Source organism: Strongylocentrotus purpuratus, unplaced genomic scaffold (assembly GCF_000002235.5).
Source record: "Strongylocentrotus purpuratus isolate Spur 01 unplaced genomic scaffold, Spur_5.0 spur5_scaffold_10, whole genome shotgun sequence".
Classification (NCBI taxonomy): domain Eukaryota; kingdom Metazoa; phylum Echinodermata; class Echinoidea; order Camarodonta; family Strongylocentrotidae; genus Strongylocentrotus; species Strongylocentrotus purpuratus.
Window position 1 is genome coordinate 15,054,844 of NW_022145595.1, and position 269,319 is coordinate 15,324,162.

Here is a 269,319-nt window from a genome sequence, read left to right on the forward strand (position 1 = left end):
GGTGGTATACAAGTATTATCGTTATATTTCAGCCGTCTCTGAACCGATTTTGATCAAACAAAGATGATTTTGTCATTTAAATATTATGTTCTTTCAAATTTGACACTCAGTTTTTCATTATCTCACAAAAAATACTTTGAGAAGCGCCCTCTGCAACATAACTCAACTATCCCTTTAACTGATAGGTACCTCTTAACTTCAACTTTGCCATTTGTAAAGTTTTAAGTCTTAAGTGTTATTAAATAACAAACAATAAAATATGAAACATAGGCCCGTATTAGAGTATATGTGGGGCAGAGAGGTAAACACACCACCAGTAATGGTAATATAGAATGTGAGAAGGATTACGATGATACTTTAATGAAATACAACTTCTTGTTAGAAGCAAATGCGAGCATGTCTGGAGAGAGGGGAACCAAGTAACACCAATTATCTCCAAGCGTCAGATTAAGTACATTGTATTCAACTCTTTCCTTCAGGTTCAGACCATCAAGTTCATAGAGCCTGATCACCACGTTACCATTTTGATAATTAACACTCGCTACATACACCCTGTCCTGCTCATCCACGGCAGCATACAGGTTGACATCGCTCGGGGCTTGTAGAGACTTACCAGCATTCCCACCCCTGTCATAGACCGTCACCACGCTTGGATTGCTGCAACAGCTCGTGACGATCAAACCCGACCTGGTGGCAGATACCTGGCTGGTCTCGTTATGTTTTGTTGGAGCAGTGTGTTTGAGAGTGGATCCAGTCGGGTCATAGATGTAGACTTTATTCTCACCGTTAGCAATGAGGATCTCATCTGATGGACTTCTGTTTAAGTTAAGATTGTATTTAATAGCGTTATTCAGGTGGATGGTTGATTTCCTGGATCCATTGGGAGAATATATGTGTGCTTCTGTTGAACTCGTCGATATGCATAATGATCTGTCTTGTTGAAACACAACGTCATAACACTTCATGTTCTCTGGTATATTTGGATACTGCCCCTTTGTACCAGCCGAATCAATGATATCTATACCAGGTGTATCCCAATATCCGATAGCTACACTGTCATCGGAGTACTGGGTAATACCCGACATATGTTTCTGAAGATCTACAAACTGAATGACTTGCAACTTTGGATCTGATTCTGAGATGCACCCGAGGTCGAGACGAGTGTCATATGCAGGCTTGAACCTCTTCTCCTGTGCTTTCTTCGTAATGGCTGCCGCAGAAGTGTGATCAGTAGCCTCCTTCAGCATGGCATCCAGCTCCTCACAGAGCAAGGTATGAGCAGACAGACTGTCAGTCTCAAGACGACCCAGTCTGTCATTAGCTACCAGTGTTTTTGAACTACATATAATCTTGATCCTTTGTCGATCCTTGGATTTCAAGACGTTGAGTTCGTCATCGAAACTCCGCTTTACTGCATTGATATGCTCGATGAGATTTCGATGATTTTCTTCAAGCTCTTTGGCCTTGATGCTGTAGGCTTGACTAACATCGTCCAGTAGTTTCTGCACGGCAGTGTATACTTCATGGCGTTGTACTTCAACATTGTGAATGTTCTTCTCCAGTTCTGTCTTCTTAGCGGCACATCTCTGGACAAGGCCGTTCACCTGAACAAAACAAAATATAGAGAAGTAAAAAAGAAGGACATTTTCTAGCACGAGATGGATGCTAATTACACGGAACTGATTTAAAAATGAAACATGGGTTTCGCACGCCCCTGAAGTTTCACCAATATAAAAACTACCCCTCCCCCCAACACACACATCGTCAACATATATCGTACAAGGACAGATGAATTGTATAAATTGTTTCTCTACTTTCTTAAAAGTGACTCCTTGTAATAAGGCCATTCGTATGAAAGCAGTAATATCAGATAAACAGAATGGAGATTGGCCAAATAGTAATAGTATTATGATAATAATAATAAATAATATTGATGAATTTTAGTAATACAAATAAATAAAAGCAATACAATGATGAAAAGAATAATAATGATGGTACTACTTCTTTAACGTGTCTTAAGACATATTTATTCAAAATTGCTTTTGTTGATTAACTTACGCTGTTCAGATTGATGTGTATTTCATATGTATTGTAATTTGTAGGTTTATTTGCCCCTTTTTTAAATATGTTTTTATCAGTCTATTTTGTTATATTTTTTTTTGTTTATAAGTAACTTTTTTTTATTATCATCATTATTATTATTATTATAACAAATTAAAGTGAGGGTGACGATGATGATGAAAATTATGATGATTTTTATTAACATTATTACAATTATCATTATCAGAATTACTTTTCTCCTTATCATTAGTATTGTTATTATCATAATCATTATTCATTATTTATGTACAAAGATTTCATCATTTTCATCATCATGAAAGACAAAGATAAACATTTCTGCCTTGTTACTTTGATGCATAATATAGTATAGGCCCTTTTTGCAAAAATACAAAATAATGAAGTTTTACTGATTCTTCAATTCATGTGTATGATTTTCGTAGATTTTGTTTTTTCAGTTCCGAAAATGGCGTAGCAACGAAGTAATCTTGATCATCTGGGCGCCATATGGAAATGTCGTATCATCCGCTCAATCTGACTTGCGTGCGTAGAACAAATAAGCATTTTTGCATGAAAAAAGTGATGTTTTCAAAAATCTGCGTTTCTTTCCAGCCTTGGGGTGCCCGGGATTCACTTAAGTAACCTTTCAAAAAGTTTTTAAAAAAAACGATATGTACTTTCTCTGTACTTTTGTCGGAAAAAGCATAGTATTCCAGCACAATGTCGTCTCTTTTTGCGTTGGAGAAGAGCAAAATAGCGATTTTCAATTGCACTTCGGCCGCTCTCGCAAGTCCTCACTCGTTCCATTGTGGTCAGGTGGCTTTGGGATGAGCGGCTAATGAATAACATATCGTTAGCTTTCTTCTGGTATTAAACTTGTTTCGATTGTTTGTACATTTTTGTCGAAATTTACTCATTTAACATATTAATGGAACTACCTGTCGATGAAGCCTTGGTGGCCCGTGACCACAGAACTGTAAATATACGTAGAAGGCTCATAGTGGTTCGAAAAATGTGGCCAGCGCTCGTACGTGATCACGTGATATCCGCCATCTTCGTCAGTCCTCTGTTGTGTTCGCCACTTTTTTTCTCAACGACAAGCTAGGCTGGAATTCTTTAAATATGTGAGCTGAAAAGACCGAGGACTAAGCAAAATGGCCGCGTGTGCACTCGAGCGTATCTCCTCGCACTTTCAACAGCCACACATCGATCTGTGCATTGTGAATGGGGATGAGCGTTCTACGTATGTAACAGTTCTGTGCCCGTGACCTCTGCACTCAACACTGTGTGTTGTGGTCAACTTCTTTTATGAGACAAATCCAAGCAATCGTTTCCATATGTGCCCCTTTTACTGATAAACCACAATAATGGAGGAGGTAACGAAAAGACAAAGAGTGTGAGAGAAACAGAAATAGAGGGAGAGAAGAAAGAAATATATGTATTGAGTGCTGCGTTTTATCAAGCCTTAACTTTGAGGAGCAGCCTAACAATTTATTTTGTATAGTTATTTGTATTTCTTGCTTTGTATATTCTATTTTTAATGGTTAAAAAAAATGAACTCAACTGAACTGAATTGATATGGAGATGATGATACAAACACTTTGGGTATTTTACAAGGATTTTTGATTAATGTAAAGCTATGAAATGTAGTTACGCTTACTACCTTCAAATAGCCCCTCCCCCTCCTCAGCAACAAACACTATTTCTAAGCTCATACTTATGTTTCTTGATCTATATAGAGGATAGTGTTTTGAATTTTTAACAAAAGAAGGAGTATTGTAGTATTGGATGTGAATGTAGCTTTCTTAAGCATATGTTTTAAAACACATAAACAGGTTTAAGGCATTGGCAAACTGAAGCATATTTAAAGTTATTAGTTTGATAATGACATAATATACCTTATATATTTTTATTATTATTATTATTATTTATATACTGCGCTTTTCCCAAAGCGGCCCAAAGCGCTAACAACAAGAAGAATCCTACAAGAAAAGAAAATGAAAACTTACAGACTCCTAAAAATCCGGATTACAAAAAAGAAATGTTTTAGGTCCCTTTTTGAAAGAAGAGACAGATGGGGATTGCCTGAGTATTAAAGATAGCCTATTCCAATATTAAGATGCAGTTTTAGTGAAAGTCCTATCTCCAGCTAGTTTCCGTGTGATGTTGTATATATGTATAAGACGGAGTGGGTCACTGGAGGCTCGTAGATTCCGGCGAGAGGTGTATAGGGTCAAACAATCATGTAGGTATTGGGGTGCCTGTTTATTAAGGGATTTATAGAATAAAAATAGTAATTAAAAAACTATACGATGTCTCCCAGGAAGCTTGTGCAACGAGTCAAGAAGTGGTTTCGGGGAGTTAGATCTCGTAACCTGATAAATTAGCCGGCTGCCCAAATATAAAAGTGTTTCTCTATTAAATATTAAGGATAATAAGGCTCGACAGAGCGTTTAATATTACGCAAGGGAGTGTAGCGACCAAGCGAAACAATTGCTTCTGTAAAATTGAAAAGTGCAATCAAGTATAGTTTGAAACACCACAGAAAATCCCTGCCTCCTTCAAAATAATGATTTACATAAAAGTGAGAATATGCGAGCAACAGAAAAAGCTTTGTCTAGTGAAAGGGGTGGAAAAAGTGTTACCCCACCCTCTTAACTAGGGAGTAGGATTGGACTTCTCATTCTATCCGCGTAAATACCATATACAGTAGACAGGGTTTGTATATTGATAGGACACATTTCAACTATTAAAATGCGAGGAGGCCTAGTGTTAGAGAGAAAAAAGGTAGCGTTTTGAAAAGTTGAAACCGTACTTTAGACATCTTAAATGCTTTTTTAGTCTGCGATATTACCTAATACAATTGTGCTATTGTCTAGCAAACCGGGTGGTGCCTTTGCCTGTTCCCCTTTTATAGAGGAAAGCTCTAACCGAATACTCTGGGGCCATGGCGTAGATCCAGAGGCGACAGAGCGACTTTCAAAGTGGGGGGGGGAGGGGCACCAACAAAAAAGGGCACCTTCAAAGGGAATTCTCAAAGCGAAAATATACACATTTTTCTAGACATTGGTATGTACCCCTATATTGTGATTACATTATCAGGGATGATTTCAATAGATTTGTTTCTCTGTATACATCATGTAAGATATTGCTAAAGCATCATACTTTGCAGGTGGTGTGATGGTCTGAAAATTCATTTGCGAGCGAGAATTTTTGTTAAAGATTTGTGAGGTCGTAGTGCGAAAAATTACGTCTTATAAAGAAGAAAAACCCAATCCTGGCACTCACCAGGGATGAAAAAAGACACTTATGAGAATGAGAAATGGGTATTTTTCGACGGAAAAGAGGACCGTCCGATTTTGATAGGGGCATTTATAAGAAAGGAAAGGGGCATTTATGAAAAGGGGATAGATTCCTTATTAGAAAGGAAAAAGGGCACGCATTATTGTTAAAAGGGTTATTATCAGAGGTGAAAAGCGGGGCACTTATCGCAATTGAAAAGGGGAACTAATACTAAAGGGCAATGTGCATTCGCTGAAAGAAAAGGGGCACCGATCAGATTTTAATAAGGGCATTTATCGGAGGTGAAAGGGGGCTTTTATGTTAAGGGGGGAAGTGGCTCTTATTAAAAAGAAAAAGAGGCACATGTTAAAATAAACGGGGCACTTATCAGAGATGAAAAGGGGTAATTATGAGCAGGCACGTAGCCAGAGTTTGATGTTTGGGGGGGGGGGGCACATACATGTAATCGATCGAGGTAAAAAAAGGGGTCTAAAAAAGTTCAATCGATCTTGGAATATTTTTTTTTGGGGGGGGGGGGACACGTGCCCCCCCCCCCGTGGCTACGTGCCTGATTATGAGTAGGGGATGGGGCACTAAGAAGAAGGGAAAAGAGCTTCTCTAAGGAAGGAAAAGGGGCACATGTTACAAAGGAAAAGGGGAACTTGTCAAAGCAAAAGGGGCACCTCTCAGATTTGAATTGGGCAATTATCAGAGGTGAAAGGAGTGCTTATCAAAAGTGAAAAGGGGCGCTTCTCGTACCTGAAAAGGGGCACTTACTAGATATTAAAAAGGGCACTTATGAGGATTGAAAATGGACACATATTGCAAAGGAAAATGGGTACTTGTCGAAGGAAAAGGAGCACGTGTCAAAATAAAAGGAGTTCTTTTCAGAGGTGGAGAGGGGAAGGGGCACTTTTACAAATTAATAGGGACACTTGTCAAAGTAAAATGGGCACTTCCTATGTAAAGATGGGCACTTGTTTGGTACTTGAAGAAGTTGGGAGGGGGCATATGGAAACATTTGCTTGTATTTGTTTCATAAAAGAAGTTGACCACAAACTGACTCCCACACGGTGTTGAGTGCTCAGGGGTCACGGGCCACTGGCTTAATCGGGCAGGTAGTTCCATTATGTGAATGGGTAAATTAACTATTACAAAATGAGGGGGCACATTACATTGTACAATAGGGACACACATTATTTTTATTGTGCAGAACATAGACTTTTATTGACTTACTTATTGCATGAAACTATAAAAACCAAAATGCATTTTGTATTCTAACAATTGGAGTACAAAGAATAATAACAGGTGAATGAAATGCATAAACACCACAAACACCTTGGGAGGAAGCATTCATAAATTTGAATAATTTAGTTGATAAACGACTCCGATGAAACTATTAAACCAAAATGTAATTTGCGTTCTGGCACTTGGAGTACAAAGAATGATAGCAGGTGCATGAAATGCTTCAACAACACAAACACCTGGGAAGGAAGCATCCATAAATTTGAATAATTTAGTTGATAAACGACTCCGCATGTGGACGTTTGGTGGAGCAGAAAGCAGTGGATTCTTAACAGCACGAACCCATTTAACGTAAATTAAATTTGGCGCGGTTGGAAAATGCATCTTTCTACCCTACGACTTTAATGGTACGATCCAGTAAATTAAAACAGTAAAATGGCTCTTATTTTAAAATCACTCATTAAATAAAACCCAAAACTTCAGTGATATCAGACAAAATATGTTATATCTTACTAATAATTAAAAAAGATGTATAAACATTGTGAAAGTGTAGCATTTTACGATAAAAGACACCAATTTAGCGAAGATGACGTCATAGTGCGCTTGCATCAGAGAATTCAAGGTCAAAGGGTCAATTCAGACGCTGATAAGTTATTGGTAAAGCCTTTTTAATTCCTTTATTCCGACATAGTTATACAATCAATCAAAACAAGTTTAGTACCAGAAGAAAGCTAACGATTAGTATTTTCATTAACCGCTTGCCCCAAAGTCGCTTGATCACAGTGAAACGGGTGAGAGCTTGCGAGAGCGGCCAAGTGTGATTGAAACTCGCTATTTGCTCTTCTCCAACGCAAAAAGAGACGACATTGTGCTGGATAAATGTACTTTTTCCGACAAAAGTACAGAAATTTGCATATGGTCTTTTTATATTATACTTTATGAAATGTTACCCGAGTGACTTCCGGCCGCCCCAATGCTGGAAAGAAACGCACATTTTAGAAAACTTCACTTTTTCATGGAAAAATGCTTATTTGTTCTATGCACGCAAGTCAGATTGAGCGGATGATGCAACGTTTCCATATGGGGGGGGGGGGCTGTGCCCCCTTGCCCCAAGGAGCGCCGTCTCTGCGTAGATCGTTTCCGTCTTGTAACCGTAAACAGGTGTGTATTGTATGAGTACACCTTGTCAGGACTTAGCCAAACGCAATTTAGTTTTTTGTAAAATGATGCATGCACCCACCTTAAGACGTAACTGCTGCTCGACGTCAGCCTGATTCTTAATATTGTGAATTTGATGACCGACGATCACGCACTTGAAACAGACGTGGACCTTACAATCCTCACAAAACATATCTTTGTTCTCTTGTTTGTGGATGCAGCACTTCTCAGAAAGATGACCAATGCTGACCTTCCCGCTGATGATATCCTGTATGGAAACAATCTCATGACATTCAAAAAATAATGTCAGCTGCTTATGGCTGCAGTCGCAATTAGTGCACATGTAGATATTACAAGTTAAACAGAATGAGACAGCATTTTGATGAGACTTGCAAGCAGTGCATTTTGGGCGCATCTCTAAGACAGCGTTCACCCCTCCACACTCGACATGGTAATTGTCTACAAGTCCGTTGACAGTCACATTGGTGAGGAAATCATCGACACGGTTCACAGACAACTTGGTGATCTTCCTGCAGAGAGGACAGATCATGTGATCAAGGTCCTGGTGGGAAAGGTCATAGTTCTTGAGACATTTCCGACAGAAGGTGTGTCCGCATGAACTCAGGATGGTTGCCTCATCGAAGATATCGAGACATAGTGGACACGTCAGGTTCTCTAAAGAGCTTGGTGCTTTCTTTTCCTCAGTCTTCTCAGCCATTGGTACAAATATCAGATTTCAGGTTTATTACAAACACGAGCTCATTCTACGTCTATATCCAATTTGTGTTCAATAAAACTCAAAAGTCTGATCAGCTCATGTGCACTAGAAGCCAATACTCAGTTCATGCAAGCTCTTACTATTATTTATGCAGTAACGTAGTAGACTTTACCAATATTCGACTCTACGCAACAAGTGCGTCCTAACTGCATGCAGTTCTGTACCAAGTTCTCACGTTGATTATATACAATATGTGTCGAAAGAGGTGCTCCTAACTTTGATCAAAAGTATGAATTCTCTATTCAAAATGTGTACCTGTATACAAAGAAGGTTATAATGGTAGAATCACACTTGAGTAAATCTACTGTGCATATATGCAGTTTGTGCATCCTATAAATAGCAGTGGGTTTCCCACAGAGAGCGCTCGCAGCGCAGAAGCACCTTTGGACTTTGTGGCGGTATATATCATTGTTTCGATAGGGGGCGACTTATTTAGGTTTTTAGCGGTGGATATAATATAACGTTGGAGATTCACTCTAGGATCCTCGATGTTAGACCATTTTATTTTTCTTCATTACTCTGTTTAGAAGGGTAAAGGATTAGAACTACACTTATATTTCACCCCTTCTTTCTCCACTATTCTTCATTTATCTCCTTCCACTTCTCTCTTTCTATATACATGTATATTTGTCAGTCAATAATTCAAATGCTTGCGTACATATTGCTACGAGGCTACAACTTTCCTATATAGTAAATGATTTGGATGGAAACAAATGTTTTACCTCTTCCTCTCTTATACACAAACAAATCTATTTAAAAAATCTCTAAAAATCTCATGATTTAGGCATTTAACCGTGATAATGAGAGTCATTTCTGTCTCAAGAGCTGATCATCAATGAGTTAAATGATATCAAATTGAAAATGTCACTATAGCCCGCGTTGCACCAAAATACGATTAAAAAATAATAATTAAAAGACAATTCTTACATGGGTAAATGAAATAACGAAAAGATTTTCTCTCATCAACATTCTGTTGGCTGTAAAGTTTCTATCTTTCTTTATTAATTTCTCTCTCTCTCCCCCCTCTCTCTCTCTCTCTGCATCTCTTTCTTCTCTCGCTGTCTTGCTGTCTCTTTCTCCTATAAATATATGAATATTACCAAAGTCTATATTATGCAATTCCGTCTCACCTTAATAACCAGGAAACAATTCAGTCACTCTTTTTTATAATCTTTAAAATATGCTGCTCTTGACATTTTAATTTGTTTATGCTTGTAGTCATAATAAAGGGACACATTCCACACATGTCGATATTATATGAGACGGTTGTAGAATATACATTTATGCAGTTTTAATCACAAATACCGTGTGCATAAAGACAAAAGAATGTACAATTACTAATAGGATAGGTTTACAGCTAAACATAATATTTTCTAATTTAATAAAAAAGGAACAAAGGAGGAAATAACAAAAATACAAATTTGAGACGTGTTAAACGTACTTTACAAAACGTTGTACAAAACAGTATAAAGACCAGGGCCCCATCTTAAAAAGACTTGCGATTGATCCGAATCAATCGCAAGTTTGCAGTCTCGTATCTCTCATGTACATAGTTGCAATTGATACCAATCGCAAAAAACGGGCTTCGGGAGTCTGTATCGAAAGCCGCCTCATTTTTCACCAAAATCATTTTTTCATCGAGATGCAATTATCAAAACCCGCCCCCCTTAAAAAAAAAATCAAAAGAAAGAGACAAAGAACATCGTCTCAGAGTTCGATTTAGCATGCAAGGAATTTCTTCGATGTCATCTTCTTACAACCATATCAACTGGAACGTCATTTTCTGACGATGGTGGATTGAAATGGTGTTTTGTCCAAATTCATCCATGGGTTTTCCCTACATGTCTACTAGCATGACCAAATGTAGGTTTATACATAGTAGGTCCATAGTTTAATATCCCCATCATTTTTACAATTTATCAAATGATAAACATAGTCCTCTCTTACCCCATTCTTTTCTACCCTTATTAGATTTAGATGAAGATATCCCAAGCTACTCATTAAAAATTGATAGTTTGTATAGATTGAACTGATTTGAGTCGAATTCAACTTAACTGAATTGAATTGAAGCGATATAATTTTTTGACAACAGTTGAATTTACATGAAAAAAAATTATAGTGAAATCACTAATTATAACATAATTGCAGTAAACGTTTACAATGATATCATAGTATCCTTACATTATTTAGGATGTTTAGTAAAAAACAGAACATCCGACTGTTATACTAGGACTAAATTATGTTAATACATTTTCTCTCTAAATCATAGCAAGGGTGCAAAGTGAATAAGAAGGAGCGTTTCATGGAATGTAGCAATATTTACAATATGGTCCTTTAAGGTTTTTCCTTTCTTAATTTTATAATTGTTATTTGATTTGATGTATAAGTCAATTTAAATATAGCATAACTACGAAGAATAAACTGATATTATGAAATGAAAACAAAATAATAATACCATTAAATTGAATGAAGGACCCATGGAAGCTGAAAAGCTTATTTACAATGTTCTACTATTAATAAAGTCAGTATTAATTATTTCTTCATTTAAGTATACAAAGTAATCACAATACAAACCAACAAATATAATACCAAACAGAATAAACTTTTTAATACTTTGAGAAGAAAAACATACTAGTAATGGAAATAACACTAAATTAAAGAAGTTGATTAATAATATTTTTATAAATGTTCATATTAAACATAATGTCACTTGCTTCTTTTTCTTGCGTCTCAAGTGGAACCTCTAAAATTTTACTTCAAAGTTTGCAAAGTTTTGAACTGCTTTTAAGTAGCATTAAATTCTGCTACGATGAAACAGAAGGAAAAGGGATAGGAGAATATTGATACCAGACGTTTGAAAAATACGTTTTGCTCTAAAGATACAATATTTGGTCAGTATGTGCCTTGTCACACACACAAACAAATTAAATATCAATCAAAGAATATAACAACGAATACTAATATACGAAAGAGATTCATTTTGCAACCATTAGAAAAAATCGCAAAAACAATGAGCCACAACAAAAAAATACTTCAACAGTTTGTCTGTATTCTATATCAATATTTGATTTTCCGGTACCAATTATATAATAAAATATCAAAGAGAAAACAATCAAATAGTGCAAGAAGCATATAATTTACGTACATTTTACGAATTTACATACTCTTTCGATAGAGGGACGTTATTGTTATATTGTATAATGGCCACTGTAACAGGCAATCAAAATCTATCTAGAGAATGGGCATCTTCTCATTCGGTCAGTTATCACATAATAAACAATATACATGTAATATGACATATTATAGGCCCATGTTAGAATAGAGCTAGAGCAGAGAGGTATATACATGTAGAGTGTTAGATGGATTACAGTGATACTTTGATAAAATACAACTTCTTGTGACAAGCAAAAACGAGCATGTCTGGAGAGAGGGAAACCAAGTAACACCAATTGTCTCCAAGCGTCAGATTAAGTACATTGTATTCAACTCTTTCCTTCAGGTTCAGACCATCAAGGTCATACAGCCTGATCACAATGTGACCATTCTTACGATAAACACTCGCTACATACACCCTGTCCTGCTCATCCACGGCAGCATACAGGTTGACACCGCTCGGGTCTTGTAGAGACTTACCAGCATTCCCATCCCTGTCACAGACCGTCACCACGCCTGGATAGGTGTATATACATGAACTCGTGACGATCAAACCCGACCTGGTAGCAGATACCTGGAGCGTCTTGTGTTTTATTGGAACAGTGTGTTTGAGAGTAGATCCAGTCGGGTCATAGATATAGAATTTCTTCTCATTGTTAGCGATGAGGATTTCACCTGAGGGACTTCTGTTTAATCTGAGAAAATTGCCATTGCTATTCGCGTGGATGGTTGATTTCCTGGATCCATTGGGAGAATATATATGTGCTTCTTTGCTACCCGTCGATATGCATAACGACCTGTCTTGTTGAAACACAACGTCATAACACTCCATGTTACTTGGTATGTTTGGATACTGCCCCTTTGTACCAGCTGAATCAATGATATCTATACCATGTGTATCATAATATCCAATAGCTACACTGTCATCAGAATACTGCGTCATTCCATACATCCGTCCCCGTAGATCTACATACTGAATGACTTGCAACTTTGGATCTGATTCTGAGATGCTCCCGAGGTCCAGACGAGTATCATCTGCAGGCTTGAACCTCTTCTCCTGTGCTTTCTTTGTAATGACTGCCGCAGAAATGTGATCAGTAGCCTCCTTCAGCATGGAATCCAGCTCCTCACATAGCAAGGTATGAGCAGACAGACTGTCCGTCTCAAGACGACACAGTCTGTCATTAGATACCAGTGTTATTGAACTACAAATACCCTTGATCCTCTGTCGATCCTTGGATTTCAAGACGTTGAGTTCGTCATCGAAACTCCGCTTTACTGCATTCATCTGCTCGATGAGATTTCGATGATTTTCTTCGAGCTCTTTAGCCTTGATGCTGTAGGCTCGACTGACGTCGTCCAGTAGTTTCTGCACGGCAGTGTATACTTCATGGCGTTGTACTTCAACATTCTGAATGTTCTTCTCCAGTTCTGTCTTCTTAGCGGCGCATCGCTGGACAAGGTCGTTTACCTAAACAAAACGAATAATAGAGAAACGAGAAGGAAATTTTTTTTTGGTAGAATAAGATGTATGCCAATTACACGGAGAGGGTTTGAAAAATTAACACCGGATTTCGCGTGCGTCTGATTTTCCACAAGATTAAGAAACACGACACCCCCCCCCCCCTAATCATAAGGGCCGCGGATTCGAATACATTGCTTTTCAGCGTCATTAAAAGGGAACACAGCCCTTGTAATGAGTTCATTTCTATGAAAGCAGAAATAAAAAGAATGGTTGTGTTTTTTTTTAACAGTGTGTTTGAGAGTAGATCCAGTGGGGTTATATAGATAAAGACTCTCTTCTCAGTGTGACAGATTTCTTCTAATGGACTTCTGTTTAGTCTGAGAAAAAAACCAATTCTATTCAGACACGTCGAAGGTTGATTTCCTGGATTCCTAGTAATAAGTTAATTTCTATGGAGGCAGAAATATAAGATAAAAGAATGGAGATAGGCCAAATAGTAATAGTTTTATGATAATAATAATAATAATAATCATGATAAAAAGATTGATGAAATTATTAGTTTTAACAATCGAAAGTAATAAAATAATAATAAGGAGAATAATGATACTACTTCTTCTATTATACCGACTATGGTGATGATAATGATGATTTTAATAAACATCATTACTATTACCATCGTCATAATTACTATTCTCATTCTACTTATCATTATTATTATCATTAGTTATTATTCATGAAAAAAAATTATTATCATCAACGTCATCATAATGGTAGACAAAGCCAAATATTTTTGTATATTGACTTTGATGCGAAGTGCTTATGAAAATATAACAATTGCTATAGGCACTTTTTTCACGAATACAAAGTAATGAAGTTTCACTGATTCCTTACATCTATCTAAATTATTTTCTCGGATTTTGTTTTTTTTTAGTTCAGAAAAATGGCATACGTGCCCCTTTCACCCCTTTAAAAGGTAAACCTCAAAATGGAGGAGGTAACGAAGAGAGAGAGAGAGAGATTGAGAGAAACAAAACAAAAAACAGGGAGGGAAAAAAGGGTATATATATGTATCGATTGCTCCAATTTTTATCAAGCCTTTCTTTTTGGGGGGATCCTACCCATTTTTTTGTATTCTTTTGTATATTACATGCTTTGTATATTCGATTATAAATGGTTGAAAAAATAAACTGAACTGAACAGAATTGAGATGAAGATGATGCTACATAATTATATTGTACCCCTTTGAACCTTCCAGGCGCGCCGGAACCGTTCCAACTTTAGAAGGGGAGGCAAACACTCTAGATTTTGTACAATATTTTTTTAATTTTTAATTTTTAATTTATTTTCTACAAAATAAATGTAGAGCTTTAAAATGTAGCTACGCTTAATACCTTCAAATAGCCCACCTACCTCGTAAGCAACAAGCACCATTTCTTCTTTTATACACAATTTCTTTGATATTAATAAAGAATAGTGTTTTGAATTTTTAACAAAAGAAAGAGAAAAGACTTCGCTTTCCTCTTCTTTTCTTGTAGTATTGACTTTCTTAACCATGTGTTTTAAACACAGAGGCAGATTTAAGATATTGCAAATTGAAGCATATTTAAAGTTGTTATTTCAATAAAGACATAACATACCTCATGTAACAGTGTTTTTATAATATTAAGGATCATATAGCTCGGCAGAAGTTTACTGTTACGCGAGGAGGTGTAGCGAAACATTAATGGATTCTGTGAAATTGAAAGTTATAATCAAGTATAGTTTGGAAAACGAACTCGTTTTCACTGGCTGCCTGCCGTAGGAACAAACAACACACTCCGTTTCGTTGACGATCAGCCATGCATTAAGTTTTTTGTCTTCTTCGTTGTTAGGGCAGACAGCCAGTGAAAACGAATTCGTTTAATAACATTATGGAAATGCAAGCATTACTTTAAACAAACGGAACGTTGTTATTCCTGGCTCTTTTTTCCAAATTGAGGTGTCATAATATGAAAGGGCAAAAAATGAACCTTTTGGAAATGTGATTTTCTCTTTGAAATTCAGATACCGTCCGCCAAAACGACTTTTTAGTACCCTTTCTTCAAATTGTTCATGTAGTATTCATTATATGAGTTGCATCAAATGAAAGAGGAAGATCTAAGCTTTACAAACGTGTGAGATTTATTGTTTATAATTGTGATTAAGTTATGATAAAACATCGATTATTCTCGGGTTTTTTTTTTCTGAACGGACGCACTGTGTTGTAGACATGGTTTAGAAACATAATCAACCCTGAATGGGGAAAAGTTGATTGCAGGATGCTGACAATTTAACTTTTAGAGCATTTCTAATGTTATTATAATGCAAAGGAATTAAACAAATCTTCTTTTTTTCCTCAAAAGCGACCCCCCCCCCTCTCCGCTTCCGGCGTCCACAGTACTTAAAATAAAACAACGTTTACCTTTAGCCGTAACTCCTGCTCGAAGTCAGCCTGATTCTTGATTTTGTGAATTTGATGACCGACGATCACGCACTTGAAACAGACGTGGACCTTACAGTCCTCACAAAACATATCTTTGTTCTCTTGTTTGTGGATGCAGCACTTCTCAGAAAGATGACCAATGCTGACCTTCCCGTTGGTGATATCCTGTATGGATACAATTTCGTGACCTCCAAAGAAGACTTTAAGATGTTGATGACAATCCAGACACTTATCACACATGTAGTTATTACATGTACAGCAGAATGAAACAGCATCTTGCTGAACCATGCACGCAGTGCATTTCGGACTCATCTCAAGGACAGCGTTCATCCCTCTACACTCGGCGTGGTAATTGTCTACAAGTCCGTTGACAGTCACATTGGTGAGGAAATCATCAACACGGTTCGCAGACAACTTGGTGATCTTCCTGCAGAGAGGACATATCATGTGATCAAGATCCTGATGGGACAGGTCATAGTTCTTGAGACATTTCCGACAAAAGGTGTGTCCGCATGAATTCAGGATGGTTGCCTCGTCGAAGATATCAAGACATAGTGGACACGTCAGGTTCTCTGAAGAGCTTGGAGCTTCCTCAGTTTTCGCAGCCATTGTTACAAATATTAGAGTTCTGACTTATTACAAACACGAGCTCATTCTACGCTTATCCAATAAAGCTCAAAAGTCTGATCAGCTGACGTGTACTAGAAGCCAATACTCAGTTCATGCAAGCTCTAATAATATGCAGTAACGTAGTAGGCCTAGACTTTAACAACACTCGACTCTACGCAACAAGTGCGTCCTAACTGCATGCAGTACTGTACCCAGTTCTCACGTTGATTAAAATATGTGACGAAAGAGGTGCGCCTAACTTTGATCAAAAGTATTAATTCTCTATTCAAATGTGTACGTGAATACAAATAAGGTTATACTAGTGAAATCACACTTTAGTAGATCTACTGTGAATATATACAGTGCACTTGTGCATCCTATAAATAGCAGTGGGTATTCCCACAGAGAGCGCTCGCAGCGTATAAGCACCTTTGAACTTGATGGCGGTATATTCATCATTTTTTCGATAGAGGGCGACGTATTTAGATGTTCAGCGGTAGATATAATATTATGCTGGAGATTCACTCTAGTAGAATCCTCGAAGGTAGAAGATCAGGACTACACTTATATTTAACCCTTTTCTTTTTCCACTATTCTTCATTTATCTACTTCCACTTCTCTTTTTATTTGTCAGTCAATAATTTTAATTCTTGCGTAGAGATTGCTGCGAGGCTACAACCTTCCTTACAGTAATATGATGGGAAAAAATGTTTTACCACTTCCTCTCATGATTAAGGCATTTAACCATGATAATGTGAGTCATTTCTGTCTCACGAGCTGATAATCAATGAGTTAAATGAAACCAAATTGAGCATGTCACTTTAGCCTGTATTGCACCGAAATATGATTTATTTGAAATAATCTTGCATAAACCCTACAACACGAGTCCATGAAATAACGAATTGATTTTACTCTTATCATCATTCTGTCGGTTATAACTTTCTCTCTTTCTTTCTTTATTTCATTATCTCTCTCTTCCTCTCCCTCACACACTCTATTTTTCCTCTCTCTCTCTCACTGTTTCTCTTTATCCCATGCTGTCTTCCTCTCTTTTCTCCTATAAACATCTGAATTGTATCAAAGTCAATATTACGTGCAATTCCGTCCAATAGTATTTTGAATATGTGTCTCTTTTAAATGTTGATTTGTTAGTTTTTACTATGCCCTTCAATTCATGCCTAATATTTTAAACTGTATGGACATGAAATGTGATCAAAGCTGATAAGGATCAATATTACATAATTCTATGTCAGCTTCCATTTAGACATTTTTTATCACCTCAATAACGACTAAACAATTGAAATCAGTAGTTTTGTCATACTCAGAATATTTGTTATTCTTGTGATTTTAATTTGTACAGGCTTACAGTAATAAGAAAAGGACACTTATTTTACAGATGTCAATATCACATAAGACAAGTAAAATCTAGATCTTCCAAAAATATATCCAGTGTATGTTAATAAAACTGTGTTTATACAAAGAAAAATGAACCTTGTTAATGTAATGATATAAACATTACAGCGTATACATACTTTCTATAACTATTTTCAAAGTTAAGAAAAACAGAGGGGGGGGGGGGAATCGATTTATTTAAGGGCAATCCAACCTTTGTAATAAGTTTATTTTTATAAAAGCGTATCTCAAATTGGCAGATTGGTCATTGGATTATGACGTAGTGACTAATAACTCTCCCGTTTGTCGTGTTAACCAAATATCTATATGTTCCTGTTTTTTGCCTAAGCGCCTTCTCCCTCGGAGCACTACTCAAAATATATTATGGATAGCATATTGTTATGGGTCCTCTGAAGAAAATTAACCATGCTTTTAATAGTCATAATATTTTGATTTTTGTAAAGTCATTTTCTGTGTTGGAACAAATGGGAAAGTTGCCCGCCATTACATCACAGAGACCTAACCGATTCGGCCAATTTGAAGAGCCCATATCTATAGTGATTACAACTTTAAACAATTCATAACTTTTTCATTTGTCCAATTTCATTCAAACTTTCACCAGTCTACTTTTCTGATATTTCTCCTTTCATCCAGAGTGGTTTAATCGAAAGGTTGGATTTCCTTTTAAAGGTACTTAACAAAGCTTTATAAGAAACCGTACTGGAGCCAGTAGTCTGTCCCGAAATAGTCGTCAATTTTCCCCATAACAATTGACCGAACAAACTTACCATCCATGCCATCTACTAAAACATATCAACCTGAACATTGTCCACGGGTTTAGGCCCGATAAGGGAATGGAAGTTGATCACATTGGGTTACCGCATCTATACCCAAGCACCAAACTTTGTCAGGAAGAAGTTGTAGGGACATTATCTAAACACACAAAAAATGAAGAAATATAATCTAAGGTCGGGATTGTTTCTACAGAGGGCGACTTGTTTAGGCTTTCAGTAGTTGAAATATTATGTTGGAGATCTACTTTAGTAGAATCCTGGATAATATAGCAAGACGTTTGATTTGCTTTCATTACTACAATATATTTGAAAGATTTAAGAACGGCAACTACTCTATAACTACACCCCCCCTTTTTTTCGACTATTCTTCCTTTATCTCCGTCCATTTCTCTCTTTCATCTTCGTCTCTTTATACATTGTTCTTCTCCACATGAAAGCAAACAAATCTGTCATATCATCAGTCCCCAGAGCATTACATTTAATGGCTTTCCAGAAAGGGTGCAAAATGAACACGAAGTTTTTTTTTAATGGAATGCAGCAATAAATACACCACGGTCCTGTAAAGCTTTTAAACGAATTCGATTTGATGTATTAGTTCAGTTCAATGTAGCATAACTACAAAGAGTAAAATGATATTATGACATGAAACCGAAACAGTAATACCAATAAATTGACAGGATGACCCTTGACAGCTACAATGGGGGTCCATTACAAAGTCAGTACTAATTATTTGTTCATTTAAAGAAAAAAAGTAATTAAATGAAAAATCAAGAAATAGAAACAAAAACAAAATAAACATGTATGTACTTTGAGAATGACGACATAATATAAATCACACCAATGAGAAGGTCATCAATATTATATCAATTTTCAAGTTATACCTTACGATATCAGATCACTTGCTTCTCTTTTTTTGCGTCTCAAGCGATGGAAACATATATATACCTCTTACATTCAAATTCAAAGTCTCTAAAGTTATGAATTACTTTTAAGTAGTATTAAATTATGCTACAATGAAACCGAAGGAAAAGGGATAAGGGAATATTGATACCAGAAGTTTAAAAAATACTTTTCGGCTCCAAAGTACAATATTAAGTCAGGATGTGCTTTGTCACACACAAAAACAAATTAAATATCAATCAAAGAATATAACAACGAATATTGCTTTACGACAGAGATTCATTTTGCTCTCATTAGAGTAAATCGCCAAAACAATGAGCCAAAACGAAAAAAATCAACAGTGTTTCTGTATTCTATATTAATCTTTGATTTTGTAGTACCAATCATATAATAAAATATCAAATAGAAAACAATTCAAGAAGTATATAATTTACGTACATTTTACGAATGCGCATACTATTCAGATAGAGGGACGTACGTTATTGTTATATTGTTATAATGTCCACTGTAAAATCTATCTGAGAATGGGCATCTTCTCGTTTGGTCAGTAATCACATAATAAACAATATACATGTAATATGACCCATTATAGGCCCATATTAGAATAGAGCTGGAGCAGAGAGGTATATAGAGTGTGAGATGGATTACAGTGATACTTTGATAAAATACAACTTCTTGTGACGAGCAAAAGCAAGCATGTCTGGAGAGAGGGAAACCAAGTAACACCAAGGATCTTCAAGCGTCAGATTAAGTACATTAAACTCAACTCTTTCCTTCAGGTTCAGACCATCAAGGTCATAGAGCCTGATCGCCACGTTACCCTTCTTACGATCAACACTCGCTACATACACCCTGTCCTGCTCATCCACGGCAGCAAACAGGAGGACATCGTTTGGAGCTTCTAGAGACTTACCAGCATTCCCATTCCTGTCATAGACTGTCACCACGCTTGGATAACATGAACACGTGACGATCAAACCCGACCTGGTAGCAGATACCTGGGTCATGTTGTGTTTTGTTGAAACAGTGTGTTTGAGAGTGGATTCAGTCGGGTCATAGATGTAGACTTTCTTCCCATTGTTAGCGATGAGGATTTCATCTGAAGGACTTCTGTTTAATCTGAGAGGATCGTAATTGCTATTCACGTGGATAGTTGATTTCCTGGATCCATTGGGATAATATATGTGTACTTCCCTGGGGCCCATCGATATGCATAACGACCTGTCTTGTTGAAACACAAGATCATAACACTTCTTATTAGTTGGTATATTTGCATACTGCTCTTGTTTACCAGCTGAATCAATGGTATCTATATCATGTGAATCCCAATATCCGATAGCCACACCGTCATCAGAGTACTGGGTCATTCCATGCATGCATCCCCGTAGATCTACACATTGAATGACTTGCAACTTGTGATCTGATTCTGAGATGCTCCCGAGGTCAAGACGAGTATCATATGCAGGCTTGAACCTCGTCTCCTGTGCTTTCTTCGTAATGGCTGCCGCAGAAGAGTTATCAGTAGCCTCCCTCAGCATGGCATCCAGCTCCTCACAGAGCAAGGTATGAGCAGACAGACTGTCCGTCTCAAGACGACCCAGTCTGTCATTAGCTACCAGTGTTATTGAACTACAAATACTCTTGATCCTCTGTCGATCCTTGGATTTCAAGACGTTGAGTTCGTCATCGAAACTCCGCTTGACTGCATTGATTTGCTCGATGAGATTTCGATGATTTCCTTCAAGCTCTTTAGCCTTGATGCTGTAGGCTTGACTGACATCATTCAGTAGTTTCTGCACGGCAGTGAATACTTCATTACGTTGCACTTCCACGTTCTGAATGTTCTTTTCCAGTTCTGATTTCTTAGTGGTACATCGCTGGACTAGGTCGTTCACCTAAACAAAATAAAATATAGAGAAGTAAAAAGGAAGGACATTTTCTATCACGAGATGGATGTTAATTACTGGGTAGGACTATAAGTTTTAATTTCATATTTCGCATTTTTCATGTGTTTCCTCTTTTTCCTTTTTCTTTTAAATATTCTACTATCTTCTTCTCTCTCTCTCTCTCTCTCTCTCTCTTATAATATGATATAAAGTACATTGCATTGTGTGTGTGTGTGTGTGTGTGTGTGAGAGTGAGTGAGTATGGTTGAGTGTGTTTGCAAAATATTTGTAATTGTTTTGTAATAAGTATGAATATACATATATCTCTTTTTTATTTGCTTGTTATAGTATGTTTTTATTATATTTGTATTTAATTCTATGTTAATGGGCCCCATTTACAAGCTCTGCTTCTCAGCCTGTCATCATGTTATATTATTGTTCCAGTACCATTGTCATTGTAAATTGTTTTTAATCATTGGCTGAATAAATTGAAATTGAAATTGAATTACACGGAACTGATTTAAAAATGAAACATGGGTTTTGCACGCCCTTGAAGTTTCACAAATATAAAAACTACCCCCCCCCCCACACACATCATCATCATATATCATACAAGGACAGATAAATTGTATACAATCTTTTTCTGCTTTCTTTAAAAGAGACTCCTTGTAATAAGTCCATTTGTATAAAAGCAGTAATATCAGATAAACAGGATGGAGATTGGCCAAATAGTAATAGTATTATGATGATAATAATAATGATCATCATCATGATGATAATAATAATAAATAATATTAATGAATTTTAGTAATACAAATAAATAAAAGCAATATAATGATAATAAGAAGAATAATAATGGTACTACTTCTATAACGTGTCCCGCCGCGGCACTAATGTCCTTTGGCAAGACATTGATATACATTTGCCACACTCAACCCAGGTGATGTAAATGGGTACCTGGCTGGAATTAATTCCTTGATTGAAATGCTAGAGCGCCGCAGTGGCCGCCTTGCTAAAGCCAGGGTAATCATGATAATCGGGGCAGCGCCAGGAGCGTCACAACGTGACGGACATGTGCGCTATATAAAGAATCCATCATTATTATTATTATTAAGACATATTTATTCAAAATTGTTTTGTTGATTAGCTTACCCTGTTCACATTGATGTGTATTTCATATGTATTGTAATTTGTAGATTTATTTTCCCCTTTTTTTAAAATTTTTGTTTATCAGTCTATTTTGTTATATTTTGTTTGTTTATAAGCAACATTTTTATTATCATTATTATTATTATTATTATAACAAATTAAAGTGAGGGTGACGATGATGATGATGAACATTATGTTGATTTTTATTAACATTATTACTATTATCATTATCAAAATTACTATTCTTCTTATCATTAGTATTGTTATTATCGTAATCATTATTCATTATTTATGTACAAAGATTTCATCATTGTCATCATAATGAAAGACAACGATAAACAGTTTTGCCTTGTTACTTTGATGCATAGTATAGTATAGGCCCTTTTTTGCAAAAATACAAAATAATGAAGTTTCACTGATTCTTCAATTTATGATATGATTTTCGTAGATTTTCTTTTTTCAGTTCCGAAAATGGCGTAGCAACGAAGTAATCTTGATCATCTGGGCACCATATGGAAACGTCGTATCATCCGCTCAATCTGACTTGCGTGCATAGAACAAATAAGCATTTTTGCATAAAAAAGTGATGTTTTAAAAAGTGTGCGTTTCTTTCCAGCCTTGGGGTGCCCGGGATTCACTTAAGAAACCTTTCAAAAAGTTAAAAAAAAAAAAAAAATGATTTGCACTTTCTCTGTTCTTTTGTCGGAAAAAGCATAGTATTCCAGCACAATGTCGCACATTGCTCCGTTTAGTCTCATTCCACAACGCCCTCTATCGTCAGATTCAGCAGCCTAACATGTTAGCCTATGGAATGTTACCAAAAAAATCGTTAAAAATTCATTTTTTATTTAAACGAAAAGCACATCCACCCCGACGTACGTTATCACTAGCTCTTTCATTGGAACCCCCATGTCCCATTGACTTTTGAAAGTTCACCCACCGTCATTTTATCAAAATAGGTTGCAAGCTCGAAATTGCCTATAATACACATATGAAACAAGTCGAACTTTGGACTCAGATTGCCAAGCGATTTGACGATTCCAGGTCAAGCACACGAAGGATAAGAAGCATGAATTATCATAGATCACTTCTGCTTGGTTCATTTAGTCCATTTCAACCAACCCCCCACCGTCATGTTTCCATTTAGTAAAAACAAACATTTTGCCGAGGTAATCAAAAACATGAATATTCAAGAACGGTCAGACAATACAGCCTTTTAGTACGTAACGTATAGTGAATGGGAATGGGCGATGATCCGTCCGGGAGGTAGAGGTCAGTGGTTTGTGCTGGCATTGTTCCAGCGAGCGAAAATGAGACAACCGGAGCCTTATGTTTCTTTTTGCGTTGGAGAAGAGCAAAATAGCGATTTTCAATTGCACTTCGGCCGCTTTCGCAAGTCCTCACTCGTTCCATGGTGGTCAGGCGGCTTTGGGATGAGCGGCTAATGAATAAAATAATCGTTAGCTTTCTTCTGATATTAAACTTTTTTTCGATTGTTTGTATATTTTTGTCGGAATTTACTCATATTACATAATGGAACTACCTGTCGATGAAGCCATGGTGGCCCGTGACCATAGAACTGTAAAAAAACGTAGAAGGCTCATAGTGGTTCGAAAAAATGTGGCCAGCGCTCGTACGTTATCACGTGATATCCACCATCTTCGTCAGTCCTCTGTTGTGTTCGCCACTTTTTTTTCTCAACGACAGGCTAGGCTGGAATTCTTTAAATATGTGAGCTGAAAAGACCGAGGACTACGCAAAATGGCGGCGTGTGCACTCGAGCGTATCTCCTCGCACGTTCAACATCCGCACGTCGATCTGTGCATTGTGAATGGGGATGAGCGTTCTACGTATGTAACAGTTCTGTGCCCGTAACCTCTGCACTCAACACTCTCGTGGTCAACTTCTTTTATAAGACAAATCCAAGCAGTTGTTTCCATATGTGCCCCTTTAAATGGTCAACCACAATAACGGAGGAGGTAACGAGAAGACAGAGAGTTTGAGAGAAACAGAAATACAGGGAGAGAAGAAAGAAATATATTTATTGAGTGCTCCGTTTTTATCAAGCCTTAATTTTGAGGAGCAGCCTAACAATTTATTTTGTACAGTTATTTGTATGTCTTGCTTTGTATATTCTTTTGTCAATGGTTAAAAATATGAACTAAACTGAACTGAATTGATATGGAGATGATGATACAAACACTTTGGGTTTTTTTTACAAGGATTTTTGAGTAATGATTATAGCTATGAAATGTACCTACGCTTACTACCTTGAAATAGCCCCCGACCTCACCCTTCTCAGCAACAAACACTATTTCTCAGTTCATACTGATGGTTCTTGATCTAGGATAGTGTTTTGAATTTTCAACAAAAGAAAGAGTATTGTAGTATTAGATGTGAATGTAGCTTTCTTAAGCATATGTTTTAAAACACATAAACAGGTTTAAGGCATTGGCAAACTGAACCATATATAAAGTTATCATATTGATAATGACATAATATACCTTATATTATTATTATTATCATCATTATTTATATACTGCGCTTTTCCCAGAGCAGCCAAAAGCGCTTGCAACAAGAAGAATCCAACAAGAAAAGCAAATGAAAACTTACAATGAAAATCTGGATTACAAAAAAGAATTGTTTTTGGTTCCTTTTTGAAAGAAGAGAGTAGAGACAAATGGTGATTGCCTGTGTATTATAGCCTATTCCAATATTAAGATGCAGTTATAGTGAAAGCCCTATCTCCAGCTAGTTTCCGTGTGATGTTGTACGACGGAGTGGGTCACTGGAGGCTCGTAGATTCCTACGAGGGGTGTAAAGGGTCAAACAATCATGTAGGTATTGAGGTGCCTGTTTATTAAGGGATTTACTAAAAAATAATAATTTAAAAACTATACGATGTCTCCCAGGAAGCCTGTCCAACAAGTTGGATCTCGTAACCTGATAAATTAGCCGGACTGCCCAAATAAACAATTGTTTCTATAATATTAAGGATTATATAGCTCGACAGAAACTTAACTTTTACGCGAGGGAATGTAGCGACCGAGCGAGACAATAATTTGCTTCTGTGAAATTGAAAAGTGTTATCAAGTTTAGTTCGAAACACAACGGAAAATCCCAGCCTTCTTCAAATAATGATTTACATATGAGTGAGCATATGCAACGATCTAAATGAGCTGCATGTCTTGTGAGAGGGATGGAAAAAGTATTATCCCACCTATAGCTCTTTACTAGAGCGAAGCAATGGTCTTCACTCCCTACCCACTTGAAAAGCATAATATAGCAGACAGAGTTTGTAATGATAAGACACGTTCCAACTATTAACATTGCGAGGAAGCTTATGCCTAGGTCACATATAAACCGGGCCCCGTACGATTTTCCCTACCTGGCGACTTGCCGTGGATTTAGAGACCGTACGGGAATCTTCCGATTTTCATTTGTACGGCATGTGTGGTCACATATTCTGCGGTGTCCAGGAGGTGCCCGGTAAAAATTGGTCGAGTGAAATGCAAGGCGCCCGTAAGGGTACCGGCAGGGTGCTGGCCGGTAAGCTTACGTGCTCCATCCGATGAGCTGGTGCTCCCATGGCTCCCGTAAGGTGCCCTGTCGGGTCCCGTCCGGGTCCTTAAGGCGCCTGGGCGGGTGCCGTGCGATGCACTGAACTATATGTGTCCTCTGACATCCGCACCTCCTGTATTTAAAGCTGCGTTGTACTATTTGAGATGCCGCCGTGAGGGGCCCGCACGGGCAATATTCATTTTAAATGGCCCCCGGACGGCAGACGCCTGTTGTTGTGCGTATCACCCGGAGCTCTTGAGGGGCCGTGAGGGAGCCGTATGGTACACGTACGGAACTCTTGAGCACCGCAAGTCGCCCGTAAAGATTTGTCATGAGAATTTACCCAACAAAATCGTGAGTGCCCCATCCTGGCACCATCCGGAGGCCGCACGGTGCCCTACGGGCCTTTTATGGGCTTTCTACGGCCTGATGGTCAGATAAAAACGCCGGGAGAATTGAGAGCAGCCAGCTCAGCACCACGGCGCCCGTAGGAACTTTACGGCAGCCGACCGGACACCGGCCGAAATTTCGCGGAATGTCTGTTTCTACTCGCCGTACGGGCCCCGGAGTGTATATGTGAAAGCACCACTATGCCTGGATTACATTTGGCCTGCGATTAGTATACGGAGCCCGTATCCTGCCCGTATCCCCTTTTCCGTGCGGCCTATTTGCGGAGGCGGGAGGCGGCCGTGAGATTTTCGAATGGATTCACGGGCTCCGCAGTCATTACGATTTTGTTTCGCGAACAAACAAATTTGAAGAAAAAAAATCGTCGTAGGTGGCATTGCACAATCCCCGCTCGGGCATCGCCCGGAGGCCTCGCACTGATTGTGAAGCAAACGTACGATTTTTCGGTGAACACGGGGGCACGGCGGCTATACGGTCACCGCGCCTTCTCCGCGCAACCTTTGCACGGAAGCTGCACGGGCTCCGTGCGATTTCCGTGCGGAGGCTGAGGAGACTACACGGCTACTGCATTCAAATTGCACTATTTCCGTACAATCTCCGAGCAGCCTCTGTACGGATTTGCCCCGGCCTGCCCCCGAGGGCCAATACAATAAATGGCACGATGCTCGTAGATAATGTAAACACAAACATCGCAGCCCGTAGCCTCCTATGATGTCTACGCAAAATCGAAGACTAATTTATCGTACGGCGTCCGGGACAAGTGTAATCCAGACATTAGTGATCGACCGAGAGGAAATAGATAGCTACAGTGTATTTGGAAAGTTGAAACCGTATTAGTATGCAATATTATCAATTGAATTGTGCTCTTGTCTTGCGCGCCTGTGGGGCCTTTACCTTCTCCCCCTTTATAGAGAAAAGCTCTCCCCGAGAACTTCGGGGCCTTGGCGTAGAGAGTTTTTATTGTATTTTATAGCTACAGCAGATTACTATACATCGTTATACATCACATCTAGTTTATGTGTTACTGAAAACATGAAAAGTATAAGATCACTGTATGTTGCATTTAAAAAAAAAGAACTTTTAAGAGCTAATCGATATAATGGCGAAATTGTGTCTAGTAAAGGGGTTGACAATAAAAAGCCCCCACCTTGATAGAAAAAAAATAGCCTCCTCGCTTTGATGCTTCTGGAAGATCTGGAAGAAAGTGTGCATCTATTAATGTACGAGGGAGAGTAGCGAACGAAAGAGAATTTTCGAATTTGGAATGGGGACTCTTTGTTTTGTAAATTAGAACCTCTTCTGTATGGTTATACTGCAAAATTGATGATGTCGAAAGTTTTTGTATGGCAAGGGAGCGGAAAAAGCAAATCCTCTTCTGTATCAAAAGATATTTTGCCTTGGGAAGGGAAGGGGATAGAATCGATTTGGCTCCACCCGATAGAGGGAATAATATGCCCCTACAGATTTCGCTGCTCTTGGAGACAGGTTTTCTTAGTATAAACACAGGATTTTACATCTTCCTGTATTTTTTAAGGGATGGAAGCGACCCATAACTGAGTAAATTTAAGTTTTAGAATTGTTAAATTTTAGAGGTCTTATCTGCCGATAGGGCTTTGCTGCAAAGTATTTATTGTTATTAAGGGGATAATCTCATTTTGCCACCACCCTTTGATAGATGAAGGAGAGTATGCTTCCATGCTTGCGGTGTCTACATTGTAAACATGGTTTAGTAACATAATAAACACCTATGTCGCCACTTTCGGCGGGTATGGTACCTTCCCCTATCGGAATTGTATGAGAACAACTTGTCAGGCGGAAGCCAAATGCAATGATGCTTTGTCAAATGATCCCACTTACCTTTAGACGTAACTGCTTCTCGAAGTCAGTCTGATTCTTGATGTTGTGATGTTGATGACCGACGATCACGCACTTGAAACAAACATGGACCTTACAATCCTCACAAAACATATCTTTGTTCTCTTGTTCGTGGATGCAGCACTTCTCGGAGAGATGACCAATACTGATCTTCCCGTTGTTGATATCCTGTATGGATACAATATCATGACTTTTAAAGATTCTAAGATGTTTATGACAATCCAGACACTTATCACAAATGTAGTTATTGCATGTACAGCAGAATGAGACAGCATCTTGCTGAACCATGCAAGCAGTGCATTTTGGACGCATCTCAAGGACAGCGTTCATCCCTCCACACTCGGCGTGGTAATTGTCTACAAGTCCGTTGACAGTACCATTGATGAGGAAATCATCGACACGGTTCGCAGACAACTTGGTGATCTTCCTGCAGAGAGGAAAGATCATGTGGTCGAGATCCTGGTGGGAAAAGTCATAGTTCTTGAGACATTTCCGACAGAAGGTGTGTCCGCATGAATTCAGGATGGTTGCCTCGTCGAAGACATCAAGACATAGTGGACACGTCAGGTTCTCTGCAGAGCTTGGAGCTTTCTCTTCCTCAGTCTTCGCAGCCATTGCTACAAATATTAGAGTTCTCTGTCTTATTACAAACGCGAGCTCATTCTACGCCTATACCCAATCGATGTCCAATAAAACTTAAAAGTGTGATCAGCTGATTTGTACTAGAAGCCAATACTCAGTTCATGCAAGCTCTAACTATTATGCAATAACGTAGTAGACTTTACCAATATTCGAATCTACGCAACAAGTGCGTCCTATAACTGCATGCAGTTCTGTACCAAGTTCTCACTTTGATTATATAAAATATGTGTCGAAAGAGGTGCGCCTAACTTTGATCAAAAGTATGAATTCTCTATTCAAATGTGTTCCCGAATACAAATACGGTAATAATAGTAGAATCACACTTGAGTAGATCTTTTGTAAATAAATTGCAGTTTTTGCATCCTATAAATAGCAGTGGGTTTTTCCACAGAGAGCGCTCGCAGCGTATAAGCACCTTTGAACTTTATGGCGGTATTCATCATTATTTCTATAGAGGGCGACTTATTTAGGTTTTCAGCGGTGGATATAATATTATGCTGGAGATTCACTTTAGTATAATCCTCGATGTTAGAGCATTTTATTTGTCCTCATTACTCTGTTTAGAAGTGTAAAGGATGGTAACTACAATTTAATTCACCCCTTCTTTCTCCACTATTCTTCATTTAGCCTATCTCCTTCCACTTCTCTCTTTCTATATATATGTATATTAATTTTGTCAGTCAATTATTCTAATTCTTGCGTACATATTGCTACGAGGCTACAACCTTCCTTACAGTATATGATGAACAAATATTTCACCACTTCCTCTGTTGTATACAAATGTTATGACTAAGACTTTAACCATGATAATGTGAATCATGTCTGTCTCACGAGTTAATAATGTAAACCGTGATATCAAATTGAATGTGGTACTATAACCCAGGCGCGTACGCAGGATTTTTTCAAGGGGGGGGTTTTAACATTCATAAATCGGGCCGAAAATTTCGCAACGACTCAGCCGACCGCTGAATAAGCGGGGGGGGGGGGGGGTAACAGGACACATTTTTTTTTTTTTTTGGTCCCCAAAAAATCGCAACGACTCAGCCGACCGCTGAATAAGCGGGGGGGGGGTAAGAGGACACTCTTTTTTTTTTTTTTTTGACCTCGAAATTTGAAAATTTGACATATTGCTCCGTTGGGAGGGGGGTAAGGTCACCTGTTTTAGGTCATTCATGGGGATAATTTTTTTTTTTTTTTTTTTTTTTTTTTTTAATAATAATAAAAAAAAAAAAAAAAAAAAAATACAAAGGGGGGGGTTTCAGGTTTTTTTTAGGGGGGGTTTATACACATACAAATATCAAAGGGGGGGGGTTAACCCCCCAAACCCCCCTGCGTACGCGCCTGCTATAGCCCGTATTGCCCTAAATTATGTTTTATTTGAAATAATAATACATTGACCCTACAACAAGCGTCCACGAATATTCAATAAACAAATGATTTTCTCTCATCATTCTGTCGGATATAAAGTCCAGCTATCTTTCTTCTTCTTTTTTTTTCTCTCTCTCTCTCTCTCTCTCTCTTTCTTTCTCTCTCTCTCCCTGTATCTCTTTCTTCTCACCCTGTCTTTCTGTCTCTTTCTCCTATAAACATATGAATAATAACATTGTAATAAGAAACCTTAGGACATTGTATTCGTTTAAGAAGGCAGCTAAAACTATGTTATTGTCTAAGTATTGATAGTGTCGTGTGTAAATCTACTGTATTCATGTTCGTGTGTACACTGACTGTAAATTCAACAATGATGTGTAATCGGCCATGACCTATCATCATTTATCCATTCATGAATGAACCTGCATTCAATCAGCAGATGTATGAGATTTATTGTATTATTACCAACGCTCCTTCTCTCCCCTTTCCTTTTCTTCTCTGCAAGTCACTCTTTTTTATTTGTATTTGAATTGCTGTATCTAAGTTGAGGGCTGCGGGCACGTCAAGCTATTTTGCTTATTTCTGTAGCCCTCCTGCATCTTATGTATGTTAATTATGCATTCAATATATTTGTTTGATTTCGTTTATTATCTGTATAGAATTATATACACTTGAAATATTGTATCAAACCATATTATGTTCATGAAAATGTATGATGAAAAAAAGAAAAAAAAAGATGCAGAAACCAATAAATCAAATATTAAAATATCCCAGAGTCAGGTCGATTGAGCATGCAAGGAAAGGAATTTCTTCGACGTCATCTTCTCACAATCATATCAACTGGTACATCATTTTCTAACGATGGGGAAACATTAAAATGGTGTTTTCTCCAGATTCATCCATGGGTTTACCATACATGTCTACTAGCGTGATCAAATGTAGGTTGATACATAGTAGGTCCATAGTTTAATATCCTCATCATTTCTACAATTTATCTTATGATAAACATACCTCTCTCACACCATTTTTGTTTCTACCGTTATAAAATTCAGATGAAGATATTCCACGTTACTCATCATAAATTGATACTTTGTATAGATTGAACCGATTTGAGTCGAATTCAACTAAGCTGAATTGAATTGAAGAGGTTTTTTTTTTTTAACGACAGCTGAATTTACATAAAAAGTTCATAGTGAAATTATTAATTATAACAAAATTGCAGTAAACGTTTACAAAGATATCGTAATATTCTTAAATTAATTAGGATGTTTAGTAAAAAAACAGAACATCCGACTGTTAAACTAGGACTAATTTTTGTTAATACAGTGTTATTCTCTACATCATAGCAAAGTAATTTGTCATACTATCAGTTCACAGAGCATTAAATGTAATGGCTTTCCAGACAGTAGGAACGTTTCATGGAATTTCAATTTCAAGTTCAAGTTCATTTATTCAAAACTACACAAAACATGATATAATCTTTTACGTGAAAAAGAGACTGGTAATAGTACATTAATCAACATAATAACTTGATTACATCATTAAGTGAATGGTTTTAGGACCCCTGTAGAAGCTAAGCTTGTGAGCGGGGCCCTATAGTCAACAAAATACATACATTAACGATATGGCAAGGTGAATAAAAAGAATGTAATGTTTATACAAGGGATGGAAACAAACTAAGCTACAGAATATAGAACACAAAAAATATTCACACACACGCGCGCGCACACACGCACACTCACACACACACACACACACACACACACACACACACACACACAGTCTTTAGTGGTCTATAAGCATTTGAGAATGAGAAAGTAGAATTATGCCAGTCTTCCAAGTAGGTACATTTTAGATAACCTAAACCTAGAAAGAGTTGTACTATTTTTTATATCATCAGGCAAACTGTTCCATTCTTTGATGCAAGAGATATGGAATGAGGTCAGAGTGATATTTGTTCTTGCAAAAGGCTGATGTATAAGACGTGTATTATAATTATGAAATTGTGTTTTTACGGAATAAATCTTTTAACGTACATTCATGAGGCATAGACTGAAGTGTATACATAAACAATACGCAATTGAACGACACAAGTCCACTTAGTGGTAACATTCTTAGTCGAAGGAACAATGGAGAACTTGGATGTCTATAATTAGAATTAGTAATTAGCCTTATTGCCTTCTTCTGCAATACTCTCAACTTATCAAGATATGACTTAAAAGTGTTTCCCCCAAGCAACATTACAATATGTCAAATAAGGAAGAATAATACTATTATATAATGTTATCAGCACTCTTTCAGGTAAAATAAATTTCAATCTTAAAATGACACCTACACTTCGGGACAACTTAGTGCATACAACATCTAAATGATTCTTCCAAGATAAATGCTCATCCATAGTTAACCCTAAGAACTGAACATTTTCACTAAGCGCAACATCATGGATATTCTTTTTAGATAGAAACTCATTTAAGCGGTTATAAATTATTTTCTCAGGAATTTTAGAAAAGATTGGTAACAGTGCTATTGGCCTATAATGACATTTTTACGATCAGATTTTTATATACTAGTACCACTTTAGCTACCTTGAGTTTATCTGGAACAACTCCCTGAGATAAAGACATATTAATGATTTTGCATAAGGGATCAATACAAAGGTGATTGCACTTCTTTATAATTCTAGGTGAAATATCATCAAAGCCTTATCGTCACACTGTTTCATATAATCACGAAAAGATTGTGGTACTTGAAGAATGTCTGCACTGATTTTCATGGGTAGTCCAATGAAATATTTATTAAAACTTTCAGCCTTATCCTTGGCAGATGATAGGAGTACTCCATTAAAATCCATCTCTTGAGGAAGTGAATGCCTATTTGACCGACCTAACAATTCATTGATATGAGACCAAGTTTTTCTTATATCGCCTTTAACACTGTGGAACGAATCATTGTAATAATTTCGCTTGGCTATACGAAGAGTATTAACCAAGACATTCTTATAATCAACATATTTCTTTGTTGGTCTCTTGACATAACTACCATAAAACTTATGTTTACGATTTATTGATTTCAATAAATCACGAGTTACCCATGGCTTTTTACATTTACTCTTTAATGTTACCTCAACTAATGGGAAAAATAAATTATATAATTTTAGAAATATTTGTTGAAAATGTTCATATAAATCATTGACGTCTTCCAGTGAAGGCAGATCCTTCCAATCAATTCCAGCCAAGTGATGCTTGAACCTTGAGATTGTTTTATCATTTATTTTCCGCTTCAAAACTTGTCCATCTCTCCTAACAGAAATTACTACAGAGTCCTTTTTTACACAAAAGATAGGCATATGATCTGAAATATCTGAACACATTACACCTGAGCTAAATTCATTTTGGATGCAGTTTGTGAAAATAGTGTCAATCAATGTTGCACCAATTTCAGTTATACGGGTAGGTTTAGTGACAAGAGAAAATTATCCAAATGAGTACATAAAATCAACAAAATCTTTAACACTATGATCATTATTATAATTCAATAAATTGATGTTGAAGTCACCCATTAAATATATCTCCTTGTTTTCTTTACTCAATATCTGTAGCTGATGTTCTAAATTTTCAACAAAAGGATGTACTATCAACGTTAGGAGCCCTATATACACATCCAACACTAATCCTTTTACTGAAGCTTGTTATTTCAACAAAAACAATTTCATACCTTGAATTTGACCCAGATAAATCTACACGTAATTTAAATTCCATATCATCTATTAATCTATTAATCTATTAATGTACAAACATACCCCACCGCCATTCTTTTCTGCTCTAAATATATGAACAAAAGAATAGCCAGGTATCTGAAACATATTTATATCAGTTGTAGTTTAAAAACAAGTTTCAGAGACACCTATTACAGAAAAATCATGCTTTAAGCAAGACAACAATTGTAACAAATCATCATAATTCTTACATAAACTCCTGGCATTTACATGCAAAAGATCAAAATTTCCAAGTAGATTCTGTTGAAATGCACCGCAATCAACATATGCACAATCTCTTAGCATTATGTTCACATCTTCTTCAACAATGGTATCCATTATTAACTATTTAGAATGTAGCAATATTTGCAATATGGTCCTTTAAGGTATTTCTTTTCATCATTTTTGTTTCATTGTTATATGATTTGATGTATAAGTCAAGTTAAATGTAGCATAAAAACGAAGAGTAAAAATGTGTTATTAAATGAAAACAAAATATATTAATACAACAAACTTGACAGGAAAATGATCCATGAGATTTGAACAGCTTATTTAAAATCTAGTCCTATTTACAAAGTAAGTATTAATTATATCTGCATATAAAAATTAAATTAATCAACTTGAAAATCAAGAAATATGTGCACAAACAAAATATAATTTAAATACTTTCGCTTAAAACGACATAATATAATAATACTAATAACAAATTAATTAATATTTTTCAATTTTCAAGTTATCTATAATGCGATATGGCATATCATTGGCTTCTTTTTCTTCAGTCTTAAGTGATAGGTACCCCTTAACTTCAAATTTGAAATTTGTAAAGTTTTGCATTGCTTTGAGGTAGCGTTGAAAATCTTTTACAATGAAAGAGAGGAAAAGGGATAAGGGAATGTTGATACCAGACACTTTTGTTTGCTCTAACATTCAATATGTAGTCAGTATGTGCTTTCTCACACACAAACAAAATAAAATATCAATCAAAGAGTATAGCAATGGAAACTGACATACTAAAGATTTTCATCTTGCACTTATCAGAGTAAATCGCAAGCACTGTGAGTGCCAGACGAAAAGCTCTAGTATATCCGTATTTGCTGCTATTCTTCGATCTGCAGTACCAATTAACTCTTTAAATATCATATTGAAAACATTTACAGAATGCAAGAAGCATATGTATTTACATAATATTTTGAGAGAGGGACTTAATCATTTTGTTTGGATAATGACAACTGTGTACAGGCACAATCTTTCGAGATAATGGGCATCTTCTCATTCGTTTAGTTCACGTAATAAATAATATAATGTTGTACTTTGTGGGCCAATGTTAGAGAGGGTTAGAGCATGCAAAGAGGTACACTTCAAAATGGTAATTTAGAGTGTGAGCTGGATTACCGTGATACTTTGATAAAATACAACATCTCGTTAGCAAACGCGAGCAAGTTTGGTGAGAGGGAAACCAAGTAACACCAAACAGTACAATAGTTAAGCGTCAGTTTAAGTACATTGAACTCAACTCTTTCCTTCATATTCAGACCATCAAGGTCATAGAGCCTGATCACCACATTACCCTTCTTACGATCAACACTCGCTACATACACCCTGTCCTGCTCATCCACGGCAGCATACAGGAGGACACCGTTTGGAGCTTGTAGAGACTTACCAGCATTCCCATCCCTGTCATAGACCGTCACCACGCCTGGATAGGGGCAATGACATGAACTCGTGACGATCAAACCCGACCTGGTGGCAGATACCTGGAGCGTCTTGTTGTGTTTCGTTGAAACAATGTGTTTGAGAGTGGATCCAGTCGGGTCATAGATATATACTTTATACTCATAGTTAGCGATGAGGATTTCACCTGATGGACTTCTGTTTAATTTGAGAAAGTTATTGTCTTTCACGTGGATGGTTGATCTCCTGGATCCATTGGGAGAATATATGCGTGCTTCTGTTGAACTCGTTGATATGCATAACGACCTGTCTTGTTGAAACACAAGATCATAACATATCATGTTTCTTGGTATGTTTGCATATTGGTGCTTTTTACCAGCTGAGTCAATGATATCTATACCTTGTGCATCCAAATATCCGATAGCTAGACTGCCCTCAGAGTAAGGGGTCATTCCCGTCATTAATCCCCGTAGCTTCACACACTGAATGACTTGCAACTTAGGATCTGATTCTAAGATGCTCCCGATGTCCAGACGAGTATCATATGCAGGCTTGGACGTCTTCTTCTGCGTTTTCCTCATAATGGCTGCAGCAGGAGTGTGATCAGTACCTGATTCTGAGATGCTCCCGAGGTCCAGACGAGTATCATCAGCAGGCTTGAACCTCTTCTCTTGTGCTTTCTTCGTAATGGCAGCTGCAGAAGTGTGATCAGTAGCTGATTCTGATATGCTCCCGAGGTCCAGACGAGTATCATCAGCAGGCTTGAACCTCTTCTCCTGTGCTTTCTTCGTAATGGCAGCTGCAGAAGTGTGATCAGTAGCTGATTCTGAGATGCTCCCGAGTTCAAGACGAGTATCATCTGCAGGCTTGAATCTCTTTGTCTGTGCTTTCTTCGTAATAGCTGCTGCAGAAGTGTGATCAGTAGCCTTCTTCAGCATGGCATCCAGCTCCTCACAGAGCAAGGTATGAGCAGACAGACTGTCTGTCTCAAGACGACCTAGTCTGCCATGAGCTACCAGTGTTATTGAACTACAAATACTCTTGATCCTCTGTCGATCCTTGGATTTCAAGACGTTGAGGTCGTCATCGAAACTCCGCTTTACGACATTGATTTGCTCGATGAGATTTCGATGACTTTCTTCAAGCTCTCTGGCTTTGATGCTGTAGGCTTGAGTAGCATCGTCCAGTAGTTTCTGCACGACAGTGTTTACTTCATGGCGTTGTACTTCCACATTCTGAATGTTTTTTTCCAGTTCTGATTTCATAGCGGCACAACGCTGGACAAGGTCGTTCACCTATACAAAACAAATATTAGAGAAGTGAAAAAAAAACATGTATTCCTCAGCCAGTTAAGTTATGTATACACAGACTTTTATAATCGCATTTTGTAATCGAATGTCGGACAAGTAAAGATTTCGTAGTACGTAGCAGCAAACCAGGGGCGGATCCAGCCGGCGGCAGGGGAGGAGGCCTTATTCGTGAGAAAATATTTAGCGGTGAAACAGCGGGGGGGGGGGGGGTGATAGTGAGGACAATTTCATTTAAATTTTTTTTTACTCCCGAAAATTTGTAAATCGCGCCGGCCGATTATTCGCTCAGTAGAGTGGAAGGGGGGGGGGGGGGGGGGGGTAGTGAGCACTATTTTTTGTTTGCCCTCAAAAATTGAAAAAGCGTACCCCCCCCCCCCCTTGAGCGCCAGGGGAGGGAGCCCATCTCCAAAAAAAGGGTAAATAATGCATGGCCCTACAGAGGAATTTTGCCTGTCGGGGACCGGGAGAAAATGCAATGAGTTATTGATAATCTATTGCATTTTCTTTATCTTTGTGTATTTGTGGAGGCGGCGACGTACCCTAGCCTGTTCTTTCAAATTTAACACTTAGTTTTTCATTAAAACCCTCTGGAACAGAGCTCAACTATCCCTATCACGGTCAGATGAGCATCCAGGGGCCTGCCATAGGGCCCTTGGCGAGGTCCAGGGGTAGTGGCAGATCCAGTGGGGAGGGGGGGCAAAACAAAACAAAATGTGCTCACTCACCCCCCCCCCCCCCCCCCCCCCCCCCCCCCCCCCCCCCCCCTCTGAGCGACTTTTCGGTCGGCGCGATTTTCAAATTTTCGGGAGCAAATTTTTTTTTTTTTTTAATCCCCCCCCCCCTCGAGAAATCCTGGATCCACGCCTGTCCAGGGGGTAGAGCCCACGGAAGCTCAAGGGTTTTTAGGTATTTAATTTAGAACAGATGAGCATCCATAGGCCCTCCTTAGAGGCATTTTGGGGCCCAGGGGGCAGAGCCCCCGGAAGCCTAGGGTTTTAGGCATTTAATGATGATCAGATGAGCATATTTTGATACCTCATTTCTTTCTCTCTTTTTACATTTTCTCTTTAACTTAATACTTTTTCGAAAAATTGAGGGGGCTCGAGCCCCCGATCCCGCCGTTCTGAAGGCCCTGAGATGAAGGCTTCTAAAAAAACATATTTTTTGCCTAACTTTATTTTTTGGAATTTGTAATTTTCCAACAAACGAATAAAAAAGAATATTTTACAAAAGAAATTGAGAAAAACCCCGGAAAATCATGTTATTTCAGAAACATTTTTATTTGGGGAACTGCCTATAATAAAAAGAAACACACGCTTACTCATCATCTCACAATATTTCCACGATATGCGTCTATCCTCCATTGATAAATAAAGGGAAGTGCGGAATGTTTAGAAAAATGTTTTTTCTCTCGATAAGGGGGGCGGTCGCCCCCTGCCCCCCTCCCCCGTTTCTGGCGCCTTTGAGTACAACATATCAGGCCGTAGCCAAACTTAATTATTTTTGTGTGAAGTGAACCCACTTACTTTAACACGTAACTGCTTCTCGAAGTCAGCCTGGTTCTTGATTTTGTGATATTGATGACCGATGATCACGCACTTAAGACAGACATGGACCTTACAATCCTCACAAAACATATCTTTGTTCTCTTGTTTGTGGATGCAGCACTTCTCGGATAGATGACCAATGCTGACCTTCCCGTTGATGATATCCTGTATTGATACAATCTCGTGACCATCAAAGACTCTAAGATATTGATGACATTCCCGACACTTATCACAAATGTAGTTATTACAAGTACAGCAGAATGAGACGGCATCTTGCTGAAACTTGCAAGCAGTGCATTTTGGACTCATCTCAAGGACAGCGTTCATCCCTCCACACTTGGCGCGGTAATTGTCTACAAGTCCATCGACAGTCACATCGGTGAGGAAATCATCGACACGGTTCGCAGATAACTTGGTGATCTTCCTGCAGAGAGGACAGATCATGTGATCGAGATCCTGGTGGGACAGGTCATAGTTCTTGAGACATTTCCGACAGAAGGTGTGTCCGCATGAAGTCAGGATAGTTGCATCGTCGAAGATATCAAGACATAGTGGACACGTCAGGTTCTCTGAAGAGCTTGGAGCTTTCTCTTCCTCAGTTTTCTCAGCCATTGGTACAAATATAAGATTTCTGGCTTATTACAAACACGAGCTCATTCTACGTCTATATCCAATCGATGTCCAATAAAACTCAAAAGTCTGATCAGCTGACGTGTACTAGAAGCCAATACTCAGTTCATGCTAACTCCAGAAAGCTGTCACTATATGCAGTAACGTAGTAGACTTTACTGATATTCGACTCTACGCAAAAGTGCGTCCTAACTGCATACAGTCCTGTACCAAGTTCTTACGTTGATTATATAAAATATGTGTCGAAAGAGGTGCGCCTTATTTTGATCAAAAGTATTAATTCTCTGTCGAATTGTGTACCTGAATACAAATAAGGTTATAATAGTAAAATCAAACATAGATCTTCTATGAATAAAATGCAGTTTGTGCATCCTATAAATAGAATTGGGTTTTCCCACAGGGCATAACACCTATGAACTTGATGGCGGTATTCATCTTTTTTTATCTATAGAGGGCGACTAATAGCCTCTCATTGACGGATGTAATATTATGTTGGAGATCCAAATTTTGCATGGATATTAATTAATTAATTGATTAACTTACGTGTATTTTACTTTCTTTCTTGAATCACTTGATGGTCGTATGCCCACAACGATACAATTTTTACACAACTGCGCCAGGAGTGTCATTTTTGACAGACATTTTAGGGCGCATTATAAATGTTCACTATTTTTTTTCTACTTTTCTTCATTTTCCTATATTTGGAGGGGTAAATTAGGACCGGGACTACACGTATAGTTCACCCTTCTTTCTCCACTATTCTTCACTTATCTCATTCCACTTTTCTCTTTCTAGATATCTAGATTTCAAGTACGCCGATGACACAGTCATCACAGGATACCTCTCTGGTAATGCCAACTGTCGTTTCGCGGTACTTGATTCGTTTGTGAAATGCTGTGACTCACATTTCTTGCAACTCATTGTATCAAAAACTACTAAGAAAATGATCGTAGACTTTCGTAAGAACGTACTGGATGACCATGTACCTCTCACCATACATGATGATGTAGTAGAACAAGTGAGGGAATATAAATTCTTGGGTACTACCATAACAATCAATCTGGATTGGTCAAGCAAGGTACATGCCACACAAAAGAAAGCTATAACCAGAAATTATATTTCTTGAGACAACTCAAGAAAATGCACTTAGATAATCCTCTTCTTGTATTTCTTTGTAAGTCGATCATCCAGTCCATTTTCCATTTATATTTCACTACCAATTGTAAGTATATGTACGATTGAAACTTTGATTAAATTTGGGTTTAAAAAAAGTAATAATAATATGTTATTGAATTGAAGGAATGTACAAAGGTTTACATGTTTAGGTTGTAAATTGCAATAAGCCCTTAATTTGCATACATTATTACACCCCTGTGGCATAATAATTCATTCAGCATGCCTTCTCTTTGTATCCACTTTGCCCATTTTACACTCATACTCATTATCTATATACCCATTACGCGACTGTAATATATGCTCTCTTTAATATGAGTACTTCTACTTGTTTATGATATAAATTGTACGTAAATGTAAAATAGGATTTTAAAGTGATAAACATAGGGCTCCGAATAGTCTCATTGGACAACGCCCCCTATCGTCAGAGTCCAGCAGCCTAACATGTTAATTAGCCTACTGACTTTTACCCAAAATATCGTTAAAAATTTATTTTTTGTTTAAACGAAAAGCACATCCACCCCGACGTACGTTGACACTAGCTCTTTCATTGGAACCCTCATGTCCCATTGACTTTTGAAAGTTCACCCACCGTAATTTGGTCAAAATAGGTCGATCGCTAGCTCGCCATTGCCTATATAACACATGTGAAACAAGTCGAACTTTGGACGCAATTTGACACGCGATTGTAAGGTTATAGGTCAAGCACACGAAGGATAACAAGCATGAATTATCATAGATCAGTTCTGATCGGTTCATTATGTCCATTTCAGCAAACTCCCCCCCCCCCCCCATCGTAATTTTCCATTTAGTATAGGCAAGCATTTTGCCGAGGTAAGCAAAAACATGAATATTCATGATCGCCATGGACTATTCGATTATTTACAGAGGGGTGCAATTGTGCACCACATCAAACTCCCCTACTTTAAATTAAGTATTTCATTGTATGTTGTAGTTTGGTAGGTTTATTTTAATAACTGGTTAATTATCAGATATCAATGATAGTTTAAAGATATGGAAAATGTTCTTGTTGTCCTGTAACATATACAGGATTAATTAAAGGCATCATTTAACAATGCTAAATCTGAGATGTATAGCCCAACGTGTTATCAGTCTGTGATATGGTGTAATATTGAAGCCCTAAACAAAATTGTGCTTCAAAATTACCATGAAGAACCTCAAAAAAGTAAAAATCTTTGAGTGACCGGTTTTATCATACTCATTTTCTACAATAGACTGTAGTATTAAAAACCGTTAGGAAAACGGTTTTTAGAAATTTAGATTTCAATCATAAATATCTTGATAATCAGACGGGCGATCGGCTGGTAAAAGTCATGGAATTCCTGACTGACCTAAATGTTTATAATTATGATTGCAGCATGAGCTAAATCCAAGATTTTTTTTAGAATCTGAGGCAAAGATACCGAAACCCTTTAATGCAGGTCAGTCATAATTGTTTGTTCTGTAATTGACCTAGATTGAAGTCAAATCTTATTTTAATATATTTTCCAGGTTTTGCATATTCAAAATAGAGTAGAGTAGAGGTGTTGTGGTCTAGCTAGTGGATAAGTCAACCGACAACAGATCACAAGGTACGTGGTTCATATTCCCATATAGCAAACCCAGATTAACAATAAGAAAGTTATGGCACCCCTGTATGAAATATATCTATTCAATCATTAATAACTAAGAAAATGAATTTTTATGAAATTTTCTGTACAGAGCGAATTGGAGAGGATGTCGCATATGATACGTCATTGTGTTGCCAAATTGTATTTCACTGATGACAAATTCAAAAATTCGTAAATTTCCTATTGTTAATCAGATTTCGATCAAACTCTCGCTCATTTGTTTCTCTCATCTTGTTTTGCTTTTATTAGGGTGGACTTCCCTTTAAGGCCACCTACCGTATACTAAAATATATAATGTGTATTAGATGGTTTTCCTGTAGTTAGCCATTTCCTCCATCATTACCCAACACCCCCCCCCCCCTTTCCCCTCTCTCTCTCTCTCTCTCTCCCTCTCTCTCTCTCTCTCTCACACATTTCTCTGTTGCTAACTTCTTTATCAATTCTTACGATGTCCAAGCAGCAAGTCAATATGCTTGTTAATAAGTGTAAGCCAAGGTCATTGGAGAGAATTCTTTTATAATCGTTTTAAACGTTTTAAACGTTTTATAATCCCTGCATGTTAGTGTTTTACAGTTTTGTATTCCCACATGAAGCTAATTGAGAAGGTAGATGGTCCTTTAAAACCGGACATCATTAAAATCTTCAAATGCAAAATCATCCTTAGCACCTTGTTTTTCTGTTCAATAAAATATATCAGAATCGTAACAGACAAAGATTGCATGAGTATCATCTTCATATATCTGATTAATTTTGTTTTAAAACATATATCCTTCAAAATCGACACTTGGATTTAAACATTAAACAACAGGAAACAATCAAGGTACATTTTAAAGTGACTGATTTTATTTCATTTGGATGAGAAAATATAAAACTTTTTCATGGTCTTAATTGAGGTATCATTCATAAATAACAATCTTTATTTTCCGAGTTTAGATATATATACACAAATTTCAAGTGGCACAACTACATCCAGTCATCCACTAGTGAACCTTCATGCTTCCATACTTGATATAGATATTGATGATTAAAAAAGATGTATCATTATATGAAGAAAGAAACTAAAACTTTTCTTTAAGCTTTCTGGAGCTGTCCCTCACATAACAAAATGTGTATTCAGTATGTGCAATGACATCAATTCTAGAATAACTTTCATAAATTATAAATTTCATCAGGAATTGTAATCTATAAATGCAGAGTGGGTCCTGTATTATTTATGATAAAGAGGGCAGGGTACCGTCGATAGGCACGACAATAGAGTACCGATGCTGTGACGTCATAAAAATCTATTTTTAGAATTTCTTAATTTTTTACTTCATTTTCCAAAAGAGCATCAAATGGTTAGGAGCCAGAGCATATAACACCGAGTTCCTATAGGAAATATATTCATTCAGATGGTCATATCTCAGCCAATACTTAACATATTCAATTGCTTTTCGACACTTGGACATTATTTTTTATGCTCTTTCGGAAAATGAAGAAAAAAATTGAGAAATTCTAAAAATAGATTTTTGATGACGTCACACTTCACCACTCTATAGCGGCTTAGTACCCTGACGTTTACTCAAGAGGTTATTGGTTCAAATCCTAAAGTTTCTTGATGGTTTTGAATTCTAACTACCGCAACTATGGTATTTGGCCATAGAGAGCAGCACAGGCCAGGGGTATAGTTGGCAAAGGAACTTTTGATTCCCATACAACTACAATGGGACGAGAACTGGAAAGTCCGATGGGAAATTATACTTTCTGAACCAATAAGATTATGATGGTGCCTACATAGATCTCTTTATCAATCAAAAATGTTTTGAAGACAGGTATCTACAAATAGATTATCTAATAAGGATACAATGCAATAAAATGAATACGGTACATATCATCGTTGTTCAAATAATTTTCTGACACAGCACACATTGTTTGTGAAAAACAAGGATCTTCTATATCCTGTTTTTTTCTTGTGAAAATATAATTACTCCTCTTTTCTTTTCACACACAAGTCATCAAGGAATAGTCAAGGTAGGATGTAGTTTGCTGAGCATCGTGCGCGTGTGTAAAATGGCGCCTGGCTGGAACGCTCCCCAGGGAGCTTGGATCCGTCGACCAGGACGATAATATTTCTGTAAAGCGCTTACAGACATCGTCAATAGGGAGGCGAGTTGGCTCAGTCGGTATAGCGTCTGCCTGTCGAACTAAAGATCCCGGGTTCGAATCCCACCCAGGCAGATGACTAAAGCCTGCGTTGTGTGTTAACGTGCCCCTCCCCTTTTTCATAGATGCAGGCTATGTTAAGTGGAAAAAACTCTGTCCCTCGGATAGGACTTTAAATGGAGGCCCCGTGTAGAGAAGAGTCACTACTTTTGCACGTTAAGAACCCACTGCACTATTTGTATAAGAGTAGGGGGGAAACCCCGGTGTAGTGGTCCACCTGCACACACCCCAGTATAGTATGTTAATACTCTGTAAAGAGGTATGTACTCAAAATGGAAGAATAAGAATGCAACGAGTGCTATATAAACCCAGAATAGTAGTAGTAGTAGTAGTATTTTTATCATTATTATCATCATTATTATCATCGTCATCATTATAATCGTATTCAGTAGATAACTGTAAGAGTATACCCTGTCATATCCAGAAGATAAAACAAAGGAAGCAATGAAAGTCTGTTTGTAAAGGAACATCCTTGTGGCTGCCCCCATCTAAGCCCTATATTCTTCGTTCAAGGCTCGTCCGATTATTAATCGTCTGATCTCGCTGGTACCGGCACCGATCTCGTTGAGTTTGGCATCGCGCAAGAAACGTCCTACAGGATAGTCGTTGATGTAGCCATTTCCCCCTACAGAGGAGATAATAGGAAGGACAGAGCTAGAAGAATTTGATGAAGTTGCGAATATGATTGTTCTTTCTGATGGCCATGCACAACTGTATTGTTGCTCTAATGGGGGGGGGGGGGGGTTGTCGGGACAAGGGCACCACATATTTTTTTTAAATATTTCTTGTCAACTAATTTGGAGGCGTTATTACTTCAGAAATAGGTAAGGACATTTGTTCCCTTGTCAGTAAGTTTGCACACCCTCGTCCTCCCCTCCCCCTAAAATAAAAATAAATTTGCCCTGTCCATGCTAAGGAGTACCCAAAACAACATCCTTGCCTCTTGGAATCTTACACCTGTTACCAATGCTGTATCAACATGTATTTGATATATTCGGATTATATCCAGCATGAAAGGTTTTGAGCAACAAAAACAAATGAATAAATAAATAAATCAGGTATGTCAGTTAGAATTGATCAGAGGGTCTGAAAATCACCTAGAATGAGCTATTTTGTACACAAAAAAGCCTAAACTATGGTTTGAAAATAACTTGCCAGGGCCTGAATTCAGGCTATTGCCAGAAAACTGGCATCCCTGATAAATAAATGAAAACTTGGTGTATCTCGATGTTTGCAAAAATTATTATTTCCTGGATGACCACACAAATTTTATTTCAATCACTCATGGTTTGCAAAAAAACTACCCCAATGACTGTGCAATTTTATTTTCAACTGAATGTCTCACCCGACAGTTTGGGTTACCCTAGTAAAGAGTGAATAAATATTGAAAATCAAGAGCGCTAAAATTCTTGTAAAATTCTGAAAATTGCATTGCCGGTCTATTATCTCTGGAAGCTCTGCATCTATTTCATCTTTGTCACAACAATTTGTGTGAACTTACCAATCAAGATAGATTTTGTATAAATAGGTCAACCAATGGGAGAACCCCTTGGATAAACAGGTAGGGTCACACACTGGACAAATTAATAACAAACAACCCATTGGCTATTAGCTTACCGAGACATTGAATGGCGTCTAAGGCCACTTGAGTTGCATTTTCGGCAGCGAAGAGGGCAACAGCCGCGCTGTTTTTGTTGGTGATGTGTCCCCTGTCCATTGCTCGGGCCACGTTGTATACGTAGCTCCTGCACGCATTCAGACGGCTGTACATGTCAGCCATTTTGCCCTGCATTAGCTATACAGGATACACACAAGACCAAAGTAATGTTATGAACCAGAGCAAAATAACACTGAGTTCCTATATGAAATCTATTTATTGAGATGGTCATAGCTCAGCCAATACTTAACATATTCAATTGGTTTTTGACATTTTGACATTATTTTTAATGCTCTTTCGGAAAAAAAATCATGCATACATTTGCACTATGCGCTGTTTCAATGTAATTCATGAACAACATGATTCTTACAATCCCTCTGAAATCAAATGACATATTGATGTGCAATCATTGAACTCCAGTCTGTTTCATCTTCAAAATATTTCCTTTCCTTTCCTCTGTGAGATCATGAGTCACACAGAGCCTCCTCCTTGCTGCTCGGCGGTAATGCCTGTGCCAAGCTAGAAAATTGTCATATGTCCTAAAGAAATGTGAAATTCACTGTAGTTTTTAAATATCTTTTAACAAATTTAAAGATTTGATGGGGTATTATTGGAGTGCCTGTAGCTCTTGTGTGGTAAAAATGAGCATTATAAAAATACAACATTCATATTTTATTAACAATTGTTTGAATTACCGGAATTACCTAAAATTCAACCAATGGGTGTTCTAACAACTGTTTGAATGACCATAATCATCACCGGAATTACCTGAAATTCACCAATTGGTCTTCCAAACTGTTTCCTTTGGTGAACATATGGGATAGCAACATCCATACATGCCTGCATAATACTGGAAAATGAAAATAATGACATTATATTCATCAATATTGTCCACTGCCTGCAAAGGTCGTCCTCTCTTAATGCCACCAATAACCTTTCTGTAAAACGTGCTTAAATTCTAATGGTTACTAGTAATATTCTCTAAATAAAGAATTCAAATGATTGTCACTGTCAACACACATTCAAGGGAATTCTTGTGTTATGACACATATTTCCAGAAACACTACATCTACATGAACAAATAACTCTGAATTGTTTATAATGCAGCAGTGTAGCATATATACTTTGACGTCATCAAAATGCAGAACAACATTACAAAAACTTGAGGAAAATCACATTAACTGATAAAACACTGACACATTATATAGTGGGGGGGGGGGGGTTTGAAGAAGAAAGGACTAGGCTCTGCATGGAAAACAATTCATAACCATTATTGGTCATGAAATTGGGGAGGGAGAGGGAGTGGAAGGGGGAGGGAGGGGAGGGGAGGAAGGGAAGAGGGAGGGGAAGGGGAGAGGGAACGGAAGGGAGAGAGGGAAGAAAAGGGGGAGAGGGAGAGGGTGTAGAAGGGCAGAAGAGAAAGTGGAGAGAGAGGGGGAGGAAAGAGGGGATGTAAAGGGTTTGGAGAGGGGAGAGGGAAGGGAAGATGGAAGGGGAGAGGGAAGAGGAAGATGGAATGGGAAGGGAGGGGCAGTGGGGAGAGGAGAGAGAAAGGTTGGATTCAGAATGGCCGGAGAGGGAAGGGAAGGGTGTTGGAAGGAAGAGGGCAGAGAGAAAGAAAGAGGCAAGGGAAGAGAACGGCCAAGGCAGGAGAAGAGGAGTTGGGAGAGGACAGGAGGGGGATGGGGTGTACAGTGGAGGAGAAAGGGGGAATTCAGAAGGGAAGGAGAGGGAAAGGAAGGGTATATACATATAGGAAGGGATAGGGTAGAGGGAAAGGAGCAGGAGAGGGAAGACGGGGAGAGGGAAGAGGGAGAGCAGGGCAGGGGAAGAGGAGATGGGAAAGGGCAGGAGGGGGATGGGGTGTACAGTGGAGGAGAAAGGGGGATTCCGAAGGGAAGGAGAGGGAAAGGAAGGATATAAGAAGGGAAAGACAAAGAGGGTGTTTGAAAAGGTAACGTCATGTGCACAGCTGACTCACCCAATGGGTGCCGTTGCAATAATGAGTCTTTCTATGTTGAGTCCACTCATGAGAATATTCACCCCTCTGTTGACTCCTCCTAAAACATTTTCCACTGAACAAAAGAAAAGAAAAAAGAACACATTCATGAGATGATGTCTGCTTCTATCCATAATAGCTAAACTGAAACCCACAATATTCAAATACAAGTATGTTACACTTTTTAGATATGTTTATATCTTGATGTTCTGCAAATTTTCAATAGACCCTCATCGAAACTTTAAACCAGAACCAGTATATATATAAAATAAGATACAATGTACTAGAAAATTCAAGTCACTTTATCTGACACCAGACTTGATGGAAAAAACATTAATGGGTGTACAAGTCTGCACACAGCAAACTCGTTGTCCACTCAACAAACACCCCCTCGTCTCTCGGAAAGTCTCTGGGTCGTGCAGATGTCAGATAAAGACTTTACCATGTTGGGAAAAGACAGCGCATTAAATAATATACAAATAATACACAGCAGTGAGGGCATTAGTAAGAATTACCTATACAAGGTACCTTTGGAACAGTCTAACATGCCCGAGGCGGTAGCCGAGCGTGTTTGGATTGTTTTTGAAGGTACCGAGTGTTGGTAATTTTACTAATGCCCGAACAAAATGCTGCGTTTTATTTGTTTTATAAGAATATGTTTTATTTGTTATATAAGATGATGTTTTATAACATGTTTTTACTAACGACCGGTCATTAGTATTGGATAATGACCGTTCATTATCAAAATTACGTGTTAGGCAAAATAAATGCATGGTCACGTGTACGCTCTCAACCAATCATTTAATTAGGATCCACCTCATCATCTTATAAAGCTTGTTGGTCATAAAACTTCAGGCTAATCGTGGTGCTTGACGACACAAGTTATTGGGTAAATACCAAAGGTGCCAAATTCCTATGAAACTCCACTTTTATATATCTTTAAGCTGTCCTGCTTGTAATATGAGAAAGTTTTATTTTTTCAACCTCTTACCTGGTATTTTACAATCTTCAAAGACCAGTTCACATGTGCTGGACCCTCTCATGCCAAGTTTGTCTACCTTTTGAGCTGAACGGAACCCCTCCATTCCCTAAACATACAGATCAAATATAAAAGAAATAATAGGACTTCTGTTTGCCCCTTTAGATGTCGAGGTCAAGGGCAGTACCCTGCATATTGTTATTTGGGCTTAACTTCGAGTGATACCACTCTGTTTGCTATTAGATCTCAGAAAACATGTGAAGAAATAATGAAAATTAAGTGAATCTGGGATTCAAAGATAAGGAGTTTTACACATCTTGGAATTAAAATGATGGTAGATTGGACATTACTTACTAAGTACTGGTAAAGTGGCAAAAAATAGCTTTTTGTAAAAATGGAAATTAAACATTGCTTTAATTCCCCCCCCCCCTCCCCTCCCCTCCATCTACAAACACCACTTCCAGTAAGACTTCAGACTCTCTTTGCTTGTCCTAGCCAGGCCTGATAAAAACCTGATTTACATCGGTTTCCTGATTTTTTTGATTTTTCCCGATTTTTTCCCAATTTCTTTTTTCTTCCCTATTTGATCCTGATTTTCCTGGTTTCCCTCTTATTTTCTCTATTCTTCTCTATTTTGCCCTATTTTTGCCCAATTTTTTTACTCAAAAGGGGGGGAATGTTGTTAGATGCCATTTTTTCCCCGCGAATCCTATTTTTTTTTTTTACTCAAGAGGTGTGTGGTTGAGGGGAAAACAAAAAAAAATTTTAGTGCTCACTATCACCCCTGGTCCTAGCACTAACCGAAGTGAGATTCTGAATTAGTCCAAAATACTTCCATAAAATCAAATCGTTTATCGCATTGAATGTGTTTTGCAGGAACTACAAGTAGATATTACATGGAACTCATATTAAGCTCAAGATAATTTGGGCTGTTGTGTAGGGAAAAGGTGCGTTAAACCTACCAATGGGTCAGTGTTAAGATATAGTCAATGCTTATAAAGGAATAAGGACTTTAAACAGGTGGGGATGTATTTTTGGACAAACAACAATCAAAACATATAGGAATTTGTTTAATCAACCTTTTCAATGATGAATGTTGTGACCCCATCCTTTGCTTCTGCGCTGAAGTCTGTCTTTGCGTAGACCAGAAGAACATCGGCATCGCATCCATTTGTGATCCAGAACTTGTTCCCATTCAGGACGTAGTAATCACCTTAAAGATACAAGCAGGTGGGAGGGAGGGAAACAATCGTGAAGTGAACTCTTTTGAGAAAATCATGAAAATGCATTTTTGAACTGTGAAAGAAACATTGTGGAATCGATCAGAAAAAGTTGATCATCTAGCATATAAGTATTGGTGTGTACTGCAAGGTTCTGGAATCATCAAAATGATAAGACATTTGGCCCAGCCTTGTTATAAGCACTGTACACAGAAAGATGTATATGGGACTACGTGATATCTATCCAGTCTGGATAGATATAATAATTTACCAAATATATCAATTAGTAGGCGGTTTCCCGGCAAAATTTGTATCATCACGTATTAGTCAAAATGTATTCTTTCACACGTTAGGTAATAAGAGCTTCCATTTCAGTTTTTGAGAGGGGGGCATTTCCAAAACTGGTCTATACCTTTAATGACCCTGTCAGAAAGGGAAAAAAGAAATGGATGAATTATCTATCAACGGAAAGCTAATAAGCCACAGACAACAACAATATCAATTATATGCCATTTTAGTATCTGTCAGAGGATTAACAGCTCTCTGACAACTCAAAATCTAAAGCTTTGCAAATCGGAAGCTGTCGACCTAAAAACCAGCTATCGACTTGATCATCGATGACATCATTGTATGTGGAGTATGCATATTCACAATAAATTGCATTACAGTACATGCTTGTAGCATGAGGGAAGGGAGCTTTAATCATACATGTTTGTCTACGAAGATGGCAACAGGGCCGTTAATTTTGTGTAATCAAGTAAGTGTATACACTACATACATGTAAGGTTTCTTTTTAACTAGTCTTATATATCTATATATCTATATTAAGCTTACTATCTATCTATCTATCTATCTATTTATCTAGATTTCTCCCATATAGCTTGGAGGCCGTTGGGGCGACAATGAAATGGACCTTGAGAAAAAGGTTCTCCATAACTTCCTGTTTTCAGCTTTTTTATGGGTAGCTGCTCAAATGATGTTTTCTCCACTGCTTGGTGTTTCAGTCCATATCCTTTTCTTCTCCCATCAGACCCTCTGGCAAGATGATGTTTGCCAAACTAGCCCTTTTAGGACAGATTAGTTAGGTAAAGACCAGTATTGGAAACGCCCCAATTTCAAAAAATGAAATGGAAGCTCTCATTACCGATCATGTGAAAGAATATGTTTTGACTAATACATGATGATAAAAAATTTGCCGGGAAACCGCCTACTAATTCATATATTTGGTAAATTTGTTTCTCTCATGGTCTGTGAGAGATATAGGGTAGTCCCATATACATCTTTCTGTGTATAGTGCTTGTAACTTTATGAGAATGGGCCAAATTTCTTATCATTTTGATGATTCCAGAAGCTTGCAGATGCTAGATGCTAAATGATCAACCTTTTCTGATGGATTCCACAACGTTTCTTTCACAATGCAATCGCATGACCATAACTGGTCTTTACCTTTAAACACGGCTCATCAGCTCAGCTATATAGGCTGATCTGGTCCACCTGTAATGAAGTCACTGTAACTGCGGCAAATTTGTCCCCTGTTGACTAGCGATTTGGAGGGGGAGGAAAATGAGGTTTTAATTTGTTTTTGTGCAATACTGAAAGGAAAAATATTTGTGGTCCTTCTTTATTTGTATTTTCATGTTCATTCAGATTTCTATTGATATAAAGTTGTATTTTCAATGGATAGTGTCTTTAAACTTTTAAAGATTATAGACCCAACAATACCAAAATTGACCCTATCTACATGTACTACACAATCTGCTACTCAAAAGACTTCTAACAATATTACTAACAATATTAGTAACAATATTAACTGGATTTATATAGTGCCTTTTCCAGAGAATACAAAGTGCTTCTCCTTTATAGTCTATAAACAAATTAAGATTTGTAGAAGTAGGTTTTTCAGAAGTGGATTTTTTAATTAAAAAATGCAGGGAGTTTATTGCATAGTTTGAAGCCAGCCAGTTTTCAGGATTTGGGAGTTAAAAAAAGGGAGGAGAGCTTATGTAGATTGAAGTAAATATGATGCCCTCTGTTGCTGAAAGTGTGAGAAGATGTAGAAGGAGTGTGGTTGACATAGACTTATAAGTGTGAACAAGTAACTGATATCGCATTCTGTCAGTGTAAACTGGAAGCCAATTTGTATAGTTTACCAATAGGGTAAGCATTCTACACAGTTTAAATGTAGCAGTAAAATCGCATGACCTGGGAAGTGTTTCACAAAGACTAAGATCGACTTTAAGTTGGACTTATCTATGGCAGGCCATTCATACCACTGTTTGCTCTCACTGTTGGTCTCTCAATTATGATCTTTAGATAATATTTTTTCCTTCGATTATGAACAAAAAAGAAGGAGAAAATTCTGCAGATTTGTGACCATGATTTGTACGTCCCTTGAGAAACCAATGCCAGGAATGGTTATTGGAACTAGTGGCATGAACAACCTGCCATAGTTTAAGTCCAACTTAAAGTCGGTCTTAGTCTTTGTGAAACACTCCCCTGTACCTTTTTTCTCAGCTTTCAATCTCATTGAGAGAACATCTGATCCACTTCCAGACTCGCTCATTGCCAACGCTCCTATCTGGTCCCCTCGTATCAGCTACAATTCAAACAAAACAATTAATAAATGTCAAGTAGGCAGCAAGAAACCGTGTGAATAATCACTTGGCTTGAGAAAGTCCATAGGAGTTGACAAAAGCTCGCTTACAAAATTTTAAGGTTGGTAGAAGCTGAAACTTCATGTTATTATGATTACCCCGCCTATCAAAGTTTTCTGTATGAAAAGTTTGTAATCAGTCTCCAGATTATGAACAGTCAACCTGTTTGGAATGTCGAGCCTTGGTCTCTCTCTTTCTCCCCCCCCCCCCCCCCCCCCCCCCCCCCCCCCCACCCCCCCCCACCCCCCCCCCCCCCCCCCCCCCCCCCCTCTCTCTTCTTCTCTCTCTCTCCCCCCTCTCTGGATACGCATGTACGCACTCATAAAAAAGGCAACCAGGTGGAATGCTCCCTAGGAAGTGTAGAATGTGCACTGTAATAAGCAGAATAGTAATTGAATCAAGTAACCGGGGTAAGAGTAATGTAAGGCTTTGGTCAGTTAATGATAAAGTGCTATAAAGGAACCAGTATTATTATAATGTAATCATATTAACTTTAACATTAACAAATCTTTACAAAATGTATACCCTGTACTCACGCCCGGTAGGTATTTCTCTTTCTGCTCAGCGCTGGCATTGCGCACCATTTGGTTGATGCAGAGATTGGAGTGTGCCCCCATGGAGAGTGCAACCGAAGCCGACGCCCGGGAGATCTCTTCCAGGATGAGGACTTGGTCCATGTAGGAGCCTCCCACTCCACCATACTCAACTGCAAAGAGAAGATGAAGATGAAACTATGCAATTGTACAACAATTATAGAGTGGTGAAGTGTGACATCATCAAAAATATATTTTTTGAATTTCTCAATTTTTTCTTCATTTTCTGAAAGAGCATAACAAATAATGTCCAAATGTCGAAAACCGATTGAATATATTAAGTATTGGCTGAGATATGACCATCTGAATAAATAGGTGTCCTATAGGAACTCAGTGTTATATTGCTCCACGTAATGTTTACCAGAGCAATATTGAGTTCCTATAGGAAATCTATTTATTCAGATGGTCATCATATCTCAGCCAAAACCTATTCAATTGGTTTTCGACATTCAGACAATTATTTTTAATGCTCTTTCGGAAAATGAAGACAGAATTGAGAAATTTAAAAAAAAAAAAAAAAATCGATTTCTATGATGTCACAGCTTCGGTACTCTATACAACAGCTAATGATTACCAACTCAACGTCCACTCTGCTACATGTACATGTACATGTACTGTATATCGATGAACCAATCTGGTCACTGCCCAACCTGGGGCCCGTTTCACAAAGCCTTGTTTCAATGACAAATGACAAAAGTCAGTGACAAATCTGCTGATAACCAATCAGAAGCAAGGATTTCAGTAGCTTATAACATAAACTGTCATTTGTCACTGATAAGAAGTTTTGTGAAACGGGCCCCGGGTGTACCAGGTAGGTATTATACGGTATGAACATTACGAAAAGAGCCTTGAACCTGCTCCATCACAACTAACTCAGTTAACTGGACAACCTATAGTGTATCAGTAAAAGACTTGCTATTTGACACCTACAAACAAAAAATTAAATAGCAATAAGTAGATTTCACTGCTGTTGTTTACCTGGTGCTGTAATGCCATGGAAACCCATTTCTCCTGCCTTCTTCCAGAATTCCTGATTAAACACCAAGAAGATAGGATACATGTACAAGCATTAAAGAAAGGAAAGAGAGATATCATATAACCAAGAAGCTCAACATATAATTTGTTTAACTCTTAAAGCCACACTGCACTAGTGATAGCCACTTGCTCCCTCTATAACAAACAATGCATAATCGGTGACCATTGGTCCCCCATGATCCTCTTTTTCTTATGTTAATTGAGAGCTGATTTGATGAGATAACCACCTGTCCAGTGACCTTGCAGGGTGGTCTCATCCTTCCTGTTCACTAGTACAGATGGGCTTTAACATATATATTTTTTCTCTAAGGACACTAACTAAAATGACTGCTGCCAAATACAAAATACATTCATTTGGAAGCAGTGCATGCTTGTAGAATGAGGGAAGGGAGTTTTAAAATTCAATCATACATGTATGTAATACGGAGATGGCAACAGGGCCGTTAATTTTGTGTAATCAAGTAAGTGTACACTACATACATGTAAGGTTTCTTTTTAACTAGTCTTATCTATCTACAGTGTATATATATCTATATCAAGCTTACTATCTATCTATCTATCTGATCGGGAGCGCCAAGAGGGTCAAATCTGACTGACACAAGTGCTATACAAGAACCCATTATTATTATTATCAGGTGGGCTGTATAACGTACAGACCACCTTATAATTTCGTTAGAATTGCCTTTATTTATTTATTTATTTATTATTTATTTTTCTTATTTCTAACCACTTTTTTGTTGGCAGGATAACTTGAAAATGGCTCAATCAAAAGCCTTGAAATTTAGCACACATATGTATAGGCATATGTACAAAGCACAATAACGTTTTCAACATTGACCTTCACTGTTGACGTCATCTAGGCGCCATTTTGTAAAATTTTACGAAAATCAACTCATGATCATATCTTCATAACCAAAAGTTATTTCTCATTCATATTTATCATGATCAAGGTCAATATCCGTCCGGTCAATTTCAGGTCAAAGAACGCGCGCGTGCGCGTACGTCCGCGCGTCAATGCGCGAGCAAAATTTTAAAATGCTCAAAATCGTCTCAAAATCATTTTGCATACGTTTGAGGTCATTTTAAGCATTTTATAAAAACCGCGCACACGCACATGCGCGCGCGTTTTCGCGCGTAAAACTATTACACAACATAGAATCGCCATTTTTTTTTCTTCATAATATTCTACATATTTTTACAAACAAATAGATGCCATGGTTGTTTCTTTATGACTATTAAAAACGGAATGATCGACCGTTAAACAAAATTTCCGTGCGCGCGAGCTCTTGTAATACATAGCATATATGGGCAAAAACATGCCTATACAAAATCCATTGTAGCTCTTTAGAATGCAAGGTGACGCCAATTTTTTTCATATTTTAATAGAGTATGATGCGGAGATATTTGTTCATGTCTCATTTGATCCTCAATTAACTCATGACGTCATCATAATGGCCTCCGAACTCAAAATTCAAATTTGCATATTATGACGTCAGCATATTTATAGAAAATTGATTGTATCTCTGTAAATATTGATCGATTTTCTTCCAAATTTTGATACGTTCTAGCTGAGACAATTTTCTACAGATGCAGTTGCAATTATTCTTTATTTTGACAAAGGCATCATGGCGTATTTTTGCGATTAAAGGAGGCATGTCAATTTTTCACATTTAGCGTGTATTCTCTAAGGGACATGACTTTTTCTCAAAACTCGGTTCTACATTCCCGTCTTTCGCGAGCAATATCTACGTCGTTTTAGCTTCGTTTACGCTGTACTTCGAGTTTGTTGTAGCTGAGACAATAAGATATCTCAAATGTGCCCTTCATTTTGTCTCAAATTTTAGTTGGACCAGCCCACCTATACTTGTTCCAAACAAGTATTACAAATCTAGTTATTATTATAATTATTATTATTTTATTTCATATTTCGTCGTTCGAAATTACATGAGATCCCGCCAAGCGCATGCGCAGCCAATTCGCCGCGCAATTGAATTTTACAGGGAAAGTAACTTTCCCTCAGCAGTCAAATATACCTAATTTTCGGCGTTTTTTCGGACCAGCGGTTTCGAAAAAATACTTCATTAGGGAGAGAAACTCTCCTTTTTCATGTTTTTGGAAGACTTTTGAGAATCTGTGCTGTTTTTATATCAAAATCGAAGTTTTGTTCCGATTTCCACGTACACGATGGCGTCTCCGTCAGGCAGAAAACCAAGCAGAAAACCAGCGAAACGCTGAGCACGGCTAAAGCTGGAACTTCCCCGGGCGAAACCGCCACGGGCCCCTCTACGAAGCCTGAGCCAAAGCGCTCATCGGCAGTGAAATCCTCCGATACGAAACGCAAAAGTGTCTTGGCAAAGCCTGCCTTGAATGAGTCTAAGAACTCTGGGCCTAAAAAGAAGGGCAAAAAGCCTGAAGAAAAGGAGGACTTCACGGATTTACGAGGAAGACTTGACAAATTGGAATCCTTAATGGAGAGAATGGTGGATTTTTTGCCTTGTCAATCTGCAACTCGCCCCACAGGGGATACACCACCGACAGCATATACAGCTGCGACGAACGTGAGATTTCGTGAAGTTGAACATGATGATGATGATTCTGAGCATATTGACACTGGAAACATGGGCCAATGCCCTACGTCATATGACATTGGCAGCATGGATGAGGGTGATGTCAACGAAACTGTTGCACCAGGTTTAGACCAGGAGAATGAGGACAAAGTTCCTGCCCTGGCTCAGAAATTTGCTATCCCCACTGGGGTAGGTGGCGCGATCCACGATGATTTAGCAAAGTCTGCCATGTACCTCATGTCCCACCAGCTAGAGGAAAATGTGTTGGAGGAAGCTGGAGGGAAATACCCTCCTCCAAGCAATTGTACTCCACTGTGTTGCCCCAAAGTGAATGCAGCAATATGGGAAAACCTATCCTCGCAAACGAGAAGCCGTGATTTGAAACTGCAAAGAATCCAAAAGCCTTTGACAAGGGGACTCACAGCTTTTATTCAAACTCTGTCCCCCGATAGCCTATCTGAGACACAACAGGATGCATTGGCATTGCTGTGTAACACAAACTTTGAAATCAACTGCTTACGCAAAGATCAGATTAAGCCAGACTTAAATGCCAAGTACGCACATCTTTGCAAACCTGCCACACCAGTGAGTCAGTACTTATTTGGCGATGACTTAACAAAGAGAGTCAAAGATCTTACAGAACAACAAAAAGCTGCATCTGGCGTGGTGCGTGGACAACGTACACCCCGCCCCCAGTACCATCCGTACAGGACGCAAGCGTCCAGAATTTCTTAATACCGCAGACAAGGATGGAACCGTGCCACCGGCACATCACAAACTTTTCCAAGTAGCAGGCCCGCAAGTGGGAACTACAACACGCCTTTTTTAGGCCAGCGAACCCAACGAGGCAGACCATACAGAGCTCCGCCTCACACCCAGACGATGAGCATGGGAAAACAGACCCAATCCTTCCAGCGGCCACAGGCAGCAAGGAGGAAATAGCTACACCATTACCCAAAGAGGTAAGTAGCACATATGAATATTGTGAGAATGTTAAGATTAATGCTCCTTCTACTTCATGTACATTACAACAAGAATGCATCTCAAATGTGCCTGTTGGAGGTCGATTGATATATTTCTATCGTAGATGGCGTGAATTAACGTCAGATCTATTTCTGCTATCGGCAGTGCGAGGCTATGAGATCGAATTTGATTATTCGAAAGGGGTTCCCTCAAGAAATAAGCCCCTCTACGGTTACAAAAAGAGCCCTTTAGAAATAAATCAGATTACTAAAGAAATCTTGGCTCTACAAGCAAAAAACGTAATAGAACCTTGCTCATTTGAAGAGGGAGAATTCCTCTCAAACATCTTCACGAGACCCAAGAAAGATGGGGGTACTCGTATGATCTTAGACTTATCAGAGCTTAATCAAAGTCTGAATGTACAACACTTTAAGATGGATAACATCCACACTGCCAAGCACTTGATTTCTCCGCACTGTTATCTTGCATCAATCGACCTCCAAGATGCTTATTACTCCATTCCAGTAGACCCAAATAGTAGAAAATACTTGAGGTTCATGTGGCAGGGTGAGCGCTGGCAATTTGCAGCCTTACCTAATGGGCTCAGCACAGCCCCCAGACTGTTCACAAAATTGCTGAAGCCAGTCTTTGCCGAACTGCGACAAGCAGGTCATACAGTCATAGGATATTTGGACGACACCATAATTATTGGTGAAACAAAAGAAAAGCTGAAAGAGAGTGTGAGTGCAACAACCAAGATCCTCTCAGAATTAGGATTCCTCATTCACACTAAAAAATCAGTGCTCATCCCAACACGTGAACTAGCCTTTCTTGGCTTCATTCTTAACACTGAGAGTATGATTGTTAAATTGCCTCAAACAAAGGCACAAGAAGTGAAAGATTTATGCCGTGAATTAATGGGCACGTACCTCCCATCAATACGAATGGTAGCACGAGTGATTGGGAAGGTCATAGCAACTTTCCCTGCGGTTGAGTATGGCCCCTTATACTATAGATCAATGGAAAGGGACAAAATTGCAGCCCTCAGACAAAACAGGGGTCATTTTGACAGAAAGATGAAGTTGTCCCTTGAGGCAAAAGAGGAGTTAAAGTGGTGGATGAACAATGTTTCTATGGCCTCCTCCCCAATTGTTAGGAAAAAACCTGACTTAGAATTGCACACAGATGCCAGTGGCCTTGGATGGGGAGCTACTGACCTCCAGAAGCAAACAGGGGGTCGTTGGAATGAATTTGAGGCAGAAAGGGCAAGAAACAATGAAATAAATTTCCTGGAAACCCTAGCCGCTGGGTTGGGGATAAAATCCTTTTGCATGAATAAGCGTAACGTTCATGTGATGGTAAGAATAGATAATACCACTGCAGTGGCTTATTTAAATCACATGGGAGGCTGCAAGTCCGCAATGTGTGACAAGATGACGAGAGAAATTTGGCAGTGGTGCATTTCTCGAAATATTTGGGTCTCCGCAGCCCATGTACCTGGTCGGCTCAATACTATAGCAGATGAAAGATCCAGGAAATTTAATGATCGAACAGAATGGAAACTAAACAGACAAGTGTTCGATAGAATAGTTTCCCACTTTGGTATACCAGAAATAGACCTGTTCGCCTCGAGACTAAATGCTCAAGTAGAGAAATATGTCACTTGGCACCCAGACCCTGGGGCTTTTGCAGTTGACGCATTTACGCTAGATTGGAAACCTTTTGCATTCTATGCATTCCCACCGTTCTGTATGATCCCCAAATGCTTGCAAAAAATCAGAGAGGATAAAGCTAGAGGGTTACTTCTGGTCCCTAATTGGCCTACTCAGGCGTGGTTCCCTCAGTTGGTTAGCATGATGGAAGGAGAGCCACTGTTTATCCAGAGGCAAGAAGATTTGCTACTCCTTCCTGTGTTAAACACCACCCACCCTCTTAATGCTAATATTGACCTCTTATGTTGCAGGTTATGCGGCAACATTTTGAGAATCGGGGACTAAGCAGACGAACAGTGGATATCATTACAGCCTCATGGAGAGCATCAACCTGCAAGCAGTACCAAGTGTACATCACACAGTGGCGAAGATTTTGCCACAGCAGGAATACGAGTTACCTCCAAGCAGAGGTGGAAACGGTACTAGAATTCCTTAGTAGTTTATTTCATGACAGGAACCTTAGCTACAGTGCGATCAATACAGCTCGTAGCGCTTTATCCACTTTTCTGATTCTCATTGACAGTAATCAGACAATAAGTACTCACCCACTTATCACCAGACTGATGAGAGGTGTTTTTCAACTCAGACCTGTCGTACCTAGACAGAAATATGGAATATTAGTCCAGTCCTCAATTTTCTAAGAAAATTGTCTCCAGTAAACTCCTTAAACCTCAGAGATTTAACACTCAAAGTATGTATGCTAATGGCTCTTGTATCGGCACAGAGAGTGCAAACCTTGCATATATTGAAGACTAACAAGATGACCCTGAAAGGGGGCTTTGTGGTTTTTCATTTGGATGAACACTTGAAGCAAAGCAAACCAGGAAATACCGATTTTAATTTTAAATTGGAAGCATATCCACCTGATAGAAGATTGTGTATTGTAAAATATGTGAAACATTATGTCCAGCGCACAGGACCACTTCGTGGGAATGAGAACTCATTCTTTGTAAGTTACACCAGACCTCATAATAGAGTAACAACTCAAACCTTATCTCGCTGGATCAAGACCTGCTTGCAAAGAGCAGGTGTGGATACAAACGTTTATAAGGCTCATTCAACGCGGGCAGCATCAACTTCAGCAGCTGCCAAGGCAGCACTTCCAATGGACCAGATCCTAGCCCGAGCAGGATGGTCTTCAGAGAAAACGTTTAGGAAGTTCTACAGGAAACCTTTTGAAAACAAGAGAAACTTTACCCAGGCAGTCTTACAAGATAGCACACTGCTTTAAGAACTGCATCAGAAGGCTTTTCAATAGAACTGGCATTAAGAGACCAGCTGTCTATTTAATAGAACTGGGATTAAGAAACCAGATGGCTAGAATAAACTAGATACAGAAACGAACAATGTTTTTGCAACATTATGACATCTTATATATGGACGTCTTGTATGTGAAATGTTTTGCCACATGTATGAACAGACTACAATAACTGTCAAATATAGTGAGTCATTGATTAGAAGCATTCAATTCAATCTGCATAATCAGTGTTCACTTTTCCGTACATGTTGGTTGTTCCAAATGTGACTACTATGCTTCAAAATCTCATGTAATTTCGAACGACGAAATATGAAATAAAATAGTAAGATTAAACGAGAACTTACCGTTTGAAGTTTGATCTTTATTTTATGAATATTTAGGAGGAAGTTATTACATGCCCTCCTCACCCACCCAAACTTCAAACTTAAGTGTAAGTTCCCTGTTCCTTACTATTGAGAGTAGCCACATTTGTAGCTTTGAATATTGACTGCGCATGCGCTTGGCGGGATCTCATGTAATAACTTCCTCCTAAATATTCATAAAATAAAGATCAAACTTCAAACGGTAAGTTCTCGTTTAATCTTACTATTATCTACCGGTATCTAGATTTCTCCCATATAGCTTGGAGGCTATTGGGGTGTCATTGAAATGGACCTTGAGACAAAGGTTCTCCATAACTTCCTGTTTTCAGCTTTTTTATAGGTAGCTGCTCAAATGCCATTTTCTCCACTGCTTGGTGTTTCAGTCCATATCCTTTCCTCTCCCATCAGACCCTCCTGGCAACATGATGTTTGCCAAACTAGTCCTTTTAGGACAGTTCAGTTAAAGGTAAAGACCAGTTTTGGAAACGCCCCCCTCTCAAAAAATTAAATGGAAGCTCTTATAACCAATCATGTGAAAGAATATGTTTTGACTAATACGTGATGATACAAATTTTGCAGAGAAACCGCCTACTAATTGATATATTTGGTAAATTATTATATCTTTGGACCTGATAGATATCGCGCACATGTCGTGTAGTCACATATACATCTTTCTATGTACAGTGCTTGTAACTTTACTAAGACTGCGCCAAATTTCTTATCATTTTGGTGATTCCAGAACCTTGCAGTAGGCCTACACACCAATACTTATATGCTAGATGATCAACCTTTTCTGACTGATTTCACAACGTTTCTTTCACAGTTTAATCGCATAACCATAAATGGCCTTTATCTTTAAGACCTGCCATATGCAAAGTTTCTCAGATAGTTTTCAAATCAATCCATGGTATTCTCATCATTGCCCTGTACACCCAAATTTCAATTGATGCGATTTTCTTTTACATTGCGTCCCAGAAAAAAAATGAAACCAAGAATTATTGATGTTTTATCATAACTTAATCACAATTATAATTAATAAATGACACCTATTTGTAAAGCTTAGATCCTCCTCTTTCACAAAGAAGACTAAAGTCATGATGCATGGCTGATCGTCAACGAAACAGAGTTAAGTCTTTTGTCAACTATGTTTGTTGCTACGGCAGGCAGCCAGTGAAAACAAATTTGTTTAATCAAATTATGGAAATGCAAGCATTTCTTTAAACAAACTGAACTTTGTTATTCCTGGCTCATTTTTCCTCATTGAGGTGTCATATGAAAGGGCAGAAAATGAACTTTTTAGAAATATGATTTTCTCTTTGAAATTCAGATACCACCTGCAAAATGACTTTTAGGTGTACCCTCTCTTCAAATTAATTTTAATCACTCATGCATGAAATATAAATAATATAAGTTGCATCACATGAAAGATGAGGATCTAAGCTTTACAAATATGTGTCATTTATTAATTATAATTGTGATTAAGTTATGATAAAACATCGATAATTCATGGTTTCCTTTTTTTCTGGGACGCACTGTATATTCATCATACTCACCCTCATTCCGACAAAATTGTCTGTCTTATCCAACTCGGCGGCGATGGGATAGACATGCTCCTTAGCGAATTTGAACACAGTCTCCCTCAACTGCAAAGTAGAACATAGAAAAATCAATGAGAATAAAAAAACTGGTAAAATATAATCACCGTTTAGAACAAGTCTCATTGATAGTGTACATAATCCACTTGTTAAATGTACATTCCAATTTATCAATCTCTTATGAATGAACTTTAACAAGTATGTTAAAACACAAGATCCCACATCATTTCTTAGGAAATATCATTTCCTTTTTAATTATTTATTTCTCCGATTTTTTGGCTTTGAAGCAACTTCTTTTGGGTTGGAAATTTTCTTCTACTAGGTAGGGAACAAACTGTGTACCTGTACAATTGCATGTGATACTTTTTACAGGGGATGGCCAGTGAAATACTGTTCAACTGATTGTTTTAAATTCTATGTTTTTAAAAAGAAAACCTCTCATAATGTGGAACATGTTTAGCCTGCTACTATATCACTATTAAAAGTGATGGAAATTTATCATTAGCCGTACAGAGTACCATAGTGCTAAGGTCATATTCGCTTCTCGTCCAAGTTAACATTGAGCCTGCACATGAGGTTCAATGCAAAATCAATCAAGCAACAGGCAAATTTTGTGTTTGGGGCTGGTGTGATCACTGATTATGACAACTTGGTTATGAAAACTCGGCACCCTATATCTTGAAATCATACCCACAACTTTACAGATGGCAAAGAAAAAGTTTGTACAAGGGAGAAGGAGCAAATGTGATGTAGCACTTTGGTACCCTACAATGTACACATACTTATACATTTGGATGTCGTAATACATTTCCAATTTCATTTATTGTAAAATACGTTTCAGAAAAAAGTGCCCTTACCTTACCACTTTAGATAGCCTTTACATTGACAAAGCTGTTTGTTGAAGTTGATATCGCTAACCTTTGGTCAACTTTATCTGATAATGAGATAATGAACAAGTAATTGCTAATCCTCTATATCCTCGTGACTGTGCTGAGTGTGATTTTAGGGGCTTAATTAATATTCAAAATGTAACAATTATCGATTATATCTTACTTGTTACTAACGTTACATACTCGTACAAAAATATGTACAATGTACATGAATGTAAAAGCCTTTTCTCTTGTCTATCATTTTTTTAGGACTTAATCCTCAATAGTGTCAAGCTTTATCATTCGGCAAGTCTACTATATTTTTCACTTCTTATCTCCACTACTACATGTATTCAAAAGAGAAGAGTTTCAAATCCGTCCATATTTCTAAACTCTTTGAAGGGTAGTTGATGGATGATGTCATCATCTTCCTTCATGCACTGTAACAGTCTAAAATAAAACCTGAATTGAATAACATAAAAATGATATACAGTTCAAAGAAAAGGAGAGCAAACAGGAATTAAATTTCGTAACCTTCCGCATGGCCTTTATTAATCAATGGAGGATTTTATAAAAGCCATACGCGCATATCATCAAAATATTGTGAAAGCGTTTTTTGATTTTTATTATAGGGGTGAGAAGACATGAGCCACTGAACGTGGCGTATTTCTAATTCTTTTCTCTTTTTTTTTTGTAAATTATACTTTTTTATGCGTTTGTTGGAAAATTAGAAATTCCCAAATTTACATTCAGGCCAAAAATATGTGTATTTATAAGCCTTCATGTCATGGCCTGCCAAACGGCGGGGCTCGGGGGCTCGAACACTCACCCCCTCACTCTTTTTTCAAAGAAAGAGAAATAAAATGAGTTACCTACCAGTGTCAAAAATGGGGTATCAAAATATGCTCATCTGACCGTAATTAAATGCGTAAAACCCCTGAGCTTACAGGGCTCTGGACCACACTAAGGGCCCCACGGGGGGCCCCTGGATGCTCATCTGACTACTTAAATACCTAAAACCCATGAGCTTCCGGGGGCTCTGCCCCAGGGGCCCTAAGGAGGGCCCCGGCCGGATGCTCATCTGACCGTAATTAAATGCATAAAACCCTCGAGCTTCCAAGGGCTCTGTCTCCTGGACCCCATCAAGGGCCCTAAGGATCGATGCTCATCTGACTGTTATTTAATTACCTAAAACCCTTGAGCTTCCGGGGGCTCTGCCCCAGAGGCCCTAATGAGGGCCCCTGGATTCTCATCTGACCGTAGTTAAATGCATAAAACCCTTGAGCTTCCAAGGGTTCTGCCCCCTGGACCCCATCAAGGGCCCTTTAGAAGGATGCTCATCTGACTGTTATTTAATTACCTAAAACCCTTGAGCTTCTGGGGGCTCTGCCCCAGGGGCCCTAATGAGGGCCCCTGGATGCTCATCTGACTGTAATTAAATACCTAAAACTCCTGAGCTTCCAAAAAAAAAAGGTTAATATTAAAGGTATTACAAAGTTTTGGTATGGGGTCATGAATTTGGTTCAAATTAACATATTGGAAGCATATGCGTTCCTACAATATACATTGATCGTTGTCGCGGTTGAAATCGAGTCTAAAGTTATGAAATTATAAATAATAAACTCTTTATGTTGTATAGCTCCCTCTCAAGGTCAAGATATTAATATACCTATGAAACAATGTTTCTTGACTAAAATCGAGCGATTAGATATTCCCGTTTGGAAATTATATATCCCAACTTCATATTCTGAGATTTTCATGGTCGCAGCTACCAATATACGGCCATAGGCGCTTTTTGAAATTTATCAAAATTTACCGGGAGCACCGGTAAATTTTTATATTCAATTTTTCTCGAAAACAGACATTTTTTAGGGGCTATTTTTTTTAGTGCTTATAATACATCCACAGGGGCATCCAAATATATCAAAATTGTAAAGATTCACTACCCACCCAATTTCAAAAATTTACCAAAACTTTGTATTACCTTTAAATATGCTTGGGTCTAGCCTATCTGACCATAATTTAAATGTCTTAACCACTGAGCTTCCTGTGCACCTGATCCAAACCATAATCATGATAAACTATATAATAAATCAAGGCTCAAGCAACACGTATTTATTCAGAGTTCAAAGTGCACTTAGGTCTATCAGTATCACTTAGATATTGACTCGAGAACTATATGACCTCGCCTACACCCGCGGGCGAGTACAAATCCACCGGACGGCAGGTTTCGATCTCCCCGCAACTCTGGGGGACTTTCCGCCACGCCACACCCCTTTCCCCTTACCTCTACTGGACAGCATGATCTTCATTGCACTGACCTGTATCTCTTCTTCTGTGAGCCCGGATACGACATCGTCGATTTCGAAGAAGGTGCTAACACCACTTGATGATTTTCTGCCACATGATGTCGTCAACGGAGATGCAGCACGGCAGAATTTGGGCAATATTGTTGGACTTGCCCGGATAACTCTCTGCGCTAAACTTGCCATGTAGATGTTGTTCTGACTCGCCGTTATTATGATTGGGTCCTTCTATAGATAATTAGACGGTGACAATTCGCCTGCCATAAAGTACGAGGAAAATGTATGAAATGAAGATTTCCGCCTTAGTGAGCTTAGGAGTGCTCTAGCTGGAAGTATTGCCCATTGCAATATTTTATTTTTGTTAATTTTTCAATTATAAATATTTCAATATAATGCAAATGCCAACCAAGAACGATGAAAATTCAAGACGCTATATTGCTTTGTGTCATTTCTTTCAAATAACTTCTTCTTCTGCCCTTTACATTAACAGCTATATCAATGGATGTCACTTTGAAAACAGGCCCGTCTTCAAAAGAGAGTTGCGATTGATATTCAATATAATTTTAATAATATAAGTCTCCTATACAATGTTGAAAGCTCATCTGTACTAGTTTGGCCAGGAGGGATTAGACCTCCCTGCAAGGTCACCGACAGGTGGTTATATCTCATCAAATCAGGTCTCAATTAACATAAGAAAAAGAGGATCATGGGTTGCATTGTTTGCTAAATAGAGGGCGCTAGTAACTATAAGCAGTGCAGTGGGGCTTTAAAGAAACGAATATTCTTTTCAAAGGCATTTGGAAACTGAATAACTCAGTTTCTGCCGTAAAGCTACTTTATAAGTTCTTGGATATCCCATAGAAATACATATTAATACAACTAGCATGTTTTTTTGATAGAGAACCTTAGTGCTAAAGTAACATTCCCTCATCGTCCAGGTTACTGCTTCCAAACTACAGAGCCTGCGCATGAGGTTCACCTCAAAATCATTCAGGCAACAGGGATAATTCGGTGTTTGGCGCTGGTGGGATCACAATGCCATTGTTTAGCACATAATATTTTGGAACCAGCGACCTTTACAACTTGGCCATTATGACTTCACACTCCAGTACTCTATTGGATTCCAATGAACTGAGAAAGCAGCCCCTGGACCTTAAATATACTCAGTCAAGACTTAAAACCACTCAGTAAAGTTGACCCATTATTTCTGTGTCGTAAACTAATTAAACTCAGAGTCCAATGAAGAAAAGATTTTCATGATACAATTTTTCTTATATTCTCATTTAATAGATTTTTGTTTAGTATGTAGCCTCTTAGCATCACAGCTTGAATTACAAGAAACAAGAATACAACTATTTCATAGTGAAACATAGGTGTATTTCAGGTCGAAACCTAATTTTGACTCCACCAGGCCAGGTCTCTTCACAGAAAAGACACTTTGCTTTCAAGAAACAAAAAAACAAAAAAATAAGAAAAATGCACAAGCTATTTCGCGGGGAAGACATCACTCTGAGCCCACTTATATAGTACATGATTTTAAATGGACACATAGATCTGTCTGGGACACAGGAATTAAATATACCCTAGACAAAGTTTAACCCTGACATATCAAAACAACCCTAACAATTATCAAATTATAGGACCAAAACAAGGCAGCATTTAATTAATTGATTAAATTACCCACCAAACAACCTACATGCACACATGTCTATACATGTTTATTGTAAGAGTACCCACTATGAAGAAAGATATTTTTTTTTCTATTCCTTTTTTTCACAATGGAAACTCATTTGGAAGAGCTCCGATACAACAAGATATACATTCATATGAAGGTGATTTCGCCGGTCAAGCTCTCTTTTTTTTGGGGGGGGGGTATTCTTTAACACCTGATATACTAACATGGTAATATTCATGGTCCCAATTTTCTCATTATAACGAGTTTCCACTGTTAAGGGCATTGAAAATCATTGCCGGTCAAACCTCAACAATTTACACTAATGAACCTCCATTCATGATTTTATTGTCTTGTTGGGAGCGCTCTTTGTGTGATTTTCTTATGACAGACTGCATTAACCATGTCACATACATGTATGAAGAAGGCCATAACCACCAAATTATAGGAAAGTCATAAAGATTAAGATATTACCACAACACCATTCTTATCAATAATTTGTACAATAGCACACCATCAAAAATATCATTATATATTCATAGCTTTCCTTTATACACTGTCACAGTGTACGTATGTAACACTCAATACAGCTCAATGTTATGCATTGCATGGCTTTATAATCTGATAAATAACCTGATAAGTTACAGAAGTCCTGAGTATTCACTCGAGCATATCCGCTGCACTTTGCATACGTCCAACAAGAAAGTGAGAGAGATAACAGAGAGCTATATAGGGGAACATGATTCCCTCATCACAACTGTGAAAAGAAGACAGCTACAGTGGTTTGAGCATGTACCTAGATGGAAGAGTAGCTTGGCAAACACCATCTTGCAAGGAGGAACTGATGGAAGTAGAAGGAGGTGCAGACTAACTAGGACATGGACTGATAACATCGAGCAGTGGACGGGCATGTCATTTGAGCAGCTAACTTGAACAGGTGAAGACAGAAGGTTATAGAGAACCAGTGTCTCAATACAATTTCATTGCTGCCCCAACGGCTTCCAAGCTACGGGACATTGATAAATAGATAGATGCCACCATCAGACTGTGGGACGTCTCCCTGCAAGTACAATCGCCTGCACCTCAGTTGCCAGCTTTAAGACTGAGGTGCATTATACACAGTTGCGCTAGGATTGCGCTTGTTCTTTTTAACCGCACATAGATTAGATCTTCCACAGCACTGTACATGTAACTGCACAAGTTTAAGAGTACAAAGATACACTGACAACACGGTGGCCTGTACTTCTACAGAAGAAGAAGAATTATATTCTACAGAATATCATTTTCATGTCATTAGTCAAACAAAGAGGCACCTTTAAAATACAAAACTTTTCTCTGAGACTGATTATCTAATTTTGAGAAATCTCTCCTCCTACACATGACATGGTCATATGTCATTTGATTTTGGTATTACATGTTTTGTGTACAATGTAACATTGATCTGTAAACATTAATGTACGAGCAGTTCCCTTGTAAGTTATAAACATTATAAACTCCTGAGCTAAAGGCTACATACATTAGAAATTTGATTCAATATTTTTTCTCTCTGCACATACATGTATCAATGCTGATATTCCTTCTTCTGAGAAAACTATACTCTTTGGATGCTCGCGTTACATTTTTATTGCATTTTATGTACATGTAATGATGACAGGTGTCGCAAGAAAAACGCAATCGGGTTACAGGAAAGATTATCTGGGCAATTCTGTGAATAATGCATATATTATGCTATTAAAGCCTGCCCTGCATCTCTTCAACCAATGCAATATACAATCAACCAGAACATGATTGACAATATCAAATTCTTAACCAGTGTATAAAGCCAAAAACTGCATTCTTTACTGACTTCAAGAAGTACGGGAAAACATCCTAATCTTTGTTCCCCCATCACAAGGGTAAAAATAGACTAGGAAAAGTTGATTTCTAAAAACAAGGGTTTATTCGCATAGGTTGTGGTGAACCACTGCGGGGCATTCACAACTGTGCTTAACAATTTTTGTATCTTAATACACAGATAAGTGAGTACCCATAAGACCAATCTTGCATGCAGATACTTTTTTGATCCCCACTTGCCATTCCTTTAGTACAAACACCAACAATTAAAAAAAAACGCTGCGGTAAACCAGTTTATGTGAATGAGCCTTAACGCATTCAAGTCTGACAGTACATCACCAAATTTCTCAGGGATACATTGTGACTCCTCTGTACCATTTCTTCATTTTTTCATCACAAACAATAACAAACAATATGACATCAAAATAAAAACTGTATTCCTTGCCTTTTTATGTGACAAGAAAGAAATATAAATCCTATTTATCTTGACAAAATAATAAGTGATGATTTTTAGAGTGTAGATTTGAATTCTTCATTGAACGACCGTCCGATGATGAGTCTCCTGACTTCGCTGGTCCCTGCTCCAATCTCGTAGAGCTTGGCATCTCGGAGCAGCCGACCGGTAGGATAGTCATTGATGTATCCATTACCCCCTGACAAAACAGAAAGTGGAAAATTAAGAAAAATATTTGTTGACATTAAATGAACATGTGTCTGATACAAATTTAGTTTTGGGAGTTATAAGATGACATGATGCCTCTCCAGTTCATAATGATAATAATAATAATAAATTAAAACAAATAATTTGTACGTCACCAGTTCAAGGTTAGGATGGCATTAAAATCTGTCTTGAAGTACAGTAAAGACCAATGCATGTTGTACATTAAGACTAAGATCCGGTTTTGTAAGACTAAGAGTTTCCAATAATATCTGATATGAACAATCGAACATGTAAATTTCTGAATGTTGAGTGCTGAATAGTAATATGAATCTTTGGGAATTGTAAGATTCCGTTAGGAGGCAAAGTCGAATTGGCTTCAAATCAGAGTGACATCAGACCAGTCCTGTGATCTCCTACATCGGTTTGTGAATGACTTAAACCATTTTTCTTCAATGAATAAATAATGTGGTTATCAATGCAGGACTTTGTATTTTCTTACTATCCCCATCTCTAAAGATGTAGCAAACGCCCTTTAAAAAAAATGAAGATGCGACGTACCTAAACACTGAATGGCATCTAAGCAGACCTGTGTTGCAGTCTCGGCGGCTACAAGAATCACCCCTGCGCAATCCCTGGCGCTCACATGACCCCGATCCGCAGCACGAGCAACGTTGTAGACGTACGACCTGATTGAATTTAACCTCGTGAACATATCAGCCATCTTCCCTTGCATTAACTGAAAATAGAAGAGCATATCTTTGTATAATTATCTACAAATAGATCTTTAGATCTTACAGAAAGCTTCATGTTTAGTAAGAAAATACAGTCCACATATTGGTTTATCATACATGTAAGTAAGAAATCTATTTAAATATACTCAAAGCAAACAAAATCATTCCAGAGACATCTCCCCCCCCCCCCCCCCCCCCTCTTCTGTCTCTCTCTTTTCTCTCTCTCCCCTTCTCTACTCTTCCGTTCTGTTCTCTTCTCTTCTGTTCTCATTCTCTTTCTTTCTTTCTCTATCCCTTTCTCTCCCTCTCCCCTTCCCCTCCCCCTCCCTTTTGTCCGAGATTCCCTACTGATCGCTACATTCAGGCAACTTTCCATCGAAAATTTACGGAAAGTGTCCCAGATTTGTTGTGATATCTTAACGAGTCTTTACTCGAGAAAAGAATAAGGTGAGAATTCTTTGTAGATCTGTTTGTTTGCTTTAATATTTGAAGCAGAGCTGTTACTATACTGGTTCATGGGGACGTTATATCCTGAAATGACGTCCCCTTGAGCCTAAAGAAACAGCAATGCCTCTCAAAGCAGTCAATATATCAATACTACATACCACTCCCAGTTCTTTCACTCCTCTCTCTTCCAACAATTTCTGCAGACTGTCCATCCAAAGTATCCTCCTTCTTCCCCTACTCCTTCCCACAATTTTCCCTACATGTTCTTACCTGAAACTCTCCGATAGGTCGACCAAACTGCTTTCTTTGATGAAGATATGGGAATGCTACATCACAAGCTGCTTGCATTAAACTGTGACCAAAAAAACACAAAGTTACCAGATCAAATTAGATACCAGGATTTCAGGAAGATATTGGTGTATCAAATGTATATATATATATATATATATATGCGACAAGCTCACTTTGATATAAGATGTGGGGTTGGAATTTTAACAAAACATAAAGCCTTCTTTTGGATTGTATGAAAAATATTTATCAAATAGCACTAACATGATTATTTGTCCTTTAGAATATTGTCCAACATAAGTGCTAGAAGATTTATGAAATATTGTGTGTAAACTACTTCATGTTGCTTGCTTTAAATCAACTGTCTGGATACACAACCTGTCCAGACACACAACCTCTGGGTATAAGAATGAACAAATTAAGCTATTTTATATTTTTCAATACACATCTTGAATATTGCATTTAATTAATAATTCATTCAAGTTATTTCCCTTTTCTACAGGTTTGCTGTTCCACTTCTTTGTATTCTATTATTTTTTTTTACCCCTGATGATTATAATAAATTGCAATGTAGCAAGGCACCTTGGTACCAATGAATTTTTTATCGCAAAGTTTCACTGTCCTAAAGTCCTGGAGGGGGGGGGTGTTTCACAAAGATCCTAAGTTGAACTTTTCTCTATTAAAGTTGGACTTAAAAATCATGGAAAGCCATTACCATCTTTGAAAATATTTTGTAAAAGTTAGTTTAAAAGGCATAAATGTTGATTTAAATCATTCATATTTTCTATTATCAAGGACATTTCTTGTTCTTGATGTGGAATTTATGAAAAGTCTAAAATACTTGAATATTTGCATATGAATGTATTTTATTTTAATGCTACTAATGGCTTTTCTATAATATTAAAGTCCAACTTAGAGATAAGTACAACTTAGGATCTTTGTGAAACACCCCCCTGCACAGTTACGTGAGTGCTTGGGACTGAAGGCAGACTCTTACCCGATCGGTCCAGCGGCCAGAACCAGCCTCTCCAGATCCAGACCACTCATCAAGACATAGACTCCTTTGTTCAGGGACCCCATCACATTCTCAACTGCTCAAAATAAAGACAAGTTTGGTCAGCATTCACATACATTGTGTGAGTCAAAAAAAGTTTACACTCACAAAATTGTCATTTATTTTAAAAGTCAGCTATGAACGAATGGTTATCGTACATGTGTTATATCAAAAATCGTTTGGTATCATTTTTGTGTGGTATGTGTTCACGCTTGGATGAAGAGGGGGCATTGTTTGCGAGAGTGCAAAAATGCAAAAATGCCACCCACAAATGATACCAAATGATTTGGGATAAAATACTCTTTCATAAGATGTATACGGTAATAATGTACTGTTCATAGATGATTTTTAGAATAACTAGCAATTTTCTAGGTGTAAACTTTTTTTTGACTCACACTATATACATTGCTAAACAGATATGTACTTGTACATGGAGTGTAATGCTACATGATTTAAATGATGCAAACTCATGCATTATTACAATGTGCCACTACCAAATGTTCATGAAAACTTACACATGAAGAAGTTTGCACTTAAAAGAAAAAGTCAGCTGAAAAGATCTTTTTTAAACAAGCATTTTTTCTTCCTTTTTTTCTCAAAAATATTTAAAAGGCAAAACTACAATTCAGGTGTCACGTATTAATGCCTATGATAATTTGTTATTAAGACCAGTTCACTTGTAAAAGTATAATTTTACCTGGAACTTAACAATCTTCAAACACCAATTCTCATGAGTAAGGCGTTAGGCCCTCTCCACAGCCTTGTCAGAAAATTTGGAATCTTAATTTCATCCGCAAATTGAAAACCTCTGAAGGCTACTTTATCTATTCAATTTTTTCTTCTTTTCCCCGGAACTTTACTATCTCTTAAGACCAGGAACCTGCTTCACAAAGCCTTTTTTCAATGACAAATGACAAAAATCAGTGACAAATCTGCTGATAACCAATCGGAAGCAAGGATTTCACTAGTTTATAACAAAAACTGTCATGTGTCACTCATGACAAGTTTTGTGAAATGGGGCCCAGCTCATATGTGAAAGACAACATTGAAACTATCACTTACCCGGAACTTTACAATCTTCAAAGACCAGTTCACATGTGTTAGACCCTCTCATACCCAGCTTGTCAAGCTTCTGTGCGGTGCTGAATCCATCCATGCCCTAATGAAGATATTAAAACAAAAGATTTAAGGTTCAAGACATTTTATTTAACCTCAACCATAAAAACATACAAACAGTAGTAATAAATACAAGAAAAGAAATACCAAGTAGATACATATGTACAGGTTTACGATCAAAATGTACCATGATAAGGATTTCTTGTGGTCAAAGGTATCATTATTACTTTACAATAGAGGTGTTACAAGTTATTGTAGAAAGTGAAACACTGTAGATAGAAACAAAGACGAGGGAAAGGAGATGGAAGGGTGAAAAATAGAAAACATTGAAAGATCAAATCTAATGAAGGACAAAAAACAGAGGACTTTAAGTACACAGTACACAGATGAGAAAAAAGGAGAAGAATTGGAAGAACATAGAGACTACTACTACTACTACTACTACTAAGGCTGCGACGGGTACCGGTAGTCAAATGCTCGAGTACCCGCACGGTTGACAACTACTCGGGTACGATTTCTCTACTACTACTACCACCATCACTACTACTACTACTACTACTACTACTACTACTACAGTCAAACCTGCTTTAGTGACCACTTGTCTACAAAGACCACTACTGCTACCACTACTAATCATACTAATAGATAAACAGGTCAATAAATAAATACAAATCTAGTTTAATACCTTTTCGATGAGGAACGTTGTGATGCCATGGCTTGGTTCTACACCAAGGTCTGTTTTGGCGTAGACTACCAGTACATCTGCATCAGGCCCATTGGTAATCCAGAATTTGCTGCCATTCAATAAATAGTAGTCACCTACATGTACCATGGACACAACAATTTGAAAGGTGTTAACATACATGGAAAGCTAATTGACCGGGCATTGTTCTACTTGCGCGTATACATGTAATGCAACGATGCAATGGTTGCAAGTGAATTTATGCACATTGAGAAATAAAGTAATTGTTTTCGCTTCTCTCTCTCCCCCGATCTATCTCTCTTTTTTTTTCTCAAGCGCCGGCGATACTGCCATTTATTTTGTTCATTCATTTCTTTCATTCCCTTGGCTCACTTTTTGTCATAAAAGCCGGTAACATTAACAACTTTAACAGAGTTTTTTTTCTTCCTGCGGACGAAAAAGAGGGGTGCGGTTAATACACGAGGGCGGTTTATACAACGTTAATTACGGTACACTTTGCCTGGCATTTGTTGTAAAGATATCTCTTTCTGAAAGGGGGGATGGGGTATATAAAACAAAAATTTAGTGCTTATTTTTTATGTCACAATTAAAACTATAGCTCCTCTGTGATCTCGAGACTGCACTAGGCCCCTCGACATCCCCTTGGGGCACAGAACAGTTTCAATATCCCCTTGGGCAATAGTTTTCACCATGTCCTTCAAAGCAGTCAATATTTGTATACCGGTACTAGCTTTGGCAATTTTGCCATTCGTGATGTGATGCATGACAAAATGTGTTTCCCAAATAGTTTATAAACAAAATGTTATTTTCAATTTGTTCAACAATCTACTCTTTTTAATTCTACAAGCACTTGCAGAAGTTTAAAATGATTTACCTTTTCGTTCTGCCTTGAGCTTCATGGAAACAACATCAGATCCACTTCCAGATTCACTCATTGCTAGGGCTCCAATGTACTCTCCACTGATAAGCTACATCATGAGACAAATATTCAAAACATGAATTTGATGATTACATGACATCTCAGAGCTGCCAACCTTGTGCGACCAAAAAAGGAATCATGATGGCAAAAAAAAGGAATTTCAAGCCAAAAAAAGGAATTCATAAAAACGAAACTTACAACGACGCGCGACACACTTTCAATGCAGAAACGTTCATTCATCATGCTGTTTTTTCCATACAAGGAGGAATTTTTTTGGTGGTTATTTTGGTATTATCGGCATTTCATTCTTTTTCTTTTCAAGTATGTTTTAAATTTAGTTTTCTATTGAATTTGTGATCAAATCACCATTTAAGGGCAGTTGTTTGACGTGCGGTATGTAAAAAAAAAAAAAAAATTAAAAAAAATAAATAAATAAAAATTTTAAAAAAATTAAAAAACATATTTTATGAAGAAAAAACGTAATGCCGTAATTTGGAGGGAAAAACGGAGTAATTCCGGCAAAAACGGAATGGTTAGCAGCTCTGACTCCTTTAAAGATACTACAGTATGTCCCTTTTGCAGCCAACATCAAAATCTGTAGAACTTTGCAGAAATTATGAATATTTCATTTCATGTATGTCCTATCTGTGAAATTTAAACGTTAGCAGTGTCCTAATATTCAAATTATGCAACGAATCCTGTTTACTTGCTAGACTTCACTGCCAGACACTATTGAGTGACTGACTGGCTTTTTTCATCTTTGATATTAAATAACATACATATTAAAATGAGCTGTAAAGGGTACATGAGCATTTGTTTAATGGCCAAAATTAAACTGATTGATTCTTATCGCAGCATAAAACGTAAAACCATTCGGTACAATGGTCTGAAAAATCAGACTGTTACTTACTGGCTCTATAGCTAAGTCTTTAAATTTTCATTTGTATAACATATCTAGGGTCAGAAGGATGCTAACTGATGAGGCATGCCATCATGATATTCGCTCTCTTGTTTTAAGCCGTCTTGATAATGCCAATCCCCTCCTGATTAATATAAATGTTTCGGATATCGATAGACTTCAACGAATCCAGAATCGTGCAGCCCGTATTATTTCAAATGCAAGAAAATATGATCATGTGTCTCCCTTGTTAAAACAACTACACTGGTAACCTGTTCATAAGAGAATATTGTATCAAGTTTCACTATTTGTTTATAAATCCATGTATAACCTTATCCCATCCTATATTTCTAGTCTGTTTTGTCCCATCCAGCAATCAAGATATCCATTACGTTCAAGGTCAGACCCCCTTTTTCTGCAAATCCCCCGCATCAATTCGAAGAAGGGTCAACAAAATATAATTTTTTCTGGTCCCACTAATCGGAATAGTCTCCGTTTAAGCATTTGTTCCTGCACCTCTGTCGTATCATTTAAGAGAAATTCAAAAACTCATTTGTTTTCTTTGTAATTGTTATTTTTTAGAGTGCAATGCACTTGGAGGGTATATACACTATGAACATGACTGACAAAGAAAGCGGACAAAATATACAGTTCATCAGGTAGACAAAGGAACATCCCTTCACTGCTATTATGTAAAAAGGTGAATATGCATGTGACACCTGTTCTACACATTTGTACATAATAGCAGTGAAGGGATGTTCCTTTGTCTACCTGAGGAACTGTATATTTTGTCCGCTTTCTTTGTCAGTCATATTCATAGTGATAACTATTGTTTTTATTTTAAAATGTATAGCGCCTTGAGCATGTTCATGTAAAGGCGCTATATAAATACCAATATGTATGTATGTATGTATAGCTCTGAAGTCGATTCGACAACTAATAGTCGTTATTTTCCCACTTAAAGACATTTTCAAGCCCCCCTTTTTTTTAGGGAAGTTCTAAATTAGTATTGTCTTTCAAATGCCGTTGAAATTTAACCTTTTCATTTTTTTGGCCTGCAAATGGGACATAGTACCTTTAAAGCCCCACTGCACTTCTTATAGCTACTTGCGCCCTCTACATAGCAAACAATGCCTAATCGGTGACCATTGGTCCCCCATGGTCCCCCATGGTCCCCGTTTTCTTAATTGAGAGCTGATTTCATGAGATAAACATCTGTCAATGACCTTGCAGGCGAGCTTTAATACGTTAAAATTCACACATCATTATCAGGATTGTGAGTAGAACTTTTTTTCTTTGTAAACTCACCTTGGGCAGATATTTTGCCTTCTGGTCCTCGTTCCCATTCCTTACAAGCTGATTGACACAGAGGTTGGAATGGGCTCCGTAACTGAGAGCTATTCCCCCGGACGCTCTCGATAATTCCTCCATGATGATCACATGATCAGTGTAACTTCCTCCCATTCCTCCATACTTCTCTGGAAAAACAAAAACAATCAAACATACGGTAGATTAAAAAACATGATTATTTGAATCCCTGCCATGGCATTACCATCCTTTGGCATTGATTTTTGGGGCCTCACTTCACCCAGGTGAGGTAAGTGGATACACTATAAAGAAGAACTCGGCTACAGCTGGGATAATAATAGAAATCACTATGTAAATGCATAAAGCAATTATAAATATGTCAAACCGAGTATCCAATTGTTATCAATGGATCCAAAATACGATATGAAAATTATTAGAATCCCTGCAATGACACTACTGTCCTTTCGCAAGAGCTGCAAGACAGTAACCTACATTTGCCACATACATTTGCCACACTCGACCCGGGGGAGTTTCCTTGGAAGAGCAAAACTAATCCCTATATACATGTAGCATAGCAATGTATTTGCAGGTTGAATGAGAAAAGCTATGACACAAGGGTGTGAAGAAGTGAATCTGCCTTGACTGAGTTTGAAGCTCAATCGACAAACGTATTCAGATTGTCTAAAAGAGTGTATATATATACAACATGTATAACATACCTGGTGCAGTGATTCCAAGGAAACCCATACTGCCCATCTTCTTAAAGAATTCCTAAGGAAAACAAACAAATTTAAAGAAGCAAAAATGAAGGAAAACAAGTCAACCATTTGCAAAGAGACCTGATTGTAAGACTTTGTTGTAGACCATATATTTGCACTGTCACAAAAAGAATTTTTAAAAGAATTAAAATACAAAATTATTAAAATTTAAAAAACAGATTTCTGACAAATAAAAAGAAGGACAAATATATTTAGATAAAGAAAGAGACAGTAACAATAATCATTTATAAGCTTCCATGTTAAATTAAAATTCATTATTTTTCAAACCAATAATTTTTTTATTTTGTTGTGTTTTATATCATGAAATAACAAAATGTTGTCACTATCAGAATCAAAGCATGTGAGTGAGCTACGTGAATGAAAAGTTTGAAAATAATAATCAGCAGTATGAAACTATTAATTCCATATTATAGTCTACTGTACATATTATGTTTACTTGATGATATCAATCTGCTTTTACACTAATTACATTTATAAGGTGCCATACATGAAATTATTCGTAAGGGTTGGCAGGTATGGTATTAAAAATTCATCAAATTACTTGTAATACTTGTAAAAAATAAATTTAAATTAAAAAAAAAAAAAAAAAAAAAAAATCAAATTTTTACTTCTTTTTTTTTTTCTTTTTTTTTTTGGGGGGGGGGGGGGGGTCAAATTTTCCCTCGGGTCGCGCCACACGTTTTTAATTTCTTGGCGAGAGGTCTGGTGCCATATCCGTTTGAAATCAATGCCCATGAGCAAAGGATGAAAATCTCAAGAAAGTACAATGTGTGTAGGATAATAGAACATTATAACAAAAATCATAAAGAGGTACCGGTACGATTATAGAACAAATCAAAGAGATAGATCATAGAAGAGTTTTTATGATGTACTGTACATAACAAAGCTTTCCTTAACTTACCCTCAAGTTATCAAATGTATTTTTGGCATCGATTTCGGCTGCATAGGGTGCCAACTCCTGTTGGGCAAATTTGAATACAGTTTCTCGGAGCTACGTTGAAAAGGAAATTAAATGAAGAACGTTCAATAGATGTGAAAGCTTTGAACAGTAGGGGCGCTGGTCCAAGAATGAGGATCGTCCTCATAAACAAGGATATCCTCATAAACGAGGACAAAATGCGTCCTCAAAAATAAGGGTTGTCTGCATTTTTGAGGACGTTTTTTTTCATTGGCGCTCTGGGGGTTTCATGTTACAGAACGGCCTGCTGGCGATGCCAAAAATGGATTCCCCGGGGGAAAATAACCCTAGTTCACCGTCTACTTTTATGGGTTGTCCGTCTTCCCAAGGATTTATTGCTTATAATGTGAAAGTCTCTGTACAATGTCAATGTAAAATGCATCAAGAAAATCATTGCAGAATCCGTTTTTTTGCATGGCCAATGCACCGATCAAAAATATGAAACGTCTGCAAAAATGCAGACGGTCCTTATTTTTGAGGACGCATCGGTCCGTGTTTACGAAGACGATCCTTATTCTCGGACCAGCGCCCCTAGGGCCCTACTGTTGAATAAAAATTCTAATTCTATTCTACGTTCGAATCTAAATACCATCTTCTTACGCTCTCTTTATTTGATTTCATCTCTCTACATTTTTTCCTTTGAAAATCCTCTTCCTCTCCTTTATCTCTATTTGAATTAACTCCAGGGAGCTCCAGGGATAATAGAGATTATCTGATGACGACAATGCTGATGAATTGATGATGATCATGATGATGATAAAGATGATGATGACGACAATAAATTGAAAAATAATAATAATTAATAGGGTCTAGATCTAATAATTAATAATAGATTGTAGTCTAGTACTAGAACAACTAGTATTATAATTAATGATAATATCAGAACTGCCACTGATGTTTAGATCTTAATTAAAACCGATCTAACTTTGAATAGATCTAGTCTAGATTTAGAAAAAGCAAGCCACTTTCGCAGTTTCGGAATTCAGTACACAAATGTCTACCTATGGGACTACATATTAGAGATGTATTTCATAATTCTAACCTGTTTTTGCTCCTCTGTGAGTCCTGATACAACATCATCAACTGGTACATAATTTCCTTGGTTCCTAGATGGTTGTTTTAGTCCTTTAAGTGCTGAAACACCGCAAATCCTAGGGAAAATCCCCGAAAAGCAATGACGTAGCCGTCCAACCGTGCAAGGAGAAAGAGCCATGTTTCGCAATATGTAGCATCTATGCATCGCGTATGACAATTTTTCAGTAGAATTCGGACCCCAACCCTGGATAGCTCGAGACAATTTTCTTGTCAAATTTCGTTTTATAATAGTGTCATATACATATAGTTCTAAGATTATTTTCATAATTTCTTCCTGGAGAATGCTTATCATCTTTGAATGAATGCCATCCTTCCCTGGAGCAGTGTTTTTTTAATTCTAGTAAAGCACTACTAACCCGTTTTTTTATTTTTTTTAAAAATTTTATTCTTTATTTGGACAAGTCATCGCCCTCCGCCTGACGGATGGAGGGTTTTTAGGCCGTTTTTTGGTTTTTTCATATAGTTCTAAGATTATTTTGATAATTTCTTCCGGGAGATTGCTTATCTTGGAATGAATGCCATCCTTCCCTGGAGCAGTGTTTTTTAATTCTAGTAGAGCACTACTAATTAAGCTCACTAAGGCAGAAATCTTCATTTCATACTGACATTAGATTTTCCTCGTGCATGCATTTGGACATTTGCCAGGCGCGTAAGGGGGGGGGGGGGCGGTGGGGGCAGTCACCCCCTAAAACGCCGGCCCCCAATAAAAGAGAGAAAGAAAAATGGAAGAGGACGAATCGTCTTCTTTCTCTAATAATTTGATGAAACGTCAAAGCTTCCGCGCTTCGCGCGGGAGGGGGGGGGGGGGGAAACTGAATTCAGACAAGGACTTAGAGTCGAGAACGGTACAATGAATCGTCTTCTTTCTTTAATCATTTAATGAAACTTCAGAGCTTCCGCACTACGCGCGGGTTGGGGAATAGCTTGATTCAAACAAGGATTAAGAGTCGAGAACGGTACAACGAATCGTCTTCTTGCTCTAATAATTTAATGAAACGCCAAAGCTTCCGCGCTTCGCGCTTAAACGACTCAAATCCCTGAGTTTTATAGGGCTCAAGCTCCCTTGACCCCACGCCAATTAATAACCTGCGAGTGTCATGAATAAAGTATAAAAATATGCTCATCTATAACCGTAATTAAATGCCCATACCCAGGCGCGCCGGAAGCAGTTTGGGATGGGGGGGGGGGGGGATGGATGGGGCAAACATTTCAGGGGGCTCACCTTCCAGGGCAGTGACGTAATGAGCAAAAACGTTTGGAAGTGTGGGGGGGGGGGGAGATGTTAAAAGATGGGGGTTGTTGCTACCTTGTTTGGCGTTCAACAATAAGGGATAGAGCAACGTCGATCTGGCGCTGCTCAGTGGCTGCCGGGCTCACGATCAATTTGGCAAAAAGAATTTCCGTTTCGGTTTAATAAAATTAGGAGTGAACTATTAGGCTATTTATTATTATTATTATTATTATTATTATTATTATTATTATTATTATTATTATTATTATTATTATTATTATTATTATTATTATTATTATTATTATTATTATTATTATTATTATTATTATTATTATTATTATTATTATTATTATTATTATTATTATTATTATTATTATTATTATTATTATTATTATTATTATTATTATTATTATTATTATTATTATTATTATTATTATTATTATTATTATTATTATTATTATTATTATTGTGTTTAGAATTAAAAAAAATTAAATTCACTCATTAATGTTTCTGGTAATTTATGCAAATAAGGTCATAAAATTCACATTTCATAGGAAAAATAACATTTCCATAGGTTCTGTACACCAAGCCGCAGCCCGCAAAGGGTGATCCCTTTTGCGGTAGAATATTTCCAGGGGTAATTAAACATAAATGAAACTACCTACCCCGGGTTCGCATTTTTTTTACACAACTGTTTAGCCACTTCAGTCAAAATCTGTGCAAACGAATAGATACAGAGTCTAGCATACCCTTAGCAGTTTTGTGGGATTGCTGGAGCTGTACATGCATACTCGTTATTTGTTTCAGGTTAAATCTATCCTCTCTTCTCTTCTCTTTCAATATGTATTTCTGTGTTTTCCTTCAAACTATCCTCTTCTCTTTTGCCATGTATTTCTTTTTATTCTTCTTCAATCTCTCCTTTTTCTCCTTCGTTACCATGCAAGCGCATAGCCAGGATTCGGGCGCGTATCCAGGGGGGGGGGCGGTGGGGGCGGTCGCCCCACAAAAAATAAAACGCCGGCCAAATAAAAAAAAGAGAGAGAAAGAGAAGAAAAAAAGAAAGAGGACGTAGGAAGAGGGAAAAGGAGTCGAGAACGGTACAACGAATCGTCAAAGCTTCCGCGCTTCGCGCGGGAAGGGGGAAACTCATGCAGTTCAAATTAAGAAATATGAGTCGGGAAAAATATACAACGAATCGTCTTCTTTCTCTAATAATTTAATGAAACGTCAAAGCTTCTCGTGAGAAAGGGGAGGGACTGAATACAGATAAGGATTAAGAGTCGAGAGAGGTACAACGAATCGTCTTCTTTCTCTAATAATTTAATGAAACGTCAAAGCTTGGCGCGAGAGAGGGGAGGGACTGAATTCAGACAAGGATTATGAGTCGAGAAAGGTACAACGAATCGTCTTCTTTCAAAGCTTCCGCGCTTCGCACCCACCCCCTATAGGGAGCGCGCTTTGCGCGCTCTTTAAGTGATTCGCACGATTCGCGTGCTCACTACCGCCCCCCCCCCTCCCCTAAAATAAAATCCTGGCTACGCGCTTGCCAGGATTTTATTTTAGCCGGGGGGGGGCCGGGGGAGCGGTAGTGAGCACGCAAAGCGTGCAAATCACTTACAGAGCGCGCGTAGCGCGATCCCTAGGGGGGTGGGTGCAGAAAGAAGGCGATTCGTTGTACCGTTCTCGACTCTTAATCCTTGTCTAAATCCAGTTTCTATTGACGTTTCATTAACTTATTAGAAGACGATTAATTCGTTCTCGACTCTTAATCCTTGTTTGAATCAAGTTCCCCTTCCTCTGACGTTTCATTAAATTATAAAAGAAAGAAGACGATTCGTTGTGCCATTCTCGACTCATAATCATTGTCTGAATTCAGTTTGCCCCCCTAAGCTTTGACGTTTCATTAAAATTATTCGAGAAAGAAGACGATTCGTTGTACCGTTCTCGACTCTTAATCCTCATCTGAATTCAGTTTCCCCCCGCCCCTCCCGCGCCGCGAAGCGCGGAAGTCTTAACGTTTCATTAAATTATTAGAGAAAGAAGTCGATTCGTTGTACCGTTCTCGACTCTTAATCCTTTATCTTCCTACGTCCTCTTTCTTTCTTCTTTCTTTCTCTTTTTTAGTTTGTTTTTGGCCGGCGTTTTTTTTTTTTTTTTTTTGGTGGGGGGGGGGGGGGGGCCGCAACCACGCCCCCCCCCCTGGCTACGCGCATGTTCGTTACATAGTTTTTTGTTTTTCTTTCAATCTATATCCCCAGTTCTGCTTCGTTATGTATTTCTTTTGTTCTCCTTTATTCTAACCTCTAACCTTTCGTTTTATATATTTCTTTGTTTCTCCTTCAATCTATCCTTTTCTCCTTCGTCATCTATTTCTTTGTTTTAATCTGATAAATTCCCTTTCTCCTTCTTTATGTATTACCCTGTTTTTCCTTAGTCTAGATCTATGATCCTCTTATAGCTCTTCAATTATGTATTTCTATGTTCTTCCTTTGACTTATATATTCTCTTCTTTTTCCTTATGTATTTCCTTGTTTTTCATTCTCCATATCCTCTCCACTATCCTTGTTTTCCCCTTTCTATCATCTTCCCTTCCCTGGGTGTACGTACTTGCAAATACACATGTATATAGTGCGCTGACGACTTAGACTCTTTCACTAGAGCACTTCTTGGAATTTTCCCGCGAAAATGGCTAAACAGTTGTGTAAAAAAAAAATATGGGTACCGACCAGGATTAGATCCAGAGAAAAGCAATTGTGCGATATTATACAAGTCATGTACATGAAATGAATATTAGAAAATTGTCTCGAGCTTTCCAGGGTTGGGGTCCGAATTCTACCGAAAAATTCTCATACGTGATGCATAGATGCTACATATCGCGAAACATGGCTCTTTCTCCTTGCACATTTGGACGGCTACTCTTTTCGGGGATTTCCCCTAGGATTTGCGGTGTTTCAGCACTAAAACTAAAAGAACTAAGACAACCATCTAGGAACCAAGGAAACTATGTACCAGTTGATGATGTTGTATCAGGACTCACAGAGGAGCAACAGCAGGTTAGGTTTATGAAATACATCTCTAATATGTGTAGTCCCATAGCCATAGGTAGACATTTGTTTTGATTTTTTCTTCTTCTTCAATCTGCCTCCTGGTCTACTGAAGATTCTTGCAGATGCCGTATACTGGGCCTGGTTGGGGTATGCAGGTGGACCATTACACCGGGGTTACCCCCTACTCTTCTACGAATAGTGCAATGGGTTCTTAACGTGCTGCGCATGACGTCATCTAAATCTCATCTCATCCCTTCTAGTCTACGCCGAAGATAAAATGATTATGAAGAAAAACTGTGATAACGCCCAGGGAAAAAAATGCACGAGGGCTCGGGGCGAATTAGCCCCTAAATGCCAAAAAGAGCCCCCGAAAGTCATAAAAGAGCCCCCCAAAATTGCATAAAGTCCAATGCAAAACAAAATAAAGACTGTTATTTTCATGCAAACAAGCTTGAAAGTAGCCCCCGAAATTGTTAAAGTATTTTTTCCCCTGATAACGCCCTTACGAACGTGTAGCTCGCACACAGTTTTTCCTTCATAATCATTTTGCCTTCGGCATAGACTAGAAGAGATGAGATTCAGATAACGTCATGCGCAGCGAGAGTTAAAATACGTCTTGCAAGATTTTCAACATGTATTTCGATGTTGACCCATAATTTCCTAAAAAGGGACCATTAAACAGATTATTTCAGTTAAGTTGGTAAGTGGAACAGATTTATTATAGCCTAGGTCTAGGCCTAATTTACAATACAGGTCCCTGGCGTTAATTCAAATGGAGACAAAGCTTGGAGAAGAAGAGGATTTTCAAAAGAGAAAAATGTAGAGAAATGAAAGCGTATTAAAGAAGATGGTATTTAGATCTGAACGTATAATTTGTATTCAAACTAGATTTTGTGGAAAGAGAGAGAAGGAAGAACAATATTATTGTATATGGCATTCCTGAATCTCAGAGTCAGGATGCCGAAGTTAGAAAAAAGGAATATCGTGACCAGATAAACTCTATCTTTCACAAAGACCTCAATCTGAAAGCAGATGTCAGTCATGTAAGATCTTTGTACCGCCTTGGTAATACTAAAAAGTCTGATTTAGCTAGACCAATACCATCGAAAGTTGTTATGGATAATGGAGCTGCTACAGAGAAAGTTTTAAGGGGAGCTAGGTCTCCAGGCTCAAGTCAGGATCAGTACAGATCGCCAGAGACTTGCACAAAGGCCGAGAGAGAGGAACACAAGAGACTAAGAAATGTTCTGAAGGAGATAATTGAAAGGGGTGAAGAGAACCTTGTAATACGAGGCGGAAAGGTAATAAAGCGGACTTTTCATCACGATGGAGGAGTCGGCGACCACTAGTCAATTAGGAGATGGATTTTTAAATACACTCACCAGCACTGCACAGTATTGTGATCACGATGTACATAGTGGAACACAGAGCACAGCACATAGTGCGAATTTAAACTTTGAGTATACTGCACCAGGGATTGATCATTGATCCACCATCTTCAAAGGTTACTGAACACGAGAAAGTCAATGATCTAACCAACCATCCAGACTATATAGTCCCATCTATTAAACGTTCTTCATTTAATTTCCTTTTCAATGTAGCTCCGAGAAACTGTATTCAAATTTGCCCAGCAGGAGTTGGCACCCTATGCGGCTGAAATCGATGCCAAAAATACATTTGATAACTTGAGGGTAAGTTTAGGAAAGCATTGTCACAGTAAATCATAAAAACTCTTTGATTTGTTCTATAATCGTACCGGTACCTCTGTATGTTTCTTGCTATAATGTTCTATTATCCTACACATGTTGTAATTTCTTGTGATTTTCATTCTTGATTTCAAGTGGATTTGGCACCTTATACAAGTAATAAGTGTAATTATCTGCATTGATATAGCAGATTAATATCATCTATCAAACCTATTATGGAATTAATAGTTTCATACTGCTGACGGTTATTTTCAAACTTTTCATTCACCTAGCTCAATCACATGCTTTGATACTGAAAGTGACAACATTTTGTTATTGCATGATATAAAACACAAAGTAATAGCAAAAATATATTGGTTTGAATACCGGTAATAACGAATTTAAATTTAACATGGAAGCTAATAAATGATTAATGTTACTGTCTCTTCCTTTATATAAATATATTTTTCCTTCTTCTTAATGGTCAACAATCTGTTTTTAAATTTCAATTACTTTTAAAAATCATTTCTTGACAGTGCAAATATGTACAATGTACATGTACATGTAGTCAACAACAAAGTCTTACAAAATCAGGTTTCTTTGTAAATGGTTGACTTATTTTCCTTCATTTTTGCTTCTTTAAATGTGTTTATTTTCCTTAGGAATTCTTTAAGAAGATGGGCAGTATGGGTTTCCTTGGAATCACTGCACCAGGTATGATATACTGTACATGTATGTATACACACATGTATATAAATCTTCTTTTAGACAATCTGAATACGTCCGTCGATTGAGCCTCAAACTCGGTCTACGGTAGGCAGATTCCCTTCTTCACACCCTTGTATCAAAGCTGTCCACATTCAACCTGCAAATACATTGCTCTTCTATTGGGATGAGAACCGCTCTTCTAATTCCCCTGGGTCGAGTGTGGCAAATGTAGATTACTGTCTTGCAGCTCTTGCGAAAGGACAGTAGTGCCATTGCAGTGATTCTAATAATTTTCATCTCGTATTTTAGATCCGTTAATACCAAAGGATACTCGGTTCTACACATTTATCATTGCTTTATTAATTTACAAAGTGATTTTGACTCTTACTCCAGTTCAAGCCAAGTTCTTCTTTATAGTGTATCCACTAACCTCACTTGGGTGAAGTGAGGCCCCAAAAATCAATGTCTTGCCAAAAAATGGTCATGCCATGGCAGGGATTCAAATAATTATGTTTTTTTTTATAATAATGAAAATAATAATGGCTTCTTATATAGCGCACATGTCCGCCACGTCGTGACGCTCCTGGCGCCTCCCGATCATTACACTGGCTTTAGCAAGGCGGCCATCACGGCGCTCTAGCATTTCAAGGAATTAATTCCTGCCAGGTACCCATTTAGATCACCTGGTTTGAGTGTGGTAAATGTAGATCAATGTCTTGCCAAAGGACATTTGTTATTGTTTTTGCAGAGGAGTATGGAGGATTGGGAGGAAGTTACACTGATCATGTGGTCATCATGGAGGAATTATCGAGAGCGTCTGGAAGTATAGGTATGAGTTACGGAGCCCATTCCAACCTCTGTGTCAATCAGCTTGTAAGGAATGGGAACGAGGACCAGAAGGCAAAATATCTGCCCAAGGTGGGTTTACTATAAAATAGAAAAAAAGCTCTACTTATAATCCTTATAATGATGTGTGAACCTATATAAGACACATATGAAACTGCTGAACAAATAAGTGCTGCTTTAAACAAAAATGGAAAAAATGGAGAAAAATGGTAACTGATGCAAAAAATAACCCTACGTGTACGCACTTAACTGTTTTTTCTAAGAGGCAGAAATGTGAAGAACTTTATACATGTACTATTTCATTTTCGCCACATGTTTTTTTTTTTTTTTTTTTTTTTTTTAAATTAATTAATTAATTTATTATTATTTATTTATTTATTTATTAATTTATATTATTATTATTATTATTATTATTATTATTTATTGATTTTATTATTATTATTATTATTTTTTTTTTTTTTTTATTTATTTATTTTTTTTGGAGGGGGGGGGGGGGGGGGGCTCTTTAGCATGTAATATTGTGAATATACATGTAGCATGAGGATTTATGTTTAATTCAATTTATCAGGGATGATATGTTGTTGACACTATGAACATGATAGACAAAGAGAGCGGACAAAATATACAGTTCCTCAGGTAGACAAAGTAACATCCCTTCACTGCTATTATGTAAAAAGGGGAATATGCATGTGACACTTGTTCTACACACTTTTACATAATAGCAGTGAAGGGATGTTTCTTTGTCTACCTGAGGAACTGTTTATTTTGTCCGCTTTCTTTGTCACTCATGTTCATAGTGTGACTTTATTTTAAAGATGAAGGGATAGGCTTAAAGTTCAATGAACTTTAAGTTTAAGTTTGGATTTAAGTATAGTATCGAGTACAGGGTTGAAGTAAGAATCTTTTTTTGAAATTTAGGAAATTGAGCACAGAGCAATTGACACTGAACATATGTTTTACAACCTTCTCAACAATTATGCCACATTTTGAGGTTTGACTCAGAGCCCTTGTTTCTGCACACGCTGCACCCATTTTTTGTTTCATGACTATATTGCATGTGATGCTTGAAAGCTGAAAAGGAAAATGAGTTTTAAAGTCCTTAAATTGGCAGCACATGAGAGATTAACAATCAATGATTTTCTATAAAAACTGGCCATTTAAAAAAAAAATTGACAACACTCTCGCCCGTGTATATATCGTTGTCAGAAACATTGCATTTCATCTATCATTGTAGTGATAAAAGAAAAGTATTATTGTTGCCAATTTGAAGAAAAACACATGATCAATTTAGCCCTTCAAATAAATCCTGTCCTGAAAGGGTTAAAGGTAAAGACCAGTTTTGGAAACGCCCCAATTTCTAAAAATGAAATGGAAGCTCCTATAAAAAATTTGCTGGGAAACCGCCTACTAATTGATATATTTGGTAAATTAGTTTATCTATTGGTGTGTGAGAGATAAAAACGCATGTGTCGTGCACGTGTGCGTAGTCCCTTATACATCTTTCTGTCTACAGTGCTTGTAACTTTATGAAGACTGGGCCAAATTTCTTATCATTTTGATGATTCCAGATCCTTGCAGTACATCTATGCTAGATGATCAACCTTTTCTGATCGATTTCACGTTTCTTTCACAATGCAATTGCATGACCATAACTGGTCTTTATCTTTAAAGGAGATATCATTTAATTGTCAAATTCATGTTTTGAATATTTGTCTCATGATGTAGCTTATCAGTGGAGAGCACATTGGAGCCCTAGCAATGAGTGAATCTGGAAGTGGATCTGATGTTGTTTCCATGAAGCTCAAGGCAGAACGAAAAGGTACCGTAAATCTCTGTGTATAAGGCGCACCCCTATTTTGGGGGCAAACAACAACAAAAACAAAAAAAAACAAAAAACAAAAAAACAAAAACAAAAAATTGTTTTTTGTTTTGTTGATGTTGATGTTTTGTTGCCGAAAAAACCACGCGGGGAAGGACCTTCATTTTACATCGAGGTGCAGTTCAAGTTGTAACAATGTCGTTGTAGACGAATGTGTAAGATCATTAATGTAAATTAAAAACAGGTCCAGACTCTAAGGCTTCATGATACCAAGTGTCCCACACCAGCCTCATCACATCACCTAGCAGAAGCACTGTGTTCTATGCCAAACATCAATAGTCATGCATGATATGAATAGACAAAAAAATTGAGGAATTATTGTTATAAACTACATATTGAGATCTATTAGAAAGATTACTTTCAAACCAAGATGACAGACAAATTTGAGTGTTGTTGTAGTTTCCGAGTGGTGAGTCAACACACTGATTACTGAGCTGGGAGACATTGCCAGGCATAGCGCCATAAATCGAAACTAAAAAATAAAAAAAAAATTTTGTGTACCTGTGTATAAGACGCACACCCGACTTTCAAATTTTTTCGGCGGCAAAAAAGTGCGCCTTATACACGGAGATTTAAACACCTTTAAACACCTTTAACACCTTTCAAATTTCTGTGACCATGGTACATTTAGATGACCACTATTTGTTGAATGGCAGCAAATTCTGGATTACCAATGGACCCGATGCAGATGTACTGGTAGTCTACGCCAAAACAGACCTTGGTGTAGAACCAAGCCAAGGCATCACAACATTCCTCATCGAAAAGGTATTGCTCTAGATTTTTATTTATTTATGGACCTTTTTATCTAGTAGTAGTAGTAGCCGCAGCAGCATTCATTGAATATAATGCTCCTTTTTCTTCCAATTCTTCTCTTTTTTTTCTCATCTATATAAGCAAGTCCTCTGTTTTTATCCTTCATTAGATTTTCTCTTTCAATCTTTTCTATTTTCACCCTTCCGTATCCTTTCCCTCATCTGTGTTTCTATCTACAGTGTTTCACTTTCTACAATAACTTGTAACTCCTCTATATAAAGTAAAATGATACCTTTGACCACAGAAAATCCTTATCATGGCAAAGTTTGATCGTAAACCCGTACATCTGTATTTACTTGGTATTTGTTTTGTTGTTTTTTCACTTTCTTTCAGCGCCATTCCTCTCAATATTTCCTTTTCTTTTGGTCCTTTCCATATTCCATGATGTATTTTGTACTACTGTTTGTACGTTTTTATGATTGAGGTTAAATTAAACGTCTTGTACCTTGAATCTAATGTTTTAATATATTCATTAGGGCATGGATGGATTCAGCACCGCACAGAAGCTCGACAAGCTGGGTATGAGAGGGTGTGACACGTGCGAACTGGTCTTTGAAGATTGTAAAGTTCCGGGTAAGTGATAGTTTCAATGGTGTCTCTCACATATGAGCTGGGCCCCATTTCACAAAACTTGTCATGAGTGACAAATGACAGTTATTGTTATAAGCTAGTGAAATCCTTGCTTCTGATTGGTTAATAGCAGATTTGTCACTGATTTTTGTCATTTGTCTTTGAAAAAAGGCTTTGTGATACAAGTCCCTGGTCTTTAGAAGGGTAAAGTACCATAGAGAAAAAAAAGTGAATAGATGAAGTAGCCTTCAAAGGTTTTTTCAATTTCCAGATGAAATTAAGATTGAAAAAATTCTGAAAAAAGTTTGGAGATAGCCTTATCAGAATTGGTCTTTGAAGATTGTTGAGTTCCAGGTAAAATTTTACCTTCACAAGTGGACTGATCTTAATAACAATAATATACCATACTTATATCGCGCATATCACAATATGTCTCTATGTGCTGTAAGAAAGATTAAGAAGGAAAGGTGGATCTAGAGTAACATAAGAAGAGTTAGATATGCTCAACATACTTCCTCATAGGCATTAACATGTAAGACCAAATCTTTAGTTTTTTTTTACCCTGGCTTTAGCATGGCTGCCATACGGCGCTCTAGCATTTCAAGGAATAAATTCCTACCAGGTACCCATTTACCTCACCTGGGTGGGGTGTGGCAAATGAAGATCAATGTCTTGCCAAAGGATATAAGTGCGGCGGCGGGACTCGAACCGCGGACCTTTGACAGTGGACACAATGTAATGATGCATGAGTTTGCATCATTTATAAAATCATGTAGCATTACACTACATATACAAGTAAAATAGTAAATACCTGTTTAGCAATGTATACATGTGAATGCTGACCAAACTTGTCTTTATTTGAGCAGTTGAGAATGTGATGGGGTCCCTGAACAAAGGAGTCTATGTCTTGATGAGTGGTCTGGATCTGGAGAGGCTGGTTCTGGCTGGTGGACCAATCGGGTAAGAGTCTGCTTCAGTCCCAAACACTAACGTAGTTGTCCTGGAGGGGGGGGGGGGGGGAGGGGGGGGGGGGAGGGGGGGGGGGAGGGGGGAGGGGAGGGGGAGGGGGGGTGTTTCACAAAGATCCCAAATCAACCTTAACTCTAAGTTGGACTTAAATATTATGGAGAGCCATTGGCAGCCTTAAAGGGATAGTTGAGTTCTTTTTTCAGACCGCAAAAGCCTTGAAAGGGCATGGTTATTGCTCTTATTCTTATCTATGACATTTACAGTGCCCTTTTATAACCTAAAGTTGCTATGAAGGTAATTTTAGACCCCAAAATGTGTGAAATTTAGCCAATACGATCATACCAATTCAGCTCCACTTTCAAAAAAACACGGTGACGGTGAATTTATTATTTAATTACAAATAACAATACATGAGCCGGTTAATTGTGAGTAATATAAGCAACACAAAAAAGCCAACAAAAAAGCCAACATCGGCATTGAATAAAATACGACGTAAAATGCGTTATTTCGGGTTTCTCAACAGTTTTTTCAAATTTTTCAAAATAACTAATATTTGTGGTGGTGCACAAGTATTAGAAATCGTTATATTTCAGCCGTCTCTGAACCGATTTTGATCAAACAGAAAAGATGATTTTGTCATTTAAATATTATGTTCTTTCAAATTTAACACTCAGTTTTCATTATTTTTTATTTTTTGTTTTTGTTTTAAATGATATTTTATTTCCTTCCTCATAATTTCACATAACAAGAAATTCACATAACAAGAAATTATCAAATTAAGCAATATAAAACAAGATCTTTGATACAAGACACTTCATGAGTTACATCACTCAATGAACATAGAAAAAAAAGGAAAAAAAAAATCTTGCATGTAACAGTGTATAATCAAAATAACAGTAGAGGAAGGTTTAAAGTGTAGATTTTTTTGTTTTAAATGATATTTTATTTCCTTCCTCATAATTTCACATAGCAAGAAATTCACATAACAAGAAATTATTATCTAACAAAAAAATTATTTTGTGTAGCGCCCTCTGCAACAGAACTCAACTATCCCTTTAACCCTTACTGTACTGGGGGGGGGGGCTGGGAGGCCCCCCCCCTCGACATTTTTGGAGATTGCGCCGCAACCGCTTGAAATTTCAAATTGTCGTTTCATGACTTTTTTTCCTCAAGTCTTACGCACATTTTGATACCATTTTCGTCGAAATTGGATATACCTGTAAGGTTTTACATAACAATTAGTATGGGCATGTCATCAAAAAGTGCTATATAAATACAGGTTTAGATGTATTTCTTCCTAAGTGGGAGATATGAACTGATATCAAATTGCGTTTATATGTTTCTCAAAGTAACTTGATGTATTCCAGAACAAAAGAATACATTAGAAATAAAACAATACACATAATAAGAAATAAAAAACAATAAAATACATAAAATACATAAAATACAAGAGGTGTTGTGGTCGAGTGAATACGTCGCCGGACTGTCGATCACAAGGTCCGTGGTTCGAGTCCCGCCGCCGCACTAATGTCCTTTGGCAAGACATTGATCTACATTTGCCACACTCCACCCAGGTGAAGTAAATGGGTACCTGGTAGGAATTTATTCCTTGAAATGCTAGAGCGCCGTATGGCAGCCGTGCTAAAGCCAGGGTAATAATCGGGAGCGCCAGGAGGGTCAAATCTGACTGACATGAGCGCTATACAAGAACCCACTATTATTATTATTATTATAAAAAAATAAATATTTGAAAATCGCATCAAATTTGCATAAATTATCATTATCAATTACATCTAAATAACTACTTTAAAAAGTGTGTTAGAAAATAATGAGTTTGAACATTCAAAAAGTGGAGTCTGACAATTTTTGTAATGATTCTAGTTCCCTGTATATTTCCAGATTTAATATTCATGAATGCGTAAGTTCAAATATCATAAAACTAATGAAACCTCATGAATTTGAGATGAAGGAAACATTTATTCATTACATTTTCAAGATTATTCACAAGTCTACAGACAAATATGAAGATTTTTCTGTAAAATGCATAAAATTTGCATTTTGCATAATTAATGAGGCTATAACGACAAAAATTTGCATATGAGGAAAGAACTTATTATACCATCTTGTTGCTTACATAAATACATGTATCTACAAACATTCACATTTTCGTGTTCATTGGACATTCGACGGCCGAGATCATAGGGGGGGGGGGGGGGGGGCCTCCCAGGCAACTTGAAGAAGTTCACACACAATATTTCATAAATCTTCTAACACTTATGTTGGAAAATATTCTAAAGGACAAATAATCATGATAGTATAATAGTGCTATTTGATGAATATTTTTCATACAATCCAGAAGAAGGATTTATGTAATAATCGAGCATTTTTTTTTTTTTTTTTTAATTTTTTTTTTGCACCACCACTCACAAAAGCCCACATTTTGTTTGTTTCCCCTAAAAAGTTTAATTATCCAATGCAACATGTATTATAAACACCACTCTATCACAAAATTGTTTTTCTTTTGATCGAAGATTCATTAAAGTCTGCGAGGTCGCTCAAAGCCAATTTCCCCGGAAAAGTACCCTCTTGATTTTAAAATTGTTGATCAATTCCTTTCTTCTTTCGAGTTTCCAGATTATTAATGTATCCCAAAGGGAGCCCCCTGTCTACACCCGAGAGACAGGACGGTGTCTGGACGGTGTCTTAGAACGGACAGGACTACGCGGTAACCTACAGGATACAAAAATCTACATTTTGTCGTATTTAAAAAAAAAAAAATTCTTCATCTATTTTCTCTTTCATTTCATTTTAAGGGGGAAAAAAAAAAAAAAAAAAAAAAAAAAAGAGAGAAGCCTATATTTTAAGTTATATTTTTTGATACTCTTATTTAAAAAAAAAGAGAAAGAAAGAAATTAATATTAAAAAGAAAGGCGTTGGTGATAATAGTCAGGTCTTGACTGATTGCCATTACAACAAAAAACAACAACAACTGTTTTGTTAAACACCCCCCCCCCCCTATCGTATATATAAAAGTAAGCTTGATGCATATATACATTTGATAAACCAATATCTTCCAGAAATCCCAGTATCTAATTTGATCTGGTAACTTTGTTTTTTGTTTTTTGTCACAGTTTAATGCAAGCAGCTTGTGATGTAGCATTCCCATACCTTCATCAAAGAAAGCAGTTTGGTCGACCTATCGGAGAGTTTCAGGTAAGATACATGTAGGGAAAATTGTGGGAAGAAGGAGTAGGGGAAGATGGAGGATACTTTGGATGGACAGTCTGCAGAAATTGTTGGAAGAGAGACGAATGAAAGAACTGGGGGTGGTATTAATACAGAAGGCTAGGAGCCGAGGGTTGTGGAACAGCATGATCGCCAAAGTCAAACGATGTGGCACTTAGAGAGAGAGAGAGACATGTAGTTCATGTTATACAACTCACTCCTAGATCCTAATCAAATGATTGGTTGAACAAGGTCACGTGTGATCCATTCACTGAGACTGTCCCAAGTTTTTGAATGGTGAAGCATGTTATAGCTTCCGGTTCTATCCGGTACTTTTTAAGCAGTGCGCGTAGAGGTATTTAGTGCACTTATCTCTGTGTGCAGGCCAAAGTAAGCCCATTAAACTTAGGATTTATTTATTTATTTGCCAGCGATAATGCCACCTAACAATCTTGATATTAATTCTTTTTACATCAAATAACAAGGATCTAGGAGTTTTGTTGTGTAAAACCAATGGTGCATGTTTTCATTTGTTCCTTACATGATCTATCCACTCTTGCTGAGGCTGTTATGCACTTACTCAGCTGCATACAGCCTCAGCTTGAGTATGGATATATCATATAATGAACGTATTTGCACGCATCATTTGTACTAAATGTGGAAAGAAAATTTGTTTGACATTGATTGATAATAACTTAAAAGTTACAACTATTATCAGGGATAAAAGTTTGGAATTTTTAAAGTTGGAGATTGCAGAATTCATAATGAAATTGTTGAAAATATTCATCGTGCAATAAAGTTTTCAATTATTTTTAAAGATTTTTTTTCTTGTTAACAATTGTCAATGGAGGGCGTGGGATCTTTGCATATAACAACATCAGTGAAGATGTGCAGGTGGACTCAAGCATAAGTGTGAGAGAGAGAGAGAGAGAGAGAAAAAGAGAGAGAGAGAGAGAAAGAGAGAGAGAGAGAGAAAAGAGAGGGACAAGGGGGGGGGGGAAGATGTCTCTGAAATGATTTTGATTGCTTTGAGCATATTGAAACAGATTTCTTACTTATGATAAACCAAGATGTGGACTGTATTTCTTCATATAACATACTAAACATGAAGCTTTTTGTAACATCTAAAGATCTATTTGTTGATAATTCTACAAAGATATGCTTTTCTATTTTCAGTTAATGCAAGGGAAGATGGCTGATATGGTCACGAGGTTAAATTCAGTCAGGTCGTACGTCTACAACGTTGCTCGTGCTGCGGATCGGGGTCACGTGAGCGCCAGGGATTGCGCAGGGGTGATTCTTGTAGCCGCCGAGACGGCAACACAGGTCTGCTTAGATGCCATTCAGTGTTTAGGTATGTCGCATCTCGATTTAAAGGCATCGTTTAACAATTTAAATCTGAGATGCATTGTCCTACGTGTTATCAGTGTCTGTGATATGGTGTAATATTGAAGCCAAATTACGCTTCAAAATGATCAAGCAGTGCCTCAAAAAAGTAAAAATCTTTTAGTGACCGGTTTTACCATACCGGGTACTCTTTTTTCCCAATAGACTGTAGTGTTATTAAAACCATTAGGAAAACGCAAAATTTGATTTCGATTTCCAATCATAAATATCTTAATAAGCAGACAGGCGATCGGCTTGTCTGACCTTAAGGTTTATAATTACGATTGCAGCATGAGCTAAATCCAGGATTTTGTTTCAGAATCTGAGACAAAGTTATCCAATCCCTTTAAAAAAAGGGCCCTTGCTACATCTTTAGAGATGGGGATGGTAGGAAGATACAAAGTCCTGCATTGATAACTACACTATTAATTCATTGAAGAAAAATGGTGTACCGGTAAGTCATTCACAATATGGATGTAGAAAATCACACGACTGGTATGATGTCACTGCGATTTTGGAGCCAATTGGGAATCTTGCAATTCCCCAATATTCATATAACTATTTAGAACTCAACATTCAAAAATTTACATGTTTGATTGTTCATATCAGATATTTTTTTTTTTGTCGCCCTCTTTGGGCCGATATTATTCTATTTTAAATTTTTTTTTTCTTTTTTTCTTCATAATTTGATTTTATGCATTTATATCTAATTTAATTAAACTAAAAAAAAATACATATTTTGTTATTCATTAATAAAAAAAAAATCTAAAAAAAACGGTAAAAAAAAAAACTTTTTTAAAATGCCGGCCGTAGATTTTTGGATCGGTCACAAAGGACAATACAACAAGTTTTTATTTTAGGCCTTATAAACTGGAGAGGCATCATGTCATTTTATAGCTCCCCAAACTAAATATGTATCCGACCCATATCTTTCATGGTAACAATTTTTTTCCTTCTTTTTCCACTTTCTGTTTTCTCAGGGGGTAATGGATACATCAATGACTATCCTACCGGTCGGCTGCTCCGTGATGCCAAGCTCGCTGAGATTGGAGCAGGGACCAGCGAAATCAGAAGACTTGTCATTGGACGGTCATTCAATGAAGAATTCAAATCTACACTCTAAAAAACATCACTTATTATTTTGTCAAGATAAATGGGATTTATATTTCTTTCTTATCACTGTAGATGGGCAAAGTATACACTTTTTATTTTTATTTAATATTGTTTGTTATTGTTGACAAAATGAAGAAATGGTACAAAGGAGTCACAATGTATCCCTGAGAAAGTTTGTACAAGCCATGAGGATCTGAAAATTTAAAGCTAATTAACAGAAGGCTCATTACACATGTTTTTCACCTCATCTTTCTTGATATATTCCTCTTACTTACCCTTCCTTTCTTTTCCTTCCATTCTTTTCTCACCTTTGTTGATTCTTGCTCCTATTCCTCATTCATCCCTTCTTTCTTTCCATACTCATTGAATTTTGATATAGAGTTTTAATATTATATTTTTTATACATGTATATATTATGTCATAGTTCTAAGACTATTGTACTTTTAACTTGTAAATACGTGTACTTTTCAATTGTATTCCAATGGCAATTCAGTTGTAAGACTGCGACGATGGAATTTGTTCAATAAAACCTTTCGATATAGATGTAATCAGTCCATGTCCTAGTTAGTCTGCCCCTCCTTCTACTCCCGTCAGTTTGTCTTTCCAAGATGGTGCTTGCCAAGCTGTTCTTTCATCTAGTTACAAGCTCAAACCACTGTAGTTGTTTTCTTTTCACAGTTGTGATGAGGTGATCAGGTTCCCCTATATAACTCTTCATTGTCTCTCACTTTCTTGTTGGACATATGCAAAGTGTAGTAGATATGCTTAAAGGCATCGTTTAACATGTTAAATCTGAGATGCACGGCCCCACATGTACGTGTTTTCAGTGTCTGGGAGGCCCCCCCCCCCCCCCTCCCTCGAAATTTTTGGAGATTGCGCCGCAACCACTTGCAATTTTGAATTGTAGTTTCATGACTTTCCCCCTCAAGTCTTACGCACATTTTGATACCATTTTCGTCAAAATCGGATATACCTGTAAGGTGTTGCATAACAATTAGTATGCCCATGTCATCAAAAATATGCTACAATTTATGCAAATTTATGCAAATTAACCTATGCATTTTCAAATATCATGAAAATAATGTAACCTCATAAATTTGAGATGAAGGAAACATTTATTCAATACATTTTCAACATTCTTCACAAGTCTACAGACAAATATGTAGAGTTTTCTGTAAAATGCATAAAATTAGCAGTTTGCATAATTAATTAGGCTATAACAACAAAAATTTGCATATTAGGAAAAAACTAATTACACCATCTTGTCCCTTACTTAAATATCTACAAACATGCAAATTTTCGCGTTCATCGGACTTTCGATGGCCGAGATCATAGGGGGGGGGGCCTCCCAGGCCCCCCCCCCCCCCAGTCACGTGGTGCTAAAAATAGCCCAGTACAGTAAGGGTTAAGAGCCCTGGCCTGGAGGAGAAAAAAATTGGGCTTCATTCTGAAATACATATATGTTTCACTATAAATTAAGTTGTATTATTGTTTCTTGTATTTTAAGCTGTGCAGTGTTTAAAGAGGCTGCATACATGTACCAATTCAGAAATGTCTTTCACAAAAATCTATTAAATGTGCATATAACAAAAATTGTATCATGAATATCTTTTCTTCCTTGGACTCGTGAGTTTATTTTACTACACAGAAATAATGGGTCAACTTTACTGAGTGGTTTGAAGTCTTGACTGAGGATTCAAGGTCCAGGGGCTGCTTTCTCAAAACTGTCAAAAAAGTCCAAGTTTATTGAAATCCAATAGAGTACCGGAGTGTGAAGTCATACTGGCCAAGTTGTAAAGGTCGCTGGTTCCAAAATATTATGTGCTAAACAACAGCATTGTGATCCCACCAGCGCCAAACACCGAATTATCCCTGTTGCCTGAATGATTTTGAGGTGAACCTCATGCGCAGGCTCTGTAGTTTGGAAGCAGTAACCTGGATGATGAGGGAATGTGACTTTAGCACTAAGGTTCTCTATCAAAAAAACATGCTAGTTGTATTAAAATGCATTTCTATGGGATATCCAAGAACTTATAATGTAGCTTTACAGCAGTTTTGAGAAAATGAGTTATTAAGTTTCCAAATGCTTTTGACAAGACAACATATAAGCTCACGCATGCCAGCTATTCTCCACTCCTGACGACAGATAGTCAACCTGTTCGAAACGTCGAGCCACTCCCGCCACTCGTCCTCTCCAAGCGCTATAGTTCTCCTTAGAAACTATAAGCTAAGAAAGATAACCAACAGTCCTTTTCAGGACTACAAACCCTCAAGAAAGATTACCGAGAGTCCTTTTCAGGACTCCTCAATCCTCCCTCTCTCTCACATGGTGCACCCGCAAGCCTACTGTATAACATATATCTGAAGTTGCTATTTGTTTCTTCCAACATTGCAGGAGATTAATATTATTCAAATTAAGTTAAATATCAATCGCAAATAACTTGTGATCAATCGCAACTCTTTAAGACAGGCCTGTTCTCAAAGTGACATCAATCGATAAATTAATGTAGAGCTGTAAATGTAAAGAGCAGAGGAAGAAGTTATTTGAAAGAAATGAAACAAAGCAAATTAAAGCGTCTTGAATTTCTATCATTCTTGGTTGGCATTTGCATAATATTGAAATATTCATACCGGTAATTATTTTAAAAAAAACAGTACCGGTAGGCAATACTCCCAGCAGCGCTGAAACTTACTTGAAGATGGATATATATGTGGGGGCGATTAGCGTAATTAATGTATGTGTAAGAGAAAGACAAATATTTAAAAATGACACAAAGCAAAAGTATCTTGAATCTCATAATTATATTTCCATAATTCTGTGTTGGCATTTGCATAAAACATCAACTTATTACAAAACTGTGTCATGATTAGAAAAGTATCAAAAGACATATATATATATATATATATATAAACTCTATGAGATGTTCAATTCGGAGGGCTGTTCAAATCAATTTGCACTGTTAATTCAATACTGATCTATAGTGGAAGCAAAAAAACAAAAATAGTCGGTTGAGAGCCAGAAGGGCGTTAACTTTGTGCTAACTGATATGAATTAGTGCCCTTCTGGTTCTGGGCAGATATTCATTCAATAAAATTAAGTACATACATTTAATACTCATATTAAGATTGACATTGAATGTCCTACATGACAAGTTGCATCACAAATTTATGTAGACGAGTTGGCGTTACGATTCACAGGCAGACGGAGTACAGTGTACGTGCAAAGCTAGTAACGTTTCCCCAATCACCATAAGAGTGAGGTAATAGGAGAACTTGTAGGGAAGGAAACAAATATTATCCCAAGATCATGAAAAAAGTTTCTTCTTATCCTAAGTACTTCACTTAAAGGCAGTCTGTACTAGTTTGGCTTGTAGGGATTAGACCACCCAGGGAGGTCACTAACAAGTGGTTATCTCATCAACCCGACTCTCAATTATCATAAGAAAAAGAGGATCATGGGGACCAGTCACAGATTAGGCATTGTTTTCTATATAGAGGGAGCAAATAGCTACAATTAGGACAGTGGGGCTTAAATCCTTCCAAAATCAGGGCTGAGTTTCTAACTACAGTGTGTACAAAGAATGTCATGCTTACCCTAAACGTATATGTACATGTCTCTATGTTAATAATACTCACAGATACAAGTACATTAAAAGCATTCCTTGTGATAATGTGCATATTGAAAAGCTGTCCAATTAGCTGTAACTCATACAAATGTAACATCACCTGGTATTTGCTGATGTTCACGATTTTCCAACAAAGGAAATAAATACTGAAACATTGTGTCACTAATTGGAATGTTTACAAGGAAGAAACATAAACATGTAATTAATACAATTGGGATAAAATTCATTTTCAATTGCAGTTTGAGTTTTCTACTCGTTGTGATGACTACGCCTATTGATGACTTACAATGAACTACATTGAAGGTTACTAAATATCTGTTTGAAAATGTACAAGAGAGACTATAATTTTCACACACATAGACTTGTCCAACTTTTTAGATGCCCCTGAATCATTTTGCCATTAGAACAGATGACATACATGTACATGAAATCGTTAACACTTTCCCTCCCGAAACCTTTACACGAAGGCACTCTTCTAAGTACACTGTAGTGTTAAATCACATACAAATCATCCACACACAACTTAAATGTCCAATTACCAGCTATTAGAATCATAATACTGATTATGCAATTTCCATTGCCTTACATGTTTATCAACTTTGACATCATCTCACTTTCATGTATGGTACTCGTACTGTAAATAGCCCCAATTAAAGTTTTGTGAAAACATGTTCTCTTTCCAATTTCTTGAAAATGTTGTCAAGACATTTCAGAATTAATATTCTACCTAAATGTAAATATGCAATTATCTATCTACCTACAATTATGTGCATTATTACAAAACAAATATCATATGATAATAAATGAATGGGTTTGAGGGGTATATCAGAAATATTGACCACGCTAAGATCATATTGCCCCGAGTCAATATTTCTGATGTACCCCGAAAGAAGCCCTGTCCATATATTTATTATTACCTAAACAAGGCATTTTTTAACAAATTATTTTATTCCCGTCTGTTTGCCGGTCCATCTGATTGTTACCGCGCGTACACTTAAACGCCTACACGATACTGCGTGTAAAGCGCACTGATAAGAAAGAGTGGAATGTGGCTCAATATTGCCCTCTAGTTTAGTACAGTGGTCTACGGAGGAAAATCGAAGAGGGCAATATGGCAAACATTCACGCTCCGGTTTCATGTTCGGAGCAGCGTGCAAAATACGACTTTTTATTCAGCGGCTTAAATGCCTTGTATAGGTAATAATCAAGTACATTCCTTTCACACTCTACATATTTTATGCATAAATAACATCTCATATCTCTCAAATTAACACAGATAAACAATTAACTGATTATCACAATACTTGATAGTGCAAACAAACGATTTAAATTGGCATTGCAAAGAGAAAAATGAATAATGAAGAAGAAAAAAAATCCAATCAAATAAACTCATCATATGCAGTATGTTCCTTTGGTTTCTTTCAAAGATTTTAGAGTAAATTGCAAACAAATATTAACCCTTGTATCACTAATATGCTGTTTTGAAACAAGTTGTGCATCATACAATGTAGTGCTTTGTCTTATTGTTCACCTTGAATCAAACATCATCCCATGAAACTCAAACTTATCATAACGCAAAACACATTGCGATGTCAAAGATATATTTGTCTGAAAATATTAGAAACATTTGGGCATTTCTACCTGCCTAAGGAAACCCATTGTAATTTTCAAGATATGCTTCCATTTGTCTGAAAATATTGGAAACGCTTGGGCAGTTCTACCTTCTTAAGGCACCAAATTTGATTGACATGCATCAAAATATTATCCTCTTTAGTACAAACATATCAAAATTGACAGAACAGAAAGTGACCTAGTCTTTACCACCAACTTGATGAGGCTTCTTCCTCTTCTTTGCCGAACATTTCATGACACATCGGTGAGTTCTCGTTGAAGAGTTTGAACGATGACGGGAGAACCTTCGTCTTACGGGAATACGAGACATCAAACTTCTTTGGTGATTTCTCCAGCTGCTCAAATTTATTGACAAATTGCCTGTGAGGGGGAAAATAGTAGAGAGAGAGAGAGAAGAAATATTACAGGACGAGAGAAAAGGGGGAATTTGGAGGATGAAAATGGGAAAGCGAGAGAGGGGGAGGGGGAGGGAGAGGGAGAAAGAGGAGGGAGAGACGGACAGAGAGAGAGAGAGAGAGAGAAAGAGAGAGAGAGAGGAGCGGAAAGAGGGAGAGGGAGAGGGAGGAAGTAAGAGTCAGTGAAATAAAGTGTGAGAGAGAGAGAGAGACAGACAGACGGACAGACAGAGACATACGGGTAGAGAGTGGGAGGGGGAGGAAGACCATAATAGAACGTAGAAAAGTCAGAGATGAAGAGAATTTTGAATGAGAGAAGAAGACTGAAGTACATTTATATGCACTTTAAATGGAAACTTGATCAAAAAATTCTTATTCCATGTGACTGTTTTTTGTGGGGTTTTTAAAGGACAAATTTAGACCTTTATTCTAAATCTTTTTTAAAACCAAGACATGAGAACAAACTGTGGTTTTACAAAGACTGTCAAACCAAATGGAGACGCGATGGCTCAATGGTAGATCAGAGGTCTCATAAACGAGAGGTCCCGGGTTCGAAACCAAGTCGATGCATTGGGGCCTTTTGGTAAAGCACGATTCCTCACTACCAAGTCCCCTCAGAGAGGATTTAAAACCGTCTGTCCCCTGCTTGCTTTAAGTCTTAAAAGCATATACTTAATTGCTTCCTAAATAGCCAGGTAAAAACAAACCATCAAACAAATGAACTTGAACTATGAGTAATAAATTCCATCACTGCAATCGTCAAACAATTTTTGAGCGTCAAGTAATGCCTGGCTGGAATGCTCCCCAGAAAGTGAAGATTATGCACACATTGTGTGCGGGCAAGTATTGAATCCAATGACTGGGGTAATAGAATATCTGTAATTTGTATTAAGTGAAATAGAAAAGCGGATTATTATTATATTATTATTAAAATCACTTACTTGTATGATAGAGGTTCTTGCATCATCTGCAAGCAGAAAGATGGAGGTAGAGAAGAGAACTTGACGGTTGTGATGAAGTCGATGTGGCCCGACGCATCGGCTCCATAGCTTATACCGGCGTTCAAGAACGGACTAACTAAACGTGTCGAGCCTCGTATCGACAGAGCACCGCTGCAGGAGAGAGTTGGATGAAAAAGTTTTGTGATTTTGTTTGCATTGTTTTACGTGACAAGAGCTTTGTAGATAGGCTTACTGGACTCCAAGAATATCATGTACATGTAAGGTAGCGATATACTTCTTAATTGCTTGCAGTAATGAGCCATTGCTTTCATGTAGGTCCAGTCATATTTTTCTCAGTTAAAGCAGTACTCTATATTGACCACTTATCTTTATGTTATTCATTATGTAGTATTAATTTTTTGTTTTATCACACAAAAATATTTATTTTGAAATTTAAATGTAACATGAGAAATATGAAAATAAATGAAATGAAAAAAGAAAGAAAAAGAAATGTAATAATAAGGGCAAATAAAGCACGCCAAAACCATGTTCATCCCTTCTGAACCATTTTTTAAAAACATTTGTCATAAGTAAATGTAAAGAGTGAAATTTTGAAAAAAATGCTTTGTTTCCCTGATAGCAGGTTCGCTATAAGATAGCTTCCCTGGATATGAACTCCAAAATAGAGCCAACCGTTTCTGTTTCTGTAGGTAAGATATTAACATTAAATAATCCAAATTCATTGTTCATCACTCAAATTCTTTTGTGAGATTTGCGGCCCATAGCACAGAAGGGTTTAATATTCAATTATAATAAAATTATGAATTGCATTTTAAAGCATACAACATGCAGCTATTCATGTATGCATACAGATGGATCTTTCAAACAAACATCATGTCAACATTATAGATCATAAACAAAGAGAGAACACGTCGTCCCCCGGCTAACAGAAGGGCGTTAGCACGCGAGTGACTCGAAAACTACTTTTCGAATTATTCGCATGTAAAAATTTATTGCATATTTAAACTGCTTTACGTCTCGAAAATTGGTTTAAACCTTAAAAGACTAATTGAAATTTTATAGTAGAACACGGCCACAAATTTTCTCGGAAATAAGTCAGTTTTATAAAAGTTTGAGGCGAATTAGTGCTAACGTACGCCCTTCTGCTTAGCGCTTCATTTTTTACCTGAAATTCGAGCTAACACTCTTCTGCCAGCCAGGCGACGATGTGCTTTATTTTGAATAGTGAGGGATCAAGAACAAAATTAATTATATACATGTACATATAGGACGACACGGACTCAAGAACAAAACAAAACTAACAAATCAACACAAACCTGTTGTAGACTGTCGTTGTTGATGTTCTATGCCAAAGGCTGAAGTCAAGAGCGCCCCCAACGTCAATTGATAGACCACCCTGGAGATTGGCTTCGACCTCCAGCCCGGATTGTAGAGAGATACTCTGTTGGTGAGGGGGGTAAAAGGCTTTTTTAAATTTGCAGAAAAATTGAGCAAGGATGCTGAAGGGTACCTTGGAAATACATGACGACTTTGTTTTACAAGGAATCTTTATTAAAAAATATTTGTGGCTTACACCCAGTAAATAAGATCGATTGATCGATCTGTAATTGAAAAACAAGTCAGAAAAAATCTTGGGACCAGATTTGAAGGAAGCATTACATTTATATAACAAGGAATCTTGTTTCAACAAACTCTTTTGGACCAAGGAAATTAAATTTGTATATTAATATCCTGTTATACACTGTATCAAGCCTTAAAAAGAATGCAACAAAAAGATGGAGCTGCAAAGTTGCTTTGTTAAAATGAGACCTCTTTAAACCAAGCTTCCTCTGCACCTGTCTTCATCTTGGTATTGTTCTTCTTGTGTACCTTTCTTAAAAAGGGGAAGTCCACCCTGAAATTAAGTTAGTTTTAATAGGAGTAGAAAAATGAGAGAAACAAGTCAGTGAAAGTTTGAGCAAATTCCGATTAAAAATAAGGAAGTTAGGATTTTTGAAGTTGTGATCAATCAAACACAAATTGGCAACTCTATGACGTATCATGCGAGCTCAACTTCCATTTGCTCAATACTAAAAAAATCTAGAATTTTCATTTTCCCTCAAGAAAAATTTCAACCATACATGCACCCTAAATATAATAATTGCAAATATGTTTCTATACTCCCCCTGCAAGGAACAAATATATATTCCGTCATCAATAACAAAGAAAACATGATTTTATGGAATATTATGCACAAAGCAAATGAAGGAGAGCTCGTATAATAAGTCACAGAGTTGCCAATTTGTATTTGATTGATCACAACTTCAATAATTCATAACTTTCTTATTTTCATTCAGAATTTGCTCAAACTTTCACTCACCTGATTTTCTTATTATTCTGCCTCTATCGAAACAAACTTATTTTGGGGGTGGACTTTCCCTTTAATGCACATCATCAGGATATCACTCTTACATGAGTACCGTCATTAAAAAAAAAAACATTACTTTATTGTTCAAACTAGCTTGCACAACAAAGGATAAGATACAATAGCCCAGGACATTTTCATTTTACTGGAAAATGCAGGGCATTAAAAGAACATATAATTTTATATTAAAAAATAAACTAAATTTACAACATAGTAAGGACTGAGGAGTTATGGATATTCCTAGATATAGATGAAATAAGAAAAGCTAAATATTGAAATTCTTTTAATATAACAACTTAATAAATAGGAAGCATTATAATGAGTATCATAAGAGTGTCATTTGGATTAATACAAAGAGGATTCGGTCAGTCTCAAGCAATGAAAAGATTTGTACACTTCATTGTGATGAGACTTTACTACTACAAAAAGGAGAATAGATAATGCAGGAATGTAACATTGTAATTTACTCATGCTACATCATGTTTCTTTTGAGAACATGCAATGTTACCGTTCGATCGGGGGGGGGGGGGGGGGGGGGTTTCGCAAAGACTAAGATCAATTTTAAGTTGGACTTAACTATGGCAGGCCGTTTAGGCCACTGTTTGCTCTCACCATTTACTGGCATTGGTCTCTCAAGGGACGTACAAATCATGGTCACAAATCTATAGAATTTACATTTTTTGAATAGTCATTATTGAAGGAAAAAATATTATCTAAAAATCATAATGATGAGAGCAACTAGTGGTATGAGCTTCCTGCCATAGTTAAGTCCAACTTAAAATTGATCTTAGTCTCTGTGAAACGTCTTGCAGGTGAGGTAATAAATTTCTTGGTCTTTTATTAGACATAGCAAAGTTTGGACCATTGGCTTCATACCTGAGCATGGTCTTGGAGAAGGATGAGACCTGCGACGGCAGAGTAGCCTGAGTCGTCAGAGGAGGAGGAGCCTAAGCTCCACGCCATGCTCATCAGGTCACCTGACCCGGAGAAGAAGACGATTGGACGAAGTGTAACGCCAAGGAGCTGAACGGCGATACCTGCCGTCGCTTCTCCTTCATCGCCGGTATCCTCTCCAAAGAAACTCTCGAGACCTCGGGAGAAGATCAAGACCTGATGAACAAAGGTTAAAGGTCATTCAGGTTAACTTCATTCATTCCATCACTGAAATAACAACCAAGACAGAAATCCTAAATCTTGTAAGCAGCATGCTGGTCTAATAAACCCTTTAAAGGGATCTTCCATGTACAGAAAACCATAATTCGTTGATACCAGACTTGGTGGAAAAACCATTAATGTGTGTACAAGTCTGCACACAGCAAACCTGTAGGCCTGTTAAGAAATAGCTCATCTTCTCTCGGAGAGTCTCGCAGAGTCATCGGGTGAGGGAAAAAGTAAGATAATGATTTTACCATAGTTGGGAATAGACGGGAAATGCAAAGTATTACATAAGGCCTGTTAGTCATAAAACTGAATCCTGGTGATTGACAACACCTGTTATATACCTCACTTAAGAAATCCAGCCATCTGATTGGTCGAATTGCATTCATAAACTTCAACTGTTCCTGTAAAATTCCCGGTAACCATGCATAAAACATTTCAATATTTTTAATAACCATGGTTATTAAAAAAATAGGTCAGTCTCCATGGTTACCCCATAGGTTTACATGTTAAAAAATGGTTTGAGCGATGGAGGATACCATACGTGTGCGAAAAATTGGTCGGCAATTTCAATACAATTGAATCTCGATCTATCTTACCGACAATTTTATCTTGCATTGTTGACATGAAGACGAAAATTAACTCTCAAAAACAAAAAAACAACATCTGCCGATAGATCTTGATCTAAGTTCGTGCCAATATGCATTGCAAAAGTAAAAGAAGGGTCCGTTTCATGGAGCTTTTGCGAAGCATCCCTCACGCGGAGCCGTTTTCAATCCATTTTAATGTATATATTGGAAAAAACTGCCAAGCATGTTAACGTCGCGCGATAGCCGAGTGGTCTAAGCGTTGGTTTTCGATACACCTCTTGTTGTACGCAAGAGTTCGAATCCCGGCTTCGACAAAAATGTAAATTATTTTTTATTTTTTATTTTTTAGTCTATTTTTTTTCGGCATATAAAAGTATTAATGACTGCTTTAATATTCGAGAAATAGTTGTTTTCATACGCTCTCGGGAAGGTTACAATTGGGCTATTCCCCTCGGCAAGCCTGGGGGAATAGCACAATTCTAACCTTCCCTTGAGCGTAATAAAACAACTATTTCTCTCAAAGCAGTCATTAATACTGTACTATTACAGTAAACACTGAAAAGGTGTCAAATATCCTAGGGCCCACTCCTATGCGTCGATCTTTAAACAGTTGTAAGAAGCACTATCGGTCTTGTGGGCTGTCTTATTTGTGGCTGTTTATCTCTTAGGCAGTTGCCGCATATGGAGATGGTCTTGTTTCTAGATAGGGTCTACCTTCACTCCTACTTACCCCCCCCCCCCCCCAAAAAAAAAAGAGTCTCTCTCTAAATAATGGCACACTGGAAGAAATTACATAAGTGCTAGGGATTTTACAGCCATTTTGAGTGAAGCCTTATCAAAAGAAAATATAAATTAAAAATAAACCTGGGGGTATTTCACAAAGCCTAAGATCACCTTTAAGTTGGACTTAACTATGGCAGGCAATTCACACCACTGGTTGCTCTCACTATTGGTCTCTCAATAATGATCTTATATTCTTTCCTTCAATAATGAACTATCAAAAGAGGTAAATTCTGCAGATTTGTGACCATGATTTGTACCTCCCTTAAGAAACCAATGCCGGTAAAGAGTGAGAGCAAACAGTGGCATGACCAGCCTGCCATACATGTAGTTAAGTCCAACTTAAAGTCAATCTTAGTCTTTGTGAAACACCCCCTGATTGCAAACATACCTCCATCAAGGTCAGTGAATCATTAGCAGCATCAATACCAACATCAAAAGTACTCTTTCTGAGCAGGCCAGATCCGGTCATCTGCATGTCTAGTTCAAAGGGTGCTGTGGTTGTGTCCATTTCTAGGAAATAGTGTTTGAAGGAAAAGTTGGAAGTTGAAAGTCAACTCAAGGACAGATCAAATGGTAATCTGTACTTTGAAGTTCATGTATACATACACCTGTACAAAATGATGACCTGATAGAGCACAACTTTATTCAATTTTTGTAATCTGAAATTCTGAATCAAATACAGTATATGCCAGTAATTTTTTTTGTTGGCAGACGGCCGAGACACAGGTTCATGTATGTGTACAATAAAATCATCTCATAGATCATATCTTCATTCAAAATTTATGATATCAAAATTTGAATCAAATACTATATATTTAACAAAAAAATAACCATTATTTCTTAAACTGGCAGGTGCACAGACATTCCCATAGATATTTTTGTGATACCACCAGCCCAATTACATGAGTTGTGAAATACAACCCGAACCCGACCAAGGGACACAGCTAGGTCTCAAAACTCTCTTAAAAACAATCAAGCTAGCAACAACAATGACAATGACAAATAATTCTAAAACAAAATTGAAACGTGGTGGGGGGGGGGGGTATGTTTCATTTGTACCAGGCTTTATACATGCATAGCACAATAATTGTTTTGGCCCAAGAGGCTGAGGAGGCATATGCCCCATCCCCCAGATCTGCCACCCTTCCCTAAAGAAGTGGTCTCATGATTAAGCTCATAATGTGATTGGTTTAAAATTAATATTTTCGTCTTCTTTTTTTACCTACCTGCCAAAAAACTTCTGTACGCATTCGAGAATCCACCAGATCGAACCGTAGCATAGTTGTACACCATCGTGTCAGCGAGGGCCTCATTTATCACAGCACTGTGTACAAATTGATTTGATTTGATTTGATTTATTGGTTTCTGCATCTCTTTATTTCATCATACATTTTCATGAACATAATATGGTTCGATAAAATATTTGAAGTGTATATAATTCTATACAGATAAAATACGAAATTAAACAAATATATTGAATGCATAATTAACTTACATTAGATGCAGGAGGGCTACAGAATAAGCAAAGTAGCTTGACATGCCCGCAGCCCTCAACTTAGATACAACAATAAAAAATAAAAATAAAAAAGCAGAAGAGTGACTTGCAGAGAAGAAATGTGGGGATCATTGCAGTGTTGACATCATGAATGTGATAAAGATTTCTTTTTAAACATTAGATATTGTAATTAATAATGAAAATGTTATAATTTCTTCTGTCTGGAGCCAGGAGGGCGATAACTCAAATACATTAATACAGAGTTAACGCCCTTCTGGCTCCAAAAAAAAAAATTGTTTGTTTTGAACTACTCTTCACTTTGAAGATATATTAAAGTGCATTGAACCTATTGCATAAAATTTCAATCATCATCAATAGTGATCTGTCAGTTTATGACAGGTTCATTAAACCCAATCAAAATTCTATATCAAGTGTCTCTCCAAGTTCCTCGGTCTTGAGCCATCTGTTTCAACGTTTCATACCCTGTTGCTCCACATTCTGTGATTTCATCATCTAGAAACCTTTACGAGGTCTTCCCCTCTTCTTTTTTCCATGAATACGACCTTTTATGACTCTGAGCATCAGGCCCTCATCATGCCGCATTATGTGTCCAAATTTCAATACAGAGTAAATTTAATCAAGTTGACTTACATTTGCTTTACAGCAAAGATATACATTCATGATTAAATATTTAATGAAACTTGGGTTCAGTGAGTGGTGTTCTTTTACAGTATCAACACTCCTACAAACTCCTTTTAAGCCTTTCACCCATATAATGCCAGGTACAGTATCTTTTTTTGAATACTTTCTGGCTGAAATAAGAATCATAGAATGAGGGAAGGTGAAGGTATTTGGTTATCTGAAAGGTCTTCTCTCTCGACCATTTCTGAATGATCATGTGATCTTGGTACTCACGCTGCTTGAGTATCCTCTTTGCTCAGTAGCATCATCTTAGCGAATACAAACTTAGCGAACTCATGAGAATCCTGACAGGTTATAGAGATAGCTATATTGATGACATCTTGAAGAGAAGGGTTCTTTCCAAGGATCAGGGTGGCGGCCGCTACTCTTACCACGTTGGCATAACGGCGATCGTTTTGGTGGTAGATTGAGTTCAGACCTCTGTTTATCTGCAATGGACAAAGAATATATGATAAAAGTTTTATAGTTTTGAGGTAGTCCACCAGCCTCGTCTCATAAAGAGTTGCGATCGATCCGATGAGACAGACAATGTCAGTCTGATAAGTGCTCACAGAAGTTGTCACAAGGCCTACAAGACTGACAATTACAGTATCAGAAGTTTCATGGACTGAAACTAGTCTCAACCAATAGCAGACACATGATTCTAAATGCACAAGAAACTGCAGTACAAAATTGTGCAGCTAAAAATCAGCAAATGCAAATTTAGAAGAAGTCTGATGAAGACATAACTATATATGTAGAGCTGTTTGTGCTACACTAAAATAAAGAGGGATAACTTTTCCACTTTTGGTCTCCTTTACATTAACAATGTATAATTACCGCTGGGGTAAAGCATTCTTCATCAAACTGAGACATGGCGTCAGTAGCGATTTCAATCAGATCCATGTCCTCATCGTCTTTAGCCAAGGCCAAGATAGCTGGCATCGTCGAGGGTCGGGCGACATTCTTGAGAGCATAGAGGGCTACCAGGCGCGTATCACGGTTGTCAGAAATAAGCCCACTTGTAAAATGCTCCAAAACATCCTTCACAACCTGTGCAAAAAGAGAGAAAAAAATTCCTCCAAGTATATTACACTACTATAAAATTTCTATACTGACAATATTGCAAAATATTACAATCAAGTTTATTAATTACATGTAGACTAAGTCTGGGCCCATTCCAAACATGAACAAATTGGAAAATTTAAATTTATGATGGAATTTTTAGTACATGTAGTTCAAAAGGGATGTAAACATGTGAAAATTCAAAAAAGCAGGTAGGACAATATTTGCAATCCTGTAAAATGGTCTCACGTGTCAATCGATAGAAGCAATCTTTGATGAAATAAGCAGTAAAAATTGTAACTCTTAGCATTATCAGTTCATTTACAACATCTTTTCCTACCTCCATAACTTCTTACAATGTATCCCAGGTGACTAGTTTGAGCAAAGTGAGAATGTCTTTTACACTTCGCAATCTCTTTTTCACAGGAAGAAAGCACTTTCGTCTACAAAATACGGCGCCTGACTCAACCCCAATCTTAAGCACAATAGGAAAGTTATTACAGAAAGGCAAATCCCACCGCTGCCACCATAAAATGTGGGTTTCTTAAGCTGTATGATTAGTACTCAAATGATGACACATAGAGAATGATCAGAGTTAGGTTTCAATCCAGCCAGCCTGGTTATATTGGGTTTAAAAGAGTTAATTCACACCACACAACTAGGCGCTGTGGCGTGCGCCTGTAATCTAGCTAACAGTAGAAGTTATAAACTGATTCAGCAGAGGACGCAGGTTCAAAACCGAGTCGCGTCTTTCGGATGGTGACGTTTAAAGGTCGGTCCCCAGACGTAAATAATCATATCTGATTGATACGCGTCTGTAAAAAACACAATGCACACACACACTCACACCACAGTGAACATTATCCGTGTGTTTGTGTGGGTGAGTGTGTATAACATGTAACATTAATGTATAAGATCACACATTACAGTGATCAAGAACATAGTAGGGGATAGAAGTAGACTTACCTGTGAGCTACACTGCTCCTCACTGATTGAGCAATAAATCTTGACCGTAGAACCCAAGGATAAGGCCAGAGTCTTCTGGACATTTTCGTTGGTCACCTGCTTGCCCTGGATCAAGTCCTGTTGACCAATCAGACATAGGAAAACTAGTTATCACTAAAAGCTATTAATATTCATATCAATATTGGAAGAAGAAAAAGCAAGTGCGTATGAGAGGGGGACATGCCATGTCATTATTTTTGTTCAATTTTTTCATTTTGCCAATTTTCTTTTGTCTCACCTGATCTTATTATTTCGGCTATCCTTGACATAGGCTTCATAACCCATTTAATATTAAGAAGATTAAGAATATTACTGGTATGAATTTATTGTTACCTGTGCTTGTCAGTGTGAATTAACCGTTGGTCTCTTCACTTGTAACCGATTGGGATGCGTAGGTACCCCCTAATGAAAGAGCAATGAGTTCTAAAAACTCAACATGATACAGTTCTGTTTAAATAGCCTCATCAGGATTGATAGTGGTTTTCTTAATGGCGCTATAACTATTATTCCACCATTGACAGGTAGCTATTTACTAAACCTGTGTTTAAGAAGGACAAATATTGGTAAATACTTGGCAAAGGATGCTAGCACCAACCAAGCAAGGTTTGAACCCAGGACTTCTCATGGGAGAGTCAAGACCCTTTGCCAATATACCACAGAGCTCCTAACATTTTATTTCAAAACATTGACTTTCATTTCCCTCTCCTACTCACTTTACTCTATTGACTATTCCTCATTTTTTATCTTTTCCTATTTCACCCGTTTTTCCTCCCTTGGCTACCCTTCATGCCTCTCTTCTCGGGACTCTATGAGACACTGTTTGTTGATGTTGATGGTTTTGTTTTGTTTGTCTTGTTTGTTTGTTTGTTTTGGTTTTGGGGAGTGTCTGGGAGGTGGGAGGGGAACTTACAAAAATCTTCTGAATCTTTGCTTCAGTTGGATGACTGTTAAAGGCTGCATTGACCAAGAATTTCTCAATAGTTTCAGCTTGGTCGTCGTTGCTGAAGTCCAGGAGTTCTAAGGCTGCTTCCCAAGATGCGCTTGTCTGAGTAGCGGCTACAATGTCTAGCAGTTGAGCCCTGGGTATAAATATTATATCAAAATGTGTTATTCTTATTCTTAATTTCCAGCACAGATCTTTCATTTAAACCCTCCCTTTGTCTCCCCCCCCCCCCCCTTTTCCTTGCCCTCTCTCACTCGCTACATTTCAGTGTCCCTGACTCTTTTTCTTTCTCGCTCCCACTACCTCTTCCCACCAGTCTCTCCCTCCCTTTCTCTTCTCCCTCTCCTCTCTTCCCCTTTCCTCTTTCCCTCCTCCTCCTTGTCTCCCTTCCTTCACATCTCTCTCCTTTCTCACCCCTACCATAATATCAGCTTCCTCCCATCTCCCTATTCATTTCCTGGGCAACGTTTTACAAAACTTGCCATCAGTGACAAATGACAGTCTTTGTTGTAAGCTACTTGGTTATCAGCAGATTTGTCACTGACTTTTGTCATTGAAGAAAGGCTTTTTGAAATGGGTCCCAGCTCTCTCCTGCTCTACTTTTTCACCCCTGCATCTCCTGTTGTTCCCATCTCCCCTTTTATAACATGTCACCCACCCCCTTCCTCCTTCTCCCTACTACACAAACGATGTAGATGATAAAACAGTGCATCCTGGTCAAATGAATGATTGAGAGGAATCATTAGCTCTTTCTAATGATTGACCTTTAGCTTTTTTGAAAGACCAGTCAATCATTTATATCTACCTTTGTCTGTAACTCTATATCTATGAAATATATGGGATGCTGGTGATGTAATGACAAGCATCATCATCATCATCATTGTTTATAACAAGTAATATAGTCTTACATAGATGTTTAGGTATTAGTATTATTATCCAGCCTTGGTACCTTCAATACGGCCTAACAACCTCACATATATCTTCTTCTTCTTCTTCCAGTTGGGTGCCAGACTGTTTCATCTTCAGGACTCCATTGCATAAAACTTACAACTGATAGTAATATTTTGCCATCAATTGCAACTACCATGGTAATAGGGCTCAACAGCCAATCAAAATCAAGGTTTCCATGGTAGTTACCTTTGATGGCAAAGTTACCATCAATGGTAACTTTTGTCTAACAGGGCCCTGATGATATTTCTTTCTAGGGACCTACCTGATTTCTTCATTGGCACCACTATTGACAATATCAACAATGGTCTCTTTGCCAGCCTGGCGGAAAGCTTCAAGGATCTGCAGGAACGCTGAGGAAGACTTTGTCTTGGCCAAGAATTCTGATTTGATGGAGTTCCTATACTTCTCTACCACATCTGCCGCCTAGGAGGGATGGAAAATGAAGGAAATGAACACAATTAAGGGTGACCAATCATCAATACTTTCAAGCTTCACATCATCTTCTGTATGGTTGACGGTGCACCTCTCCAAGAGGTCTACTGGGGGGTGTTTCACAAAGACTAAGATCGACTTTAAGTCGAACTTAACTATGGCAGGCCGTTCATGCCATAGGTTTCTCTAACCATTACTGGCATTGGTTTCTCAAGGAACGTACAAATCATGGTCACAAATCTACAGAATTGACCTTATTTGATAATTCATTATTGAAGGACAAAATATTATTTAATGATCATAATTGAGAGACCAATGGTGAGAGCAACCAGTGGCATGAATGGCCTGCCATAGTTAAGTCCAACTGGAAGTTGATCTTAGTCTTTGTGAAACACCCCCCTGGAGGCATTGCTTTTCCTACCATTGCTGCAAGGTCATGGAACATGTTTCCCACTACCTTGACAACTGCTTCATCCGTGAATTAGTTCAAGAAACTTTTGAAGGCCTACTTTTGTAAGAGAGCATGACTGTTACACGGTTTTACTGGGTTAACTGGTCTTTCTAAGTGTTTTATTAATAAGGCCTATACAAAAAATGTTGTATTGCCTTTTAAATGCCAAAACATGTTTTTTAAAAACTTTTTTCAATAATTTTTTTACTCCCTCTTTGGGCTGATATTTCTCAGTTTTGAATGCTATAATACATTTATTTTCAAAAAAACGGTAGAGAATTTTTTTTTTTAAAAGCTGACCGTAGATTTCAAGATTTTTGGGTCGGTCGCAAAGGGCAATACAACTTTTTTTTTTTGTTAGGCATAATTAGCCAGCCCCTATGGAGCGCAAGGACAAAAAGGGCCATAAAACTACTTTGTGGATTGGATTCAAATCAAGCTCGAGACATTTTGCGTTACAGTGTAAATGCTGGCTTGGTGAGAACTTACCGCCTGACAGTTTTCTGTGCACTGTTGATCAACCATGTCCTGGGCTAGGGACTGCACAAGGAAGCTGCCTGCACTCTGAATAGCGCCCTCTACGGTAGCACCTTGGAGAGGCGTGGCACCGTCGCTGGAACCCTGCAGTACCAGGGATTGTCTGGAAGATAAGGAATAAGAAATATGATCTGGGCCCTGTTTCATAAACTTTGATATCAATAACAAGTTACAAGCTACTGTTATAAGCTACTGAAATCATGGCATCTGATTGGCTGAGATCAAATTTGTCATAGAAATTTAGCAGTTGTTATAGATCCCAAGTTTTATGAAACAGGCTCCAGGTACTGTATATCATACTGGACTTTTGGAAGTACGCGTAGTCAAAACAAATAGTAAGCCGATAGTAAACAGCTAATGGATGCAAATAGGAGAAACAGAGAGAAATTGGAATTCGAAGTGGGAGAAGAGAGTGAAACACAGTAATAACTTAAAGCCCCACTGCACTACTTATAGCTCCTTGCGCGCTCTATATAGCAAACAAAGCCTAATCGGTGCATTGGTCCCTAATGATCCCCTTTTTCTTATGTCAATTGAGAGCTGATTTGATGAGATAACCACCTGTCATTGACATTGCAGGGAGGTCTAATCCCCCTGGCCAAACTAGTGCAGACGGGCTCTAAGAAAAAAAACATAAGTAAAGAGGACAGAAAAATGCAGCATTTATCCTATCCCGATCTCATACTTGACTTTAAACTTTAAAGGCATGAACTATTGAATTCAATAGCAATTAATGTTCACTTTGCCTTTATGATGTATGTTTCCTCCATCAAATTTATCAATCTATCCGTCTAAATCCTTCATCACACCCATAGCCATTTATACATAGAGGTCGGTCAACTCGGTTACAGTTACATGTAGACTCAATGTGGCGTATATTCTTTTGTTCTGTGCTAGCCCAACAAAACAACATTTGCCACATTGCCACCCATAGCCATTTATAAATAGAGTTTGATCAACATGATTACAGTTAGACTCAATGTGGCATATATTCTTTTGTTCTGCGTTGCCACGTTGTGTTGAATTAGAATCGGATTGGCCAAACTCTGTATAAACATGCAGATGGCTCTGAACATACCTCGACTTTACAGATGATGCTATGGTATCCCTAATGCTCACACTGATCCCATAGCTTTCTGTTCCCTCTGCTGATTGGACAACGGAGCCATCATCAGACAGGGTATATACTGTCGAGCACTCTGATTGGACGTTCACACCAAGGATGTGTCTGGGGTGCTGGAAGTCGTTGACAGAGCTGGGGCTGGTGCAGCTGGCTATGTCCTTTGACTTGGTGATCTTACCATTGTTTGAGGAGTACCTGACCAGGCACTCACCAGATGCATCAACCTATTCCATAAAAGAACAGAACCTTACAATATTGAGAAGTTTACTCGTATATGTATGTTTGGATGCCCATTTGATATTTGATTAATACTCTTCTTTTTTTTTAAAGGGCATGTAGCATGACGAGAACTTCGGTCTGTTTTGGGAAAGCGAGAGCGTACTGATCATTAATCATGTCCATTTGTTTATGTGCAGTTGTCCAAAAGACTGAGACTGAGCTTAAACCCAATATCCGGATTAGATTGATCCCATATGACCAAAATGAACTTTAGATTTTAAATCGAACAGATGGGCACTTCATCACGTGATTCATTCAAACCAGATACAGCATTTAATTCCTTACCTCTGTGACAGTGCCCTCGTTGGACTGGAACTGGAACAGGCTAGCCACACCCTTCTTCATGTTGAGGGAGGAGGGCGTGTCACTGGTGGAGCCGTAGACGGACCCTACCTTCCCTGCCTTGGTGACGACGTACAGAGGCTGCCCGCCAATAATTTGAACGTTAGGTGCCGCTTTGAACGTGTCCGTCTCGTCCGTTCTCCCTCCAGGAGTCTGCAGTTTTGAGTCTGCAAACTTTGATCGCCAAATAAAAACGGAAAGCATGAATTCTAAAACTTATTATATACAAAGCAACGGGTGTTCAACTAATATAGCGCAAGGTTCTCAAGAGTTTTAATTGATGCCCCACTTTCATTCTATGCTCCGGCAATAACTGCTCTGTGATCAATGTCCTTCACAAACCCAATTCTAACTTCAACACTTGACTACAAATTATACCCAAAAATGAACCTTAAAGATAAACTGGAGTACTGGTAATGCGATTGCATTGTGAAAGAAAAGGTGTGGAATGGATCAGAAAAGTTGATCATATAGCATGTAAGTAATGGTGTGTAATGCAAGGTTCTAGAGTCATCAAAATCATCATAAATTTGGCAGAGTCTTGGTAAAGTAACAATCACTTACACAGATAGATGTATATGGGACAACACACATGGTGTCGGGGCTAGTACTATACCCTGATTTCCTTATCTTTCTATGCTCATTACTCAGCCAGTATACATTTTCTTCCAAAATTGTTTGGCACATGACATTTATTTGTAATCTTGAACATTCAGTGTAAGTTTCATTAGATTCTGTGAGAATTCATTTTCTTTTTTTTACCAGAACTCAAGTTTATCTTTAACCTGAACCTAAAACCTAATTGCAACCATATCCCTTTATCTTTGATGAAAAAAGCCAGGGCCCTGTTTCATCAAACTTATTATCAATAACGAATACTAACATTTCTGTAACAACTTTACTCTCAGCCAATCAAATCCCATGATTTCAGTAGCTTGTAACAGTTATCGTACCTTGTTATTGATGATAAGTTTTTATGAAACAGGGCCCATGAGCAAATGTCACTAAGCAATTAGGTTAAGTCCCTAATCATCATACATGTAAAGCTATCTCTGAGAAAGCAAGAAAATGTCTTGTGACTTGCTACAATAACTTATTGCATTAATTGCCCAATTACATGAAAGAGCCTTTTATATATTCCAACCCTAGTATCTCAAAAGCCATTAAATGTCATCATTTTACATTTTAATTATATAGAACTTGCCATCTATCAAGGGAATTTTCAACAGTGTGCCACAGCTTTATCTAATGGTCGTCACACAAAATCAATGGTCTACTCTACAAGAAACATGCTATTTTTTCATTGTCAAAAGGACCAAGCTAATTTGTACAATGTAAATTTCGAACACACTGTACATGTACTTACTGTCAATTTCCAGATCTTTTCATAAGCATCTTGGGGGTTTTGCCAGACGACAGCCAAGTCGACAACTGATGACAGCTTGAAGCCCACTTTGGATCCATCGCTGCTCCAGTCCTCTCCCGAGCTGGGATCACTGATTTCTACATCGGTGGCATAGTTGTAGCGGTATGTCTTTCCAGTCTCATAGGACACCGCTCGACCTCCTTGAGAATCGATAGAGAGAAAGAAGTTTCAATAATACTGAATTCAGCAATCAGCCTCAAATTTGATGATTATAAACACTCATGATGAAAACTGTTTACTTATATGAAGGGCAATCTAACCCTTGGTAATAAGTTCTTTTGAAAGAAAGCAGAAAAGAAGATAAACAGAACCGGTCGAAAATTTGAAATAAATCAGGCCAAGAATAAGAAGGCTATGAATGTTTGAAATATGAGATCACTACAGCTATGCGAATCTCAAATTGGCAATTTTCTCAGTGCATGCAGGTATAGAGACATAGTGATATGGATAACTCTCCCATATGTCTTGTACAAAAATATCTCTACTTGCAGTTTTTATCCCAAGTTCCTTCACCCTTGGGGCACTATACTTGGACCATCCTTGTCAAATTACATAATGATAAAAATTGAATTTTATTCATTTCATGTGTTAATTGGAACAAATACAAATGGGAAAGTTGTCTAACACTCCATGGTGGCATTACCAATTTAACCAATTTGAGGTTTCCATACATACAGTGTATAGTGGTTATAACTTTAAAAAAATCTATGACTTTCTTATATTTTGTCAGATTTCGCTCAAACTTTCCCCAGTCTACTTCTCTGATTTTTTTGCTATCTTTTGGAGTTTTTTTTTTTTTTACTATTAGGGCTGGATTTCCCTTAAAGTGCTTTACAGTGCAATACCAAACTATATCTCAGCAACTTTAATAATATGTAATGTTTGAGCAAACCAGGTAGCCATTCATACCTACTGTATATCTCGCCACAGGACATTATTAACTAGCAAAGGTTTGAACCCTAATCTGTTTTATTCCAAGTGATTAAACCAATGACGCAACCACATTTACATGCTTAATCTACTTTATATTTTGCTTTGAGTTATGTTTTGAAGATTATGATTCATTATTGCTTCGATCCCTTTCTTCCAATTGTTTGTTTCTTTGTTTGAAAAATGTAGACATTAGTTTGATTAGTTTTTCTATGCTGTAAACTACATGTACATGAACTACTACAATACACATGTCAATTTCATACTCTGTCTTTGGTGAATTAATTACAATGACAATTTACCATTTAATATAGTGCATTAAATAAACAGTAACAGATTGGGCACAACCACCACCACAATTCACTTTTCAAGTAAGCAGGGGACCATCTGCTAATATGTCTAAAACTCCTCTGTTTCATATAGGTTAAATAACTTTGCTATTTCACGAAAGCCACATAGCAATTAGAAATCAATCAACTCATATGACCTGTAAACTTTTTGCAGAAGGTCAACAAACTTTCCACGAATTAAGTACTACACAAGCAGGAAACACGAACTGAAACATTATACAATTGAACCTGATTACAACATGAGCAACACACAAGAAATGCAAGCCATACTAAGGAAACGTCTGCCTACAGGATCTGTAGTGGAATGCCCAGAGGTGGACAAAAGGCGAAAGTGCAGAAGAGAAAAAAATGCAAAGATCTCACAATAAAATTTGCACCAAGCAAAATACTAGTTACCGGTATTCTTTTTTTATAGAGAGCAAGAGCTGCAGCTGAAGGGAAAGCAGTTTGAAGGAAAGCACGAGAATGGCATATTGAAATATACAGAGGAAAAGGCATATTTGTGTGAAAAGGGTACACAGAAGAGAGAGTGGGAATAACAGACAGACTTACAGAGAAAGAGGGAGCGACTGACACAGAGTAACATACACAACTGTACTGAAAAGAGAGACGGGGAAATGAAACTGAGACAGAAGAGAGAGGAAAGGAGAGGAAAGGAGAGAGAAGGAGAGAGAATGAGAGAGAAAGAGATATAAAGAGAAAGAGAAAGAGAGAGGGAGAATGAGAGAGAAAGATATATAAAGAGAGAGAGAAAGAGAGAGAAAGAGAGAGAAAAGGAGAGAAGGATAGAGAAACAGAAAGAGATCAAGAGAAAGAGGGAAAAAGAGAGATCAAGAGAAAGAGAGAGAAAGAGAGAAAGGAGAGAGAGAGAAAAGGGAGAGGGAACAAGAGATGGAGAAAGAAAGAGAAGAGTACAGGGAGAGAGAGAAATAAAAATGAAACAGAGAAACAGAAGAAGAAAAAAACAGACGGACAAACAGAAAGAGATACACCAGTTAAAGTAGACATATAGCAACTGTAAAACTCCCTGTATATACAATGCATTCATTTCATAGCAAACGCACATATGCTAGATAATAGACTGCAAAAAGAGAGGTTAAGCAGAATATGCACAGTTGCTCGCATCAAATCACATTTTAATAATAATAGTTAGAAAAATCCATAAAACCCTTCATATGAAAACCATCTCCATGGAAACTCAATTTACATCAAAAAAATGTTTCTTACCAAGAAGAGGATGGCTATGAATTTATCTTTGTGGAGATTTTTTTTATCTGTGAGAAATGCAGTTTCATATCAGTTATACTTTGCGATAAGATTTTTATTAAAAAATTGGTCATCAAAGAAAAGGATAAAGTCTGAAGAAAATCAAGCTGTTTAAATGCATGTAGAATTTATGTACAAAGTTCTAAAGTCAAATAAAAATGTATGACATATATTATAAACACAAGAGGAGATAAAAACAAGATGAATATTTATTACATTTATTGATATATATGTGTGCTTTAGATTGTTTGTCTTCGGGTGGAGGGAGGGGCTTCCCCCCCCCCCCCCCAACCACTACTGCCACTTGTTGTCGTGCAAATAAATGCAAGACAAAGCAATTCATCCCATTTGCGCATATTATACACGTGTACTACAACTGTACATGTAGGCACAAATATGACAAACAATGGGATACTAAAATGTCTGAAGATCACTTACTGTACAGTACATCCCCTGTAACCTCATATTATCTCTGTTTCATTTTCTGTGTTCTTTTCTCTTCTTTTCTTCTGTTTATTCACCACGTGCCAGCTCAAATGACAGTGCCTGGATGATCAAGGTTAAGGAACTCCTATATATGTAGATGTGACCTACATTGCTCATTTAATCTTCAAACACTGACAAGGACAGACAATAATTAGTCACCACAAACAGGCTTCATTTCCCAATAACATTGTCACATGACTGTGTAGTCGAGTCCAATTCTTTAGAGAGTTTATCAATGAAATGACAGTCGGTATAGTGAGATTGAGGACAATGGATATGGGCTGATAACAAAAAATAGTACTCTCTAAAATTATCCTACTGATTGATTAAAAAAAAAATGAAACTCAGACTTCTGATTTAATGATGTCCTGATGATTTGTACTAGTACATAATAACTAGAGAAGGGGCATTGGAAATTAAAAAGCAAAAGTGTGCATACTGAATAGTTTGTCAGAAAGACAGAATAACTGCATGTACAGTACATGTAGTACTAGCAGCATAACATTGCTTGAACAGCAAAAGTTTATTTCTAATATGGCCACTTCAAATAACAGTTCATAAGATCATTTTTGGGAATATTAAAGTTGGCAATGCAAGAAAATGCAAATGTCTTTTGTCAGATAATAATTTTGTTTAAAGGTAGTCTGATTACGATCATTATAAACAAACTTAGGATTCATATTAAATTAGTATTCAGTAATAAAGGTATCAAATATGCAGGGTATACAATCCACCTCTTGGACTTGGCCAGGTTTGTAAATCAAAAAATGAACTTTAAACTTGAATGGAAGCAAATTGGACGTATACTTGAACTGGCAGCTAGTATGCATGGCTCTGTTTTCCTCATTCATAAGCTATGTACAGTGTATAGTGATTTTGTTTAGGCTCACATGACTTCCTGCCTTCCTGCCAACAAAAGGAAATACATTCAACACTACCACTCTAAAAAAAAAAAAAGAACTTTTAATCTATACTCAAGGTAATGGTATTAATCTCAATGAAAATGGGAAGGACAGACCAGGTATCTCTTTTCTAAGATAAGTATATGTGCATATTTTTACCGGTACATATAGGGGCATGGCCTACATGTACATGTACGTACTTCTCTTGGTCGAGCAATTGCAATTGCAAGAGAGATTGGAATCATGTATTTCTGAAATTATAAGTAAATTTAAATTTTCAATGTTTACAAAACTATAAAATTACCTATCATCTATGATTATAACTGTCTTCAATACTAACATACAGGTAGAGCCGCTAGATCGCACAATTGATAAAAGCATACTCATCACAAGGACATTTACATTTTATTTATTGATTGATTTATTCATTCATGCATGGTCGGTCATCATATATGATCAACATGAGATTTTAAAACGCAATAGGCTTTAAAATGGCAGTTACAATCACCAGTACAGTACTACGACATACATAGAGAAACATGCAAAGGCAATATACCCTAGAAGTTTTCAAAAAAGTCTCTCTAGGGCAATTTCCAAACTTTACATAATATATATCTTTTAGCTGTAGCATATTGACATTGTTTAAGATTTAGGTTCACAATCTACCGGTAGGCCTACTAAAGACTTTGCTTGCATACAAAAATAAGGATCTATTCTTTTATAAGACGGCCAAAGGATGAATTCATCACATTTACTCTTTGCAATAGATGCAGTGTTTCAACTAATTTCCTCTAGTAATCAAGAAATTAATTAGGCCTATTGGTTTACCACAGGATAATTTCAAACCCTAATTCCAATCAAAGGTTTCATATACATGTACATTTCTACAAGGGATACTTAGAACAGTAGAATTCTAATCTGAAATACACCACAAGGTCAACTCTGACTATTTGATTAAGATAGGCAAATAATTATTCAATACTCAATGGCCGAGTGATATTGTCTATCAAGACCTTTGAGCTTTGCTCGTTCGCTCTGAGGAGCTTATGAATGAAAGAAAAGAGTGATAGGATATCGGTGACCTGGCCAATAGATGAATGACAAGTCACAAATGATTAAGCTGCCACAAGAATCACTGTAGGAAAGGTAAGATTTGAATTGTTCCAAACATGGCATCAGAAACAGGGATAGAAGCAATGATCTGGCTGATAGCTAAGTTACATAAATCACAAAATGATGAAAATGAAATGCCACATGAATTATGTCTGAACATTCAAAGGTACATTTATGTTGTCCTATCTAAAAATGTTTCATCACTGCATGAAGGTGAATGAAAGAAAACAGTGATGGTAGCACTAATCTGGCCAATAGCTAAGTGACAACTTGCAAATGGTGACAGCTAGTGCCACACGAGTCAATCATACATGTATAGACTTTTTAACAGCACAATTCTCTTTCTTAATGTTCAAAATGTAATAACCATCTAGAAAAGAGATCGACCTACCAGTATACTCCGCAGGAGCACTAAAGCTCTGAAGCTTGCTCAAAGTCATAACTTTTCCTACGCTTTATTATCACTTCTTCTTTATATTTTCCCACTTGTATTAATGTTGGAAACTTTATCAGGCTTTTGAATAGAAATGGCAACAGGAGTTTTCAATTCATTTGAAGCATGTCCTTCTACTATATCTGACCACACAATGAAAGTCAATTAAAAAGAATGGGGTAACCTCGCTAGTCATAAGGACCGCTATTCATAGCGTGCAACTTCCTGTGAGTGAATGACCGCTATTCCTAAAATGCATTTTAGGGGGTCACTTTTCATAAAGGCATAACAACCGTTATTCATAAGGACCACTATTTATAAACAGGGTCGCTATTCATAATACGACATGTGGGTCGCCAAATCATAAAACATGAAGAAGGGTGCTATTCATAATTTATATTGGGGGTCACCACTCATAAGGACCGCTATTCATGCTACAAAAAAGGGTGAATAGCGACCTTATTCTCACATTATGAGTAGCGACCCTCTTCTTCTTTGATTATCAATAGCAGCCCTCATGAATAATGACCCTTTTCTCAAATTATGAATAGTGGTCCTTTTATGATATTCTTTGCTACATTACTTACCAACACAAAGGGCAAAAGATGCCAGTAATGACAGCAAATGAACAGACTTCATCATGTTTTCTCTTTACCTTCTTCTCACCAACAGGCCAAAGGTCAACCAATAACTGAATAAAGGAAATAAAAAGAAAAGAAAATATTGAAGTGAAGAGATGAAGAGATTGATAAAGGGAAATAGAACAAAAGAGAAAGAAGAGAAAGAAGAGCAAGAGAGAAGCAGGATATGATGATATTGATGTTGATAAAACACAATGTCTATGTATTGCTACATTCCAAAGCACAATACATATTACATCAATGATAAGATTTGCAGGCTATCAGAATGATGGTACAAGTAAGCCTACAAATCTGCAATGTGTGACAGAAGAAAAAAACATTCATTCAAACAAATCAGGTACATGAATCTTAATATGAATTGTCAGATAATTCTACAATGTACCTTCGTCAAAATGATGATGTACTATAAAAATCAAGACAGTCCAGCGCTGTTACAGGTGCAGTTACAGATTGTGAAGATGCTTCAGAATTCAACACAGTGAAAATCTACAATTTGCTACAGAGCTGTCCAGAAACACAGTCCTAAATTGCACATGTGGGTACATTGGAAATCTTCCTCAGGCTCAAGATTGCAAATTTGTACAATGCACACCCACCACTGAACAGTAGGGCTGAGATTAAATCTGATAAGTAAACTGACACAAAGGGTGATAACAGAGGCCACAAGTTTGGCAATCAAAGGAGTACATGACTAAATGCACCCTCCTTATCAAATTGTACCTTGTTAAACTAGTGTTTTGTGCACTGATTCACTGGCACTTCGTCATAGAAATGTGATAAGCATTCAAAACTATGATCAATGTACAAATCTTGTTGTATGAATGTGAAGGTCACTTTGATTCAATTTCAGTCATTATAATAACTAGGTCATGTGTACGTGGACCAATGAAAATTTGCTAGAACATGTACATGCATGTGGGGAAAAAAACTGGCTTCATGAATATTCTTTTTTTTTGGGGGGGGGGGGTGAGGGGGGGGGGGGGGTTTATACATGTAGGTTTACATCTTTACAACAGAAAAAGAAAGTTACAAACACATTTATTCCTATAGGCCTAGTACATGCAGTTGACTGAAATGGTCTCAGGATGATAGTTTTACTTATTGTGAGCTCTTTATGTTTGCTAATACTGCGAAGGCTTAAAATCAATACTCTATAAAACGTCTTCAATAAAATCAGGTTTATAAAGAATTGTGGACTTGTTGACAAAGTCCTTTCGAAGTGAGTCATACATGTACATAGCATCAAATAGCATGTACTTAATTTGATACTTTGGTACACGAACGCTTACATACCTCCTCTATATAGGCCTACATGTGTGTACCAGCAACTGATATAGTGCATTTGAGGCTGTACAGTTTATACCAAACAAGAAAATATTAAATAAGATAATATAGATCGACTAGTGGATATGAAAGAGAGTTTAATCAAAGACAATCTTTTGTTAAAGTAACATATATAGAACAAGAACACCCTTCACCTTTTAATATTTTGTTAAATATCCGGCTGACATAAAAATAGGAATTATTTCTTGGCTTCACCTACAAGTCTAGGTTCTAACCCTATTTTTCTGGAACATTTAAAGATACAGTTTAATTAGACAGAAATAATCATCTGATATGGGTCATTTCTTTAATAAAACTGACATGTGTTGACATTCCCCATGTCTAGTGGAGATATAGAGAGACTGAAGCTTTTGGTCTACAGTTTAATAAAACCCATTCTGATTTCTGTTATTTGACAAGGAAAAGTTAGTAGACATTAATCATAGATCTATCATTAATTTGGCTTTGATTATTTATATTTTGAAGCACATCATTAACATAAATCTACCTGTAAACAACTTCCATAAATTACAGATAGAAGGACTCCTTTGAAATGTAAGTGATCACCATTACCATCCACCACAAAACTAATTGAAAAGGCTCAATTTAAAAAATCAATTATCAAACACTTAAAACTACTGTAACTTTACTCATTGAAAAGAGAGCATGCACATCTTCAAACGAAACTCAGATTTAGACAAGGGAGATGACAGCAAATTACGGCAAACTTACGACCAGCGAATCATTTTGAAAGAAAATTAGGCCTACCTTGTATGAGGTGGTTTTTCAGGAGAGCAGTCCACAGTACTACAGCTACAGCAATAACATACAGCAACCAAATTATACAGCAAGTTCGGTCGCAGTCTTGAAAGTTGTAAAACGCTACGAAATGTACAGTAAGCACGACGTCCGCAGTTGTTTGCGATCAGCTGTTTATCGCAAACCATCAACGCGGGTTGATTGTATGCAAATAAAGTACGTGCTGCCAATCTAAGCAAAAGATCCTAAGGTTTATCTTTTTATTCACACATAATATAATTTGTTCTCTTAAATACAATAAAGTATAGATTACACAATATTTTATCTTAAAATGCATTTTAAAATGGTTAATCTGGAAAATAAGAAGATGATAAAGGATCTAAAGATAATACGATTTTGTAAAAATTGGCAACATTGCCGTGTTAACTGGAAAGGGGGCGGGGCATGTAATATTGTGGGCTGACCTTATATTGTTGTCAAGTTCTCTTTCAACTATGACGACCAATCATCTCGAATAGTTATCATTTTTGTTGAAGTTTTTCTAACAATAGCGTTATTATCTGGGCAGCTGTCATCGCAATATTCGAGCAATATATAGGTCCCTGAATTCATTCATTAGGGCAGTGAGGTGGTCTTTGCGAATTATTATTAGATACGATAAGAGGGGAAGGAGATATGAGAGGAAGAGAGAAAGGGAAAAAGGGTGCATATCACTTTGCCACCCAAATCAAGTAAACATTCTCAACACAGTAATCTGCCACTATCTAATTAATAATAATAATAATAATAATAATAATAATAATAATAGTTCAGTTCTTGTATAGCGCATAATACGTCATGAAATAACGTCTCTATGCGCTAGATTTTCTTCTCTTGACAACTGGATGTTGTAAAGAGATAAATAATAACTAAAAAGTCACATAGAAAGTGAAAAATTATAATTTAAACTTCAATACACAATAAAAATGTACAAAATTCGCTCTAATACTTCTGTCACACTACTTAACCGACTCCACACCGATTCTGAACCGACCAATTATTGGCCTTTGAATATTTTTATTGGAGGTAAGGTAAAGTTTTGTACTAGTACCGCCTCGTGTCGGTCTTGTGGCTAAGGTATAATGAAAGTGTATGTGGTATAAACCTTATTCAGCAATATCTCATAAGATGTACGTAACTAGATTTATTGTAAAGCATAATGGAATAATAAATGGAATTAGATACCTTATTAGTTGTATAGCCTCGGATCAGAGAACTATAGCAATTTAAAAACCAGCAATGGTCAAAAATTGATTTGCGCACCGGCGCACGAGATTGTGATCTATCAATATTCTCGTTTTATCAATGCAACAAATGACAATTTATTCATTGGAAGTCAATCGTTCTACTTTCACTTCCTTTTTGTCTTTCAATCCCCGGTTGCCCTTTCCGTTTGGGGCTAATATTATGGACTCTTATCTCATTCATGTCTGCATGCATATTTGTGAATAGCCGAGAAACATTATAGTGGCATTATCAATCATCATGGGTTTGTGACTGTGTTTTAGTTGTTGTGTTGCTTTGCATACTGATGTTTTTTAATTACATGTCTACGTGACCTGTAAAATGCATTGCTTCGGTGTGTAAAGTGCTTTTGACACCACTCCTTTGAAATATTTCAGTCATTATAATTATATTGCATGGTGATTTGGTCTCATAATTATGGAAGATGACAGGAATAACAAGAATTTATCAGGACATTCATGCATTCGAGTTTCATTTTTATATTTACACACTGTATACTTAATTCTCATGAACTGGAAAGTTGAATAAAATTATCATAAACTGGAAAGTTGATTTTTCCAGCAAGAAACGATATTAACCACCTGAGTCCAAAATTGCAATGTATGCCGATGCCCTAACATCCTCCCTCCTCCTTGCTCTCTCTCTCTCTCTCTCTCTCTCTCTCTCTCTATCTCTCTGTCTCGCTCTCTCTCTCTCTCTCTCTCTCCGTTTTTACTGTGCTTTTCCGTTGTGATAACTCATGTACTCGTCATCACCGCAACAACAGCACTCAACAAAATGGATGAAGTTAAATTGAAGCGGAGAATCGGGAAAAGAAAGATTAGTGAAAAAGAGACCAAAATATAACAGTAGCCTCTATATATGAAACATGATTTATCATTATTTACATCATCATCATCATCAACAAACCAAAAAACACTCATGCTTAAAGATTCGTTTTTGATTTTGTCTCTCTACAAGATTTGGGTCTTGTATCATAAAAAGTTACGATTAATCGCATCCCGATCGCATCACCCCCAACTAATTATTGGATCTCCTTATTCTCAGTATTTAATTTATATCTTATTTTTCAACCGTATAGTCTATAGATAGTTAATTTTTATTTCGCATGGTAATGCATGGTAAGATACAATTAATTGCAGCAAGATTAGAGAAACAACAGATTCGTTTATAATTGAATGTAAGTCGATTTTTGATACAGGGCCCAACAAATTAATGTGAAGTTCAAGGGAATCGAGTGAAATTGGTACAGCGCCATCTCCGTTAAAAACAATATAGGTTCTTTAAAAAAAAGTATCATTGTCGATAATTCGCCAATCCAAGGAGTTCCGAGGCGAGTAACTCATTGGCCAGTGGCGGCTCTACCCCCCCCCCCCCCCCACTCCGTGTTGGTATGACCGCATTCATGTTCCCAAAATCTCTGGTAAAGAGGTATTTTTCGCTCGACATAGTCCGGCCCGAGAACTGTAAAAAAAAAAAAAAAAGGGGGGTGTAATTGACTTTCACCCGGAGATTTCTTTAAGAAGGGGTGTTTTTTTCTCTCTCTCTCTCTCTCTCTCTTTGGATTCCTGAGAAATTTAAAAAGGGGGTTATACAATATTAAAAAGGGGGCATTTCTTCTCTCTTTCTCTCTCTCTTTGGACTCGTGACAAAAAAAAGGTTTTTTTTTAAATAATTGAATATCATAGATAAGGGGGCCGTACCCTACATTGAGCAGTGTTCCGGATTTAAGGGGGTCTCCAAGGCAGGACAATCCCGCGAAAAGCACGCAAATGGGGGTTTCAGAAATGTTGTTACTCCTGAGATATAGGGGTGCTTTCAATTATGATAATGAAATCAGTTAGATTTGCAATGGTTATACCTTTTAACTTATAAGCTTGTATATTTTGATGACAATTAGTTCAACTGAAAAAATGGCGGACTTATTTTAATTGTCACTGTCCCAAGTCCCCTGGGATTTAAAATAAGTCCTAGAAATTAAGAGAGTACTAAATTGATAAAAATGTCCCTAGTCGGATTTTGTAAACATAAGCATAATATATCATAAGCCTATTTTTTTTCTTCAATTTCACTTTTTCTTTATTTTCTTTCTTTATTTTATTCTGGGGGGAGGGGAGGGGGTGTCCTACAATAAATGGGAAATAGTTCAATTTCTTTAATATAATTGTGATTAATGAAAGTAAGTGTTCTCAATTTACAATATTATAATTTTATTAAAACATTCCTCTGCCGAACGCCGATCGGTGGCTCCGATTTTCTGCTTTTATTAGAGCAGCCGCCGTTTGGTATTTAATTATGACACTATCTGACTTCTCTTCAAGCACTAAAATAAGTTCCGTAATATTTTCTTCTCTTCTTCAACTTTAGTATAATTTCCTTGATTCAATAACTTACAGACAAAGAGGACTAGAATTATTATTGTCCTTTACAAAAATGCTGAACTAAGCTTCATCACAAAAGCATCCAGATCGAACTAACCAAGCAATGTTTTTGCTTGAAAATTGTCTAACTTGTTTTCATAAAAACTTAACCTGGAAGTACATATCATTTCTCACGTAAATTGCAGTGGTCTTACATTAATTTTAGGGCGAATAATCTTATGATAATGACCGCTAATCCGGTGGGTGACATGTCTTTTTAGTCATAAGCCCTCGTATTATTACGTCACACACTTCACATCAAGAGACGCGGTCTCATTGGTTGGCGTGGTGACACACCTCCGCCATACCCATATTTGCATATATGAACTCCTGCATCGCGTCACATCCGGATGATTCGATCTTCTTACTCGCCGGTAGTCAAAAAATAGACTTAGAATAATTGAAATCACCTTTGTATTTCTGAAATTAAGCTGTAACGGACACTTTCTGCGGCTTAAGAGGTAATACGACTACCAAGATGTTGAGGAATTTTGCTGCAGGTCTCTACAGGGAATGCTCGAGAGGAGTTGGAGCACAGTCGTTTTTGAGAGTTCGTCCACAAGTATCCGCATCGCAAAATGGGGCAGCATGCAGTACCGGTGCCGGGGAGGAAGGTAAGCTGCCAAGCAGGCGGCGATATCCGCAATGAGAAAGTGGCGCATATATCGCAGCTGCAAGCAAGTGCAAGCAAGTGCAAGAGAGAATTACCACTGATTTCTCTATTACAGTTAACTTTTGTATTTTTTATTGGTGCTGTGCCGTACCTTACATTTTAAAATTGAAGTAGATGTAGATCTAAGCCTAGACCGAAAATGTCTGTCTCTTTCGTTTGTTAGCCTCTGATTAATGATTTGGGTTAGCCTTAAGGTTAAGGGCTCCCTCGAAATGATTTTTATGATATGTTATTCGAGGGAGCCTTAATTTGCTCCCATAGGGTCCCACGGAGAGGTAGGTAAACAACATCTAAAATGTGTCCAAAATCACACTTTCCCGCACCCGACCAATATTGGACAATGGCTTTGATAAATTGTATGGGACTTGTAACCGTTATTACATCCAGAATATCATAATCAGAGGTAAAAATAACGAAATAAAAGCAATTTTCTTACCAGACTGATACAGCTTAGCTCCCTTTTCACGTGTAGCGTGTGAATTCACGATCTCTACACAATGGTGATGACCTCTGACTGGCACTTTGTAAATGTGCTGCTTCCGTATAATGCGCTGAATAACACTCATACATGTAGTCATACAGCGCATTATACGGAAGCAGCACAATCACGGAAGTGCCGACGCTACCAAAAAGAGGAACCGACCCTACCCAAATTAGAGGCCAACGAATGAAAGTCAAGAGAAAGAAATTTTCAGTCTAATGTAAGCCCTGTAGGCTTAGTAAGACTGCGAATTGCACGTCTGGACGCTCACCTCAACTTGGCTCAAGCCTAATCAATTGGCCTGCAAATGCAAAGCTGCCTTTTAGACTTTTTTGCCTTGGCATCGCCATCATTGGTTTGAATTTGCTAAGCATTATCATGCAAAGGTGAAGGATATTGACTGAGGGAAGGTCAAATTTTTACAAATTTCATTTAAAACCTCAAAATATCCTCTTCCATCTATGATCTATGACAACTTGAACATTCATGAATAAATATGTAATAATGTGTTTGCAGACACATCATCATCATCATGATGATCATAATCATGGATTCATGGGGCATGTTTGTTTTGCATTGTGCCATTTTAAATCTACTCATGCAGTAAACACTGTCATTGTGTTCCAGAAAACAAAGACAATGTTCATTTTCCAAGATCCGGCCCCCGGTAACCCGCTTATTTAAGGATAAATTGTGGTATTGATTAAAAATGAACAACCACATTTTTAAAATGTTGGGTTTTAATAGACAAAAATACGTTTAACCTGTTCTTGCTTTCATCATGGCTGTATTTCACATTTTCAAAATATTTTTCTTTCAAAGTTCATGGCTCAAGTTTGGGGCTTAAATAATTTTGAATGTTGCAGTGTTTGGATTTTATTTTAAAGTTATTAATAGAGCTATAAAAGTTTAAAAAGAAAAGTTCTTTGTGTTCGCCTAGGCCTAGTTTGTACCAGAGTTTATACCCGCACATGTACTTGAACAACTCTAGAACTTAGAAGAATATGGCAATAATGCATCTTCAATAAATGTAACAATGAAGTTTAATAGCCAAGGATATTGAGACCTACAGCAGTTTCTTTGATTTTTTGGAGGTGAGGAGGAGGGGTGTAGTGATATTTTGATTGATATTTCATATTTTTATCGGCACACAATTGCCATATTGTCAATTTCAATAAAAATTGTCATTATAAATATAAGTTCATTTGTCCTTGCATCACAGAGGCTAAAAACAAGCTGACGTTGCATTTTATTAGGGTTAAATGTGTAGATTTAATCATACATACATTTTTTTTCTTTATTTCATATATATCAGATCAAAAGGGAAAAATCACTGCAGATGGGGATATATGGCTTTGGGAGTACTATAAATATTTTATAACAAAGATCAAAGATGGGAAAAGGAATTGTGTATACATGTATTAGACTTTTTGTCTAGACTAGAGCCTTTTACCACCATAGAAGCATGTACAGGTGTCAGGTGTGTACCTGCATATAAGTATCGGTAGGCACAAATTCACACAAGCCGTCGGCAGAAGATCACCTTTGTCTAGATGCTGAACAGGCTTTGACAAGTAGCAGAATAGAAGTAGTAATAGAAGTACATGTACATATTTGCTGGCTGTCACACTGATCTACATGTACATGTACATGTATTGTAAGCCTTTGTAATACATATTGCATGCATACAAGTCTGATCTCACCTTTACTGTGTAATGAGTATGCTGTAACCCTGTACATGTAGCCAATACGAGTTTGACCTAATAGGTTCAGCTACTGTACATGTGCTTGTGTATCGAGTAATCATGATAATTGATCTAGACAACCCACACGCCACGTGAAGGCAGAGTCAGCCCACTATGCCGGTAGTATAAAAACCAGCTGTTTGTATGTAATGTGTCACCAGCAGGCATTGAAAGATGTTTGTTGCAGATTACATTTTAAAGATTTATCTACATTGTATACTGTATACTGAGACAGTCTGTCGTCTAAGAGTGTAGAATGCAATCAGTGCATTTTACATACGTGTCAGTACTCACTATACATGTACATGTATCAAACATGAAGAACATGCAATTTTGAACCAACGATTTACACAGCAGTACATGCACATGTACATGTAGTTATATTTTGTTTACAATAACAAAGGACATTCTAGGAAATTCAATTAAACTAATTTGGCAAACTGCAAAATGGCCAGCTAGGTTGACATACACTGTACATGTAGATCAACACTCTGTTTATCATCATATTTATGTCCATGTACGGTACGTGTTGAGAAATCAGCATTTTAAAAAAATTGGACTTGACTTGCCCATCTTATTAGAACTTTGATATATGAGTAATCATATGGAACCACAAGCACCAAATGACTCAATTTTCCTTCGTTTGACAGACTGTTGAGGGGGGGGGGGGGGGGGGGAGGGGGTGGCATATAGTCTACACTGTGCAACACAAACTCTTATACCCTTTTCTAACTGCATTGATTTTCATCGGATGCATCCGGATGCATCCGATGAAAGTGCCAGTTAGAAAGCAACAGAGGAGAAAAAGGCGATTAAATAGCCGATGAAAAGAAGAGAAATAGGTGATTAAATTCTCATTCTATCGGTGTGACACCAATGAAATTGCCAGTTAGAAAAGGGTATAATATGACAAAATATAGGGTTTCTTTAGTATCATCAATATTAGGGTTGGTTCAGTATGACCTTGTTAACAACAACAAACAAACAAGTAGATGTGTGTAAATATACACGATAGAGGGCTTATGGGGGTGCAGACTAGTATAGCATTTCAGTTCAGACATACTGTAATGATGGGGGGGGGGGGGGGAGAGAGGAGGAATTTGCATCAAAATGTGGTCCAAGTTTTCTTTACTTTTTAGATACCGTACATTTATTTATTATGAGTTTATTTTAGGAATAATCCTTCTCTACTAGTGACATTGCTACATGTACTTTGATGTTTTATGACATGTACTTGTACACTTAAAATAAAAAAGAGAATAAGTAAACACATTCGATGCAAGCTTTAGTAAAAGTCATTTAAGTTTGTTTATCTAGCTAGCAGGGATCCCTTTTCTGCGTTAATTGCAATAGCCAATGAACTGTACGTATACATTTACACTGTATGTGTTGATGTGTGTATGTAGGGCAGGCCTCCCAGGCTCCCAGTATATACAGAGTACATGTAGTCTACTACGGTACATGTACATCTTGCACAATTTCTGACAAGGTTTTGATAGCATACTTTGTCAGATTAGCATGTGTCATTTTCCATTTTGCACATTTGTTTGTTTCATTTCAACGTATATTCCAGAAGATTATGTAGCTTACATGTATATCACAATCCCCAGAGGCCAATATTAATTATGCACCTCCCTTATATATTAAACAAATACATTTGTTGGACTAACATTTACATCATACATGTATGTTGGAAAGACTACTCTTTGTCCAGTCATATCGGTATACATGATCGTAACCTTTACCTTTGGACTTTGGCTGAATGCCACAGCAATGCATTGGACTTGAGTGTAGTCTGGTTTCGATGTAGTGTAACAGCAGAGAAGTTATTCTAGAGCTGGTAACAGTATTAGACCTAATGACTGTATAGTATTTCACCATGCATGGGGTTCATACTGTATGCATACCAGTATATATCCGTTTATTGAGAGCCAGAAGGGCAATAACTCAACTATTTGGCTCTTAGCAGACATTAAAAGTTATTTGCTTTTGTAAAAGAATGTGAGGGTACCTAATTCCAGATAGCATAAATGTTTTTTCAATCTGATATCTAATGCCTCAGTCACACCTTTGCGTTTTTTGCTGACTTAAAAAACAGTAGAGGACCTAGGATAGAACTTTGTGGTACGCCGTGTAAAAGAAGAAAATTTGGAGGAATTATTTTTATCAACTACATATTGAAATCTATTAGAAAGATTACTTTCAAACCAAGATGACAGACAAATTTGATTGTTGTTCTAGTTTCTGAGTGGTGAGGCAACACACCGATTACTGAGCTGGGAGACATTGCCAGGCATAGCGCCAGGTGGAAGGGCATAAATCGAAACTTAAAACAAAAGAAAAAAGGTGCGTTTAATACACCGTTAAATACGGTAACTGAATATCTTTTAAATATTTCTTCACTGCTTATTACGAATTATGCCCACCCCCCCCCCCCCCCCAAAAAAAAAAAAAAACCCAACAACAACACACCACATGTAACAACAACAACAGCATCATCAATCAAGTACACAGTAAAACACTGAAAGTAAACAAAGTATTTAAAAAGGAATGAGGGAATTTCATTTTTCGGGGCAGGTCCTTTTGACAGGACATACAAGTTAAGTACAACATTGTAGATCCTATATTGTAGGCTACGTGTGCATGCTGTCTGGACCTGCAGTAATCTATTTTCAAAGTTGGCCGATCAGCCTAAATGTGATTAGTTCATTGATAATGGATTATTGAAGTATTTGCACAAATTCTGTCAACATGTATTAGGTACATTGTACCTATAACCTCAATCAGACTCTACTTGCAAGCTTGCAGCTTTTACTAAATACTTTGGATATATACAGTTATACCTCATTCAGCATTTTTTTTTATCAGTGGCCATTTAAAATTGAAAGGCATGCATGCAGATCACGTATGTTAAATGCGAAGCTATTCTGGATTATAATATCTCGCATATTATTATTTGCCCAATATAAGCAGTTGAAGTGTACTTTTTATACATGTATGCACTGTACATGTAGGTGACACATATGTACACTGTACTGTACATACTGTATACACAGGGTTTTCCCTAATTAATTACTTTCCACTGCTAACTACAGTACGTACATGTGCATGTATTACATAATGCACTCAAGTTTAACGTAGTATGATTTCAGACCTATAAAACCATTCTGCGGTTGTTGCTTGTTAGGGATGATTGCCTGTGAACAATACTTCATCTACGGTGCCATTTAATGATTGTTGAGAGCCAGAAAAGGTTTACCGGATTGGGGATAAAGGATATGAGATAAAACCCTGTTGGCTTGGTAGGCAATATTCTTCACAGTATACACATTACCTACATGTAAGAAACAGAATATGCCACTGACACTTGAGATAAGACCAAAGTGCTCACATGTATGTACATGTCCCGGCCCCCCCCCCCCCCCCACTCAGTGTTATTTAGGGTACGCATATGCTCGTACCCTCTTTTTGAAAGCACCCCCTATCTGAGGACTGCCAACATTTCCGAACCCCCCTTTCGCGGGCTTTTCACGGGCTTTTCCTGCCTTGGAGAAAAACACCCCCTTTTTAAAGAAATCTCCGGGTGAAAATTCAAATACACCCCTTTATTTACAATTCTCGGGCCGGACTTTGTCGCACGAAAAGTACCCCTTTACCGGACATTTTGGCAACACGCATGCGGTCATTCCGACCTGTGAGTGGGGGGGGGGGGGGGGGGGCCGGGGTACATGTACTTGTACTTTCTTTGTACAAACTCAAAAGTCAAAACCATATCAAAATCTATTTAGTGGAACATTGAATATGACTACCGTACAAACACAGACAAACCTGCAGATAATTTTTTGTTTTAATAATTCAATTTCCTCATCGAAATAGCATTAGTAAGAGCATACATGTAGACCTTACATGTACCACCATAGGACAAAGGAAATGAATCCTGCACTTGTCTCTCATCTTCCACTTCCTGAAATTGATATTTTTCTCTCATTAATTCTGCTGTTTGTTTCGATAGCCTAAATTCAGAGTATTCCTTGATTTTTCGTTTATCCTTACAGCACAGGATGACCCAAACTTTTTCAAGATGGTGGAGCTGTTTTACGACCGTGGAGCAGCCCTGGTCGAGGACAGGCTCGTTGAGACACTCAAGGGACCAGAAACAAGCAATGAAAAAAGACTCAAGGTAGGTGATCAAATATTTGCTCTGGCCACTTTTGCACTGGCGACATTTGCACTGGCGTTTGCACCGGCGAAATTTGTAATTTCAATTTCTGTCAATGATTTTATGGTTGTAGCAAGTCAAATAATATTCTACTTGATCAGAAACATCTCACCGTTCATTTGTAATTTCTTATAACCATTCCTTTGAACAGGTTCAAGGAATTTTGAGACTACTGAAGCCATGCAACCATGTACTAAGCATCAACTTTCCACTTCTAAGGGACGATGGTTCATTTGAAATGATTCAAGCATACAGGGCCCAGCACAGTCAACATAGAACACCATGCAAAGGAGGTATGTACAAGATTAGAGCAAAATTAAACAATGTTGAATCTGAGATGCATGGCCCTACGTGTTATCAGTGTCTGTGATATGGTATAATATTGAAGCCCTAAAAAAATAATTAAAAATGATCATGAAGTGCCTCAAACAAGTAAAAATCTTTGAGTGACCGGGTTTACCTTACTCATTTTCCCTAAGAGACTGCAGTGTTATAAAAACTATTAGGAAAACAAAAAAATGAAATTTTGATTTCCAATCATAAATATCTTGATAATCAGATAGGCAATTGGCTTGTAAGAGTCATGGGATTCCTGACTGACCTAAAGGTTTATAATTAAGATTGCAGCATGAGCTAAATGCAGGTTTTTGTTTAGAATCTGAGACAAAGATACCCAATCCCTTTAACCATGCTGACAGGACATGATTTAGTTTTTTGAGCAGCGTATTAATCTTCTGTACCTGTCTCATGATCATTCAGGTATCCGATACAGCATGGACGTGAGCGAAGACGAAGTTAAGGCCCTGGCCTCTCTGATGACATACAAGTGTGCCGTGGTGGACGTCCCCTTCGGTGGCGCCAAGGGCGGCATCAAGATCGACCCAAGGAAATACTCCGAGAGGGAGCTGGAGAAGATCACCAGGAGGTTCTGCATGGAGCTAGCCAAAAAGGGCTTTATTGGTAGGTCCTTGTATTAAAAAAGTAAAGCCCCATTCAAATATGATGTTGCTTGAAGCTTCTCTGCACTTGTTTGGCATGGAGGGATTATGATCTCCCTGTGAGGTCACTGACAGGTTATCTCCTCAAATCAGCTCTCAGTTAACATAAGAAAAAGGGCATCATGGGGGATCAACGGGTACCGCTTAGACATTGTTGGCAGTGTAGAGGGTGCAAATAGTGTAGCTATAGGTGGTGCATTGGGGCTTTAACTGCAGCGCTTTTCTTTATGATAACCACATTTGTATAAGACAGAGCCTAGTGAATACTTGCAGTCTTGATCCTTTGTTGCACACAGTTGTCAATCATTTACATGTACAAAAAACTAGCTGGTTTACTTAGCCGTATCTCAAAGTGCCTGAAGAGAGATATTTGTTTATTTCTCAAATTAGTACTGATTTCTCTTTGTGAAGAAAATTGGTAACCATCAGGAAAAGAATTTCTTTGAATGCTGGAGCAGTTCTGCTAAAATTGGGGGTGAGGATAATTTTCAGCTCTTTGTATATTTTGGATAATATGTTTAAAGGTAAACTTTTATTATGAATACCATAATTGTTTTTTGTATGTTGTTGCCATACCTGCCAACCCTCTCAAATAATCTGGAATATCCTGTTTTTCTGGACTTTTTAGGACCCCAAAATGCGGGATATCCCGGATTTTCAAAATTTTGATTTTGTTGTTGTTGTTGTTGTTGTTGTTGTTGTTGCTTAAGCCAAATTAAGCTTGTCTTATCATATGCCGCGATGTGAGAGTTCACGTATTCCGTGCGTTGAAGGGCTGCATGGTTGAGCAGCGAATTTGTATTCGCTTTTTGGCACAGATTACAGCGTATTGTCAGTTACACTGCGGCTGCATGTGCGAACGCCTGTTAAGGGTAGAGATTTCTTATTTTCGACGACATACCGTGCTAAAAATTCTTAATTCTCTTTTTTCAAATGTTGGCAGGTATGTGTTGCTGTTGTTGTCAACATTCTTCTTCTTCTATTCATTATTAGTGTCATTCTTATTATTATTATTGTCATCGTCATCATCATAATCATCATCTATTCTTGCATTGCTCGTATAGGACCCGGTATCGATGTACCTGCTCCAGACATGGGCACCGGAGAGAGGGAGATGAGCTGGATGGCTGACACCTATGCCATGACTATCGGCTATCAAGACATCAATGCTCATGCTTGCGTTACAGGCAAACCTATTACACAGGTAGGTTGGAACCAATCACGGTCAACGCAAAGATGTGTTATTTTATATCATTAAGTATGGCTTAAAATTTGTCTTCCTGACCCACCTGCTGGGACTTGTTTCTCAAACCCTCTTTTCAATGACAAATGACAAAAATCAGTGACAAATCTGTTGATAACCAATCAGAAGCAAGGATTTCACTAGCTTATAACAAAAACTGTCATTTGTCACCGATGTCAAGTTTTGTTAAACACTCCCAGATGTGAGGACTGCTCTTTTGCACCTTGATTTTGTATTGATTCCACCTCATTAATTCTGTATATTCTTGTGATGAAATTCACTTTTACATGATTTAGCAAAGTAAACCAAATTTCTATAACTTAATTGCCATTCTTCATATTCCAGACTCTTTTACCCGCTGGTATAAAAAATAACGAAAAATTAATGTAAAATTGTCAATTTATAATCCTAGTTAAGCAAAAATATAACAACCCCAGTTTTAGGGAACCATAAAATCTCCTTCTCTCGTCAGCTCTTAGCGATCCTAAGTTACATTACTGAGTACTTCTGGGCAGGCGCGTAGCCAGAGTTTGATGTTTGGGGGGGCACATACATGTAATCGATCGAGGTCAAAAAAAGGGGTCTACAAAATTTCAACCGATCCTGGAAATTTTAGGGGGGGCACGTGCCCCCCCGTGCCCCCCCGTGGCTACGCGCCTGCTTCTGGGTCAACTGCTACAAGTTTTATTTCAGAAATCCACTTGAAAAATGTAAAGTACATGTGTTTTTGAATATTTAAAAAAACAATGTATAATTATACTGCTTAAATTTTTAATCTTCTTTCGTTATTTGTAATTTTGTTTGATGTACATATTGGGATGACGCCCTGATTAGGATAGAGATAACAACTTTAAACAAAATATATACCTTACTTATAGTTTCGTATCTATTCATTATATACTATGCATTCTACTTGTAGGGTGGTATACATGGTCGTATCTCAGCCACCGGGCGTGGTGTGTACCATGGTGTAGAGAACTTTGTCAACGAGGCTTCCTACATGAGTGCTGTTAGTCTGACTCCGGGCCTCGGTGACAAGTCATTCATTGTACAGGTAAGATACAAACTAGTTTGATTTGTGTGTTTGTTTGTTTGTTTTGCCTGACTGCTCAGAAAGCATGTGTATGCTTTATGTAAGAAAGAGACTAAGTGACCGACGGCTATATTACCTAAGGCACTCCCTGTCACGAGACCACTGCTCTACCACTGAGCCATTGCGTATCAACAGTGATCTCTACCAAACTTTTAAGATTCTTTTAGAAAAACTGATGAATAGACCGCTAAAAGTGTCTCAGGTGTCATTGTTTCTATGTGTTTAATGGGATGTTGGGTCATTACACTACAGATGCATGATTAGTCGTACCACAATTGCCCTTGTAACATTTGCTTTCTAGTATCCTATACTAACAAAATATTAAAATTCAATTCATTGTTAAACCCTCATCCTGGTGATAACCTTACCCTAAATGTAACTCAAACAATAACCCTAACCTAATTACACCATTTAAAGCCTACTTGCTCCCCCTATATAGAAAACAATGCCAAACTGGTGGCCGTTGGTCCCCAATAATCCTCTTTTTCTTATGTTAATTGAGAGCTGAGTTGATGAGATAGCCACCTGTCAGTGACCTTGCTGGGTGGTCTTATCCCTCCTGGCCAAACTAGTACAGATGGGCTTTAACCTCACCCTATGTTTTTGAAGAAAGAAAGCCTGAAGCTGTAGCATATTTCAGAGCCACATGATCATTTTCATTTCTTATTCTTTGTCCCTTCCATCAATCTTTTCTCTTTTCTTTTCTTTTCCCTTAGGGATTCGGTAACGTGGGTCTTCATTCCACAAGATACCTTCACAGATACGGAGCTAAGTGCGTAGGTGTGATGGAGATAGACGGTAGCATCTACAACCCAGCCGGCATCCATCCTAAGGAACTGGAAGATTACAAGACGGTAAGAATTAACCCTAACACCTCGTTCACACAATAATAATAATTATATTTGCTTAGATAGCGCCTAACACTTACTTTATCAGAAGCCTCTAAGCGCTCTACAATAATGCAGCATAATAACCCTGGCTTTAGCAGTGCAGCTGTCACACGCTCTGTGTTTCAAGGAATAAATTCCTACCAGGTCCCCATTTGCTTCACTTGGTTGGAGTGTGGCAAATGTAGATCAATGTCTTGCCAAAGCACAATGGATCGAACTGCCTTAAAGATCTCTGGGGGGCAAAGTGGGAATAGAAAAGACAGACAGGAGCTGTTTGAATGAAGTAAATTCCCTGAATGTACTCGCATATACGTGTGCTGTAAGATCTTAAAATATGAAGTGCAGTAGGATTATGTCATTTTAATTTTAATTAAGGCTGCGACGGGTAGTCGAATGCTCGAGTACCCGCACAGTTGACAACTACTCGGGTACGATTTCTCGTACCCGAATATTCGGCCGCAAAAGAAAAAAAAATAAAATAAAAAAAAAAAATGTCCAGGCCCACGCTCACCCGTGCCAGGGAGAGCGGCAGCCGCTGGCATGGTACCGTCGGTTAAAATGTTTCCCAACTCAAGCACTGTCAAACTAACCTTTCAGAAACTGGCACCAAATGTCCAGATTTCTGTTTGGACTTGGAGGAAAATGGATTATTCTGCAATCTTTGGTTTTTAAAACAGCATTGTTTACTGTTATTATTCTAATTAAATCGGCACCTTCAACTGCAATTCAAAGTAAAATTGCATGCGTTTTCGGCGAGGGACCTGGGAAACTGCCGAGTGGTATGGTAGTGGCAAAAAAATCAAAAAAATCAAAAAAATCAAAAAATCAAAAAATTCAAAAAAATTCAAAAAAATTCAAAAAAATAATAAAAAAACATGGCGTCCGAATATTCGAGTATTTGCTTGTGAGCCTGGGAGTGTATTCGGGTACCTCATTACACTGTTGTGCACAGCCCTAATTTTAATTGAATTGAATCTTTATCTCTTGTTTTCATGTGTTTCTTGTTGATGTTTAGGAGCATGGCACCATTGTAGGCTTTCCTGGAGCAGAGCCCTATGAAGGAAACCTGCTGACAGCGCAGTGCGACATCCTGGTACCCTGCGCAGGAGAAAAACAGATCACAGCTGACAATGCCCATGACATCAAGGCCAAGGTAAGCTATCAGCAGGGTGTAAGGCCAACATGGCAAGATGGGGCTATGCCCATGAAGAAGATACTCTCTGCGACTGCGGAGAGACTCAGACGATGGACCACATCTTGCAGTGTGGGGGAATGGGAAGCACAGATGAAGACCTGGCCCTTGTAAATGAGACGGCCATGGCAGCCATCGGGCGATGGAAGAACCTAATTTTATTTAATTTAATTAAGGAACTGTACATTAATCTTGATCTAAGGAGACACGAACGAGCAGGGTTCTCGCTGTTGCATGACACCCATTTTTTTTTTTTTTTTTTTGGGGGGGGGGGGGAGGTGGTCTTTAGAAATAAAATGTAATTCGCAACCTGCTGACATCGCAGTGTGATATCCATGGCAACTACCATGGTAACAGGGCTCAACAGCCAATCAAAATCAAGGTTTACATCTTAGTTACCATTGATGGCAAAGTTAGCATCAAGTGGAAATTTTTTTGCAACGGGGCCCAGGAATATTAATACATGGCACCTCTATCAAGGGAGACAACTGTATCATACATGGCTGGTCCAAGGGGCAGTTCAACCAGTCTGGGGTTTGAAGCCCTGCCCTTTTAAATCTAGTGTTCAATAGAACAAACCACTGAATCGTTTTGTCTTGTGCTTGTTTCAGATCATTGCAGAGGGAGCCAACGGACCTACCACCCCTGCTGCTGATGCCATCCTGCTGTCTAAGAATGTGCTTGTTATACCAGTGAGTACCATCGTACAGTGTAACCTGTATATAAAGACCACTCAATGAAGATGAGAGAAGTTGTCTTTATGTGCACGTTCCTTTTGTATAGATCTTAATGAGAATCAATGTGTTTCCAATTGAAAAATATCCTTGTTAAACACGAGAGTTCATTTAAACTGCAATATTGTGCTTTGGAAACCTTTCCCTTGCATCAAAAACAACAACAACAACAATAGTTATTATATAAATCCACTTAATTTTTCTTTTTTGGACAGATGATTTTTATATTTACATGTAAGTCTCATTTATTACATCCCTGAAGCTCTTCTTTTTTGTTTGAGCATCCTTGAAAATGTATTTCATTGCTTACCCTAATCTGAAACCCGACCTTAAAACCCACCCTAGAATAAGAAAACCTCACATAAGATGTCATTTATATATCTGTTTTGCATTCTTTTCATAGGACATGTTCATTAATGCCGGTGGTGTGACTGTGTCGTACTTCGAGTGGCTCAAGAACCTCAACCATGTCAGCTACGGTCGTCTCACCTTCAAATATGAGAGAGATTCCAACACACATCTTCTTCGTGCGTACTACCAGTGTTCTTTTCTAATTTTCATTTTTTCAAGTATAACTGTTTCTGAGCCCTGTAACATGAATTTGACTGTTACAGAAGCAATTTTGAAAGTCTACCATACAATGTTTATCCAGCTAATAGCATCTTACAGTGAAACGTTTTTTGCTCCAACATAAAATGGATTTTACTTGTAAGTTAAGTAGATTAATTAAATTGAGTAGATACAACTGATTTAACTACTTACGGTACTGGGCCAAACTTTTTGGTGTTTTCCTGATTACATTTACAAATTTTTGCTATCCAAGCATTTGCTTTCATTTCTGTATAAGTATAGATGTTCTTTTATGTAAAGAAACAAGAGAATTTCCCCCCAGTTTTGATTCCTTTTCAAAAAACTTCAACTGACGCAAAAGTTTGTGGTTTAAAATTATATTATTTTCAGTATTACTTACAGTGGGAAAGATAAATCTTGTTGTGAAGAAGAAAAAATGCCAAGAGTAAATTCAGCAGGTAAATTTAACAAATTTCTCCATTACAAAATCTCTACTTCAGAGAGTGTACAGGAGAGTTTGGAGAGGAAGTTTGGTCGCCATGGTAGCGGCATCCCCATCACACCATCAGACCAATTCAAGGATCGCATCCAGGGTGCCAGTGAGAAGGACATCGTCCACAGTGGTCTTTCATACACCATGGAGAGGTCTGCAAGGGTAAGTGAACAGCACCCTCAACGGGAGCGCATGATTAATGTCAAGCGCTCTGCCCCAAGGTCTTTATAAAGGAGGTTTTAAAGGTATAGACCAGTTTTGGAAACACCCCTCTCTCTAAAAATGAAACGGAAGCTCTTATTACCAATCATGTGAAAGAATATGTTTTGATTAATATGTGATGATACAAATTTTGCCAGGAAAATGCCTACTAATTGATATATTTGGTAAATTATCATATCTTTACGGCCTGGATAGATATCGCGTAGTCCCATATACATGTACATCCGTCTGTGTACAGTGCTTGTAACTTTACCAAGACTGGGCCAAAGAACCTTGCAGTACACACCAATACAGTACTTATATGCTAGATCAACCTTTTCTGATCGATTCCACAACGTTTCTTTCACAATGCAATCACATGACCAGAACTGGTCTATACCTTTAAAGCATGGTTTAAACTTGGACCATGGTGGAGTTTGTTGGTGGCCTTTCAAACATCATGGAGAGGTCTGCAATGGTAAATGACGGGCGCCCTCAATGCGAGGGGATGACCAGTAGCCTGGGCTCTGTCCAGAGGCACAATTCACAAAGGAAATTAATTTAAATCATTGGTAATTTGAAGGGTGGGGGACTTACAGAGGAAGTGCTGTGGCTAATGTTCTGGATATTGGTTAAGTTAAAATGGTGTGGTTTAGTGGATATCTAATTCATGTCTGTCATTCATGTTTTGTTTTTCTCTCTTTCTCCATCATTCTGTAACCACTGTATTTTTGTCCTGTTTCAAGTTTCTCTTTCAACTTTTCTTGTGTAACACATCACCGCAGTAAACCACTACACTTCAGAATCGTTTTTGCTATTCCTAATATTTGAAGCAACAAATTAGTGATTCCGTGGTTGGTGCTATCTGTGGTATGTGCTTTGTGTTTGTGTTGTGCTGAGGGCTAATAAATGATCTAAAAATGCAAAGTGGACAAGCTTTAATTGCCCTGCAGTATTATGTATTATGATTATCTTGCTTTCCTTTTTACATGTACCTCTTCTCTTTTCTCAAAACTATATGTTTGTGTACAGTGTAACTTACATTTTCCCTCTACAATACCGCCCAGAAGTTATTGGGCATGTTTTTGCGGGGCGGGTTTTCCCCGATGGGTATTTCACGATTAAATCACGATAAAATATCGATGAAATACTGATAGAATCACGATAAAAATCACGATAATTTGCACACTAGGTCTAGTGAATGATTTCCTCTATCGGGGGATGCGTGTAACCCGCCTAATCCCCCGATAGTCTATCGTGTTTCATGGTGCGCGTATTTGCAACTAGTCATGTCCTCTGCAAGCGCATGTCTTTGCTCATCGCGCGCGCTAAATCTTGTTATGTATGATTTGTACGCGCAGTTCCGTATGTGTCTTTGTTTACGTCACAATAGAAAGTATTCACGAGTAAACATTACACACAGTTAAATACTAGTAAAAGCCGTCGCTAAATCACTGACACTGGGCGCGGATAAGCATCGGGTACTGATGCGGTGGAGCAACGAGTAGATCTAACTAGTTGCAAAAACTTGCATGATTTGCATTCATTGAAATTATAATTGTGAGCACAATACCTTTCATTTTCACTGCCATATTTTCTGTTCGCCTACTCCAGATATGCGTATCTCATTCCACAACCATGAAAGTGGTGAATAAATTCAATTCAATTCAACCTCCACCAAATAAAATAAAAATATTCCCAAGATCGTCGCTTCAGAAAACACGCACGCGATCAGATTCTTTCATTTGCCCTATCAGTATCACTGACAAGACTGCCGTAAGAAGGGTCTCCACCCCTAAAAAAGAAAACGTCCAATCATGGACATTCTTGCCTACTGGTCACGCGTAAAAGTTGCCAGGTGGACTAGTAACCAAGGTTACCAAAACACGCGTAAATAAACATTTTCAGTCGACGGCATTGGATGATTGATAAATAATAAAATCTGTAAAAATGGCATGGATCAATTACTGTGAGTGTGGATTAGACCAGAGTCGAATTAACAGGAAAACATGTAGGAGAGAGAGAGATAATTGAGAGGGAGGTAGTGTTGAGCTGGAGATAGATGAAGATATTATTCGAGAAGGAAAGGAGTTATGATCGAGGTCAGGATGGGAAAAAAAAACAAATAAAATGGATAATTATCTACTTAACAGGGTTGACTAAATATAAGTAGGCAAGACACCAATACGTTAGTCTATTTTCCGCACACCTTTCTACTTCCACTCCTTATTCATCGACACTAGACGAAAACGTTCATGGGTGGAGAAATGTGACAAAGAAGAGGGTGAGAGCATGGACCTACGTATTTGGAGAGCAAGAGAGACGAGAGGAAATCCCACTAGTATCTTCACGAGGGGGGGGGGGGGGGGGGGGACTACACATAATAGAGAGAGAGAGAGAAAGAAAAATGTTTGATGGGAGCGCAGGCTAGCGAAATCATACTATAAGGGAGACATTTACGTACATTTACTTTTGAGAAATAAACAGTAGGATTATGTCTGCCACATGCGTTGAGAGCTGGCTCCCCTCGGCTGACACAGCGTAAATAACAAAGATAACATTCAATGACATTTTTAACCGAAGATTGAAAACTAGGTCATTCACACCTCTTTTTCTTTTTATCATTTATAATTACTTTGTACGATGGCGATGTTAAAAAATAGGATGTTGGAAAGGAAGAAAAAAAGTTGGATCGTAGATTAAATGACATTGATTTGCAAAACTGGAACGATGAAGTTCATGAAGTTCATGTTTCAATTACAGAATTTTTAAACAGGTAATCGGTTTGGAAGAATATATGTTAAAGTTGGATTTCAGTGATAGAACATCTCTTTATAAATATCGATGTGGTAATAGTAAGCTGCCCTGCCGTCTGCACCTGACCGTCACTAAAGTCAGCCTCTAGAAATTGTAGAATTGTGTTCCATATGTGATCTCAAAGTACAAGATGATGCATTTCATTATGTACTCGTATGTCCAGCCTTTGGCTTTGATTAACATTCGCAATTATTTGTTAAGAGATAGTTAGTCAATTTAAGATTAAGAATTAAAACAAACCTTTCAACCTTTTAGATTCATTTTGCTGCTTCGCATTAGAATATGATATAGATTTTATTTTTAAAAGCAGACCCGTATCACTATCATTCGCGAAGTTGTGTTTTATTTTTGTGGACATTTTTACAATAATAGCTCCTGTTCTAGTCCCTCTAACGTTTATTCGCGCTAATAATATTTATAATTAATTTGCCTGATGTTGCATTCAATTCATTTATGGTTTGCTGCTTCGCAATCGGATATAAAATAAATGATAATTTTAAAAGCAAACTCGTATCATTGGCGACGCAGGGGGGGGGGGGGGTGGAGGGGAGAAGAAAAGAAAAGGAAGGAGGGGAAAAGGAAGAAGAGTAAATCTAAAAATAAAATCAAATAGACAGACGAAACAAGCAGAGAACTTCATCAATCGGAAATTCTAATTTTTTCGCCAATGAATTGAATGTTTAAATGACAAGAGAGCTTGCGTACATTTCATATTGTGTTTCAAGTGTTTCTGAACAATGGGTTTGGAGTCAAGGTGTCGGGCAGCATGTGGTTATCTCAGAAGTTAGTATAAACAGATCATGTTCGCGCCGTAAGATCACGTGATCATAGTAGTGATGATTGAACCTTCGAGAGAAAACTATAAGCGCGTGCATTTTTTTAAATCTTTACCTCATCATCTTTTCTGTTTTTTTATTTCTTTGTTTTACCTTTTCTCGAAATATAAATATGTGTATGTATTCCCTTCGCTTGTTCCTTACGGTTCAAGGAGAATTACCCCCTTGCACAATCACCCCCCTTTGTTTAATTCCTTGTTTTTCTTGCTATCAATTCGATCAATCATTTTTTTTTGTTTATCCTTATTTCTTACCATATGTAGATCTTTGTTAAGCCGTTATTATTTATTATTATTATTATCATTATTAATCATTCTTCTGGTTTATTCCTTCGTAAATGTGTTTTAATACTTTGTTTTTCTTAGATTTCTTTCTATCATTTTATATTTTGTCCTCAATCCTCGTGTATTTCTTTGTTATTTCCTTATGTATTACTCCAATTTTGATTACGGGAGCTTGCCAACCCAGGTATGTGTACATGTATTGAATGTCATAAAATGGAGATCGAGATCGAGGGGTTTTCCAATTCCGGGAATCCCTGAGCGCGCGCACTACATATCAAATTTCAACTACTTTGTGGACCACGAGGTACATTGGCTGATCGAGATCGCGTTGCTTTTGTTTTTGATAATACTGGTTTATGAAAATGCCGTTTGCGGTCTGTGGCAAAATTTGTAATGTGTAGGGACAGGGTCAACCGATTGGTATTATGAATGAATAAAATTATTATATTTTTTTATTATTTGGAGTTACGGATCCTTTATTTATTCTGTTAATTTTCAATTCTCTATCTCTCTTAATTATCTTTGTCTGATATATTTCACTCTTCACTCCCTTCCCTCTTTCTTTTCTGTCCCTGTCACGCTAACGGTAACGGTACCCCTCCGCCTCTTCTCTCCTCTTCCCTTAATTATTCACGCCTTCCTGAAAATCTCACAACATACACATAATTCTTCTAGAAATAACAGCCGCATTTATCCATAAATTCTAAGATTCTACCCACATATTAGATCTGATATGTACATGTAATGATGAATACTCTCGATTAGACAGAAATAACCGTCTGATATGGGTCATTACTCTTTGATAAATCTTACATTTGTCAACATTCCTCATACACAGACGGTGACCCTTACGGCTCGCACGACGGGGGGGGGGGGGGGGGGGGGGGGGGGGTGAGCCTTTCTTTTCTTCCCGTTTTTCCTTATTTAGATCTAATTTTCCGATCAATAAATCGGACATAAGAAAGTATGTATATTTCTTAAAATTCTTACAATTTTAATCAAGTAATTGCAATGGCGAAATTTAGGCGAATTAGATCACGCGTTTATGAATATCAAAATATCACCGGGTCAAGCCGTGCTGACTCGTACGCACATGTAGGTATCGGACGTCCGGAAAAAAAAGAGCATTCATTAACTCAAATCAAGATCGCTGCACAATAAATAATGTTAACGACAAGTCTTTCTCGGATTAAACATAAGCGGAATAGCCGTCGATATTAGAGACTGAAGCTTTCGGTCTAACTCTTGATATACTCTCGGATCTCCTCTGCCATGATATGAGCTATCCCAAACATTCCTCCCCCCCCCCCCCTCAAATAAAAAAAAGATGTCGTATCGTGGGAAAGGCCAATTAGACACCTGGTTCTTGGTTTCTGCACTTCTCTCATCGGATAACTTTTCTCTCCGCATGCGCAATCCCAAACATTCCCCGTAGCACATTCGGCGTGTTTCTATCTAAATCCATTATCCGCCATTATCCGGTTAATGGCCGGTAAGGGATAAAGTTTTCCTAATAGAAACACACTTTCTCCGGCATTATCCGGATAATGCCGGAGAGAGCTTTTACGCGTTCACCGGCAAAATTATCCTTCTTTTAGAAGGATAATGCAGGGGAGGCTAACCGGATAACGTAGATAGAAACACACCCCGTTCCGATTGAGTGCACATGCCGGTGAGAAACCGGAAATAGGAGTGATCACGTGATCGGAAAATTTTACCCCGACACGCGCGACACTACAATCCCGGGTTGACCTAGCAGTCCCACAATACCTTGCGGTGACCTGTTTAGCCAGAGTTCGATGAACTTTTTCACCGCCTTTTTTCTGGCTAGATCGGAGCGGTGTATTTTATCCTGGTAATGCGCGTAGATATTAACTGCTCTTCCCTGGCATTATACGCTTATTTCTTCAACCGGATAATGCAGTATAACTTAATAGAAACACGCTGATTGTCTCGTGTATTTATGCATGGAATGAAAAGAGCATTCATTCACGCTTTTGTGATGTAATAATCAAGTGATTGTGACGTCAGTGGCAAGCGCGCATCGGTATGTTTGAGGATGCGCAGGCTCAGCAAGCGTATAAATACAGCATGCTGTGCGCAGTTCTATCGTGATAATAACAAACTAAAAGGAAATATCACGATATGCATCGGGGATTTAGCGGGTTGATCAAGTTGAGGAAAAAAATCATGATAGAGATGAATACAAATCACGATGTTTCTCACGATAAAAACACGATAAAACCCGTCTACAATCACGCTAACCTCCTATCGTGAAACACGATCCCGCATGCCCAATAACTTCTGGGCGGTATTGTACCTCTCTTTCTCTTTGATCCTTTCATTTCATGTACATTCATCATTAAATGTCTCTGTTCCTTATTTCATCTTTTTCTTTAAAGAAACAACTTCATTCATAACTTGTTGATATGTCACCTGAAATATTGTTTTTCAATTCAGCATCGCTCACTTGCGTCAATTGAAAAATGTTATTTCCTTTTATTTCCTGTTCTTTGATTAATTCATTTGCTTTGAATGGTAATTACAAGAACATATTACAGTTCTCAAAACATACATGGACGTAGTAGATTTTCCAAACTTGTTTTGACATTTGTGTATGGATATTCATAGATATAAAAAGAAAAATTTACCAGCAAAAGAGAAAGAAGTAAAAACATAATTCATTTGAGAAGATAAATTCTCAAAAAGCATTTGAGTTAAAAACATAAATTTATCTCATTCATAAAAACATAATGTAAATGCATGCCCAGCTTTAATATCGCGATTAGGGTAGCTGCTAGAATATTTGTTAATCAGACATACATGTACATTGTGAAATATGTATACTACTAGTGCCAAGTCGTTTTTGTTACATTATGTCTTGTCCCATGTGTACTTTTTTGTGATATTGATGTTTTTCACTTAATATTGTTGGATGAGAGCGTCTCAAATCTACAGCTGAGATTTACAAATTATTGTGCAATTTATGCGAGAAAAAATTAGATGAAATATAGAAATCTATAAAAAAAATATGTTCTTAATTGAAATTTATGTACATGTAGCAACAAACACACAATAACTTTTTGCTTATTTCAACTTTGTGCATCAAGATATTATGGGTAGTATGTGTATGACAACCTCTGTTGATAAATCTTATTCGAACTTTAGTATTTAGTCCTGTTTTAAAATAACTAGTGTTTTTATTTACATAATTACGTACAAAAAATGCTACTATCCTAGTCTAAATTTGTATAGATTTTGAATCTTCTGTATGGTAAAATGTCTCATGTTATTTTAAGTCTATGTTGTTGTGCAAGTTTTGAGTATATTTATAGATTATGATAAGGAACTCAGGGAAGAAGCATATACTTTTGCGAGCAGCACGCTAAGATGCATACAAAAATGTGAATTCTATAAAAAAAAATGGAAGGGGAGGGGATTATGTACTCGCCGCCCATACATACATGTATAGTTTAGCCAAGGGGAGGGGCTAAGTTGCGAGGATGGAGGGGCTAAGTTGTGAGGAGGGAGGGGCTAAGTTGCGAGGAGGGCTCAGCGGAAAGTCATCGAACTCAGAAGAAAACGATCATCTCAAAGCGGAGCATACTTGTCGTTTCAAAGAAATGGGGTAAGCACTTGCTCAAGATTGCTGTTATTGTTATCAACCAAATCAAAAGCAACACACACGTTTAATAATAATCATCTTCATAGTTTCCAAGCTGTTAACTATATTAGCATTTCATTTCATGGGCAACTCATCATATCATGCAGTTTTCTTTTGATTGTTTGAAACTTTGTGTCATTCTAGTTTTAATTTCCTTTGGAAAAAATGTTTGATATCCATTTTTAAAATTTCTTTCTGCCTTTCTTTTTTTGCATCTCTTTTTTGTATTAGTTCCTCTTGTTTCATCCTAGTGTTTAAGCCTGGCATTCAGGAAGAAGGGGTTTTTCACCTCTTTGAATAGGCCATTTTCGTAATTAACCTTTATCAATGTAGTGTTACAAATAATTGTGTTTTAATAGTCATAATGCAAATAGCATGCTTTAATTGGTGCTAGGTAGGATAAACAAAATGGCTTGCCTACCTAACAGCATGTAATATATGCAATTTGCATACTGTCTTTTGATATACAATTATTCGTAACAGGTGAATGAAATAATTCATATCAAAGCACTTTACTAGATGCATTGAATTTGGTTACATTAACAAAAATGGCCGATTGAATTCAGACAAGCTTAGAGCATGTAAACTATCTCACTATACTTGTATACGTCATTCCCTCCTACAACGGCTCTGTTTCATCAAACTTGTTATCAATAACAAATGCTGACTACCGGTATCTACAACAAAGTTGCTCTCAGCCAATCAAATGTCGCAATTTCAGTAGCTTAAAACAGTTATTGTTACCTGTTATCAATAACAAGTTTCATGAAACTCATCAGCATCAGCATTAGACTAGAGAAAATATATAATAAATTGGATTGCTAGGAATAGGTCAGTGTGGTGGTGCAACTGGGTTATTGAATCTGATTAGACAGTGTTAAAGACTAGATAATTTACATGTTTCATTCTGTTTTAATAGTAAGAGGGTAGAAAAATCCTCGGTCAGTTTTGAAGCCACACTACTTGTGGTTATGTTTAAATGCATGTTCTTTTAATTTCAGTATTGTCATCCTTTACATGTGCTGTTTTAAGCCCATATCTAACTCTCTCTCTCTCTCATCATTAATACCCATTCTGAATTTCTGTTGTAGTACATGTAGATATCCATTCTTTCTTTTGGTACAGTATATTCATTAGTATTCTTGTCAGCCTTTTTAGCAGGTCCTTCTTCGACTAATACGTGTACTTATTATAATATGTGTAATCAGAATAACAGAAACGGGGTAATACAAGAAAAAATGGCGATATACATGTATATAGATATGAAACAAAAATAGTGAAATATACATAATGATCGTGATAAATACATCTGTATTCTAAAGGGTCGCTCACATATGCCATGCTAAACAGACGCAGATTTTGTGTACTGAATGAATGGCAAATGGAGATTGAAAACAGTAGCTGTACGTAACAAAGGTGCTCTACGTACTCACTTATCTGTTTATTTTATGATACTAAGTTGTAAAGCGCCTTGTATGCATAAGTACGCTTTAACCCCACCTCCGGGAAACTGTGACGGTTTACAGCAGTATACGTTAACAAACCCTTATGGAGTGGACAGCTTGTAGTTAAAAGCTACATGTGTATAGAAAACTGCAGAATACAACTTTCCAGTGCTCTCGTAATTTGTATATATATTGTACAGTGCGTCCCAGAAAAAATGAAACTGAGAATTATTGATGTTTTATCATAATTTAATCACAATTATAATTAATAAATGACACATATTTGTAAAGCTTAGATCCTCTTCTTTCATTTGATGCAACTCATATGATGCATATTTCATGCATGAGTGATTAAAAACAATTTGAAGAAAGGGTACCAAAAAGTCATTTGGCAAACAGTATCTGAATTTCAAAGAGAAAATCACATTTCCAGAAAGGTCATTTTCCGCCCTTTCATGTGACACCTCAATCAGGAAAAATGAGCCAGGAATAACAAAGTTCTGTTTGTTTAAAGTAATGCTTGCATTTCCATGATTATATTAAATGAATTCGTTTTCACTGGATGCCTGCCATAGCAACAAACTCTGTTTCGTTGATGATCAGCCATGCATGAAGTCTTCCGTCTTCTTTGTTGTTAGGGCAGACAGCCAGTAGAACAGATTCGTTTAATAAATGCAAGCATTACTTTTAAATAAACAAACATAAGTTAGGATTCCCATCTTTTAGGTGCTTCATTTTCTTTGCTACTTTGTACTTGTTGTCATTTCAAGAGGCAATATTTTCATTGCTTATTGATAATGTGTTTGTTTTAAGTTATGTGTTTTGTTTTTTAATTTTCATGTTCTTGTTCTTGTTCTTGTTGTAAATCGCATTCTACTTTTTGCCCCTGCCAGAATGTCCAAGAACGTATTTCATCTTTTTTTAATTCCATTTTGCAGTGATTTTTGCCTCTTTTTCTATTCTGATAAGTTGTTTCTTATTAGTCTAAAATAGAAAATGTTTGAGAAATGATACATAGACCTTGCAAGTTTGATCAATGAATGTTTGTCATATAATTGTCATATTTGTTTATTATTTAGAATGTTATCTTTGGTAGTGATCAAATAATTGGTACTGATAGGATATAGAGAAGAGGGGGTGGGGGTGGAGGTACTCAGCCCAGAATCAAGGTAACCAATGGCACTGTAGAAATAGATATTGACTGCAATCTTCCTTAGGAGTGTATTGAAACTATTGACTATACTTTGAAAGTCTCAAGACTACCCCTTCCCTCTCTCTCCTCTTCTAGAGAAGAGGGAGGGGGGTGGGGCTATTTAGCTCAAAATCAAGTAATCGGTCTAAAATCAAGGCTTCTATTGGCTTTGACTTACAAAAAATAATGCCATGATTGCATTCCTAAGAATTTCGTTAAAGGTCATGGTCGAGTGGATACGTCGCCGCCGGACTGTCGATCACAAGGTCCGCGGTTCGAGTCCCGCAGCGGCACTAATGTCCTTTGGCAAGACATTGATCTACCTTTGCCACACTCAACCTAAGTGATGTAAATGGGTACCTGGCAGGAATTAATTCCTTGAAATGCTGGAGCGCTGTAATGGCAGCTAGGCTAAAGCTGGGGTAACAATAAATGCGCCTCGGAATAGAATTTCTAGATAGACGGCAATATAGAAATGCCTATTATTATTATTATTATTACCAAGGGTTTTGACTTCAACAATATTGAGCCATGGTTGAATTCCTGAGGATCATTGTCCATTTTCCTTTTTTATCTTTCAGCAAATCATGAAGACAGCCATGAAATACAACCTTGGTCTGGACATCAGGACGGCTGCCTATGTCAACTCCATTGAGAAGATTTTCCTCACGTACCATGATGCTGGACTTACCTTCAATTAAACCAGTGCATCTGACTTGGGATGACCATCTTACATTTACCATGGAGCTGTTATATAATTTCTTTTCGTGTTTCAGTTTTATTTAGAGTATTTATATTCATTACCACTCGGCAAGATCTGTCACATGAAGTAAGATAGAAACAGAATTGTATTAGAAACAAATACAATGGACAGATTACTCATAGACTGTATTTTTAAACTCTTTTTTATTAGAAACAGTAGAATGGACGGAGCACTTTCATGGCTAAGTAGTATGAAAAACATACTGGTAATAGCAGCAGTTTTTAGTAAATGTCATTCTTAATCCCGAGCAGGACATTTGCTTCCTTCATCTCAAAAGTGGAAGTTTAGAAGACTGGAAGTCAAAACTTACATGAGATTAGATTTAGCTGAATCAAATCTAATCTAATCTGTGTCAATTTTTTCTTCAAATAAAGCTCGATAGTGAAACATGCATTTCTATATAGGAAGTGATATTTATGGAAAATTACTTGTGAGTAAATATGTGATCACATTTTGGAAGTAATAAAATGTATCGTAGAATGCGAACATCTAGCTGTTTGAGCTGCAAGTTTGGTGAATTGAATCCCTACTTTAAAATCAAATACATGTACATGGCTAATGTTATAATATGTATATATATATATATATATATATATATATATATTAGCATGAAATATGTATGATCTAAGCTTATGAAAAGAAATTTGTCCAGAGTATCGATAATAGGGAAAGAGGCTTTATGAAAAAAGAAAGATTTTGGAAAATGTTCTATGTGTCTATTAAAGACTTTACTTTTGTATTTCTATATTATTTTTGCTCTTTATAAGTTTAATATATTACGTATGCTCTATATTTGCAGTGATGAAAATGGTTATCTGAAGGGGGATGCTATGTATTTATAAGTGATTTTTTAAAGGTGTTCAGAGAAGGAGTCCAGTATGATGTTACCTCATAAAGAAATACCTTCAACTGAAAACTTGTCAAGATTGGACGTTAAGATCTCTAGCCATGTCTAGCAGCACAACATGTTTAGAAGCCACCTAGATGTACATTACATATTTACGTTTTCTATCCCTATTTTAGGTCTAAGTCAGTGTTAAACATAAAATACACATATATGTTGGTTTTGTGTGTGCTAAAGATTAATTTTATGAGTTTGAGATTGTCATGTCAAATTTTAGGCCATTGTTTTCAATGTACAACTTTATAACTTGGATTTTCATTTGTTGGCTCAATTTAATGACTGTCAAGTCTCAAAGAATGGTAATGATATCCAACTTCTTTAGGAAGTACATGGGGACATCATGTCATTACGTCCTTGTTTTCGCAAAGTGACGGTAGTGAGGAAAATCGTAACGCAAAGTGAATGCAAATTTGTTTCACTACCGTCACTTCGTGAAAACAGCGACGATTAGTTGATATTCAGTATGCAGAAATAGTTTGCAATTAGCTTTATGAACATTATTTCGTATTTTGATAATGAAATGTCCATGTAAAAGATGTATGGTGAAGAAAATATAGATGTTGTTACATGAATGTGTCATTGTAATGGAGAAATTGAATTATACACTGAAAAATACTGAGCTAGCACCAGGTTGAATAGAATTACGAAGAAGAAATATATGGATGATCTCATTTGCAGACTTGAAAATAAGGATATCTTTATGAAAATCATTTCTACACTTAATCATTTTTATTAATAATATATAGTTGACTAATAGAGTTTAGAGGAAATGAAACTATGTGAGTCTACCACTGAAATAGAAAAGAATAGATTATTCAAAGTTGACAGAGATGTTAAAATAGTAGGTGTTATGATATACGTTTAATATGTTATGTTTGCATATTCAGCGGTTATTTATTTTTCATATTGTAAGAACAAAATATGAAATATTGGACATGGAAATACATGCATTATTGGTTTTGAAATCAATATTGTAATGAGCCAGAAAATTTAACATGTGGTATATTGTGAAGACAAAAATATAATGCCATAGAATTACTGGTTCACATGTAAAAGCAGAGTAATGTATTAGACTCCAATTCACTTGCATTTATATTTGTATTGTAAATGATTGAATTTGAAGGCTGTTAGTACAAATAACTAATTATGTCATCGATTTTCTAATTATAACTTTGAATTGCATATATCATTTTCAATGTATGTGTGCGTACTTGGCATTATCTGCCTCATCAGATAAAAATGCAATCGTTGTTTTTACTCTTACAGGAATGCAGAATTCTGTGTGTGAAAGTAGTATAATGTATCCTGTATTAGCTTTCTTCCATTCTCATAGAATTTACAAAAATTAAGAACATATTAAGGACATCTTCACTCTTTATTCCTTGTGTATCATGTAATTGTGTCACGTATAACTCTGAATGTGACTTCGGTATGCATACCATGTATACTTCAAGTGATGATAAAGTTGTATCATCACGTTAGTAGAGCAGCTGACAAATTGTCTGCTTGAAATGATGTCATCGTCCGGCTGTCGAGGTGCTTTTTAAGAGCCTTGCTTGGCAGCACCTCATTGTACCTAGGTTGATTTTGTATGCAGCGCCTATGCATCATTATGTTGTAGCAAACGTTTGTTCTTGCTTGAATTACTCTCTCTTGCATTGGCGTGGTATATGCATGATTTGAGTGGCCAGTGAGATTTTAAAAGGCGCCCTCAACCAGCCAGACGATGCCATTACTGTAATGTTTTGCTGCAGATGGGAGATTCCTTTTTTATCCTGATATGCTGCATAGAGTATACACAAACATGTGATGCACAGTAGACTTTGATTCACTCATAATTTATAAGATTGGTTGAATAAATTGCAGACTCCAGAGTATCTATGATGAAAAGAGGATGTTGGGAAACTAGAATATATTTAGATAATGTATATCTGTCTATTTGCTGTCTATTTTTTAAAAGTGTACAAATTACGATTAATAGCTGATCATGCTGTAACATTTCTTGAGCCTTGTATTGAACCAAAGGAGCCTATGTCTTCATATTTAAAGCTCTAATAATCTAAGTTTCTTATTGATCTATTAAGAAAAGATTCTATAGAGAAGTGATTCTTACGTGGGTTGGAATGAAATTGAAAGCAATAGGAAACATGTTTTCCTTGTGAGTGTATTCACAACGTAAAATATTGAATCATCTTTATTAAAAGGCATGTAGATTTCATGTATTAGATAATGTTTTATTTGAGTTTCATACTTTTGAAAACCATTGCTGGAGGCACAAACCATGTCTTGTCATGTGTATTGATGAACATAGGAATAAAAGATATACAAAGAACTTGTGTGTTCTGAATGCTCTTCCATTTGCATATTCTTTCATCTCTCTGTACTTATATTTCCCCCTACCGGTACCTTAACATGCCCCTCCCCTGTTTCAAAAAGTATGTCTCCATCAGCTCGAGATTGCCAAATAGCCCACCATTCCGATTTGGGATATGAGCCAGAATTTACAAATGGCCTCTTCATCAGCTCGAGACTCGACCTCGAAACTCTAGCTCGAGATATTTTGCTCAGCGTTCCACATAGTGCAAGTCTTTGGGCTGGTGAAGACGCACCGGGCAAATAGCCGATATTTTGCAAGCTAGCCCAAGATAGCCCAAGATATCCTGGGATGATTATCTCCACCAAATATCCCGCTAATTGCAATTGCGGGCTGATGAAGACGCAAATTAGCTGGATAATTTGCAATCGGGATAGTTAAAATAGCAGGATATTTGGCAATCTCGAGGTGATGAAAACAGGCTTAACGAGGCAGGCTGTGTTACAGTGGAAAACACACTGTCCCTGGTTAGGATTTTAAATGGAGGCCCTGTGTAGTGGAGAATCATCCCTTTTGCATGTTAAAGCCCCACTGCACTAGTTTGGCTGGGAAAAATTAGACCACCCAGCTTGGTCACAGACAAGTGGTTATCTCATCAAATCAGCTCTCATAAGAAAAACTGTCATTGCTTAGGCATTGTTTGCTATATATAGGGCGCAAGTAGCTATAAGAAGCTATAAATGGGATTATTTTATACATATTCAAACTTTTTCACCAGAGAACATGATCGCAGCTACTTTAAAAAGAAAATCTAAGGCAATTTCAGAGGCCTTGCGCATCACCTTTTGAAACGTACGAACATGACAATGACATATTACATAATCATAACATGATTTCTATGGGACATACAATAGGATATTGAAATTGCCCTTGAGTTGATAATATTTAAAGTAGATGCTTTCCTATTACAAATTCGATGTCAAGTAAAGCAAACTATTGAGCATGAAGTCATCACAAAGGTATCTCCAGCCTCCATTTGTTGCATCTCTGATATTACTTTGTTTAGATCAAAACTAAAAACCAATCTAATGGAAAAGGCATATTCAACCTAGTTCTTAAATTGTCACCTTACCTTGTTATCTTGTGTTTGATAATTTCACTTTTGTTGAGTCTGTTCTCTTGTCATTTCTCTGTTTAGTTTTACTTGCATCAATATTGTAAAGCGGTTTGATATAAATCAGAATGTAAACAAGAAGTTATTATTATTATTATTATGAAGAAGAAAATCAACAGATGCTGTTATATCATTTGTTATGACCTTTGTCTCCTGTGTACATTGTTTCCTCTGACCATCTCCTTGCTCTGACTTTCTGTTCGTTCTTGTGCTTTATCTGACCTCTTGTGAACGCAAGATAAAAAGGAAAGCTTGTGTGTCTTGTTATTGAAGACTGTTCTCATTTCTTTTCTCTCTCCCCTATACAGCAAATCATGAAGGTTGTTATGATATTTGTTATGACCTTTGTTTCCTTCACCTCTTGTGTATATTGTTTAACTCTGACTTTCTGGTTTTTCTTGTGCTTTATTTGATCTCTCATGAACGCAAGATAAAAAGGAAACCTTCAGTATGTCTTGTTGTTAAAAACCATCCTTCTTTTTTCTCTCTCCCCTATACAGCAACTCATGAAGGTAGCAATGAAATACAACCTGGACCTTTATTTCCTTCACCTCTTGTGTATATTGTTTAACTCTGACTTTCTGGTTTTTCTTGTGCTTTATTTGATCTCTCACGAATGCAAAATAAAAAGGAAAGCTTCAGTATGTCTTGTTATTGAAGACTGTTCTCATTTCTTCTCTCTCCCCTATACAGCAAATCATGAAGGTAGCGATGAAATACAACCTGGGTCTTGACATCCGAACGGCTGCCTACGTGTCTTCCATCGAGAAGATCTTCACTACCCACTACCAAGCTGGTCTCTCCTTCACATAGACTTCTTCTGAAATGATATCTCAAATTTAGATAATTGCAATTTTGTCAGATTAAGTTTAATTTCAATATGTTTTGGGGGGTTTTAAAAATAAATCAAGTGCAGTTTTACATTTTTCGGGGGCACTATGTTGTGTCATCTACCGTTGACTATTACAAATACTATTGCATAATAACTTTATTTATAATGTCTTATAGATTTTGGGTTATTTGGTGCTTATTATTTAGGTAACCTATCTTTTTATTGACATTTAGTTTCACTTTCTTTTGAGAACCACATCATGCAAGTTCTCAATATTTAATATTTGTCTGTCTACTCCCTGTCAGTCAATGTATGTAATTGCTATGTTACCATGGTACATCATTTGCTAAGAATGATCAGTATCAATTTAAAGGAGAAAAAAATTACAGTAAAAGAGAAATGGGATAATATTATCTTTTAATTGACACATAATCTCAATTGTTTTTGAGAAACATATCGCACCAGATACTCTGAAGAATTTATAGAGTGTTATCTGACTTGTCCGCAAAGTGAGATATTGCTACAACATTTCAAAATGTAGTGCATACAATTGATAAATTAAATTAGAGATTAGTCAAATATAAAGAGATTGATATTGAATGCAAAATCAAATTATATGAATAATTAAAAATATATGAAATTTTATTGTCTATATTAATGCTCCTTCTTGAACCACTTTATATCAGTATTAGTTCATTTCCAATAGAGTCATAGTAATGATATCTTAATACAAAGTCATTATAAACACAGTATTGTCTTTATAATGTTGGAATTGTGTGTGTGTTTGTGTGTGGTTTCAAACAGTACAAACTTAATAGTAGCCCAAAGAATATAACAACAATGCTGTGTCTTTATTATGTGTGTGTCTTGCACATATTTCTAAATTACTTTTATTTTGTGAAATATTACTTTAAAAAGATTGACAGTAAATATGAATAGTTGTGTGTCATGAACTGTAGTATGATACATGTATGTTTTATTCTCACTTCTTTTTTTAAATCCTATAACATTTCTTCATGGTGTTATGGAAAAGTTCTGCTACTTGTACTTCACAGAATTAGCAGGAGAGAGTAGGGCATCTCCTTGCCAACTTAAAACATATATAACATCAGATTAACAAGGTTCTTAACAAGACTTTCAATGTATGATGATGTTGTATCATTGAATTGCTGGTATTTTTAACCTTTCCTTTACCACATTTAATGAAAAAACAATGGAGATGTACACTCATGCATAAATCCTACTTTGCCACAGTCTTTTTAAGTATTCAGGCACTGAATGAGAACCACTTCCCTTCAAAATAATATTCAGAATATAATGCAATGTATAGTTGTGTAATATAGAAAATGTATCATTATCTGTTTGTTATGAACACCTATTATATTTAATTCACACTACAATCATAAATTACTTTAAACCGCACGTTTCATTTCTTATTTCATTGTTGGATATTTAGGTGTAAAAGGTAACAATGGAAATGGGTTAACACACTATTTCTATATAGTGCGCAATGTATGCTGCCTTTGGTAATATCATGCTGCCTTCAGTAATGTGTACTAATGAGGTGATGTGAACTTGAAGAAATAAAATGATGGAAATAGGGGACAAAATTGATTTCCTTCTGATTCGATTGTTACCAACTTTTGCATGCAGATCTATGTGGAGGTGTCAGGGTCGAGTGGTTTAAATACTTTACTGGAAATGCGAATGTTATAGGTTCAAGCCCTGGTTCGTCACTGGTGTCCATTTTGCAAGATATTAATTCATATTTGCCACTCTCCATCCGCCAGGAGTTAAATTGGTAACAGTATTCATGCTGTGAGCACCAAATTCGGTAGCCTAGCCTGGAGCCGGGGTATTACTGGAGAGCATTCACCTGGACACATGTACTCAAAACAATATATATATATATATATATATATATATATCTATATATATATATATATATATATCTTTAATTATAATTATTTAATGGATGACTAATAGGGGGAGCCTGGGGGAGAGATGGTGAGAAGGGCCAATGACATGCTTAAAAAAGGACACTGATATATATTTGTTTTAAATTTTAAATTAGGTAGTTTTTTCCACTTTGAATTTTTTAACCATGGTGTAATGCTTCTCTGATCGTCGGGGGCAGATGATAGTGATAGGGAGAAAGAAGATGGAATATAAGTACTTTGTTAAGATGTGTGAAATAATCACATGAGATGAGAGAGTTGTTTAAAAGACGTACATGTTGAGAGCAAACGAGAAAGGGTTGAGAAAGGGCTCAGAGAGAGAGAGAGAGAGAGAGAGAAAGAAGGGGGGGGGGGGGGGGGAGTGGAAAGCATTGAACAAAAACAACTAACTCTGAAGTTGTTAACATTCCAAGGGAGAGGTAACAATCCCAATTTGCACTAAAAGAGAATGATCAGGCCTTCAAATTTCCATCTTGTATTGCGGTGTAATATTTAAGTGCATGAACATTTAAAATTTAAACGCACACACACGCACGCATACCCCCCCCCCCCCACATACGCACATAAAGGAAAACCACAAAGTATACATGGAGTTATGTACACTCCATTTTTATGGATGTTTCACCCCAGTTCCTCTTCAAATAGCTTTTCAATGTGCTCAATCGAGCCTGAAATAGGCATAAAAGCCAAGGGTTGCAAATTAACCAAATCTGGTTCTGATTGCGGAAGTGTGATTAATAAAACATGTGTGGCCAAAAGTGCCCCTTCCTCTTTTCTTTGATAAGTGCCTCTTTTATTTTGACATGTGCCCCTTTTCCTTCGACAAATTCTCATTTTCCTTTGCTATAAGTATCCATTTTCCATTCACATAAGTGCCTTTTGTAATATCTAGCAAGTGCCCCTGTTCACTTTTGATAAGTGCCCCTTCACCTCTGACAATTTCCTTTTTCAAATCTGAGAGGTGTCCCTTTTAATTTGACAAGCACCCATTCCCCTTCTGATAAGTGCTCTTTTCGTCCCTTTTCACCTCTAATAACTGCCCCTTTTATTATAACACGTGCCCGTTTTCCTTTTTAATAAATGCTCTTTCCAGGCTTCTTATATAGGTGCCCCGTCTCATTAATACCCCTTTTAATCGCTGATAAGTGTCCCGTTTATTTAAACCTATGCCCCTTTTTCTTTTTAATAAGAGCCACTTCCCCTTTTTCGTAAAAGTCCCCTTTCACCTCCGATAAATGTCCCTATTAAAATCCTTTTCTTTCGACAAATGCACATTTAATTTTTTTTTATAAGTGCTCCTTTTTCATTCTAATAATTGCCCCCTTTCACCTCTGATAATTTCCCTGTTATCAATGATACGTGCCCTGTTTTCCTTTATAATAAGGGACGTAAGCCTATCCCCATTACATAAATGCCCCCGTTTCACCTCTTATAAATGCCCATATCAAAATATGATGGGAGCCCCTTTTCCGTCGACAAATGCATTTCCCATTCTCATAAGTGCCCTTTTTCATCCCTCGTGAGTGCCTCTTCTTTAAGGTGTAAGAAGTGCCCCATAGTTCACCTCTGATAACTCCCATTTGTACTTTGACACGTGCTCCTTTTAATATCTAATTCTCTAATAAATAAACTCTAATCTCTTTTGATAAGTGTCCCCTTTTCCTCTCATCATTAAAATAATGTGCCCATTTCAAGCGTCTAAGGGCAGTTTTCCTCTAAGCTCGCGCTCACTCGCATTATGTTACGAGGTCTTTTCAGTCTTCCGTTATGAGAATGTGCTTGTAACCCCACCAGGATTGGGGTTTTCCCTCTTTATTAGATGTAATTTTTCGAACTGCAACCTCATAAATCTTCAAATTTGTCATTGATCGCTTCGCTCGCTCACAAATGAATATTCAGATCACCACACTCAACTGCATGCAAAGTATGATGCTAAAGCAATATCTTGTATGATGTATAAAGAGAAACAAATATTGAAATCATCCCTGATAAGGTATTCACAATGTAGGGGTATATACCAATATCTAAAAAATTGTGTATTTTCGCTTTGAGATTTTCTTGAAAGTGCCCTTGAATGGTGCCTTCCCCTTCCACATTTTGGAGGTCGCTCCGCCGCCTTGAGTTCAATATGACTCTGACAACCATTTTCTCCAGCCCCTTTTTTGTTGTTGTATAATTTTATGCATCTTTCTCTTTTTCATTCAGCATGTGTCATATTTCTCTCTTTCTCTCTATTCCTGCCTCTTTATTTTGCCTGGCCCTATCCCTGATAATGTTATGAAGTATGCCTATAGTTAAACCGTTTGTAGCAATTCTGGTGAATTAATGTTAAAAAAAATCTCAAGAAATATCTGTTTGATATAATTGATTACCATTACCTTTCATGTCTGTACCTTTCCCAATGCATTTTTGTATATATTTATCATGTATTTCATCTTTTGCAAAATCTGCGCCTTGAAAATTAATTATCAAGTGGATTTGCGCCTTGAAAATCTTATGTATTATTATTATTATTACTATTAATTTAACTTTTCTGTCAGATTGAGGAAATACCATAAAATATAATTATGATATAACTCTAGACAAAGTTTCTTTGATTTCTAGAAAACATAGTTAATAAACAGCTCAAATGTATTGTAAATGTGTGGATGGTATTATGCTATGGCAGTTGCATCAAACGAATTACAATCAATAGTTGCTACGTGTCACATATACCATTGTCTTTGTCACAGACCATTGTCTTGCACGTAAGCAAATAGGATCACGATGCTAGATTGACTATTTACCTACTGCGGATATCGAGCGGCGCTGTGGCTTAGTTGGTAAAGCGTCTGTCTAGTAAACAGAAGATCCCCGGTTCAAATCCGGGCAGTGCCTTTTGTCGGTCAGCATGTGTGTGCGTGGTGAAAAAGCAATTTCCATGTTTCATTCACCTGCTATCATCCATTATTAGAACGCAAATTGCATAGTTAAGTTCGTGCTCTTCTTGGGTAAAGGTTTTGCCTAAAAGATAGAGATTTGTCAACTCCTATATTTCAGTATTCTCAAATAAATGAGTTACAATAATATTTATTGCTCCCCTGTTATGTATATTTTTCACCCAAATAATAATTTTCTAATTTTTTAGCTATGATTTTCCCTCATTGAAAAGTAATGGGTTTGTTATCATAAAGTGAATCAAAAAGTCTTACCAACTAAAGCTTGGTGCAAATATATACAAGTGTATCAAAGTATATCTAAAACAAAGTTTGGGGCCGAAATGGGCGGTGGCAACTGTGCAGCTTGATCAAAGCATATCATCCTAGCCATCATAATAGACAGTATAGACATCGTCGGACAGAAAAATTATAAGTTCAATCAGAGGCGGCGCTCCCGGGGGCCAGGGGGGGTGTACCCCTTACCCTTTTAAGTATCCCCAAAGTGCCCCTTTTTACATGGCCGTAGAACCATACTATGACGTTAGTGATCGTTACTGGTGGCAAACAGCTAATATAGGTCTATAGCTTAATAATTACCTGGAATTGCACAGAAGCAGGTTTTTATTTTACTTTTAGCTACAGACCTTGATTGCCATCCTGCACCATAAGGTACACTTTGACTTCAAAATGAATAAATATAGAAAATATGCATATTTTATATTGTAACGTGGATATAATCACCTCGGGCATAATACATTTATTCGTAATTTTAAAAAGAGAGATATGTAAAAAATATAGGCTATAGCTGATCAGTTCAGCAAAATGTTATTATATCTTAAGTTGAAATCGAATGTATGTAAATACATGTCGTTCAAATGAGCGCAAATGCACCCCCAAAATACAGCCTCTTTTAAATGCCCTCAAACAAGCAAATTATGGTTCTCGCGAAGTTTGTTTAGTAAAAAAATTGGCAATACTTCAACCTAAATTCGCAAAAAAAGCAGAAATATATGCCTAAAAGGTTCAATGTTAACATTCGCGATATCTATCCAGGCTGGATCGATATGATAATTTACCAAATATATCAATTTGTAGGCGGATTCCTGGCAAAATTTGTATCATCACGTATTAATCAAAACATATTCTTTCACCAGTGATTTGAAATAACGGCTTCCATTTCATTTTTTGAGAGGGGGGCGTTTCCAAAACTGAAAATAGTGTGACCAAAAATTGTGCTTCCTCGCTTCGCTCGATCTGAACAGGGATCTCGGAACATCAGTCACATTTAAGTATTTTAAATATGATAACAATACCGTCATGATTATTACATTGGAATTAACAATTTACAGATAGAGATTATAGATCTATCGTCCTCCTGTCACATCCTTATTCACGCGGGCAGGTGATTGTTTCTTATACTGAGACCATACTGAGTTGTACACCCCTTCTATGAAGCCAATATATTGTTACCCCCCCCCCTCTGCAGGCGCGTACACAGGGGTGGGGGGGGGGGGGGGTTGGGGGGTTAACCCCCCCCCCTTGGTATTTTTATGTGTTTTTATTTCGAGACCAAAAAAAAGAAAGAAAAGTGTCCTCTTACCTCCTCCCACATCCCTCACACCCCCCCCCCCCCGGTCTGATCTGCTTATTTTCTCCCTTCAATGACCGCACCCATGCGTCGGTGAAGTTGAGTTGAGTTTCGTTATCACTTTCATACCAACAAGGACATCAATTAAGATGTACACAGTGCACTTACACGATTACAATTAATAACGAATAGAAAATAAACATTATAATGATAGCATGAAGTTACTATGGAGTGAAAATGAACTATGAAATGCATGATAATAGTAAGATTAAACGAGAACTTACGTTTGAAGTTTGATCGTTATTTTATACATAATTAGAGGGAAGAGTATATCGTATATTCTCGAACGAGAATTATGAAGTAAAATCCCCCTATGGAGGCTTACATAAAGGGAAAAAAAACAATTCAGGACGTTTCAAAATATATATTATTCGCAGTGATGGGTCCAATATGCTTTTGCAGAATGAGTATTGTATATATTCGAATAGTCTCGATCTGATAAGAGGAATATAAGGGTCGGCCTATTTCCAGTCAGAGCCTGTTCAGGGATTAAAATGTTATCGGGGGAAGGGGTGGGGACATGAAACCCCGTGCCCCTAGAAGGCCTAGATCCGCATTCCAGTGAGCAGGTCATGAAAAAAAATACTCTCTCAAAACTGGGCGTGCCCAATATTTAGCGAAACCGAATACAAGTATACTTTGGCCTATGACGTCATGTACCAGGACGTGAAAAATGAGTTGTCTATATTCTAGGCTTTCATTTATTTCGTTTTTTTTTTAAATTTCATTTTTACTTGATGCATATTACCATTTCCTTTCAATTCAGTATACCATATCAACGAAACATTTTGCCTTTTATCTATTAACTTAATATCTTAATAACAACTACAGTCATTGTTGCATAAATGCAACAGTTTCGAAAAAATACATATCAGCGTTATGAGTTAGACTAGTACATCTCATAAAAACTAAAACAAAACAAACACAGATACAACTTAGCAAAACCCTACGCTAAGTGCATGGTTGAAAAGTGGTACTTGTATGTTATCAACGTACGTATCACTACCGGCAAATACATGCTAAATTTCATAAAGTAAAATGGTTTGTATTATTTAAAATCATCTCGCAGCCCGAAGGCTGAATTGTGTAACCTTTTACAATGCAATAAATAAATGCGAAATCAAACATTACATGATATAAATTTAAAATTCGTTCAAGTTCAAAGTAGAAATATAAAATATAAAGATATAAATAAATATGTACATGTGATAATATTTCCTCTCTGACCTAATTGAATTGTAATGGTTCATGTTTGTTTGTAAAGAGAGCCGGCTAGTTGCAATAAATTGTAAAAGTGAATAATTGCGTGATTTGAACAGATAGAAAAAAAGTAACGGTGATACATTGGAAAATTACTTCAAATTGACAGAAAATAAGTTAAAATTTACAATAGCAAACCAGATATACTTTTGATATTCATGGGTTTCATACGGATCATGTGCTGATCGGTTTGTTAGTAGGGCCAGAAATCGTTAAAATAGAAACAAATACAGAGTGACGGATAAAATAGGAGAGAAGGGGAAAATTGAGAAAGACAAAAAGAAAGAGAGAGAACGTGTGTGTGAGAGAGAGGGAGAGAGAGAGAGAGAGAGAGAGAGAGAGCTAGACACAGAGGAGAGAATGGAAGAGGAATAGAATTTTAGCAGTTACGATTGATACCGCATTGAATTGTCAATTAATTAAAGGCACACTGTCCTTCTTGTAGCTACTTGCTCCCTCTATATAGAAAACTTCCCCAATCGGTGCCTGTTGGTCCCCCATGATCCTCTTTTTCTTATGTTAAATGAGAGCTGAGTTAATGAGATAGCCACCTGTCATAGTGACCTCGCTGGCTCGCTGGGTGGTCGTCAAATCCATTCTGGCTAAAGTAGTAAAGCCTGCCTTTAAAAAGTAAAATATCATTTTACAAACTGGTAACAAAATTAAATTATATTAAGAAGTGAAAACAAATTGCTTATCTGGTGTTGCGGATAGTGTAACTATGTCTGACGATCATATAGTTACATGTCATTCAATAGATCGACCAAGAATGGAATTGGGCTTCTTTTGTACCAGTTCTGCATCTGATTGCAGGATATAGGAGCAACCCTTCTAGTGTCTAGAATTTGGATATTGGTAATGTGTAGCACATTTTTAAGTACTAATCCCAGCAGGCGCGTACAAAGGGGGGGGGGGGGTTAAACCCCCTTTGGTATTTTTATGTGTGTAAACCCCCCCTAACCCCCCCCCCTCTTTGGATTTTATTTGGTTTTAATTTAAAAAAAAAAAATCTTCCCATGGCTGACCTAAAACAGGTGACCCTACCCCCCCCCCCAACGGAGCAAAATGTCAAATTTCCAAATTTCAAGACCAAAAAAAAAAAATGTGTCCTCTTACCCCCCCCCACCTCCCCCCCCCCCCCCCCCCCCCCCCCCCCTTGAAAAAATCCTGCGTATACGCGCCTGAATCCCAGTACAATTTTTGAGTGCATTTTGTTGGTTTGTTTAAAAGCCTGAAATGTATGCCATGTCATGAAAAAGAAAAACCTATTGATTGATCATCGGTTATATAAATTTTGCATTCAAAATGAAGTTGTAGAATTGTAAATAATCTTTAAAAAAATGAACAAACGAACAATAACAAACAAACACACAAAAAAGTAACGTACACCATATAACTTATTTAGCAGCAGAAGCTTTGGCATTATGCATTAGACACAAAGCGTACCACCAGTCATTTTGGATTCTAGCAGATACCGCATACAGTACGCATATCTTCAGTGACTCAACGCAGTTAATTCATGGGGTTGGGATTGCACCTGGTCTCCTGAAATTATTGGTATTTGCTGATGAAGTATCGGAATTCTGTGACACAGGAATACCCTTTCTACTGATATAGACTACCATTTATTCAAGGTTATAAAATCGTAGGAGAGGATTAACGTTAAAACGAACTTTATGCTTCATCATTAATTGCGTGTATGAAATTGAAGGAACAATGCGATGTTGTTGACGTCGGTATAGTTCAGCGACGGTGTGGTAATCCAGCGCTGCATCCATCGAAAGTATCAGAGGAAATTCGATCGTTTCCTGGCGATTATAAGGGCAAATCTCCCTGATTTTATCAATTAATACTTTCTGATAGTGTGTTTTGTTATCTCTTCATCATGGGTGATTATAATTACGGAAACCCACCGCCTTACAGCACAAATCCACCGCCTTCTTCAGCGCAAGCCTATTATTCACCACCGGGACCCGGCGGTGGATACGCGACTGACTACCCGAATGCATACAGTGCACCTCCTCCTCAGGCTGCCGCAACGGCCCCACCGATAACTCCTCAGTCTTCTGTTCAGAGAAACGCCGCCGTACCACAAGCTCAACCCAACCGGAGCCGGGTGCAAAAGAAGAAGAAACAACAGCAGCAACAGCAGCAACTTCTTCAGCAACAACAGGCCAGGCCCAAAATGACACGACAAAGCAGTGCCCCATCACAAATTAGTCTCTGCACAAAATACTCACTGTTCTTTGCAAATTTTATATTTTGGGTGAGTAGACCACTTGCTTGATCTATTTTTCTGGAGACTAAATCTAAAGCAGACTCAAAGATAAGGTTGATCAAGTTCTGGGAAGCATGGCCCTCGCGTACACAGATAACGCGTGGCGCGCGCGCCACGCGTTCCTGATGAGCCCGACCTAGCGCCACGCGTTCTAAAAAAAAAAAAAAAAAAAAAAAAAAAAAATCTTTTTTTTTTTTTTTTTTTTTTTTGAAAAATCAGAAAATTCCGGATTTTCTGGTCCTAGAAATCCCCAAATAACAGAATATTCTGAATTATTCGTAAGGGTTGGCAGGTATGGTATTAAAATTTCATCAAATTACTTGTAATACTTGTAAAAAATAAATTTAAATTAAAAAAAAAAAAAAAAAAAAAAAAAATCATTTTTTTTTTTTTTTTTTTTTTTTTTTTTTTGGGGGGGGGGGGTCAAATTTTCCCTCGGGTCGCGCCACGCGTTTTTAATTTCTTGGCGAGAGGCCTGGCAGAGGTGAAAAATAATTTTTGAGCATTATCATTGTGCAGGTATGGAACAGTGGAAGAACATCAGATACAAAATGTTCCCTGAAAAGCATGGCTCTCCAAATCTATAATAATAATCTAAATGTGGCATGTTACTAACAACATCATCAAGTTGAAATAGACCTCGTCTAGGTCTAGATATCTAGACAAAAATTGTGGGGGGGGGGGGGGGGGGGGAATGAGTGAGCACTTTTTTTAAAATTCAACACCCCCCCCCCCCCTTGAGCCAACAAAAAGAGGTAAAATTGTGGTTACTGGTTACTTTAATTTTTTTTTTTTGCCAGGGTTGGGGGGCCTGTTTTTTTGTTTTTTTTAAAGGTAAAATTGTTGTTACCATCTTTATTTTTTTGCCAGGGGTGGCGTGGGGGCCCATGCCCCAATACCCCCCACAGCGGATCCGCCTCTGCACACACTTACATGTTCATGTATGTACATGATCATCCATGGGAAATTGGGAATAGTAATTTTGTAACCCTTTGGCACAGCACGCTGGCAGCCTGGTACAATGCATCATGTTTGAAAAGTTATGAAAACTACCAAGTCCAGTTTTGAAGATAGAAATTGAGAATGAAATTAATTAAACAAGCAGAGATAGACCTGGAAACCAGACAGCAGGAATGACTGCATTTTCCCGTTAGATCCGTTAATAATAGAATAATGTTATGATCCATCACATACAGTGTACATATACTGTACACATCGGCCATTCTAGGGAAGCTCCCCATTTCTCTCATCTTAGGGAAAAGTGTCACTTCCCGTCAGCTTGATGTAGAAATTAGATTGCCCTATAAACTGTATATTCCACCACACCGTCTGCAGGTCTATCTTTAGGGGTTTGTAGGCTTTGTGTACTTCATGTACTGTTTAGGCCTCGAGAGGCACAAGTTATGCAGTGTTTTGTCTAGATGAAAGGTATACATGTAGCAAATGATAAAGCAAGCCATGAGGACTATAAAATGAGAGGCAATCTTTCTATTCTGTATAGCGATTGATATGTTGATATTTAAAAGATTGATAATATCAGGTCTAAAACATACATCAGGGAAAAAAATAATATTTATTTTTCGGGGGCTACTTTTCAAGCTTGCCTGCATAAAAATAACACTCTAAAAAATTTTTTGCATTGAACTCTATGCAAATTTACAGGGGCTCTTTTCTGATTTTTGGGGGCTCTTTGGGGCATTTCGGGGGCAAATTCGCCCTGAGCCCCCGTGTATTTTTTTCACTGACATACATCAACGTACAGTACATGTACTAGGGCTGCGATGAGTAGTCAAATGCTCGAGTACATGTACCTGCAAGGTTGACAACTAACCGAGTACAATTTCTCTTACTCAAATATTCGGCCGCAAAAACACAATAAAACAAAACAAACAAAAAAAATTCCCAGGCTGATGGTTACCCGTGCCAGGGAGAGCGGCAGCCGCTGGCATGGTACCATCGGTAAAAATGTTTCCCAATTCAAGCACTGTCTAACTCACCACTCAGAAACTGGGACCAAATGTCCGAATATCTGTTTGGATTCGAAGGAAACTGGATTATTCTGCCATCTTTGGTTTTTAAAACGGCATTGTTTACTGTTATTATTATTATTAAATTGGCGCCGTCAACTGCAACTCGAAGTAAAATTGCATGCGTTTTCGGCGATGGACTTGCGATACTGCTCCAGTGGTATGGTGGTGGCAAAAAAAATTAAAAAAATAAAAAATAAATAAATAAAAAAAAAAATAAAAAAAATAAAAAAAAATTATAAAAAATATGGCGTCCGAATATTCGAGTATTCGCTTGTAAGCCTGGGAGTGTACTCCGGTACTTCATTACACTGTTGTGCACAGCCTTAACATGTACATACTATTACCTGTCCTGAATCTATAAAAGTGGGAATTTTGACAAGTAGTACTAGTATTTGTACATACATGTACTGTACATGTACGGCTAATGACATGGTTACTGAAAGAGCGGCGCTGTATGATGATAAAAGTCCCTAAGTAGTCATATTATTGTTAAACAGTGGAAACCATGAAGTTCATAAACTATTTTGGGACAGATCAATTTCCTGTTATCTTGTTTTTACATGTACCGCGTTGTGCCCAGGCAGTGCTCCACGCTCTTACAGGGTAAGGCAAATAAAGACTTTGTCTCCAGTTTTTGGTACCAGTGAAGAATTTAATTTTTAAAGTTGCCTTATAATTGTTTCAGAACACCGTACATAATTTGTAAATATCACTAAAAGACATCTTTTTTAAACTCATCTCTAGTTCCCGAGAATTTTACTTAGGCCTAAAATAAAAACTTGTTGTATTGCCCTTTGCGACCGACTCCAAAATCTGAAAATCTACAGTCAGCATTTTAAAAAAGTTTTTTTTTTTTGTACCGGTAACCGTTTTTTAATATTATTTTTTATTAATGAATAAACAAATATGTATTGTGTTTCTTTAAATGGGATATAAATGCATAATATCAAATTATTTCGAATTCTCACTTGTCTTCTGCCCTACATGTAGTTTCAAAGTCCTAAAAATGATATGAATGGAATGATGATGCTGAAATGCATGTACATGTGTGTAGCATTAAAAACTGAGAAATATCGGCGAAAAGAGGGCGAGGAAAAAAACATTCATATTGAAAAATATCGGCCCAAAGAGGGCGACAAAAAAAAGTTAAAAAAGAACAACAACTTTTCAGACCGACTGACCGACCCATGTTTTGGCAACTACATGTAAAGGGCAATACAACAAGTTTTTATTTTAGGTCTTATTTTAAACAACCCTCACACAGTTTTATACAATGTACATGTAGGTCTGAGATAAAAGGCAAAACAACCAAACAAAGAATAATGTTTAGCATTAATTTACGCTCGTTGAAGAAAAATGTAATAGACGATATACTCCACCTACTGTATAAAAAGCAGGGCGTTGGAATGGATGTACAGTACAGGTAATTACTGCAGAATTTCATACATTGTACATTATTGCGTGCAAACAGGAACTTGGGTAAGGAAATATTTGAGCATCCTATGTAAACAATATTTACTCCATCGACTTCCTGTTATCAAAAATTCAGTTGATTTTCAACACATTAAAAAACACCTTTTTTTTGGGGGGGGGAGGGGGGTGTTGGCTTGATTTAATTTTGATTTAATTTGTTAATATCCTTTATTATGGTCACTATTGCTTCATAATATATTAAAAAAGAAGAGGAAAATCAATTTGTACTGTACACTTTAGGTACTGTAGACAGCAAGATAGTCATACACTTTGAAAATGTAATACTCTATTATTTTGTGTTTTGAAACAAATGGGAACGGCACTTTGTGACAGTGACACTGCAGATTCAATAGTTCATAACTCTTTCATTTTTATGCCTCCGCCACCGAAGGTGGTGCCGGAGGCATCATGTTTTCGGGTTGTCCGTCCGTACGTCCGTCCGTCCGTACGTCCGTCCGTCCGTACGTCCGTCCGTCCGTCCGTCCGTCCGTCCCGTTTGACCGTTATCACAATATCTCAAGAACCATTTAAGATTTAAACTTAAGACTCGGGAATAGTATTTATCACCATAGGAAGACGATCTGATTAGATTTTGGAGTACGTAGGTCAAAGGTCACAGGTCACAGAGGTCAACTTATGAAATTCCTTGTATTGAGTTTGTTAGCGCGATATCTCAAGAACCATTTGAGATTTAAACTTCAAACTTAAGGATAGTATGTATCACAATAGGAAGACGATCTGATTAGATTTTGGAGCACGTATGTCAAAGGTCAAGGGTCACAGAGGTCAACTTATGAAATTCCATACATTGAGATTGTTATCATGATATCTCAAGAACCACTGGAGATTTAAACTTCAAACTTAGTGATAGTGTGTATCACTATAGGAAAACAATCTGATTAGATTTTTGAGCACGTAGGTCAAAGATCAAGGGTCACAGAGGTCAACTTATGAAATTCCATACATTGAGATTGTTATCATAATATCTCAAGAACCACTGGAGATTTAAACTTCAAACTTAATGATAGTGTGTATCACCATAGGAAGACAATCTGATTAGATTTTGGAGCACGTAGGTCAAAGGTCAAGGGTCACAGAGGTCAACTTATGAAATTCCATACATTGAGATTGTTATCATGATATCTCAAGAACCACTGGAGATTTAAACTCCAAACTTGTTTAAATTGCTCTATGGCGGAGGCATCATTTTCGACTGCGCGCAGTCAAAATTCCATCTAGTTTTTCCTGCCTTCTTTCAAAGCAGTTTGCTTAATTTTGAATTTTCCTTGAAATATTTTGCTTTCTGTTTCAGCTGCTACATGTAATACAGTGTAAAAATAAATACAAGGAAAAGAACATGTACTCCATAATATACACCATGTACTAGTACACATACAGTAATATGATACTTTTTTGTACTATGGTTAACAGCTGGGTGAAGGTGATTTATTTGTTGTGTGTTCGGGTTCAATCAATATCCTATACAATACATACTGTACAGACTGACACAGTTTTAGAGACAAAGGGTCGTGCCATACGATGTAAGGTACAATCCAATTAAGAGTCATTTTCTAATATTAAAGGCCGACTAAGTAATTTGATAGACTTTATACTATAGTACACTGTAGTAAAAACTAGAAAGGTATCTGCTATTTTTGTTAAAATGCCTTTTTTTGTCAACAGAATTGAAATAAATTATAAATGTCACATACACTGTACATGTACAAGTACGGCTACCACCACAATGCAATGCTAAATTGCCTGAAATGGATACAAAGATTTGCGTGGCGTGGTAGCTTGGTTGCGCGATGGCACAAACTTTGATCTAGTTTTACCGGTAGTTTTTGTTTGAAAAATAGGTTACAAAGTTTATTTACAAGATTGACAAAACTTTTCGCAAACACAAAATTGTTGGTAAGATATATGTGAAATTATTCTAGAAACGTTCTGTCCCATTTTACATTAAATGGTATAGTCCTGGCTTGTAGTCCCAGCTGTTTTGACCGCCCATTCAGAGTTTGAGGTGACCCAATTTTTGGGTATATGCCACACCTAGACTTTTTAATATTTTCTCTTCCGAAAATGCATGTACTGCGGCCTTTACGCCAGCAAATACGGTACACATTTTGCAATCAATCGATTGCCCTTTACATTTACAATGTTTGATGTACACCATACACAAAAAAGGTTCTTTCATGTTTCATCTACATGTACTGTAGTACATGTTCATGTACCTGCATGAAAATTCACTGTACAGATTGTATTTCATTACCGGTACTAATGTCTGATGATATCACCACAATCATTTTCATAAAGTCTCCCATCCAGCAAGCACATTGCATTCAAATTGCATTGGCATCTTACTATGTATTAGTCACTCATTAGATTGACACGAATGGAACGTCCGATAATTATAAGTGATGTATGGGAACTAATGTAGGCTACAGTGTACATGTACCGGTAAGCGATGGTGTACTGGGTATTATTTAATGCTAACACGTACAGACACAATTTGTAAAGATAAAAGTATACAGACTACATGTTACTGCCTTCAAATTGAGAGAAGCAAAATATTATACAAGCCTACATGTACATGTACATGTACCTTTAAATATTGCTCAATGAGTGCTTTATAATCTTAGCAAATACAAAGCCAATTACATTGTGTTCTCCATTATGACATTGATATGGGTTTGTTGTGGGTTGTGTTGTTCCCCTATATGGATATGATTAAAATCCTGTTTTGATGAACATCCCTCCTGTCTTTCCACGAATGGGGGAAACCTTGGGGTTAATAGTCTCTGCCAGGTTATTTTTGCTCGTTGGTAATAATATTCCACCTACACAGACTGACATGTACTGTTATCATGGGGTGAATGTGGGAGGCAGGAATGAGAATCAAGCTGGCAGGGAAAGAGAGAGATAGAGAAAAAGAGAGAGAGACAGAGAGAGAGACAGAGAGACAGACAGAGACAGCAATTTGATAATAATGATGATAATATATGAGATTTATAAGGTGCCGAACCCACTTGCAAGTAAATGCTCAAGGCGCGCTTGTGAAAAAAAAAGGAAGAGATCAAATAAAAACATGCGCAATATAAACAAAGGAACATGAGTTAAAGATAAAAATGAAAGAAGAATTAATTGTTTGCAGATTTAAACAGATTGTAGTATTATGTACCTTTTATAGATTTAGAGATAATGAGAGAAAGAGAGAGATATACATGTACACATAGAGAAACAGAAGAGAAAGAAGTATTCTCTACAGGACTTATAAGCAAAAACTGTACATGGACACTGCATGTGATTGAATTTGAAAAGTATTTTGTGAAATTATATGTCTAAGACCTACCGGTATACATGTACATGTATGTGCATTCACACTACATTTATATTTAATTTATTACCAGTAAATTGTATGATGCAAATAAACTTGTGTTTTTGAACATTTATTTGCTTAGTTCTGTACATGTACTGTACATGTAATATGACATGTGCATAATATGCATAAAGAGAGAATTTGGAATTGAATTTTGTTTTCATCATTTAGACTTCACACACCCAACATTGTTCGAAATCGTTCAATCATGAGCACACAAGGAAGCAATATTGCTATACACTGTACATGTACCGGTACATGTACACATGTAGCTGCATAGTGGGTATTCTATTGTGTACACCGGTGACTAATGCCCTTCTCTGAGCAATCAATGTTTCTTTCTGTTTGCAAGGGTGGTCTAAAATGAACTTTCAAGAGTAGGGCCTATACAGTACAGTTGTACATGCACATGACAACACTTTTTCTATGTAAAATATTGCCCTTTGTTTTTGTAATGTGAACTACATGTAACAACAATTTTGTAGTATGCATTAATTGACAGGGATTCAAATATAAAATAGAGTACATGTACATGACTGTATGTACTTCCATATTTAATAGTACTCTCAACATTGTCAAGTTCAGAAACTCACATACCCGCATAATGTACAGGTACACACATGCACATTTGTACACGCATTCATAATGGCGGTGAAAAAAAACAATAGTTTGGCTATACTCTATATTGTACACACAAGAACATTGATGTTGTATGCATTTTTATGTTTATTTTTGATTGTTTCATAAATTTTTGGCTAACTTAAAAATGTTCTACCCCAGCCAAAAATGTATAAATAGAAAAACAAATCTATTATTAATATTGTCATTATTATTGTTAATGTTATTATCGTTATTATTATTATTATTATCATCACAGGCCTGTATCATCATCATTATCATTATCATCATTATCTTTATCATTATTATTATGATTATCATGATAATATTTGAATAATAAGTTCATGGACTTAACTATACCACCTGTGATATTATGGCGTTGTAAATTTACGATCTCTCTGCCTTTCTTTCTGTCAGCTTGCTGGTGTTGGACTTATAGCAATAGGAGTCTGGGCATGGCTAGATAGGGTGAGTTCTTTGATTTGAAAATTACAAAATAGTGATAATTTGAAATAAATGATCTCATTAATGATTTTAAAATTAATGAAAAAATTAGATTATGATCATCATTGTGATCATCATTATGATCATCATTTTCAAATTGTAAAGAGTGACTATAACATGTATTTAAATTTGTAGTATCAATTTAAAATGATGGTCATTATGGAGGAGGAGGAGGAGGAGGAGGAAGAGGAGGAGGAGGAGGAGGAGGAGGAGGAGGAGGAGGAGGAGGAGGAGGAGGAGGAGGAAGAGGAGGAGGGAAGGGGGAGGGGGAGGGAGGGAGGAGGGAGGGGGGGGGGGGGGGAAGAAAAGGAGGAGGAGGGAAAGGAAAAGAGAACGAAAGAGAAAAAGAAGAAGTAACTGGGAAAATGGATTATGGACAGAGTAGAATAAACTTATCAAGATGATTTCGATAACAAAGGGTGATGAGAGGTGTTCAATATTGACATGAAATGCCTCATCTTTTATCATGATGAGAGACCTGTAGTTTTATTTCTTATTTTCTTCCCAATTCCAGGGCTTCTTTGGGAACCTAGATCAGTTTGTCACATCATGGTACCTGGATCCCATACTATGGTTTTCGCTCGTTGGTGTCATCATCTTCTTCATGGCCACGTTCGGTTGCATTGGTGCACTCCGAGAAAATATTTGCCTTCTGAAAACAGTAAGATTTTAATTTGATTCTAAGTTTTTTGTTCCTTCTCGCTTCCCCTTTTTTCTGCCCATCCATTTTTTTATTGTTATTTTTGTATTAAATTATATTATTTGTTTGCATTGCTATTTGATATATTTTTTTTTTTAATTAAACAGAGAATCTTAGAGCATCTAAAGAACAAGGTAACATTCAATACAGAGCAGTCACATCTCAAATATCAGAAATCAAAACAGTTAATTTGATTCCAAGTTTCTTGTTCCCTCTCGCTTCCTCCTTTTCAGCCTATTTCCTTTTGAAAATTTGTTATCTAGTTACATATAGTTTTGTTTTCGTTGTTATTTGATATTTTTGTTTTGAAATAAAAAAGAGAATCTTGGAACATCTAGACCGATGGGGTAACATTCAGTTCAGTGCACTTAAATCTTGTGTTTAGCCTATTCAGTGCATGTATTCCGTAGACATTTGTTATGAAAGGCATTTTTATGAAAAAAAATCATTAAAAAAACAACAACCAGATATCCAAACATGGAACCCCCCCCCCCCCCCCCCCCCCCCCCCCCCCCCCCATTCACCCATCAGTTTGGAAAAATGAATATTAGAACTATTGTTGCTTGGCCAGTGAAAGGCGTGTGGAGGAGTCATTAATGATATGATAAACAGGGGACCATTTCATATCACAATGTACGTGTATCACGCTACCATACTGTAGCCTGACCCAAATATGCTCACATGCATCAGCAGGGTCCAGTTCCGTGTGAACAGGCTTTAAATAATAATAATCACAATGTATGACATTTGTGAGGCGCCAAATCCACTTGAAATTAAATGCTCAAGGCGCACTTGTGAATCAAAAACAAAAGAAGAGATCAAATGAAAAGCATCTGCATTAGAAGCAAAAGAACAAGTACGATAGAACGTATATAAAGATGACAGCACAATTAATTACATGCTAAATTAAACAGATACGTTTAACACCTGAACTGATCGCTCTTCCTAATCATGAATGTAAACATAATTTTCACTACTCGAGGCAAAGGATATGACCCAGGAAAATATCGACCAGAAAGGATACACTGTGCACACAGACTCACGTTCGGCCTTGTGTCGCAGTGGTAAATAGCTGTAACCTATTTAACAGCCTACATGTACTGTACATACTTCCTACAACATGTATATGTTTGAAAGTTAAAGTTAAAAAAAAAAACTTGCTTACTTTCCCTTTTATTGTGATAGTACTTACACTATTACAGGTTTCAGTTTTGTTGCTGCTAAATGTACTGGGAAATCTGAGCATCATTTACATTTGTACTTTAGGACCTCACCCCCCCCCCCCAACAATATACACTGTATCCTATGACCACATACTATACTGTTCATCTTGTAAATAGTAGAAACATTGCTACATAAATGTAGTTGAGGATGTTCACCACGTCGGATTACAAGTTTACAATTTAGAAAAGGGCCAGAATTTGATAGTAATTCATGTACACTTTGTATCTCACTTATTGAGAACAAGAGAGAATAAGAGCTGAATGTGATACAATTCAACCTGTATGCATGATGCATCCATAATGTACACTTTAGATCCTATATATTTTCTATGCGGTAGCCATTTTGAACTGGATTAGTCTCAAGGGTCAAAATCTGTGTACTTAAACTATTTACAAAAGGAGCATTGTTCTGTGAGAATGAGTGAAAGGAACATCTATTTTTCATGTAAAATGTCATGCCTATCCACGGTTCCCCACCAAAATTGTAAAAGTCACAGTACATTTTAAACTCATTTAGTTTTAATAACTTAATCATTCTTTGCAATACAAATTTCAAAATGTGAAGTAACGGACATGAAACTAGCTGTAATTCGGTCTACATAAAAGTCTGAAATACAGATATTTGCAATTGTGTGATTCACTATTATTACACACATTCACACAGTAGGATCTATTGCAAATTGTCATGGCACAGGATTGCACAGAAACAGAATTAAATATTGACTTTTATACCAAATACAAATAGTTCTGTGTGTGCAAAGTGCTTTCGATCAGGGCGCATCATATTTGCCCATTATGGCGCTTTTATCAACATTGGTAATTCCCACCATTGATCTACTATTTCATTCCAAGAACTGAATTTATTGAAAGGTTATTATTTTTTTTATTTTTGACACACATATCCTGGTTCTCTTCATAAGAATTACATGTATAAAAACATGGGACATGACCAATTTCCTGTTTGTTAGTACTGTGAAATGTTCATGCTACAATTTCAAATGCGGTTTCATAATTCATTAGATATCTTTTATTTTTGTGTTTGCCATTGCAGAATTCCATGCAGTCTACTTTTTACACGAATAATTTCCCACATGTTTAAAATGTGTCTCAATACCTACTGAACAACATTAGATTAGAGGATGAAGATAATTGGCAAGTTCCGATGATATGGAAAATGAAAATCTTGGATTTTTTGTTTTTAATAAAATATGAATAAGTTGTTTTGAGGCTGTATTTGATAGATGTAGGTTCCAGAAGAAGAAAACATTTTAGCAAAGTTATCCAACATCCTGTACTTTTTTCTTTATGGGGGAGGGGAGAGGGGAAGGGGAGGGGAGAGGGGGAAGGGGGAGGGGGAAGGGGGAGGGGATAACTGTATTTGTGCTGCAATAAACATGAACATACACATACCTCTGTGCATTGGCAGGGGAGCAAATTTTAAGATATCATCCTAGAGGCTATTCACACCGCAAGGGGGGACTGTGGGCGGACAGTGGATTGCGCTATCGTAGCGCGACCCACGGTCCGCCCATTGGAATTCGCCGGATTCACACCGCAGTGAGATAGCGCGGTCTATTGTAGCACCCCCTTTTTTGAGAGGTCCTGTTGCCATGACGCGTGACGTCATGAGGTCAGAGCGGTCAAAGATTTTGCGCGCTATTACGAACCCGGAGTGTTGAGTTGTACCGATTCAGATTCAGATCGCACCAAAATAGAATGAGTATAAAATTTCTCGCGTGTAGAACGATGACTTCCGGTGTGCTATCGTAGCCCGGCTTCACACCGGCAGAGATAGCGCGGTCTAGCGCGTCCTAGACCGCGCTATCTCTTTTGGACCACCCCCAAGAGGTGCTCCAGTGGCACGCCGTTTTAGCTCGCTGTGGCTCGCTGTTGGGCGGACCGAAAAGACGTTGTACCTTCTACACCGCAGAGATAGCGCGCTAGACCGCGCTATCTCTGCCAGTCTGAACAGCCTCCTAGTTTGTAGGTTGATATGAAATCTATAGACCTACTGCCTGTAGGCCTATACATGTACATGAAGTCTACACTGTAGTATAGATCCCTCATAATGCCATACTATTCAGGCAGTGCAGTGTGAACAGTGAACTATGACAGCAGTTAGAGCACCAAGGTTGAATAGTGAATCTAACATCTCACTCTGTAAATTATGCGTAGGCCCTCTCATACTGCCTCCAGGCGCATGTAGTTAAGAAACATCTTTCAGAACACCCTAAAATAAACATGTAGGCAGGTGGTGTCGACAGACTGCCTTGATTGAGTATTGAATATTACATCTCACTGTGTACAGTATGATGGATCTATTCATACTGTCTCATGCAAGCCTTTTATTAAGTCAAAGCAGACCGGGAGCCAAATATCTGAAAAAGCGGCTCCCGGTCCTTAATTTTTTTAGAGAACCGGGAGCCGTTTTCCAGGACCAGGAGCCGTTTCCAAAATGGATGAAAATATGTATTCTTTTACATTATTTGTTAAACGTTACCTTTTATTTATACATACGGTAGTTTAATTTCTAGTTTACATTTTGAGCACTCTAATATTAAATCACTCATACCTTGGATAAATCTGTCATATGTAGTTGTTGTAGTTCATGTTTAATACTATTTTCATGCCGTTAAATGTCAAAAATTGAAAAATGTTAGGAAGGGGGGGGGGGGGGAATTAAATTATTTTTATGAAAAAAATACTTAAGAAAAACCATCTATAATGACAATGAAGAGCTGCCAACCTGTCACTTTCAAAAAACATATTATTCAGCTTGAAAAAGCATATTTTAGTTTTAAAAAAACAGATTTTGCCTGTTTAACGTGTTTGTTATTTAGACCTGTCACTTAAAAAAAAAAATTAAAAAAAAAATCAAAAAATCAAAAAATATTAACAAAAAAAAAAAAAAGATTTCTTAAATATATTTACCTATTTTATCAGAAAAATCCATTATTTAAAACATCACAGAATTTTAGTCAATGAGTATGAGGGCCGCTGAATCAAGGCAAGTCTGGAGTTGCAATCAACTTTGTACATAAAGTCAATGCATCAGCAGGTCCGGTGTTCTGTTTTTCATTTGGCTTTTTGAAGATACCATTACAAAAAAAAAATACATAGGCAAAAAAACTGGCAACAAAATCGCTGATTTCTTGATTTTTAGCGCTTTTTTGATGAAACTGTTTCTTAAAACTGTGCTTAAACCCCCGTGAGCTTTGGAAATATGGCTCCGATTCCGCATTTTTGACAGCAAAATTTGGCTTTTGGGATGGATTTTTGGAAGTTACATCGAGACTTTCTTGTACTGACACTGTGTGTGTAGTGCAGTACAGCACTGATGTCATTTGTGTGTGTATGCATGCATGGCCTGGGGAAATGCGCTCGTCTTTGAGTGGTGTACATCCCCTGTATTGTGTGCTCCGTGCTCCGCTAGTAGGAGATAGCGGCCGCTGGTATTTAGTGCTGCAATTGTTTCTGGGCGATTTTAATTAGGATTCTCATTATATAATGATTTGTTAGGGTTCATTCAGTCCACGTTTAACTCGTGTCAAGTAAGTTTGTGTCACATTTGTGAACATTTAGTGCTAGACATGTGGAAGTTTATGAAACAGAAAATGTTAATTCTCCCAGACCGGGCGCCAAAAATAAAAATGGACCGGCGCCCGGTACTCATTTTCCCTGTCTTACCGGGCGCCAAAAGTCAGGGACCGTGGGGTAAAAATCGCCCGGCGCCCGGTTAATAAAAGGCTTGGTCTCATGGCACTTGAACAAGTATTCAGAAAACCATACACAATACATGTACATGTACATGTAATGTACAGACGGGCAGTGTGAACAGAAATTATTACTCCGGTCATTGGATTCATTCACACACAATGTGCACCATCTCCTCTCCCAGGGGAATATTCCTACCATATGGTCACCGTGAGGGCATATGGCAAGTACTACACAAAGGCTTTCGTCATCCTACCAGGTCCCTATTTTTCTCCTGGGTATAAAGTGGCAAATGTAGATTTAATGCCTTTCTGATCAAACCCACGACCAGTGAATTTCAAATCAAGTGCTTAAACCATGAGACTATTGTATGACGCCTCTTTACATAGCATTAGACAAATAATTGTTAACATCTCCCTCTGATTTTAAAGGCCGTGTCAGAGATCAAACCCATGACATTTGAGTTTAAAATCAAGTGCCTTATAAACCTCGACACCTCTTTACACAGCATTAGACAAATAATTGTTAATGTTAACATCTCCCACTGATTTTAATGGGTATACAGTTGTATAATTTATACTGCCAGTAGCCCCAAGCACATGCATTAGAGATACACCTTTCAGATTTCAGAACATACACTGTACAGGCAGTGTGAACAGACCTTGGTTGAATATTGAATTAACATCATGCTCTGGAGAGTGTTCCCTGTTAGATGTGATAAGGGGGAGCAGGAAGGGGCAGTTCAGCCTGGGGTTTCCAGGGGGTCAAATTATGCACAGCCATTCCGTCCCAGATATGTATGATACAGTTATTTCTTTGTAAGATGGTGTCAGGTGCTAATAATAGAGGGGGTCGTTAAGTTGCGACAAGCTAACAAATGACACTTGGGGCTATCAATACCTAAATGTATACTATGCAAGAATGCTTCTTGAAAATGCTTCTTGAAGATGCTGATGAATTTTGAAGAATACAATGAAGAACAAAAGGAGAAAAATGGGCAATCTGTTTGTTTTGTGTTTTGTTTGTTTTTGTATATTTTATTAAAGCAAAACATGAGAAAAATGGGCAATCTTGTTTTTTTAACTGATGGGACCCCTCATTTCGATGGGGACCCACCCCTGCACAAAAACAAAACATGTTCATTACTTATGTGCTAGTCTAGACGTTAAAGTAAAGCTGAGCTCTAAATACTTTGATACATTCGTCTTTGGACGAGAGAAATTTGGAACAATTTCAAATCATTAGGTGCTGGCTTAAATATAGAATAGAGATGTACAATGTACAGTACAATACATGTATGTGGAAAAGAAAAATCAACATATTCAAATCAGACATAAAAAATGAACAAGCAACCCAAACAAATATTTGAATGTAAATCTGTGTTTATCTTTGTTATAAAAGTAAATGAACATTTTCTAATAGTGATAGCAGCCGCCGCCCCCTGAACTTTGAGACTGCGCTATTAAAATAGGTGTCTAGGCCAACATGTACATGTATGCTTATAACACAACCATCATTGCTATATTTGTATGAGTGAAATTAACCAGAAAGTATATATTCAGTACTTTGACATTCATTACAATGTACAATGTAGGATGGCTGTAGAAGCTGAATAGCACAGAAAACGTTGACGAAGAAAATGTGTGAGTCATGTGGATTAAAAGGGATTTGGCATGAATTAAATCCACTCAGTCGTTGCAAATGTGAAGAAATGATTTGCCCCTCGGTCTGAGGTCATGACTGATGTTCATCTCATCAATGTAAAATGGATTTGATTCATAATTACCCATGGGGGTATTGTGATGATGATTGGGGAGGAGAAAAGAGAGATTGGACGTTTGATCGGACGTTAGATAGACAACAGATGAGGATAGCGAGGAAGATGGAAAGATAAGGCCGGTCACACTCTGCAAATTATTAGATTTTATTTCGTCTTCTTCATCCTCTGTTGGGCATCAGGGATTATAAACAGCACCAAGCTACTTGTTTTAAAGTGTACCAGTAATCTTTTCATAGTATACATGTATAGTTAAATCTGCTTTGTGACCGCCTGTCTACAAAGACCACATTTTTTGTTTCCCTCAAAAATGGTTTCTAATTGAAACATGTACTATAGGAACCTGTATATAAAGACCATGATTTTTGCTTGCAGTGTATGCAGCTATTGTTTTTTTTCCCCCAGCATTTTTTAGGGAAGAGGAAGAGAGAAATTTCTAATGCAAATGCTTCATGACACAGCTCTCTAATTGATTAATTATCTGCTGAACCTTAATGGCATTAAGCCATGTAATTTGCATTGAGTTTATTTTCCTCCTGCCTATCAGCAGATAAAGTAATTACCGTAAGATAAATGCTTTCTTGTGAAAGCAGTGGTTTCAAAGAGAGATTGATGCGTTTATTGTTAAACGTGGGAATTAGATTCCTTGTTTATAAATCCGACAACATTTAAAAAATTGTACTGCAGTCTCGGTTTTGTCACCTTTACAATACTTGATTCTGCACTTGAAGACACTTATAAATGCAGTCTTAGTTTCATCTCTTTCTTTCATTGTATACACTTAATTAAATTTGGTTATTTTTCAAGATGGACCAAGAGAGAAGTGTAATTGATGCACACCATTGAAGTTGTCCAAGAAGAGCTGTTTATGGTTTTATTTTGATAAAGTGTTTTGTATACCTGTACCTGTCAGAAATATATGATAATACATGTACAGGTAATTATAATAAATGCAGACGTTTGTATTACACAATATATCCATGCACCCAGATGGTGCTCAAGGTGCCTACAATCAATGGATTAAATTAAATAAATATTCTGAAAGTGCTTACAATTTATTGAAACAGATAAGCAGAACAAAAGATATTTAGGAGAAAACACTTGTCATCAAATTTAAAGATGTGTTTTTAGTTTTCCCTTTTAAAGTGATCTACAGTTTTGCAAGTTTTCAATGATAGACCATAGTTTTATAAAAACAGTTAGGAAAATGGAAAAAATGAAATTTTGATTTCCAATCATAAATATCTTGATAATTCAGACACACTTGTCAGGTGATCGGCTTATAAAAGTCTGACTGACCTAAAGGTTTATAATTGTGATTGCAGCATGAGCTAAATACAGGATTTGTTTTTGTTTGAGAATCTGAGGCAACGTTACCAAGTTATTTTGAGTGAAATTTTGCCATCAAATTTTTGGAGCTCCCAACACTTTGGAGTGGCTTTAAGCTGTCATCAGTCAGCTATGTGTTATCAGTGCTGGTTTGCAAAAATGACAAGAAATATGACTTATATGAGCATATTTCTTGGCTGGGAATGGGATAAAGCTTCAATTTATCTGCCAAGAAATGAACATCAATTGGCAATCAAAGCTTTTGTTTGGATGACATCTGAGCTGCATGGGGCAGATGAGGGGTTCAGTGCAAGAAAGTGCTATAAACGCTCACTTTTGGGAATACGAATTACATGTATCGGCATCATTACCCCTTTATAAGTTTAATAAACCTGGATAAAAGTACATTTTAATTTGAATGATCAGGGCCTTGTAACAGAAAAAATTGACAGAGAGTTAGGAGTAAAAAGGCACCAAAAAATCTACATGTAGATATCCTTTTAATTATTTTTCTTCTAATATTTAATATTGTGCCCTCTCTCTTTCAAAATCTAGTATCTTTGTCTGCATGTAATCATTCCTTGACTTGTGTTACCATAAACATTTCCAAATGCTTTTATCTTGGAATGACGCGCTTGTGGGTTAGCACCATATTGCATTATCCCCCCATAATTGGATTATTATCTATTTGTTATTATGATTGGATCAATTCCAGACTTTCATCTAGGTCGCACGAATAACAAGAATGCAATTTTTTTCAGTCGATGTTGATTAGGGATTGTGTCAGAATAATACAGTATTCTTTGGATATTCTACCCACATTTTATCATGTTACATAGTTAACACCCATCTGGCTATAAACATGATTTAATGTGTACATAATAGGCAATTAAAGCCTTGCTCACACATGCTTTAATTTGGGGAGGGAAATTGGCTCAGTCGGTATTAACATCTGCCTGTCGAACCAAAGATATTGGGTTCGAATCCAACCCAGGCAGATGACTGAAGCCAAAGTGTGACTGTGTGTTAACGTGCCCCTCCCCTGTAATATACACAGGCTGTGTTACAGTGGAAAACATTCCACCCCTTGGATAGGACGTTAAATGGAGGTCCGGTGTGGAGGAGAGTCACCACCTTTGCTCTTTACATGTATATGTAAGAACCCACTGCGCTATTCATATACGAGCAGGGGGGAAACCCTGGTGTAGTGGTCAACTTGGTGTCACAAAATACTTAATAATAATAAAACAACCAGAAATGAAAACCTTGACAAATTACAATGACAAAATGTAGTTCACTTTTGTTTCTTCTAACTTAAAGATGAGAAAGTACAACATCTGCTGTTCATTTACACATCAAATGTTTTATAAATTGCAAGTTTTTTTAATATTTTTTAAAAGCAGGTAACAACTAACATATACAGTCATGAGTCATCTGTGAAGGACGCCATTTTGTACCAGTATCACTTTCGTACTCAACCTTTAATTTCTACCCACATTAATTTTATGATCCATGAAAACCATTGTTGAAAAAATATAAGCCAAGGATGTTTATAAAGAACACAATAAATCAATGCCAACTCAACTCATCATTTTCTTTTTTCCATTACAGTACAGCACAGTTCTTGGTCTGATGTTGCTTCTAGAAATCGGAGGAGGAGTTGCTATCTATTTCTACAGAAATCAAGTAAGTACATTTACGGGTAACATGTTGAGGTGCTCCAAATATCCACTAGGCTTTGCTTATTCTTGACTGACCTGTATAAAATATCATAGCACCTACCATAATACTGGTATGTCAACTTTGATTCTGGTAGTCTACTTTTATTTCCCGAAAATATAACATCTCATTTCGAGGTGCGCTGTAAAGTGCATCTTGTGCTCAATTTTCAGAAATGTTCCTTTAGTTGATGAAGTGGAGTATGGAATGATATAGACTGTGAAATCGGTCTATTTCGTTCGGTGATACACTATGTTCCACTGAGACTATGTCTGGTTTCATTGAGAGGAGAGCATCAAAAGACCAAATATGTTAGAAAGTTCCTCCAAGCAGATGGATTTTCTGTCTAGGAATGTGATGAATGCACATATTTAGTTTGACTTTAGGCTTGAATTATCTGTTTCTTCAAGCTAGGACGTAAAAGGAAAAGGACTTGTCATGGATTTCCCCACCTATGACAGCGTGTGAGTTGCTCCTCCTCACTCTTGCATAAATGCTGTTTTACCTTCCTTTCCACTGTGTAATGTGTATATGTTGTAAGGTGGAGAATTCATGATATATCGATTAGAAGCGTCTGGAGCAGAGCCCATATGAAATTGAACATTTATGTATGCATGAATTTTAAATTATGCATGTGTACATACATGTAGACGAGGTGAGATCACACACACACTGTAATAATAATAATAAAAACGGTGCTTATAAAGCGCTTACATGTACATGTCCCACCGAAGTCTCTAAGTGCCCATGTGACCGCCTGGTGTAGACCTATTCCATACATTACCTGTTTGCTAAAAAAATATGCTTGTCATTGTTAAGACTTTTGACAAGATGGAATTAATTTAGAAGGGAAAAGGGAAAGAAGAGAGAGAGAGAGAGAGAGAGAAAGAGAGAGAGACAGGGAGAGATAGAGAGAGAGAGATGGAGAGATAGAGAGAGAGAGAGAGAGAGAGAGAGAGAGAGAGAGAGGAGGGAAGAGAAGAAAATGGAAATGGAAATGGGATGTCATGAAGGATGCTGTTTTGGTGATAGTGATTACAGAATACAAAAGAGGAAAATCTCGAGACATGGAATAGAAGATAAAAAGGAAAATAGCAGAAAAGATATGAATTGTTTGCAGAAGAGATTAAGAGTGCTACTGATTTATTTCTGAAAGTAGAGAGGGAAATCTGGCATATCACCAGCTACAAATTTATGGGAAACAATCTTAATTCATTAATTAATGCGATAAAAGTGAAAGGGGACAGATTTGGAGCAAAAGTTCAGTGTTGGCCTTGCCGGTATTATAGAATCCTACTTTTGGAGCAAAGTCAAAAATACCCCCTGACTTTTATAGCATGCACACCTTTGCAGGAAGTTGAAACGTAGTTTCCTAATTTTCAGGAAGTTTGATATTGCCCCAGACCTGTAAAGCAGTGTGAGTGAGCTGAAAGGGGCAATCTGAGTTCTCCCCTTTGGATAAATCCATTTTTAGATTTGTGGGAAATATGAATTTTAGATTGTGAGATATGCATCTTGCATGAGCCTCACCTTGCGATCAAACTACCTGAATACATTGTACAGCTATGTGATAATCATGCTCATGTAGCTATGCGATAAGTAAATATTTGTCCCTAGTTGTGTAAAGGAAAATTTCTTTTATGTCCATTGAAACGCTTGTTTGAGCGTTGTTTGGAACAAAAACTTGGTCAAATTGTATAACTTAGAGAGTTGTGCCTATTGTGCACGCACACACTTGATTGACCAGCATTCATGTCATATGCCCTCATCCAAACATATCGTCCTTGTTTTTAACGAAGTGACGGTAGTGAGGAAAATCGTCACGCCAAGTGAATGCAATTTTTTTTCACTACCGTCACTTCGTGAAAACAGCGACGATATTATATGTCTTTATATGATTTGTTTTTCTATTCTGTATGCTCCTTTCGTTGTACAAACACAAACAAACGAACAAACAAACGAACAAACAAACAGGTTATGTTGCTATCATGTCTATCAACTCGACATCATGCTGATAGAGATGCTTGTGTTATTGAGAGCAAGGTAGCGGTCGGATGTACGTCAACTGCTATTTAATAACGGACATTGCGCTAAGCTTCTCTCTCATTGTTAGGGGGACCTAACATAGTCGTGAACTATCAGCAACACACAGCACAGTGTGGTTTGGATAATAAGCTCATTGCCTGTACATAATTGTTTTAAAACCCCTAAAGGCTACTAGTACTAGCCATCAATGTTGGAAAGCGTGTGTCTGTGTGTGTGTCTGTGTGTTGGGGGGGGGGGCAGGGCACACCCCCCTCCCGTCTTCATTCTCACTTTTGCCAACTCTGTATACAGTAGATGTTAATTTTCAAGTTAAGAGGTTTGGTTGTACAGTTAGTTTGTCTTGTGTTTCTTACTTTCTTTCATGGTTTTATTTGTTTTTAAAGTCAATAGCACTTTGATCCGTATATCTGTCGGATTAGTCCTCCATTGAGACAGTCTTCTTCTACGCTGCCACTCTATACATTGTAGGTCCATGCAGTGGTGTATAATTGTTTACAAATCTTTGCCATGCAATTTCATGGCAAAGGAAATTGACTCACAACTAGGCAGAACAAAAGTCCAGTCTGTATAATGAGTAAAGAATTAAGAATAACCTTGCCCCCACATGACTAAAAATGTCCACAGTGACGTATGTGTCAGGGAACATGTAAATCCTTTGTGGGGTTAGATAAAACTAAAGCTAGAATGCTGCTTTAATACTTGAGATTACTTGTAGATTTTTGGTGATTGCTAATTGAGATTTGAATCATGATCAAAATATCACTTCTTCTCTTGTCTTGTGTGCACTGTGTGAGTAGCCCTGATATAATCAGCTCCACCTGTAGGCTGTACACCTCTGCTTTCACGATACACAGTCATGTGACAGGCTAAAGGAAAGCAAAAACAGGAAAATAACCCCAACTCCACAATTACTTTGCACAAAAAGAAATACATGTACCAGTTGTTCCTATTCCCTCTCTGCATTTAGTATCGTGTACATACTGTATGCAACATATGAAATTATGGTTTAAAGAAGTTTATACATGTAGGCAGCCTGATATTACCATCAGGGGGGGGGGGGGGGGAGTGGGAAGGAGGGAGGGTGAGGGAGAGGGAGGGAGGAAGAGAGAGGGAGGAAGGGGAGGGATGGAGGGGGTGGGATGGAGGAGAGGGTAAAGGAAGGGGGAAGGAGGGAGGGGGGGGGGGGGGGGAAAGGAAGGGGGTGGGAGGGAGGGGGCTGGAGAGAGATGGTAGAACGATTTATACATGTAGATAGATAGAGAGAGAGTGCGAACATCAATCACCAATATGAATGATAGCTCGATCTCTCTCTTTCCACAATTTTATTTTTTGTATAAAAAAGGTCCTGCTTAGAATCTGATTGTGCGGATAACTGAAACGGTATATTCCTGTTTCAGTGGTGTGCGATGTTATCTGGTTACCTAGCAACAGAGAGAACATATTTCCTTTCTTGGGAATCTCCAGTATGGAAAAAGAAATAACAAGATCATTATAATTGATAATCATAATTGCAGCCAGTTTGCAGGGACCTCGGGAAGAACAGCAGTACGTGATAGCTGGGTTTCGGCTGTTTGTATTCTGTAATTGTTTTAGATGATTTGTATCAATAATGATTTAAAGGAAAAAGAAAAGAAAAAAAGAACAGTATTGAGGCTGATGAGTCTTCCCTGGGTAAACAAAAGCATTATTATTACGATGTAAATATACATGTATGACTGGCAGAAAGGTGAGAGCATTGCGCCATTTTGCTAGATTTGGATGCGTACAGAAGGTTCAAGGATTGAAATACAAAACTTATGTAGTCAAACTATAGACAGTCTTTTTTTTTTTGTTAGTCAATACAAAATTTAAACAAAGGCATAATATTTAACATGTGGAGCTGTCACAACTTAAGAAGAGAGGCATCAGAAATTTGCTTACTGGCATGAGCGCATGCTAATGAAGTCTTGTCAGAGGCATGACGATATCGTAAAGCTTTAATATATCCCCCATTTTACCAAAGCTCAACCTTCTGTTTACTGGTAATCATTTCAAACCAGAGTATGCCGCGCTAAAGCCGTAGTACAGATATGTTGATCACATTAAATGTCAAGGTAGAACTATCGAAAATGATAATCATGACTTTGACTTGTCGCTCCTGATCACACTACCTGAAAAGTGAGATATGGATGGGGCGAAGGTCGTAGGATAATTACTGTAATTAACCTTTCAAAGGCCTCTTTCACACCAAAAAAGCCACTGGAATAGGAAAGGTATACATAATGGAGAATTGTAGATAGTATACAAATATACACTGCCTTGAGAGGTTCTGGTTAAAACTATGCGCAAGAGGTGACTCCAATACTTTTGGAGTCACCGAGGCCCATAGTTTAACCAGTACCTCGAAATAGAAGGCATGGTATATTTGTTTTATATCCTGCATCAACAATTTATTTAAAAATAAAAACAAATAAAAACAGAGTATTTTGGGGGGAAAAAAAATTTTAGAACAAAAAAAATGTCAATTTGTATCTAAAAAGATTTAAAATATTTTATTTTCATTAAATTAAGATTTGAAAAAAAAAAATGGATTCAATTCAAAAAAAAAATCACACTTTTTTCTTCAACTCCCAAATAGTAAACCAAAATAGTACTCTCATATAGTACTTTCTAAAAATAGGCCAAATATTTTTGGTCATGTGACAAGCTCTCAACCAATCAAAAGCCAACAAATTTTTGATGCAGGATATAAAAAGAAATAACAAATAAACCCAAAACAACATTTTGACAGTTTGTAGCCAAAAGGGCATTAAATCATATACTTTAACATACATGTAGTTCACACCCTTCTAGCTCTGAACAGACAGTTTACATTTGACATTTGACATTTGACATTTGACATTTGTAGGCCTACAGTATGTGTAAAATAGCAAATGGATGGAATGAAATACATTATACATCTGTAGCTACACTGTAGACTGCTAAACAAAAGCCCCTAACCATACCAACTTGCAAAGTACCTTGGAATGTACCTTGAAAGTACAAGTATGAAATTCATTATGCTACTATTTTGCTGTCGCATATTTGTTTTTCTTTATTTCTTTACTTTCTATTTAAGGGGGTTTATCTTATGATGTGTGAACAAGGCTGAAGTAGAAAATAGATCAAGATGGGGAGAGGGCCTATTGGGGGAGAGGAATGGGACCGTGGGGTGGTATAAATTTGAACCTAAAAGCTTTGTAGTGAAACATTCACAGGAAATGTTGTTTCACATAACTGTCCCCAATGAATCGTTCTTGACTGTATTATTTTCAAGATGAGAAGTTTAGATGAGCGTCATCATTACATGTGTTTCTCTTTTTGATGGGGAGGCTGGTAAATTGAGTTGTACATGCATCTGTATACATTTAAGGGTAAATCCAACCTTAATAGCAAACTGCACTAGAGGAAAGTAGAGAAATCAGAGAAGTAGACTTGTTGAAATACACTGACCAAACTGCCGATTTGAGATTTGCATAGATGTAGACTACATTTAAGTGGTCTCATATTTCAAACATTCATACGGTAACGTGTTTATTATACTTTTGATTTATTTCAAACTTTCGCCATCCTATATTTATCTTATGAACTGTTTATCAAATGAACTTATTGCAGTACAAGGGTTGGATAGCCCTCCAAACATCTTTACATTTTGCTTCATCATTGCATGCTCCTGTCATATGATACATACATGTGTCAGTTACACTGCAGATACGTTCTAGTATTCTATTACAACAAGAGACCTCCCATGCAAAATACATATTCAGGATTAGAAAGAAGATCAAGGGCACTGTCGCACTGAGGAAATTTGTTATAAAGCCTCAACCTATCGACTTAAGACCCCACCAATCTCTTTCAGGACATAACCGATATTCATTTACAGTATGGCGAGTTGGTGACAAAGATTGTAATTGAGACTTTCAAACAAACAAAATTGAACTTTTGACAACACAGGTTTAAAAGTTGTTAACGAACATAGGGAGACTCAAGAGTGTACCTAGGGGGATATACAAAGTACATTATCTGTTGACTGATGGCTCATTAGACCTACAGTACGGTACATGTTTGAATATTGTATCTTCATGTTCTTTGACTAATTACACAATCTAACAATGCCTTCATTCTCCTTTGAGGCATAATTGTGTAAGTTTTCTTAAATGGATTTGTGATTAATGAACTATTTAGCCACCAGCTTCTAGTTTTAAACTGCAATAAACCATGAATGAATGAGTGAATGAACATACTAATAATAAATGTATAAATGAACTAATTAATGAATAAATAAATAACATTCAAACTAAATTAGTCAATATATAATATGACAAATAGATAAATATATTTGATATATTTTCAAGGGTATTAACTGCATTTCCAGGGATTCACCCTTCCAATTCCGTTATAATATCATATGAAAAGGACATCCATACTTCATAGACACATTGTATGAGAAAAAAAACCCATACACATTGCATTCAATGAGTTAGAACAAAGAGACGATCCTTTAAGTAACAGGTTTGACAGAAACCACTAGGACTAACTTCATGAACATAGTTTGGATTTTCCTTTCCTGGTTTGGGGGGAGGAAGTTGGATGACGGGGTTTTGACGTCATCCAGAGTCTCTCTTGCGTAGGCTCAGGAGCAGATCTGAATCAGAAGGCACCGACCTAATGGCCGTGACAAAACAAAGAACTTCTACGAAATGACTTCCACACAAGTTTATAAAGGCAGTGGCGTAGGTGATCATACAAGTAGCAGTACATAGTACACATTACATTGTATGTGCCCTTTTATTTTTATGCACTGTTCATAGGTGTTTTTCCCCCTCAATAAACAAATACTTATTGGTAAAGTATTCTCATGACTTTGCAATATGTAAGGTAAAATAACTGAAGGTAAAATAACTTAAAATAATTTAAAGTAGTAAAGAACTAAAGAAATGAAATCTTCATTAGATCTCAATTTTTTTCCTGTTACAAACAAGAAATCTTTTGAAGTGTTATGGATTGTGATTTAAATCTCAGCAATCGGCCTGGTGTTACTTTTCTTGTGCTCTAGCTGTGTTAAGATGATGGCTTTTTGTGAAGAGCTGGTAATCCTTAATGAGCGGTCATGAATGCTCTATCAAAAGAATGTAATTTGTAAAAAAAAAAAATTGTAGCTTTTAACTCTTGTGTTCATTGATGCGCAGTTGCATTTTGAGCAAAAAAATCCTACCCATCACCCATTTTCTACACCTGGGTCAAGGGGACAAATGTAAATAAAATGCCTTGTCTATTAAAATACATGATATACTGGGGTTTGAATCCTCATTCTCTCAACTGAACGTCAAGTAAACGAACCACTACACCATGTAGGGGTTGCCCCTACTAGTTGAATGCAAAGTCTCATGGTTATAACGGAAAGACAAGAGTTCATTCCAGGCACCACCTCTTTAAAAGACGGAAAGGTGCTTTGGGTGAAAACGTCATGAAAGAAGGGGGCAACCAGAGATAAAGAGTTAGGGAGCGACTCTTGTGCGTACTAGTGCCGGCTCGAATGAGCGAGGGAGTGACTCACAATATCACATGGTTTGGTGAGCAAATTATGCAAGCTCATGTTCAGAAGAATTCACATGTGCTTCGTCAACAAATTAGCCTCTGACATAGACACCGGTACGTCAGGAATTCCTATTGATGCTGTTGTGTTCACTTGTTGCAGAATGAATAATTCAGCACTGACGTTTCATTGTTGTGCACTGTAATAAAAATAGTTCACATACATGTAGAAGAATAAGGCATTGTATAAAAGTCTGGTGTATTGCTTAACAATATGGCAATGCATTGTGTGTATATGTGTGCATGTTTGCAAAATTATGAATAATAACGGTTTGATTACATAGATGAAACCACATTTAATCTAGTTTATTTCTGAGTTTTGTCATGTACCTGTACATACAAGTTTCAGTGGTGGATTGGGGGGGGGGGGGGGAGAGAGACGAAAAGAACTTAACTGGTATCACATATGAATGAACATTAAGACCATTTGCAGTAAGAAAAGTTAATGAGATTGAAAAATTAAAAAAAATTGAAACTTGATTGGACACCCCCCGCCCCCAACCCACCAGAGGATCCACCACCTTATGTACTTAAAAAGTCCTACCTAATACACATGACAAATATTGACTCAGGTATTTGTGAAAGAAACCAAAGTTTTCATTTCCATACTCATAACATACATGTACAATACAGAACTAACAGAAACATGTTATTTTGTATTTTGGTAGTATGACCTCGGAAATGAATAGCTTACATACATGTAGTTCTGTTTTAGGGCATTCATTGTGTGCTACGATCATAGGCCCATTTACACAGCCCAAACACCAATTTGAAAAAATCATCAATTTATTTTACTACATTTACACTACTGAAAAAAACCCATTAAAAACGTTGAATTTTGCATGTATATATATTTTGGGGCGAGTTGTGTGCATGCACCACTCGTCATTGCCATGCATGCGTTAGCATGGATGTGAGGAGAGTAATGTGAGCAAAAATCAGTATCTTACCAAAGTTTGCATTTACACTGCAAAAGTCAGTGAAACTGTGGCAGGGGCTTAAAAAGAAAAACGTACTCCAGAGGTGGATTTATAGAATTAGATTTTGTTGTTGTGTTTGCCAGTAGTTGCTATGTTATGCAACTACCGGCAAAACACCAGAATGTGAGAAAATCAAAGATTTTCGGTTGCAGTGTAAATGCAGGTCATGAGAGGAAACTGCAGGCTTTGTGGTTTGGTTTGGGTTTTTTTCAATATCATTTTAGATTGTATTGTTTGAAATTGACCTTGTGAAGTTGTGATACTATAGTGTTTTGTTGATTTCCATTAGAAATGCAGTGAGTCAGAAAATCATGGACAAAAACGTTTAGAAAAAAAATAGATCAATGTGAAGGAAAGTTATTGAAGCATTTGAATTGACATTTACTGGTAAACATGGCTCTCGAAGTTAACGATTAACTTGAGTTCTGGTAAATATAGAAAATAAGTGAAGAAAATGGGGACCTGGTAGGAATTTATTCCTTGAAACGCAGAGTGTATGACAGCTGCATTGCTAAAGCCAGGGTAATTATGCTGCATTATTGTAGAGTGCTTAGAGACTTCTGTTAAAGTAAGTATTAGGCGCTATATAAGCAAATATAATTAAGTTCTCACAGAATCCAAAAGGAACTTACCGGTATATTAAATGTTCAAGATCACAAATAATGAAATAAATGACATGTGCCATGTGTCAAAGTGTGAAAAGTGTTTTATTGGTCCTCTTCTTGCACTTGATAATGTCTGAGGCCTACATCTTTTTAGTGCATTTCATTTCCAAAGCCCCGTTTATAGTCTAAAGCTCTTGATATTTACCTGTACCACTTTCCCAAATGAAATCAATCAACATTAAATAATTTACCACATATGATCCAGTATTTGTTGGTTTACAGCTCGCATCACTTTTAAGCCTACAAATGTCACTCTTAATGACTCACATTACTCAAAAGAAACAGGAGGAAATTAAATCTTTCTCCTTTTCCCCTCGCTATTCTCTTTTCCAAGTTTGCCTGGTGAAAGGTCATACGAGTGTCATGCATTTTACAGACTCTCGCAGCTACACGTGCCAGTATCTTGCTGGTGTGTACTCGTGTAGAAAATCTTTTTAACAGCTGGCCTGTCGGGATGCCGGAGATGGAGACTTAATCAGTAAATTGCCTTCGTTTGCCTCTTCGTGTGGCCAATTTGCAGTGGTGGAAGGTGACGTGATATGCATTGAGTAGCAATCAGCTAGCCAATACACATTTGTTTGCAAGAAATTGAGTATTTGACATTGAGTCTTTACATCAACACTGGCCAACATGTAGGTCTGTGGTGATCATATTTATTAACAACAAAACAAAACAAGGAATATACAACTGTATGATATTTCAGAGATATTTATACTCGAAATTCAATTATTGATTACACGTTTTATGATCATTCGACAATCGGGGCCCCCATCTTATAAAGATTTGATATTAATCGCAACTTACATTCACATAAGTCATATGAGACTGCAAATTTGGGATTGCTTGATCGCAACTCTTTATAAGATGGGGCACAGTTCTTTCATTACTACAGGTACACAATGATTTGAACATTTCATGTACTGTATGTTATGATGAAATATCTGACAATCTTTGAAATTTTCAATGGATAAAAGTCATGGTTTTGCAATTCTTGAGCATTTTGCTGAACGGATATGGCACTTTACAAATACTCGTTATTATTATTATTATTAAACATGTAGATAATTTAATAGACTAAAGTCATTACTTCTCATTAAAGTGTCTAACCAAAGAGAGATATCTCTGGTCTAACATAAGGATATAGTATACATGTACACATGACATACATTTCCGATATTTAAATTAAGCTTTATGAACATCAGCTGGTATACGTAGTTGTGGCTCATTTCATTTTTGGCATAATGTTTTAAAAGTTTTAAACTGTTTTTTAGTATAATATATTCTGTATTAATTTTAGAGTATGTTATTGTCTTTAAATAAACCTAGCTGAACCATCACAACTTGTTTTGACATCAAGTTTAACCATTGTTGGGCGAAAGCCAGTAAGATACCGTTCCGCTAGGAAATGTTTTCAGAAGCTAGAGTCGGGGGAATTTTCAGGTTGTGGAAGTGGGCGAAATTACCTTGTATGTAGAAATACTAGGTAGGGTGAGTAGGTGTGTCGAAAGTGGAGCTTTGTACAGAATTTTGAGTGCCCCCTGGGAAATTTGTCCAAAGCTGGAAATTCCTGTCGACAAATGATGCCCGAGTTAGTATTGTTAAAGACCCTATCCGATGAAAATATGATATGAATGGAATATGAATGGAATTTCTGCATCTAATACATGTTTCTGCATCTAATACATGTACATCATAAAGGAATAAAAAGTACTTACCCTTTCGTTATTGCACAAAAGCAAATTAAAACTTAATTTTCTGCACCCCTCTAAATTACAGGTCAACAGGGGTCAAATTTGCTGAAATTACAGGGACGACATAACATGTGGAACCCCATCGTTCCACCTACAATATAGCCGAGGCGATGAGCCATGCTTAATTAATTCAAAATCATTGTGAATATGAGTACTCCACATATTAAAGATGATGTCATCGAGTCGATAGCAAGGTTTTAGGTCGCCAACTTCCGATTGTCAAAGCTTTGGATTTTGAGCTTTCAGAGAGCCGATACTATGACAGACACTAAAATGGCATATACACTTATATAATTGTAATCTATGGCTTATAAGCTTTCCGTTGATATATAATTCATCCATTTCATTTTTCAGTTTGGATAAGGTCTTTATTATTCATACATGTATGGTGTGGCAAAATGCTTCACGTTTCTGCATCTAATACATGTACATGCACATCTACAGAGCAGGGCAGATTCCGGGCATCAACCCACCTTTTTTTCCAATATTGAAGACTGCCATCTAGTGGTGATAACTGAAGGAATCACCTAGAACTGAAAGCAGGAGAGCATTTTCAGTTGTTGAACGGACATACAAGTAACTTATTTATATTTTGATGATTATTTGTAGGAGTGAGCAGAGACTAGCGATTTTACATGTGTACAGTCAGGTACATGTACATTGTATGTCAACAAACTACAATGTGTATCAAGAAAAGATCACTCCATCCTACATTACAGTACATCTGCTTATGACTTCAGAAGTGGTCAAATGCACCATTTGATGAAAACAAAGTTTTTAATATCTCTTACTCTTAATTTTTTTTTTCTCATTTCAGATTGAGCAGTTTGTGACAAACAGGATTGATGATGTTGCTATTGAGAACTACAGGGACAATGCTGACTTTCAAGATATTATTGATGGCTTCCAAACCGGGGTAAGTAAAAGTAAAACCAATTAGTTGCAAATGGATCAAAATTGATGAAATGCTCCTGCCATATAAAGACAGTAGTGATAAATCATTCTATTCACCTGTTAAACGTGATGGTATAATTTTAAGACTGATCTCCGAATGTTCATGTAGATTGGAAACACCACAAGTTGTTGCTATGTCAGGCAGCCACAGGCATGGTTGTCATTAGATATTGTTGTAGGAGCAGGCAAAGAATTCTAATTTATTTGTGAACAAAAACCTAAAAAATTTACAAAACCAATAAAGTCAAATATATTCTTGGCTTATTGTGATTCTTGTTAAAGGCTATTAAAAGTGTAATACAGTCTGGGAAGCCCCATCTGCCTGCATTTATAGAAGCGCTTTGTGAAAACTGAGTATTATTATTATTATATGTCTTTTCCTTTGATATCATGATAAAAGTACCTACTCCCAATTCGATCTGGCTGCAGGATAAATTGTGTAGCTTTTGTTGTTACTGTTATTATTTTCCTTCTAAAAACAATAAACTGGTTAGAACTGCAACATGATAGACTGTTACTGCAATCGTCGTAGACTGTTACTGCAACAGGTTGCAGTTAAGTTTGAACAGGAGAAATCAGATGTATGAAATCACCCTATTTGATATTTTTATCTTACATATCAGTTTATTAAGGCATATACAGTGTACATGTATAATGGCACAAAGCATTTCCAGCATTAACAGAATACACCATAATAAATTTATATCCATGTTATCACAAGCATGCCGGTAAAACAATTTAAACTTTAAAATTTCTTATGCACACAGTTGAAATGTTGTGGAGTGAACGGCTACGATGACTGGAACATGAATGTCTACTTCAACTGCACTACAGTAGTCGGACGTTACAATCCAGAGGCATGTGGAGTACCCTTCTCTTGCTGTGTGCCAGACCCTGCAGTAAGTACCAAGACACTCAGTACCCTTTGAACTTTGACCTGTGAGGAAATCTTAGAGGGAAGGTCAAATTATGATACTGTTGAAGCTGATGTTTTTTCACGGATGTTGCATTTTAATGAATTTTGTGAATTAATTTGTAGAGTTTAAGTCTTTAACGATTCACAACTGAGAGCTAGCCTTGTATTGTGATTAGTCAGTATGGATTATTGCTAAAACAACTTTTTGAAAAATTGTTGTTGGCTACAACAATATGGAAAAATATTCAAACATGGGAAAACAGAATATATGAATAAAAAATAACTGTGAAAGTCATTGGTACGTATTGTTTTTATAACTGAAATGCTAATTGTATCCTTCCCATTTTCCCCCTCCCCTATCTCTTTCTCTCTCTCTCTCTCTCTCTCTCTGTCTCTTTCTGTTTCAGGATACTACTGATGTAGTCAATACACAGTGCGGGTATGGTGTGAGAGAAGAAGACCAGGTAAACACCAGGATACATAAATCATACCTTAGTCACACTGGCAAGACCAACACCAGACCGACACCAGACCGACACCAGACCAAACAAGAAATTGCAGCATCTCTAATGGAGTAGAATCGGTTGGGTTTAAGTCGGTTTGGAGTCTGTTCGGTCGGGAGTCGGTTTGTTAATGTGACTGAGGTGCAATTTCTAGCATGAGAAAGATCATCCTAAATTGTTAGAGTTCGAGTGGTTTGAAAGGAGAAATATATATTGTCCATGAAACAAATCAACCTGCATGTAATTCAGGAGTCTATAGTGCATCTGGTATATGATAGGTATGATGTTTCTCTCATTTTTCTGCTTCTATTAAAACCAACTTAATATCAAGATGGACTTCCTTTTTAAACCCTTTTACTAGAAAAGCTACATGTACATGTAGGCTGAGCCAGGGTAATAATACAAAGCTTTTTGAAAGTGCTAAATAGAGACACTGATAAGTAAGTTAAATTCACCAGACCAGAGTACTATAGTTACTATTATTAATATTTAGCAGCATGTGTTTACCCTCATTTGACTGTTATCCTTATAGCGTAATAGCCTTTCAGAGAGGATCTATGAGCAGGGATGCATCTCTGCCTTGAAGACGTGGCTTTCCACCAATCTTGTAGTGGTAGCTGTTGGCGCTGGTGCCATACTACTTGTACAGGTGAGCCTTGAAGCAATGTCAGACTGGCAACAATACTTGTTATGATGATGTCATTAATGATGTTAGATGAAAGTGGTGACGATGCTGAAAGTGCAGAAAGTGCTGATGTTGGTGATGATGATGATGACGATGTTGATGTTAGTATTGGAGTTGATAATGATGACAATGACACAACAACAACACTGGCGATGACAGTGATAGTGATGAAGGTGACGATGGTGATGATGAAGATATTGATGATAATGATAATGATAATGATAATGATGATGACTAGTACACTGGTGATTTTGGTGATTGTGATAAGGATGATGATGGTGATATTTGTGATAATTTTTATTGGGAACATGACAAACATGCATGTATGTTCTACCAAAATACCATGATAGCAAACAATTTTACTTGAAGGGAAATTGATTAATGGCGGATTCCCACTCTAAGACTGATCCTGAAGGAATATCAAGATTTAGGCCAAACATTTCTACTTAAATCTTTTATTCTATGATTCTTGGAAATATTTGTTATCACGAAGCATTCCCTTTTCCATTTCAATAAACCTGCAATTACTTCTGCGCAACAGGACATTCAATTTTGCCTTTTGGTATCTCTCGCCAGCCACATAAATTTCCCATGATACCGTGAGACACTTTCCAAAGAATGAAGATGATTTCTCATGGGGCTCTACCAGATTTTATTCGTTTTGGGGAAGATTTAGCCACTTTGTAGCTCATTGTTATCAATCAAAAAACAGTGCCAAGGGTACAAATCCTAATCATACAATGGTGCCTCAAGGATACTTTGATTCTGTAAGCATGTTCACATGGGACCGTTGCAGCTTTAAACTTAAACTTTGAAATTATAGCTTGAGAAACGTCAAAGTTATAAACAACTATCCACTTACACCAATGAGGGTTCACACGGTACTAAAACAACAAGTCATCTGTTTGGAGCCAGAAGGGCCTTAGCTCTTTATGAGTTTTACCCTTCTGGCTCCGAGCAGATGGAGTGTTCGTAGTTTTAAACTCCAAGCCAGCCAAGCAGTTATTTTATCTTCAAGCTGACATAACCTCAAATTCGATAGCGTCTGTGCGACACATAACCCCAAGAAAGGACATCCTGAGGCTCATGGTTATTGTGCAAACCATAAGATTGCTTGTAGTTTAATTAAAAGCGTCGCAATCATGTGTGTTTGCACGATCCCTTATTGCACAATAACTTCAAGAGTTTAAAACCATTACCTAAACCTGAAGTCGACAGAGTGTCGTGTGAACCTAACTAAACATAGAGTGTCTTTTGACTACTAAACATATTGCTGCTAAGGATAAAGTTCGTATGATTGCCTTGCAAAAAAAAAAAATGTTCTGAAATTATTCGGAAAGGTTGGCTTTGTAGAATAAAAGTATAATCGTGTATCATGAAGTTTTAGAACCATCAGATCAAAATCCTCTCGCTATTTATATTTTACTGATTTCTATTCTCATTCTCATTTATGATTGTTTCATTTGATTTAACTTTCTACATTTCATATCCCATATCAATTTACCTTTTATATCTACAAACCTTCAGATCTTTGGATTCTGCTTCGCAACTTCCCTCGCAAGCGACATCAGACGTCAAATGTCGACTTGGAGACAGCGTCCTTGAGGCAAGCTACCGGTGGCACATGTGGTCCGAGAATTTTTTTTTGGTACAACCATGCTCCGAGTTTGACTACAAAAGTGTAAATGGCCTATTAGTAATGGAATACTCAAGGCAAATCCTGGCTTAGACCGGAACTTATTTGATACATGGGAAATGGTTGTATATTCTTGATTTAAAGATGAAGTTGAGTTCTGGTAATGTGATTGCATTGTGAAAGAAACGGTGTGGAATCGACCAAAAAAGGTTGATCATCTAGCATATAAGAATTTGTGTGTATTGCAAGGTTCTGGAATCATCAAAATGATAAGAAATTTGGCCAAGTCTTGGTAAAGTTACAAACACTGTACACAGAAAGATGTATATGGGACTACACGAACACCTGGCGTAAAAAACCTACCCCCCGAGTTTTACGATTTACATGACATATTTAGAATATGAAGGCATTTGAAGAGCCATGCTTTTCAGGGAACATGTCTTATCTGATGTTCTTCCACACTTGCATAATAAGAATGATAAAGTTCACAAATTATTTTTCACCTCTTCCCAGAACTCAACCTTCTCTTTAAGCATTTGCAATTCATTACACAACTGTACTTGCTCTCCATAAACTCAGAGGCTAAATTGTGTAGAATTATATATGTCCTGGTATAAAGTGTACAATTTTGATGTAAAATTATACCATCAATAGTGGAAGAGTCTATTTATTTGAAGTTGTCTGATGTTTAAAATCATTCGAGCCAGGGGGAGCTATTTGGAGCCACCTCACCAACGCATTTGTGTGAAATGAAAGTTCCATTGTTACTATTATTGTTTGGTTTTTGAAGAATCTACTTTTGCCTTTGCTTAACACTAATTTAATAGATATACATGTAACATATAATTTGCAAACTCTGTATTATATTACATTTATAGGTAAGAAGGAATTGAAATATGCTGAAACTAAGTTGCTAGACTCAAAGTTCATTGTCATTAATGCAACATTTTTTAATCCATGCTTACAAACTTTAAGAAAATACTACATGTACGTAGAATCAATCATAATTTAAAGTACTTAACCATGCCTATAAAAGATAAGATGTATATAAACATATATGTTCCTAATGTATTTGAAGAAAAGTAGTTTTAATTATTGATTTTAAATCTTAAATTAATTACATTCTGCTTGTTATTAGTTGACACTATTAAACCAGGATGTAGCTATGGCTTTTGTATATACATTTGTAGCTTTCTCTTCATTTCGTGGTTGAATAGTGAACAGAAACATTGTGAAGGTACAACCAGGATCCTGTAATACAATATGTTTAGCATCAAGTAATGTGAATCCACAATTTACTATGTAAAAGCCTGAAATTATAATTAAATCTTTTCTATGGATATCTGAAAAGGTGTAAGAAGGTTGCATAATTTTAGGGGGGCAAGATAACAAACTTAATTTGCATCACTTTCTATATTTGCATACCCCTATGGGGTATAACATAGCTTCTGCACTTATCAAGATTTCAAACTTTTAGTGTTGACTTTTAAAAAGATTGTGTGTGTGTGTGGGGGTGGTGGGGGTTGGAGGGATGGATTGCAGGGATGGATTGCACTGTGGGTTGGAGGGATGGATTACACTGTGGGGTGGTTGTTTTGTTATGTCTGTTTGAAAAAAAGGTTCTTTTTCACTGGCTGAATCATATTTTTCATCCATTATTACAGGTAATATTGTGTCTTTCCTACTAGAGTTAGTAGCTAGAGTACATGTGACATGTTAGTCTTTCTGAAATATGAATCAAATGTGGAACATGCACTGGTTTCTAGGATAGGGCTGAATTTCGGGCTGATGTCATGTCGACACATTAAGTTTTACTTTTTTGATCCTTTCTCTTTTGAAAGCTTTGCTACAAAGGCAACAAAAGGCTTGCATGTACATTGTATACCTACTGTTAATGTAATTTTTTGAATGTTCTGTTTGTTTTGTTGTCGTTGTTTCTTTCTTTCTTTTTTTGTCAGTATGTCCATGCTCTTAGACAGATGTTTGTTCCTCGAAATGGACGATGAATTCAACAGACATTCCAACTTTTTAAAATATCTTGTCAGGTGCATTGTTGATGTTTCAGGGTTTGAGATAACTTTCAAGGCTTTACTTTCTCATGTGCTTCCATGGCTTATCATCGAGGGGGATGCAGATGCAGAAATGGTTGTGTCAAATTTCAACCTTCAGCAGTGCCATGAGCGTCATGCCTGACGGACCAGCCTGTCTTACAAAGAGTTGCGATTGATCCAAATCAATCGCAAGTCCTCCAATCAATCGCCAGTTTGCAATCTCTTATCTATATGTACATAGTTGCGATTAATATCAATTGCAAATAGGTTGCGATTGATATCAACTCTTTGTTATACAGGGCCGTGGTGCGCTTCATAAGAAGCCACAATTATTAATATTATTATCATTATTAGGCTTTTACTAAGGTCATATCACTCTTGTTCTTCTTTGTGCTTGTATTTCTTTGAAAAAGAATATCAAGATCTTGGTTAAGTAAGTTCATAGTAATCCTCTCAGATTTTTCTTAAAAATCACCTGTCCTTGTTCTCAAATAGTTTCACCCCAATTAAGAAATGCAGCATGTATATCACTCTAGGTATGAGTCTTATCAGATATTAACTTTGTATATCACTTAACTTTCAGAAGTCTCATTTTTAGTTTCTATTTACTGTAATTTTACTATTTTGACTAAAACTGTTTAGAATGGGATTCATATGTACTTTGCCCAGCAATTTTGTATGTTTGGGGAAAGTTTGTTATTCCCTTTGTCTCTTTAGATGGTGTAATGGACACTTTAATCAATGACATATTCAAGTTGGTATTTTTCTATTTTTTCAGATCATCTCTTTCTTTTGAAATGGAATGCTTGATATCTGTGGTTCTACATGGTCTGTAAACTCTATTTTAAGAAAAAAGAAAGATAAGATTGTCACACTAATTGTTGAACTGAACATTGATATTGTGCACTGTATATAAAACCACACATGATTGTAAGGATATGTAAATCTCAAGTTATCAATATGGATGAGAACCTGACATAAAGATGGATAAATATCATCATGTGAAGTAGAACATATGTCTCAATGACTTTTCAGAATGATTAGGTAATGTATGGTTCTGATACAGTTTTAATCTAGCTTAAGTCACCAATGTGAAAAGGGCTACCTGACCTGAAGACAATTCCACAAATGCAAACTCACCTGTATGTATATGGGTTTTGATGTAGTGTTTGTTTCATCAAATTTACTTAATTAGGTGAAGGAAACGCCCACCTTACCGGTTGGCATTATAACTAGAATTGCTTTAGATCCATCAAATGTCAGCTCTTATATTTAATACAGAAACAAAGAGGATGAAAAAGAAAATAGATGAAAAAGAAAATAGAGGAAACCAAATACCACTCTGCAGATCTTTTCAAAAGTGCCTTTTGCTTTTTGTTTTGTTATTTTGTATGAATGCACATGTACTGTCCTGTGCAAAGATTCTAGGAGAAAACTTTGATAGGTTAGGCAGCCCTTAGGCAAGCATCAGTAATCGGAACATTACCAAAATAAAAATTAGATAGAACAATTGTCAATACGGAACTACACATACACTACGGTACCAGGCAAGCCAGTGTGTTGTCAGTTTACTTGCTCATAAATGAAAACTATGTAAGGAATGTTCAGGACAAAACATGTGTGCCTCCATTTTAAGTCATACATTCGTCTTTGAGGTTTAAAGGGCAATCCAATCCAAATAATAGAGTGGGAAAAGTTTGAAATAAATCAAACCAAAAATAAGAAATTTATAAAGGTTCGATTGTGACGTAGTCAAAGATAATTCTCTCATTTGTTGTGTAAAAAACCCATACATTTCTTTGTTTCTCTTAAGCGCCTTCTTCCTCGGGCACAACTCAAAATATATTGTTGATAGCATAATCTAAATACAAGGTTTTCTAAAAGGAAAAAGACACTCCCGAGGCAAAGATTTTGAAAAATTGATATTTTAGTTATATTGTGCGTCAACAAAAATGGGGTAGTTGTCTGGCACTTCTCAATAGTAATATTACCAATTCATATAGTGATTAAAACTTTCAATAAATGGTAACTTTCTGATTGCATTCAAACTCTCACCTGTCAGCTTCTCTGATTCTTCTGCTTTCTTTTACGGAACTTCACTATTTAGTAGGGTTGGATTTCCCTTTAAGAATATAGTTAGGGAGGGTTGTTGGTTATGGTCGATCTTCGCAAATTGAATACATACAACTGTCAAAGATCATAGAATTGTAACAAAATTGTATATACATGTATATCTTTATCATTATATACATGTTATGTATTCAATGGAATGTACATAGATGTTATATGAAAACAAATATACTTGTTTACATTCTGTCATAATGTTTTGTGTACACATAAAGTGCTTACATGTATATGAATTTTTATTGTATTTTGAAATGAAAGAATATTAGTTATGATTACACAAAGATTTGTCATAAGAAGTTAATTATTTTCTCCAGTTATCTTTGTAGTCGTAAAGAATAAATTGAATTTTTAGGTCTCTAATTAAAAATATATTTGAATTAAGACACAACTACCGGTATGTTATTATAATAGGGGGGGGGGGGAGGGTTGATAACTCTGCATGTTATTTAAAAATGGATGCAAATATAGTTCAAAAGAAATTATCACTTCTGATAACTGATAACAGATCATTTTTGTTTCATTTCAGTCATATTTGAGTAATTACATTCCAGGGGCTAGTTTTCTCCCAGCTTATTTAGGCAAGTTTTAACAAAAGCCATTTTTTCAAAAGGAATTCGTGTATCAGGTGCAGATATATTTGTCATTAAATTGTAGCATAACAGTAAGAATATACATAGTTTGAAGACAATTAGACAACTAATTTCATTAATGACTATTTTCTGGATACGATAGCGAGCACATTTTGTCTACATTTGTTTTCTTTAATTAAGAGTATGAATGATATTTTTTGTGCTTTGCTCTTATTCATCATATTAGCCTCTAGCATAAGTTTTTCTTCAAAACTATGTTGTTGATATCTGCCATAGATATTTTGTGTGTGTAATATGAATTATCAGAGTTTGTACATTCTATTATTTTTAGATGTTATAGTATGTTCTTTTGTTCAGAAGATTAGTATGGAGTATTTAACTTAAATGTTCCATGATTTTTAATAGAGAATATTTTCTCATGATGTATTGATCATTATCTATTTATTTTCATAGAGGTATACTTACTGTTTTATTCATAACTAGTAGTCAGGTAAAATAGAAAAAGAACATGCACGAAACTTTAAACCGTGGTCGTTTTCTTTTTCTCTCTTTTTAGAGGTCAATCATCAATTTATTAAAATTAAATATGTAATGTCCTGTGTAATACCTGGCATCACCTGCATCGCAAAGTTTGTATGATAACTTTCGTAACACATATCACATTAGCTGTGATTGCTTTGTTTTTTCTTCGCACTTACATTTCAAATCAAAGTAATTGATATCACTGTGTCAATGTTGATGTTGTAACAAACTATAAATCTATGGTAAACACACACTTTTTTCATGTTCATCAATTTGAATCTCTCTTTTGTATCTTTGTTAAATCATTTCCATCAGGTGAAGTATCATAGTTTGCAATGCTTTGTTTTTGTAAGACAACAATATGATTATGTTTCCTTGATATTGAATATTTCATAATTCAAAATCAAAATATTCAAATATTCATAATGTTAGTACTTCGATTTTTTGTTCAATGTTTGCATGTATTGATCCGATACCCCATCCACATTTCAAGAAATCAGATGTATACTAATTGAATGAAATATGATTTCTTTTTTCTTGTAGATTGAGATTCAGTTTGTGTATGATATGTTATGGAATGAAATATAATGAAATTAGCTTTTGATTTTATAACAAAATTATCACTTGTTTTGTATGAATAAATTGTAAATTACTGTCCCTTTTCAAAAATATGTGTACATGTGTGATATATTTAAGAAAAATCATGGTATATTGGAAAAGTGGGTGAAAGAGAGAGAGTAGGTTTGCTATATGGCTATCTGAAGTTGACTTGGAATTTAGGTTTAATTTCATTTCTGAAGGTCTTTCCATCTATTTGGATTTCCTTCCTCGTTTCCATTGTATTTCCTTTCTTGTTTCTTTGATAATCATTTCATTGGGATATCACTAAGCAATTTGTATCAGTGTTGAAAATGTTTCTTTTAAATATTTTAATATTTTGAAACCTCTGATATATCTTATTGATGAAACGCGCGTAAATGTCGCAAAAATCCGTTATTAACATTCTTAATATATAACAGACTTCCCCCTGTTCTACCAGTAAGGGTATCATATGACCACAAATTGTTTAATTGATCAGTCAGCCAAGCATAGCCAAAATGAAAGAAACACAAACAAACATTTGTACAAAAACAAACAAACGAAATCATGGTGTGGATTGCCAGCAAATCCCATAAGTATGTTCAGCCCTCTCCCTTTCTTTCTCTCTGACTTACACACACACACACGCGCGCACCTTTTTTCTCCATATATTTTTGTTATGAGAGATTTTATTTAAAATAAATCGATACACGAACAAAAATCAATGTAAATAATTCCATATAAATCCAAATCTTCATTTTGTTTTCATAACACAAATGGATTATTAACAAAACAGTGAGCGAAGAAGGAGAACAATGGTAATTTTTCCTGGCCCCCCCCCCCCCCCCCCCCCACTCAGAGGTCGGAATGACCGCATGCGTGTTGCCAAAATGTCCGGTAAAGGGGTACTTTTCCTGCGACAAAGTCCGGCCCGAGAATTGTAAAAAAAAAGGGGTGTATTTGACTTTTCACCCGGAGATTTCTATAAAAAGGGGGTGTTTTTCTTTTTTTTCTCTCATCTCTTTGGACTCCTGAGAAATTATTCCGAATTTAGGGGGGTACATTGAGCATTTTTCCTGATTTAGGGGGGTCTCCAAGGCAGGAAAAGCACGCGAAAAGCCCGCGAAAGGGGGGTTCGGAAATGTTGGCAGTCCTCAGATAGGGGGTGCTTTCAAAAAAAGGGTACAAGCATATGCGTACCCTAAATAACACTGAGTGGGGGGGGGGGGGGGGGCCGGGGAATTTTTTTAAGAATAATAATCACATACTGAACTTAGTGATTACGCACATACACACAAAAAGAACACGCACACCCTCGCATACAAGTTCGCATACAAGTTATGTTGATGAAACAGAATAAGAATCCACTCTGATAATCAAACATTCCTTGAAGTTAGATGTACATAGAAGAAAACACCAATGCACACGCTCTCGCACACACAGGCGCGCGTGCACCCCCCCCCCTATACACACAAACACATAGACGAAAACTTAAGAGTATATGGATGGAGTTTTGTGCACATACACTCCACGTGGGGCAAAAGCTTTTCGATGTACCCAGTCGAGCCTAAAATATAGTAAACAAACACTAGGCATAAAAGCCAAGGGTTGCAAGTTAACCAAATCTGGGTCTGGTTCTGATTGCGGAAGTGTGATTAATAATACTAGTGTAATAGAACCAGACTATGACTTCAGTGACCGTTACTGGTGGCAAACAGCTAATGTAGGCCTATAGCTAAATCGGAATTTCATAAAAGGTAAACTGTTTATCTTACTTTTAGCTACCGATATTGCATACTGCATCAGGCCTTAATTGTCATCGTGTACCGTTACGGAATACTTTGACTTAATATAGAAAATATGCATTTTTTAATATTGTAACGTGGATATATGGCCCTGGTACCTCAGGCAATATACCATTCATTCATTAGTAATTTTAAAAAAGAGATTTATTTAAAATGTACGGCTTATAGGTTCAGCCAAACGTAGGCCTATTGTATCTAAAGTTGAAATCGAATGTAGAAAAGAATGTAAAAACGTGTCGTTCAAATAGGCGCAAATGCAGCCCCAAAATGCAGCTACTTTTCAATGCTCCCAAACAAAATATAATTATTGCGAGGTTTGTTTAGTAGGTCGATCTAAGGGTGTGTTTATGCTTCACTTTTGAAGGCAGAATGAGCGATTTGTAACGCTCATCGTAAACGCTCATCGTAATCGCAGTTCCACGGTGTACTGTTTATGTTCGCTTCTCAGGCTCCTCCAGGCAATTTTCCCTGTGTGGCCTTAATTGGTCTTCCAGCTGGATTCGCAAACCTTCACTGTGCATGCTACGTAGACCCACTAGAGGTCAGTGCGTTGACCCCATTTAAACGCGTTTACAAATTGTAAACGCATATTTTTGCGAGTTTACGATCGGCGATCGTGATCGCCGTTTTTTCGGTGATTCTACAGATTCTGTAGAATCACCGAAATGACGCGTTTAGTTTAAAACACGGTTGCGTCCATGCTCACTTCTGAAGTGAGCATGGACGCAACCGTGTTTTAAACTAAACGCGTAACAGATGCCTGATTCTGGCCAGAAAAAGTGAAGCATAAACACGCCCTAATACGCACGCTACGAAGTGTGCATTAGTTACGATCAGCATGGACCTACAAATAAAATTATGACATTAAAATTCCTCTCATACTGGTAGCGAAAATAAACTAAACTGGTGGAACATACCAAACCGCTCTTAAACTCTTGAGGGCAATTTACTCACACATCCGCCACCATACCCCCACCCCTACCCGAGCCCGGTCCGCTTCTGTTCTATTTACAATGACCGCGCCCGTCGCCGCAGAAGTTCAGTTCAGTTCTGTTATTACTGTCGTAACAAGAAGGACATCAATTAAAGTGTACAAAAATTACATATCCGATTACAATATCACATAGAAAATAAATATTAACAAGAACTTAATATGAAGAAAAAGGATATTGACGGAATTTCATGAAATGCATGACAATTCCCCTATGTAGGCCTACATAAGGAAACAAAACAGTTCAAGAACGTTTCAATAATTGATATTATTTTCAGTGGTGGATCAAGTCGATCTGACACAGGAAAATAAGGTTAGAGTCTGTTCAGGGATTACATTTGTATGGGGGAGGGAATGGGGGCATTAACCCCCGTGCCCCTAGATACGCATTCATTAAGGAGCAGGTCTTGACAAAAAATGCTTTCTCATAGCTGGGCGTGCCCAATATTAGCGAAACCGAATATGAGTACATTTGGCCTATACCAAGACGTAAAAAATGAGTTGTCTATATTCATTAAGGCTCTCATTTATCTCGTGTGTGTGTTTTTGTCTTTTTTAAAAAAACTTTATGGGCATACTCTTTCCATTCGATTCAATTTAGCATATCAGAAAACATATAACATTTTGCATTTCACCATGTACGTAGCTTGATAAGCCAATCATTGGAGGAAATAATGTCATTGTTGCATATTTAAAAACAGCAAGCCATCTCTTTAGTTTCGAAAATATACATCACAGCGTTAAGTGTTAGTCCTATAGACTAGTAAATTATAAAGAAAACTAAATCAAAACAAAATTAAAGACAACTCGGCAAATTGATTGAAATTGGTACTTGTATGTTATCAACGTACGTATCGGCACATAAATGTTCACCCTTGTTTTTTCCGTTTAGAGAAATTCCGGCGTACCACACGCTTAACCCAACTGGTTCTGGATGCAAAAGAAGAAAAAAAAAACAGCAACAACTGCATCAACTTCTATAGCAACAACAGGCCAGGCACAAAATGGTTCGCCAATCAGAAATTAGTCTCTGCAAAAAATACTCACTGTTCTTTGCAAATTTCAAATTTTGGGTGAGTAGACCATTTGATTTAGAGTAAACTCTATTAGAAATAAATTTGACAACTTGTCAGATAAATCTGAATTTTGTGTATATTTTAAATTTGATATCTATTTAATTCAAACAGATACATGTATATATAATATAATGTGTATAAGTTTATAACAAAGTAAAATAAAATATTAATAGATAATGCTAGTGACAGTCATGTATACTCTACACATGTAAACATGTGAACAGTATAGTCTATTTAATGATAAATTATGATAATGATAGGTAATTGGATAGGACAGAGAACATTCAATTCCATATACAGAACGATCCTAAAATTGTTTTTGTTAAGAAAACGAAAATCAATTGGCTCTGCCAGGTTATTTTTGCTCTGTAGTAATATTCCTCCTACCGTACAGACTTACATGTACTGTAATCATGGGGTGAGTGTGGGAGCCATGAGATCAAGCTGGCTGAAGGAGAGGGAGAGAGAGAAAGAGAGAGAGAGAGAGAGAGAGAGAGAGGAAGGAAGAAAGAGAAAGAGCAATTTATTAATAATGATGATAGCATACATGTATGAGATTTATAAGGTGCCAAACCCAGAGCAGACGCTCCAGGCGCGCTCGTGAAAAAAGAGGAAGAGATCACGTAAAAGCATGTACATTATAAACAAAGAAACATGAGTAAGAACACAAACAAGTGAGAACAAAACAATGATTTGTATGCAGATTTAAACAGATACCTTTTATAAATTTAGAGAGAATGGGATAAACAGAGAGAGAGAGAGAGAGAGAGAGAAGGAGAGACATGTATTAATCTCTACAGGAGCATGAACTGAACATGTACACCGTTTGTGATTTTGAATTTGAAATGTATTTTTTGAAACTACATGGCTAAGGCCTACAAGGTCATGTACAATGTAGCTCGAGAGACGGTCTACATGTAATGTACATGTAGAAAGAGAGAATTTGGAATTGAATTTTGTTTTCATGATGTAGATCTCCCGCACCCAACATTGTTCAAAACCGTTCAATCATGATCACACAAGGAAGCACAATTGCTGATAGCTGCATAGTGGATATTCTATTGTGTACAGCTATGACTTATGCCCTACTCTTAATCAGTGTTTCTATTTGTTTGCAAATATGGTTGAAAATAGAATAAGAAGCAACAAGTTTACACGCACATGGTCGAGTCTGTTCTTTGTACAATATTACTCCTCTTTTTTTGCAATGTGTACTTACATGTACATGTACATCTGACATACCTTCACCCTCTCCCGATGTTGGTTTTAACATAAAAATTATCATCTATGTTGTAGTATGCATTAGATATAAAGGGATTTAAAGATATTTAGAGTACTTCCATATAATATAAATTCATGCATGTACATGCATATGTACATGTATTTATAATTTGATTTTGATTTATTTATTTACCAACAGCAATACATTCCATACATTTTATACAATAATTACATATACAGAAAGAGAAACTATTGGTTGGTAAAAGGGGCTGGATAATAGCACATGTGCTAGTCGAGCCTAACCCCTTAAACAGCTAAACAAAGTATTTTGTTACAAATCAGTTTACAGAACGTAACAAAACAAAAAATAATGAATTTACTGTTACAATCGAAACTTAGACAAAACAAGAATCAGTACTCAACAATGTCTTACAATATACAAACTAATAATGTAAAATATGAATTATGAATTGTGTACACTTGATATTTCATTCATGACTTATTCAACAAATGACTTGTAACAGAATTCCGAAACCTATTTCTAGACCTTGTCAGTCTGACATCAACAGGTAATCTATTCCAAAATTCACTGCCCACAAAAGACAATGAAAATTGACCTTGTGTCGTTCTTAATTTGGAAGACGTAATTGTCCATCTTCTTTTTGTCTTGTGGAATAGCTATGTTCTATAATGTCACAATACTCTATCAAAATATGAGGCAAATTGCCATTGACTAGATCAAACATGAAAGTAGAAATTGATAACTCATGTAAATTATACACATTTAGGATTCACAATCTTTTAAATAATGGATCTGAAGGAGTTCTCCATTCACTAAATGTTATGGCACGAACTGCCATTTTCTGTGAATATAATATACTTCTTAGGCTAGTCTTATAAGTGCTTCCCCACACCTCTATTCCGTAAGAAATATGTGGTTGTATAAATGCTTTATATAATAATATCAAAGTACGGCTAGGAACAAAATGTCACAATCTAAATAGCACTCCAACAGTCTCTTCCAAGACAAATGTCTATCAATGTGAACCCCAACAAAAGTGGCAACATCAACCTCTTTAATTTCCTCGCCAGCGATTTTTAGTTTACCATTTATACCTATTTTTTCCTCCTACTACATATTAACATGAAATTAGTTTTCATTGAATTGATTGTAAGTTTGTTAGAAGTGCACCACTTATGTATCTTCTGTAAGTTGTTATTCACTTCATTTACATCAATTTCACCCTGGTCAGCAGAAAAAGTATGAAATAGATTGGAGTCATCGGCAAACAGCCGAAAATTGAAATAATCAGTAACAGTTGGCAAATCATTTATATAGATTAAAAACAGAGTTGGCCCTAATACTGATCCTTGTGGAACACCACATCTTATCTTTTTCCTTTCTGATAACGTTTGACCACACTGGACAAACTGAAATCGGTTACTGAGATAATCCTTAACCCATAATGGCAGTGAAAAGAAATATACACTGTTGGTCATAATGGTGGAATAATTTTTACCCCGATTTATGGAAAGATTTTAACAATGATTTATTCCTACTAGATCTAGATAATAGTATACATTCTCAAATTTTATTGAAAAATACTTTGTGAGTGTTTGTTTTGCGTGACTGCTAAATCATGTGTATTCTACTATGCTAATCTACTAGGGGACCTACGTCCTTAAGTCATAACTGACAGTAATGAGGAATAATGCCTCATAAAAGGGCACTAATAAAGCATATCGACACGGTTTTGATCCTGGGGCCATTGCTTAGCCACTGAGTCATGACTCTACGCAGCGGGGGCTAGGGTACGTCGCCGCCCCACAAATACAAAAAAACAAAGAAAATGCAATAAATGTTCAATTATTCATTGCATTTTGCTCCGACCCCTAAGATAAAAAAAAATCCTCTATGTGGGCATGCCTTGACCTTTAATGCATTGCCCTACAGAGGAATTTTTATTGTTGGGGACCGGGGGAAATGCAATAAATCTTTGATATATTCATTTATTTTTTTGTGCGCTTTAACTGCCACATTCCTTGGCGGATTTATTTCGATGGCTATGTTTCTTGGTATAATCTACTCACCTATACTTTGTGGTGATGCTGCTCCCAGTGTTCCGGCTTCTATAGGGTAAAACGCCATATTTGTGTGTGCTCTATAGGTCACATTTGTCAAGAGATTCTGTTCAAAGTTTTAACATAGGTTTATCTTGGTAAAATCTACAAGCCTATTAATTTTGGTGATGCTGCCTCTAGTGTTCAATTGTGTATAGGGTCAAAGGGGATAATTTGATAGATGTGTTGTGTGCACTCTAGTGGGCGGTCTAACTGAAACATTTCTTGACGGATTTCTTTCGAAATTTGTGTGGAAGTGTCTATATATATGTTGGTAAATGCTAAGCACGTAAAGTTTGTGGTGATGCTCCCTCCAGTGTCCGATGTTTTATAGGGTCAAAGGTCATATGTCTTTTAAGCGCTCTAACTGCCACATTTCTTGACGGATTTCTTTCAAATTGTGTATGGAGGTGTGTCTTATTAAATGTATACAAATATCTTTAGCGTTTGGTGATGCTGCCATCTGTGTTCCGTCTGTTATATCATAACAGTTCATATTTTAGGGGATATCTTGTGTCGCTCTGCAGGTCACATTTCATGACATTTTTTTTTCAAATTTTCTACAGAGATGCCTTATACTCTAATGTACATTGTTTGGTGATGCTGCTCCTATTCTTGAGAATAGTCCGAGCCAGGTCCGAGCCACCAGTGGCGATCTCTACGTCAATCTTTTGTTTCAGGGAGGGGAAAGGGGATCTTTGTCCCTTCCTTAAACATAAGGATGACATAAAAATCGCTGACACTGCCGGGGGATACATTTGCATTGCGCGGCAAAGGAGATTGCGATATTTCTAGTTATCATTATCAATATTATAATTATTATTATCCATATTGTTATAATCATAGTTGATGTTGTGGTTGTTCATGTTTTTATTATCTTTGAATTTTGAATTCATTGACTTCTGAAGGTATACTGTACATGTATTTAGTAATGTATGTGATATTATAGCATTGTACAATTTATGATCTCTATGCCTTTATTTTGTACAGCTTGCTGGTGCTGGACTTATAGCAATTGGAGTTTGGGCATGGCTAGATAGGGTGAGTTCTTTGATTTTAAAATCACGAAATATTGATAATTCAAATAAAATGATCTCATTAATGATTTAATTTAATGAAAATCAGATTATCAATATCATTGTCATCATCATAATCATCAATTGTAATATCATTATTTTCAAGTTCTAAAAAGTGTGACTAAAACATGTATTTAATTTGTATTATCAGTTTTAAATGATGGTGATTATGGTGGAGGAGAAGAAGAAGACAAAGGAGAAGGAAAAAAACAAATAGAAAAAAGAGGAGGAGGAGAACAATATGAAAAAGAGGAATAAGGAAAAGGAGAGAAAGAAAGAAAAAAAAAAGAAGAAAAAAAGAAAAATAAATAAATAAGAAACTTGGAAAACGGTTTATTGACTGAGTAAAATAAATATATTTCAGATGAATTCGATAACAAAGGGTGATGAGAGATATTAGATACTGACATGAAATATCTCATCTTTAATCACATTACGTAAATCTCATGTTTAAAATATACCCCACCATGGTGACACAGGAACCTATGTAAATTGGTGGGGTATCGCAACCTACAATTCGTTTCCTCGTGTAAAACTTGTTCAATCAAGTGGTATTACTTATATTCTTTACAGGGCTTCTTTGAGAACCTGGACCAGTTTGTCACATCATGGTACCTGGACCCCATACTGTGGTTTGCACTCATTGGTGTCATCATCTTCGTCATGGCCACGTTAGGCTGCATTGGTGCACTACGAGAAAATACGTGCCTTCTGAAAACAGTAAGATTCAAGTCAACAGCGAGGGGGAGGGGTGGTAATGCTAGCCAGGGCCTGCCGTTCCCCTTACAAATAACTTAAGACGAGGGATCTGTGTGCAAGATGTAGGGTTAGGTACAAGTAAACTGTGCTTGTTACCTAATAATTGTAATAATAATAATAGGATGACCAGAAAAGAAAAATTCGGACAAATTACAATGACATAATGTTGTATACACTCCACAATGTGTATCTTCCAACTTAAAGATGAGAAAGTTCATCTCTACGCTTAGGGGTATTTGTTGTGCTCAGCACCTTTCTTCACCCGCATTTGTTGTTCATTTACTCATCAAAAATTTTATATATTGCATGAGTGTTTTTTTTTAAAGTGGTTTACATGTACATGTATACCGGTCATTTGTACCAGTATTACTTTCATACTCGACATTTCTGCCCACATTTACTTTATAAATTCACCACAAACTTTGTTGCAAAAATATAAGCCCAGGATGTGTATAAGGAACAAACTAAATCAATGCCCAATCAACTCGTTCTTTTCTTCTTTTCTATTCCATAACAGTACATCACAGTTCTTTGTCTGATGTTGATTCTAGAAATCGGAGGAGGAGTTGCTCTCTATATATTCAGAGGTCAAGTAAGTACATTTACAAGTAACATGATAAGGTGCTCCAAATATCCACTTGGTTTTACTTATTTTTGACTGACCTGTATATCATAGTGCATGTCATTTTACCGGTATGTCAACTTTGCTTTTGGAGGTCTTCTTTTGTTTACAGACAATTTACAGTACGTACCAGAAAAAAACTGTTAAAAAAAAAAAATGTTTTATCATAACCTGATCACAATTATGATTAATAAATGACAAATATTCGTAGAGCTTAAATCATTCTCCTTCATTTGAAGTAACTCATATGATGCATTTTTCACGCATGAGTAATTCAAATCAATTCGAAGAAAGGGTACCAAGAATTCATATGGCGGACGGTATTTGAATTCCAAAGAGAAAACCACATTTTTAGAAAGTTCAGTTTTTGCCCTTTCATATGACACCTCAATGGATAAAAAATGAGCTAGGAATAACAAAGTTCCGTTTGTTTAAAGTATTGCTTGCATTTCCATAATTTTATGAAGCGAATTCGTTTTCACTTGCTGCCTGTAGCAACAAACAGCATAGACCAAAGACTTTAGCTATGATCACAACTAAGAGCGGCGACCGGCTGATTTGTTACCTGCTCGGTCGCCACTGAAATTTTGGCATCGCCCAACGATTTTTGGAGGAGTCGAGGAGGCTCTAGAGCCCCAGTGATGCCTAGGCGGAGCCCTGTCGAATTTTCGTCGATCGCCGGTCGATTTTAGGTCAAAATTGGGCGAAATCGGGGAGCTTCTCCAGCCGGCGTCCCGGCAGTGACCAACTGATGACCCGCCGATTCCCGAGCGGTCCCCCACCGGCCAACGGCTGATTTTAAAGAAATCGCCCGGCGGCCGACCGGTGATCGATGGGGCACCAAAATACGCTCGGTGCCCGGGCGGTCGCTGCCCGGACCTAATCGAGCGTTCGTCGTCGAGCGATTTAGGTCAAAAATCGAAGCTGCGACGTCAAATGCTACTGACCGATTTTGATCTCGCCGCCCAGTGACCGACTGATCTCCCAGCGACGACCGGGCAGCAACTGGGCGGCGACCGCTCGGCAGCCTTTGACCTACCGGCTTCGATTTTTGACCTAAATAGCTCGACGGCGAACGCTTGATTAAAGGTCGGTGCCCAGAAATGGTCTGAAAATCGTTCGTACGGCGTTCGTAGCGGTTCGTTGTGGTATTTGTGACCGAGGCTTAATTTATTTAAGCCCCACTGCACTACTTATAGCAGGGAGATTAGACCTCCCTGCATGGTCACTGACAGGTGGTCATCTCATCAAATCAGCTCTCAATAAACATAAGAAAAAGGGGACCATAGGGGATCAATAAGGTTGGGTTTTGGGTAGAGGTGACGAATATTTGTGAGCATTTTCATTGTTATTTTGCAAATTTAGAAGAACACCATAGAAAAAATGATGGTATGACAAGCATGGATCTTCAAATGCCTTTATAACTTAAATAAGAAATGCAACAGCTTTAAAATGAGGCACGATTTTTATACCGTATGTTTGTGTAGTCCCGTATACACCTTTTTGTGTTTTTCCCCTTCTCATTTCAGATTGAGGAGTTTGTGGCAAACAGGATTGATGATGTTGCTATTACAAACTACAGGGACAATGCTGACTTTCAAGATATTATTGATGGCTTCCAAACCGGGGTAAGTAGAAGTAAATCAAGTAGCAAATGGCACCAAAATTGATGAAATGCTTCTGCCATAAGTCAGTGGTGAAGAATTATTCCATTCACCTATTGCAAGTGAAGGTATAATTTGTAGACTAATATCCGAATTTTCATGTAGGTTGGATACAACACCGAATGTTGCTATGTCAGGCATCCACAGGCATGGTTGTCATTAGATATTGTTATAGGAGCATGCATAGAATTTGAATTTATTTGTGAACCAGTCTTTAACATTAAACTAACTCTTTAAAAAACTTACACTGAATGTTTAAGATTACAAGCATAGGCCTATATAAGTATATTGGTGTGTACTGAAAAGTTCTGGAATCATTAGAACGATAAGAAATTTTTGCCAAGTCTTGGTTAGAGTAACAAGTACTGTACACAGAAAGATGTATATGGGACTACACAAACATGTGGCATAATGATGAAGCCCACATATTTAAGCTGTTTACATGTCATATTTAGAACATAAAGGCATTTGAAGTGCTACGCTTTTCATGAAACATTTTTTCTCTGATGTTCTTTCACATTTTCAAAATAACAATGACAATGCTCACAAATATTTGTCACCTCTCCCCAAAACTCAGCCTTATCTTTAAGTTTGAACTGGAGAAATCAGATGTAAGAAATAACCATATTTTATATTTTTGTTTAATACATTCCAGTATAAAAAGGCATATACAATGTACATATAATTGATGCAAAGCATATCCATAATTAACAGAATACACCATAATAGATTTATGTCCGTGATATCACAAGCATGCCGGTAAAACTCTTTTAAATTTCTGATGCAAACAGTTGAAATGTTGTGGAGTGAACGGCTATGATGACTGGAACATGAATGTCTACTTCAACTGTACTACATTAGTCGGTCGTTACAATCCAGAGGCATGTGCGGTACCCTTCTCTTGCTGCGTGCCAGACCCTGCAGTAAGTACCAAGGAACTCCTAATCCTTTGGATTTTGACCTGTGAGGCAATCTTAGAGGGAAGGTCCAATTATAATACTGTTTAGGCTGTTTTTTTTTCTCAGATGTAGCATTGTTATGAATTTTGTGAATTGTAGGGTTGAAAATTAAACGATTCACAACTGAGAGCTGGCCGTGTTTTGTGATTAGTCAGTATGGATTATAGTAGGAGACCAGCCTGTAGGTCCCGTGACCAATCTCTAGGAACAAAGGTTTGAAAGTGTTTTTGTGTTCCCTGATGAATACCAAACAATTTTGACTTGGGCTGCCCTCTTGAAAATCCCGGGCATTTTCGTGAGAGGTCAACAAAGGTCAAACAGGGATCGAAATTTAAATATATTTAAATCGTGTCGATTTGCATATCAAATTACTCGTGTGGTCATGAGGATTCCAAAAATGTATAGTTTGCTATACCTCCGACCTTAAATGAGGGCGCTATGGTCAAAAACGTTAAAAGGTCAACACACTTTTGACTGGTGGTCAAATTCACCAACACAGTTAACATATCGTCCGATTCTAATGATTTTAGTGTCTAATAGTGTTTCATGACATAAAAAATTCAGCTAAGCAACTTTTAAAATCAAAAGTGGTTGCCATAACCTTGAAATTCCCCCAAACCCATGGATAAGAAGTTGTTAAATGTTTGTCACCAAAACGGCAGCCATTTTGAATGTTCATGGTCAAGGTAAGTACTTTTACTTTTGAAAGTTGTATAATTGAATTTGCCCTGTCAGAAAACATATTATTAGACACTAAAATCATTAGAATCAGACAATGTTAACTGTGTTGGTGAATTTGACCACCAGTCAAAAGTGTGTTGACCTTTCAACGTTTTTGACCATAGCGCCCTCATTTAAGGTCGGAGGTATAACAAACTATACATTTTTGGAATCCTCATGACCCGACAAATAATTTGATATGCAATTTGATAAGGTTAACTGTGTTGGTGAATTTGACCACCAGTTGACCTTTCAACGTTTTTGACTATAGCGCCCTCATTTAAGGTCGGATGTATAGCAAACTATATATTTTTGGAATTCTCATGACCAGAGGAGTAATTTGATATGCATATCGACACGATTTGAATATATTTGAATTTCGATCCCTGTTTGACCTTTGTTGACCCCTCACGAAAATGCCCGGGATTTTCAAGGGGGCAGCCCAAGTCAAAATTGTTCGGTGTTCATCAGGGAACACAAAAACACTTTCTAACCTTTGTTCCCAAAAATTGGTCTCGGGACCTACAGGCTGGTCTCCTACTATTATTGCAAAGGCAACTATTTAGTTCACTTCAGTTTACTTTTGCATTGAATGCAAAAGTAACAAAACCGCAAAGAAGAAATGTGAGGGAGAAAAGAGAGAGAGAGAGAGCTGAAAAGAGAAGAGAGAGAGAGATAGGGTGAGTGGTAGAGGTGGAAAAAGAGAAGAGAGGGAAAAGAGAGAAAGAGAGAGACATGAATACATTAAATGAGAGTTATGCGCACGAAATCAAGAAACTTTTGAGATAACGTTTTAAACTGTTGTAGAATGAGAATAAAGTTATATTAGTTGGAAGCAAGTTCCAAATTTCAGGTGCATGATGTCTGCAAGAATTTGATGCAAATTTTGTATTTACACATCATCGATGATATTTCTTCTTATTTCTGGTAACATAGTTATGTATTGCAGTGTTTGTTATAAACTTATTGGATAAGTTTTTATGAAGCAGACTTTTTTCATTCTGAAATATAAGTATTGCACACATATATTCATTTAACTTGTAAACATTTAATATACTAAGTTTTTTTCTCAAAGGAGGTCTTGAATGAGTTTGATAATGAGATGTATTTCTTACAATCCTCATTTGTAGAATACATATACGATGCAGTTTGGTTGGGTAAATATTTGCCCAAACAATCTTGCAATAACTAAGAAACGGTAGTATAAGTGTATTGTATAACATAGGGAGAACATATTGAGGCAAGGTATGGCAGAGTCTGCTGATGACACCATTATTCCTAGACATTATCTTTATGGTGTAGGATATTTATTTTGTGCTCTCCGGGATAAGTATTCGTCAATTAAAATTACCCCAAAACTTGGTATTAGCAACACGATTGAGAATGTTATCTTCCATTGTTATATGATATGAATTGAGGAGCTCTGTAGAAACCGGTTTATATTTGGAATGCAAATATATAAAATTTGACTTTCCAGCATTCAAGATTAATCTATTGCATTTGAACAAATTCGATACTTGACACAATGCAATATTTAGCGCGCTATATAAAGACCCAATATCATTTGATGTGTAGAGGATATTGGTGTCATCATCAAAGAGAAACCTGGCAGGCCCAACATGGTGGGTACGGTCAAGGTCATCCTTGGTGAGATCTCTGTAGATAACTTGATGATGACGTCATCCGTGTTTTCTCCTTGCGACTCCTTTATGCCAAAGAAACGAAGGGATTTCCTTCTGGTATATTGTTCCAGGCAATACCAAGCCGATGTGATAAAGAGTCGATGGTGTTTCTCCGAACTTCCAGGTGTGACTGAAGAGTCTTGATGTCGGTACTCTTCAATGTAGATGTATAGTCCAGATCCAGAATGCATGCCTTGTGTGTTTTGAGTTCCTCCGTAATTTCTTGGAGACGTTTCACAATGTGAACAGAAAAAACAGATTCAAATCTCGGATCAGTCGATATGTCCTTGATTACTGACGATCTAGACTTTCCAAAGTTGAAAAATCTGTTTTAAAATGTCTGCTTTACAGTGGCAATGTAGCTTTGGGTAAAAGCAAATCATTGGGTAAAGAAAAATGGTAGTTTATTTTAATTTTAATTTTTCTAACTGAAACGTTTATTTTATTGTTCCCCTGTTCTCCCCTTTCCCTCTCTATCTCTCTTTTTCTCAACCTTTCTCCCTTTTAATTGCTCCTTTTCTTTATTGTTCCCCTTGTCATCTTTTCCTCTATCTATTTCTCTTTCTTGTTTCCTCTCCCTCCCTCTCTCTCTCCCTCTTGTTCCCTTTCTTTCTTGTTCTCCTTGTCATCTCTCTCCGTTTCTGTATCTTGTGCATTCCCCCTTTCCTTCTCTCTCTCTCTCTCTCTTTCTCCCTGTCCCTGTCCCTCTTTCTCTTGCAGGATACTACCGATGTAATCAATACACAGTGTGGATATGGTGTGAGAGCTGAAGACCAGGTAAACATCAGGATACATAAATCATACCTTAGTCACACCGGCAAGACCAACACCAGACTGAACAAGAAATTTCATCATCTCTAATGGTGAAGAATCGGTTGAGTTGGAGTCGGTTTGAAGTGTGCTCGGAGTTGGTTTGTTAATGTGACTAAGGTGCAATTTGTAGCATGAGAAAGATCATCCTAAATTGTTAGTATTCGAGTGGTTTGATGGAGTAAAATTATATATGGTCCATGAAACAAATCGGCCTGATTCAGGGAATCTATAGTGCATCTGGAAAAAGTCTGATGTAATTGTTTATCAGTCTATTGTATGTGCTATAGCGCTTAGAGACTTCGGTGGTAAGCGCTTTATATAAAGTAAAGTTTTTATTATTATTATTATTATTATTATTATCGGAAGTCTATTTAAAAGTCATTACCTATCTGTTTGATATCTTCTGAGAATTTATAATCAGCAATTTAGTATATCGGCTACCCTTTTGCTGTTGTAGATGAAATGTAATGAAAAAGATACGACTGTTTGCTAAAACAGCGGAGAATATTAAGCTCTGAAATAAACTCTGAAAGTTCTGGATTACAAAAATTGTTTACATTGTTATATTTATCTAGTGGTCATTAATAACTAAAAAAATGAAAGTTTGTGAAATTTTCTGTACAGAGCAAATTGGAGAGGAGCTTGCAAAATATCTCATACTGTTAACAAATTTGTGTTTCACTGATGAAAAATTTAAAAATTCACAACTTGTCAATTTTCAATTGGATATTGCTAAAACTATCAATATTTTTTGTTTAATTGTCCTGCTTCTTTTAAAACCAATTTAATATCAGGATGAACTTCCTCTTTGTATAAGCCCTTTATTAGGACAGCTACATGTAGGCTGAGCCAGAGTAATAATACAAAGCTTTTCGAAAGCATATAGAGACATTGATAAATAAGTAATATTCGCCATGGGAGTACTGTAGTTACTAATATTAATATTTACCCTCATTTGACTGTTTTCCTTATAGCGTAGAAGTCTTTCAGACCAGATCTATGAGCAGGGATGCATCTCCGCCGTGAAGGCGTGGCTTTCCACCAATGTTGTAGTGGTAGCTGTGAGTGCTGGTGCCATACTACTTGTACAGGTGAACCTTGAAGCATTGTCCGACTGGCAACTGTTACATTTTGGTGATGTTTTCATTGTGCATGATTGCTATGATTATATCATTAATGGTGTTAGATGATAGAGGTGACGATGCTAAAAGTGCCGAAAGTGATAATGTTGATGATGATGATGATGATGATAGTAGTGGTGTTCCTAATGATGACAATGACAACACTGGCAATGACGGTGATAGTGATAATGGTGGTGATGAAGAAGATGAGGATGATGATGATGATGATGATGATGATGGTGATGGTGATGTTGGTAAGCTTACAATGATAAAGGATAAGAAGGAGGAGGAGGGATATCATAATGAGGATGAAGAAGATGTTAGTGGTGATCCTGATACTAATGAAACTTACAACACTGGCGATGGCAGTGATAGTGATGATGTTGGTGATGATAAATAAAGATGATGATGAGGGTGTTGAAGATGTTTGTGAGATTACAGTGATAATGATAATGGGGATGAAGAAGATGTTAGTAGTGGTGCAGATAATGATTACCAAAACAACACTGGCAATGACAGTGATAGTGATGATGGTGGTACTGAGATAAAGATGATGATGATGAAGATGTTAGCACTGGTGCAGATAATGATGACAATAACAACACTGGCAATGACAGTGATAGTGATGATGGTGGTACTGAGATAAAGATGATGATGATGAAGATGTTAGCACTGGTGCAGATAATGATGACAATAACAACACTGGCAATGACAGTGATAGTGATGATGGTGGTGCTGATGATGAAGATGATGATGATGAAGAAGATAGCACTGGTGCAGATAATGATGACAATAACAACTGGCAATGACAGTGATAATGGTGAGGGTGGTGACGAAGATGTTGATTATGAAGATGTTGGTAATGATAATGAAGACGAGGATGAGAAGGATGTTGATTATTATGATGTTAAGGATGATTACTACACTGGTGGTGTTAGTCATTGTGATAAAGATAATGATGGTGATATATGTAGTAAACTTTTACTGGGAACATAAAAAACACGCATGTATGTTCTACCAAAATACCACGATAGCAAACAATTTTACTTGAATGGAAATTGATTGATGGGGGATTCCCACTCTAAGACTCACCCTGAAGGACTAAGTTATTAGATATTGATGCTTTACCAAATGGCACTTGTGCCCCAATCACCTCCTGATACCAAGACTAGGGGCGAATCCAGCCGGCGGCAGGGGAGGGGGCCAAAGAGGGGGCCAAAGAGGGGGCCAAAGAGGGGGCCCAATTTGTGAGAAAATAAAGCAGCGCTGAAATAATGACTGCAGAAAATCCTTTGTTATTTTTTTTCGATAAGCATAATACACAACCATTACCAATATTCAACCTGTAAAATGCTTTTGTTTCGATATATTTACCTCTCACATTTTTACCTCTGACATTTTTACCTCTGGCATTTTCACCTCTGACATTTTTTACGTCTGACATTTTTAACTCTGATTTTTTTTCCTCTAACATTTTTACAACGAGCCGCTAAATCAGCCCCCCGCCCCACACACACACACACAGTCTTTTTAGGATTAACACTTATACTAAAAGCTTCGGGATCACGTGCGCGTCTGCACGATGTGTAAATACCCTATAACCTCACGAATTTAAAACAGTGACCTAAACGTTAAGTCGACAGAGTGTCGTGTGAACCTTACTAAAAAATAGAGTGTCTTTTGACTACTGAACACAATTTCTACTAAAGGATCATGTTTAGTTCTGGATGTATGATTGCCTGGCGAAGAGGAAAAACAGTAAGGTAATTATCGAGAATTATCGGGGTTGGTTTTGTAGTACAAAGGTATAATTATGTATCATGAAGTTTTAGAACCATCGATCATGTCAAAATTCTATATTTATATTTGACTGATCTTTACTCTCATTTATGACTGTTTTATTTGATCATCTTTCTACATTTCTACAAATCTTCAGATTTTGGGATTCGGGTTCGCAACTTCCCTCAACAGTGACATCAGACGTCAAATTGCGAGTAGTGCTTCATCCGCACGGCCACCGTGACGGCGTCCGCCAGTTCCGGACATTTCTATTATAAATGTAGACAGTCACACACGTGTCACACCGTTTTCACTACAACAGTGAAATGGCCTATACGTAATGGAATACTGGAGATAAATTCTGGCTTAGACCGGAACTTATTTGATACATGGGAAATGGTTGTATATTCTTGATTTAAGCTTTTGCAATTACTTACACAACTGTACTTGCTCTTCATAAACTCAGAGGCTAATTGTATAGTATTATAAATGTCATGGTACAAAGTGTACAATTTTTTTAATGTAAAATTACCTTCAATAGTTGAAGAATCTATTCGTTTGAAGTTGTCTGAAGGACAAAATCATTCGTGTCAGGTGAAACTAATTGGAGATCTCCACCTTACCTACGTAATTATATGAGATAAAAATGTAATTTTTACTATTTTACCTTGGTTTTTGAAGAATCTGCTTTGCCTCTGACTCGTTTAATAGATATCACAAACAATTTAAAAACTCTGTATGATAGTACATGTATGAAGGAATTGAAATATGCTTATCATTAATGTAATGTTTCTTAATCCATGCCTACAAACTTTAAGAAAATACTAAATAGAATTAATCGTAATTTAACCCTAATATAGTCGGGATTTCAATTTTGGGTGCTTGTTTTTGTTATGTATGTTTGAAAAAAAGTTCTTTGTCACTGGTTGAGTTTGATTTCATCTCTTATTACAGGTAATATTGTGTTTTTCCTAATAGATTTTGTAGCTAGAGTACATGTGACATGTTAGTCTTTCTGAAATATGGATCAAATGTGGAACATGCACTGGTTTCTGGGATACAGCTAAATTTTTGGCTGATGTCATGCTGGCACCTTTTTTTCCTTTCTCTCTTTGAAAGCTTTGCTACAACAGCAACAAGAGGCTTGCATGTACATTGTATAACTCGGTTATTGTACTGACCCAATACTGACTCATAACCGGGCCATTTGCGAAATACCCTGGTCACACCAACAAGACTGTCCACAGACTTTAAGCCTCGGTCACAAATGTCATTACGAACTGCTACGAACGCCGTACGAACGATTTTCAGACAATGGAAATTCGGGAAGGCAATGGAAAAACAGGGAGATTCGTACGAGATTATCGTTCGTACGAACCTTTGTGACCGTAGCATAAGTAACAGAATAATCTGTTACAACGAATTGCAAAGAATCAGTGGATTTGGTTGAGCAATGTGACATCAGTTATTTTGTTATGTTCTGTCTGGGTCTTTGTGTATAATATCTTATGGAATGGAATATAATATAATTAGCTTTTGATTTTATGTCAAAATTATCACTTGTTTTGTATGAATAAATTGTTCATTAGTGTTCTTTGTCAAAAAAAAATATGTATTTGCGTGATATATCTATGACAAATAATGATATATTGGAAAAGTGCGTAAAAAGAGAGCTCAGGCTTGATATAGGTGAATTTTCATTTATTTTAAAAGTCAGCTATGAACGAAAGGTTATCATTTTTGTGTTGCATGTGTTCCCGCTCGGATGAACTGGAGGCATTGTTTGCGAGAGTGCAAAAATTGATTTGCGCACAAGTATTAAAGTGAGAGAATGAATTGAATGTATCAAATAAGATGCATTGCATATGCTTTTTGCGGAAGCAAAATGTCACACACACACGCACGCGTGCACAAATATTCTTTGATATTTGATATTTCCTATTTGATTTGTGTGGCCTGATTAATTTTGTTAGGAATGTTATTTGGATCTGCAAAGACCGAATCAATACCCAAATCCTAATTATTTTATTCAAACATCACATAATAAACTTTGGCGCAAGTCGATTTTTGCAGTCTCTTGAACAGTGTCTCCTGTTCATCCAAGCGTGAACACATACCACACACAAATGATATCAAATGAGTTGGGATAAAACACTCTTTCATAAGATGTATAATAATTTACTGTTCATAGATTTATTAATTTGTAATAATTAGCAATTTCCTACGTGTAAACTTTTTTCTGACTCACACTGTATAAGGAAAGAGTTTAATTTCTCTTATATCTTTCCAATTTCATGCAATTTGAACCACTCTCATACAAGGAAATTTGGAAGGGAAACCAAAACAACGGATATGAATTTCTATGATTATGGCATCACGAGGCACAAAAAATAATACATTCATTTTTATTTTTGTTGTATATTTTGAAAGTCAAAACTGGTTAAACCATGCAAGAAAGCAGTCAAATATTGGATGCCGCCACACTACGTTTTAATAAACATATTCATCTGACGATAGATTATGGATTGAAAAGCTCCAGTGATTATTCATGCTCAGGTCCCCTACGTCACAACAGCCGATTAAAGAATAATTTTATTGATACCACAGTATCATTAAATAAAAATGTATTGATAGGATGGATATCGACCTGAACAACACCTTTTATGAAATTACGATACCGTTTGTGGCCGCTGATTACGACTTCAAATCGGTGCATGGTTGTCGAGAGACGACTTTCAATGCACTTAACCATGCGTCGGGGGTTGCTCAAGCCATTGGTATTGTTTTCACGATCTCCACGATGCTCATAATATACTGTCATCGTCGACTTCGAAAGGAACACAACATCTTCCCGTTCAACATTGTTCTCGCTGATTGCGTGTTGAATTCTACCTTGTTCGCAGACTATGCCAAATCGATGTTTGGCGTGGAGGTAAGTTGGAGGTCTACGCTTACAGGACCTTATAATTATTCCTGCAAATTTAATTTCCTCGATGTTCGGCTTTATTCGTAATATTTAAAGGCAATGGTTAAGAGGGGCAATATTACACTTTACCTTTTCCATGCATAACGGATATTGTATACCAAATTGCCAAAACCCACGAGACTGACACTATACGGGTCTTGTGGACATTCTCACAAGATTTCTGACTAAGGTTTTACTAAAGTTAAACATTATCGGTCTGGTTCTTCTCGGCTGTCGGTTCGATAGGGTACCCTGAAAAAAACTTTGCTCTTTGCTCCATGCATGCTTTACGGAAAGGCAAACCTTTTTTTGCGTGTCGCCAATGATTTTATTTGAAGGCTAGTAGACATCCAAGTGTAGTGTAGAAGCGTTGTCATTGTCTTGATTAAACTCGTAATAATTGCATAATTAGAGCTCTCCCAGTTTAGGCAGGTGAAGTTCGTTCAAGTTTATTCTTTGTAAGAAAAATATTTCATGTGAAGAATAGGATCTTAGACGGCAAATCAATCTTCGTAATAACGTTAGTGCTATAAAGGCAAAAATAAATGAGAAGAAATATCAGCATGGCGAAAGTTTGATATCAATCGGACCAATAACAGAGAGTTTTGAATATTTTTTAAATGAGATCACATTATCTATATGAATCTCAAATTGGCAATTTGATCACTGGATTGTGGCGTGTAGAGTATGGACAACTCTCCCATTAGTCGTGTACAAGAATATCATTAATTTATGTTTTTCTTCTAAGTGCCTTCTCCCTTTGGGCACTACTCAACATGTAGTACGGATATCATGTTATTATAGATCCACTAAAAAATAAAAGACCCTGATTTTGTGGGAAAATGTAACTTTAGCTATTTTGCGATTATCACTTTAAAAAATGGTCACTTTTTTATTTTTTGACCGATTTCATTGAAATTCTCCCCTTTTCTGATTTACTGATTTTGTGCTGCTTTCTTTTAAAGAAATTGTCTTCTGACGTTCGATTTTTCTTTAATAATTCTCTAGCGATCTCTTACGCAACCGCTATTATTAGATTTCGTTTGTATTTTTCACAACTAATCAAAAGAAACTCAGGAAATTCTAAATCGGCCCAAAAACATGGCACAACTTATATTGCAAACAGACCTTGTCCAACGCTAACCTGTAGCCTACCTCAGTCACATCCGGTAGCGTACGCTGGATTTTTTCAAGGGGGGGGGTAACATTGTTAAATCGGGCCGAAAATTTCCGCAACGAATCAGCCAGCCGCTGAATAAGTGGGGGGGGGGGGGGTAAGAGGAAAGTTTTTTTTTTTTTTTTTTTTTTTTTTTTTTTTTTTATTAAACAAAAAAAAATACAAAGGGGGGGGGGGGGGGGGGTTATGTCCAAAATACACACATAAAAAATGAAACGGGGGTTACCCCCCCCCCCCCCCTGCGTACGCGCCTGGTCACATGAACCAGACCGGCAATAGACAGAACACAACATTACACTATTTACAATGGCTAAGACCGGCCTCAAGACCGACGCGAGGCCGACAACAGACAAAACATTAGGCCCTATATTAATCCCTCCGAATTGCTTAGAATAGCCAGTTTTCGTTATACAAATTCTTGCTCGGTCTGTAGTTGTTGGTCTGGAGTCAATAACGTCGGTGTAAAAAAAAAAACCTTTGTTATTTTATTTCCATAACAGTTTGGCAATACCATTTGGAAATATGCAATCGCAATACCCTACCGAGCTTCGCACTTGGTATCCACTGGAAGTATCTTCCTGGTAGCCATCGATCAATTCATTGCCTTCAAGATCGATCCCTTTGGTTCCCGGAACATCCTAAGCAAACCCCGTCGTATCTGCATCTGTTTCCTTATATGCAGCATTAAAGTCAATGGGATTCACAGCAAATTAGAAGCAGGAGTCATTGATTTGATGTTGAGAGACCATTCAGTAATTTGTCTTCTTGAAACTAAAACTGATAGACCTGATTTTTCTCATTCTTACTTCAACAATTATCAAAGCTATATTTTGGAAAAGAATGGTGTGGGTAGACATGGTTGTATTCATGGCATTTGTATTCTCATTCAAAAAAACATTTCATCTCATACCTCTAGAATATTGGGCACTACCTCAGAATCTATTATGTGGATTAATTTTGAAGAATTTTGTTTAGGCTTTGAGTTTATATTAGGAGCAGTTTATTTGCGGTGTGAAGGGTCAGTTTATCATAATAATGATGTTTTTGATCACCTTTATCAGGACCTATTATATTTGAAAAGCACATAATGTGCCCTTCAGCCTAGTAGGAAACTTTAATTCAAGGACTGGGTTACTTGACGACTTTATGGTAATTGACAATGTTATTTCTGAATGTTCAGATAATTGTTCTTCAAATGAAAATGTTGATTTTAAGAGCTCACTTACTGATGATGGATATGATACTAAGAGGCATAATGTGGATTCTTCTAAAGATAATAATGGTAGACAGCTTATTGGCATTTGTCAGAGTTTTGACTTGAAGATAGTGAATGGGAGATTTGGTAGTGATAAGGGTGTTGGTAGCTTCACATGTTACAATAAAAATGGAGGGAAAAGTGTGGTTGATTATGTCATTGCATCTGTTAGTTTATTTCAATATATTACTCATTTTGAGGTTGACATTTTTGATAAGTGTGTTTCAGATGTACACTGTCCATTGAATTTGATGTTTTCAAATAAATTAATTCCTATAAATGAAGGTGTTGAATTGAGAAAAATTGAAAATAGGGTTGATGCTTCCGAAAAAGTGAAATACACTTCATTTAAGTGTTCTAAAGAGAAGGCATCTGAATATAAGTTGAAACTTGATCAAAGTATTCCAGTACTGATGAATGCATTGGAAATGGTTGAGAAGTCATCGACACAAGGTAATGTGGATAATTTTAGTACTGCATTGGCAAATTCATTTTTGAAGACGGCAAAGGAAGTTGGTATATGTGAGGATAAAGTCTGTAAGAAGATTAATTCAAGGAAACTTATTGTGGAGAAGAAACCATGGTTTGACACAGAGTGTCAGCATGCCAGATCAAGTTATTTCAATCTAAAGAATAGAATTAAACGACAGTGCAAAGGTCTAACTTTGAGTGATGAAGAACAAAAGATGGCTGAAATTAATGCTGTTGCAAAAGATTATAGGAAACTGCTACGTAGAAAGGAAAAAGCGTACACTAGGCTCTTACACAACAATCTTCATATACTTAAGAAGGATAGTCCACAAGAATATTGAAAATTTTTGGATGGACCAAAGCGTAGCTCTTGTTTAGCCAAGGTCTCTTTAGATGATTTTGTGCATCATTTTAGTAGTTTGAATAATGTGCAATGTGCAGCATCTGAAACACATTATGTGGATTTTGACCAGTCAATGGGCAATGATGAGCTGAATGCCCCTATCTCGGTTGATGAAGTTATAAAGATTATCCAGAAACTAAAGAATAATAAGGCATGTGGTGTAGATTTGGTTAGAAATGAGTTTTTGAAAAATTGTTCAGCAGCTGTAATTGGTTGTATTACTGCTTTTTTTAATGTAATACTGGAGTGGTCTAGTACTAAAAGACTGGTGTCTAGGTAGTATAGTCCCTATTTTCAAAAATAGAGGTAAGGATACAAACCCAGATAACTATCGTGGAATAACACTTTTAAGCTGTTTTGGAAAATTGTTTACTTCTATTTTGAATTATAGGATAACAATTTATTTCGAAAATGAATGCAAGCTTGGAGAAGAACAGGCTGGCTTTCGTGCTGGCTATTCTACAACAGACCATTTTTTTTTAAATCTTTGTTTTGAAATCCCTGCTTGACATTTACTTGTCTAAACGAAAGAGAATTTACTGCGCTTTTATAGACTATAGAAAAGCTTTTGATATGGTTGATAGGGTTTCACTTTGGCACAAATTATTGAGGTCAGGGGTGGATGGCAAGGTGTTCACAGTTATTAAGAATATGTATTCTCAAGCAAAATCGTGTGTGATAGTAGATGGTCAAATGTCTGAGGCTTTTCAATGTGATGTCGGTGTTAGGCAGGGTGAAAACTTATCACCTCTGCTCTTTGCAATATATCTTAATGATTTCGAGGATTTTCTCAGTAAACACTTTAAAGGTCTCAAATTTTTAGTTGAAAATGTATGTGCTGACATTTTAGATAAAGAAGTAAACAAAGATCTTTTTATACAATTATACACATTGTTGTACGCAGATGACACCCTGATATTGGCTGACATAGCAGAGGAATTGCAAGTGGCTTTGAATGCCTTGTCTCAATATTGTAAAATTTGGAAGTTAAGTGTTAATGTTATGAAAACTAAAGTACTTATATTTTCAAGAGGCAAAGTACGTAAATTTCCAGTTTTCAGATTTGGAGAAGATGAAATTGATGTTGTGGATGATTTTGTATATCTTGGGGTTCAGGTTAATTATTAAAAAGGCTATTTCAAAACAGGTATCACAGGTCAGGAAAGCCCTCTTCTCTGTGTCATTAAAGGTTCAAAGACTCAAACTGCCACTGGATATTCAATGTGAATTGTTTGACCAACTTGTATTACCAATACTCATTTATGGATGCGAAGTGTGGGGATATGAAGATTTAAGTCAAATTGAAATATTCCATAGAAAATTTCTCAGGTCAGCGTTATGTTTAAATAAATTTACACCAGATTGTATGATATATGGAGAAACTGGGAGGGCATGGCTAGCTAACAGTATCAAACATCGATTGGTTAGTTTCTGGTTAAGAATAGTAAAAGGTTTTCCCTCTAAATATCCAGTCAAATTTTATTTTTTGCAAAGGTTAATTAGTCAGAATGTAGATATGTCTACTTCTTTCAAGTGGTTATCTTGTATTGAAAAAATATTGAACCATGCTGGTCTTGGTATTGTTTGGCTAAAGCAAGGGGAAGGATTTAGAAATAGTTGGATACTGAGCACTCTGAAGTTGAGATTAAACGATATTTCAAAACAAGATGTGATGGCAACAATTTGGACAAACAGTGTGTGCCTGAACTATAGGATCTTTATAAAGGATTGTCTCTTTGATAGGTATTTAGTTTTGCTGAGTAAAAAAGATAGAATAACACTGAGCCGTTTTAGATTTAGGTCACACCGTTTACCAATTAATAATAACAGATTCAAAGAAGCTTTTAATGAAATTAGTATTGAATGCCCATGTTGTGATATGCATGAGTCTGGTGATGAATTCCATTATGTTTTTGTATGCCCTTTTTTCAGAAAGGAAAGAGAGTTATATTTAGGTCGCAAAGTAATAGTTAAACGCCCTTGCACATTACACATGTTGAATTTATTTTTATATTCCGGTATAGGACAGCTGAAGAAATTAGATTGTTCATGTGGTATTCTCCACTTTTCATGTATGCTTGCCATATTGTATAATATTGTGTTTATGTTTAGCATAGGCTAGGTTTAGATCATTCCTATTTATCGTTATACTTTTATATTGTTGTTTTGTTGTATTCTGTGTTCTTTGTATTATTAAGCCATGTTTGTATTCTTTATTATGTATCATTATCATGACATGTACATGTGTTGTACTCTCATACCCCAGAAGGGGGTCGCTTGAGTATATTCTACCTGGATGATCATGCTCCTGGTTTCTACGTGCAACTTGATCCTCTCTACTGACCCACGAAGCGTGCGGTTTGCCCTGTCCAATCTTCCGATTGTCCTCACCGGTGTATGCTACTTCTTGGTGTACAAGACAATCTCTAAGGCATCCCCATATACGTGGGGACATCTGATGCGAGAACGGAGGAAAGAGAACATACGGGTCCTGATTACCTACACGCTTATATTAGGAACAACGTTGGTCTTTTTCACGCTACCAGATTTGATATTTTTCTTGCTATTCGACATAGGGGGTAAATTTTTACCCTCGTGTCTTTTCTTTGGCTGGTTCATCCTGCAAACCGTTAATACGATAACAAACTGTTTCATTTACTGGTGGCGTTTGAGACAATTCCGCGCCATAGTCTCACAAAATAACAATCTGTCTGTGCGATTGAACATTCTTTCTGGGCGAATGTCTAGGCCTAATCTTGTGCAAGTGGACAGCCCTGGAAAAAATTAACAACCCATCTGAAGAAATGAACAGTGTTCATGGGCTAATGAACAGTCGTTCTAGGCCCTTCAGAGCAAATGGATACTCCTTTTGAGAAAATGAACTGTCCTTCTGGGCAAATGAACAGTCTGCCTGAGCAAATGAACATGCCTTCTGGGCAAATGGACAGTCCTCCTGGGAAACTGAACAGTCCAGAAGAAATGAGCAGTCCTTCGGAGCAAATGAACAGACCTTCTGAGAAAACGAGTAGCCCTTCAGAGCAAATGGATACTCCTTTTGAGCAAATGAACTGTCCTTCTGGGCAAACGAACAGTCTTCCTGGGAAACTGAACAGTCCTGAAGAAATGAGCAGTCCTTCTGGGCAAGTGAACAGTCCGACTAGGCAGAATAATTGACAGTCCTTCTGAGCAAATTAACGGTCCTTCTAAAATGGACAGTCCTCCTATGAAACTGAACAGCCCTGAGTAAATGAACAGTCATCTTGGGCTAATGAACAGTCCTTCTGTGCAAATGAACAGTCCATTCTGAGAAAATGAACAGTCCTTCTAGGCAAACAAAAATGTACCTCTGGGCACATTAACATGAGGGGTAATGACCAAACAGCATAATTTGATAGAAGCATTCGCACTGCATTGATTAATTTTTCCCAGTCGAATAAATATAGGCCTAGGTACTAAAACAATTAAATTCCACTAAGTATGTCGATCTAAATTCAGAAAAATCTAGGAACGCATAATCTCAGGTATTGGTCTGGAGTGAAGCTTGGGAATATGAAGATGGCATTTTAAATTCATTTCATAAAAACTGCTCTAACTAGATATGAGGATAATTTATCTTCAGTCCTCATCAATTTTTTTTTCTTAACCATAGTTCGTCATTTAATGGTTCTTTATATAACTGATATTTTACGATTAGGCTACCTGTTGAGAGGGAATTTTAAAAATAAAATAATCGAAAGGACGGGCTTATAGGCAGGGGATAAAACATTTCAAATTGTTTAATGATTTCAGGAAGGTAAATCTTTTCTGCACCGAGCAAGGAAATAACGATTCCGTTTTTATCATCAAAATGCATATTCGTTATGCATGATTAAGTTTCATTTTGATAATGTTGAGGGTAAAACGCTGATAGAACTATCGTAAAAGTACCCGTAATTTTGCTACCATAATCAAACATTTAATTTTTTTGTTCCCAACTATATCTCTCCGTCCCGGAACTTGATTTTATTATTTGAAATATTTTTGTGTGATTTGTGTTATAATTTTTTCCGTACCTGTGCTCATAAACTATCGTATTTCCATGTATAATAAATCAATTACTTTGCGTTTCAAACTTTTTCTCAACCGGTTGATATGTATGAATAAAATTTGAATATCAATGAAAACTGTTTTTACATTTCAAATTATAAAAATGTGTAATACTGTAAATCATTTGTAACTAGAGTCCATTAACGTCTGCCCCCACCCCCGGCCCATCTAGCCATCCTTTGGTTTAGGCTCCCCTTAAATTCCGCAACTCGACCAAAATAAAGGCAAATACAGTACTCTTATCATCAGAGGTATATACCTTAATCCTACACACACTCACACACACAAACACGCACACACACCCACACACACAAAAGTACACGCACACCCTAACATACAGGTAAGCTGTGTCTCCACCTGTGTGTGTCTGGGTGCTGTGAAGGTAGAGTGCGTTGGTGCTCGTGGACTTGTGCGTGTGTGTGTGTGCGTGTGTGTGCGCATGTGTGTGTGCGCGCGTGTGTGTGGATATATATATATATATATATATATATAGAGAGAGAGAGAGAGAGAGAGAAAGAGAGATAGTGAGAGAGAGAGAGCGAGTGAGAGAGGAAGGGGACGAGGGAAAGGATAGAGAAACAGGGAGAAAGAGAGAGAGAAAGGGGGTGGGGGACAGAAAAGAGGAGTGAGAGGGGAGTAAGGGGAGGGAGTGGCTATTTAAGGGGATGGAGGGAGAGAGAGAGAGAGGGGAGGGAGGGAGAGGGAGAGAGGGAGAGGGAGAGAACATTGAACTATAATTAAGTTACAATCTGTCAAAGGTGGTGCTGTTTCTATTCTTTTTTTTTTCTTTCTCCTAACTACGTGACTTTAGTTGGCATTTTTGTGTTATCAGACTGGCAACGTTTATGAACGTATTTTCTAGTTGACACGACCCCAATGAAAATCAATCTTGTCACTAATTAGGCTTTCTACCATTCATGAATAAATATATTTAAAATAAGAATTACGATTGGGGCTATTAAGGAACATGTTTATAACTTTAAGGGATAGTTGAGTTCTGTTTTAGACCGCAAATGCCTTCAAAGTGCATGGTTATTGCTTTTATTATTATCTATGACATTTAAAGTGCCCTTTTAGAACCTAAAATTGCTATGAAGGTAATATAAGACCTCATAATGTGTGAAATTTAGCCAATACGATCATACCAATTCAGCTCCACTTAAACAAAAAACACGGTGACCGTTAATTAATTATTTAATTAAAAATAACAATACATGAGCCGGCTTATTGTGGGTAATATAAGCAACACGAAAATGCCAACACAAAAGCAAACATCGGCATTGGCCGAAATACGACGTGAAAGGCGTTATTCCGTGTTTTTCAACGTTTTTTTCTCAAATTTTTAGAAATATCTCATATTTGTGGTGGTACACAAGTATTAGAAATCGTTATATTTCAGCCGTCTCTGAACCGATTTTGATCAAACAAATATGATTTTGTCATTTATATATTATATTCTTTTAAATTTGACACTCAGTTTTTCATTATCTCACAACAAAACTATTTTGTGTAGCGCCCTTATCAACAGAACTCAACTATCCCTTTAAGTTTTTTCATACTTAAACTAGATTAATTGATCGCAAGTCAATCGTCACAAGAACATACTGTTGTCGTAAAAAAAGAAAACTATACGTCCTATACCCCATTCACAGTGGTTTTGAAATTTGTAGCGGCGTTGTAGCGGAGCGGCGACACCGCCATAACACCGCTACAAATGCATTCACAGTAGAAAAGTTATCCCGCTGCAGCAGCGGGATAAATATCATGTACCTATTCACGCTGCAGCGGGTGATTTTTATTACCTCCGTAACAAACACGTGTATGCATGGCTCATGACCCGCGAGTGACCCCGATATGACCGGAAATACTTCAGCGCGGGGTTTTCGATTGCTTGAAATTGCGCGCGCTAGCTGTACTTTACACACTCTTGCAAAAGGTAAACATGTCAAGTTGCTTTTTGTATCCTCGATCATATTGCTTTTTAAAAAACTAGCATTTTTATTGCTTCCAGTCAGAATATTTTAATTTTTTGAAGTGTGAAATATTTTTATTTGGATAATTATAATATCTACATAATAATAAAATCAATTTGAATCCACTGGTTACTTTATTTCTATTTCACTTTATGTTCCCCATTGCTGGAGAAAAGAGGTCAGTGATAGGTAAGTAAACAAATCACACGTGTTTGTCGCGGTGTTATAGCGGAGAGCCTTCAAACTGAGTAAACACCGCGACAGCAGCGGGACTGTCCCGCTGCTGTAGCTAGGCGAACCTAGCGATAGTTTGTCGCGGCGTTATCGCGAGGTGGTGTTATCCCGCGATAGTTTATAACGGGTCCGAGCCTTCACACTGAAGACAACACCGCGACAGCAGCGGGACAGTCCCGCTGCTGTCGCGGTGTTTGAGGCCACTGTGAATGGGGTATTATTATGTCAGATTATAGCTATCAGAGTCCAAACCTGTTTAAGGCATTTAATGTACATTAAATGCCTTTAACAGGTTTGGACTCTGATAGCTATAATCTGACATAATAATGATTATGTATAGTTTGTATGTAATCCAGTTTTCTTAAATAAATAAATGTTCTTAAAAACACTTAAACGGCATCCACGACAGCCCCGTTGATCGAAACGTATGGCGCCGTGGGACTTTGGCCAATTGTAGGTTTGGTCAGGTCTTGTTTTCTTACGTCTATCACGGTTTCCGTGACGGGCCGTGGGAGGGAAAAGGAGGGCTGTCCCGGAGGCTCCAAGGCACACAACTGTTCGGCCTGTATTCTCCCACTGATGCCAGTACGTTTCCGGCTGGTCCGCCACGTTCTGATGGGCCCCTCACGTTTCACACGTTTTTGATGTAGGTCTGACTTGTTTTTCACGTTCTGTCAATGCTTTCTATACGATTAAACCGTGGACGCCGGGCGGCTATGAAGCACGTTTGTGCCCACGGTATAAAAAAAGGCGTCCCAAGCAACAGTAATCAATGTATCCTGAGACCAGCGAGTCGTGTCAAACCGTAGTGGGACGCAACGAGGTTTAGCGCGCCGGGCCCGTAAACCGTCCCAAAACGAACCGCCTCCAAGTTTTGTTACGGCCTAATGCGTACTGTCACGTTTTGTTGCGTTCACCCAGTTTAACTTCGGTCCAATAAGTTCTTTTCCGCACCGTGACTGCGGTGCCAATTTTTTTGACAGTTTTATAATCTGGCCCCGCATCCGCGGCAATGAGGCCTGTCACGTTTGCCCATTCCGTCCCCCACGTTGTCGAACGTCCATCCCCATTTGTCCAAGGTGGCCTGAAACGTGATTGCCTGTAAACGTAGCATAAACAAGTTTAAAAGTACTTGGTATTTCTATGTGAATGAATGGGCAAGTTTTTTGCAGCCATTAGGGTTAATACTTTAAACTTGAATGATTTCTTTGCTCTGCCATCAACTTTATCGAGAGAGACTTGATGACAGACTACCGTCATGGATTCAGTTCCGGGTACAAAAGGTATACAGACGGTCTCTGACGGTGAAGATGTTTTTGGATATTTACGCTGAATGTCGGGCGAGGGTCGACGGTATACGTGTTGAAAATCGGTGTGTGGGTTGTGGATGTTGCCGAGAATACTGTAGAAAATGGCAATGTTAAAAGTGCTCAAACTGTTTTTATCAACTTTGTCACTTTTCGTCTGTTTTCCGATATTGATACAAGGTAGGTAGCTATTATCCATTCAAATCTATATTGGTGTGTGATTTTGTGCGTATTGCGGTGATCTCCACCGAGTCGATGGTTTTATGAAAATGTTATCATGGTCATGCAAGCATTTATATATATATATACAACCTGTATATACATATGGCTCCTTTGTTTAAGGTGCGGTTTACCTGAGAACTGTCAAAAAAGTATATTTTTCAGTTTTTACGCCAAGCCTATATGCGGCTTGTACAGGTTACTAAAGAACGTAAACAAAGTTTATGATTTTAAGCTCCAACATGCATGCAATTTGGGAATACGAACAATAAAGGACTAAATCGTGGCTGGATTTGGATTTTCAAATTGTAATGTTATTTTACCGGTCCATTAGACTAGGGTGAATTTCGCTCGAAACGCAAGCGTTAGTTATAGCTTGCCGATCGATCGATCGATCGATATAAAACGCTTACATACGCTCACCTGCGCAACACGAACTAAAGAAACGCAATATTTTTAATGTGACTACATAATATATGCAAAAAAAAAGGAGCAACGGAAGAAAAAATACCCAGACTTGTGTATTTACGATCTGCGCATGAAACAGCTGTAAATGAGTTTAGACAAATTTGAAAACAATTAATGTTTCGTGATAAATAAAACCCTAAATGAAAATCATTAGATTGAAAAGCTTTTTACAAAAATTGTGCTGAACTGAGAACTACTGCGGAACTCATGTACAGAGACAAACAATGGCGTCTGGGACAATGATACCGTCCGTCCAGGGGCGTCGCTAGACAAATTACAGTGGGGGAGGGGGTGGCGGGTATAAGTCCACCGATTACTGACAAAAATAGAAACCACTTACCGACAGATTACATTAATGCCAATGTGCCAATGTTAACCAATTTAGCCCTATAAACCCGGTGGCTAATTTTCCTACGAACTATCTATACTTGCGCATGCGCACATGGTCTTTTTTTGTTCTAGACCTAATGAATATACGTTTTTTGTATTTTTTTTATAGCAGATGTTTCTGCATTTATTGATTTTGTATAACATAATTTATTTACATAAAGAATGACAACTTAAATACACACAAATAGAAAATGCATAATTGTAAGCTTGAAAGTATCGAGGTAAGTAAAAATAATCAAGATAAATGCAGAGGACAACTATCAAAGCAAGAATGCTTGAGTCGATAGCAGCCGGGAAGGGGGGGGGGGGGGAGTACATGGCGCTGTTATAGGAGTATGTAGGGGAATAGAGTGTCACATATACACAATTTGTTTAGAAAGTATCTGAATAAAAACTGGAAAGAAACTAAAGAAAGAAAAAAATGTGCAAGTGTGTGCAAGTGGGTGTCAAGACTAGTCAGCATCGTAGCTATATTTTTACTCCCACCCCTCCTCTCTTACGCTCTTACCCCGCTCTCTCTGCTCTCTCTCTTCCCCCCCGTTTCTTTTATTTAATTTTCTTTTATTCTTCTCTTTTTTCCTTTTTCTCCTTTACTTTCTTTTTTTCCTGTTCGTTCTTTTCCTTTCTTTTCCTTTTTTGTATTTCCTCTACTTTCTCTTTTTCTTTTTTCTCCTTCTTTCTTCTCTTCACTTTCCTCCTTTTTCCTTTCTTTTCTTTCTTTTCCTTTCCCTTTTTTCTTTTCTTTTTCTTTTGCTCTCATTTTTCCTTCTCCCTTTTCTCTATTTCTCGACGGCAGCGCCTAATCTGTTTGGTTTGTTTTTTGTTTTTAATATTTGTTTTTAGCCGACAAAAAGGGAGGGGGACGGGCTGACTGTACCCCCCGCCTGAATCCGCACCTTACTGTAATAAAGTGAATTAATAAAGAAGGAATTCTCTATTAATGTATTATTCAAACATGATCATTAACTGATTTAATAAAAATGGAATTAGACTAAATGTTCATATTGGATTCATCACTGTTATACACATGTGTAATCCTTTTTTTAGTGAAGAACCTTGATTAGACAATTACATTCGATTAAACGTATGAAGTCGTTGTTGAGTGGGTCAAACACATGACTGGAGAGTCGAATGTCGTGGGATCGAGCCCCGTTGGCAAGAAATTAGATTACATTAGCCACTCGCCACCCTGATGTTGTACCGGTAGAAAAGAATTCCTTGAATGTTGTGAGCACCGAAATCGGTAGCCAAACTGGGGTATACAGGGGCGCATAGAGCACCTTGCCTGATGGACCTGTGCAAGCGTTATAAAATATACCATATCGTTGATATTCAATTCTCCGTTCTTAATTGAAACGTTAGTTTTCCAAAAGGGGCTTACCCTCACAATCCTTGTTTCTCAATATGCCTTTCATTTATTTAGATTTAGATTATAATAAAATTGTGTGACTAATTGAGTGTCATTTTGTCATATAGTACACACAACTTCCCAGATGGTTTGAAGTCCAAAATGCATATGGGAAAAGAAAATGAATAAAGATGTATACTGTCAACAAATTAAATTCTCTCTCGGTATTCCAGGTGAGGTTGTTCATATCACAGTGCTGACCAAAGGATACACCAATGTAGAGACAGCTAGCCGTTTGGAGTATCAATGCTACCGCAGCGAACCAGATAGAAATGCTTCACTATCATTTGGTCGATCCGCACCTATAACAACAGACAGATCACCACCAGAAGATGAACCACACTACGGGCATGAAAATCAATTCATCAGAGTAGTAGATTTCCGTACAGGAGATGGATGGGATAGAGACGGTTTCGGTCCTTTCTACTGTGAGGCTTCTAAACCTGAACGAGATGTAACACGAGTCACTACGTTTTTCCAACGATATGATGGTAATCTCATTATAGAACTCTTTATAAGAATAGGAAAAGATATCCATATTTAAAAAAAAAAGTTCTGAGCATATTCCGTGTGAGGTCATTATGATGTCAATCGAAGAAGAACAAAGTATTGTGATTGATTATTTTGAAATCCATGAATTGTCTCTCAGATTTCCTGTTTAATTTTGCCCATATTGATCTGACCAATTTGTTAATAAAACTGAGTTATCACAACTCTATTTTCTTTGTTTCATAAAATATTTGAAATAGATTTTAAAATGTGTACACGTACAATACCTGAATAATTATGAATAGCCAATGAATGTTATTAATTGATATTTTGAGCACTCTATATTAACATATTTTTTTTTCCTGACAGATTAGTTACTAAATGTTGTATCATTAAAATGCCTAAAGCTTTACAAATACGACTGAAAAATCTAAATCAACCACAATTTCGATTTCTATATTAGATCTATAAATATTGTCATGTTGAATAGGGAATAAATTATTTGTTATTTTCGCCAATGCTGAGTACCATTTTTGTACGTACTTTGATCATTGTACAATCATCGCTGTTTTGCTTTGCTGCAATGATGTTTGTTTATCATAAACAATTATCTATCTTTACCAATGTAGACTGAGCTTAAAGTGCAATTTAAGATTCATCAAATATTAGTGGAACATTCGCGATACCAACTCATGGCAAGGTTTACCAACAGATCATTAACCCTTCAGTTCATGAACAGCCCGGGACCGTCCCTTTTCATTACTCATTACACTTTGACTCTTAGTAACAGCAAACAATCTTATCCTTTGGCGATGAAATTGTTATGTGTGGTTTCTTGTGATATAGTTTATTTTTAATCCGGATTGAAAATGATGCGCTATTGTGGAAATATATTGCGTTAGCAGAGACTTTATACCGCAAGACGGTTTACTGAGGATCAGGAGCGAGAGTGATTCAATAAAATGGCTCCGCCTATGACGCTTTCACACTCGTTTAGACTAGTGCTTAAAGTGACGCGGTAACATTGTTGAAGGTTGATGAAAATACTGTGTAATTTCTGTATGAAATGTTGCTTAATATATTTCTTCTTCTGTACTTACCCTGGAACGGCGATAAATCCTGAAAAAAAATTCTCAAACTACAAAGATATTTATGTTTTTCTTTGAAGGCGTCACTGTGCAACACCCTCCAACAGTGATTAAGCGTAAATTCTTCCAACCATTTTTGAATTTTCCCAACCGCTTGAATAAATCTGTCAACACTTAAATGTCTGGGATGGTATATAAAGCCAATTTATTGCTTTGTGACAATTTACATTCACCTAAAATGTAATTAAATTGTAATAATATAGTTGGCAGAATTAAGGAATCGATGAGATCAGTTTTGCCCAATATATATGGTCCGTTTTCACTCAAACTTTTAGATTGTATATCTAGCATTGAAGTCACTACCTTAGCACCAGTTCTCTCATCTGGACAATCTTACAAAGTTTCTTTAAGAATGGCAATATTACAAAAGGCTTCATAATTCACATGTACAATGTCAATGAATCTAGACATTCTAGGGTAGAATACTGTTAAGAAATTAGAAAGCCTAACATTACCCCAACTATGTTGATGATGTTTATTTACATTCAATTGGTCATAATGGAAATCCACACATTTCGATTAGGACATGCGCCAGACTATTCGACATGTTATAATCTTGGAAATGATCTAAACTTGTAATTGATAAATATCAACAGTAAAACGAATACAAGCAAGGTCTTATAAAAGCATTTGGTTTCCTATAGTGAGTTAATGGCTACAGTGCGCGTATCCTGTAGGTGCTACGTGTAATGTATGCAAGTTTACGACTTCTTGGTTGGTTTATTTAATATTATCTCTTTTGACAGCTAAATTCATATCAAGCGATGGATTTTTTACGAGGACAGTCAATGTGAATGACACCGGAGTGATGATAAACATGACTAGACGTTATGATCCCGATACGAGTGACAACGTGATTACTTGGATGAAAGATGGAAGTGAGGTTCTTACATCATTCGGTAGGCAGACTCAGATCAGCTTCCCAAACCCAATCCAGACATCAGACCAAGGAATCTATGAAATCTACTATGATAACGAGAGGAATCAAAGTAGAGGAGGACTATACGGACTCATCGTCAGAGGTACATTTTAAGTGTATTCCTGTTTATATCAGATTCGTTTTTTTTTGAGAGGGGTCATTTCTTATCCAATATAATATTGTTTGTTACGATGCATGTATAGGGTATTGCTTCATATTTTGCAAAAAGACCTTTATTTAAGATTCATTGGATTGTGCAATTCACATGTGGATGATAATCTTTACGTTTTCATTTATATTTCATTATTTATGAAAAAATGAATGTGAACATTTCGGAACAATGATAGCTTAAAGTGTTCTTGTAGATAATGTTGAAGTCTGATCTTTTGGAACGGCATATTACTGTATGATAGACAGCTTTTTCACTTTGCAAATTGTATTTCAAAAGATTTATGAAACTTCAAATGATAATATTCAAGCGTAAGCTAGTCATGATCTGTGATGTCAATTGACCATACGGTTATTTAAGAATTACCCGTATGTATATTGATTATGTGACATAGCCGATGATATACGCTTTAGTTCTACGTTAGAGAACATTATTGTGTAAACAAATTTTCAACTGTCCACTTCTATTTTATATACCCTGCTTATTTTCTATTCATTCTCTTTTTTAAAGATTTTATCTTAAAGTGACAAGTATTTACGTGATTCTTTTCTCTCTTCCTATCTCATATTAGAATGCCCTGCCAGCAAGTGTGGTCCCCCTGAGTGTTATGGTATCTGTGATAAATGCTACAATGGTGGAATCTGTAATGCCAAGTCTGGTCTATGTATCTGTCCGAACAACTTCAAGGGACCGAATTGTTTAGAATGTAAGTAGGCCTGCAAAGTCCACGTGGAATGCTGTTATTTATTTTTTTATCTCTTAAAAGATTAAATGAGGAAAATATTTATTGTCTTATTCCATTAAAAATGAAGAGAGTAATGTACATCTATTCTATATGTTCATTTCAAACATATCTTTCTTCTACCTGACGAGGAGAAATCAGAATAGTGTTATACCTCATGTTTTCTACCTTTTTGTATACGTACTAGTAATTCTTCATTTGACCAGGAATCGTTTCCAAGAATAATGTTGATTTACCACTTATTATTCTGTTAAAAAGACGTAGATTTGTGATTTGTTATAATGTAATATTTTTTGTTTTTGTTACAATGAAATATTTGTGATTTGTTATAATGTAATATTTCTCATGTACTATTAACAGTCTGTTATATAACGTACGGTGACTTTGTATTTGTGAAGTGAACCTCCCTACCAGAGCTGCGGGTCATTATCCATGTACATCACAGTATATGTATATACATCAAGTTAATCATTAAATAAAAGAAATGTAAAATAAGATACAGCAGGGGAAATAATTTGTATTTTCCTCCTTTTTATTCCTTAATACCATACAAAATGTCTAAATAATGTCCAAATATATGTCTCAATAAAATTAATTTTTGAGGGTCCTTTTAAATGTAGTAAAAACTATTATGTTTATAGAGCATTAGACACCATCGGTAATTTGCAAATGAGATTACAGGAAAGCAACCATATTTGAAGTTTATCTCATAAAATCTCATTTCCTATTAGAGTCTATAAGGTTTTAATTCAACAATGCAAATTTTTTCCAGTTTGTAGAACTGATGGTGGAAATCGATTTGGATTTAACTGCGAGTTTCAATGTTCGTATGGCATTGATACTCCCACACGATGCCATGGGAAACTTTTTTGCCTTCCTGACCCTTATGGATGTTCATGTGACGTCGGTGCTCATGGTCCTGCATGTAACACACGTAAGTACTCCGATAGGCATTTAATGTTGCCCAAGTTTTAATAGTGAAAATATATAGGCCTCAAAGTTATGATACATCTATCATTCTCGGTATTTTTTTCTTGGAATATCAAAAGCATACTAGGCGCAACTCTGGGGAGCAGAGGACAAGAGAAAGAGAAGAAGTAGAAGAAGTAGAAGGAGAGGGAATTAAGAAGGAGTAAACTTTAAGCAGTCATTAATACTTTTATATACCGAAAAGGGTCATAGAATACATGTGCGACTTACCAATCATGGTAATCAAGTTTGTTTACGCTATCGAGACCTAGTATAGGGTGTCTGATCGCGCACCACTCGAGTTTGTGTGCTAAAATCCTTCCCATTGAGATTGCACGCATAAATATACAGTCTAGATCTACCTTGTCTAGCTCCGAATTTGGAAGTGTATTTACGCTATCGAGGTCTCTGTTGATAACTTGCAGGTAGCCTAGATCTAGAACTAAATAATCTCTATATTTTTATGGAGAATTTCACGTACCCTTTTGGTGTTCTTGCTGTCAGCAGAATTAGTCATGTCTTGCAATTGACCATCATCAAGAAGTTGAAATCTAGAAAGAGTTTCTTCAGCCATTTTTGCCTAGTTTGGAAACTATAAGTGCATTACCGTGATCCGACCGAGTCCCCTCTCATCATTCCTTTACACAGCTAGCTTTATTGCGTCTGCCTGCGGGGCCGGGGGACTTCGATCCACGTCTACAGACTTAGCATACAAACGTGTGTGTACACTATGAATGAGAGGGGACTTCGATTCGCACACACACAATGTATGGTATTCGCTCTCGCTCAAACCAGTTTTTAACCCCTGAACCAATAGGTATTTCAGCAAGACTGAACTATTTTCCGGTAACCATGGTAACTGGAATTTTGCCGGGATTTCACCGATTTACTCTAGAACTATTACATGCGTTTGGCATTTTTCGTTTATTTACGGGAATTGCTAAAACCATGACTGCAATTTTGACCAATCAGATGGCTGAATTTCTTAAGTGAGGTATATAAAGGTTATTGTATCATGCACTACATTTTTTCTGATTAATATATTGTATCTGTTAATCCTTGTTTTGTATTTTGAATTCTATTACAGTGTGTACTAATGATACATATGGTCCAGGATGTTCACGGAAATGTCACTGTGCCGTAGGTTCATCATGTAATATTTATAGTGGAATATGTACAGGGGGATGTCAGACTGGCTGGTCTGGGGAAAACTGTCAAAGTAAGTCATGGTCAGCAATGATATAAAGATAAGATGACATAAATGCTATCCCCTAATAAGATAATCAGAATTGTACATGTATAATATTAAAAAAAAAAAAAAAATTTGTTATATTTTAAACCCATTGCCTACATAACTCGATGGCTCCTGTATTATACCCGTGTGCAATAAGATAAAACTGTCAAAGTAAGTCATGGTCAGCATGGTCAGCAATGATAACAAGATAATATGACATAAATGCTATTTATTACAAATGCAAATTGTTCATAATTCAGCCATCTGGCTGCGAAGTGCAATCAATAAAACCTTTTAGATCTCAATCTCAAATAAAAAAATTCCCAAATAAGATGGATCAGAATTGTACATGTATAATATGTATAGTGTAATATATTCAGGGGGATGTCAGACTAGCTGGTCTGGGGAAAACTGTAAAAGTTAGTCATGATCAGGAATGATATCAAGATAATATGACATAAATGCTTTCCCCTAATAAGATAGATCAGAATTGTACATGTATGATATTTTTTAACTTTTTAATTTTGTCATTTGTTAGCCCCATTGCCTACATTACTCGATGGCTCCTGTATTATACCCGTGTGCAATAAGATAGTTAAGTTGTCAATAGGTCAATTTGAAGTTATTTTATTTTCTATTTTTGTAGACAAACCTACTCTTACTCGGCTGTGTTTTGGAACAACTCACCCCATATATTCCATTTTCATTACTGTTATTATTAGTATTAGTCGTAGTAGTAGTAATAGTAGTAGTAGTAGTAGTAGTAGTAGTAGTAGTAGTAGTACCAGGCGACTGGAAGATATCATGGGATATCTTGTTTAGCACCAGGCTAATCCGCTATAAGGTCTATATCATGTTTGGGAAAAGAGGAGATGATTTCTTTCTTAAAATACACAAATATGTTCAGTGAATGCACTTTTAAATTTGTAGAGAATGTGTAATAATTGGCATCGATAGTCCAAATAATTTAGATACATATTTATAAGGCAACAAACTAGTTTTAATGAGGTAATATCATTTGCTTGTACTACTTGCTACTTGTGATTTCTAAGATATTTTCTTATCATCCTCAGTTCCAGATGAATGTGAAGACGGTTACTATGGGTCTCAATGCACTGATAAATGTCATTGCTTGAATGATGAACCATGTGAAGACAATGGGGAGTGCCCTGATCAGAAGTGTGCTCTAGGATACAAAGTACGCAGTGGTCAGGTCAAATGTCAAGGTAAAATACTATTTTCGATAAAGGGTGCTGAATATTCCATATCAATTCCTGTTTATTTATCTCCAGAATACATACAACATGTACATACATGAATGGTACAGCGTGATTGACACACACGGTATTTTGTTTGTAGGAACACATGTATGACGCTAATACATACTTGTTTGTACAATTGTCAGATGAACGACATATGTTCATAGTGCTGGGGATCGTAAATACATTATTATAATGCTTACTGTGGAGGGGATTATAGTAGACAAATATTGACTTTCTCGAAAGGCATGGTTACTATGGTGACTATACGCCCAAAGTAATCTTGAAACTGTACTGTGCCCCGAGACAAAGTTGAAGGGCATATAATGCAGTCTCTAGAACATTGAAGAGCTACAAGTACATGTAATATAGTTTAAATCGTGAGTTAAACAAATCAGCAGTAAGTATTTGTTTAATATATCTTATGCATTGCGTGGATTCACCCAAAAGATATATTGACAAAGCATTTATGGAAGTTAAGTTTAACATTCTGAAATAGGGGTGTGTGCTAACTGATTGTATCCATTGCTAACTTCATCCGTATCTATATTAATATACACTGTCGCTCATATAGTTGGAATATTTTTTTTACCCCAATTTATGGAATTTTTTTGACAATGATTTATTCCAATAGATCTAGATAATAGTATAAATTCTCAGATTTTATTAAATAATAATTTGCCAGTGTTTGTTTTGCGTGACTGCTAAAGCATGTGTATGCTACTATGCTTATCAACTAGGGGACCTACGCCATTAAGTCATTGTAATGAGGATTAATGCCCCACAAAAGAGCACTAATATAGCACATCGACACGGTTTTGATCCTTGGGCCTAACAGTAACGAGGCCATTGCTTTGCCACTGAACCATGACTGTACGCAGCGGGGGCTATGATAGGGGGCAGTTCCCACAAATAAAAAACCCAAAGAAAATGCAATAAATTTTCAATAATTCATTGAATTTCCCCCCGGTCCCGAACATAATTTATTTTTCTGTGTGCCCATGCCTTGAGCCATAATGCATGGTTTTATATGGTGGTTGATGTAAGTGATCATGTCAGTAGTGAAAACTTTATGTAAAATATTGTCTTTTGAATTAGGAGGAATCAAGATGGAAATATCATTATTTAACATCATTTGATGGAAACGTGTTTGATTTTGGTGTAACACGCTTCCATAACACTCCAGGACAAATTACTCAGGGCTTTGCTTTCAACTGGTTAAAAAAATAAAGTACTATTCTTCTACCATATGTTTGTAATATGTGACCTTACGCTTTTGTTTTATTATTTTTTAGAGTGTGAAGGGGGTACCTTTGGTTTGGATTGTCTTCAGCAATGTCATTGTGCTCCAGAGGCTTGCGAGACGGAGAGGGGACTTTGCAAGGGACAGTGCCTAGAAAGCTGGATTGAACCGTACTGTCAAAGTATTTATACCCAGCATATTATGTTTTGGTTCGTTCAGCTTAAAATGATATAGATTAAAAACAACCTCAGTGTGCATATGGAGCTATGTATGCATGTATTTAATTTTGCTTCGCTGTAATTCACAATCTTACTCATTAAGATTGTAGATCAAGTACGTTTAATTTAGTTTAAGTTAATTTATTTGTATAGCACCATGAACATCGGTATCTGGCGGCAACTGGCACTTTATAAATAATCGTTATTATGTTTATTTCATTTTTATGATTATCATTATTGATTCTTACTTTGCAGAGGCACGTACACATAAGTATACAAACTCTCGTGTATTGTTTATCTTTATGCAAATGTTTAGTGCAATCTTTATATTTACGACATTTCTCATACACTGTACATGCAGTGAGTGGAAGTGTAATGTAAAACATTCAACACAATATCTTTTTCTTCTAAATGATTACCTGTTATCGGATAATCTTTGTTGTACAAAATAGTATTTTCTCAAGTGGAAAGACATCATGAATAATAATAGTGAGTGGTTTTAAAGTGCATAAACGATTTGCTTGCCAGGAGTATTGTATTGATATTGCAATGGGTCAGCGGCTAAATGTTCAGAGTCAAAATAAAGACGAAACAGGCTCGAAAATACAGTTGAAGTCCAATTTAATTTATTCCTTAATTATCGCTACAAACTTGGCCGAAGTTCCAGTAATTAAAACGAAGATTATTTATTTTATCGAATCGTATACTAAATATTCTCTCAGAGGCTGGGCGGCCCTATAGATCATGATAATCTAGCAGCACATCTTAACTCGAAAACGGAACAAACTAAACTGGCCCAAAGGAACTCAAGCACATGGCACTTAACTCTTCATGCGCCAGGCATGATATTACTAGCCAATCGGAACACAACCATTTACAAAACAGGATATGTAGATATGCCACCGACCTCGAGATTGTTTCAAACTACCAATCAAGAGAGGAGTTATAAATTAAATTAGATATAACCAATGACTAGAGTGGTACTGACTATGAGCCGGAGAAAGTAAGAGGTGCTTACAGCCCCGCAAGAATGCTAAATCCCCTGAAAAAACAGTTGATTGTCTAACATGACTGGGACATTCTATCGGAAATAAACACCTGTAAATATAATGCAAACATTTAAGGCCAGGCTTTGTGTACCCGTCCCTGGAATACTATCGGTAACATAAGTGATTCTATTAACAAACCAGTACCTCGAAAGTCGAGACTTATTCTATTCTACAATGTCAAACTAATAACCATCCAAAAGTTACAAGTTAACCTAAGTCTATTTCTTTAGCGCCCCCTTTAGGTTTGAGTTAGAGTTTACTCTGTGTTTATGTGTTGATGTGCATAATTTGATATTTGATATCTGGTTTAATTCTTGATAGGAATATCAAGATTGGTTCCAGTGAGAGTGAACCCTTACCAACCATCTAGCTTCACGTGTTATGTTGAGGGTGTCCCACTTCCCGATGCATCCTCAGTTGATCTTTACAGACGTACTGGAAGTACTTATAACAAGACTGGAATCACCAGGAGATCGAGCGCTGTCTCAGGGTCAGAACGAGCTGTTGTCTTTGATGTTGATAGTGTGTATACGCAGGAATATGGGGGATACGTTTGCATTATTACCGTTGAAAATGTAGGCTATCCCAGTACGCCCAATACCAACGCAACCTATGGTGAGCAAACTGCGTGACATCGCTTTACTCTACCATGCATCTGTAAGATATGTGTGAAATAGGAAGCATTATTTACCTCTGTTTAGAAATGCAGCCATCTGATTGATCGAAATTGGAGTCGTAATTTTAGCGATTCAGGTAAAGAATCGAACAATGTCAGTGCCGGTCAATAGTCCATGAGTGAGATCAGGGGTGTACGCAGGATTTTTTCAAGGGGGGGGGGGGGGGGGGGTTTAAAATCGGAGTCCAAAAAAAAATTCGCCGACTCAGCCAGCCGAAAAGTCGCTCAATGTGTGTGTGTGTGTGTGTGTGGGGGGGGGGGGGGGGGGGGGGGTAAGAGGACACTTTTTTTTTGGTCTCGAAATTCGAAAATTTGACATTTTTCTTTGTTGGGGGGGGGGGGGGGTTTACACACATAGAAATATCAAAGGAGGGGTTCAACCCCCAACCCCCCCCCCCCCCCTCCTGCGTACGCGCCTGAGTGAGATTCCTGCAAGATTCGGATACCGGGAAAATATTAGTCCGGCAGCCATCTCGGTATACCTTGTTTTAGGGTCTATAGTTTTTTTTTCTTCGGATTATAGTTCCTTAGACCATCAATTTGAAGAATTCGATTGCTGACACTCTGTCAGCATTGAGCAATTTGAGATATGTGACGTCATACAAAATGGCCGCCAAAATCCCCTTTTTAACCAAAATTAATGATATAAAAAGTTTTAACAGCATTTTACTTCATTAAATGGCGTCAAATATCTTGATTTTTTTCTAGAATCATCACTAAATAAAAATTGCGATGCTGTATGATCACAAATGATATGCAAATTTGCATAATTCGGAATGGCGCCCTCTATAGACACATTAACTTGCATAGTTCAAAATGATGGCCAAATACCAATTTCTAACATGAGATTATCATATGTCATGAGTCAGATGCACTGGATACAGTGAGTAAAAATTGTGCTGCACATTTATTTTTATTTTGTAATTTGATACTCGAAGAAAACACGGTTGAATGTTATGCTCTCTGTCCCATAGATATGAGGTGGCATGTGGTAATAAATGCCCATTTTTAGTGACAGCGTTAAGAAACTGGATTTGTATTCTAAGGTACTAGATTCTTTTAAATTAACCTAAAAATTACAAACTACCAATACGATACAGGACTATATCCGTTTATAAGTTTGCTTCAAAATCTTGAAATTTGTTTAAAAGCCCTCTAAAGTGTTGGGAACCCTAAAATATTTCATGCGGAAGAGGGTGTCATTTAACACTTAATTCTGCAAAGTGAGGTCGTGACTGTAATGCGTGCTTCCACACGCATGTTTGCAAATCAGCTTTCTTAACATTTTCTACAAACGCTTCAGTAGTTTGAGGTAGTGAGGCAAGGTTTGGGGGTATTTGGAGCTCCTAGTCTTCGGACCCTTGATAGCCACACGTTGATACGAGCCTCTGACATTCAGTTGGTTGTTGACTGTCCATAACATGAAGCAAAGCATTGAGTAGGTTGAGTGATGACATATGACCATGCTGCATCAACATTGCCAACTGAGTCCTAAGGGAGTCGAATCTTCTGCTTCATCACTTTCAGCATTGTACCCTATCCAATGCCAAAGTATGCCCCAAGAGTGTCGCATCCCGTCAACGCATGTCCTGCCATCATCGATTGAATGATATCTCCTAACTTGTCTACATTGGCAGGAACATCAATATTAAACAGTTCGATTTGTGAAGGGGCGTCTCCATGGTCATTGGCGTTTTATAAGTCCGTCATGTTGATAAAGATGCAAATTTAGTACGTGGACGTCTCATCCAATATGACCCTAACATACATCTTCTCATTAGCATCAATTCAAATCGCTTGCCGCACTTTGATGTTGCCTGCTTCATCATAACTATGTTGTGGACAGACCTTTCCTTGGCATGACATCACTGCCTGGAATCACTTCAACAGGAACCTCATCTTGACGGTAAAGGCCTGCTTGTGCTTTTGCCTATTTCTGAGCACCCAATCATCCTGCAGACTCGCGCATATAATTATGATGTCGATCAACTGTAGTTTGTGGTCATGAAAAGATAGTGAAGTTAGCAACACTAGAGACACGTTTCAACAACTTCTCTCCCTAGCTTTATAGATCTTTCCAAAGCTTTTGACTGCGTACAACATAAACGCCTATGGAAGATTATGAGCTAGATGGGCTTTCCACACATATAATTCAACTCATCCAATCGCTCTACCAATACCAAGAAGCAACAGTAAGAACAGAGAATGGCTACACCGAAAGGTTCACTATTGGTCAAGTTGTCCGTCAAGGCTGCATCCTATCACCATAACTTTTTCAACATCTATGCTGAATTCATCATGAGAAAGGCATTTTATGGTCAAGTTTCTGTTGGTGGACGAACGATCACCAACCTAAGATACGCCGACAATACAACACTCTCTGGCGTATTGATGGGGAAGGGTTGGGGGGGGGGGGGGACAGTTGAACCCCCAAACAAAATTCAAACTGTTTTTTCTATATATTCGATACCAGTGATTTACAAATGTTGCTAAATTAAATGATTTTCCTGGGTTTTTTCTCACTTTTTAGTAAATTATTATTTGTTAAGCGTATGTTGGAAAATGACAAATCCTAAATTCACAGTCAAACAAAAAATATGTTTATTTAAAAGCCTACATGTCAGGTTCCGCAGAACAGCGGGGCTCAGGGGACTCGAGCCCTCCTCACTTTTTGTATAAAGTATGTTAAAGATAACTAGAAATAAAGAAAGAAAGAAAGTGACCCGAGGTAATATGAGGTATCAAAATATGTTCATCTTACAGTTAATAAATGCCTGAAACCTTTGAGCTTCCGGGGGCTGTGCCCCTTGAACACCACGCCAATTTGCGCTCCTCTCTTCCTGATCGTAAATACTTCACCCCCCCCCCACCCCGCTTTAAAAAAAGTTCCGCGGGGCCTGCATGTAACATGTATGGGTGGTGGTGATGCAGATTGTTTTTCTGCCCCTCTAAGTGTTTTTGCTCAGTATGCCACTGACAACACTTATAACAAGAACTTCAGAAGAACTACTAGAACTCCTTAAAAAAGAGTGAAGGATGCAAGTGAATAATTTGGACCCTACCTTAATGTGAAAAAGACCAAGATCATGATTGGTGGAAATTAACTACATGCAACAGAGCATGGTGGTTGATGGAGAAGAAGTTGATCAAGTGGACAAGTTTATATAATGTTCTTGGGTCAATGATTGTCAAGGAGGGTGAAAGCTCGGCAATATCTGCCTTTGAAATGTGGTGTTGGAGGAAGCTACTTGGGATATCATAAAGAGATTACAACACCAATGGACACAATTAATGTCCATCATCGGAGATCAACCGCCACTTGCTACCAGGATTGACAAATACAAGCTACAATAGTTTGGTCACGTTAGCAGAAGATCAGGAGACAACCTTGACAAATTATCATTCAAGGTACCTTTGAAGGAACACGTAACAAAGGAAGACTCAAGCTCAGATGGACTGACGACCTTAGGGAAATCACTAGCCACCCTCTAAATACTAAAGACACTCTACCGGATTGCAGGAGACAGATGCCGATCAAAAGGTCTCATCAAACGGGTCACAAGGGTGAGCCATGATCTATATGACAACGACGACGACGACGAACAGTAAGAGATAGTTTTTTGGAGGGCAGCAGTGACGCAGGACTCAGTTGGAAGACTCTCGACCCGTAATGACCTCTAGATACTCTCGGATCTGTCAAACACCAAGCAAACATCATCAGATTTCCATCCACAGCAGAGCACAAGTATCAATGACTGTACAAGGTTGTTCCAGTGTCTCATGCCTGGCTGACATGTCAAATTTTGTCAAATTCTATAAGTCCGTCTTTGACATGGGAGTGCTCGTTTCCAGAATCATCAAAAAGTGCTGTTGGGACTGGTGGAAGCTCATATGACAAAATGTCCTTGACATTGACCTCTCTTGAACTTGTCTGCAGTCCTATTACTCTGGAGTAGATCAACTTTTCATAGACTTTCGTACCCCAACTTTGACTTCTTCATGGCTGCCACGGTTTGAACTTTCTTGGAAATTGTGTCATAGAATCCACCAGGTAATTTCTTTTGAAAATCATGCATCTGTCTAGTATAGATGTCAACTGCTTTATCCACATTCACTGACGTTGGAGCAATGCTGGTCTAAATAAAGCCTATCAATTGAATAATAATGTGTGCCGTAAAACCACTTCTCACCGATTTGATGAAAAATGAATTCTTTCATAGCCATTTTTTTTCTTGACATATGTAGGGTAGGTGTAGGGAATTGGAGACCACCAAGCTTGAACGCATCACTGTCTGTCCGTGTTGGCTCCAATATTGATATAGCGACATATGTGGCCTTCAACAACACTACTGCATATATCCAATTCATTTCGAAGACTACAATGCGTTCTCTCTCCGAGAAAATTGGCAAAATTGACCAAGATAAGCAATTTTGATCGTAAATTTTGCTCTGCTATAAAAACACAATTTTCACTGAATGTTGTGGTGTATGCAGATATTGAGGGGTGGCTCTTAAAAATTAGTTTTAAAAGGAAGTTCATGAAATGTGCCAACCATCACAGAAAGCTAATGGCCATTGTGTGTTGTGAATAGGTGTTGCAATTCACATTATGAATGGTGTCTGATCAGAAATGTGTGTAGGTAATGGGGGACACCAGGTCCAAGATGGGGGCCTACTTCTCCCCAGTTGTCCATTTCATGTTGAAAGGCACTATCATGAAACATATTTGGTTTTACGTTTCGCCATTCTAATTGGAATGCATTTAATTTTAAGAAGTTGTTTCTATGCTGTGAGTTTGATCAATGTAAAAGTCATATTGCCAGAACATTATTCTGAAAGTATTTTAAAGGGAGGCTTTACTACTGCAGCTAGAAGGGATTAGACCACCCAGAGAGCCATCGAGGTCACCTTGACAGGTGGCTATCTCATTAACTCGGCTCTCATTTAAGAAAAAGAGGATCATGGGGGACCAACAGGCACCGATTTGGGAAGTTTTCTATATAGAGGGAGCAAGTAACTACAAGTAGAACAGTGTGCCTTTAACATAATTGAGAGCACCTTTATTATTGTAAACAAAAAACTACAGAAATATTTTGGGCCACATTGTTTTAAAATCATTTCAAAATTACAGTAAGTTCATTGGCTGCATGTATCTCTTTCAAAAAGTGTTTGAACTAACTATAACAATCCCATTTTCATTCAAATTGTATTTAAAATGTCTTGATTTGTAACTGTCCCTTATTACCTACACATGTAGGTAATGAGAGACCTTTGGTGATGACGTCATTAATCATTGTTATCTTATTAATCAGTTACATCATGACCACAATTTCGTTACCAAATAAAGAGAAAAAATACTAAAGAGAATACAAAAATATCTGTATGTGTAACATTGTTCATGTTTATGTAAATTATGCAAATGTGCTTAAGGGTCTTCCATTCCCCACACCTACCCTATCTAAATGTGTACCAAACACGATGAAAGATTATTGCATCACAACTGCAATTGTTCCCCCTAAAAAGTATTTAATATGATTTCAACGTGACATAGATTTAAGAAATTGGCATTTGGCTGGCACACATATTTTATTCAAATTAATATGTTTATAGAGGGCGCTATTTCAAAATATGCAAATAAGCTGGTCATCTATGGCCATGCAACATCACGAAACATTTTTTTAGTGATGGTCCTAGAGAGATACAGACATTTGGCTGCCAAAAATTGTAGAAAAAAACCTTATTATATATTTATTATTCATTTTTAAAGGAAAATCATGTACTTTGGCGGCCATTTTGTATGACGTCATATATCTTAAATTGCTCAAGGCTGACAGAGTGTCAGCAATCGGATTCTTGAAATAGAAGGTCTAGGCAATCAAAATCCATTGAAAAAAAAACTATAGACCCTAAAACAAGGTTAGGCCAATAATCTGGATTTGGCTGCCGGACTATATTAAAATTTTGCTGGGATTCCCATTGGTTTACGTGTTAAACTTAGTTTGTGCGAGCACGGATATTATAAAATGCTTTTTGTTTGCGATTGTCAAATGATTCTAATATTCATACATTTTTCCGTTGAAGATTAACAGACAGTGTCTCATATATTCCGTGATGTTTTAACCAATCTTTACTTGAGAAAAGGATAGAGTCAGAATTCTTGGTCGATTTTGGTGTCAATTCGGTAAAAGGAAGACATATCAACTGCTTTAACATTCGAGGCCTGGCTGTTGGCTCTCGGGGACGTTGCATCGTTCCATGAACCCTCGGCGCGCCGCCAATCCAGGGGCGCCTCGGGTTCATGGGAGGATGCAACGTCCCCTTGAGCGTATAAATCAGCCAGGCCTTTCGTAGCAGTCGGTATGTATACTAATTCAATATCTTAAATGTATAATTGTTTCCAGTCACGCTGTCTGCATAGAGGCCGGGTTACAAGGGATTGCATCAGTTATGTTGTTAGTTTTCTTGTGTAATTTGGTAAATGCTAGACATATTGACTGGATAGAAGAACTTCTATTATAGGTGTGTCATTGATTTTAACGGTTATTTTTTGTCAGTTCTGCCAGTCATTGAGAAAGCACCAGTGATAGTGAGCACCACCTCAACTACAGTAGGTCTTCGATGGAATGCATGGTCTGAAGAAGATGACGTAGGTGATCCTCCTCTGGTCGGATATGTCTTTTTTGTAAATCAGGATGGTGACTGGGTAACGGAACAGAGAGTAGATCAACTCACAACATCAGCCATCGTTAGTAACCTGACACCCGACACATATTACATGTTTCGTGTAGCAGCAGTGAGGGAAGGAACCGGTGGAACTGGACCTGTGTCTCCTAGTAGCAAAGCACTAACTCGCTGTAGAAGTAAGTTTGTTCAGAAGATAAATTATCGAATCAGCCAAGGATTCGCCATGATTTCAGAGTGCAGAATATAACATTTGAAGATGGTTATTTTTCAAAGTACACTTGTCTACAAGAAAGTACACGTATAACATTAATAGGAAATGAGGTATACATACAGTAGGAATATTTATGCGCTTAAAATTGGATTTGAAGGGCCTTTAAATTATCATTGGTTACATAAAAATGTTTATATTTTTCATTCCATACATTTTATTATGAAATTGTTCTAACTTTCGAAAATGTGACGAAGACAATTTCTTTTACAAACTATGCATTTCCCCAAATAATATGTATAGTGCCCCTCATTGTGTTTTGCCCGATGGTATCTATAATTTTTTTTAATAAACTTTTGATTTAGAACCACACGAAGAATACATGTAAGAGCACTGTAAGATTTCGCCATGACCTGTGTGTACTTGTAATAACATCATCTACTATAGATCAACGCCATTTAGTATCTTATATATAATTTTAAACTTCAGAACCAAGTGCTTCTCCAACGGAATTACAAGTTTCAGCCATTAACCCGAAAGAGCTAGAGGTTACATGGAAGGTATGGATTGTTTAAGAATGGCTGTTTGGTCACTTAGTGGAATGCAAAATTCATAACTGTTAATAGTCACAATTGATTGTATTGAAGTACAACCACACCGTTAGGCAATGGAGCTAGAAAATATATATACTAACCAGATTATACTTAATTTTGCCTAAAAATTTATCGAGATATGGCAAATATGTACGTTTAATTCACTTACTTCAATTTTGATTAAAAACATATTTCCTAGTGGAAAACATGTCTATCAATTTCCATATTTACAAGATGAAAGTGTGGGATTTGGGGCTTATAGAATACAATTTTAATTTAATTTCACAATAGGAATCTAATATAAAGATGTTCTGTGATAACAATATTCTAGTTCAGCAGAATGCTCCCCCACGTTGATTGCAGCATCCTTATTAATACGAGAAGTTGTAGGTAAAATTTGATAACATCCTTTAGTTTTGTTTACTATAGTGTGATAGTGTGAAAGTATCTTCTTTAATGGAAATGGTGCATGTAACATTTATTTGCACCTTTATGTTTCAGCACCTCCCCTCGGAATCAGCAGAATGCAGGAGTGGAGTGACCCATTATATGATCTACTACGCTTCCACTGGGTCAACTTTGTTAGACTCTCTCATGGTTCCTAATGACACAAGCTCCTACACGATAAGAGGGATAGATACATATCTGGAATATACCGTTCAAATAACTGCATCAAATAAAGACGAGGAGAGTGATAGGAGCAGGGAGACTATCGGCAAAACAATTGAAGAAGGTGAGACTTAATCAGCTAGTTTATTTGGATTGTTATAAGGAAAATAGTCTAATGCTGATAGATAAAGTAAAATATGTGCAAAACGCTGTTATTAACTTTGATATTGTTTGAGTTTAACACATTTCCCATGAGCAGTAAGACTATCCACAAAATATACGATATAAAGATAGCGAGAGTTTGCCTGCGAAATACAGAGTACCCTTTTTTCTTTCGTTCTTGCGGTGCAAAAATAGTTATGCTTGGAAATGAGAACAAATCAATATTATTCAGTTGTATACAGTTTGAATTTAATATATATTTTGTAGAACCTATCCTGTGATATCTTGAGACCTGTCCCAGACGATTAATATGTACAATCATGTACATGATCTAATAAAAAGTTCATACAAGTTTGTTAATAAAGACTCTTATTATCTGCTTTCCCTTTACAGTTGCACCTAGTCCTATCAATGTGGCTTTACCACAGAGTACTACAAGCTCCTTCACTGTATCCTGGTCTACCCCTCTACCATCTAACATCAATGGTAACATCCAGAAGTATATCATCCGCTACAAGCGAACTGATCCCGTTACTGATGGTGGCTATAAGATGGAGGAAGTATTGACTGGTGCGTTTGAAGGAGAGCACACTGTTATAGACCTGATAGCAAAAACCATCTACTTAGTTCAGGTAATACATGTCATGTGTTTTAAATGCATTTAAATACGGCATGGAGAAATCAGGTCTGGAAGAAACTGTTGGGAAGTGGTAAAGAGATGAGGATTGACATGGATGGGTCATGCATGAAAAGTGAAGATGATGAACATGCAAAAGGAGCGTGGGATCAGGAATTGGATGGCATAAGAGGGAAAAGGGAGATCGAGATTTGATAGAAAGATATGATGAAGAAGTAAACCCAGTGGGGTTGGTTTAAATGAGGAGGATGCTTCAGACAAGAAGAAGTGGAGAGAGGGCGTGAAAGTCAGTAACCCCTCGAAAAATGACAATACTGACTTTAATAAACGATGATGATAATGCATATATAGTGGTCAAAACTGCAGGTAACCAATTAACTGTTGACTGAGGGTAGCTCTTTTTGCACGTAGAATACAAGGATGCAATAGAGTCAAATGATCTTAGCAATGAATGAACATGACATGAACAGTTAATTCAGATTGGTAATTGTCCTATCTGAAGAGCATGTTTTGTCAAATTTCCCTTTTTGAGAATGCGCGCTTGAGATGCGATGGATGAAACAAATATTGACAACTGTTTTTTTTTTGGGGGGGGGGGGGGGGGGGGGGGGGGGGGGGGGGGGTCTGAGAGTTGACCTCACTCGGCATAAAGAGGACATGTATAGATGATCGTTTAGAGCGCATGACAGAGCAAGTTTTTTTAAAATAAATAACGTTTGATTTGCCATGATTTCGCTGGTAAAAAGACCAAAAGACAATATCGTTCATTATTAAGAAAAAAGATTAACTGTATATAATTATTCGTGTGATTATATCCATGTTTAATTATATAGGTACTGACTGTAAATGGAGCTGGTTTTAGCAATTGGTCAGAATCTGTTAATGCTAAGACGACACAAGCAGGTAAGAGCATTATAAGGCTGATTAATACTATGTTTAAACATAAAACCTTTTCTATGAGAATTTAAAATTTGACTACTAAATTCTACTCATTCCCATATTTCATTTCATTTCATTTCTTTATTGTGTCCATAAAGGATAATTGTTTATATTTACATTAACAATCTTGCTTCAACATATGGAAATAGGAACAACATACATGTATAATTGACAAAGTTCTATCTCAACTTGAATGATATAAGGTGGAGATAACTTGCCATTCTGTAGTCCCTTCTGTTCCATGGACGGCACATTTTGCCCAAGAATATCTGCAAACACTTTTTCAAACTAAGAATGGTTATGTTTTACTTAATGACACAGAAACAAACATTTATCTGCGTAAGGTACTTTATTCCCATAGGGTATATTTTGAGCTCAAATAAGCAACAAAACAAGCGTTTTGAGTGAAATTGAAGACTTGAAGTTCAGTTAAATATTCATATTACTCTATCCTAATCTGCGTAAGCCTATCCCTAAATTCGTAACGCTGTTGCTAACGTAATTTAACAGACAAAGCCCTTTACCGTTTACTTCATATTAAATCGTCTTATCCACAAGACTATGACACCCTTGTACAACAACGCTACATGTACTTCTGTATTACCTTCAATTAAGCCATTAACAAACTAAGATCAATAGTTTAAAAACAGAATGTCACTTGTAATTGATTTGTTGTCCTTGAGATCCCACAAATCATGGAAGGGGGGGGGGGGGGTGTCTATGGACAGCAAACAATCCATGACAAGGGTCTATCATTTGTAAGTTTTAAGTTCTAAACACATACGTTTAGAGCACATTATTCCTCCTAGACATGCTTTCGAACTCCTTAACAGGAGCGATCCAATCTTTACTCATAGAAACCGCTGCCTTGACCAGCTGTCAATATTGCAAACATCTGCTGATACTTAACGTGGCTAATGTACCTTAATGCACAATAAATAAATATATACACATAACATGAATGAATAAAAGAATAAAGATGAATTTCCCCAATCTCCCTAGGCTTTAATACAGGAGCCACCGCATTCGTATATTTGATTGGTTCATTGTATGAGTCATATTTCATTTATTCGACACTATAGGTGGTTCTCCCAGTGCACCATTAGGAGCGATATTAGGGGGTGTCATGGCTACCCTCATTATTATCATCCTGGTCATTATTCTCATTCTTGTCATCTTTAGAAGGTAAGTGACAGGGAGACTGTTATCTAAGGGTCATTAAAATAGTTAAAACACACTGTAAACAGACAGATGATAACGAGAACAAAACTAAAGCATGACTCAATATATTTTTCACATAAATTAAATTAAAGATTTTATATCACCCTCAGTGGTGTTCCTTTAAACTGATGCGTGTTTTGGTTATCATAATGTACAGTACACTACCTTAGGTCAGTTATGAACTCTTTGAACACAAAATTAGACGTTAAAAAAGATCGAATACTTGATCATCTGAAGTGAGACAAGACGAAAAGGACAAAGTGATTGCAAGATTTTCCGTTTGCGGGCAAGTATTGAATCCAATGACCGGTGTAATAGCATACCTGTAACGCTTAGAGACATTTGTATTAAGCGCTGTATAAAAACGGAATATTATTTATTATTATTATTTTTCTTAAGACCATCAATATATACAATAAATTGTTTATAATGTGTTTGAAGGTATTGTATTATAAGGTACATCCACAATCACATGCAGGTGTTATGCTAAC

The 269,319-nt window shown here is 37.1% G+C and overlaps 11 protein-coding genes and 1 non-coding gene across 15 annotated transcripts; 5 read left to right on the forward strand and 7 right to left on the reverse strand.

Annotated features, from left to right (window-relative positions):
* Positions 1-344: 344 nt before the first annotated feature.
* LOC100891801 (tripartite motif-containing protein 54) lies at positions 345-8,461 on the reverse strand. The gene is made up of 3 exons (XM_030980137.1): positions 8,177-8,461; positions 7,826-8,011; positions 345-1,604 (listed from the first exon to the last, which is right to left on the reverse strand). The coding sequence occupies exons 1-3, from the start codon at positions 8,459-8,461 to the stop codon at positions 345-347; spliced, it is 1,731 nt and encodes a 576-aa protein (XP_030835997.1).
* A 2,842-nt stretch (positions 8,462-11,303) lies between these two features.
* LOC105442670 (tripartite motif-containing protein 45-like) lies at positions 11,304-16,576 on the reverse strand. Its single transcript, XM_030979606.1, has 2 exons — positions 15,580-16,576; positions 11,304-13,145 (listed from the first exon to the last, which is right to left on the reverse strand). Exons 1-2 carry the CDS (start codon positions 16,207-16,209, stop codon positions 11,886-11,888), a joined length of 1,890 nt encoding a protein of 629 aa, XP_030835466.1. The 5' UTR covers positions 16,210-16,576; the 3' UTR covers positions 11,304-11,885.
* Positions 16,577-19,173: 2,597 nt separating this feature from the next.
* LOC115921688 (E3 ubiquitin-protein ligase TRIM31-like) lies at positions 19,174-29,438 on the reverse strand. The gene is made up of 2 exons (XM_030979607.1): positions 28,157-29,438; positions 19,174-21,190 (listed from the first exon to the last, which is right to left on the reverse strand). Exons 1-2 carry the CDS (start codon positions 28,787-28,789, stop codon positions 19,940-19,942), a joined length of 1,884 nt encoding a protein of 627 aa, XP_030835467.1. The 5' UTR covers positions 28,790-29,438; the 3' UTR covers positions 19,174-19,939.
* Positions 29,439-34,678: 5,240 nt separating this feature from the next.
* Positions 34,679-39,420, reverse strand: LOC115921689. The gene is made up of 2 exons (XM_030979608.1): positions 38,446-39,420; positions 34,679-36,904 (listed from the first exon to the last, which is right to left on the reverse strand). The coding sequence occupies exons 1-2, from the start codon at positions 39,076-39,078 to the stop codon at positions 35,327-35,329; spliced, it is 2,211 nt and encodes a 736-aa protein (XP_030835468.1). The 5' UTR covers positions 39,079-39,420; the 3' UTR covers positions 34,679-35,326.
* A 5,033-nt stretch (positions 39,421-44,453) lies between these two features.
* LOC591888 (isovaleryl-CoA dehydrogenase, mitochondrial) lies at positions 44,454-66,110 on the reverse strand. 3 transcript variants are annotated; one of them, XM_030979609.1, is made up of 11 exons: positions 65,887-66,110; positions 62,655-62,744; positions 54,183-54,234; positions 53,148-53,317; positions 52,460-52,553; positions 49,817-49,950; positions 48,750-48,846; positions 47,741-47,834; positions 46,528-46,609; positions 45,720-45,897; positions 44,454-44,727 (listed from the first exon to the last, which is right to left on the reverse strand). In XM_030979609.1, the coding sequence occupies exons 1-11, from the start codon at positions 66,055-66,057 to the stop codon at positions 44,591-44,593; spliced, it is 1,299 nt and encodes a 432-aa protein (XP_030835469.1). In that variant the 5' UTR covers positions 66,058-66,110; the 3' UTR covers positions 44,454-44,590. The 3 variants fall into 3 exon arrangements, with proteins under 3 accessions (XP_030835469.1, XP_030835470.1, XP_030835471.1); XM_030979610.1 differs by having other exon boundaries at positions 65,853-65,933; XM_030979611.1 differs by lacking the exon at positions 65,887-66,110 and adding an exon at positions 63,554-63,680.
* Positions 66,111-67,634: 1,524 nt separating this feature from the next.
* Positions 67,635-80,585, reverse strand: LOC589735 (isovaleryl-CoA dehydrogenase, mitochondrial). Its single transcript, XM_011668580.2, has 11 exons — positions 80,281-80,585; positions 79,182-79,271; positions 78,221-78,272; positions 77,502-77,671; positions 75,251-75,344; positions 74,359-74,492; positions 73,620-73,716; positions 72,501-72,594; positions 71,486-71,567; positions 70,596-70,773; positions 67,635-70,029 (listed from the first exon to the last, which is right to left on the reverse strand). The coding sequence occupies exons 1-11, from the start codon at positions 80,476-80,478 to the stop codon at positions 69,887-69,889; spliced, it is 1,332 nt and encodes a 443-aa protein (XP_011666882.2). The 5' UTR covers positions 80,479-80,585; the 3' UTR covers positions 67,635-69,886.
* A 3,823-nt stretch (positions 80,586-84,408) lies between these two features.
* Positions 84,409-97,840, forward strand: LOC589757 (isovaleryl-CoA dehydrogenase, mitochondrial). The gene is made up of 11 exons (XM_030979612.1): positions 84,409-84,617; positions 86,213-86,302; positions 86,959-87,010; positions 87,753-87,922; positions 89,576-89,669; positions 90,361-90,494; positions 91,019-91,115; positions 91,979-92,072; positions 95,213-95,294; positions 96,483-96,660; positions 97,673-97,840. Exons 1-11 carry the CDS (start codon positions 84,420-84,422, stop codon positions 97,813-97,815), a joined length of 1,332 nt encoding a protein of 443 aa, XP_030835472.1. The 5' UTR covers positions 84,409-84,419; the 3' UTR covers positions 97,816-97,840.
* A 3,894-nt stretch (positions 97,841-101,734) lies between these two features.
* Positions 101,735-128,472, reverse strand: LOC583528 (microsomal triglyceride transfer protein large subunit). Its single transcript, XM_783433.5, has 17 exons — positions 128,298-128,472; positions 126,153-126,256; positions 120,026-120,225; positions 118,603-118,833; positions 117,994-118,262; positions 116,868-117,018; positions 115,758-115,918; positions 114,512-114,680; positions 113,563-113,679; positions 112,372-112,584; positions 111,766-111,980; positions 110,582-110,679; positions 109,744-109,865; positions 107,701-107,934; positions 105,737-105,861; positions 104,400-104,570; positions 101,735-103,423 (listed from the first exon to the last, which is right to left on the reverse strand). Exons 2-17 carry the CDS (start codon positions 126,205-126,207, stop codon positions 103,249-103,251), a joined length of 2,706 nt encoding a protein of 901 aa, XP_788526.4. The 5' UTR covers positions 126,208-126,256; positions 128,298-128,472; the 3' UTR covers positions 101,735-103,248.
* A 3,844-nt stretch (positions 128,473-132,316) lies between these two features.
* Positions 132,317-164,359, forward strand: LOC584300 (glutamate dehydrogenase, mitochondrial). Of its 2 annotated transcripts, none has more exons than XM_011671760.2 (12): positions 132,317-132,606; positions 138,947-139,071; positions 139,262-139,403; positions 139,870-140,070; positions 141,173-141,312; positions 142,271-142,405; positions 143,161-143,298; positions 144,350-144,487; positions 145,138-145,218; positions 145,664-145,787; positions 146,331-146,485; positions 157,344-157,810. In XM_011671760.2, exons 1-12 carry the CDS (start codon positions 132,471-132,473, stop codon positions 157,461-157,463), a joined length of 1,635 nt encoding a protein of 544 aa, XP_011670062.2. In that variant the 5' UTR covers positions 132,317-132,470; the 3' UTR covers positions 157,464-157,810. The 2 variants fall into 2 exon arrangements, with proteins under 2 accessions (XP_011670062.2, XP_030835473.1); XM_030979613.1 differs by lacking the exon at positions 157,344-157,810 and adding an exon at positions 162,611-164,359 and having other exon boundaries at positions 132,383-132,606.
* Positions 164,360-167,511: 3,152 nt separating this feature from the next.
* TRNAT-AGU lies at positions 167,512-167,584 on the forward strand. The gene has a single exon. It is a non-coding gene; the product is annotated as a tRNA-Thr (tRNA).
* Positions 167,585-172,024: 4,440 nt separating this feature from the next.
* Positions 172,025-207,163, forward strand: LOC583480 (tetraspanin-17). The gene is made up of 9 exons (XM_003725636.3): positions 172,025-172,799; positions 180,729-180,779; positions 181,330-181,476; positions 191,170-191,244; positions 203,150-203,248; positions 204,054-204,185; positions 204,610-204,666; positions 205,238-205,354; positions 206,918-207,163. Exons 1-9 carry the CDS (start codon positions 172,419-172,421, stop codon positions 206,993-206,995), a joined length of 1,137 nt encoding a protein of 378 aa, XP_003725684.1. The 5' UTR covers positions 172,025-172,418; the 3' UTR covers positions 206,996-207,163.
* Positions 207,164-221,593: 14,430 nt separating this feature from the next.
* On the forward strand, positions 221,594-232,851 carry LOC100892398 (tetraspanin-14-like). The gene is made up of 8 exons (XM_030980139.1): positions 221,594-221,622; positions 221,665-221,905; positions 222,462-222,536; positions 224,096-224,194; positions 225,022-225,153; positions 228,312-228,368; positions 229,379-229,495; positions 231,462-232,851. The coding sequence occupies exons 1-8, from the start codon at positions 221,594-221,596 to the stop codon at positions 231,546-231,548; spliced, it is 837 nt and encodes a 278-aa protein (XP_030835999.1). The 3' UTR covers positions 231,549-232,851.
* Positions 232,852-269,319: the final 36,468 nt, after the last annotated feature.

Coding starts and splice junctions, on each gene's coding strand:
- LOC589735 (XM_011668580.2), bottom strand. CDS start 80,478: ATGCATAGATGCTACATATTGCGAAACATGGCTCTTTCTCCTTGCACG. Junction 75,345..77,501: donor AGGCAAAATATCTGCCCAAG/GTGAGTTTACAA, acceptor CTCATGATGTAG/CTTATCAGTGGAGAGTACAT. Junction 72,595..73,619: donor TGAAGATTGTAAAGTTCCGG/GTAAGTGATAGT, acceptor TATTTTGAGCAG/TTGAGAATGTGATGGGGTCC.
- LOC115921688 (XM_030979607.1), bottom strand. CDS start 28,789: ATGGCTGCGAAGACTGAGGAAGAGAAAGCTCCAAGCTCTGCAGAGAAC. Junction 21,191..28,156: donor AGAAGCAGTTACGTCTAAAG/GTAAGTGGGATC, acceptor TATTTTGTTTAG/GTGAACGACCTAGTCCAGCG.
- LOC584300 (XM_011671760.2), top strand. CDS start 132,471: ATGTTGAGGAATTTTGCTGCAGGTCTCTACAGGGAATGCTCGAGAGGA. Junction 141,313..142,270: donor CAGGCAAACCTATTACACAG/GTAGGTTGGAAC, acceptor TTCTACTTGTAG/GGTGGTATACATGGTCGTAT. Junction 143,299..144,349: donor AACTGGAAGATTACAAGACG/GTAAGAATTAAC, acceptor GTTGATGTTTAG/GAGCATGGCACCATTGTAGG.
- LOC115921689 (XM_030979608.1), bottom strand. CDS start 39,078: ATGGCTGAGAAAACTGAGGAAGAGAAAGCTCCAAGCTCTTCAGAGAAC. Junction 36,905..38,445: donor AGAAGCAGTTACGTGTTAAA/GTAAGTGGGTTC, acceptor TGTTTTGTATAG/GTGAACGACCTTGTCCAGCG.
- LOC105442670 (XM_030979606.1), bottom strand. CDS start 16,209: ATGGCTGCGAAAACTGAGGAAGCTCCAAGCTCTTCAGAGAACCTGACG. Junction 13,146..15,579: donor AGCAGGAGTTACGGCTAAAG/GTAAACGTTGTT, acceptor CGTTTTGTTTAG/GTAAACGACCTTGTCCAGCG.
- LOC100892398 (XM_030980139.1), top strand. CDS start 221,594: ATGAAATATCTCATCTTTAATCACATTAC. Junction 225,154..228,311: donor GCTGCGTGCCAGACCCTGCA/GTAAGTACCAAG, acceptor TTTCTCTTGCAG/GATACTACCGATGTAATCAA. Junction 228,369..229,378: donor GTGTGAGAGCTGAAGACCAG/GTAAACATCAGG, acceptor TTTTCCTTATAG/CGTAGAAGTCTTTCAGACCA.
- LOC583480 (XM_003725636.3), top strand. CDS start 172,419: ATGGGTGATTATAATTACGGAAACCCACCGCCTTACAGCACAAATCCA. Junction 172,800..180,728: donor TTGCAAATTTTATATTTTGG/GTGAGTAGACCA, acceptor TCTTTCTGTCAG/CTTGCTGGTGTTGGACTTAT. Junction 204,186..204,609: donor GCTGTGTGCCAGACCCTGCA/GTAAGTACCAAG, acceptor TTTCTGTTTCAG/GATACTACTGATGTAGTCAA.
- LOC100891801 (XM_030980137.1), bottom strand. CDS start 8,461: ATGGCTGAGAAGACTGAGGAAAAGAAAGCACCAAGCTCTTTAGAGAAC. Junction 8,012..8,176: donor ACCATGTCGAGTGTGGAGGG/GTGAACGCTGTC, acceptor GTTTCCATACAG/GATATCATCAGCGGGAAGGT. Junction 1,605..7,825: donor AGCAGCAGTTACGTCTTAAG/GTGGGTGCATGC, acceptor TGTTTTGTTCAG/GTGAACGGCCTTGTCCAGAG.
- LOC583528 (XM_783433.5), bottom strand. CDS start 126,207: ATGATGAAGTCTGTTCATTTGCTGTCATTACTGGCATCTTTTGCCCTT. Junction 120,226..126,152: donor ATCTTTTGCCCTTTGTGTTG/GTAAGTAATGTA, acceptor TCGATTCTCAAG/GAGGTCGAGCGGTGTCCTAT. Junction 112,585..113,562: donor AGGAGCAGTGTAGCTCACAG/GTAAGTCTACTT, acceptor CTTTTTGCACAG/GTTGTGAAGGATGTTTTGGA.
- LOC589757 (XM_030979612.1), top strand. CDS start 84,420: ATGCATAGATGCTACATATCGCGAAACATGGCTCTTTCTCCTTGCACA. Junction 87,011..87,752: donor CCTTGGAATCACTGCACCAG/GTATGATATACT, acceptor TTGTTTTTGCAG/AGGAGTATGGAGGATTGGGA. Junction 89,670..90,360: donor GCTCAAGGCAGAACGAAAAG/GTACCGTAAATC, acceptor TGGTACATTTAG/ATGACCACTATTTGTTGAAT.
- LOC591888 (XM_030979609.1), bottom strand. CDS start 66,057: ATGGCAAGTTTAGCGCAGAGAGTTATCCGGGCAAGTCCAACAATATTG. Junction 53,318..54,182: donor CCATGGCATTACAGCACCAG/GTAAACAACAGC, acceptor TTCTCTTTGCAG/TTGAGTATGGTGGAGTGGGA. Junction 44,728..45,719: donor AGACGCCATTCAATGTCTCG/GTAAGCTAATAG, acceptor TCTCCTCTGTAG/GGGGAAATGGCTACATCAAC.